Genomic DNA, 261,004 nt, shown 5'->3' with positions numbered 1-261,004 from the left:
CCATGGTTCAACGAATATTTTTTATGCATGGATGCACTGTTTGAATATTGATTGGAGACAATGAACTAAAGTCTGGAAACAATGGATGAAAAAAATAACAGGGTCATCTTTCCTATGAATTTTCATCTATTCGTATTTGAACGGCTTTAGTCGGGAACAAGGGTATATGAATCAATGAATGTTGTGGATGGGTTACAATCACACCAAAGTTTACAAAAAAACAAAAAAAAAAAAAATAAACAAAACTTTGCGGAGTATGCTGATATCATTGAAGCCAGCATTATTATTAGTAAAATTAAACAACGGAGGGATAAATAAATGGAAGATAGAGACTCCGTCACAGTATGTACTCTTTCCAACCGTTGATATTTATTTTTAAACTATTGATAGCATGAACTTCCTGGCGTGTTCGCATAACCCTCCGGAGTTTATTTATCTGGCCCGCCATGACAAATGAATGACACACATGATTTTAAGCGACGCGGATGTGAACCACAAGTGTTTCGGACACGCGGATAAATTCATTAAGAGAAAGACAATCCAAAGAGGAAGCATCCTTTTAATTCAAAACAAAAAAACACTGAAAATATACAATGTATGTAAAAAGCAGTATTTTTATTTTTTGAATTAAAACGATGCTTCCTTTTTGGACTGTCTTTCTCGCGCGCAGGAAATAAATGTACACTATATAATAGCAGAATAGCGTACTATTGACTATGTAAATGGAATAGTGTGTCCGACAATATTTGACTGTCCTTGGCATCTTGATGCATGGCAAAGTTATCTACTAGTAGCAGAACAGCGTACACATCAGTCACGAAGTAAAACCAATCATCTCCACGAGGAAAAATTATATTTTTCGACTATACTTTTTCAGACATATCGCTACGATGTCTGCAGTGTGACAGTTTATAGTGATGTCTAGCACTGGGGCATCATGCCGCAGACATGTAGCATGATGTCCCACCCAGTCACATTATCCTGACACCAGGCCGACCAGTCCTAACACTATACTTTTGCAGTCATATCGTTACGATGTCTGCAGTCTTGATGCTGAGCGCCAAGCGAGGCAGCTGTTAGTACCATTTTTGTAAGTCTTTGGTAGGACTCGGTCGGGGATCGAACCCACAACTTCTCGCAGCCGAGGCGGACGCTCTAACCACTAGGTCACCGGCGGTCCCACTGTACAAATTATATGTCTCAATTACAAATACTTTTCATGGAGATACACAATCAATCAACACAATTAGTTTAATAGGAACTACTTGGCTAAAGTCCCACTTACACGGCTCTGACATGAACTCAGCCCGAAACTAAACCGTGCCATCATGAAATCTCATCAACACAGCACTCTGTAATGTTTGCTCATAGCAAATGGCTAACTGCTAGGGCTGATGAGTATTTCTCAAACACCGACTTCCAAAATAAAACAAGCAATCACAAAAATCTAATAAATCCTTAAAATGGAAAAGTATATACAAATGGCGCCTTCCCCAAATTTATTAAAATACTTTTTTTGTTATGTATTATTCTTGCTTTTTGGTTTGTCAAGTCCAACGATTTAAGTAGTTTAAATGTGTGTGTGTGTGTGTGTGTGTGTGTGTGTGTGATTTGGATTTTTAGCGTAACTTTAAGAATTTTTCAGTCATATCCCTAGGATGTCTGCAGTGTGACAGTTTATAGTAATGTCTAGCGCTGGGGCATCATGCCGCAGTCACATTATCCTGACACCAGGCCGACCAGTCATAACACTAACCTCTTAATGCTGAGCGCCAAGCGAGGCAGATGTTAGTACCATTTTTGTAAGTCTTTGGTATGACTCGACAGGGCATCGAACCCACGACCTTCCGCATTCGAGGCGGACGCTCTAACCACTAGGCCACCGGAGCGGTTAGTTTAAATATAAGAAAGTGGATATTTCTTATAAATATCCTGCGATTATACATTAAACGGTTCTTGCCATATACAGAAATTACACATGCTTCTAAGTTACCTGAAATCAAAAACGTCGTGACTAATTCTATCACGTAGTACACTTTTCCTATAGTATAGTCCAGTGTCATTTTTATATCATAGCATGTTACAATATCACTTTAAATGATTATTATCGGTCCAAATAGCCAATAAAATTATTGTGCAGCATCCGCTTTTACTGACTGGCTGAGACAGTGGGGAATTTTTCACTGCATAGCCTTCTGGAACTTTTTGTTTTCCCTATTACTATGAACATTTTGGCCGCCATTTTTAAAATCGATTCCCGTAAAGGAATGGGGGGGGGGTGGAATGGTCACGTCTGTCGGAATATGGCCCATAGCCCCCTACATGGGCTCGTTTTGTCATGAATAGCATATTATATTATGACAAATGGTGTAAAACCCCAAGCCAAGAATAACAACAGCGAGTAAAACTAAACGTATTGTTCAGTTCATAACGGGTGTTAGGGTAGGGATGGCTGTATACCTGTAGCATGGAATTCACACTGTATACGATCATGCTTTAAAGGTCAACTTATATAAATAAATAAACTCACCTCTGTCCACAGACGAATGTGGGCATAAACTTGTCTCCCAAATGACAGAACGTTATCAAACCAGAGCATATTTACGTGGAAAATATATGATGCAGTTCGACTCAAAATGAAATTGTTTATGTCTTCTGTAGCTTACTGGTCCATATTAAATAAAGCATATATTCGGTGACAAATACATCGCAGTAAATATGGGAAATTAAGCGTTTTGTTTTCATCTTTTCACATGAATATCAAGACAATCAAATGTTTAGCTGGGAAAGTGACACTTTAGTGTAAACATGCATCGTACACTGTACTGCAACCGGTACAATATCAAACAACGTGATATCACACGTATTGGACTTTCTGTATTGAAAAAAATATGTTACGTATGAAACATTTTCTGTTAATTCGGACGAAAACTGATTCTTTGTTTTATAATTTAGAAGAAATAAACATAATCTACTTTTTTATTTTGTTAAACATTCGATTAGGACTTTTTTTACGCACAACAAATGAAAGATGCTGCTTCTCAGTCAGAAGAAACAAAATTATTCTTTCCTCTTTCTCTCTAAATAATTTCTACTGAAATAAAAACTAATTGATAAAAATAATCTCTAATGGGTAATGATTAATATTCAATTCATGAAACTCTTTGAATAATGACCAGCGTTTGCTTTTCAAGGTTCGCACAAGCTTGGCATTACTCAACTCATTCCCTAAATTCAATATTAAATCATTATCCATTTGAGATCCTCTATGTTTTAAATAATTTTATATTCTCTTTTAACATTTTTTAAAAAGCTTGTCTTCAATCGATAAGTCAATTCAGGTTATTATACGTGCATTCAATCATGTTTTGCGTTTTTTTTTCTCCCAGTGATTCTTACATTTGGCGGAACTATTTTCACCTACCTCAATTATTTATTCTAAAATACCTGTAAAACATACCTACTGTTACTGTTCTGTCAGGTAACTATTCATCTACGAATAAGATAAAGATTAGAATAGTATCTTTTTTCCGTATCTTAAAAAACGTTTAGTAATTTCCATCATCAGCAGTAGCAGCGTTGGGTTTTATTTGTTTGTGTCTTTTTATTTGATGTCGTCTACCATGTCGCAGAAGTATAGCTCCACAAGTCTAAATTTTCAGTGCATGTGTGCTCAGCCTCTGGAAAGTAGGTGGTGCTCTACAGTTTCATATTTAGCATATGGATCAATTTGTAAAAAATAAAGAATTTCCCAGGTTTTCCTCACTTATTTGTCACGGAATTTTGTGTACTTATAGTTCATGCATTATACCTGAACTAAAATGTCCTCTGGTTTCGTTGTTGCGTACAGCGTTGCCCGAGAGTCGTTTATTCGCGTCTTATGTTATTTGAAAATACTGAGTTATATTCACCCAGTGCTGCAGAAGAAAAGTGCTTTCAATGAGAAAAGCGATTACCTAAAGTTCTTTGACTGTGGTTTGCACCATAACCAGGGTACTTAACGAGTAAAGTCAAACAGAAATATCACACTATAACACAGGAAGCTGTCAATTTTACAGATGGCATCCTGACCAACAAAAAGCTTGTAAGGCAAAATATCTTACAGCGGGGTTTATCCAAACCTGTATTTATTGTATGTTGAAGAAAAAAATGCATATACCAATATCCTTTAAGGAAGCAATCTCCAGTCGCAGAGGCATGTACATTATAAAATTGCTTTCTTTTATGGTAGCATTATATTATGTGATATAATTTTTTTCATATATTGGATGTTCCAGTATTTATTCTAAATTTTCCAAACAGTAAGAACAGCTCCGGTGGCCTAAGTGGTTAGAGCTTCCGTTGAAACTCGGTCGAGTCATACCAAAGACTTGCAAAAATGTTACTAACAGCCTCATCGTTTGGAGCTCAACACTAAGAGGTTAGTGTTAGTCCTGGTCGGCATGGTGTCAGGATAATCTGACTGGGTGGGACATGATGCCACAGCGCTAGACATCGTATCAATAAGTCTAAAAGTATTAAAAGCTACGTTAAAACACACACACACACACACACAGACCACTCGGTCACTCGGGGCCCCTCATTGCATTTGTACTTGACTGTCTACTACAAGGCTCCAGTCATTATATTGTTAGCTGTTTTTGGATGTAGAGCCTGATATATTGGATGCTGGGTCGTAGGGATCAGTAGGATCTATATATTTATACCTGCGTGTTGACAATTCGTAATAATAATCTTAATGATAAGAATTAAAATGGCGCCTATGGCGTATTTTCTCAGTGGCTGATGGAATGTGGAAGTTTCAAGAAGAATTCTATGCATTCCCAATGGTTGCGCGAGGTCATGTAAATATACGTATTTTGTCGTAGATCAATAGTGTTTATTGTCACATGGTATTTATAGCGAACTACAGTCGCAATGTACGGTGTATATAAGGACAAACTTAAGCATTCAGTTTCACTCCGATTTCTGGAATCATTCACAATTTTAGTGTTCCTGTTTTGAGTCTGCAAACGTATGTTACGCTATACGTAGATAGTTTTCGACAGGGAAAACATTTGTTTGGACTGTTCGGTGGTGAAGGAAAGTGTTCATTATTTGGACTCTAATATTATTCTGGAACTTTAATAAATTACTCAAAATAATTCTGGACAGCTCCATCTTGACAACGTCACTGTACTTGGAGAACCAGTACATTTCCGGTATTGAAATTTAAAGGGACCTTTCATTCTTTTAGGACTTCCACAGACTTTCATAGACCTTATAAGGACTAATGTATATTCACTTCATTATACTGTAAGTTCCTCTCATATTTTTCATTCATTAATTGAATAATTAACTTGCTTTTTAAGTTTTTACAAAACGTTTTTGATTTGTATCTTTTATGTTACTTAAATTTATGACCATAGAGTTGCAACAATATCCAGCTTGGGGATGAAACATTATTTGTATTTTGTACAAATTAAAATGATCATCCTTGGTACATGAATCAAAACTTATTTATAATTGTGAAAATCCATATTGTTTAATACACTTAATGGTAGTCGAAATATTGTTCATTTTTTTGTTTAATTATAAACATTGATTATGTAGGGTGATAGATCCATATGTCAGTCATACTTGTTTTAAGTTTCATCTGTTGATTCTTGTTATTTACTCAGTTAAGTTACATGTTCTAATTAGATAACTTAGGAACGATATCATTTCATTATATCAGTAGTTTAACTTAGAAATGCATAATTTTGTTAAATCCATTGTTTGATTTGATGCGCACGAGCTACTCTGCAGTATGTTGATATTGAAATAACAATAGTCAGTTAGGAAGAAGACCTAGCCACCGGTATCAGTAAACACATGGGTTTGAGGGAAGCAGAATATCTCAAAAACGGCTTGGATGACAACTATTTTTAATTGCATCAGCCTGTTTAGTACACATTATTTTGCAGATTTGTCATCTAGAAAAAGGGCATGTGTTTGCACTGTGAGCATCACATGGTGTCGAAAATTACCTTCAGACAAGGAAATTGCATGTATAAATTTGGGACTGGGATGCATAAACTTCTTCTGCTATGAACTGCCATTGACTTCTCTGGTCATGTGGATAATATTATTATGCTTTGTTTTAATATAGGTATCTAAAAATATGGGCCTTTTTGACCTCACTTGTGTATTTGATTTTTATGATTTTTTTAAACGGATTTAAATTTGTACATTAAAACTGACCCCTGTCCCATTAAGTTAAATCCGGAAGAGTCTTGTATGAGTTGTCTCCGTTGAAAGCACTAAGGGTAATTCCCCTTTGTTCATGTCTTTACGAATACTGTTTAGAGATGATATGGACATAGTACACAATTAATTTTACTATATGTTCTCTACATTTGTTTCTCAGTACTGATCTTTCCACTGTGTGACAATCAATGCAAATCATATGTTAATCTAAAATACCTTCAAAGATGACTTCACGGTGAAGTTCTTGTCAAAGGTTGACCTGCTCTTTTTTTAGATCATTGACTCTCAACATAACAGCATGTAACCAGAACACGTATTTCACTTCCGGATCATCACCAAGGCCTTATTACTCACTGTGCACTGTCGCCAAAATACATACAGACAACAACACCCTGAGCTCATATTATCAAGAATAAACAGTTACCTTTAAATCCCTACCAAAACTGCATAAATAAAACTCTTCTATCACCATCAAAATGAGAGAGGAAAAAATGTTCTAAAAATAGACTAGAACTACATTCGTGGGTACTGAACTGGAAGTATTAATTGTGATGTAATTCCATATTGACGAATGCAAAATAGATCATGCATGCAGATTTTAAGGTTTATAACATTTATATTTTCCGTATATGTTGATAGTATACTCATATTTCGATTTTGACAGCTTGAGTCTTTGTTCAATATAAATCATAATGTAAATTTGTATATAGACTTTACGTTTAAAAGTAGGTGATTTTTTGTTTACATACAGCACTCCAGAACATCACCTCATCCCTTTCATCTAACTAATCAGGTTTTCCAGAAAACGTGTATGTATGTATGTATGTATGTATGTATGTATGTATGTATTTTATGCCGGTATATCTGGTTTAAGTCAACAGCGTCAGCCTTAGCATGTTTACAGCATGGACAGCTGATCCAACCTGACCATCTTAAACAATGGCACCAGAACACGCAACAATCCAGAAAATGGAACCCTAACCGCCATCGATCTAACCATATGCTCTCCAACAATAGCACAGGTGGCGGAATGGAGAGTGGATCAAACTGATACCATCGGCAGTGACCACTTTCCATTGATAACCACCCTGCAAATGACTACTCAGTACAACTCACAACACAACCACCCCAAATGGAAATACGAAAAGGCCGACTGAGAAATGTACAAAACTTTACTCAGCTCAATCGATTACAAGGACATAGAAAGTGAAAATCTAAACACATACTATGGCAATCTGATTAATACCATCAACCTAGCCGCAACAACTAGCATACCCAAATCTAGTGGCCACCCAAACAAACAACTAGTCCCGTGGTGGAACAAACTTTGCCAACAAACACATAAAGATAAGAAAAAAGCTCTTAACAAATTTAGACGAACAGGTAACTCTTTGGATTTTACCAACTACAAAACCAAAGAACAAGAACTTAAAAAAAAAATAAAACAAGCCGAAGAAACAACTTGCCAAAAATACTGCAAAAGTATTAACATCAAAACCAGCACTAAGGAGGTCTGGGATAAAATCAGGGCAATTAGAGGCAAAACATCCAACAGCATCCCAAAAATCGCAGGACCTAACACCAACAAAGATAAAGATGAACAACGAGCTAAACACTTTGCTGAAAGGAGTAGTAACAAAAACCACACCAACTCATTCCAACAACACAGAAATAAGGTAGAACGCATCCATAGCAAACTTTTCACTGACCTTGGAACCAAAGATTCCAACCTTAATAAAGATATCACAACTGCTGAATGGGACAAAGCATTAAGCACCAAAAAGGAAACTTCCCCTAGAGAGGATAAAATAGGATATAATATGTACAAAAACATATCAAATGACATCAAACAGATAATAATAAAATTACTGAACAAAATATGGAAAACTGGTAAACTGCCCAATATATGGAAAACTGTTATAGTTATCCCTATCCTGAAACAAAATAAGGACCCCCACAATGTCAACTCATAGAGACCTATCTCTTTAACCAACAACATATGCAAAATCATGGAAGTCATATTAACTATTCGATTAAAATGCCACCTAGAGCAAAACAAATTAATATCCCAAAACCAATGCGGATTTAGAAACAAACGATCCACTACGGATCAACTCTTAAGACTAGAAACTGCGATCAAACTAGCCTTTAACTCAAAAAGGAAAGCAGATAGGAACCTAATAGCGGTATTTATAGACTTAGAAAAAGCATTCGACCTAGTATGGACCAAAGGCTTATTAGCCAAACTAAATCACTACGGCATTGCAGGTCGAATGTTCAACTTCATTGATAACTTCCTAACAGACCGCAAAATAATAACCAGAGTTGGCGACACACACTCTGAAATACACTCCTTAGAAAACGGAACTCCACAAGGCAGTGCACTCAGTCCCACTCTATTCAACCTAATGATCAACGATCTAGACAAAAACCTGGCAACCACACAAAATGAAATTTCGCAATTCGCAGATAACAGCGGAATATGTAAAACTGGAAACCCTAACAGTCAAAAAACTATCAAAAACATACAAGATAGCCTCAATAACATAGGAAAATGGGCTGACAAATGGGGTTTTAAACTATCACAGGACAAACTGAAGCAATCATTTTCTCACCCAAACACAAACGAAACAAACCACAACCTACACTTACTATAAACAATCAAGAAATAAAATGTCAAATTCATAAAATTCTTGGGTATTTATTTCGACACCATATACAAGAAGTAGTTAAGGACCTTAATCTCATACAAAGCCTTAAAGAAGTTTTTAAATTTAATTATATCCATGTCACCGCTGCACCAAGTTTGATGAATATTTCTCATCGTGTGTGTATCAACTCCATTAAACACAACTAAAATATTATAGTTATCTCTGATCACTTTTGGTATTTGTGTGTATTGTTGAGTAACATGAATGACATCAGTGTTTTTATGTCTACCTCGAGAAAAAAATGCTAGCTGGGTTTGTTTGTTTATCCAGCATCACATCATCGTATACAACCAAATTATTAATAAATCCGTCTATGGAATCAACTGATGGTGCTTCATCAATATCGGTTATAAACTCGATAACATCGTCATCCAGTAATCGCGCGTTTTCATTAAAATCCTTGGGCACATCATAACATCGTTGATCATCAACTGACGGGGATACCAAATACAATTTATCCCACTTTAACCATCTCGTTATAAGATTAAGTAACAACTGTGTCTTTCCACTTCCAGATGGTCCTATTATTATCATTCTGATGAAATTTGGTAACGCAGGATGGTGCTTGACAGGTTCTCGTTTTCTTGTCGCTGAGAAATCAATTATATCCATGCTGTATAAGATATCTATGGATTTTTATTGTGTGAAGTGCAGCACGCGTACCCTGACGGATACACTAACAACTATTACCACAAAAAATAATAGATCAGCGGTTACGGGTAAGTGTACGCGGTGTGGTACAAAGAAATTCAAATTTATCTCCACGCAGTCAGGCGAAAAACCAAAGCAAAAACCAAAGCCAAAGTCAAAGCCAAAGTCAAGTAAAAAAAAAGAGCAACACGGGGGTGATATTGCAGCAAAATTAGGAAAATTACCGGGAACTCCATGGGCCAAATATCCAGGAGAAAAACATCTACCATGATATAATTATTGCGGTCCTGGTACTCGACTCGATATCAGGCTTGATAATCAGGATCAGCCAAAACCAGGCGAGGAACCAATAAACGCTATTGATAAAGCATGTCATGCTCATAATGTTGTGTATAAAAACAATGATCTACAACATAGGCATATTGCAGATGTGAAATTAATTCATGCGCTTAATTCTATAAAAAATAAAAATATCAAAGAAAAATTAGCTAATTGGTTAGTAAGATCCGTGATGAAAGGTAAATTAGCACTAGGGGCTGGTAATATATAAAATGGAATCGATTTATTATTCCCCAATTGGATACTGGAAAGGTAAAGCAGCAATTAGTAAACTCGCTGATGTAGCAGCGGTTAAACATTCTACTGCTAAAGCGTGGTTATCCAAACAGGCAATATGGCAAATTTACCTACCGCCACCTAAGCAAATTCACTTTGCACATTTCAATGTCAGTGTTCCTAATGAAGTTCATCAAGCTGATATTCTGTTTTTACCACATGATACTGTACGTAGAAAAACTTGCAAATACGCACTAACTGTTGTTGATGTTGCAAGTAGATATAAAGATGCAGAACCGCTATCAACGAAAATAGCATCTGAAGTAGCCGATGCGTTTGAACGAATTTATCAACGACGTGGTCTACAATGGCCACAGCTGCTACAGGTTGATCCTGGCAAGGAAATTCTTGGTCCAGTATCATCGCTGATGAAACAACATAATACCAAAATACGACGAGGACATACTGCGATTCATCGTGATCAGGCAATTGTTGAACGATTTAATCGAACACTCGCTGAGCGGTTATTTGGATATCAATATGCGAAGGAATTTATTCAAGATACGAGATCTCGTGAATGGGTGGCAAGATTACCAAGTGTGATAACTGCATTAAATAATGAAACAACTCGAACGACCAACATGAAACCTACTAATGCAATTACAAAAAAAAAAATACCTACACAACAACGTGATCTTTCAGCACAACCAGTATTAGGTAATATCACTGTAAGGTATTTATATGAGCCCGGTGAACTTGAAGGTGGTAAAAAGAGCGACGGATCCTATTTGGAGTGTTACCACACACAAGATATCCACCGTAACAAGATCTTCAGGTAGACCCGCAATCTACAGGCTGGATTCAACTGCTCCTCAACGTGGATTTGTACGTGAACAATTACAAGTAATTCCCGAGGATACACAATTACCACCGCGATCACTTAACTAGCACTGGTGCCAGCACCCTGGCGTCGATTACACTCAAGACAGGTCAACATGATATTTTCTCGTGTATGACCAAGATTGTTATTTTTTCTGTCTACGGTAAATTGTCTTGGATCATTTTTCAGATACCGCCATAACATTATACAATTACAACTTGCACAATGATTATTCTGTTGTTGTTTCAACGTGCTAATATATTCAATATCAAGATCAAAATCGCGTTTGTTCTTTTTGTCACTTTGTTTATAACCAGCTAATTTTTTTCTTATTACATCATTGTCAATATCATCACTAATCACTGACTCGTCCAAGACGATTCGTCTCAGTTGAGATATTTTTCTAACTCGAGACACTGCGAGATAAACTAAGTTTGACCATTCGATGTGATCATCGACGATCCAAACAACTATATCAGAGATAGTCAGTCCTTGAGATGAATGAATCTTCATTGCGTATCCAAGCATCCACGGGGATTTATCAGCACGTAGAGCATCTTCAAGAACATCAACATCAACTGCGACAATAACATTCAGTACAAGATTCTGTTTCCTTGACTCTGTCAAGTGTCCTGGTATATCAACATCAATATTGTGCCGCCGTGTATCAGCTGGTCGATAACATAACGGAACTGGCAACGTTGGAAACTTTTCTCGTTGTAACTGAAACAACTCCCGTTGAAGTGTATCACGAACTATCTTTCTACTTGCAACTATTAAATCGGTTGGTCTCCACGCGCGCAAAATGTCGTTCATGGATGTTTCTGAAATTATCTCGCGCATTACTTCACATTGAATTTTATTCGGTTGTAGTCTGATTAATTTTTTTAATTCCTTCAACGTTGCATCAAGTGCTCTATGATCATCATCCACTTCTTCGTAATAATCGACAAAGTTCTTTAGCCATCCATGTGGAGATGGTCCAACAAACGGTGGTGGTTGACCATGATCGCCGCACATTATTACAGCAGTATTTCTTGTTAACAACCAATCTAGAAATGTTTTTAGTGTTTCCAACGACACAGTGCATATTTCATCCCAAATGATGATCCTTGGAATGTATTTCTCGCCCATCCTTAAAGAAGTCCATGTATCACCCTTCCATCGGAAGAAGCTGTGATAAGTACATGATTGTACTCCTCGTTGTTTCATTTCTCGTGCGAGTCTGTGTGTAGGTGTCAGCACGATCATATCTGATTTCTGAAATAGTTCGATCGCTCGAGTGGTTTTACCAGAACCACTCGGTCCGTTTATGTATATCGTTTTATATCTAGCTATTGGATCATATACCGATGGTAACAACGAAGTTGTCGATGATATATTTGATCATTGATTTTTATAATAATCATCTTTGATCGTAACATCTGCTGATTCTGAACACTCAAGTATATTTTCTTTCTTTATTCTCCATGAACCCCACGGTGCATCATCGTCCGTAAAATCATCCAACAACGTTGCTTATTTCTTATCGATATAGAACGAATCCGTTGCAAACCTAACTGCGGTATCAGGAAATTTATTTATCATAGATAGCAAGTTTATGCTCACGTAGCCCAACATCGATGATCTTAAATGCGTATACTGAGGCGATTCTCCATCCATATAGCTTACAATCGTACCTAATCGTGTTTCATTTGATAAATAAACATCTTCGCGGTTTATAAATATATTTCTCGCTGCTGCATCAGCAACTATAAAATCGTATTCGGTATCATCCAGTATTAGTCGTGCATGACGTTGTTTATGATCATATGATCCACCTTGAGTAAATTTTCCTATTATTTTTCTTCCAAGATCCTTTGCTGTTTTATCGCTATTATTGAGTTTAATCTCAAGGATTCTAGGAGCTTCTTTGATGATATCATCCTTGAAAGCATCAGGACATTTTTATCTAAATTCTTTAATGACCTCATTGAGACTGATATTTTCCCTCGGTGGTAACCAAACCTCGGTTTGTCTCTTATATGATATAATTACCTCACTAACCACCAACGATACAAATATCGCACAATCGAGCATATATCGTAATAAAACTATTGGTACCAGCGTTTTTCTGAGAAATGTCTACCAAACCAAACATAACATATCGTATGAAGATCCATAGCAAACTCGAATGATTCAACACAAGCAAATCCAGTTAGATCAAAATCCGGCAATGGTCCATTTATCGATACTCGCGTCAGTTCATGTGTTGGATGACCGAACCTTGCAAAATACTTAGAACAATCTCCGTATCCGAGAAAACTTCCTGGATAACAAGCAACCATATCAACAGATATCATATCGTTGTAATTATATTTGGTATTCCACAATCCGCCGTGGCCATACTCGACACAACTTGATTGTATATCCGGAAGAAATTCATTTCGGGTTGCTTTCCACGAATTTTTTTCTCTAGCAACATGAGCTGCAACAGATGGAACAGTAAAACAGTTGCTGAGCAACTCATCAATATTTTCTGAATATTTTTGAGCAAGATTTTTCATTTTATCATGAAGGGATTCTTTACGATATATTTGACCGTTCGGTCGCACAAATTGATCATATTTTTCATCATCTGAGCTCTTAAATAACCACACTGACACAGGATCGTTTTTACTTATTTTGTTAATAAAATCAAACATGTCATCATCATAAAATTTAACAGTTCGATTTCGTGGAAATATTGTTACTGCGCTAGTCCACGCGTGTGCGTTATGATCAATAATTTCGATCGAAGCTCCTTTTGATTTATATTTTAATTCATACAAAATCTCTCCTGTTATCGTCGCTACGGTTATTGGGAATTTTAATTTTTTTCCTAACTCAGTGACATCGTTGATAGACGCACCGGTATCTTTAACTGTTTCTCCCCACGTGTTTATTATTTTACGTCTTTTATCTGTTAAACCGTTTCAACGGGCCGCGTTTGTAACATGTCCTATTACTCGTTCAGCTACACAGCTTATTTTTGAAAATTTCATCGGCGCTAGTTTATCAACGCTAGGTTTTTCATTTATCACATAGATTCCATAAACAACTGCTGTTACAGGATACGCTCGCTCATAATACGGTTTGTCAATGCCGATCAATAGACCTGGTTTGGAATTTCTACTTAGTATGACAGTTTTTTTATTACCGTGGACAGGATCATATTTGTCACGGATAATCCAGTTTTCTGTTTCTGCAAGTATGACAAATTTTATTCTGAAAAGATAACTTCTATCATCGAGCTGTTTAATAATAGCTGCTGCTCTTTTGTCATTCATCGTAGCGTCGATGATACCATCGACACCTTTGGCCTTGACTTTGTCAATGCGAATAATCTTGAACGTTGACCAGACATGAGATACACCATCTCCGTGAAATTCTTTCTTGGCGTCGTGAATTTTATTGATCAAACTTTTATTTTTCCGTCCAACCAAATCTCGTATCGGCACGTCAGGAGATATCCTGTCGAGGTTGAATATACTTGTTTTCCAAGGCTTGATTCGGGATAATCTCTCAAACTCATCCATATTATATTTCAGACAAGTATTTAAATTAAAAATATTATATATACAATGTCTCAACAGAACAAGTGCAAATGGTTGATGATCGGATCATTAACTCGTTGTAATAAATCCGGTAAAAAGGAATTCTGCGGACAACACTTGCAAAACGTTCGCCGTGGAAGCTTAGGACCAATACCATGTCTGCGATGTGGTGCTGGAGTGCGAAGAAAAACACAGTTGTGTGCGTGTTTTGATGGTAAACGATACAGAGAGCTTAAAAGATATTATGATAAAAAAATAATGACCCTGACAGAGTCAATGACAACGCTATAAAATCCGTGGAAGATTATCTAACTAAGTTTTCAGACAAATTATGATTTAAACAAATGATATTATTGTATCTTGGAGCAAAATGAATTTGTCCCACATCCTATAATAACAAACTACGAATCAAATATTGATGGTATGATCAGAAATTGTCAGAAGAAAGTACCAGTTGGTTATATTAATAATACTGGTTACCTATTGTTTACTGCTGGGAAGAAACCTTATCTCTGTCATCGATTTGTGTATGAATATCACAAGGGGTTGATCAAAGACGGTCTTGTGATCTATCATATTGACGGGAATCATCAAAATAATTTTTTATCCAACCTTCAAGCTGTTACACAGAGCGAGAATAACACACGTGGTAATACTGGGAGATGTAAAACAACCGTAAAGAGGGCGGTAAAATCTACAAACATAGAAACTGGCGAAGAAATTATATTTCAATCAATGAATTTAGCTGCGAAATATTTTAATATTACTCCGCCTTTAGTACAATTTGTCGCGGAAAATATAACCAAATCCACACTTTCTTAGAAATATAAACAGAAAATCACCTTCCAATATTGTTAATGAGATAAACTATTATCACTATCAAGTAATTACCTTAAATTATATTTATTAACTATTTTTTAAGTATTTTATTTTTTGGCAGAAATCCTCACTCTTATACTACTTATTTTTTGACTTATACGAAAAGGAGATTATTCTCTAAATATATATTTATCCGTAGATTTTTGATTTTTACGGTCGTAATTAGTCAATTAACCACCCACGTCGTAATTAATATCAATAATTATACTCATAGAAAGATATTTATGGTTTTTAGCTTACAAAATAGAAGAATAAACGTATTTTACATCGTACAATATAGCGGAGTTATTTTTAGATCTGTTATGAGAAATCGAGGCAGAACACGCTGTTAGTGCAGATATTTACAATCTGTTTAGAAACCGCTGTTATAATGCATAAATATTTAAACCGATCTGAAGGTAAAAACGTTTCATGGTGCAGTGGTAGGAGATGTACATATATTTTATCAAGGCAGAACACGCTGTTAGTGCAGATATTTACAATATATTCAGAAACCGCTGTTTTAATATAGAAATATTTACAATCTATTCAGAAACTGCCGTTTTAATGCAGAAATATGTATAACTTACAATCTATTCAAAAACCGTAGCTATATAATAATTTCTGAAACGTATATTGTTAGACGATTCGATAGATCAGTTGATAACGTATCCGACCATGATACTCGAGGTCTGGCGATCGAATCCCCATGGCTGACAAGTGTCGGTGGTTATGCTTAATTGCGATTTTTATAATTAATTGGGGCCCCGCCAGGCCTCGTCTCTCAACAGAACCCCTCCAACCACGTCACTGGTGGTTGATACATGTTTTGTATCACCCACGGGCTGATTATTGGTGGGGTGGTGTTCTGTTGAGCGTAGAGAATGGCCCCGTACATGTTGTGCCGTCCTTGTCATTTATTCATTGTATATATTTCATGTCATTCATTCATTGTATATATTCCATGTCATTCATTCATTGTATATATTCCATGTCATTCAATCATTGTATATATTATAAATACTACGTGTTGTATTGTCATTCATTCATTGTATATATTTCATGTCATTCATTGTATATATTATAAATACTACGTGTTGTATTGTCGTTCATTCATTGTATATATTTCATGTCATTCATTCATTGTATATATTATAAATACTACGTGTTGTATTGTCATTCATTCATTGTATATAATTCATATACCCCCTGAACTTGCTAAAAGACTCGAATAGAGGTTCATGTGGGGATTGTCATTCATTGTATCTGCTGTGTTGTCCTTTAATTAATATTTATGTTTGTACTGTCATTCATTCATTGTATATATTCCAGATACCCCGAATGAATATATATTCCATATACCCCCTGAACTTGCTAAAAGACTCGAATAGAGGTTCATGTGGGGATTGTCATTCATTGTATATATTCCATATAACCCCTGAACTTGCTAAAAGACTCGAGTAGAGGTTCATGTGGGGATTGTCATTCATTGTATATGTTGTGCTGTCCTTGAAACATCCTCCTGAACTTGCTAAAAGACTCGAATAGAGGTTCACATGGGGATATATTTTTTCTTTTAAATATATATATACTAAATAATGAACCATGAAAATATCAATGATGTAACTGTTGCTATTAAAAAATTAAAAAAAGATAGTATTAATATATCTGATGAACTGAATCCTGAGAAGATTATTTCTGATTTTGAAATCTTACAAGAACGTAAAATTGATGGTGGTTTTACACTATCGTCTGAATACAAGTTTATTAAACGAATTCAGGCGGCGATGGTCCGGTCACTAGCTGCAGTAAAAGATGATCAGGTCAAGGAATTCGTTCCTCTCTCTGCCGCAGTAGAAAAAATTAGATCGGAGTTATCCCACGAATACGAGGCAAAGAAAACGATTAGTAATCGTACAAGAGAATTAAGAAAAAATATGTCAGCGAGTAACTTCGTTACTGATGAAACAATCCAAAGTAACTTCGTTGGTGAAATGATCCAAAGCAACTTCGTTGGTGAAACGACCGAACACGTGTAATATTTTATTTATTCTGAAATATTTTATTATTCTGAAATATTTTATATTTATTTTGAAATTCTTTATTCTTCTGAAATATTTTATTTTTCATAAAATCTGATTGATTTGTATAATTTTGAGTACCAACCACCATATCAAAATTAACAAACTGATCGATTTGTATAATTTTGAGTACCAATCACCATATCAATTTAAGATATTTCTGATAAAATAAAATATTTCTGAATAATAATAAAATATTTTTTCTAGTATTGTTTGCAAAACTGATCGATTTTGTTAATTTTGAGTACCTAACTATATATCAGGATTACAAAATTGATTGATTTGCACGATTTTAACTGATCGATTTACATGATTTTGACTACCTAAATACATATCAGAATTAACAAACTGATCGATTTACACGATTTTGAGTATCAGCCACCATATCAATTTCAGAATAAATAAAATATTTCAGAATAAATACAATATCTCTGATAAAATAAAACATTTCTGATAAAATATTTCTGAATAAATAAAATATTTAAGAATAAAATAAAATATTTCAGAATAAATGAAATATTTCTGATAAAATAAAATATTTCTGAAAAATCTACAATAAAGGCTTACGACAGAAATCTTAAGATTTCACATACAGAATCACAATTAGTTATTCCCCACGCAGGTCAATTAAGTGTCCAAGGGGGCCAGTTAGTTTAAAATGTATTCGTATTAACATATTATTATGACACCGCAGATAAACAGGATTAGTTGGTTCTTGCACGATCAAATCCCCAGGGGGAACTTGTGGTGTGAACGTGTATAAAATGCATCCTTGTTGAGCCCGATTTGATTTTCCGAGATCTATTTGATAGCTACCATCAATCACATCACAAACTAGATTAACCGCGATCGTTGAAGTTATATTAATGATTCCCGGAGATACATGTCTACCGCCACCGTGTGGATCATTATTATATCAAAGAACAGTTGCTGGTGGGGCTATTTTTCTCCATGCATCGAGTATTTTAGGAAAGTTTTTCGCGATAAGATCATTGATAGATCCTTTTAATTCGTCTGTGGAAAATCCTGGCAATATGAACGTTGGTATATCCGTGTCAGTTATATTATAATGATCAGTAGATAATTTTTTAACTGTTATACGAGATTCAGCGTTATAAATAACACTACCACCAGTAAACGCAGACTGTCTTGGAGTGTTGATAGTAAGTGATAGAGTAATAATTTTATTAATATAATTAAGATCTGATATAACATGGTTTAAATGTTGTATTATTTCAATAATCTGTTGTCTTGTATTTTCTGAATAAAGATGTTTTATATCAAGAAATATATTTTCGTAGATTAACGAATACACGTTCATACTCGGACTTAATAGTACTGGAAAATAAACCAATTAATCCTCCACTGACAAACGCTTTTTCATTACTAACATAGTACATATTATTTCCTACCATCATAGGAAGTTGTGTGCCATCAGGTGCAGTAAAATCAGCTCTAACAATACCTATACAGTAATTTGTTAGTGTCCATGGGTATTCGCTTTGATATTCTGGAGTTATTATAAACTTTGTATCATCTGTGATAAAATCATTTAAATTCGGTTTTGGTGGTCCATGATATTCTGGCGCAATATCAGGCCAACCTAGTAAGGATCTTATCGTGGACTGATAAATATCAACGACATAATCAGGAGAATGTATCTCAACCGCAGAAGATAGCGTCGGCTCATGAACGTTAATCGATATTTTTGCTTCTTTTCCAGTTATTGATTTTATTCTACGCGCAAATTCTTCATTGATTTGTTCGATCTCATAACTACCAGTTGGTATTCCAACAACAACCCAGTCAGGTGTTCCATCAGGTTTATTTTTATTAGCAAATACAAGCGAATTATTTGCTGGTGTACCATTAAATGATCTTGATCTGATATTTGGCCAACTATGGTATACTCGTAATTGCGCTAGTGCAATTTCATTTGCGCGAATTGCAGTTGGAAAATTGATGCTAAATTCAGGATTAATCGAGCTTACCGAGATCATCGTGGTCTTGTGCGGGGTTGTGTTTGTCACGATCTGCTCGAGTAATTCCGTCATTATTAATACTCGTACCTTTAACAGCACTGTTATATATTGTAATCATTTCTGAAAACTCAAAATCAGATATAATTCCATTACTGAGACTCGCTGATAACAACGAAGATAACTTCGAGTATGCGACCGTTGCTGTATGTAATCTTATCATGTAATCGGATAACTTTTCATTCGTGCAAATACATATTTTTTTGCAATGATATTGAGCACACCTGCAATCGTTGTTGTAGCTGAGATACAAATAGTTACAGCTACTTGTGCCATCATTGTCATTGTTGATAATATCACACCAGTTCCAGCAACAACAGCGGATACTGAATAAACGATCACATCAACGATAACTAGTCGTCGTCGATATTTCTTTACTTTTACCGTGTATTGTTCAACTCGATCTTTTAACGCTGCCTGCCATTCACGCGCTTGATTGTACCTGTAATGTTGCGATGCAACGTCGATTGAGGTACTCATTATATTATATGCAGTAACCAATTGAGGTGTTTCAGCTACAAATTCTAGACACCACCAGTAAGATGCTGCGGTTAATTTCTTATCAGCTGCTTCCAGAATAAATATTTCTTCGTTTCCGCTATTTAATATAACAGATACAACCCCGGAAAACTTATCAGTTGAATGACGCCATGGATACGTTGTAAATATTTCAAGTTTTGCAGCACTGAACACAGACAACCTGTACACGCCAGTGACTGTTGCGGTATATTTGATAGTTTTATTTTGCTGCGACCATGTTGCAAATCAAGATGATACTGTGTATAAGATCTTGGTAATATGTCCGGGAGTAACCCCGCCGGGAATTTTAATCAAACTGGTTTTATTAACAATCTCAGGAATCCCCGCTACGATGTTTTGCTGTGTTTGATAGTGTCGATGTTCGTCTTGATATCAACGAGTTTTACGTCAACGGCCAACGGATCACCAACAAATTCCTCTGCGGTTTCATTAATTTTTCTAAAGTTTCTACGGAGATTTGTGAACGCGTTGGCGCGAACGTCATACTCGGCCCGCAGCGTGGATAATTTACCATCTACGGTGTTGTAGTTGGCGTCAACGTATTGTTTTTGTTGCGGAATCTTCGTCGGATGTTGGATCTCTTAAAACTACTATCTTATTCCCGTTCATGCTGAGTTCTCCCGTCATTGTGTCACCGGTATTTTTCTCGCGATTAGCAACACTTTCTGTAATTTGATCTCTGATGGTTGTAAACGATACACTTGAATCCCTGATTTTTCCGCTGTCAGTAAACACAGGGATATTATCCGTGACCGCACCAAGTACTCGTCGAATTATATCATTCCATTTGATATTGCCGGTTTTTAGTTTACTATATCGATCCTGAAAAATAACAACCTCATCTGGGTCAACTGCAGCCAGGCTCATAATATCAGCGAGTTCATCCTTAGTCGCGTACTTTGACAGATCAATGTCATCGGACTTTTTCTTAACGCGTGAAGAAGATCTTCTTCCGTAAATATCAACCATTATATAAGATCTAAGATCTGTTTAAAACGAATTGGTTGCTTGTATAATCATGCACGACTTTATTTGGTGGTTTGGATGATTTTGATATAGCGTTAAGTATATTAATTGCTTCACGGTCGCATATTGGCGGATCTGTAATTGTTTGTGTGGGTAGCGTTGAATACCAAACTTGCGCGTGAAGTGGTGCAACATACTTGATAAACGTGGTGGAGCTAACCAGTATGAATCAAAATAAATGATTCCACGTGGATCAACCGCGTATGATACCCAATGAGTACCGGGTCCTGAATTCGAGTCAAGATTAACAATGCCTGTTTCGAATTCATTCGGTTGTTTCGGTAATTGATCTCGCATAAAAACACCTCTGAAGTTTTTTATTTTTAATCGTTTAGCAGCATCAAGTAAATCAAAATTTGATGCTGGAGCATCTAACGAAGTGATCCTGGAAGCCTTAGACGTCTTCCCCAACGAGATCCCGGTAATCTTAGTCCGCGTCCCTTTTTTTGTACCCCTTTCCTGTTGATTTCTTTAGAGCCATTCCAGCAGCTGTTCCAACAGCACCTAATGCGGCTGCTTTTGCTACGGCTGGAGCGGCAGCAGCTATTAACGCTGGAATAGCCGCGAGAAGTGGAAAAATACCGCCTGTTTTAATTGAGTCTTTAACCGGACCCGCAGAGAGATTAAGTTTGACGCCTGTCTTTGATTGTTTTGCGCCGTTGAAATGTTTAAGTTGACGTTCTGATAATGATAGTTTATTTAACCACCAGTGATCTGATCTCGCTTTAGTGATATTTTCATTCCGCAGTTTTTTGCTGAATTTGATTGAAGGTTTTTAATCTGACCAGGAGTCAGACTGACACTAACGTGATGATATGGTATTTTATGATAAATACTTGCCACGCTCCAAATAATGATTAAAGATTTTCCACTGGTGCATCAACGACTCTCATTCGACCACTACCACCTTCAAGTAACATGGCTTTATCGTTGAATATAACCGCGATTGCTCTATAATCAACACCACCTGTATTTAACGTTGCTTTAAGATGTATATCAACGACAGATTGTTTTGATAGATCAAGATGCTCCAGTGAAAAATAATAAATCAGATACAAAGTTCTGAAATCATATTGTGATATTTGCAACCCAGTATCTACATTTTGATCACGTCCCATGAATGACATCAAACAATGATATACACGTTCTATACTATTTTGTTCATAATTTAGTTGTATATTCTCTGTTGGTTCTTGTTGTCCGTTTATCCGTAAAGAAATATCTGTGATACCTAGTCTGTCAAATATCATATGAGAGTGAGTTTGTGAGCCTAATCGATCATGGCGCTGAAACGCAATAAAAATATGCCGTGGTGCAGAAACACGTTGTTGTGATGCTATATGCCATGTAAACTGACCGTTAACGTCAGTTTGCATACTATCCGTGCATGTTGTTAACCATGACAACAAGGATTTACCACCTGTGTCCATGAAAGAAATCAATTTTTGTTCTTCTGCGATCGTTGGAGTCATTACCGGCATCCACAACGATAGTTTTTTTAGTATTACTTTACCAGCATCACCAACAGCTCTCCACAGAGCATCGTTATCATCACTTTTTCTTACAAGAACAACCGTGTGTCTAGCTCCAAAAATAACTTTTCTAACATTTCTACAAAATCCAAAAATATGCGATAGTGGAATTGTACATGAAAAACTTCTATTGTCTCCTAGCAACATATTTTTACGCGTTGTAAATCCCAAGTTGAAATCTGGGTTAGCACCATGAACAACCGCCCACACATCAGCATCAGCGTTATTGGCAAAATTTCTTGGTCGTCTTATATTATACGGATTATCATTGGGGTGATTAGAATTATCTTTTACAAACATCATCGTGGGACCTGCTGATCGTGTATAATCATCAGAGTATCTTGCCAACCCTAGTATTGTTGTAGCAACGTCGACATCTTTCTGAATTGATTCAATATTTTTTCCATCGATCATATATGTGGCGCTATCAAATAATGCCATGATCCCGTTGTTGACAAAACCAATTTTTACTGTATCTATGTAATTAGTATCATCCCTTTTTACAATTGTACCTTCTACCTCAATAAAAGCCTAAGCGGGTAGAAAATATTTACTTGTGTCATGAACTTGCAGTTCAGTTCTTCCTCCACGTTGATCTGGTGTTCGTGCGTCATAAGAATAAAACTGATAACCACGTACCGATTCATCTTTAATGACAGGTGCTTCCATATCAAATGCTTCGTCGGATACGCGCTTGAACATTTTATTATAATTATTTCAATCTAACACGTTGATTACCGCATTCGGGAAATTCCACTTCGGGAAGTTCCACTTCCTGATATCAAACTTGAAATATTATTCCTTGGTTCACCGAGTCCTTGATCTGCTAACGCTGCCAGTTTTTGATTTGCAGCTTGATTTATTATTTTACTTTATGTCAGCAAGCATAATTTCAGTACTTGGTATTTTTACTGGTTGTGATCTTCGTCGCATTAATCGTGCTAGTCTATCTTTGATCGCCGAGATCACCTTACCAGCAACATTGACAATTGCAACAAGAGTTTTTTCACGAACAATATCAATAGCTTTCATCGATAATTGTTTTGCAACAGGTGCTACTTTTGGAGCTATCCTTGTAAATAATCCCCATACAATATTACCAAGTCCATCTCCGTAAATAGCTCTGAAGATTGGTAATCGTGAGTTTACTGCTCTGACCGATACGGATTTACGATGATTATTATGTACGATCATCTTATTTTATTTACCATTTATCTAACAACTAGTCACTGTAATCATCAACAAGTTCATCGATAAGTTTTCTGTAAACGCCGATATCCATGATACCACCTTGAAATAATCGCCGACAAATGTCAGCTGCTTCATTGGTTATTTCTGGTGAGTTATTTCCGGCACGTTTTCCCCCTATGAGAACTTCTAACCGTGACACATCATTGAGGATATTATTAGGACAAACAAAATTATTTCCCACTGTATTCAGGGAAGAAAGACCACTTCCAGTAACGTCAAAAGAATCATCGTCAGGATCTCTTTCTTTACCCAATGAACGTAATTTCTCCCGTTGTTTAGTTTCTATATCTCTGAATATTTCTTCTCTTTGTTTCCTTTCTTCTTCTACTTTTTGCTTCATTTCTTTTGTCATCTGTTTCCTTTTCTCTCTAGATGGTTTCAACATCATCTCCTTCTGCGGTGAAAATGATTGTTGTTGTTCTATTTGTTGCAGAGTTGGAGGAAGTTGATATGAAGGTTCCTGCTGGGAGAGTTGTTCTTGTTCTAGTTGTTTTATTTTCTCTCTATAAAGTCTTTTTACTTCTTTATCAAGATGTTTATATTCTAGATCTCTGGCTTGTTTTTTGTTTCTATATACGCGATATATCCATTTAATAAGATTATCATCACTTACTTTTTCATGACGGGGTTTTAAAATATCAGATCTATTAAATATACCAAATAATATTGTTTCGGGTAATTTTTCTCTTTTAGTATTTCTAATATCTTCGACAAACCCTTTCCTAAATCTTGCAAACAATTCTAAGTTTTCTTCTATTGGTTTGGGTTCAAGTGCAAGTTCTTTTCTCACGTCGGCGACTTCAGTACGAAGTTTTCCAATATCTTCAAGTATTTCTTCACCGACAGGTGGAGGCTGAGCCGCAGCTATATCAGTTGGAAGATCTCGTAAAATCTTTTTTGTTTGTTTGGTTCGTTTTGCTATTTTTTCAGTCTGCGCTGCAGTTTGTTCTAATACTGGAAAAATACCCTTTTTTTCTCTTCTCATCTTCCTCCTTAATATCTCCCCACATAATTTTTTCAGCAGCCGCTGCAGCTTTCTCAGTAGCTGTAATGGCGGGTTTAAATAACTTTTTAGTGTCTTCTTCGTACTCAACTTGTGATTGTTGCTGCGCTCGTAAGTTTTCTCTAAATGAGTCTCTGACAGGAAGAAATGTTTTGATTGCTTCTAATCGTTCTCGAGCTATCCTTGCAGCATGAGATTCCGGATGTACCATTATTTTAATATAACATAATGATTTAATTATAGCAGCACTGAGGGTGGGGACCTCAATTAAGACGTAATTGCGTAAAGCGCGTACATAATAAACTAGTAAAAAATCACCAACGACAATGGAGTAATATTAATTAGACAAATTCCGGAGAGATTTTCTCAGTAAAGTGTCGACGCTTTTTTTAAATCTGTCGACGCTTTTTTATTTTTTGATCGATCGTAGGAAGGCTTATTTCGGTTTTTGGACGCTTCCAAAATTGGTCTGTTCACCCTCTCTGCTGCTAAACTCAATCCAGTACACACCCTACACTACTAGCGATTGAGAAATGTAATATACCATTCAGAACCACCCTCAAGCACCACATACCAACAGGAAAACTAGTTCACGAACTAGTCAAACTACTCCCCATGGAAATAAAACAAATAGAAACTATCAATACCTTCGATAACGAACCTTGGTCAAACGAAGGCCCCAATATCAATATTACCATCACCAAACACGGCAATAAAACAAATCAAGAACTGCAGCTGCGCACTGTAACAGCAGAAATATTAACAACCAATTATCCAAACCATTTACACAGATGGATCGAAAACCACAAAACCTGCAAAAAAGCAGCTGCATACGTAATACCCAAATTAAATATACAAAATGGCTACCGATTACCAGACCACTGTTCCATTTATACAGCAGAATTCTGGGCAATTATAAAAGCACTAGAATGGGCAGAAAAGAACAACCCACCCCAAACACTAATAATAAGCGACTCGCTCAGCGTCCTTACAACCATCCTAAATAACAACACCAAATACAGAGAAAACTTCCTAAACCAAACAAACCTAATACTTAAAAAACTGAAAAGCAAACAACAACAAATAGAATTCCTATGGATACCATCCCACATAAACATACTAGGAAACAATCTAGCAGATGCATTAGCCCAACAAAAGCTAAGCGATCTAAACCACGTACCACTGGCTTACAGTGTTAGTGAAATATACAGTCTAACAACAGCCATGATCAACCAAACATGGCAGGAAAACTGGAACAAGAACAAAAAAGGTAGAAAACTATATAACACACTAAATGAAATCATCAGAAATAGAAAACCACCATTACTTGAAGGAAAAGATCAAAAAGTAATAAACAAAATCTACACTGGAAAAACCAAGTTGGCCAACAGCTATGGAAAACACATAGGACCAAAACCTCATAACCCAAATTGTTTCTACTGTCGGGTGCCAGAGGATCTGCACCATATCTTCAACACATGCAATAAATTAAAGAAAGAAAAAGAACAATTCAAAATCGAACCAAAAACAAAAAAAATAGGATCGCCGAATACATACCCAGAATTCCTAAACAGCTCTAACCCCAATCTAAATATCACCTACAACAACATCATAACTTACCTAAAAATAACTTAATTATATACAAAAATTTAAATAACATTTATAATTATACAATTAAAATAAATTACAAAATCTAGACCAAAAGCGAAAACTCAGATTATGTTCCCTTGTACATCTCTAGAACTACGAGATCCGAGTACAGTCGACAAGGACAACTGATCTGAAACTAGCTAAATACAAATAGATTCTAAACAATTAATATGCTAAAATATAAATAACATAGATAATCACAAAATAAGAACATATCAAATTTAGGCCAATTAAACAGATTAATAAAATAGCGAAAAACCCAGATTAGACTTCCTTGAACATCTCTAGCCCCAAGATATCCGAGAACAATCGCCAAGGAATACTATCTGGACCTAGCTATATTAACCCAAATAGTTTTTTTTAAAAAAAACAATTTCTAGGACAAACGATAAGGAAAATATTTTTACAGACTGATAAAATTATCCAACTACCTCACGTAAATTAAAACCCATTCTATAAATAGATAACTAGACCAATAACCAGGAAGGAATATGCAGGGGGGGGGATGAAATTAACAACCTGTACTCTACTTCTCCTATCATACCACACCTCTACAACATCCTAATTTAACAGCTAAAACTCTACCATCTATACCTAGGTGACAGCTAAAACAAACCTAGACTTAACCATACAACACCAAAATAGAACGTATAAGGTGGTCGCAAGAAGAGACCATCAAGGACACCCGAAATAGGACCCCAAATTAATACATACAAGGTAGTCGAAAAAACCCAACGACTTTCAGGCCTGGCGGCACATTGCTGCAAAAGTAACAACCACATAAAGTAATACCCTAAAAATTACATATATAAGGTAGTCAAAAACCCAATGACTATCAGGTCCAGCAGCACAAGGCTGCGACCAAAAATCAAACCTAGGAAAGTAGGACCCCAAATAAAACATAAAGATGGACAAAACACCAACTCCATCCAGGGCCAGCAGCCCAAGGCTGCAAAACAAATTGATTACACTGCTATCACCTAGAAACTAACCTTGACCTCATAACCTCGATAGGCTCTCTCTCTCAAAAACAAAACAGCACAGAGTTTATTATACCAATTTCAACGACGGAATTTAGGACCAAAACTATCCTGGATTGGAAGAGCACTACTGACCTGTAGCAAGACACCACCACCCGAGCCTAACCACTTTCACCCTTTTCCATGGACAGACACCAAAACCCATACGTGCAGTGTACGAATCATAATTTAGCAAAAAAAAGCGAACTTAGATCGGGTCCAATCCCACTAGTCGCAGTAAAATGCGAATGAAAACTGAGTGCGTGCTGGGTCCAATCCCACTCAACATAGGCCTTACAATCAGATCGATATGTACACAAACAGTACCTCGACCTGACGGCCCAATCAATAAGTGTTCTGTGAACACATAAAAGCCTGGAGGAAGTGGCACCATTCCTTTCCCCAGGAGTAATCAAAAAGGTGCCTGTGGCATCATAAACCGGTGGTACATGCTCAATGCGAGCGCACACCACTTTAATTCAACTCAACAACAACAACGAACTGTGTCACTTTCCATTCTTTGTCCAAGGAGCTAAATACAAAAATGGCTCAGCTAATCTTAAAATCTGATGTGGTTATGGTAAAACACATTTTAAAGTTGTTTAACTAATTCCATTGCATAAAATAACACTAGCAGAGTGTTATTTGTGACTTAGTAAAATGACGTGTTTTGAACTTATTTATTTTGTCATTTAAGTAGAAGGTGAATAACCTACATCTGCATATAGCAACTCTATTTATATTCAGTGCGCCTATAATTTATTATTTCAAATTCACAAACATTATATTGATGATTTATTCCTTTTATAGAATGTACACTTTTGGTGTGAAATTCAATAAATAGAACTTTGTCGTCTGCTTGTGAGCAAACCATTGTACTAAGACGGGTGTAACTCATAAAGGCAGTGAACCAGGCATGCTTGGTGCACTCTTGCACCCAAACCTGAAACTGTGAACCAGAACCATTTGTTTTGGGTGCATCTGCACCCAAACCTTAGACACATTGAGCACCAAAGACTATGGTGCACCAACAATGGTAAACCTTGAACCCAGATTAGGTTCTTTTATTTCTGTTATTCCCCCTCCTTTATGAATGAATAAAGAATAAATTAGAACGTACTGAACACCAATAGTTTGCATGACTCAATACTAACCATGTTAACAGTGCATATAAGAAATAACAAGATACACACGAGTATTTTAGTCTTTATTGCTGATTAGTTGCTGGACACACTGCATTCTCGTGCACTTGCATGCTTCAGCTCTGTATTTAGAAGTACTTTCAGTTAGAAAAGCATATGTAAATACTTGTTGCTTCATGTTAGTCATAATGTAGGTTAACAAGCTTTATGTACAAATTTGTGTTCTACTAACAGATTCAGCTTACACTAACAGTACTTTATATCATAATATATTGCATTTCATAATGTTAGTCACGCTATAATTTCACAATCATTTCCCATCAGTCACTTGAGCTGCTTGGATCATCTTTCTGTCATTAAATAATGTTACCTCCATTTGACGCCTCTGTTCATTAACTGCACCCTTAGAATAAGATCGTTCCCATAGAATATGATAGTATATCCTCAAGTAAACCAAAAGCTGATGACAAGACGGACCCTCTCCCATGAAGGGCGACGTGACAGTATGTATGTATGTATGTATGGTGAGCAGTCCGTCTGGCTGTTTACAATGAGTGTCCACTGTATTATGTTGAATACACGTTTGTATGTATGTATGTATGTATTTTGATCAAATTCCTAAATCTGATTATTAAACGTTAAAGTTGTATTCGTTATTACTATCACAAACTTTCTTACCTAACCTCTGCAATGACTGTTTGACGTAATCACGCCATTCTGCAGACGGTGCTACTGGATGCTTACTGCTTCCCACTGTATTAGAGACTCGTGCTTTCAGCCCAGTTTCGCTGCTGCCTTCAGCGCAATGGCGGTGCGACTGGACGGTTGGGAGGAACCAATTGCCTTCGGGCACCAGGCGAAGGGGACTACTTCAGGGAATCTTATGAGGTCAAACCAGATGAACACTCGTTGTAAACAGCCAGACGGACTGCTCACCATTATTTTCTAGTTTCAAGAACAGTGCATTTTCAGCAAAAACTATCACCTGCATCAAATATGTTCAATGTCTAGTTTTCATATTATTCTTATAAAAGGGACAAAAAAGAAAAAAAAATCGTGTGGGGGTATCGAGGATGGCAACTGATATAAACATGCTCTTTATTAGGCAACCCTCGCGCCGCATGTGCGTCAAGGTTCACTCTCCAGTCCCTATATAAACCTGCATGTACCTGTCATGGACCACACTTAAGGTTTATTCTACTTCTTTGTTCAACACACCATGTATTTTAGCCATATGACTAGATATGCATACAGCAGTATCTATACATTGTAGTAAATTCTTACTGCTGTATTAGTATAATTGTCATAGGCAAAATCAGTTAATAAACTATTGCATGATTTTTTTATTATTATTATTTAAGTTTCTGAAACTTCACTCAAATGTTTTTCAGTTCCAAAAATTTCTAATTTATTTCGAAACAGTTCTTATAGGCCATATGTGCAGGAGAAAATGGCACCATATTGACATCTAATGTGATCACGTGTTCAAACTATTACTGTGTTAAATTTTTTGAGTTACGGTTGAGTAACCAACTTAGCTTTGCAGCGATATATATTTAAAGTCAATGCAACATTAAGTGTTAGGTTCGTAAAGTTTTAGAAACTTAAATCAACAAAAACAGAACAGATGGCCTGTTCTAGTGATAGTTAATATATATATATATATATATATATATATATATATATATATATATATATATATATATATATATATATATATACCTTTTATATATTATTCTAGATGCTGCCAGCAGTTAGAATCCATTACAATGTATAATTTCGTATTTGATCATCTTACGTCATATGGACACATTACGTAGTGTAATCACCGTAACAGTAAGGTGAACCTTGATGCAAGCATCATTTTGTCATCAGTACAAATGCTCCATAAGATATGACTGGTCAAAGCACTGGGTTATAAAGCTTGGTGATAATATAATATGATTTTGGTACAGCTAAATATCACGGACAGTACGTAAAAAGTAAAATTTATAACTTAATAACTATACTTTAAAAATTGTCATATAAATGTACAGGTGCAAATTGTTTTGCGGGAAACGTTTTTATATGAGCTAAATTAGGCAGTTTGATATTGCATCTCAGGCTCAATAGATCACGGCATTTATACAATACTGAACTATTACGTTGTAGTTATCTTGTTGGTATTACGTTGTAATTATCTTGTTGGTATTACGTTGTAATTATCTTGTTGCATGAAGATTAATCAAGATGCAACGAGCGTTACAGTTACATATTGGGCCATGCGTACAATTCATGTGGCAAACAGCACGATGCCATATAATGGGGGCTGTCATAATGGTATTGTTCCAGTCAACACGGTCCATTGACGGACAGTCACATTACATCCATACCTGTAACCCGATAGCTATCAAACTTTCGATATTGGAAATACAAGTTTCGTCTATACTGTTCGTAGTAAAGAAAGTTCTTAAACGTTCCTCATATATATCCCATGAAATTGATCATTTGCTTGTTTGGACTCAGATCACAATTAATTTTCCTATATAGTCTTTACACCTATTTCTTTGCTCTGAACTTTCGAACTGTGACCACATCTCAATCAATCGTATGCTAATCTAAAATACCCTCAAAGATGAACTTATGGTGAAGCTCTTTTCAAAGGTTACCATACTGTTTTTTGTGTTTTTTTGTTGGGAGGCTGGACTGTAAAGAAAGCAACGTGTAATGGGTCTCATATTACACTTCAGGATCAGCATTAATGCCTCATTGTTCACTGTACACTGTCACCAAAATACACACAGACAACCGCATCATAATGCTCATATTCTAAAGCAAGTTTGTCCACCCGCAGCCAGCAAGTCGCGTGTTGCCTAGTCCTTCACATTATGCGTCCCGCGGCCATGTAGGTTATTCTTTTGGAAAATATGCATTTTAATTAATATTTATAATTAGTGATAAGGAATTGTGCATGCACCTTCGGCAAGCAAATTTAAGCATTTCATCCGTTTTGACCTCATACCAAAAAAGGTTGGACGCCCCTGTTCTAAAGAATAAACAATGACCTTTACAACAATACCAAGAATGCTTAAATCCAGCTTTTGTGTCACCACCAAAATGAGAAATGAAACAATGCTCTAAACAACAGAGTGGAACTGCATTCGTGGGTAATGAATTGGAAGCAACTGTGATCCGAGTTCATTTAAATTTAATTATGTTGCTCTCTTCTTTCTCCGCTTGTAGGTCAATAAATGGTAATCCGCCGAAGTTTATATCTTCAGGTATTAGTCTTTAGTTCTTGATACACATCTAAAGACAATGAAAAGTACTTGACATCAGCACATTATCCAGAATAAGCCTTTTGCATAAAATGGAATAGGGATTGAATTTGTTTGTAAATATGAGAACTATTGTAGTTGCGGTATGCGTTTCCGCTTACCCGTGATAAGGCTTTTCCCGCAAAGCAAAAATTTGTACAAAATTAAGAAAAGCCTAATTTTAACAAAATTAGAAACTGATCAGAATAAGGGAATTGAGCTGACGCTTATTTGTACAGTTAGTTATATACGTATTAGAAGTTGTTACCATTTTCAGTGTATGTAACGAATACAGATATTGTTTTGTGTGTGTGACATTTTAACATCGGGTGAAATATTTTCTTCTCACTCTAGAGTGAAGTCATTTGCAATGACATTGGATGATGGGGTTTAATTTGGCTGGTGTATATATATATATATATATAGTTAATTTTGGGAATCATCATAAAGCTTGTGACAGAAAACTGTGTTATTATTATTATTATTATTAGCAGTAGTAGTAGTAGTAGTAGTAGTAGTATCATTATTATTATTATTATTATTAACAAAATACATGTACATTTGTGCTATGCATGGCCAGTCCAGGCCTCCCTACCTTTCTATAGTATATACTGTCAAGGTTGTTCAGGACAGACAAAAACCCATTTTACTTGCAACCAGTACGTGCAGAAAAGCATCTCATGTTCAAGTTTTATGCAAAATCCATTTTACCAGTGTTAGTGACAACTATTTTTCACTACATAAAGTCTCCATATTGTTGTGAACTGCATCAAAGTTTATGGACAAAAAGACAAGGAACTGTTTAAATTATAATTCATTCTTTCAAACACTTACTACTGGGTGTTAAAAGATATTTAAATGAAAGAAATAGGACATCATCATTACCATAATTTGTAGCCATTTCTTCACCCTCAGCATACCATCTCCCACCCACCTGTACTGAATTGTACATTACACCTGTAGTTTAGCTCATCTTGTAGTAAAATTATAACCAGTAAATCATTCAAAACCAATTGCAACTTGTTGTTGTTGTGGGTGTGAGTGTGTCTCTTTTTAAGTTGTCTACAATATCTGAACTATTACCTCCATATCTGGAACTCAAACTTGACCTAGCCATTGACACCGGACTGAAATCCCCGTTATTTTTCTTAATATTTACTTTCAAGCAAGTAATGTATACCAACGTGCACTCTCATTCAACGTAATATATACTAGTTGTGTAAACTATCGAATATACCGTATACTGTAAATCATTCCGTTTCCGCCAGCAAGGATATCGTTATAAACTTGCTTATGAGTCGGATCCAACTGCTTAGACCCAGAATTGCCAAGGCATAATGTGTCAGCAGATCTGGGTCAGTGCAGATTGTTATGGCTATTCAGTAAAACAAACAATATAGACCCTGACCTGCGGGCGCAGTATGAAACGGTAGATCATGGTTTATATTGTGCAGGTGGACCGAACTTTTTGCTAGTGGAGACAGTAGATACCGAGAGACACGTAATCATTAGAGAGAAAAGAAACGGAATACAAGTCTTACAATAATGCTATAGATAGAGCAAGTGATGCAAGGTAAGCTGTTTTGAAAACGAGCCAAAATCCTGCAGCCGCGGGATAGGTGAAAATAGTATTAAGTTCTCTACTCAAACTTTCAAATTAGATCCCCGACACGACATGAATTTATAATCTTCCATAATCTACCCTTCAGGTTCTTCTTGCTGCTTTGTTCATTTCACCATGTAATGACCATATGACTTCAAATAAGCCAAAACTTTCAATTTAAATGAACAGTAGCAGTTAATGGTACCCATATTACATTACGTTAATTAGAAATAGGTGAAAATATGTAATAAACTCCTACTAATACAAATATTCGTTTTAGTTACTTTATAAAATTTCACCCCAAAATTGGCAAAGTCCGAAAACATTTTAAAATTCTATTGAAACAGCCCTTAATATGTATAGTATGGCAGATGCACAGATGTCTTTATTATGCACTATAGTAGCAATATATTCAGGCTATACTGAGTAGTGGTTGTTGATATTACAGGCGTATAACCTCTGGTTTATAAATACATGTTCAAGGGATCATTTCAGAGGTATATGTGAAATGTGTTTGGACTTGTACCTCTAATCTCTCTACTACCAGCAGTTAGAATTCATTATATTGTAGTTATTGTTGAGTTTAACGATTCTATGGCTTTAAAGTCTGTAACTTAAAGAAGCAAAACCAACAAGTTTAGGAAAATCAACAAATGATTTATTCCCTAGAATACAAAGTGAAAGTTCAAAACACACTTGCATTATTGTGAATTAAATTCCACATAATCATACATGTTCTATCACAAGTCAGAACAGATAGAAGTTTCTGAATGAATTCCAATAGTCTTGAAGAGTTTGATGTATCGGAATTATAAAATTCAGAATGTCTTTGAATGAGTCATCAATAATCCCAGACAGTGTTCTTGTCGAAAGCGGCAATTAGCTCTTTCCAATTCCAATGAATAATTAAAATAAATAATTGCTTTCAAATTATATCTTAACACAATAGTAAATGGTTCCACGGACTGATATCAAGACAGGAATAACGTTTGTTTACTTAATCTCCTTTATATATAAATATTGTCACCTGACCTATGACGCAATAGTATTGTCTGGAAAACGGGCAATTTCTAATGGAAAAATTCATTAATTCGTAAACAAGGTCATATCTTCAACTTAAATTCTAGTAAACATCGTGACAAAAACTTACAGCCATGACAATAGTCATGTAGGCCAAACATCTATCCTCAATCATAGACAAAGATCAAACACACAATATAAATTAAATATACATAGCATGTACGTATTTTAAAACATATGTCCAAAATTCATCGTATAATGACAAAAGTGTTATAACTAACCTTAAGGCGCGAATTGACTTAGTAACATATAAGCTAGAACTGCTAACTATCCGCATCAAACGTTCAAGAAGTTTAAACCCACCCCATGCATCTGTCTACCATCCATCGCAACTCACAGACCAACATACAAGTGGACATACATCTTACTCTTTTAACTAACGCTGCAAGTGTCCACAATGTTTTAACTAGATACTGCTAATATCTAAATACGACCATCATAACAGCGCCCTGACATATATTTGTCTCATATGCTTGAGTACTAAATAACAAAGAGTCAAAGGACTAGGATGCGTTTTTATATTTAGTTTTGACACAAATCCGATTTGAACTCCCTGAATAGCCTCAAAATTGTAATATCTGCTTGGATTAGAATGTATGCAAATAAACGTTAAAAAACTTAATATAAATTTGTCATTTTATAGTGGATTTTCCGACTTTATAACAATATTCACCCAACGGAGCAAGCGCGTACCTCTGCAATTTTTGTCCAAGGAATAGACTAACAAAACGAGATAATGTTAAATAAAAATCACTTTGCACGAAACAAAAAATTTACTTTTTTGGCAGATTCGAGATGCTATTTTAATACTTGTATTGCTATATGGACATGTAAAATATGTCACAACCGTGATCCTGGTGTTCAAATCATCCCACTTCAAACTTGTATACCGATAACAAGATTAGAAGTTGCCAATTACATATATTTTTAAGAATATTGCTTTGTTCTACTTCATAGAATAGACATAAAAATAATTTTTGATACAGGTGCATTTAATGATGCAGTAGTTGTAGCCTTATAAACCGTCTACGATCGACAAGTGTCAGCGATCTACTTCTTTCCACATCAATGAAGTGGATTGCATCGATGGTCCATTTTGAAAGTGACCGTTAACTAACACGCTTAGTACAGAATATATAGAGCACGACAGCTCATTCAGTCAGGTATAGAGCTCTAGCGATTTATTTTTGTCCTTGTAACTTGTGCATATATATATATATATATATATATATATATATATATATATATATATATATATATATATATATATATATATATGTGTGTGTGTGTGTGTGTGTGTGCAAACTGAAGCAGGAAAGTGTGTGTGTGTGTGTTTGTTACATTAGTTCTGCTTCTGTCAAATTAAAATACAACAGTTAAGGACACAAGTGGTCCCAAGGCTAAGCTGTCAAGTGTCAGCATTGCTTCTTGTCACGTGAAATGTAAATAACGTCAAACATCACAGCTGTCAACTTTTCCCTTGTATCTTTATTAAGGAAATGACCTATATCATGTTCTCTGAAGGGCGTTACGGGCAATCATTAATTTGTCGACATTTTCGTCTCTTGAAATATATATATATATATATATATATATATATATATATATATATATATATATATATATATATATATATATATATATAAGAACAAGCTGTAAGATAGTCGGAATTATATGGTTGTAATGGCTTGCATGTCCCAAACATAATGTTTGTGTGTGATTTGGATTTTTAAAATAACTTTACAAAATTTTCAGTGATATCGCTACGATGTCTGCAGTTGGTAGTTTATAGTGATGTTTACCACACGGGCATCATGCCGCAACATTATGTCCTATCTTGTTACATTATCCTTACACCAGGCCGACCAATCCTAACACTAACCTCTTAATGCTGAACGCCTAACGAAGCGGCTATTAGTACCATTTTATATGTCTTTGGTATGACTCGGTCGGGTTCGATCCCGCGACTTCCCGCATTCGAGGCGGACGCTCTAAACAGTAGGCCACCGGAGCGGTCCCTAAACAGACTGCTGTGCTCCAAATGTTTATTGTCCAATTTCTCGCGAGAAGTGTGATTAGGCATCTGCTGTGGTCTCGGTACGAGTTGGGGATAGCATCACAAGACTTTGGGAATGCGTTTGGTATTGTTAGTCAAATACAATTAAAAAGATCCTAAATTATTTTTTCTATTTTAGCACCAGTGAAGAAATATAAAATTGTCGAAAATATTATATTTGGAGAAAAACCAACTTCGAAATTGATACTGAAGATTCAGAACATTAAATGAAGTCCGGATGCAAGCTTTTACAGTGCAAAAGTAGAAAATCAGTGTGAACGAATATTTAATCACTTAGAAAAATAACCTACAAAAGGTAAATATGGGCGATAATCCGTTTAATAAACTCAGTTATGGGGAGGGGGGAGAGTGGCCGAGTGGTCTAAAGCGCTCTCCGTTACGGATCACTACCATCTCACCTCTGTCTTCGTAGGTTCGAGTCTCGGATTCGGCCAATGTGGGTATGTGAGAAAGCTTGCCAGTAGCTTCTCTAGGGTTGGTGGTTCTCTCCGGGCTTTTCCCGGGTTCTTCCTCCGCCATTAATACTGGCCGCCATGTATAGCCTATCGTGTGCTGAAAAATGGCGTTAAACCCTACAACAACTACAACCACAACAACTCAGTTATGGGGCTTAGTGGTCTAAAGCGCTTTCCCGCTCACCTCTATTTCACCTCTGTCCACGTGGGTTCGAGTCTCGGGCTCATCAATGTCGGTATGTGAGAAAGCTTACCAGTAGCCTCCTATGGATAGGTGGTTCTTACCGGGGTTTATCCGGGTTCTTCCTCCACAAGTTATATTGGGCGCCATGCATGCCTTTCGTGTGTTGAGAAATGGAGTTAAATAGCCAAAACAACATGCAACAGCAAACTCCGTTATAGTACGCCTATATGCTGCTTAAAATATTTTACTATTGCATGCGACCCCCAAAGGCAGGCCAGTCACAAGTATTTTCAGCATCTTGAAGTCCACCAGCCGTATTTTATCAAGCAAAAGTTGCATCTGTTTTCGATAGTGGTTCTTTCATTTGCTATAAGCTTCCGTATCATGAAATACGCTCTATTAAATCCGATTTACCGTAGATACGCACTGTTAAGTCTAGTTCAATTGCAGCTGCATATACCCTGATCTGTCGTCAAATAATGTACTTGAGGATCAGGGTCTATTTAATTTGTTCTACTGACTACTCATAAAAACGTGCAGACATCGTCTGTGGAATACCGTAAGTAATCCCCTATAAGTCGAGTCCAACTACAAATTGCACAGACCCAGATCAACCATCGCATACTGCGCCGGCAGATCTGGGTCTGGCTAGTTTGTTAGGAATAATCTGTAGAACAATCAACATCAGACCATGATCTGATGGCGCATTATGATACGGCAGATCAGGATTTTTGTCGTTTGCTGTTTAACTCGACTTATAAGCGAGTATATTTGTACGAAATGGCAGATTTGGGTCTTTGCATTTAGAAGATGTACTTTGCTTTACAGCGGATATTTAAACGTCTCTAAAGACTGATTGCATCTGAAAACGGTCAGAGAAGAATATCTTTGTCATCCCTGGTCTGGACTTTCCTTATATAGGTAAATTCATCGGGAAATACTGACCCATTGTGGAATCGTAGGAGGCACTCAAGTTAATCCTCCCTAACAAACCTGTAGTCACCTACCGGAGACCAAGGACATCCTAGTCAGGGCGAAGCTAACGCCAATCACTAATCAAGACCACCCTAGTCAATCTGGCCTCTGTGGCGATAAAAGGTGCAAAACATGTCAACATATGATAGAGACCAGGACACTAGAAAAAAATGAAATATACATGGTACAAACAAAACGTGCAAAATAGAGAATGTCATTTATCTCATCACATGTAAGATCTGTAGCCTTCGTTATGTCGGAGAAATTGAAACGCTACACAAAAGGATCATCCTTCATAGATCTGACTGGATGACAAAGAAGCTGTACAGAAGCCCGGTCGAAGAACACTTCTCCTCCCATAGCCCATTTCATACCGAATTTAACCGAGATGCTCCGTAATTATCCGAATAACCTCCCAAGTTACTTTATACTCCAGCCAATCAAACGCTGGCGGGCACATGTACATAACAAAATGGCGTCCAGTGTTGTTTAGAAATATTTCAGAAATAAAATTAATTAAATGATTAAATTTATACGTAAATTATCCACAGACTTTCAAAAACAAATCTGATAAACTCATATGAAACGCATTCTCTTATAGTGACGTTTCGGATGCACAGAAATACTTTGAAAAACTTGCTCTTTGATTGTCAGGATTAAATTTGTTTACTTCGACACCGTTTTCTTACTTACATGTACATGTCCAGATGTAAACAGATCAAAGCTACTCTCTCGTATGGGTTTGAAATCCGCCCTGGTTTCCAGAAAATAAGACAGGATGGTTCCAATATTAAATTACGTCAATATCTGCGGCAGCGTCGCTGTTGAATATGCATTTTTCAACTCGATAAACGATGTTGAAGTAGTTGCAGAAGTTGATGATGATGCTGAAGCGTCTCCGTATTTTGCCCACCACCTATCGAGTGCCTATTTCGGTCAGCTGACCACCCGCCACGTGATCAAAATTCCGAGCAAATTACGAAGTTCACCAAAGTCTGCATGAAATAGGCTATTGCCACACTTTCAGTGATATAACACTTACTGCAAATGCTTACAACCCCAGCTGGAGTGTCCAAACTAGGAAAGAAAAGAAATCTTACTGGATACGTCACCTTAGAACATTGAAACAAAGCGGTCTAAACCAAGAAGACTAGAAAAAGACAATCATGCACAAATAAAATTATTTTTTACAGCCGACACATTTTCTTTTAAATAATTCTTTAAATTTGCTTAATAGCCTATAATTACTACTATAACAATAAAATATCCGGAATATAATTTGCGCTTACATAAATTTACATAAAATAACATATGTCGTTATGACTCCTCAATTTCTAGTTCAATACAAATATTTTCCACTGTCAGCAACAAGCTGAAATAAACTAGTTGAAACATAATAAAGTTAATAGGTTGAATTCCTGTAGAAACAGCCATGTAAAGTTTCTCAAACATAACCGTTTTTCTGTTTTATTTGTTTGTCTTGTCTATGTTTTGCATTTGCCTTTAAAAAATACTCATTAAAGAGTCGAAAGCGCTCGGGCTAGCTAGATACTAGTTTCGCACCGTTCGTTGTCAGTTTATTGCATTTATATATAAGACAAATATCTCAAACTTCGATCTTCGGTGAAATGATCGCGAGACAGTACCTCACTGCCTAAAGCAGATCGTCTGTATGATCAGGTAACTTAATAACAATGCTATTAGAAACAAACCCTAAATTAGACGAAACAAGTCTGTATCTGGCGAAGAACGAATATTTAAATTTGGGTGTATACTATGATGACTCCGAGAACAAGGCTGATCGCCGTTCTCTTGCCTATGTTGGCTTAAAGGTACAGTTTCTATTCACTTGAATATCATGGATTTAAATATTGTAATAGATATTCATAATAGGTACCATGAACTTCATTCTTATATAAAAGTCTTATTTAGATAAGCACACACGAAAGGGCAATTTTCATCTTTTGTAAATTAGCTTTTAGCAAATATGTCGCACATTAAACACTCCAATACATTGGTTAATGTATGAGTTGGTAAAAAAATACTTCCTTTGAAGATATTTCTCGAGACGTTTTAAATCTGGAAAACTCTAATAACTAGCAAAAAAGGAGTAAAGTTGTGGGATCGTCCACAATTCGTACTCTAAACTTTTACATCGCTAAGTGATATATAGGTTTAAATGTATAGTCAATCTATTTGTATATAAACACAAGCAAGTTATACATATTCATACTACTAAAATAAGCATTATTCGTCATAAATTTGCTAATTAAAGTAGTACATGCGACAAACTTATCTTACTACTTCATAAATCATTTTCGCTAAATGGTTTAACATTAAACATCAAACGCCTTCTAAAAATATGTGTGGGCTGTAGTTTTGGCATCATTGACTTTGAAACAGACAAAAAATAAACTATAGGTCAACTCCTTCGTTTTGTAAGACAACAAGCTGTGTACTTTCTTAAAAAGTTTAGTTCATTTAAAAAAGGAAATTCAACATGAATTATAAATTAGCCAAGGTAGCATCACCTGCAACAAATCTATCCTTCATCTTTCAAAATCATTTTTTTAAATCTGCTGCTCAATTGGGAAATTAAAAGTTTAGACAACCGCCTTTTCACAGACTATTTAATAGGGAAAGTTTCGAAGTCTTCTTGTTGCTCTTAAAAAAAAAAAAAACGTTATTGACGTCATATATCCACAACATATTGCGCGCACATTTGTTTTTACTAGCTTCGAACAAAGAGAACAACAGTGTACCGTATTACTCGCTTATAAGACGAGTCAAATTGAAAACAACATAGATTCCAGTCTGCAGTAGCACAATGTGCCTGTAGATCAGGGTCTATCATATTTGTTCTTCTAATTGGTCATAACAAACTAGACAGACCCATTTATGCCGGCACATTTTGCGACGGATGATCTGGGTCTATGCAGTTTGCAGTTGTACTGTCTTATATTCGCATACAGACGGTACACAATTCGTTGCTTATGATAAACCATGTTTTATAGTCTGTCAACTATGTTGTTCTGCTAATATGAACCTGTACAATGGATACATAAGGATGTAATGAAAACTAGGATTTAGTGGAGTAAACAAATAAAGACTTGTTTTGTAGTTTTATAAGCCCTCTAATTAGAGTAGACAAGTGACTGATAGGCCACAAAAATAATTGTTTCAATGCTCGTTCTAATAAAAGGATAAAACAACCTCATTGTCATAATTTGCATGTTGTGTTTCCATTCCAGATTTAAGTAAAACTACACTGTCCATTTATTTATTGTTTTGTTGTTGATTGTTACGTTCATTTTATTCTTACGTCTTCTCTTGTATTTACGCACTTACATGGATCTAACTCCGTTCGTTCGTCCGTTTCCTTGTGAATTCCTTTTATTATGAGACCAATTAATGAAATCAAAAACTTAATGATTTATAATACCAATGACCATCTCGATAACAATTATGGAGCAAAATAACGACAAAAAAAAATTAAAGTACATGGTTGCAATCATTATTGTTAAAGTCGTCGTTGAATAATTACTTAAGAGTAGTTTAATTTAAATCCAAAAGAAAAAATATGCGTGATTGAAAATGTTTTATGCTTTAATTTTTCAGGCAGTAAAAAAAAAGTAAAAACGACTGCACGTATCCAGATTGGCTTGAAAAGTTAAATTAGTCAAAGAAAATATTAAATGCAACTACTACAAGTCATTACTAAATGTTGAAAAATATGTGTTGCAAGGAATATCTGTCATTACTGAACATTTGTAGGATACATATGGGTTTGGGTCGTTAGGATTGCTTGATAATGAAAGTTATTTTGTAGAAAAAAGAGCCTTTTGAGCGCTCATCCTAGCTGTAACTTTTAAAAATAAAGACGCTGTCTTCTTGATGGAATTGCAGTCCTTTAACAGTCTTGAATTTGGAACACTCATCACTGAAATTAGCAGGTGACTGTTTGATGCGGAACTGAAAGCGCATGTTTCAAACGCATGTAGGTCCAGAAAATGCTGCGGCTCATATCCTTTTCTCTACACAGAAGCTGTTATCCAGGTTTCATCTATACCAACAAATAAAGGTTTGATCATGAGCAATCAGAAATGTAAAGTTATTGAATTTTTTGCTATTACGGTATTATAGGTTTACTATGGGAACTGAATTAGTACCGCCAGTCCTGCATATGTCTCTGTACTGGATTACCTTTTGACGTTGCTCTGGCATTTTTGGTTTAGCCGTAAACGTAATATATGCTCAAACATTTTGAGGTTTTGGGGATTCTTTGGGGGGGGGGGGGGTTTGGTTTGTTTTATGTAATTTATTTTCAAGAAATGACTTATTATTAGATATGGCGAGAAATGCCATGCATTTTTATTTGTTGGGGAGGGGGGTTAGGTTGTACAGTTAACCTATATGCTAGATTCAGAAATATTTAGATAAATCGTGATGTATCCATCCATTTGTAGAACACTTAAATAGCTTGATTATATCTCAAAATCCACATCTGATATACCATTTTATTAGCTAACAAAAACAACACTTAAAAACTAATGTCTGACAGTTATACTATAGACATTTTCGGAAACAAGGTTTAATATTCCCCTTAAATGGGAACTATTCTGTCCACACAGCGAGCATATTCCATTGGTACCTCAACGTTCGGGGACTATTGATCCAAGTACATGTAGTCTGTCACAGCGTTATGGTAAGCAGAAATAAAACATGAAATACCCAATTAAAGCAAGCCCCGACGCGTTGAGGTTTGGTCATTCACTAATATAGTTCCGCATGTTAGTAACTTTTCCATAATTTGTGATAAGGCATGGGTGGTGTAAGCTTAATTTTCTTTCATATGTTTATAACAGGTACTTAAAAAGATGTAAAATCACTTTGCCTGCTTAAATTCCCTTTGATATTGTTACACGCACACGGGTATTTACTTGACCGAGCGGTTGTCAAACCCTGGCGCGATTCTCGCTAGAAGTCACAAGTTTCCAAAGACTTCCATACAACCTCAGTTGTAAATTAGAAAGCCCGATGTGTCCATTCTGTACCTAAAAATTATCCTCTAATTAATGCAAGACCATAGATAAACCAAACTGCCAACTATCTATCAACCGTACATCTGCGTGTTTTGGCTTCATTATGTTTCCGTACCACCAACCGTTCACGCCTTAGAACATATATGAGTACGCCCTAACAATGGGAACTATTTTAACTCCGCCACCTTAGGCCAGTCAATGTATGCTTTCCAGGCACATTTCGCCGATCTAACTGCACCATATTCGCCCACATGGCGACATAAACGGTGTCTCCCAAGTCCCTTTATATTTATTCGCTTGTGTAATTTACCGGTTTAATACCGTAAGTACTGTCCTTGCAGTCACGCTACCAATGTATACCATTAGATTTTAATATGGACTATTTTACGACAGGGACATTCATTCGGTTTTGATCGGAATTCACTACTAGTGAACCAGGACATCATGGAAACACACTAACACTTCACTCCGTGACGTTTGCCCCTATTAATTAGCTCATTAGTTCGGGCCAGGAATATTTCCATGGCGCCGAATTCCAATAATCAAACAAGTAATCACACAAATCAAATAATTGCTTAAAACGGGGCGCTATAACCAAGTGCACATACTCTAAATTTACTACATTACCCCCCGTGTACACACATTTCTTTTTTCCCCGTCTCAGATACATTGATACAGTAACAATTAACTGCTCACAACCAAAAGTTGCTGAAAAGACTGAAACAGATTACAACATGTTAAAGTGGATTTCGGTGGAATTGTACAGGTCCATTTTCATATTACTCTAGTTCACTTGTCGCTAAGCCTAATTAATCTGATTAATCTATGCTGTAAAATTGTTGAGGTGCCGAGCAGAACAGAACAATATTTTTGAGACCAAAAAAAAACACTTCGGCCATATATATATGACATATTAATTAAGTACAATCAAACCTGTTATATATGAAGCCATCATGGTGTATTATAAATCAATGGAAGAAGCGAGAAAACGTCAACAGACAGAAAATGTGCGAGAGAGACAATGCATTTAAAGTCCAAGAAAGGTGATCCACGATTTAAATGAAAACGCATGTTTCATTTACTATTTAAAGAATCACAATGGTTGGAATGTAAAATCAGCATAGGTAGCTATCGATTATAATTTTGCTAACAAATACGGATACATTTTTCACTCGTAGTTTGTTCTTATTCGTTATTAAATGTTGATATTTCAAGTATTCGGTCGTATGTAATAATATTTCGCAATCAAATTCAGTCTACCACCCCTAAAAAAATCAGACTCAATGAAATAACTCAATTCATCACCCCAAATATAGTTTTGACAGTGGATACATTTTTTTATTCCGTTGACAAGTTTCAACATGGAATTTATGGTATGACTGCCTATATTCCAAAGTAGGCAAGTACACATTCTTACCAATTGGATACCGGTTTGTAAAAGTTTGTCCTTTGGAGGAATTATCTTTATATGCATTATCCATTTATGCTTGAAAGGTCACACGCTTCAAATATTCCTTTATCCGTGAACGCCATTGTTGGTTGCATTGTTCCCGGAAGTGATAGCGCTTTAGAGTTTCTCTCTCTTTGGAGACAAATCGGTTACTGATAAGAGTACATTCCACTCCAACGTATTTGCTTTTTTTTTCATAGCCTAAGTTACAGAAATAAAATTACAGATTTACTTCGATTTCCACTTGAAGGGAGATGATATTTTAACCAAAATGGCATTCTATGAGGCTGAATGATAATTTAGCCCCAGGGACACGGGTTTCTTTCACAGTTTGTCAGTAGGGGTCAAGTAATTCTTCGCGCAGATTATTTTTATATCTTAGGTCATGACACTTTGTATCACTTCCTAACATGACAGCAACCTGGGGGGTGGTTTAGTCTTTACAGCCTTTGAGTATTGCTATGGGGGAGCCCATTGTGCTGATTTGCGTAGGTAGATCCCAAAGTGGAACAACTTGGTTTGTAGCTTAGTAAAACCTTGGATGAGAATATTAAAGCTAGACTGTAACTTGAAACATGTCAATGTCCTTTATTGTAATATTCTTCTTTGTATAAAAACAAAGGCAGTTATAAAAAATGCATTTTTAAAAAATGTGTTTATATTTCTCGTGTTTTATTTAATGTCCATAAGAGGAAGTAAATTAGTGAAAACGTCCATATGTATATATGTATATTTAACCACCCGCATTAACGCATCACACCCCCACCCCTATATATATATATATATATATATATATATATATATATATATATATATATATATATATATATATATATATATATAAAGTTTGAAAATTACACTCTTTACTGAAAATTTTAGATCAAGTTTGCATAAATAAAATATTATTATTGATAGAGAATTTGCCAAAATATGTAACACTCACCACCGATTTATTATTCCTCATTCAGATCATACGTATTAATGTTTATCCATATCTTCAAAAGTATTACGTCTGTTTATCAATGGCGTCAGTTTGGCACAGCTAACATTTAAAAAAAAATTCCTTTCGTTCCAATTACTGGCAATAAAAATAGTTATGTGTGAACGCTTCTCTACATTATAACGTAGCTATTGGTATAAAAAGAAACTTTAAATTTGTAGTCCATATTCAAATAATAAGAAAATTACAATTTCTTTTTAAATTTATTAGTTATCAAAACTTTGCCCACAAGGTAGTACATGCACCTACACGCACACGCACACACACACACACACACACAAATAAACCCCAATCTAATCAGCTGCTCTCTAAACCAGCTTTAAAACCTGTCAAGCAAAATACATACAGAAACCTGTATCAAATTCTTTAAGAAGTCAATAATTGCGACGATTTTTTTGTTTAAATATTTCTAAAACGTTTCAGATCCTAAAATAAATACGTTATTGGTACAAGGTAAATGGTTTCCATATAAAAACATTTCAGATGTTGGTAATTTTCTGCGTCAGGGTTGTTTGAATATAATGAAAAATCTTAGCATCTAAAATCACTTTTAAGAAATTAAAAATGAAAGAAGTTTAATGAGTCTTATTTGTCAAACAAATTGCCAAAAAAAAGTGTAACAAGCAATAAATCTACATCTTTCATTTCACATTAGTGTGTTCTTTTGATGTATTTGCAACCATTTCACAGTGTGTTTTAAGTATTATTAGGGCATTCATCAAAAGACGCTGCTCGTAAAGTCTCGTCTGTTGCGAGAATTGGCTAGATGCACTGGACCACTTATATGTATAATTTGATGTCCTTACGCCGTTTCCCATTTCCACATGCTGTTTAGTTCCTTGCTCTCTTGCATGGTCCTAACGAAACATGCTTGAAATGAACACGTGGTTAAAAAGTCTAAAATATACGGAACCTGAAGTTTCCATTTTATCAGCCGCACATGCAGAAAGACCCGTAATATATATGTATCCCAATGCGTTATAATACAACTGTTTTCAATATTTTTATTCTAAGCGTCATGTAGGCTTCATATACAAAATATTCGTAAACTTGGCACGTAATAACAGCAGCATAAGGGGATGTGAATCCGTTGTTCTTCATGCATAATATATAGTTATGTAGGACTCATTAGATATAAGGGGTTAATATCATACATCAGAATTCATCTACAAGTAAAACGTTACGTAATATCATTTGACAGATAACGAGTTCATTTTGAACATCAACTAAAGACTTAGCATAAATGATTAGCAAACAGCATGTCGAAATACAATTGCTTCAAGGCCACATTCACCCCTCTCTAGCTACGTGTTTCTGAGCACACGTTTATCTGAATATACATTTTCCCAAGGCCCCAGTGTTTCTGAACACACATGTCTATTTAATATACGCAGTTTTTTTCAAGGCCTCATTCTCCGCATCTACTCTTCAGTGCTCTTTTTTTAAAAGCAAAATATGTTTACATTCTGAAGGATAATAAAATGCAACGTAATCAGGTACTGTCAAACAATATATTAAACTGGCCTCAACAGATTTTGAAGGAAAAGCAACGGAACTGGCTGTCTTGCATTTTTGTGGAGCAATAACTGTTCTGTACATAAAGCAATACATATTTGATACATGTAGTACAAAAGTAATTCCCACAAAATAATTTACAAATATACACTAATTCGTTCTCCTGTGTATCTCTATAATATCGGTAACAAGTCACTGGAGCGATAGTTCCAAATATACACTATACTATAAACACAGTTAGAACAGAAATAAAGAATATATGCAAATAAAGACGTTCATGCCAGTCAGCCTAATATGTGTAGATGAATTGCACAGATACCCATCAAAACTGATTCGTCAGTTTAGACACTCCAACAACATGTGATTTCTTTCATAGAAAGTCAGAATGCTCAAGCCAGAAAAAGTTCATTAGCATAAAATTCTATGTTTTATCTTAAGTTACCCTCTCAAGGATTGCAAAAAAGAATGTTTTGCATTACATTCGAAAGTAACCTTTCCTCAGTCCAAGCATGAACCGTTATTAACTTCTTTCCATCTTGAGAATTGAATTAGTATAAAATATCCATATTCATGACCGGATGTGATGTTTTGGTTTGCTTTGTTCGAACTGTAATGTCTTCTTTATCTCCCTGGCCATCCGTAGCGTCCAAAATCTGTGAGAAAAGATCTAGTGTCTGTTTTCCAGTTAATACAGTCTCATTTGCTTCCCTGTAATGGGACCCCGTTTGGCCACAATCAGAAGACTCCATCACTTGATGGTATATTCGTCTGCGTTGTTCCGTTGCAAGAAGGTCTATCTCGGTAACTCGGGTAACAATCGCTTGATTCTTTCTCCAAACATTAAACTCAAGATCAATTGGCACGATCCTCTCTGCAGTCACTTTAACAGTAATGTACGCCTTTCCACCTTTCAACATAAGATCAACCTTCTCGCCAACAGTATCGAAATTTTTGGTTGCATCTAGTGTACCACCATAAGAACTTCCGTCTGCATGTTCCAGACGTGGGTCACCATAAATATCCTCGTGGTGATGTTTGACGTCGATGGTTTGTCTGATATCTTTGGATTCAATCGTTGACAGCTTTGACAAAAGAAGCTGACTCAGACTCTGCTTGGGTTTTTCAGGTTCTCTTGTTACTGAAAAGAATTAAATTGTATAGTTAAGCCACTTATTTTCATCAGGTTGCGTTAGAACATATGAGTGCATGTGCACCTAAGAATCATGAAGCAATCAAGCGATGTCTTTCGGAGCACCTCAAACTTTTCGCCAAACTGAAAGAACAGAGTTTTTCCGGACTTGCGTAAAGCGTACATATTTTGTCCTTCTAAATGGAATAGTTAATTGAACTTTTAAAATTATTTATGAGAGAAAAAGGCAAATACATCAGTGACACAGATATATCTTTGAACTTCTTGCTGTGTATTAGTTATCATGCATTAAATATCTGTGTGTCATCAACATGTATAGAGTTTAACAAGTTTGGTAAGCACAAGAAAGCCATACAAATATAAGAAACTAACAATTGGTAAATTTAACCACATTTTTTTAAAAGTTCAAGATCTTATGAGATGAGTCATTATCAATGGGCACAAGCAGGAGTGCACATCGGTCTTATTCGATACTCATGAGCCCGCTTTCTGGGGGGGGGGAGTATCATGCACTGAAAGACTTCATTATAATGCATACGTTGTACTATATTGTTTGTAAATATTAAATTTCCTCGCATCATTTTCGTACGAGAATTAGTCTCATTTTAAATAAACATCAATGTATGATACAGAATGCAACTACGCCTTACGCGACCGCTCCGCCTTGGATGTGGTAGGTCACGGGTTCGAACCATGGCTGTGTGATACAAAAGACCTATAAAAATGGGTACTAACAGCCACCTTGTTTGGCGCTCAGCATTAAGAGGCTAATGTTAAACTGGTCGACCTGATGTCTTGTGCATGATGTTGCCCTAGTGCAAAAAGTCACTATAAACTGTCCTACTGCAGACATCGTAGCGAAATGACATAAAAATTATTACAGCTACGTTAAAAATCCAGATCTCTCTCTCTCTCTCTCTCTCTCTCTCTCTCTCTCTCACACACACACACACACACACACACACACTCATGCACGCCATACGCTATGCCGTAGTAAATATATTTAACTACATTAGGTTCGAGATACAATATCTATATATTCGGACGACGACTAAGATAGCTCAAAACAAAGACAATATGGAGCAGTGTTCACGATGGATTATAATTTTATGTAAGCTGTTGATGTTATTAAGTTGTTCTTGTGATGTTGCTTGTTGTCGTTTTGTTAGATTTTCATTATTGACGGTCGCTATCAGAAGAAATGAGAGAAATACATGTGTCGTTTTGAACCACACCATCACAACCTTTGCAGAGATGAATGTATTGTTGCATATCCAAGGAACGGAGAGGTACTGGGTTCGAACTGCAAGAGGAGGTCAGAAGTCTCTGAAGCCCCACTAGCGTTTTACTTAATTATCAAGATCAAACAATAATCAAGCTAGAGAATTACACATCAAAAATTTGATTGACACTCAGAATTACACATGAATGATAAATGTATTGTACTTATCGAAGTAACTACAACTGCATAAAATGCGTTACATATAGGATGGATTCCTAATATTTTTCTACAGTGTGAAATGCTGTATTATTCACGTACTACCAGTCTACTTTTACTGAGAATAAAATTTAAATCATGACAATAAAAACTGCATTTTATGAAAGTTCCTTGAATATTCAATCTTGACACAATGAAAGATCTGTTAATGGAGACTCATATTCAGTCCTAGTACGTTCCGTGTCTGCGGTAAACTTTAAACAACACCAACAAATTTCAATAAAAGCAATGGTGGTAGACAGAAATAAGTGTACATACCTAAATCGGACTCGCTGTCTGGAAATTTCGAACAGAAAATAGTCTAGTAATGAAAGTGGATTTTGTGGAAGTAGAACCTATTGCATTTCATCGTAGAAAATGAAGAATGTGAAATAAGAAAAAAATGCGGAATAAACTCATAGCGAAAATAGATACATTAACACCAGTGGAATCAACTTAAATCGATACAAATCACACTAATAAAACCAGTGTAACAAAAATTCTTGTATCTCTCAAAGGTCACAGAATAGATAACGCATGAGCTGATAATAGCAATGATTTATCAGGAGATGATCAGAAAAGAAACTATTTCACAAACACACTATCGTGTAAGACCTTCCTTTATAGCCTGGGTAAATCGATACTGTATACTGGATGGTTGACATCCTTCGGTATGTGACGAAGTGAGAACGTTTCGAACAGTGGGTACTTAGGTTTACTGCAGGGGATATCATTTGCATTTTGATATAAATGCTAATTCGGAAAATCGAATATACGCTAAGTCATACTTCTCCCATCTAACTCCAACTTACACAAGGACAAAACCTACTTCGCTTTACGCTGTTAATCAGTATGTGTGTGTATGTGAGTGTATATATATATATGTGTGTGTGTGTGTGTGTGGGTGTGTGTGTGTGTGTGTGTGTGATTTATTATAACGTCTGGTGATTCTTCTATCTAAACAGTCAGCATTGACATAATATGCTAAAGAACCGATATTTGTACTAGAAACAAATACTTTTATATTAGGGTTATCGGAAACTTTTAATCCAAAATAAGATGCATCGGCTAAAGAACAGTAGTCGAACATTATTTCGGAACAATACTTTAATTCAAGTATAGCCTCTGTTTTTGAAGTATATATAACTGCAAAGGTTAAATGTGAAATATGCTCTCACAGATTCGAAGATGAAGCTGGTTGCTGGGCGATACCGTACAAACAAATTTGTGATTGACTTTGTTTTGTTTGTAGCCTCCTTGAAGACGAATATCATTTTGCCATTGAATGCTTATTGTATAAATACATAAGAGCCAAATATATAGAACATTATTTCAGAAAGAGATAAAACAAATGTTTAAATTTCTACAGCATATTAATATCCCAAATCATTTAGCTACTTATATTTATAAAGTTCTTAATAGCAGAAAAAAAAAAAAATATATATATATATATATATATATATATATATATATATATATATATATATATATATATATATATATATATATATATATATATATATACGTACGTACGTACGTACATGTATGTATGCATGTATGTATGTGTGTATGTGTGTGTGTGTTTTAAATGCAATGATTGGCAGTCACCGCCACCCCCATATGCTAAAAATTAAACGGAGTTAGATTTTATTTCCGTAAATCAAATTCGGTGACACAGATAAAATTTTATTCTTGAGTGTGTTGTTACAGTTGTGTAAATAGACATTTTTAGTTATTCCAATAGCATCTAAGTACAATCTGAATATATGGACATATAAAGGTCACTCATGACAATCGTATACTCATTATTCTGACAATCGTATACTCATTATTCTGACAATCGTATACTCATTATTCCAAATATGAAAACAAAGTCATATGGACAGCGTTCTTTTGCATACCAGGGCCCAGCAACGTGGAATGAATTGCCCCCTGAACTTAGACACAAAGACACAGTGATCACATTCAAGAGGGCTCTCAAAACTCACTTATTTCGACAGCAAGAACAAACTTAAAGACATAATAATGTTTCCTACCTGAAATATTCTCAGCATGTTTTTCTTTAATGTTTTTCTAATTTCATGTTGTTTGTTTTTGTAGTAATATTATTATGTTTCTTATCTTATAGGTGTTGTCTAAAGTTGTAAAGCGCTTAGAGCTTCTAAAGATTAGGAGCTATACAAAGTCCTCATTATTATTATTATTACTATTATTATTATGAAGAAAATATAGTTTAGGATACGATTTTGTTGAATGCATTAAGAAGAAAAAAACTATCATCTAGTGTATAATTTTGCTGAATGTGTAAAAAGACTGTATCATATAGTGTACAATGTTGTTGAATGTGCAAAAAAAAGACTATCATATAGTGTACAACGTCGTTGAATGTATAAAAATGAGACCATAGCTTCTAGTGTACAATTTTGTTGAATGTTTACAAAGACTGTATTATAGTGTTTAATTTCGTTGAATGTGTAAAAGAGACTTTAGCTTCTAGTGTACAGTTTTGTTGAATGTGTAAAACAAAATTGTATGATCTAGTGTACAATTTTGTTCTATATATAAAAAGAGGCTGTAGCTTCTAGTGTACAATTTTGCTAAATGTGTAAAAGAGACTGTAGCTTCTAGTATAGTATTTTGCTGAATGAGGAGTAAATAAAATCTAGATACTGGTATACAATTCTTTTGAATGTGCAAATAAAACTGGAGCTCTGTAGCTGATAGTGTACAACTTTTGTATATAAAACAAAGTGTAAGCCGCTAGTATACAGTTTTTTAATGTTAAAAAATAGCTTCTAATTCTATGAAATTAACAGTCATACCACTGAAAATAATTTAGTATATGTGATTTAACCGGTAGTTTGAAATAAGGGATAAAATAGTCACAAGCAAGAAATGACAATATACGCGCAAATAAATAAAAAAAACGTTCTAATATATATATATATATATATATATATATATATATATATATATATATATATATATATATATATATATATATATATATATATATATAATTACGTAAAAACGATGCATAAAGTGAAGCCGAAACTAATATTCATACTTTTTATGTTTGTTTCATGGTCAGTGGATGTATTTAACACACCATCTGTAAATCGGTGTGGTCAAACTATACTGGACTTCAGACGGTTCATTTATTCACTATATAAATTTCTGGTCAAACCAGAACGATCTCAATAAATATTAGTTTATATCACAATCAGACGGACAGACAATCTCTTTAGCAGTGTGCAGTGTTTTCGTTATGGTCAGATGTATACCTTTACTTGGTCAAGATTGTAGGTAGGAAGGGCAAATAAAGTTCCATAGATTCTAATGAGGAATATTTTTCAAGGAAAAATACCTGATGAGTATTTCTTAATTTGAAAATATTATCGAGAATTGTCTTATAAATCATAAACATGTTATCAGCTTCCATATTTTATGTTAGCCCCCCTCCCCCCCCCCCCCCCCCGCCATTATGTGTGCTTGTTCGTTTTATGTCCTGTGCAATTTTTTCGCCGGGTGTGTGTTCTGTGTTACTGTTATTGATGCAATGTACGAAATGCCGAAATAATAAGTCCGCTTACATGTTTAAAATATTTGCACTGGTTTAAACATTAAATAAAAGGCATCATCCTTATATCACCACTGGCAAAGCATTAGTGCAGAAAAAGGAAATGTGTACACCTAGGGCTATGCTGACCGAGTATAGAATTTTGTTTAATTTTATATATGAAACGATACTTGATTTGGGTTTGAGAATACATAGGTAGGTATTATTATTATTATCATTAGCTAAGTCACACAAACACACACAAACACACACACACACACACACACACACACACATATATATATATATATATATATATATATATATATATATATATATATATATATATATATATATATATATATATATATATATATCCTGCAGCATTTATTTCGTTGCTACCTTTTGTGTATTACCATCATATTAGTGTACATGCTTTAAGGAATATTTCTATTAAATGTTTGTAAAACGGGTAAGACAGAGGAACATACATTCCTGATAAAAATGTCAACAGAAAAATGTATAGATATGAAATAATATCAAGGTCGGATTCGAATGCTTGAGTAGGACTTGTAATCTCCTGTAGCGATTGGCGAACTCCAAGACACTAATTGAATTAAATATTTCAATCCTAATTTTTTTTTTGCATGGGACTGTGAATATGGCGCCAGGTGTCTCTAGCCCCTGGTTGCCATCATCTGTCGTTTGTCCTGGCCAATAAAAACAAAATCACCTATCATACGGTAATACGTATAAGGCAACAGCATGGCCGGGGGAAAGATGAACGAAAATAAAGATGAAGAGCTTGCCACACCAGTTTGCCCCTGGTTAGAATTTTTTCACACTATTCTTACCTGGTATTGTCACTTTGCCTAAAGGTGACTAGCAAACTGGTTACACCCTAAAGAAGAGGAATTTTTTAGCAAGGATATCAGAGTCTTTTCTGCATCACTCTGATGTAAGGTAACAGGTGGTTATTTTTGTTTGTCTATGGTATTTCCGTCACAGCAACATGCATATGTTACATCGCGCCAAGACAATTGATGTAAAGTGTCTTGCCCAGGGACACACCACGGCAGCCGATACAAGCTAAGATAGTAGTATGCGAAATAGTATCCTGCAGGTTGCGAGTCTGACGACAGTCTTACCACTGCACCATCGCGTGCTACGTACGACAAGGTAAACCATTTATAAGCTGGCAAATCCGTCCTCTTTCTTTGCTCGCGAATTGTTTACAAAAGATTTATTGTTGTGATTTTGCCGAACCTCTACCCCTTAAGTGGATTCTATATATCTCTCCACCCTGTCTTCGAGCAAAATCAGCAGCGGTGTAATCAAATTAAAATAGGGAATCAATATTTAAATAATCAGAGATTTACGAACAATTCTAGAATCCGTTGCATCTTCTTCATATTTCTCATAACAGACCCTAACCGCATCATACCCACTACAAAACTTAGTTCTAGAGTCAAACAGCGTCGACCGTTCAGATGGCCTAATGGCGAACGCTCTAACCACTGAGCCACAGGAGCGGTCAGACGCTGTGCACAATTTTTTGCACGGAAACTTTTGTGACTGCCAGTTTTCTTGCAAATCTTTCATAAAAAAAAAAAAAAAAAAACTACTTTAAGGATGAAAACTTTCCTCCATGCATGCATCAGATCATGCGGTTTTCGAAACGTGACGAGTCAGTAAAACTGAAAAAGATAAGAAACTATACCCTATATCAATCATTAATTTCAGCTTAAGATACAATTTCTTTACATTCAGCCTTTCTCTCTCCATACACATGCATGCTTATTTAGTTTCATTTTTAAAGCAAATCTCATTAGCTCATATATACAGTATAATCGTTACATGACTGTGAGATTGTCGGTTACTTTTCAGCTTGAACCCAAATACTTGTGAACCAACGTGGCTAGTTACAACTTTGCTGAATCATCCAGGAATTTGTTCAAATTGCTCTTTTGAACTATTAAATGTTGTCTCTAAACCACAATTAAAGTTAGCTGCACCCCCATAATTTGTAAATGCCCATCAATCAGTCTTCCAAGAGTTGTGATAATTCTCCATGTTTGTGACACAGACAAGCTTCTGACAGAACCAGACAAAACACATACACCAGATATCGATATATTTTAAGCACAATAATCCAGGGCCGGATTATCCATACGGCAAAGTTGGCAACGTGCACAGGGCCCCCGAAGCTCAAGGGCCCCGTATATTATCGTCTGATTTCACAGTGTTGCTAATAGTACTGTAACCATATCTAAGGACAAGACATGAATGCTATAGGTCCAATGTTGACTGTGCCCAGGGCCCCCAAAGGCCTTAATCCGGCCCTGCAATAATTAAATTATGCACAACTCGCGCATTATGCGTTTGAAGATTGTGTTTTTATGTTATTTGCTTGACATTAGCAGCAGAACACACCACGTAGAACGTAATCTGCAAGCACGTGCGCAGTGTTTGCTGGCATATCTCTGACTATTTTGATTGAAGTTGGCTGTGCATACGTACAAAGCTGTATGTGCTTTTTTCGAATCTGTGAGAAACAAAACAGTCCAGAAGGCGTACAGATATGTCGAGGCCATCAGGCTGAGACATATTCATGCGCCATATTCAGTTTGTTTTATATCGTGGGGATTAACGCCATATTTCAGTACATGATAGGCAGTGGCCTTTATATTTGAGGCGGAAGAACCCGAGAAGCTACTGGCAAGCTATCTCATATATCCACGTTGATCGAGTTGAGACTCGAACCCATGCAAATTGAGGTGAGATGTGAGTGATCTGTAAGGTCGAGCGCCTTAGACCACTCGGCTTCCCGGGGCCCATTGCTCCATATTCCCTAACTGGGAAACAAATCCAAATGAGGCTGTATTTGTCATATCACCAGTCGTTTCCTTTTTACAAATATTTATCGCTTTAAAGTGTGAAAGGAATTTAAAACACACCGATGAGGAATGATATATATATATATATAATCTGGATGCATTGATACGTGGGCATGATTAAAAACACTTAAATACCGTCCTTACTCGCTAACAAGACGACTCAAGCTGCAAACAACAAAGATATTAATCTACCGTAGCATAATGCGCCTGCAGATCAGAGTCTATGTTGTTTTTCTACTGATTACGCCTAACAAACTGCACAGATCCAGATCTGCAGGCGCGTGATCCGATGGCAGATTTGACTTATAAACGAGAAGATACGGTTGTTTCAGTCTCGGTGTGCGATATGAAAATATGGTCTGAACAGCGGCATCAAATGCTAGAACATGTATGTAGGATTAAATATGTAAGTAATAAAAGCAAATATGGAATATGTACGGTATATGCACACTGTCTTTGAATAAGAATACACCTATCAAAAAACAGCTTTATAAATTATGGACAGCACCTTCTCATTGCCTATAGTAACTTAACACGCCCAAGAAAAATCACATCGACTCTCAGGTAAGATCAAACCTTCTTTAAAAGTAGTAGTGAAATGTTTAGTTTCTCAAGGGATAATGGACAATACTATTTTGTCGGACATATTAATCAAACGTCAGTTAATTTGAAGTCATCATTAAAGGTGTTCGTCTGTGCACTAGGCATGCAGTGCTCTCCTGTACATATTTTCCCCTCAAACATTAAAGACACGACTAGTACAGGGTTTGAAGTTAATTGATTGCCGCCCACGTGACCCTTTCTTGTCAACGACCTGATACTTATTTACGCAACTGGGAAACATGATGCGTTAAGTTATGTATACACTGCAAACAGATCTGCAAAATATATTGGACCAAACATATCTCATTCAAAAATGTATATTCGATACTGAGTAATTATTAATTTTAACAATACGTATCTATCTATCTATCTATCTATCTATCTATCTATCTATCTATCTATCTATCTATCCAAATTGCATTCACCCCATATTCATAGGGTTCACAACGGGCGGGATTCGGTGTGTGTGTGTGTGTGTGTGTGTGTGTGTGTGTTGGGGTCTATGGTACATACTGAATGTAAAGGGATGAAACTTGCCAGGACTGTTTTGCATACCTGCCTTGATTTTTGTTTACGTTATGGCACATGAATGCGTCTTGAACTTGTAAGATGTTTATAAACACGATTCTGATGGTATCGAGTGGTAACAGCATGCAGATAAATGTATGGCGGACTGATTGGGGTAAAATCTTTGGTATAGATGTTTTAACAGGACATGGGTACGGAAATCTCTCATCTCCCTTCACGTTCCGTAAAAGAAATAGTGCGCCACCTTGCCCCTCCCCCTTCTCTACAACCAATTTTGCTCGTTATGGCCCAAATCCGCCCTATTAGATGCAGTACCGCATGTGGGTACACAAAGGCCTGCCATTAAAACACCATGCTACTTTCCCTGCCTCCTCTGAAGGCCTCAAATGCATTGGACGACATCACCTTGCATAAAATCGTCTTAATCATTTGTAAATAATTGAATTCTACAAATCCCGGCCTCATATCATGTATGAAACATATCATAGTCTCCAAACTTGCATTTCATAAGACACAAAAGGAAGTGTACATGTCAAAGCGAATAATAATTCCTGTGCTTTAACGTTTCCTAGATTAATTACTTTGGAGGAACCGTGGTGGTCCAGAATAGACGGCGTGAACGGCTTGCAACCTGAAGGGAGATAAATCCTGTTCTGATGAGGAGGGCCACTCTGCACAAGGCACATATCTTCACTGGTCTCGACACGACATAACCTGCCATGTGTTGATCTACCATTAAACATCCATCTATACACCAGTCATTTAGTCATTCATTCAATCTATCTAGAGGTACGTACCGATAACGGAGGCGGCATCGCGACAACTTTGGTTGTACTCAACCTTTTATGGGAAAGAATTTCCGTTTTTATTTTGTTTTAAAGCCGATTTTATTTCTCTTTGCTGGCTTAACTTAAATGTTATGTTTGAAGTTCAAACTCGTTTATATCAAATTTGTTATTGATGTTTTTAGAACTTTAAGCAAATTAAACGTTTTGCTATAGAAAAGATTGATAATTAATTAATTTCGTTCATATATATATATATATATATATATATATATATATATATATATATATATATATATATATATATATATATACACGACCTTCTATGGATACAACTAAATCTCATGCTATTTCTTATCTAGCCAATGTATCGACTGCCCTACTCAGATTAAAAAACAAACATACGCCCCCGAATTTGTGTTCATACTGGTGGAATATATGTGGGTCTGATATCACCGATTCATAAAATCGACGAATTGTATTTCTCATCTTTTGGGCTGAATGCGTTCTAAGGGTCCTATTAACGATATGCACAAAATCTTTCCGTATCAAATCATACGTTTCACTACTTGTAAATCCACGTGGAATAACACAACCCTATGTAATGTGGCCGCATGTATTCCGGGCAGAATTGTATGCAGCAATATCTAAATAACAGGTGATAGCAGACCCGCACATATTCTATCGGGTATCAGGGCGGATATGGAGGGGGGGGGGGCGGGCTGATTTACCGGACTACGACTGCACTTGATGTATTGCCTCTTTCACTACATACTACATTAACATTTTACAACTTCTAATGAAGCGAGTGGAACGATAACAGAGTAAACGCAGTTTTCTTATCTGTCAGCTAATAAATTCCGTCGCCATGTATAGGGCACAAACAGAAATTATAAACTCTTTGTTTTGGCCAATTACAAATAATGTTACTTTTGAAAGTTCGTTTATGATAGGCTGATAGTAGAAATTCAATTTCAGACTCAACCTAGTTTTTTGTGTTTTCTCATGATCTCCAGGCCACATGTATCGTCGCAAAATGCACGCGAAAACTCAGGGCCTACACGGTTAGTTATATATATATATATATTGCATAATCCAGCTAATTTACTATTCGCTTTTAAATTTGATCTTGCATATTCAGCAAACATCTATCAATACATATATTTGTCTGCACGTTATCGAGAAAGGCAAATCTGGGTTTTAGTGAACTCGATGTCAGATCAAGTTATGATAAATTTTAATACATTTTAATTTGGGTGTCTTATCTCGTAATGTATGGAAAACAACACATTTCACCAGAGATAAGAATATATATTACATTTTACTTCGATTACGTAAATTAAATATTTAGCATGACGTCTATTAAGGATTATTGGCTGGGAAGTATGTACCACACCTGAATACAAACCACTCCCACGTAGCAACCACATTTGCTTGTATACTAAAAGGCAAATATATCCTTCATAATAAAATCATCTCCTGATCAGGACACTTAATAATAATAATAATAATAATAATAGAGAAATTGTCACTCTAGGATGTAGAAGGCTTTTTGTCAAAAATTAACTGTATTCGATATTTTTTTTCACATTATATATATATATATATATATATATATATATATATATATATATATATATATATATATATATATATATATATATACTGGTATGCTTTCGTGTGTGTGTGTACGTGTGTGCGTATGTATGTATGGATGTATGGATGGATGGATGGATGTACGTATATATGTGTAGCAACATAGATGTACGATATCGCTTTCTAACCAGCCGTGCTGGTCCACATCTTTTAGCCTTGTGGTATGTTTGAGACACGTAAGAGACATGAGAAATGGGTTCGGTTCACCATCGCGACAGTTAGACTTTGGCTTCCAACCGGTTACATTTTGTGGCTAGTCAGAGATTATGAATATTTGGTGGCCCAGTTGAGAATAGGTTTCGACCGCTCTGTGAGTTTAACCCAGGTGACATTAGTACGAATGTCAAAGGAAGAGAAAGGCGAATGTAATGGTCTATGCATGACAGGTCACAGATTAACAATCTGAAATATATATATATATATATATATATATATATATATATATATATATATATATATATATATATATATATATATATATATATATATATATATATATAAATAAATAAAGGCATTGGGTTATTCCTCAATGATTATAGGTACGCACTATGGGGGTTTTCTTTCAATTTGAAATCAGATACCTAAGAAGTTCAAAAGTTTTGCTGTTACACGCCATACAGGATACAGATACAAGACAAATTCTTTTTAGATTTAGTATTTAGTTCGAGGGGTTAATATATCAATGGACTTATCCTTGCTTTGTGGAGATGGGTGGGAGGGGGTGACGCAAAAACTAATTACCTTGAAAACGTTAATAATTTCCAACATGACCAATAAACATAGTCTTCACTAGCACTGTGACCATACGACTAATAATCATAGTCTTCACTAGTAGCATGTCAATATTACCAATAAACATAGAGTCTTCACTAGTACTGTGACAATATGACCAATAAACATAGTCTTCACTAGTACTGTGACAATATGACCAATAAACATAGTCTACACTAGTACTGTGACCATACGACCAATAAACATAGCCTTCACTAGTACTGTAACCATACGACTAATAAACATAGAGTCTTTACTAGTACTGTGACCATACAGCAAATAAACATGTCCAACTTGCCAGTCCTAGCCTAGTTTAAACAATATCTATTTAAAGAAACACCTTCATATATAATATAAAACAATCCAATATCTGGGGCTTTAGTAAAAAGCTGGACGCTTATTAAAAACAGTCTCTCTTATTACATTGAAATTCTATCCATCATTACTTCTATGGTGACTAAAGGTAGATAGATTATATACTGAAAGTCAATATGTTCATTACAGAGATCATGATAGTACAAAGAGATGGACCTTATTTGTGTTGTTGTAATCGGTGTAATCATAACCTCAAAAGATTTTTGAAATATTAGTTTAAAATGATACAGTTTTGATAATGTTCTTAACCTAATGAATTTACTGTGGGTTTATGCTGCTTGTTGATTATTGAATATACAGATATGGAATTTAGGTGTTCATATGTATGTACGTTTGTTGTGGTCCACTGGCGAATTTTTTGTGTATTTATACCATCCCTTAAACCACATTCCGCAGTCTACACCTGCCGCATTGTGGCTTTTTTATTACTCAGTAAAATACTCAGTCTTGAATCTAGTTAAGATGACTTATATTCATTTGTTATCAATATAACGTTACAATAAATATAATAATACAACTAAAATCTGGGATATTTTCACTGTTTTATCTAAGTTTTGCAACGTTTCTGTGTACATTTAGATTGCATGATAGGATAGGTTCGATTTAGGGCGTATTCGTATATGTTACTTAATATTCGTTCAAGCAGAATGATAGACAGGCGATAATGAATATGCCCCGGTAAATGGCTTGAATGGGTTTAGAATGTAAAACATGTAAGAGTAATTCCGAATGTTTCAAGTAAAATGACTAAGGTCTCAACATGTCATTGAGATACAGCTTATGTTAAGCAAGGTATGCAATTAGATTTGACTTCATTAATGGACACGTGAAAAATAATCGAAAAAGATATTATGGTAGTATATTACGCTACTATACTAGTCATCTTACAAATGCAGGTGTGGCACAGGTGTATACTCTCTCTCTCTCTCTCTCTCTCTCTCTCTCTGTGTCTCTCTCTCTCTGTCTATCTATCTCTCTCTCTCTCTCTCTCCTATCTTTATTTCAGCAGATGAAGCAGCAGAGGCTTGCGTATTCATTTTATGTGCAGATATAAAGACAAATCTAATAGGGGAGACTAAAATATTGTAGTTCCTATATCAATGGAACCATAACTTGTTTATATAGACATTTAGTTATAATGGTTTTAAGTATTTGGCTACTTCTATTTTAAGTTTTCTTCTTTCTGACTGGCAGTATATAAAAATGATATTGATAGTGACTAATATCTCTCTCTCTCTCTCTCTCTCTCTCTCTCTCTCGTAACGTTAATCGACATACAGAGAGAAATAAAATAGGAAACATTTTCGTTTGTCACAAACGTCACCTGATATTTGAGAGAAACTTATGCTTGCACAGTTCCTCTTAATTTTTTAAGAAACGTCAATTTCCAAAACAGATTTTAATTACAAAAACAAAATGAGTCTCGGATATGGGGTATGTATTGAGAGAGAGAGAGAGAGAAAGAGAGAGAGAGAGAGAGTAAATAATACTACCTTGTCTTGACTTTGTGAATTTATCCACAGTCTCGTACGTTATGTCCTGGCTGACGCTTTTCTGGAATTCGGCTTGCTTCCGCTCCATCTCCTCCCTCTCAGATTCGTATTTCTTGTATATATCTTCGTCACTCTGGTACAGCGGATTCTCCTTGTTTAAAGTGAAATCATTGTCGAATACATTAATATTGTCATCAAATTCACCGTCAATCTCGTCCATGTTGTTCCTAATTAGGTAGCTACCCCGAATTACCCGTATATCCGAGTCACCGGTGTCGTTTGGAAAGCCACCAGCGAGAATTCCTTCAACACCATGATCACCACCACCACCACTGACCTTGGCGTGCGTCTTTTCTTTTAAGCTGTATTCGTATGTTTCTGAATCTGTATGGGCTTTCGATTTTGCCATTTCTCTTTTGATATCAATCTGAGTTTTATGCACTTGGTCAAGATTTTTCTTCACTTCCATTTGTTTCTCTGAACGATATTTTGGTGTGGATGACACCAAACTTTGACTGCCGTTTCTCAAAACAAAAGATTGCTTTTCGGCAGTGGGAGTACTTTTGACCAGAGATTCGTAACTTTGCGTCATATACTTGGTGTCAACTTCGTCAAAAGTCATATGCGATTCATTCACCTCATCAGCCTCCGTCGCTTTCGAATTTAAAATTTTATATTTTTTGGTATCGATGACCTCTGTTGGTTTTCGTTTCTCAGGAGTCTGTATGACTGCAACTGTTTTGAAGATAGGGCGATCGGTCGCAACATTTTTGTTTCCCGTGGCTGGTATATCAAGTTTTGTAGTGTAATGTTCTTCTACTGCAGGGGTAGGAATCATGTCGAACTTAACAAGCTTGAATTGTGGTTGAGGTTCCGGAACCAATACTGGCGGTAGGTTATACAGCATAGGTACTGGTTGTGCATACACTGTTGTGGTGGCCGTGTTCAGGGTGGGTTGTGGCAGGATGGTTGATTCAGTTATGAACGAGTATTTCGCTGAGCTGGAGGTGTACATACCCTTATCTTCGCTAGTGTTCTGTGCGCTTATTGTGTAGGCGGCTTCGTTGTCGGGTAGGCTTGATATATTCACCACTTCGTCAACGCTGCCTGGCATGGATCCGTGAAATTGGTGACTTTGGGTACCGTCAACTATCCAAGGCATTTGCGAAATGCCGTACGAAGACGTAACTTTATCAACAGATGTAAAGCCAGCCATTGGCACTGGTTCTTGACTTTGTGAATGGGTACTGCTTGGGGTTTCGTACTCATAGGTCGTAGTGTAGGACTCGCGCTTCTTATTGGTAGAGTACCCAGGGTGACTATCTGTCTGTCGATGACCTTTGTCCCAGCTGTACGTGCCAGACCGTTCCCATGTTTCATCTTCGTGCTCCTCGGTCTCGACGATGCCAGACTGGTTGTAGAGGTTAGATATTAGCTCATTGGCTGTATCATAGTCGATACTACTCTGTCCAACTTGTTTCAGGTTGGACACTCGCGTACCCAGTCTGGGACTGCTGCTGCTCGTGCTTGTTGATTCCGATGTCTGGCGAGAAGAACTGTAGTAGGCACTCTCCTGGGTGTCGTCACTGGTGTTAGAAATGTCTTCCACCACGTAAAGTTCCCCTCTGGAGTTCTGGACGAGATATATCTGCCCCTTTTCCAGATCCTCCACTTCTATTATTTGACCAACCGGCGAGTACCTACCCGAGGATTCTGACGTCCTGTCTATCTCCCCTTCTTCGCCCTCCTCTTCTACAATTTTTCTGGTCATAGTTGTTATCACTAAGTTTCCCGACCCGTCTTTAAGTTTTGTAACACTTTGAGTAATCCCCGGTAAAATTTCCTCAACATTTCCATCCTGAAGTTTCGCAACGGATTCTGCTAACTTTGGAAGTACCGCTGCTATTTCTTCATCATCGATTGAATTGCCGTTAATGTCATTTTGATCGTCATTGTACGTCTCCGAAAACGTCTTTGAACTTTTTTCTCCATTCACATCTTCCGTATATGTTTTAGTCCTAGAACTTTTTAAAACACGCGTTTTACCAGATGGTGGTTCTGGCATTTTAATGCCTGAATCGTCACTGTCACTTGCAACAGAGATCTTTGAGAAGGGAATGCTCAGCTCATCTTCAGCCGGCAAATGTCGAGATTCACTTTTGAAACCAAATAAAGAGGAAACATCCGAACAGCTTGAAGTTGTTGACGAAAGTGGACTGCATGATAAGTAGATGTTATTAAGTGAGCTTGTCACGTGATCCCCACCGCACCTTTGTTGTTTGTAATGTCCAAGGGGTATGCGTTCTGGAAATGTTTTCTCCCTCAAGCCTCTGTACATTGTAATAGGTGTGTTTCTTTCTAACGCCCTGTCATCATTTTCTTTCTTGTTATCTCCGTCACTATTTTGCATGCTCCCTGTTTGATGTATGGAACCAGTAATCGTAGTAGGAATGTCACCACCCAATCCAGGTGAAACATCGTTTGTCTCCGACTTAACTGCACTTCGTCTTACCAGCTGTGATTTAGACTTTATTACTTTATCTACCTGTGCAACGAAGCTATCACCTTGAATGGCTACGGCCTCAAGTGATAAATGTTTATATTTTCTCGCCCCACTGTGCACGAATTGCTTTAAACATGACCGTCTAGGATTTAATGTATCGTTTTGCTTGACTTGTTCTTTATGACAGCTTGTACTACAAGCGTACTGCGTAGTTTTAGTACCGGGGCCAGTTTTAGAGGCGTCAATGTTGCTTTCAAAATATTTATTTGGATTAGAAAGAGTGGAACTATGTATGGGTTCAGAGTTATGCTTTTGTGTCACTTGAACCATATCGGATTGATAATAGTCGATCCGAGTAGGGTCTGGGGTCACACTCGAGGCTGAAAACACTGGCGACATTCTTTCTTTATTTCGTTCAAGAAAATCCACATTATTGTCGTTTTCTATGAAAAAGTTTTCAAAATCAGAAGAGTCGCTGGACTCCTCCCCGTCACTTACGTTAACAAAGTTTGAATTAGTTAGAAACGTTTGAAATTTATGTTCAGAAGCCTCGAGACTTTTGATTTCACGAGTTCTTAGTTTTCTTAAAACACGCACCTGCTTTTGCGTTTTTCCATCTTTATCAGTCATAGTGAATACCTTGGACAGTTCTTTAACTGTCCCCGGTGGTATCAAATCACGTATAGAATTTTTTCGTGCTAGATGCAATATTTTAACCTTTCTAACTTTTGGTGATGGGGGTGACTCCGATGTGTTATAAGATTGTGAATTTTCCTGACATTTGACATAATTTTCTTTCTCCGTTTTCTCAGTTTTAACACTTGTATTGTACGAACTTACACCGCGATGACGTTGCACGTTGTCTGTATCATCGTACAGATCGGCCTTTATATTATCTACTTCTCGCAACTCCCCAGAAGAGCGTGTACAATTATTATTAGTTGTGACGAGTTCACTTGCTATAATCCGATTGTTGACGCAATCAGTAATTTGATCAGTGTCACAGTCTGAATGAAGCGACAGAGTATCTTCGTCTGATTCGATACATGAATTTTCAGATGCCACTTCTGTGGAGCTAGAAGAACAGGAGTCGTCCGGATTTTTTTGAACTGACGACAAATCTAGTCTTGGAACTGGAGACATACCAAACATATGTAATGGGTTGTCACTATCAGATATAGATGAAATGCATGAAATTGAAGAAGGGGTTGGGGATGGAGTCACCAGCGGAGATTCTGGAATAGGTTCAAGAAATCTTGGATAGGGTGGATTCCACGATTGTCTAGCTGTAGAAATATGATAAGACATTGAATGTGATATGTGTCTCATTTCATCGTCATTATCATTATCATCATCGTCGTCGTCGTCGTCGTCATCATCATCATCATCATCATCATCATTCTCTTCCTCATTATCATCACTATAATTGTCAAATACTTCATCGTTGCTTGTGTCTTCCTCTTGTGTAGTGTTCGACTCCTCTTCATCAATTAAATCTTCCCCATACCTATCTGGCGATTCTGAACGAAACATCGGCGGCGGAGTCAAAAGAGGGGTTCCCACTGGTGTTGTTAGTGCCTCTTGTTTTTTATCGTGGTCTGCGATTACCAGTTTTGATCGCTCTATTTTTGACGTGTCCAACATCGATGGCACATGGTTTGAACGGATAAGGGGTTTTGAATTAACTTCCTTCTGCTTTTCTGGGTCGGTCTCCTCTGCTTTCATTGTCAATAGAGCTCTCCTGAAATAAATTCCGCCAATGGACGGGTAAGATGACATTGGGCCTTTTATTTGTTCCTCTCCGTCTGACGATGACTGGAATCCTACAGACGACAAATCTTCCAATGTTTTATACCTGGATCTTGTATTGGGGGAAAATACACCCCTGTTATTACTTATATTGTCTTCTCTATGCTCCTCATCCGATGTGTTGTCCTCACTGTCAATATTGATCCTTGGCGTGTCAGATTCGTCTGTCTCGGCATAGTCCTCATACATGTACCTATCGTCCTCGTTTTTATTCTCGTCATTACTCTCCTCCATCTCGGTGCTCTCCCCCTCATCATACTCTTCCACGTTTTCATCATTTTCTTCTGTTTCGTCATCAGACGCTTCTTCCTCTGTTATATCCCCGTAATCTCCATCAATTTCATTTTCTAAACCATCTGACTCTACCTCAGCACTACGGTCTTCTACGTCTACCTCACACGAGGTATAGGAAGAGGTCGGTGACTGAGAAGACCTCACGGGTAGTGGAGGCGGAGAAGTTATCGGAAGAGGAGGAGGTGGTGGCGAAGAGGTTGGTACAGATTGTTGCCTTTTTATAACATAGGACTGGAATTTTAACGGTGGAGCGGGCGGTATTGACAAAGTTGGAGATGAATTTGTCGATAGATTTTCTTGTGACGAAAGAGGCTGAGATCTGAGTAAAGGAGGGGCGGTTTCTGGCAGAGGTGGAGACAGTTCTTCTGTGAACCCTGGCCCATATCTAATGAATCCATCAGAACCTTCATCACGCTGTTCCGATGAAAAAGACCCGTCGCTGAAGGTTTCATCAGAATCCTCAGATGTTGGAGTATAGCTGTCCAAAGACCTTACATCAATCAAATCATCGTCTGTAAAGATATCTTCACTCACAGTCAAGTCAAGTTCAGGAAGATCTGGTTCTTGTAAAGGATCAAGGGAACTGGTTTTCAAAGGGATATCTGAATCCTCTCTTTTAGCTTCAAAATCATATCTATAGTCCCACTTTAATCGAGGGGCTGAGAAACTCTCATGCGGTCTCAGATCCAACCCTTTGACTGATTCCGAATCAGTTTCTATCGGTGTGAGCGAAAGTTTCCGGAACTCTTCCAACTCCATGAGACGCTCTTCTCTTGGTTCCTTATTTGTCTCTAGTGTGTAGTGGTACTGATCACCCATTTCAATTATTTAAGGGATAATCTTGCTTTAAAAATACGATCTCGAATATACACACGTTTTTGTTTTAATCCTAATATTCAGATCTTATTGTGGACTTAGTTTTCCCCTTGTTCATGTCACATATATAAGTCTGCCTGACATCGCAATTGTGTGTCCTTCTTTACGCCGGAAACCTGAAAGTATACATCACATGTATCTTATATTAACAGGTTCTGACATACATACATACATACATACATACATACATACATACATACATACGCGGTATTACTGGTATACCAATTTAACGCGGTATTTCTTTTTTTAGGTGATACGCACCACGGTACATTTTCACTGTTCTGGTACGTCTGTGGTTAAGCAAAGTATGTAGGGAAATCCTAGAGAACGCCCGTTACTAATTTACTGATATTAACAGCATATTGTACTCTTTCATTCCAAAAATTATCATTTTCTAAAGCAAACAGTTGTATTTGTCACAAATTAATTTTAATATCACAACCATAATTATATTTACTATCATTTAATCACATATTTGACATGTGTCGCGAGCGCGAGAGAGTTGTCCATATGGGATATTACGAAAGATATTCTGTCCAAATACAGCTTTGGGAATAATTTTGGATTAAAACATACAAAATAATTTTTAAAAAAACGATGGCATTAGGAGTGCGAATCATCGGACGATTTTCAGAGAAATTGCTTCCTTGTGCATTTTTCAAAATTTGTGAAGTCCTCAAAATATGATGTTGTTTGTTGAATAAGTGTGGTGTATATTTAATGACCCCTTCTGATAACCATCTTGCCCAGATGTTGCCAACTCGTTTAAAGTTTATGTGCTTATGATAGTAATAGTGTGGCTAGTAAATCGAAGTCGTAATGGAATATGTCAACATGCTCTCTAGTGTCTGCACAATGTCTTTCTTAGGGTGTCCGCTCTCTAGTGTATGCACAATGTCTTTCATAGAGCGTCAGCTATAATGTATGCTTACTACTCATCCCACTTTAGTTACCGTTGTTAGGTTACAACTTGTACAACAACTGATTTACTTATAGAAAATTCATCTTCTGTAAGGTACTGACAATTTAATTTTTGGAGTTCGCTGGTGGACTGCAGTTTTCTTTTGGTCCGAGAAATCTTTTTTTTTTATTTTGTCTCAGGATAATTTATTTTTTCAAATAAAACAACGGATATAATATTAAATCAAAACAAGAGATTTTATCCAGCTACTGACAGACGGGAATGTGAGAAAAAAAGTGTCAGGACTTGCACCAGGAATATTGAATTATTCGTCCATATATTGGTCCCTAATACCTTGGTATACCGTGGTACGTATCGCGGTTTGTCCGAAAATACCGCGTTGTATCGCAATACAAAGGTTTTCGTTGTACACAGTTCACACACACACACATACATACATACATACATACATACATACATACGTACGTACATACATGCGTGCGTACATGCATGCATGCATGCATACATACATACATACATACATACATACATACATACATACATACATACATACATACATCCAAGTGGTCTAAAGAGCTCACCGTTACGGATCAATGCCATCTCACCTGTCTGCGTGGGTTCGAGTTACGGGTTCGACCTATGTGGGTATGTAAGAAGGCTTGCCAGTAGCTTCTCGTGGGTCGGTGGTTCTTCCCAGGATTTCCCGGGTTCTTCCTCCACCATTAATACTGGCCGCCATGTACAGCCTATCTTGTGCTGAAAAATGGCGTTAAACCCCACAACAACAACAACATACATACATACATACATACATACATACATACATACATACATACATACATACATACATACATACATACATACATACATACATACATTGATACATACATACATACATACATACATACATAACAAGCAGAAATGCGTTCGACCGTACTTTCTGACGTGTGTATATAGAGCTGATTTATCTAAGTAGACCCATGGCCTGCTTTTTTGGGGGGGTGGGGGTGGGGGATGAGACAGGGGACCAAATGTAGAAGTCTCGAAAATTCGAAATTTTAAATAATTTATCAAATAAAGTTGATTTACTATCATTAAATTTTATATTTGCAAACAAATATGCTGCCATAATGCATACCAAAAGTTATTTGTCTACCTAAATGATTTTGCTTGATTGTGCTGTTAAGAGCATTAATAGACCGAGCTTCCTCTGCCTTAAAAATTTGTTCTTATTTGGCAATTCAAATATATTAAAAAGACAGAGCGTGAAGTACGCATATCATGTGCCGAGAAAGAAAAAAAAAAAAACTGGCCAGGGCTTCAAGGGCTTAATTCCATGTAGGAAGTAAACTTCTAAATGCGTATTTTGCCTCATCACCCATCTTCACTCTCAGAAAACTATCAGTCACGCCCTGCATCGATTTGAATTTTTCGCCATGTTGCCTTTTTCCGCAAGTAATTTCTGTTCATCAGCCTCTGTCTTGGAAATGGATAGTACTGACAAAATAACAAAATGGCTTCAGGACAGATGTTTCTTGGTTTTGTATTTTGTCCTTAACAAACAGTCAAAATGTATAAAACTGTGAACAAAAAAGGTCCAAAAGAACAAAACTGTGACAAACAAATAAAGAACAAAAAATAGAAGAACTGATAAATTGCTCTAACTAGGCAATATTTATGATGCAAACAAACATGTATGCTAAATTTCAGTTGTTGTTTCTCGAGATGTCTATGCAAAAATGTACTAACAAGATATTTTTCTTCTATACCACGTGTCCAAAACTTTTCCAAAGAGCCGACGTAGCACAGTGACTAGCGTGCCGTTACTCACGACCAAAAAGGTATGGTTTCGAATCCAACCATCAGATTTTCCCAGGCAGGTTACCGTAATGCATTCTTATGCTGTTTACTTAACACCAATTGCATCGGCACCAATCTGATTGAAATCAGATCTCCATTGATACACATGCACGACAGCGGAGATCTTATTTGAAACAGACTGCATCGGGACTAAATAGCCTCGTTGACTTTTTTGCTTTGCTGTACTATAAAAAACAAAACGAAACTGAACAAGTGTTAAAACATATTTTAAACAATTGCTTTAATACCCCCAAAATTTAACCAGGTCAGTTACAGATGCACACAAAGATACATACCAAATTTCATTTGTGTGCTTCACGATGTTTTCGCTTAATCGTAACCACAAAGTTATTATTTAAGGGAGTTTTAAAAACCAAAACAACAAACAACAACAACAAAATCTGAGAATTTTTTTTTAATGTCCCAAAACTTCTAATTACATGTATTTCATCTACACGAGAAGATGAACATGTGTATCGAACTTCATTTCATCTTCCCTAGCCAAAGTTCAAGATGTGGGGCAAATTGTTATAAGAACTGAGATAGCATGTATTTGGACTAATGGGTGCAGAAATCATAGCGTCTTTGTAATCGTCTTCAGGTAGAACAGCTTAACTGAAAACATTTACATATATCAGGTCACTAGTCTCTGATATTAAATTTACTAAATTTATAAGGGTTAAATTTATAATTGTCAACAATAACAACGAGAGAGATTAACACAACAAAGAGACGGCATGTCTGTGATGTATTTATGTATTTATTAAATTTAGGGTGGGCAATAAAATTGCCATGCTGTAGTCGGATATAAATTCCAGGGTGTATGGGTACAGAGTTATGGCGTGGGAGAGTTGGATCTAAAAACGGAGGAAATATGATAAGTATGTGACAGAGAGCACCTACTGATTGAGACACATTGTGGATATTTGGTTAAAAAATGGAATGTTTCACACACACACACACACACACACACACACACACACACACACACAAGGGTCAGGTTAGGTCAAGTGTTGGGGAGGTTGTTCTCAAAATTTCAAAAGGGCTCTGATAACTTTCCTCGAAAGGGCACGAAACCAAAGGTCTGTCTTTTTACTCAAAGCGTACATAAAACCTAATAAACATGCGCAAAATAGAACGATAGTCAATAAAATTTAAAGTGACAAGTGACTAATGTGTGTGTGTGTGTGTGTGCATGTTTTTGTGTGGAGAGTAATCCGGTAGTCCGGGGTGGGTGGGTCAGAAGCCCCGGAACTCCACGATCCAGCCCTGTACACACACGCGCGCGCGTAAAGCTCTTTATAACATCACGGACATTATGTGGAATTTATGGGTAAAATTTTAAGTAACTTAATTTTAACACGGCTGAATGCAAAAGCGTAACATATCTTTATTATAACTTGTAATTTTGTTTTTGTTTTAGTAGATTATGTTCTGTTCGATGGAATTAATTGTGGATTTTGTGAATACAGACATATTTTTTACAGGACAAAGCATTCAAACTGATGAAGTTCGAGTCTTGGGCCATAACGGAACTTGTGCCAATAGAAAAAAAAATGCGGTTTTGTTTTTAAACACTAGTATGATAAACAATGCATTTAAAATATCTTAAAACACAACATTTAAAACTTCTTATTCATAGTCAATGCAGTTTTACTCAATGGTATTTGACCCACCGTCAAACTTGAATAATCTCACCCTTTTGTGATTTTGAGATATAAATCTTGAACGCATTGTTTCTGTTCAGCCTATGTAAATTTTAACAGTGTCTAATGTGATTTTTATCTCTTGATGGGTACCTTTACCGTGCTTATTTTAAAATATAGGCCAACCACGAGACTAGAAGAACACCCAAAAATATATAGAACCATATCAACTCAAATTCATGGTATAATGTTGAAGTCAATGGTTTATTACAGTAAATAACATTCAATTCCAAAGATTTATTCAAGACTAGTGACAAGCTACACGATGACATTTTCCATGGCATAGCGTATATATGGGTGAAAGTTATTTTGACTCTTCGGTATCGTGGCAATATGAGAGTGTATACGGTACGTCAGAAATATAGTCATAGAATAATTGGTGCCAGAATTAAATACTAAGTTAACGTTTCATATGATCAACTAAAGGATCGCTTGTCACTTCAAAATGTGTCATGGTTCCTCGTTTATGTGTAAAAGTTGATTTAGGGTCGCATAATTACGATGTAAGTTAACGGCTTCAGTATTGTCTCGCCACGAACTGTATTAGTTTCGAACTGATAGTACATATTGGGTTTAGAGTATATCGTTGCAAAACCCAGATCACAGTTAGATAAAGTGAAGGATGGCAACTTTCAAGCTTGTTCGACAAACTATTCTTCTTTCGAAAAAGAAAAAATGCCAACAAATGAAACTTTGAAATAATTTTACAGTTCTTACAAAACTGATTGAAGTTTTAAAATAATATACATGCTTTATTTACGTAAAATTCGTAAAGTTGGAACTTTTCAAAATTTAGCTTGTTACATGGTTTTCTTGTTGAAACAAAGACCACTGACGGCCTCAGAAATTAAACACTGTACTGAGTATAATTTTAAAACTCTCTCTCTCTTTATATATATATATATATATATATATATATATATATATATATATATATATATATATATATATATATATATATATATATATATATGTATGTATGTGTGTGTGTGTGTGTGTTACACAGTTTGTGTGTGATATCACATCCACCGACATCAAATGGTGATGAAAGTCTTAACTGACTTTTTCGTGCATCATAATTATAGCCACCGTAAAATATGAGCATCAAAGAAACATTTTCAAGGTATTTATAAGACGTATTCCGTTAAAATGATTTGTCATGTTACAAACAATAATTGATGTACCAGATAACCAGAACAATTTCTGATGGGTTAACGGTAGTTGCCTATAACAACAATACGCCACAGGTGACAGTGTTTATAGAGAAATGTCCTGGCGATAAAAGCACAATAAAAAAGATATGTCCATTTAGTCCAATATTTTCGGGATTAAAAGATATACATATATACAATCACACACAGAGTTGTCAAGTCAATATTGGTATGGAGTACGTATTTATCAAGATAAGAACGTAAAAGAATTAAAATATCAATAACGTGTGATACTTACTACAAGTAACTCAAACATCTAGTGTATATACTTTGGCCTGCGATTCTCTTCTAGAATTATTTATTTTTTCATGTACTAACTGGATATACTTTACTTACATACATAGGACTGCATTATTTCATATAACCCGTTTAAATGGAGGATTTGAAAACTTCTGCGTCTGTTTTTGCACATCCTTTTACGCAAAATGTCATTATGAAAAGTTAAATATTAGAAAGATTATATCAAACCAAATAACTATCAACTTGTAATTGGACAAATGCCCCGAATTGTATCAACTGAAACGATATACGAGGTGGACAAACGCTTTAATTGACCCACAAACCATGTGACAAGTTCATTTCTGTAATGATTTGTTTAAAATACGTATTTGCCACTACATGACCTAAATCTTGGCGAGAAAAACATCGGTTAGTTACATTACTCTGCAAGAAGTAATCTAGGTCGCAATTTTTTCGAAGCTTCGGAATGAGGTTAGCAGGAAAGGTGAGAACTCGAGAAGGTTATGAAAATGTTTATATCAGGTTAAAACAAATTTTGGTTGCCGTCAGTTTATCTGCTATTTATTTATTCGTTTTCGATTAATACCAAATTTTTGTTGTTTTGGGTTTAACGACATTTTTCAGTGCTAATAAACTATATATGTCGGCCAGAATATTTGGTGGAGGAAGAACCTAGGTAAGAACAACCGACTCACGGGTAGCTACTGGCAAGGTTTCTCATATACGCACATATACTGAGTCCGATACTCGAACCTACGCAAACAGAATAGAGAGAGATGGCATAGATCTGTAAAGGCGAGCGCTTCAATACCAAATCTTTAACAAAATCACCTCACAAAGATAATACACCGCGCTAGAAATGCGCAAAAAATTTATGGCGATCGTTTGGACATTTATCTATATAAGAGGCAAGACCTCGGTAGGAACTATATTTTTCCATCATCGGGGAAAATAATGTAGGGAGACCGAATGTTACCTTGCGAACAGTGTCAAGGAGGCAGAGGAGATGACACTGAACAAGGTTCTGTCATTACATGTGATTCGTTTTACATGACGTGAAGACTACAGAATTAGGCACATACATAACTTACCACGGAAATTCTTCCGATGATAGACGTTCAAAACAACTGCTCACGTTAGCTATAATCCTTTCAAATTTATATGTATGTTATTATTTCGAAGCGTTGTGTGTCCTGGATTTTGAAGGTTACAATAACAACGGTTACAGCATGTCTCTTTTTCGTGGATAACGAAAAGCGTCCCGATAGCGTCTTGTCATGGCCACCAGCTTTACATACCAATGAGTGAGTCAGCTTAGAAAGTAACAATGGAAAACGTTGGAATTGTCTTCTTTTGTTTTAAAGTTTACACACTAGTGGACTTTGGCAGTGATTTGATACCTTTTACCTTTTGTAGAAACCGGAATCGTATCACGTTTAAAGCTGAACATTTTTAAGAACTTCGATTCTTTTATCGGAAATATACTATAACATTTTATAACGAGCATCTTACCTAAACAATTCTCTCATATACGTCATATTTTGATTTTCTGTCTAGTTATGTTATTTTTGTTCACCTGCCTATAACGACAGTATCATTTCCTATTTACACCAAAACTGTTAAGCCACGTGACTAGGTCAAAAGAGACCAATTTCATTTTTCCTTAAGGTCTGTTGCAATAAAGACATACTAAACAGAAAATAAAATGAAGAGAACCATTATTCGTCAAGGAAAGTTAATATTGATAGATTTTAAGTTTCGTATCCAAATAATTTTAAGTGTACAAATACCACTATTCTGCATTGTATCATATAGAATTTAAGAAATCTTATATTTCATAGTTTAGAACGGAAATATTGGCTCCAATATAGATCTCGGAAATTTGTCCGAAAGTTATAAAGATGTATGCTGCAACATTATCATAGTGTTGCCTCTAAGTTAGGTACGTCAGATATTAAGTTTCGAGTCACTATGGCACGGTGCATTATATTGCATTAAATAGAGACATTTGACCAAACACCTCCATTATATATGTACTGGGCAGATCATTCATTCACATATATATATATATATATATATATATATATATATATATATATATATATATATATATATACACACACACACTTTCAAGTGGATATATAGTATTTCATTTAAGTCCATCAAGTAATGAGGTGAAGCGGATTTGTTTTATAAGAAATTCAGTGTAATATGTAATTCGTTTTCAATATACACACAATTTACCCGTTATAATCGCTATATGCTTTTGAAGTTACTGCATCATAGTCAATACCATTTAAGATAAAATCGAACTTTGCAAATGCTGATATTTGAAAGAATTATGCATTGGAATTCTTCTGAAAATTAGTGACTTTATTTTTCTCCAACACGGTAGACAGAGGAAACAAATCTTGTTAAAGCAAAGCTGCATCAAGTCAGATCTGCACACGCCTCAGTTGTTAATAAGCTTTAGGTGGGAGAAGCTCAAAGTGAAACACAACTTTTAATACAATTGACAATATGCCGGTAGCTTACTTACGTATGTACCTAAAGGCAAAGTGCAGATTTGCATGCAATGTAAAAGGATCATGACTGCGGTGGTAATTAAGGGCCAATTGTAACATGCTGTGCATGATAATCAAGGTATAAATAGAATTAACATATTATGTTTATGATGCACGCGAACTGGGTAGTGCAACAGGTAATACACTGGTACAGGTGTAATGGTTATGAAAATATTCGTCTCGATTTTAGACAAGAAAATGACACCGTGGTTTACTATCGATGACTACAAGACTTTATTCACTGGATCTTTTCATTTTTATGCTGAAATATTTGCCCCCTTCCGCTTTTAGACACGTTGCTGCATTTCATTCAAGCGCAGTTATTAAATATGCAGCCTTGGCCTTAGTTGAGAATAAACATACCTGGAACAACAACCATCCTTTCTAATAATCCAGTAAGGCTCGTTTGAGGACCCGATTAAATAAAACAGGGCGTTTGGATTTGACCAGATATGCCTGTTATGGGATGTATTTTCAAGTTCATAATTCTGTTGTAAATTAATTTTTTAAACCTGTAAAATAGTCATGTGCTATTCAAATTGGATATATTTTTTTCTTTAGAAAATGTTTTATAAATATGTAGGGAGGGCGGAAAGATGTCGGTATTAACATCAGAATCCATGATTAGAAGGCATTTCTTGTCACGTAAAATTGGAGACCCTATCTTCAAAGTAAAGGTTATGTTCCAGTATTTTAACATCATGCTTTTTTATTTCTTTTGTATAACTTTCCAACCATTTGAGATTAAGGTAGGAAACTTTGTATACATCTGCATCATTATTTGAAGCAGTAGACCGCTCCGGTGGCCTGGTGGTTAGAGCGTCCGCCTCGGATGCAGGAGGTTGTGGGTTTGATCCCAGGCCAAGTCATACCAAAGACTTACAAATATGATACTAACATCTTCCTCGCTTGGCGCTCAGCATTAAGAGGTTAGTGTTAGGACTGGTTGGCCTGGTGTCAGGATAATGTGGGTTGGACATCATGCGGAATGATGCCTCAGTGCCAGACATCACTATAAACTGACGCACAGACATCGTAGCAATATGACTGAAAAATTGTTAAAGCTATGTTAAAAATCCAAATCACACACACATACATTTGAAGATGTGTTCAACCTCCATCATCCTAGATATAAATTTTGTGCAATTGCCCTCTCCACCAAACCAGGCCCTCGAATAGCCACTGCTTTACTCCAAGGTCATAAGTGTGAGCAAGCATGTAGTGGAATAGAACTATCTCAACTTCTTAGCCATTTCTTATTAAAGCTTGCAGGAAATCCATGGATATGAAAAGCTAGAACCAAAACCTCAACTACAGACGTCAAAGTCACTGTCGGAAAATGAATACAATGTCTCGTCTCTCTTCCCACTACGTGGGCTCGACAAAAATATAATATATATATAAATACAGACACAGACGTGTACACTGAGGACAAGGGAGACATCTGCTGTCAAACAGTATAACAAGGTAATCCGGATATCCAGTGGAGTCAGGATAGCTAGCATGCGCAGGATTAATGCATCTACACGATTTGATGCTCAAAAAAAAAATATAGGGGTACATTTTCACAATCTTTATTCTTCTTAACTAAAGCCAAGGCTGCATATTTTTTTAATTCCACAAGTCTTGTATGTGCTGACATGCCACCACAAGGACAGATGTAATGTCCATTGGCCAGACCATGAGCTATCCAGTTATAAAGTGTTTATAAATCCAGGAGATAAGCTTTCACATCTGTTTTGTCTTGTGCTTTGTGTCTATTAAAATGTTTCAAAAATATGTCAATTACAAACAGCTTTTGCACAAGATAATTGTGGGTTCCTTGTGTCAAATGTCTGACATGTCAAGTCAGGAAATAATTAAGCTCATTTATCGTTAATGTCAGGCAAATACTCCATTTTGGGATCTCCGTTTCTAATGTTGACATACCAGCATACAAAGTTTCATCCTTTTATCATTGAATGGCTTTAATGTTATAGAGCAGACAATCTGCTACATTCCTTTATCAATTGCACCTGCCCATGTTAGGACTTCCTAATTTTTTAGGAGTACACAAATAAATGTTACCAGCAGTACAGAGTAGCATTCTCCAAAATATCAATGAATGTGCATATTTATCAACTTATAAGCAACTGTTTGGAGGAGAAACTTTAATTGGCTCATTCAGTGTGAAAAGTCATGTTAAGTCACAATGGTGAGCAGATTTACTCATGCTACCAGTTATTGGTTAGGCAGATTTATGGAGATTCAAGACAAATGAGGAAATCTCTGCAAAGGCGGCCACATCTAATGTCTATACACACTTATAAGTAGATACCAACAGCAGACAACATAGACACTGATCTGCCATTGCATAATGCACTGGCAGATCAGGGTTTTTCTTGTTTGCTCTAGCAATCTCTACTAGTAACTACAAAGAACCAGATCTGCCAGCACTTTATGCAACAATCTCTGGCTGTACAGTTTGTAATTGGATATTACTTATGAGTATATAGCCTCAATATGTACCAAGTATCACTGAATTGCAGTCAAAAGACCGCCTATTACTGTACCAAGTTTTAAGATAAAGAGGGCATCAAGTTTTACAAAAATGTGGCAATGTAAATGATTAATATGTACATCTTCAATGTCCATAATATGTATCAAGTTTTCAGAGCATTCCATGCAAACAGAGACCAATTACATTTATAATCAGCAAGTAAAAAAGGGCAATAACTCTGATAAAAATTGTTGAATCGGAGAAATTCGTATTCAGAAAATCGGATGACCACTATGGTGGCGCTATACAGTTTCGCATTTTGCATAGGGTTAGGAATTTAAAGAAAAAGAATGTCCCCAGCTTTCCTCACTGGTTATACTGGCTATTTAAAAAAGACCTTGTATATCTTAGGTATAATGCAAAGAACCTTTAATTCCCTTTATTTTGGTGTATGATTGATGGGTGTACTATGGGTTATAGAGTATACAGCTTGGCCTTACTTCAAATGTGCATCTTTCAAAAAAGTGCTAGCTCTACTTGGTCATTTTCACTTCCTGAACTTCAGAGGTCAATTGTATAAAAAAGAGCCGATAACTTTTTTTACATTTTATATATTTGGTAATTCATTCATTGCACTTTCAGAAGCTGGTATTGTCTAGTCTGGCAAAATTCATTTTCCCTATTTTAATAGCTGCTATGTATAGTGTACTTTAGACTAATTCAGACTGATTTTTTAACACAAGGGAGCAGTCATTTTAGTTAGCAGTGTGCTTAAATCATGTAAAATTTCCAAAAGTACAATATCCAGAAGAAACATCATCCACATTACATTAATGTAGCATAGAGGTATGCAAACATTCTCTCCACTGTGCATGTTTTAAATGCGAACTACTTCACCTTACATACGTCACTCTCTCAAAAGTACATATTATCTGGTGAGCGCCACCATAAAGAAGATGTAGGTATTATTTTTTTATGATTTAATTATGTTTATATGGCTGAAACATTTAAGTCGCAAGCATCAAAACAATCCTTATGAATAATTCTCCTGCCTTTTTCCCCACAGAACAGTATTTATGAGTGTCAGAGTCTCTAACAAGTCCAGCCTACCCCCCCCCCCCATGATAAAAGTGAGCTATTTTAAGAATGCACATTACATTTTGTAAACATAGCAACCGACGTTATGCTGAATGATAGGAACATGAAACTAGCCAGAATTATTTCTGAGATATCAACAATGAATTTTACAATTAGAAAAGGGAGGTAACTCATCAGCTTCATAAAGGTCAAAGGTCAAAGTGTAAAATATTTGCCTATTGTTTAATATGGAAGAAGCGAATTCACTTTCTCATCATTTATTTTTTTATTTCATTGCAAATAAATGAAAAGAAACATTTTCACCATATATTTCTGTCACTTATTGCAACAGTTTTAAATTTAAGTTGACTCTATTCCTATATTCTAAGTCTTCTAATTTCCCCATAATTAAGGTCATTACTCACACAAACATACCTCATGGCAAATTATGTAAGCAAGAGAAAAATGATCATAATTAGCTTATTTTCATGCTTAAATGCAATATGAATGTACCATTTTATTCAGAACATCATACATAATTATATGAAAATAAAAAAAAATAATTGCAAACATTTTTTTATTTTCTTTAAGGTGGCGCTATACAGTTTCGCATTTTGCATAGGGTTAGGAATTTAAAGAAAAAGAATGTCCCCGGCTTTCCTCACTGGTTATACTGGCTATTTAAAAAAGACCTTGTATATCTTAGGTATAATGCAAAGAACCTTTAATTCCCTTTATTTTGGTGTATGATTGATGGGTGTACTATGGGTTATAGAGTATACAGCTTGGCCTTACTTCAAATGTGCATCTTTCAAAAAAGTGCTAGCTCTACTTGGTCATTTTCACTTCCTGAACTTCAGAGGTCAAATGTATAAAAAAGAGCCGATAACTTTTTTTACATTTTATATATTTGGTAATTCATTCATTGCACTTTCAGAAGCTGGTATTGTCTAGTCTGGCAAAATTCATTTTCCCTATTTTAATAGCTGCTATGTATAGTGTACTTTAGACTAATTCAGACTGATTTTTTAACACAAGGGAGCAGTCATTTTAGTTAGCAGTGTGCTTAAATCATGTAAAATTTCCAAAAGTACAATATCCAGAAGAAACATCATCCACATTACATTAATGTAGCATAGAGGTATGCAAACATTCTCTCCACTGTGCATGTTTTAAATGCGAACTACTTCACCTTACATACGTCACTCTCTCAAAAGTACATATTATCTGGTGAGCGCCACCTATAGACTCCTATCTTAATCCAAATGCTAACAAGCACCAACAAAGTTTGGTCTAGGTCTGTGAAGTGGTGGTAGTGATTGTGGAGTTAATGCTGTTTTTTCACACATCACAGGATATACATGGCAGCCATTATATATGGTATAGAAAGTGTCTGGGAAGACCCTCTAATGAACTACCAACTCATGGGAACCTATAGGCAAGCCTTATTATGTTGTACTTATGCTGCTGAGCCCAAGACTTGAACTCTTGCAGTCAGAGGAGAGATGTCAGTATCTGTAAAGATAAGTGTCTTAGCCCACTCTGCCACCCAGGGCCCCAGCTACTATGCAGAAGCCATTTTATTTTCAATCACAATGACCCTAATCTTTGAACGTTTGACCCCAGAATCAATAGACCTCTTCCTTATCCAAATGCAACACAAAGTTTGGTCCAGGTCTCTAATATTGCAATGTTGAAACTAGTTTTTTTCTCTCAGATACTGTCTTGGAATACTCTGCAACTGAAAATATTGAGGGGTGGGGGAGGTTCCCTCATCACAAGGGCGAATTTCTTCAATACACAAGGTACCTAATAAATATAGGCAGTGTTGAAAATATAAAGCATGTTTTTTGGGGTATTTTTATAAATAAGCACTAATCATTCATCCTTTAACACGCCCTGTGACTTTGACATCTTGTCATCCCTAAATGCAAGCTATCCAGAATGCGTGTGTGCCAGTTCAGTGATTAAAAAAACAATTGTGACCTTTACATTCTGGAATTGCCATACTTCTTCCTTATAAACGATGCAAGGTATTTGGTTTTGCAATGGCAGTTTGCATAAATATGGAGTCATGAGCAGAACCAAAACATGTGTAAAGTCCTAACATGATATGCTGTCTTATGGCAGGCATACAAAAACAGATGACACTCACTCTATATTCTTGCAGGTAGATCTTTTATTGCAATGTCATATTAAAAGACAGTAAAGGGCTTGTGTAAACATAGTGTATAATCAGAACTTTCTAACAAAGATTGCCTAAAATTAAAAATTCGAATTTTCCTGAAAACTTTTCATTTCACTTATATAAATACATTTTGGGAGCAAACAGATGAATATCGAATCAAGTCTTTAAATCCATGCTAGGCCTAAGCTGTCTTCATTCATACACCCAGTCCTTGGAGTGACTCTCGTACTTTGAGATCTCATTTGGTTGAAACCACAGGTCGATCTCACGCTTGGCACTTTCAACACCATCACTTCCATGGCAGATGTTTCTGCAAGACACAAGGTCATATTGTCATTATGAGAAGTTATGATCAACATGAACTAAGAAAAAGCCCCTTTACAATAGCCAGACTGGTTTCACAGCTGTTCATGCAGTGTGAAATAAACTTTCATGACTTCATGAATCCAGTAAAATATTTTAATTCTTAAAGCATACCAAATGTAGCTTTATTACTGTCACTACATGTCAAGTATGCACTAATGTATCTTACTGTATTTGAGTTGTAAAACTTTAACACACAATCTTACCATTCTTTGATGTTGTTGCAGTTGCTGTGACCCCAGAAAGCAATTCCCATTTCTCATCTTCCTATACATGTGTGATACAGTGTGCCCAAAGTGAGAAAGACATGTACCTCTCATACAAGTGCACAAAGAGACCGTAAATGTCCAATTACTTGTGATGTCATATAAATGTTCAATATTTCTTGCATTTCTATGATGAAAAGCCAGCCTGTATTCAATAATCCTTGTTTACATATAAATATATTGGTTTAAGCTGAACTTTGTAGGACATTTCTAATAAATTTCCTGTCAAATAATACTCTTTATGAAATCTTCTGTGTGGATCCAACGATAAATTGGGTCCAGCTGTGTGTGTGTGATTTGGATTTTTAACATAGCTTTAACAATTTTTTCAGGCATTTTGTGACAGGTCGTTACTATATCATCCCAAACTTTTTGTACATTTCTAATTATTTTCTGGGAGAGGGATATAGGAACGTTCTGAACAATTAAAGATTAAACGAGTGACTTACATTATTATCCCGTGCTGTGTCTAAGAGTCTTGTACTTAGGCACAGGTAGGTCAAGACTGACAAAGTTTGGTATGGACCAATGAGCCTCAGTAATCTCGACTATGACCACTTAACCCTCCAATAATAGGCAGAAAATCAATAATCTCCATGCAAGTAAATGTAACCCTGACCTTTAATCTGTTCAAATCTATTTCCCATCCGTATCAGCAATCTCACTTAAAAGTATAGTGCCAGTACGAGCAGGGCCGGTGCCAGACTCGGTCAGACTATCTGGCACCCTAGGCAAGGTTAGATTCTCATGAATACGGCAATCATATCTCCCACCATGTAACATGCTCAAATCGACATGTGATGTCCAATAAATGTTACTGTGTCCCTTTCTGCTTTTGTTCAGAACAATCTGAATATTCCTTTTTTTCTTCTGTACTGATTATTAATTTTTTTTAAGAGGCTTATTTTCCCTTTCATATTTAACATTTATCTGTAGTTGGATGCCATTTTACAAAATTCTATAATCAAAAGTTTGATCATCAAGATGCTTTGCATGAAAAGACAAGCAGTTTAAAGCTTCCATGGTACCACTATAAAATTAGTCTGGTTCCCTGATTAATTCCACTAAAGTTTATATGGAACAAAGAGTCCCATTGTTGGGAAACAATTTGAGGACAATGGTCATTCTGGGATCATGACTACTCCAAATAATGACATGAAATGGCGGAAATCCAACAGATTCAAATTCTTGTCAATGTAAACCTGAATGAAATTGTTACAGCTTAGTGAGGTAATGCTGTGAAAGCCAGTGGTTTGTAACTATTGCATATGAATGCATACAACAACAAAAACCAAAATAATTGTGCATGCTTAAATTGGTTGAAATCTAAAAATCCTTAGTAAAGTTCTGCTGGAGCCAAAGTTTGTGGTGGTAGGAGGAAGATGGCAAATCCTCAAAAAGACGATTCAGAACAATGGACATCAAACTCGGTCAAGATCTTGTTAAAATAAAGCTAGCTTCATGCCAGACTCGTTTGAAATCCATCTATCCTTGGTGAAGTAATGCTGTGGAAACCAAAGTTGGGTGGACAGCCAATAAGGGTCATAATTCCTGTACATGATCTTGTGGAATGCTGTAAATGAAACTGCTTCTAAATGTCACTGATATAAAGCCATATACTAAACTGAGATGACATGCAACAACCCTTGTTGAGATTATGCCACAGAAAGCAAAGTTAAGAGAACAGGCAATAAAGGGAAATAACTCCTGTAAATGCAGCCAGGGAACATTCGAAAATTAATGGTCATAACAATAAAGGATTACACCAAATATTTTTGAAAGCCAACATAACTTGGTAAAATTATGCTATGGAAATGAACTTTATTTTAGGATGTATACAATCAGGAAGCTTAAGTAACAAAGGCTGTTACGGACACCTGGAAATCAAAATTGTGTCATCAACATAAAGGTGCAAATGAAAACCAAATGATCCTTTCGCAAATTTAAGACGTAGAAACAAAAGTTATGAGAATGGCAAATACAGCATCATAAATCTTCTAAATATGGCTTTTAAGGCTGGAAAATAAACTTTCTCAAGACCTAATCAATATAAACCTGAATATCCAATTTGTTTTAAATCCAACAATTCATTCCAAAGTTAATAGAAATGAAATTGGTGGTGGTGACTGGCTGGAAAATGCAATTACTTTAGGGCTCCACTGACTCTGTCCTAAATATTTCAAACATCCTAAAGAACTGAATTTTAATCTAGACCAGGAGTCTCAAACCAGAAATGCTACGAAGGCCACATGAGGACTGGTACAACAGCCAGAAGGCCACATCAATGAAATATTTTCATACTGCAATACAAACGTGTAGTCAAAAAAAAATGAGAAAAGAGTACCATAGTATGCTATTCTGTTCAGTGGCAAGGAATAATAATCTCACCCTTACCAGCCCACAAATGTTAATGGAAACAAGTAGTGAATGACGTAGCAATCCAATTTTTACCAAGACTGGGCAACCGTGCAGAAAAAAAACTGCATTATTTTAAAAAAATGTGGGTGTCATTATGGGTCACAGGTAATAACTCCATTTTTCAGCAAAAGCCCAGCTATACATGGCGACCAGCATCAATGGACGAGGAAGAACTCGGGGAAAACCCCAGAAAGAACCAATGACCCACAAGAAGCTACCGGCAAGCTTTCTCACATAACCACATTGGCCGAATCAGAGACCTGAAAACACGAGAGGTGAGATGGCAGTGATCCATAACGGTGAGCGCTTTAGACCACTTGGCTCCTGATCTAGACATATAAAATACAAATCATGTCACCAGTTGTACCTCATTCAATTTTTGTTACAATGCACTACTGATAATATTGCCATACACTTTACACGATTCATGATGTAATCCCACCTGTGAGTTTAACTAGCTCTTGCCAAATGCAGTGAAATATATACTCTAGAGCTATAAAGAATACCAAAATTTCCTATTAAAATATTTATTGCATGTATATGAACAGGATTTGAATACTCTTTGATGAAAACAAAGGTATCAATCATTTCTAGCCAAGCTGCACTGAAAACATCAATTATTCTAAATCTACTTAAATAATACTGCATTGGTCATGAGTAAACTTTTATAATGCACACATTTTCCTCCTTGTTTATCTTTAAAATCAGTACCAACATGAGGATTCCTTTAGTGCTCAAGATGGATGATAAATGGCATAAACTTTATTTCATGTAGAGTTAAAGCTGGAACCGTCCCAAACATCTGTCTGGAAACTGATTTGTTCATGGTCAAAATCATAGATATGTGGCCAAATTAATTTCTATGACTCCAGGTTTTCGGAATTTGTTATGCTAGTACAAGTTTGACATTTCTGCAGGGACCAACATTTTGACAAACTACTGAATGCCCAAACCAATGTCTGGATTTCTGCCAAGCCATATAAACCTTGCATTTAAATTTAATAAGTAATTGTAACCTATAAACTGGTATTAACCTAATAAAATAAACAAAATGTACATTGCAAAAGATGTGAGATGGCCTTGTGACTTCTGTCAGCAGTATAATGTAACCTCTATCAGGACAGGGTACATAAGAACTGGTTCCATCCTCCAACAAGTTTTGGAACAGATGATTGATTTCCTGGGTCAAAACAAAACCCAAGAAATAGTGAAGTCATTTTCAACAAGGCATAGGAAATAAAAAGTGAAATAATCCCTGCATAAATCACAATATATGCTGGTAACTATAGCTTAGCACTAATGCACAGCAAAAACCGAGCAGCAGGCTTTACTGTAACAAAGTCATGTCAACTGGTCCATGTACATCTTTTTGATACAAACCAACAGCTGCATGACTGATAAATAAAAGGATAATCAGATTTTATGGATATATAAAATTCCATAGCTTTGTAATTACAGTAAAAACTTATGAGCAACTACCAGTCATTTCCAACCACAATTGTAACACACGGATTAATTTTATTATATAAAATGCTCTGCTATGAGAGTCCACCTGCTGAACATGACCAGTGACCAATATGTCTTGGCAAAATATGCATTTTGACACAGCTATGAACGACCGCATCCCCAAATGACAAACAGATCAACACAAATGACCTTAACTTAATCCTTTGTAAATACGAGAGCCCAGGATGCATGTAGTATGCAAACAAGTGCACATTAAATAACACTACAGTTGTACAACCATATAGTGAGACAAACGCCACTAACCATCATTTAATCCTTTGTAACAATGACCGCATAAATAGTAAAGATTATTCTAATAAGGTTTTTAATTTTAAAAAATAGGCTAGCTACCAGTTTTGTGAAACTGACAAGTCCAGCGTATGGTGTCATTTGTAAACTGCAGTAAACCAGACTAAAGTACATGTCACTAACTGCCGTTGTAGTGCCGAAGTCATGTGAATAGCCAGTAAGAATAACCATTTTTTCCATCAAAAGGGAGTAATGATGGACATACACGGTCAATTTAGAGGTTTATATTTTTCTTTATCTTTGTGGAAACCCACACAACACCGTCCTAATGCCCCAGTGAGAAATCTTTTGAAAGGGCTTCAGTATAGGGTTGAGTTGGTATGAATTAGCTCTTTGTCTTTAATACTAGTTAGTGAGAATCATTTCTGGACTCTTTTAAAAAAAATATAATTTCTTTTGTTACAGTGCTTCACCAAGCCAACATCTGTTTACCCAGGTGCAGATGGTCACAACCTTCGTTTATCGAGCTATAACACTAATGATTTAAACTTTGCCTCAAAATAAATGTATTGTTTCTTATGAGTTAATTAAGTCTTTTGGTTTCATTCATTGGTACATAATTTATATTTATTCCACATTTCCCCAAAACCTGATCAAAACCAAAATACATCTAGTCATTATTACGTCAACACTTATAACAATGGCAGAACCTCAGACGAGAAAAATTCTAACACTGGATGAGAGACCATATTCATGTGAAGTTCAAATATAAATTTGATTCACATTGTTTGAAAATGTATATCTTTATTATACAAAGATATTTTGAGAGGAATGTATGCAATATTTAACAAGATTTATGAATGAAGGATATGATACATGTACAGTGAGTATGGGTATTTTTCCTTCTTCAACAATGCTACTGATACTGGAAACCAGTCCATTTTCACACACCTCTTATGTGAGACTACCCATCTTGAGACTCCACCTTTAGTTGGCAGAAGGGGCTGTCTCTCATAACAGGTTTTATTGTACCACAAAACTGGATTTAAAAAAAAAAAAAAACATGTAAAAATATAAGAGTAAACTTTCCGAGGAATGATGATTTGGGATATGTTGGGTGTGGGTGGTAATGGTTTGCAGGATCAAGTTTAACTGGTCCAGAATAAACAAATGTCTGACAACAGCTCACAAATTGTTTGGAGCTCAGGTTGACTGATATCTAAAGACTTTTTTTATGGCTTTGATATAACCCTTTTTCTGTAGCAGGTTCTTCATCAATTTGCAGTATTACACATTAACTTTTCAAAAAGATGAATAGAAAAGGCAATGATGCAATGTGACAATCCAGAAATTGGACAAATGATTACCTGGAGAGTTAATAGTTTTATTTAGCTTATTTTAAGTTGTTCCTTTGTAAACTAAATTCAATGTTGCACAGTCCACATTTTGTCTTCTTTCCTTCAACAAAATGCTGCCATACTCTCCAGGTAAAAATACAAATATCTGAAAAACAATTTCCTATTTATATATTTGATTCAAATGTTCAGATATTCATTTAAGTTCCAGTTTCCTCTATCATTCACTGTCAAAATATGAATTCTTTCATCCGATACATTTTAAATTTTGACCACAAACATGTATTTGAAAGTGATAATTATTCAACAGTGGTATAGTGAAACTACCTATCTGCCCACCAGTTACAGTTCATGTACCTACCTACATACCCATCATTAACTCCCTAGCCTGCCCACCTGTTACAGTGAGACCACGTATTTGCCTACCAGGTACTGTAGAGTTTGCTACCTGTCCATCAGGCTACAGATTGAGTACCTATCTGACCACCAATCACTACTTAACTGCCCAACACTTCCAGTGCAAGTACCTACCCTCCCACCATTTATCAACACCCATCTGTTGTGTAACTACCTACCTGCCCACATCAATGCAGAAGTCTCCTCTAATAGTTCCTGGGTTGGACTGAAGTGGGTTGGTGGCACCCAGCATCATTCTGCCCATCTTCACAACTTCTCTGCCTTCCCAGACCTAAAATAGTTTTATATATAAGGATAACCAATGATGTACATTTGCAGTATTGCACACTGAGCATGGGATCATGGGTTTCCAACCATTTTTTGTCTCATGTCCCCAGAATCTTGACCCTCTACCAACCCTCATGCATTTAGTCAGAACACAAAAGACAATTCAAAATGTGCCTACAACCTATTTAACACACTAACCCCTGGTGATGAGCTTACATGGCAGGAGGTAGTAGCCTACTGCAGAGCTCTGTAGCGTCAATGTCATGTATGATATGTTAAAGTGGGTGGTATTATAGATAGGTAGACAGATCTAGTTGCACTACAAAATACAGAGGGAAAAACCTCATTTTTTGGACCTGATTTTTTCCCACCTAAAATTTGCCTGTTGTCGGAATTTGATTTTGTGTCCAGATTTTAGACTTTTTGGTCTCAGATCTGAGGAAAAGCCGTATGAACTGCAAACAGACAGATGAACCTTTGCAAAAGCAGGATAAGACGGGCATTTGGAATAAAGAGTGGTCTCGATATGAAAATAATGGGTCCGTTAAGCAACAAAAAAAAAACCCTCCAACTTCTTCCCTTCTGCTTATGCATGAGCCAAAATAGCCATTGAAAAACGATGTTTCTAATACAACTAAGCATTATGTTATTGGAAAATCACCTGGAAGCTGATGTATTAGGATGTAATCAGAAATAGCTTTTAAAATGTGTTTCCTACTCAAATTTCTGGTTAAAACGACAAAAACCTCCAGGGGTTAATGTTAAAATGACTTGTCCATCCATGTCTATCTTGGCAATAGCAATAACTGAAGTTGTGAAAGGCAGTGTATCCCCCAGGGGTGTAAAACTGAGGGTAAAAAAAAAAAAATTGGTGTCAGAACTGGAGGTCAAATAAAAAATGTGGAAGGCAAAACTGTGCTGACAAGTTTTCATCTGACCTTTACTTTTTCAGCTTGAAATAGGATATTGCAACTTGACCAACATACTCTCTCTCTCTAAAAATACAATAAACCAGCATGCACAATTAACAAACAAATGCATTGTCCATTCAAAAATTTTATTGTTCATTTTTCCTTTGGTTTTAAGTAAGACATTTAACAGTTTCCTTTATATAACCTTTTTCTAGCAATATTATAGACCAAAACACCTTACATATAAGCCAATATGAAAAGCCAATTAAATATTTTTAACCAAATGGCAGTTAATTCACTGCCTGCATAGCTGCCAACCTTCCAGACTCACAATTAGTGAAAATATGGATAAAAAGTCGTGAATTGGACATGCATTAGTGAAAAATACCATGACAATAACTCCATCCACCCTGACTGTCATTACTACATTATATCAGGTTCGCAATATAACACTAAATATATGCAGAAATATTTATTTTTCAAGACATATACTGTGGCAGACTTGAACTTCCTCAACTGCTTGATCGTAAATTTGTTTTCTAAACAGTTCAGATTTCTTGAGGTCCTAAAGTCTGTCTTATTTTTCCTCACTAGAGAAAATACTCTTTCATTGTCAATGTTGCTGCGAGGAATGCACAGGAGCTGCAGCACTTTTGGTTCTTCCACAGGATAATTTGGAAGCGATTTTCGAGTCCGGGAACATCTGTCAGAACAAATGTTTAGCATGGTCTCCAACTGATAAAGGTAGATTGTGTTCAACAAGAGAACTCACAAATAATGCTTCAGTGTTGGTAGCTTGCAGGTCTTCCGCCGATGGCTTAAAATATTCCAGAGCTGAAATCTGAATTCTTAATTTTCCCAACTTCTACGTGTTTTTTTGCAACCGATGTGCTTCCTCACAGCGTCTCTGTGATGGCACACTGAGTGCAAAAAGCATGATGAATATCAATGTTTAATGGCAGAATGCATAGCCAATTTTTTTATATATTCCAAATTAAACTTCACTTTTTGAGCAATACATTTCTTTTTCCTTGGTGGTGAAGACATTTTCAAGATTTTACAGGCGATGCTGAACGGTAGCTCAAATCAGTGTTGGTGACTCCAGTGCGGAGCAAAATTCCGGTTAGGCCCCAGTTTCTCTCAAAAGCATTTGTAAAACTATTCCAATACATATAGGTTAAAATAGGCTAAAATGCTTGCTACCGGGCCAACCGTACTAATCGGCTGTAGATCTACTAATATTGCGACCAGCAGTGCCGGACCATTTCGGCAACTGCAAATATCACGACTAAAGCTTAACGGTAAATCGGTTATTTTATTAAAGATTTAAAATAATTGAGAATTGGCGAATTCGTGAATTTTTTGCTTGCAGCATGAATCCCTGAAAAAGTCATGAAATTCACGCCAAATTTGTGAGGGTTGGCAGCTATGTATCTAGCATTTAATTATTATCCATCTAAAAAAAAACTTCAACACCAACCACAATCTAGGATGTGCATGTAATGATGAACATGAATAATGATGCCAGAGTGAGTGCTATGCTTAACTTTCAACCAGAGTGGGTCAAATGGACATTTCAAATGATAAACTTTGAATAGCAAAATGCACGTACTAACTTACTAGTCAAATTCAACTGCACAGACCCAGATCTCCCAATACAAAATGCACTGGCAGATGTATGGATACAAGCAGTTTCTGGGAATTATCTGTATAAAAATCGACACATACTACGATCTCCTGGTGCATTATGCGATGATAAATCTGGGTTCATGCATTTGACCTTTACTGAATATCAGCACATGTATCAATCTAAGAAATATGTTTACGATATGCTCCAGAAACAAAAATATCAATGATAGATGAATAAAGAAAGAAATGGATAACAGTCTTAACAATATTAAATCTGATGAAATGTGAATAGCAAAAGGCACATCTACATCACCAGTCAAATACACATGCCCAAATTCACTGAGATATCTTAAATGCTTTTTGATTTTTTCATTGGAAAGAACTGCGAGGATTCAAGATGGATGGTTGCACAGACATAAACAATGAAAGTGAACAATTGTGAATAGCAAACAGCAGTAATCTGGCACCAATATTGTCAAGCTTTAAATACTGGAGAAATAAAAGTGCTTCACAAGATGATCGCAACAGTGTACTAAACCCCTTCTGATATTCTCATCTTGTAACAAGATTTTTCAAGATGGCTACAATGGCAGACATACCAGGGGCGTTTTTAAAAATATATAAGGATGCCATTCCCTTTACTGCCAGAAAAATGAGCACCATGTCCAACTTTTGCCCTGAAAACTAGAATCATATAACTTTTTGTCCAAAAAATTACAACTATGTCTCACTTTTGCACCAATGTGATCTGAACAAACAAGCAGTTTCAAAATTCACAATTTACATGCATTCTGAACAAATTGTTTTAGCTACTCTTTTCATTTCTGAGGTTTTTTGCACAATTTAAAATTCACTATATCTGTGTATCAACCAAAGAACCAAAAAATGTTAATTTATTTCACTAAAGGTCTTTATAACTGAATGAACATACAGTAATACATCGTGCATTCGCGTTTCTGGATTCGCAAAATTTTCATTGGTACCCTCTACGTACATGTTTTCTTTATTTTATTGAATTGTACCTTCGTTATATGACTTCTGTGACATGAAGTTTACCTAGTTTACCTTCCTGACAATGACAAAGAAAACGTCAGTCATTAAGTTTACAGTCCCATTCGTTACTTGGTTTTACCTTACTGTGAGTGCAAAAGAAAACGGCAGCCAATGAATTAGTATAGGGGTAATATTAGTACATGTATACCGTACTGTAAATGCGCTAGTGTGGCAAATACCCATTAGACGATACTGTACTCTATTTTTACGTCAACCATTTATTTCTCTTTTTAAGGGTAATGTATTAAGCTAACTTTTAAATGAAATTAAAGTGCTTTGGGAGCATGATTTGGGTCATATTTAGGGTTTAAACCCTAGAAATAATCATTTATGAGCATTTTTTGTGACTCGTACCAAACATTCGCGATTCCTCCTGATCCGCGACTGGTTCTGGAACCTAACCTCGTGAATGTTTGAGGTATTACTGTACTCATTTTACCTCCAACCCAACATTAGGTTTGCCATCCTTAAATGGAGCATTCTCTTGCTACAATTAACAATTCTGTGTCTATCCTGAGCATTTGCTTTTGCGCAGTGTCCATTATAATGAGGGATTTAGTATCAATATAAGTGACTCCTGGAACACCATGTGGATATTCATAGCATCCAGAAATTTGCTTGTGAGAGGGCAGTTATCAAGATGGCTACTATACTCAATTTGAGAGTACATCAAAAAATGTGGCACAAGAGCATCATAGAATTCTACTTCCCACCTGCTGTGCGAATGTGTATTCCAAATCCCACAGTTATCACTTGTGTTAAAAGTTGATCACTGTGACTGACCTTTGCTTCCAATCAATACTCCACATTGCATATGACAATCAAATTTCATTTTCTGTACATGCAAAACTTGGTGAGAATAAGCTAAATACAAAACTTTAGCACAGACTTCTATGCCAACAAGATCATCAGAAAACCAATAATTATGACATGCTTATGCCAGCAGCAACACCACTGTTGGAAAACTAACACTTCTGTCACACCAACTGTCAATAACAATGACAATACCATTGGAAAAATAACACCTGTGACACCTTATGTCAATACCACTGGAAAAGTAATACCCATGTCAAACCTATTCTTCACATACAAGACATAAGTGAAGAATATTTTTATCCACGCATTTATATGACTGAACAAATGATGAGATTTTTTATTGTATACAAAAAAAAAAAAAACATACCATGGGTACACAGGGGCCAGAACTCATGTAGGTAATTAGCTTCGGGAAAAATGGCTTGTCTGAGAGTTCAGCATAATGTTTCTTCAACAAATCCTCACCTGGCTGAAACAGAAATCATTGTGCATGAAAATATAATTGTAACATCCACATCCTCCTTGATTTTGTTCATTATTTCGGACGAATGTATTGCACAAAGTCTTGTTGAGTGCATTGCCTAAGGAATACCATGGTGGATAATCCAGGATTGTCTGTTGGCGTGAATCAAACCGACACCTTTCTGCCTTTGAAACTTTGAGATCAAGCCCATGGATCATACCTTTGAATGTATGCCAACAGCTACCTCTCAGACCATCTGGGCTATTTACATAACAAGGATTGATTGAGAAGTTGCAAATGAATCAAAAACTATATTTTCTTTTGCAACCCATCAATCCTACATCAATCCAGTTGCAGAAATAGCACAGGCAGTCTGAATTGGTTTTATTTTCTGCAAAGACCTTTCCTGCAAACAAAATGTATGGTTCTTCTGTAAATTACCATGATGGCATACTTGTGATATGTACTTTTGTCTTGCAAACTTAAGATGAGACTTGAATGACCCATCAGGTCACATGTCCAATACCAAAAACATTGGCCTACCAATGCATCATCTCAGGTTTTAACCAATTTAAAAGTCAATATTCATTTGTTTGAATTGGTAATAAGCTCTACACCTGCCATCATAACTTTGATAGTTACTCAATCATTACAACAGCACAGTACATATTTTCTAAAACCCATGTCAGCCGGTAGCATAACACAATCCATTGCCAAAATTTCTGAAGTGATATCAAATAAAACAAATTCTATAGTTAAGAGTTCTGACATAAGACTGAGGTTACAAAGCTGATGTTTACCATCTTTACTTTAACTCTAGCAGCACAGTCTTCAAATTTGAGCCCTTGAACATTACAAGTCTATGCAAAGTTTCAACTTTAAAGCCATTTTTTTGTCAGTTTGTAATGTATTCCTTTTTTTTTATTGCCAATTTATTTTGGATCTTCTCTGCTCTTCTGGGTTTTACCAGCTTGTTCACAAGTCATTATCTCTGCCATCATTTTCATAGCTTTCAAGGTCTGAGAATTAGATTGGAGTAAAATAAATTGGCTGTTATTATTCTATGTGAAACTACAGCATGGATGTTATCATGCATCTTAAAGCATGTACTTATAAAGATCCAAGACAACAAATTTTCTTTTACTCAAAAATGTCAATTCCATATATTTCTAGAATTTGTCGTCTTTTTGGTAGCAACTGGTAACAATAAATATTATGGATATATGGAGTACATCATTATCTCTGTCTGATACATAGTTCTGGAATAAGGAATAACAGAAAGGCTAAGTGAAAAAAGTGCATGGTGGATGTTGTGCATTCTGAACTACTCACCCGATTCTAAAACTAACAAAAAGCTCATATCATGTAAAAATGTGGTGTCATTCAGAAATATAACAGTGCACAAATTTTGTTACACACATGCCCAGGTCTGGTGATTTAAAAACAATATCACAAGCCCTGACTGCAACTGTTGCTCTACAAATATACAAGATGACATGTTTATCTGGATCAAAAAATATTTCATGCAAAGCAAAGTTTTCCTCTAGGACATGAGGTCGGACATTGTCTAATTGCCCTATCAATATCCTACTTACTTGGTGGATTAGCAGTATGTATTAGCTTCTTAAGCAGATCTTGATTTATACAGTGTATCTTTATACTTTTGATGTTCATATGTGCCACTTAATATTTAACCTGTGTTGCAATACACTAGTTTAAACAAGAGCAAGGGACAGATCCAATATTATTTATTAAATTTGAACTTTAAAAAATTCTTGAACAATGCAACAATTAGACAAGACCATTTATAAGCAATAAAAATTCTTACACAAATTTTTGCAATTTTTTTTCCAGTTGCTCTTTTTTTTATCTCAACAAAGCCAAAGGAATGTCCATTTTTAATAAAAGACTTGAAAGCCATCACAAATACATCTGACCCATTTATTACTAATAATACCCTGCATTCAGCATAAGCTCTTCAGATAACACAATAAAGTTACGAACAGTATATGGTGCATACATGATGGCCTTAATCCCATCATGTGGCCCCACATCACTGCACACCTTTCAAAGATTGCTGAAAAACTGCAGTACTCACTAGACTGGTTCCTGCTCCTTTCTGTACAACACATACACATCCACAATGGTATGTTTAGCTACCTATATTTGAATCACATGTATGCTCAAGTCAAGTGAGCACTCAGTCAACCCTTCCCACATTCATAGGTAACATCCTACACTTTGTACATAAAGTTTACAGTTTTTGACAGAAGTATGACAAGTACATGTGAATGATCTTCATAAAGGTTAAAGGCATAAATGGGGATAACTATTAAAAATTACTAGTGGAAATAAAATGCAGCACTGTTTTGCTGTAGATTCATCATCTGTCTCAATTTTTTGAGGATTATTCATTATGTGCTAAACTGATGCACCACAGCTATCAGAATTAGTAAGACATTTGTCAGCTCATTCAGTTGACTGCATTGTGCTTCTTTGGTAATAAGCATACTCCATAGAGCAGATCAGCTTGTGGTATGCTCAATTCATTTCAATAAAAATCAACTATAATTATTTTGATCTTTATATTCTGAATTATATTTTTCAATCCTCATTTGGGCTTGAATAATATTAAATCATTTTCATTTCACAACATCACAAAAAGATATGAAAATCTGACAAGGGTCCGAACACCAAGCTTCATTCATTAACTGCCCTTCAGTTCCTAGGTATTCGTCATCCACAGTTACACGGTGACATCATCTAGGTTAATCATTAAAAAAACACAAATTCTGTTAAAATCATGGTACATATGCTAAATACCGATAATGACCAAGTCATTCATTGCATTAAATCTGGCATTCATCATGGAGATGACAACAAAGAACATCTCATTATGTCATAATGAAAACCCCACCTACTGATAACAACATTTTACACTTGTTTGGGGCCAACCATTTAATTTTAAGAGTGGTGGTCAGTAAAGATTTTTTAAGGCAAATTGCTAACTCTCAATCAGCTTAAATTTTTTTTATTTACCTAACCTGTAGATGAAAAAACCAATACTATATATTAATTAAAAATTAGTTGCATTGTTGTAACAGGAAAAAAAAATATCAGCGATACTAGAAAGTCCAAGGCTATCCACCAGAACATTAAACAGTCGGCCCCTAACATACATGTACCGCTTCATCAGTCAAGTACACTCCATGCACAATAAAAGTGCTTAAGCATCTCCATCCCCACCCCCCAACCATGCAACAAGTCTGCTTCGAAAAGAAGTATAGTACTAAGATATGTCCCTTTTATTCTTAATACAAATTAAGAAAGGTCAAAATAAATGTACGTGCATATTACAAGGTCATTGGCAAGCAACATGGAGATCAACCTGAAAATCGATTCGCCGGCCGGCATGTCGAAGTTTTCCCGTCCCTGCCACTCCACTTACCCAAAGCATTTTACAAGCTACAAGTTTGTAGCCTCTGGTCTCGAACCTTTTGATGATTTCTCCCACTAAGCCCCGCTGAACCCCATCGGGTTTCACCATGATAAAGGTGCGTTCGGTAGTCATGTCTGTCACGAAAGCCGAGAAGATGGAAAGAAGGGTCGCTACCATGTGGGTATCGGTACGTAAAAGGAAATAGAGAAAGTCACGTGCCCGCAGGTGCGTTGTAGACAGCCGCTAGATGGCGTTTCTCACTCTTAGCGTAATAAGCGGTAGATTAAAAATATTAATTTTCAGCATCGGTATGCTTTTCTTTGTTTTTAGTTTTCATTTGCAGGCTGAAAAATGAATATGTCTGTAACACAAAATTAAAGAACGTTACTATACCAAGAGCATCAGGCAGATAAAGGCACTTTTAGCTGTGCAATCAGAAAATAGAGGGTGGACAACATTTCATATTTTAAACTTCAAAATTGAAATTGTTTGCATAATAAAAGTTTTCAGTAGAATTAATGATTGAATGATTTATGTTTATATTTGTGGGAATGATAATGGTATTAACAAGATATGTTTCCTAAGGGTTTCAGCTTTGCAAGTTGAGGGAAACTAGAATTAGTACGATCAAGAAAATATGCATGCATGCACGCACGCACGCACGCACACACACACACACACACACAGTGGCGTAACAACCATGGTAGCCGCGATGCGGGGACTCGGCCTAAGATAAGCTGGAAAACAAAACTGACAGTAAGGGGGTGAGGCAGTAAAAAAGGTTTGCTGTGGAGCCTGTGGTGAGATAGCTACGCCAGAGAGAGAGAGAGAGACAGAGAGACAGACAGACAGACAGAAGAAATATCCACCAATCAGTGCGGAAAGTGCTATCCCTGGATTCTGCAAAAGAATGCTGGATAATGTTAACAGAACTTTAATAAATATGAATAAATAACAATATCATAAAGGTTAGAGAATTTTTAATTCGTACCCTACGGAGGTTCCAACTGGGATTCGAGTGTAAACGGCAACTATCTCCTTGCCCTTGCCGTTTACCACCGGATCCGGGTTGTAATCTCTATAGAGCACGAATTTACAATTCTATAACCAGATGTATGTATGTATGTATGTATGTATGTACTGACTATTGCCGTCCTAAGAAGGGAGTGATAAATGAATGTTTCAAGATAAAGCTAAAAAAAAGGTATACAAATTGGAACGAAAAAATTCAGTTGGATGTTTGAACATCATTCTGATTAAAATCGGAACTCCACTGTCATACGTAAAGATCTGATAGCGACCTCTTAAGGATCATGTTCTAATGACCTTTGAATCAGCCAATGAAAGCGCGACCTTACAAAATGTTACCATAACATGACCCCAAACGCGATTGCTGTTAATTCTACTGTCGTATATCTATTGTAATCTATGGCGATATAATGTTTATTAACTATCATTTGCTATATAATACGTAAGGGTATGGGAAAACGTTTGTTCTTAAGGTGATAATCCTGTGTTTGGATCTCACGCCAACAGCTAAACTGAATTACAGATAATGATTCCAACGAGAAAGTGTTTTTTCTTCTGAATAAAATATACAAAAATGTTTTTATTGTTTAGATTTAAACAGAAGAAATTTTTGTGATGGAAATAATGATCTGCACGATTAAGTCATACATAGACAGCTTTCTTAATGCAGAACAAATATTATTGTTGTTGTTGTTGTTGCTGTTGTAGGGTTTAAAGCCATTTTTCAGTACACGATAGGCTATACATGGCGGCCAGTATTAATGGTGGAGGAAGAACCCGGGAAATCCCCGGAAAGAGCCACCGATCATCGAGAAGCTACTGGCAAGCTTTCTCACATACCCACATTGGCCGAATCCGAGACTCGAACCCACTCAGACAGAGGTGAGATGGCAGTGATGCGTAACGGAGAGCGCTTTAGACCACTCGGTCACTCGTGGCCCCGCATTATTGTTTTGTAAATGAAGTTCAACCGACGGAGATATGGTAAATAATTACAACATCAAACAATCAAGTTGTTCGAGATATTTAGAAAGATGTGTGCATTTGTATTTTTGATGCAACATTAAATCATCCGCACTGAACTAATTAAGTTTATGTTTCAATGATTCATCAATTTCAAAAGAACTTTATATAGATCCTCTCATTTCAAAAATAGAAATTATCTGAAAAACGATATTGAGTGTATTTTGGCTTAAAAGAGTTGTCATTGCGTTATACATAGATGGAGAGATCGTAACCCTTCAAATCTCTTTGAATGCATAAATGACGTGTTTCTGAATTCATATCACAAACAAAAACAAGGCATAATTTGATGCATTGATGGTAATAATATTGAAAATAATAATACTGAGGACTTTTTATAGCGCCTAATCTTTAGAAGCCCTGAGCACTTTACAACATCGGACAACACCTAAAAAGCATATATAATGTTACGATTACAAACAATGAAGAAGAAGAAAAAAAACCCATGAAATTAGAAAACATAAAACATGCTGAAAATATTTAAGAAACATTTTTAGGTCTTTAAGTCTGTTATTGCAGTCGAAATAGGTGAGTTTTAAGAGCACTCTTGAATGAGATCACGGTGCCTTTGTGTCTAAGATTTGTTCCACATCGATGGGTCCTGGCATGCAAAAGAACGTTGTCAATATGACTTTATTTTCATAGTGGGAATAATGAGAATACGAGTGTCAGAAGTGGAGCGTAAGTATCAAGCTGGTGTATACACATGGGTGAGGTCGGTTAGGTATATTGGACTGGAACTCGTTAGTGAAACGTAGCACAGAGAACAAATTTTGTGTTTGATTCTGGATCGAATGGATAGCCAGTGTAGGGTACAGAGCAGGAGGAGGTGTGCTCTGATCGTGGTGCTCTAAGGATGATCCGAGCAGCTGTGGTTTGAACTTTTTGAAGTTTCTGGAGTAGATATTGAGACAAACCAGACATACTTGAATTACAATAGTCCAGTCTTGAAAGTACTAAGGAACACACAAGTGTTTTAGTGGCATCAACTGAAAGATATTTGTGAATGGAGCTGATGCGTCTCCGCTCAAAATGTGCAGCCTTGCATATGTTCATGACATGTTAGTGCAATGAGAGAGTATTGTCGAGAGTAACACCAAGGTTTCGTATTATGTGGATTCAATGTCGGTGTTGCTGATATTTATTGTTTGATGTAAAGGATGTGAACGAGAAAGTCTTTGTGTTGTAATCAGAATGGCTTCAGTTTTATCATCGTTCATCTGCAACTTGTTACACGTCATCCATGATTTCACATCGGAAATGCACCTCTCTACACCTTGGACGGTAGCATCAACATCAGATGGATGGCTAGATTTGTATATTTGGCCGTCATCAGCGTACAATTGGCGAGACACTGGATGGTGATATATGACACTTGAGAGCGGATGGGTGTAAAGAATGAAGAGAACAGACTAAAGAACAGACACATGTTCAACACCACAACATAAATCAACTGGGCTGGTGTGTATTCCATTTGCGGACTTAGTTTGTGTCCTGTTGATCAAGTAGGACTTGAACCACAGCAAGGCTGCATCATGAATGCCAAATACATGCTGGAAACGGTGAAGTAATATATCATAGTCTATTGTGTCAAATGCTGTAGAGAAGTCAAAGAAGGCGAGGACTGTAATCTTTCCGCTATCCAAAGCAGAGAGAAGGTTATTAACTACCTTCAGAAGAGTAGTTTTAGTACTGTGGCAATAAACAAAAGAACATTTAAATCAAGATTGGAATTTGATGAACTGGCAGTATGATAATAAAAGCCTACAATTCTACACCTATAACATGGAAACTAATAGCACCAGTCCTGCACAAATGTAAAAACAATGCAGTATTTAAAAAAATTAAGTATATGACACAAGGTAATACACAGATTTGCATTCGTCCAATTTTATAGTACAGTTCAAAAATCTAGTAAACCGTTGGATATCAATCCACAACGATTCAAAATAAAAACAACATATATAGAATAATGTAGGATTTAAATCAAAACATGGTGACTATAGAATTTGCTTCTTTTGAACCAACTATAATAATGGAAACGAAATTAAAATAATTCTGAAATTAATCATACGGTTGAAAGATTAAAAAGGGTTGTAAATTATAGAAAAGAAACTGTAAAATGCAAGCTGTACTTTAAATACAAAATAATGTATGCAACTCATTGTATACCAAATATAAAGTGTGCATACTATACATATATATTGTTGATACTACATAAACTGTACTTGCATTTCAGGTTTATTTTCAATAATTTACAACCCTAGACATTTGTCTAGGACTGTTGATAACACTAAAATGACAATTTATCAAGCACAAAGTTGATCCCATATTTTTTATATTGCTTTTGAAGGTATAAACTTCAGAGATGGTGAAGCGTTGTCTACAGCATTAAAGACTACCGGAGACAAACCACATAAAGGTGAAATTTGCAAAGCAACTAAAAAAGAAAAGAAAATCGAAAACATCTTTACAACGATCCTGAAAGTTCAGATTAATGCATAAATATAAATCATTTATGAAAGAAATTAAACGAGAATATTAAAAATAATGCGAGAGATAAAGGTATGGTTAACCAAACAATCTACATACACAAGCGAGAAAATTATATCCTTCAAACTTTTATGTTAGTTACGTGGATAACCGATGACAGACAGACATACATAGCTGACAAACATGCACATACAAGTACAACGATGGATCCAAAAATATTTAGATACGATAACTATTTTTTCAAAAGACATGAGCTGAGAGAGGAAGCAAAATATTCAGGTGAAATACTTAGGGCTTCTCTGTGTGTCTTCATACAGAGAGAACCTTAAAGGGTACAGTATGAAGCGGGAAAGCATCTAGCAGTTTCTTACGTGGAAATGTAAGGATTGGCTGGCGACATAAAAATATAAAATGTTTGTCAACTTACTCGGACAAAAGCATACATGGTGCAAAAGTTTAGTATATCTCTTTGTACAAGAATATGGAAGTATTTCACTCAAACTGATAAAAATATGCACACTGTGTACTTTAATTACAAAAATGTATGCAATTCATTGTATACCAAAGATAAAGTGTTCATAATAAGCATGTATTTTATTGATACTACATAAAACTTACGTGCATTTTACTTTTTTAAAAAGAAGATAAAACTGACAGTCATAAACTTTACAATGTGAAGGGAATGAACCCTTCATAATCTCTCGCTCTTAAAAGAGCCTATAGTGATACTTAATTTAATTTAAACTTCATTTGCATTAATTGACATAGGGTTTGTTTTGTATTTAATCAAAGAAATTAACACAGAGAGCTGATATAAGAGTTTAAATAATGTAAACGCAAACATCAAACTTTCAGCGGTCTGTGTCATGAATATTGGTAGCACGTCCATTTGCATGAAGCTAAAAGGCGATTCAAGCAAGAAACATAAAAATAATGAAGGTATAGGAGGTAATTAAACACATTTAACCCTAACTACAGTTCATTCATGTTGTGGGTGTCCATATTTAGCTTGTACTGCTGATTGTCAGTGTCACTTTCTTTAATTCTCCAAGTCCCACATTTAAGTTGTGGAGCCTTTGTTTCAGAAGTTGACTTGAAAATCTCAGTTCAGTTAGGAATCTTGTTTTCGTTACTTTCCGGGATCATATATATATATATATATATATATATATATATATATATATATATATATATATATATAACAAACCTGTTCTGTATTATGATGCTTTATTCCTACAATGAGCTGCTGATAATATGATTTTGTACAGTGATGTTTGATCCACTGAATGGGTTGCTGATAATATGATTTTGTACAGTGAAGTTTGATCCACTGAATGGGTTGCTGATCATATAATTTTGTACAGTGATGTTTGATCCACTGAATGGGTTGCTGATAATATGATTTTGTACAGAGAAGTTTGATCCACTGAATGGGTTGCTGATAATATGATTTTGTACAGAGAAGTTTGATCCACTGAATGGGTTGCTGGTAATATGATTTTGTACAGTGAAGTTTGATCCACTGAATGGGTTGCTGTAATATAATTTTGTACAGTGATGTTTGATCCACTGAATGGGTTGCTGATAAGATGATTTTGTACAGTGAAGTTTGATCCACTGAATGGGTTGTTGATAATATGATTTTGTACAGTGAAGTTTGATCCACTGAATGGGTTGCTGGTAATATGATTTTGTACAGTGGTGCTTGATCCACTGAATATGTTGCTGATAATATAATTTTGTACAGTGATACTTGATCCATAAAATGAATTGCTGGAAATATGATTCTTTTTAGTGAAATTTGATCCATTGAATTGGGTGTTGCTTTGATTCTGTTGCATAGTAAATGTTTGTGAACTTGAGATGTAACAGTTTGATGCAGTGCAGTCTGAATCCTTTGTTGCAGGGTTGGGGGTTCATATCATCATTAGTTAGGTGGTCAGTGTTGCTCAAGTAATTTGAGCATATCTGTTGTTGTTTGTCACTGATATTTGAGTTAATGTTGGTAGATTGTACATTTATGTGTCCTGAAATTTGTATGGTATCAATTGGGAAAATGTTTTTATTTCTTAACTTTTGAATTGGACACTTCCTGCTACTCATTGGGATCATTACAAATGAAATTAAGAGTATCTTTCCATGGCTATAGGACTAGAATGGGGGTAAGTGGCTGGGCAAACATATAGGCTCATTGCAAATTAAACACAGAGTATTTGTCAATATATGGGGGTGGGACATATAGGTCATTACAAATTAAATTAAGAATATTTTTCAATGGATAGATGTCTGGGGGGTCCAAAAATAGCCCTGAATCCATTGACATTTACTCTTAACTTCATTTCTAATGAATCTAATTATCTAATGAGCCGTTTTATGATACTCTTGTTTGTCAATTTCTTTCTCTCTATTAGGTATAAGACATACATAAAGAAATACCATTTTTGCAACCAAACCAAGCTATTTATCAATGGAAATGCTTCTAAGAATGATGCAGATAAAGTCTAAACTCTTTCCCTCATTCATACTACTTAGCATGATTTCTAGACATGAAAGGAGTGCAGGTTCGCGCTTGCCAAAATGCATTTGTAGAAATTGTCAGAAAAGAGAGTGCCTCTTAATTTCATGAAAATGAATAGATTATATAACTCTTAATTGTGCTAAAAAAACATGTTTGTACCTTCACAGCTAATTAGGACAAATAATTAAAGCTAGGGTAAACCACATTTGTTGGCAGCCATATTTGAGGCATAATATACCCCTTTCCATACCCCAGATTTATTTTCATTAAATCTTTCACAATTGTTGGACCTTCATTATAGCTGTATCATATGTGTTTATCAACATATTTCAACAGACTCTAACCATGCATAAATCATACCAAACTTTAGAAATGAAAATAATATTTGTATAGGGATCAGAGGGGGAGAAAATACAATTTTTCCTATTACCAACCATGCAATAAAATAAAATATAGAGAGCATAGTGAGAAAAAAATTCTTAGCATGTGGCACTTGTGTTTTAACAACAAAATGGTTTCTCAACAATTGATTTCATCAGGTGTCACTCCAGAAATACTTGGATTACAAGTTCACCTTGGTAAATTCAATTAAAAAAAATATTGCACTGATAGTTTGCATTTATTTTTGTTGACATTTTAATCTATTAGGAAGGCTTCTGTTAGAGATGGATTTGAAATATGTCCTACAAACTGAAAATAGTGTTTAAATCATTTTTTGTCATTTTTATGTATTATCTTGAATAGATCTCTTTTAAAGCACAAAATTTGTATGGTATAACTGTATAGTGACACGTTTCTGTTAAATAAAATTTAATACATCAATTTTTCAGAGAAGAAACTTGAATACTATTTTGTTTACCTGAATGAAAATCATTATATACATACATACATACATACATATATATATATATATATATATATATATATATATATATATATATATATATATATATATATATATATATATATATATAAAACCTCAAAGAAATTATCTTACTAAATTGAGTTTCACACAATAATGCTGGAGACACTAAATCTTTAATTGCTTTTCAAAAGTGATGACAGATTAAAGCCCACTATATTTATGATTATTACTGGTACCTCATCTACGCATATATGTTAAAATAAAAGTCTGAAGATTTTCAATTGTTATTCAATTCTCATCCGTTCAATGTCGTAACATGTGTCCTGATGTTTATTCTGTTAGGTTCAAACTTTTTCGTATTCCAAGATATCCAGATTTATATGAAAATATACCATATAAACAGACCACTGTTCTAGAACCTATGTGGCAAGAGACATGAGGAAGCTAGAAACAGTTATCTTCCGAACTGTTACATATCTACCTCTGTCACATTCACTTTATCTTTCATTCTTTTCCTCATGCATATCAGTTTGTTATAACCGACGAATTTATTTTCTTAACCATTTTGGATTCATAGGCATAGTTTGGGGCAAAATATAGAAGGTATCTTCTGGTTGACAAAATTCCGCTGGTCTTCGCTCTGCATAACTTTTACTGATAGCAATTGGATTTCTCTCGTGGCTGTCTTTGTTTTTTTAAATAAATATACTTAAAAATGAATGACGCTGATGTCTTTCACATTGTATCCAGATCATATTTTTGTCAGCTTTTCATCGAGTTCAAGATACTCTGGGCGATTCACATGACTTTTAGCATTACATCTCCCTTCCTCTCATTACAAGTTGTAATGTTCAGTTACTCCCTTCAAATAAAAATGCACAGAGTTGTTGAACCATACAGTGTTAACAATGGCTTCAGCTATTTCCATCCACATAATATTTTTGGTTATACAAACAATTTATTTTTTCATCTATGATTGGCTGACTACAATTGGCTTTGCTTCATTTTCTTTCAGATTTTAAATCTCTTTGCTGTGCCTGAAGAGTTTCCATTGTTAATGTAAAATTCTGTTATTTACTCTTATGACTAAACCTGATTATTTTTTATTGTTGTGTGGCAATTAACTGAACTGATGATGCTTCTTAAGCTGCTGGGCTCAAAACCAGATCCCTCTTTTTTAAAATTAAGCAATGAGTATAAAACCCACTGGGTGCTGATCCAGTTAAGATAGGGAGTGGAGTTTGTGAAAGTGTCTGGATTCAGTTTCTTACTGCAAGAATTCAGTCACAAACCTTTATATAAAAGAGTAACTTTCGTTTAAAAATAATGAGATATTTTCTATTTTGACCAAATCTATAAAGTTCTTCATATATATGAGTGTGCAACATTAAATACGTAACAATCAGCTTTTACTTGCTCTTATGAACTGTCCAAAATTTGGTATGTTACTGATCATTGAATGGCATTACTCATTTCACCTGTTCATTTTGTTCAAAGTTACTGCAATTATTTTTCTATTTTTGTGTAGTCCATTTCATTAGGATAATTATATACTGTAGCTGTACTTTTACAGAAACAAATTGCCAAATTATTCGAATTATTTTCTTTTAATCTTGCTCATTGTTTTTGTTACTTCTAAAGTAAACTATACTGATTTAATGCTTTTGAATACATTTAGTGTGTGAAAATCTAGCTAATTCATAAATACGTTTTAATATTTGTTCTACTTTTATAAAGAAAATATTAAAGATATTTGTAAATTTATTTTTTCCTGTTTTGGAGAGTCCATTTTTAACTTCTGACCAATTATACAAATCTTCATTGTTCATTTACCTAAATAGTAATATTCTGAGAATATATTTAAAAACTAATTGCTCAGGTGTGAAGAAACAAATTACACTGAACTTGTGTCACCCATTGTTTAAAATAAAATGCCCATCCTGGTGACTAAAGTTATTGGTCCTGGAAGCAGTTGTATCTCTACTTTTCCACTTTCCAACCCTGAGGGAGGCCACTATTTTTTTTTACGAGATCCTTTTCTAAGACTCAAAACAAAATGTGTTCCATTCATTTTTGCATACACAAGGAGGATGTTTTATGTGTATGTACACCTGCCATACAATGAACTATGTTTCATTGTTTATGCACCTTTAAATTTTACATTTCTTTGCTAACACTTGAGACTGAGTCACATATTTTGTACATTAACTGTAAATGTATTTTTATTGATTATTTGATTCATTCACTTATTTATTGACATATCTTGTTCAAACCCTATCAGTAGTTACATTTATAATGTATTGCAACATATATTTTGATCAGCTTTTCGGTGGACCATCTTAACATCAAGTTGATATTAAAAGTTATTTAAAAATGTTTCTCTGTGTCCCAGATTCATTATATAAAACTTCTAGGATTGAAATACAATGCATTTCAATTGATTCCATTAATCTTACTTATCAACATTGTAATTATGACTTCATGATAACTTAAAAGGTAATGATATTTGATTTTTGCTGCTAAGTTTTCATTAGTGCTCATCTGTCTGTGTGTGTTTCTGAACTTTAAAAACTCTGTTGTTTGTAGAAGGACAGTATGGCTTATCTTATATTGTGTTGGCATAATACAGTATTGAAATTTAAAATTTATTAGTGTGATATTTTTTCTATTTAGTGTAAAGCCTAAATACAATAAGTTTTAATTAAAAAAAATAACTTGGTCCTGGTTTTATAACTTGTTCACAAAGCAACAAGTGTTTTACTAATGCATTGATGATTGGACAAGTGAATCATGTGATTCATCACTTAGCAACTGCATGCTCTTCTGTTGTGTCATTTGCTGATATTCTGTTGCTTTATTAGCAGTATATAATTCACTGCATTACCTAGTTCAGATATCTTATCCTTTGCAGTCATTTTCACATATTCTGCAAAAAGATCGTACTATCTTAAATTTCGCAAAAAGTGTGCATTTATACTTTGCATTTTCTTTGTGAAGTAAAAACTTGGAGTATTGCAACAGTTCTAAAGCCAGCAATTTAAAAAAGAAATTGTAAAATAACACCATTAATATATGTCATCAATATTAATTTTGATTTTAATTTTCCTGTGTACCTTGTGCTACTATTAATTAACAAGTGCCTGGACTGGGCACACAACTTTTAATTTGATGTTCTTGTATCTCCTACATTTGTATTACTGTGAAAAAGGCATGTGTGCTAGTTCTCTCAGTATCCATTTACTCCAAAATTACATACCCTTTGACAACATCAAACCCATTGTTAAATGCATGGACCATTTATTTATGTGAGCCTGACTTAATGAAACCATCTGTCACAACATCACTATATCAGCTCTTTTAAGATATTCTAAGAAAGCAGTCTAATAATTCCTTGTGAGAATTTTGTGACCAGCAGAGAAGCAAAGTTTTACAAAAAAATGTTGAATACATATATTTTGCCAGCAGTAGACCCTTTGTATATTGTTTAAGATATTCATCTGTTGTATTGTGAATTTATTAGGAAGTTTTGTTTGAATAAAAATTGTAGTTATGGGCAAAATATGAATTAATGGATATTCTACAATGTATTATCAAATTTTGGGGTTGATTTGTTGTTGCTCTTAAAAGCCCACCATTTGATATTAATTTTTATACAAATAAAAATACCACACCAAGGATTATATTTGTTACCTTGGAAATACTCGGAAGAAAATATGTCTCTCTTACATAATTGATATGAATAAATATCTAACATGTCTTGATATTCTTTTTTTGTTTTAAATCTACGCTTCAAAAGTCACAATTTCCTACACAAAGTCTGAATTGTATTGTAGAGAACTACATCTTTCAGAGTTTCCAAAATGTTTCAGCCAATCCATCTTCGTTAGTGGACTATGCATGCAGACAACTGTATAGTGACAGCATATTTACAATCTAATATCTCAAGTTAAATGTATGCTACAATTTATATATTCAAATAGGGTTTTCACACAGAACACATTTTATGATGCCTAGGTGCTTCTGAACTATACTGCTTTTGCTAGTACATTTAATATGGTCACCATAGTGACCATTTTAAACATTTTGTTATTCCTTGTCATTCTGAATGGATTGTAATATCAGCATGGGGTTTTCACTAAAAGACGTCGAATGATGTTTAATTGGTCCTAAATGAAATTGGTCTTTCTTAGACATCCAATGTGTAGAAAAATCTTGTTATTGCTACTTTATTTAGATAGCTGGTTATATTAGGCTTTCACCAAGTCTTGTTAGGATTTCTACTTGGTCCTAAACAGAAATAGTACTATTTTGACACCCAATATGGCAACCATTGAAACCATTATTAAACTTTTGTTGTTGTTACCTCTTCTAAATAGACAAGCACATTAACATCGGGTTTTCACCAGAAAACTTCTTGTGATGTCTAGTTGGTTCTAAAGGAAAACAGTGCTGGAACATCATGTTGCTGTTATTCTTCTTAAATGGAAAGTTACTGCTTCTTACAAATGGAAAGTCCTTTTTTGTATTGGGGTTTTTCACCAGTTAACTTCTTATGGTGCCAGGTTGGTCCTAAACGAAATAAATGCAAACTAACCTTTTAGTATGGTCATCATTGTGGCCATCTTGAAAATATTGTTAAAGTTACAACTCCTAAATGAATGGCCATCTCAACAGGAGGTTTTCACCAATACTTCTTATTACACCTAGTTGAAAATGCTATAACTCTTATATCCATTATGACTGCATTAATGTTCATCCTGAAAATCATTTTTTGTCACTCCTTGTCCAACTGTCATATTGACAAAGGCTTTTAATGAAAAAAGTTCTAATGGAAACTACATAGTTGTAAATGAAAATGGTGTCAATTGGACATCCAACATGTCCACCACAGCAGATAATTTGAAACTCAAGAAATGGCCTTTTACAGCCAGTAAAGCACCAACTTTGTGGGACTTTTTTGGTAGCGGGAAGTCTATAGTTGCTTATAACACAGAAAGTTTGTAATTAGTCTGAACAAACAAGTTTACAAGGGACAGGTAACACCTCTCAAATTCAATTACTTAAGGTTTCTGAATTCATTTTATCAAAAATGCAATCAGATTTTTTCACAAAAAATTACCTGATTACAGCAGATATTCCAAATGATGTCAGGTCAATTGGCTATACTTCAATCACAATGGCATGACACAAGTTTTGTTTCTTAAAATGCCAGAAATGTAAATGTTCTTTTGGACTGGCAAAGTGTTATTTAACCACATGGATACTTCTCACAAGATACATGTATAATTAAAATAACCATTTTTGATGCAAGAGTCTATCACTTATATAGAAAACCCATATATTTATTTACCTTATCAACATTTTCCATATTTTACCTAGCCGTGTTTGCTTTGGTCATGTTCCATATCCAGATGGGGCTACATGTGATCATGAGTTAATTCTGAGACAGCTTCTTACATAAGTGTAAATAATTAATTATAGCTTTTGGGGATATTCACAGTCCTCTTCTACTTTGTTTTCCTAGCTTTATTTTTTTTATTCCTATTAAGAAAACCAAACACAGCAGTCATATTTAATACAGATTATCATTATTGCAAACACATTTGCTTGCAAGTTCTCTCACAACCAGTACAGAACAGTGGAAAAGAAACATAGCTGTCAGATGAAAACAATGTCTGCCTATATAAAGTTCTCCTACAGTACAGGATGTAATGCAGATATTTGAAAATATGAAGACACACACACACACACACGGAAAAAGAAAGAAGTTTCAACACATTACAAGCAATATTAAACAAAAGAGCTAAGCAATGTCAACGAAGATTGAAAAGTCTGTTGTGACTACATTTGGTTTGATAGTGCACAACTCATTAGTGTTATTCATAGAGGGAACGGAGTGGTCTATGATGCTTGCTTTACAAATCATTGACATCTCACACGTGTGTGTGGGTTGGAGTCTCAGCTCTGTCAAGATGGGTATGTGAGAAATCTTGCCAGTAGTTTCCCATGGACTGGTGGTTCTTACCTGGGTTTTTCTGTTTTTATTCCACCAGATAAAATGACTAACAAACACACATAATTTGCTGAAAAGACAGCATTAAACCCGTTAAAAAACCCATTATCATAGGACATCAATGGCGCCCTGTCATGCTGAAAAACCAAAAACTGGAGAGGGATAGTTTTCAATGTTTTTAATTCAATTACATCATGAAAATTGTAACTTGACTTTAAACATGTTTCATCTAAACAAACATTACAATACATCAATAAGTATAATACAGATAAGAAAAATGGCGTTAAACCCCACAGCAACAACAACAACAACATAATACAGATAATCAATATTGCACTTTATGATGTACATGTATTATTATTGCACAATACCAAAAAATAAACAAAACATAGTGATGGAATGTTCCAAAGATTGTGTCTAGTTCCTGATAAAATTGTAATGAATTTGGCAAAGTTGCAGAGGTTCTGGGTTGGAGTCCCAGTCTGACTGTTGTTTTCCATGTTACATAAAAAAATCTTTTTTAAAGAAAATATTATCTGAAACAACAGTTGAATCAACTGCACTCTGTATAAACTAGGATGCATCATACTTCTTACATAAGCATAAAGAATGGAATGTATTCAAGACATCATGTATCTTGATCATAGCGTATATGTACACATATTTTGTAGATAATCAGCACTGCCATTAGACTGGTAAAACTATAGAAATGTTAAAAATAAGGTAGTTGTTGTGACTGTTTCTAAAGCATTGTCAGTACATTATAATGGTTAGACTTCTTTTATTGTGACCTAAAGTTGTAAAATGTTTCTCTTATAAAAATTTGACTCAGATTCAACAGAGAACACAATTAGAAAACATACTTTGAATTTCCAACAGTCATTGAGATTTGGGAGACATACACTATCCAGCATGCAAGACATCATAAATTAACAAACTGACAGCTTGGCAACTTTTTTCTACTGTCATTAGGACTTGTTTCAAATGAGCAAATAAATGATTTTAAGGAGGTTAAAGATTCAATGGACATTAACAAGATTAAAGTGTATTGATCAACAAATTGGATTTTTTACATCTGCTTTGTTAAATCAAGGAATTTAAAACATTTGACAACACAAATTTTAAAGTAAAATAAAAAAGTACACAATTGTCATAATGAAATGCTTGCAAATTCTATATTGCAAAACTGAAATAAAATTTGCTGTGCTGAATAAACTGCACTGTAATATTGCAGGAATTGTTTTTTTTACTTGTCATAAGATGATAAGGGGGCCATGTTGCTATGACATTAGACTCTAAATCCACGGACTGCAAGCATTACAGGCATACAAATACAGAAATGCAGGTAAATCTATGTATCAAAAGTAACCTTCAAAGCAAATTGCTTCACATGAAAACACTAGTTTGGTTGAGGACTGTTCCATTAAAACATAAACCAGACCCAGGGAAGACACTTTTAAAGTTGGGTACTCACCAATAGATGCAATTTAGAATTTTCTTATGATTTTAATACAAACTCTTTAAAATCAAAGTACCCTGTCTTATATTTTCTCTCTCAATTAACTGCCTCCCTGCATACCATGCATGTTTCAAAGGAGCAGCCCTGAAATAAGATGGTTTAAGGAGTTCAATAATTCTCCGGAAATGAAAATACAATTGGACAGACAGTCAAACAGATAGTAATTGTTTCCTGACAGACACAGTAACAGCTACAGTGTGACCCCACTGAACCATGCTCTATTATAACATGAATTTGGAAATAACATGATTGTGGCATGGCTACTGAAATTTTATATATTTTTTCGTACACAAAAAAAATATTTTTTAAAAGTATGAAAAATAATGTTTGAAAAGTTTATCGGAGAAGAAAAACAAAATAACATGATCATGGAATGGCTCCTGAAAATTTGGATATTTGTTCAGTCATGAAATTTTGTTTGTTTGTTTGAAGTACAAAAACTAATGTGTGAAAAGTTAGTTATCGTTTTTGGGAAGAGATCATGTATGAATTCGGATATAACACAATTGTAGCATGGCTCATGGGATTTTACAATAATTTCACCAATTTCTTGAAGTGCAAAATTTTGTGCCAAAATAAGCCTAGCTAAGTTTTTACAGAAGTCAATCTTTATCTTCAATATATTCTTTATACAATTTTTGCTGAAATGAAAAAAAAAGATTTCTCACCCGAATTTAGAAATTAAATAATTTCAGTAATTGCTAATTATCAAAATTAATCTCACAACCAAAGGTTGTTCAAATATGGGACAACAGTTTATTAACAGATTAACAGATAAATTGAGAAAGCTGCCAACATGGTTTTATAATGCAAACAATTGTCATGTTCTCAGCTGACCAGTGAATACTCTCTGCATTTCCTATAAAAATGGCCAGACTGTTCCTTAACAATTATTCTTGAAGTATTAGTTCAAACAAACAGTGGTCAAAGTGTGTAGATATTAGTGGGTATTTACAAAGGATAATGTGATACAGAATGTAAGGCTTGTATTGTTGATGTCTGAAGCCCCAGGCAGGACTAAGTCTGCAGTTAAACAAATGCAATTAGCTGAAACAAGTTTATGGGCTGAATCATCAGCAGTTTTGGCCATTGTTACACGTGTACCCCCTCCGCCATCTTAATCCTTGTTATTTTCAGGCTTCAAATCATTGACATATATATACAGGAAACTGTCATGCTAGTGTTAACTCTGATTGGAACAAAACCATTTAATTTATAGTGGTGGAGGGATTGGCCAATACAATCACACATTCTATTCCCTGCTTTTTGCTTATAAAACAAATTTTCCAATGAAAATTGGGTTTATTGTATTTATATTTTCCTCTGTTCTTTAAAGAATGACTCAATATTTTGTATGGAACTTGCTCTGAACTCACATGGTGGAATAGTTTCCTCCCAGAGTGAGTTCAGGCAGATTACATGTTGGATGTACACACACCTGTTGAATTCTCAACACAAGAGAATTATGAGGTCAGTACCTTTGTAAATGAAATGTCTGGATTTGAACGGACCAAGCAAATGTCTTTTATTATAGAATTTATGCTTTCTTGTGCACATTTTTAATGGAATTACTATTATGGATAAAAACAGATTCGACCGGTGAGTATACATACTCAACTATTTACTTATGTTGCAGATTTTGTATACATAAAATAATAATAAATATGTAATAACTATTTTAAGTACTTCTTGTTTAAACTGGAACAAGCTGATAGCTATGTCATCAAGTTCATAGTACTGTGCCCACTTCTATCCCCCCAATTTGTTTTCTTTGAGGGGGGAATCAGCTTACTGACATGGTGGGTTATAACATGGTATGGTACATGTTTTTGGACCCCAACAATCACATTATAGTGGGGTTACACTGTATGTCTTCCCATATTACATGATAGTGTTACAGAATTTTCAAGAACTTAACTGTGTCTCTGATTATGATGAAAATTGTTAAACAAACCATGGCATGAAAAATCTCTATAGTATACAATTCTGTGACTTTATAATAAAACTTCATTTAAACAAACTCTTCAATGGTAAGAAAATATTCTGATAAAACTATTCAGATAAATAAGTTTGGACTTTGCTGAATATGTATAACTTGGGGATCTCTCACTATAAAGCCCCTCAATAAACAGATGGTCCATTAATTTAAAAGTCATACAGGTACGATAATGCCCTTCATTATAATACTGTTCCTGTTATAAGGTAGGTATGGTCTTGGATCCCATATTTATCAACAAGCAGTATGTACTTCATTATAAGGCAGTCTCACTATAATGTAGAATACTCTCCAGCTCCAGTGTTATAATGAGAGAGTAATGTATTAGTACCAATATATTTGGACTCCAGGTGATTGAGAGTTTTGCAGATTTTTCAGAAGTCTCCAGGATATATAACATGTATGACTCATTAGCACAGTAATTTAAGCTAAAATCATGTTTTTTTATTTAGACAAAAATCTCCATTGAAAGAAAAATATATTCTCACTCAATGCAAACATTTTTCACAAAACCTGAATATGAAATCATAAAGTTACATTTCAATATGCATAGATTATATAAAGTTAAAGCTGTTCTAATGAGCCATGCACTCACACATATCCAGTAAGAGCAGTATTTGGCAAGCCATTATGAATTTAAAATCTTTTGAAAAATAACACTGATAGGTCGGCAGCACTGGCAATCCATAAATTGTATTGAATGATTATTGGTACAATACATTAAATACCTGACATGCCAAGCAGGCAAACAGTCATGTCTGCCCAATTATTTGACTAGACTTTTCTGGCAAATATGTGTTTTTGGGACCCCTTAGTAATTCAGATTAACTTGATAACTTTTACGTATTTGCTACATATGTATTTGAGATAGCATTAAAAACAACACTCTTCTGGTAAAGAGTGTCAACACCATCCACACTGTCATCATCAATATTAGAATTGTGGAAAAATGTTGTAATGTACTATAACATACTGATTAATAAGAACTCTTCCATTATTCTGCTTCCTCACAAAAAGAAAATTATGTTGCTGTGTTCTGTGGGCTGTTTTCTTCAATGTTGACAATGTCATCAGCGGGATCAAAGTTCTTCAGTTCCGAAAAAAGCTCAAAAAGCAACAGTTCTAGCAAAACCTGTAATATAGATTACTAAAGACGTAATTATAGTTTAAATGATTTCAACCACTTTAGAATTACTTAAGCTTAATGGTACAAATATCAGTCATATTTAGAACAGTTATGTTCTAGTGGGTACCTAAATGTATGGATGGGCTGTCTCTGTCTGTTAAAGGCAGAGTTGTTGGTTTTATTTATGTTGGTTTCCATAGCATATTTAACACATTACTGGCTATATCATGCACGGGAAATCAAGCTAAGTGCCACTCCAAAGGTCAAAAAGGCAGCTGAAAGGCAGAACAATTTTATTCTGAACATACCACAGAATCCTATCAAACTGAACAAATATAAAGTCACTGTGATGCTTATACCCCACATGTCTTACTATCATTCTGGGTAGTTACCTTCAGAAATGGACTTCCACAGCAACAAACAGACATTTATTTCCAAAGCCACAAAAAGAAATGGACTTCCACAGCAACAACAAAAAAAGGAACTTCCACTGCTATAAACAGAAATGAACTTCCATAGCAACAAACAGAAATGAGCTTCTAAAGCAACAAATAAACAGTTAGAAATGGACTTTCAGAGCAACAAACAGAAATGGACTTCAACAGCAACAAACAAAATGGACATCTACAGCAACAAAGAGAAATGGATTCCATGGTACCAAATATAAATGAACTTCCACAGCAACAAACAGAAACTTCCATTGCAAGAAAGAGAAATAACCTTCCATTGCTAGAAATAGAAACAAACTTCCATTGCAATAAATAAAAATGTCTATTGCAAGAAACAGAAACATATTTCTATTGCAAGAAATAAAAAATATACTTCCATTGTAACAAAACAAAATATACAGTAGAGCTCATGTTTATTTTTGGAACCCCATTTATTGTGGTGGAGGTGGAGAGAGAGTGGAGAGGATTAAGAGAAACACCTCCACCATCTCTCTTGGATGCGGGAGGTCGTGGGTTCGATTCCCCGCCGAGTCATACCAAAGACTTACAAAAATGGTACTAACAGTTGATTCTCTTGGCGCTCAACATTAAGAGGTTAGTGTTAGGACTGGTCAGTCTGGTGTCAGGATAATGTGACTGGGTGGGACATCATGCTACATGTCTGCGGCATGATGCCTAAGTGCTGGACATCACTATAAACTGCCACATTGCAGACATCGTAGCGATATGACTGTAAAATTGTTAAAGCTACGTTAAAAATCCAAATCACATCACATCACACCCACCATCTCTCTGTGTGTCCTGAAAGAGTTGCTGTAACAGCTCGCAGATAATTGCTCTGCACACCATACTTTCTCATGGAGTCATTGAGGATGACCACAGGGAGTGGATGTGGTCTCTATCAAACAGGCATGGTTTACTGTGCATGATCCTTGCAAGCATCCTCTTTAGAAGTTTATGGGGAGTGACAGGTACCAGTTTATCTACATTGTTGTCAGATGATTATACAATTTCAAAGTTCTAATGAAGAGTATGTATTAGATATAATGCCAAATCAAATTTTTGATAATATTAACATAATTGTTATGCCTAAAAAACTACACAAATACTACTGTACTTTTTCATTTACAAAAGGCTTATTGACATATTTTGTAATAAGTTTACGCTTTTACTTTAATCAAAGAAACCTGAACAAACTTATACGCTGATTTGACAAGACCTTGTTGATCTTCTCTTGAAAAGTGCTAATTTACTCTACTGTTTAACATGAAAAGTAATCCTCTGAGAGGTATGTATATTTAAATTCCCAATGACAGCCGCTTCTGTTTTTAAAAGAAACAAAAAACAACAAGAAAACAGTGAAGCACAAGTTTAGTCCTTGAAAGTAATGACCCAGTCATGAGGCTGAATATACATGTACACAGCTATGAACTTTAGTATAATTCTGATTGCATTTCTACTTTATGGGACTGGTCATTTAATTTATTATTATTTCAGATAGGGTAAATTTTTATTCTTTCATTCATCACAAATTAATTTTGTTTCAAATAATATAACCCTTTGGAAACTTAAATGGTCTCTCCCTAGTAAAGAATTAGCTTGAGAGGATGTTTTGCAGAAATAAAGACAGTGACCATTGTAAACACTGTTATAAAAATATTGTCATCAGAAGATGTCAATTTCAGCATGGGAAGGGTGTGTTTTAAACAAGAATCCCTTTGACTTGGCACATTGTACTTACAGCTCAAATTATGGTCCTGTCATGGTAATTGTTTGTAATTAATCTGACCACAACAATCTCATAACTGGACCATTACTGCTCAAGGAATAAACATTTGGTTTGCATTTAAGTGTAAATTCAGTGTTTCTTACTTGTTTGTGTTGTTAAACAGAAGCTGCTGCTATCTGGAATTTAATTGTCCTTACCTCAGTTTTCATGTTTAAACAGTAGGATAAATTTAAACTGAAGTTCAAATCAGTGTTCGCAGCGCTCAGAGCAAAATTCTGGTTAGGCCCCAGTTTCTATCAAAAGTATATGTAAAACTACTATTATACATATAGATTAAAATACACTAAATTCTTGCTACCAGGCCAACTGTACCAATCAGCTATAGTTCAACTAATATCGCGACCAGCAGTACTGGGCCGTTTCGGCAACTGCCAATATCACAACCGGCGCTTAATGGGAAATCGGTTATTTTATTAAAGATTTAAAATAATTGAGACTTGGGGAATTCGTGATTTTTTTGTGCATGCGGCAGGAATCAGTGAATTGCTGAAAACGTTGTGAAATTCATGCCAAAATCATGAGGGTTGGGCTATGCTGATCTGGGTCTATGCCATATACCATACTTATGATATCAAGTCAATAACACAGCCCTTGGACTGAGTCTACACATATACTACTCTTATTATATAAGTCAGTGACACAGACGCCAATCTGGGTCTACAGCACAAACTGTACTTATGGTATAAAGTTAATAAATTAGACCCTGATCTGGGTCTTTGCATTATGCTGTCAAGTCAATGACACAGACCCCAATCTGGGTCTACAGCACAAACTCTACTTATGGTATAAAGTTAATAAATTAGACCCTGATATGGGTCTTTGCATTATGCTGTCAAGTCAATGACACAGACTCTAACCTTGGTCTTTGCATTATGCTAATCTTATGCTGTCAAGTCAATGACACAGACTTTAACCTGGGTCTGTATCAAATGCAATCAGATTTGTGTTATACATCTGTCAATATGACAGCAATAAATATCTGTTGTCCCACAAATGTGCAGATTAATCAAAGTATTGTACAGTCTTGGACTCACATAAAACAGGTGCTTGTTTAGCCGCACATCTTGAAAGACTTCAAACATTTTGATTGCCCCTCTCTTTGCATTGTCGTCCCCAACTAATGATTTCACAGCCTCTGTAAAACAAAGTGTAGGCCTTTAATAAATGAGACAGGTTATGTATATTTTTATACAAAATACCTCATTGCTGAGGCAAAAGAGGTTTAATTATGGGTATACAGAACATGAGCAAAATTTATATTTTTCACACAGCAGTACACATGAGAAACAAAACCAGTAAAAAGATCTAAGACAGTCAAAAGAATGATGAAATTCGTCCATTTTCAACAAGTGTTTACCATTTTCATTTAGAAATAACTACTTTTCATAAGAAGTCCTTAAGTGAATGCCTCAAATAACCACAACTATTAATTGATTAGAATTAGCAACCAGATTTTCATGATTGTCAACCTGGCCATGAAATTGATCTGGTTCCTCCTTCATAAACCATAATAGTGTTCAAGTACTAAATGTATACATGGAAATCTTACTAAAAATTGACAAATACAGCTTTTATATTGATTAGAATATTTCAAGCAAGATTCAGAGTTGAGTATCTGCTTAGCATCATTTTCACTTAGTGTGTGCGTGATTTGGATTTTTTAACATAGCTTTAACAATTTTTCAGTCATATCGCTATGATGTCTGCAGCATGGCTGTTTATAGTGATGTCTAGCACTGGGGCATCATGCTGCAGACATGTAGCATGATGTCCCACCCAGTCACATTATCCTGATAATGGACCAACCAGTCCTAACACTAAACTCTTAATGTTGAGTGCCAAGCGAGGCAGCTGTTAGCACCATTTTTATAAGTCATTGGTATGACTCAGCCAGGGATCAAACCCAAGACCTCCTGCATCCGAGGTGGATGCTCTAACCACCAGGCCACTGGAGTGGTCATTTTCAATTAGGGCCAGCTAGATATCATAAAAAGTTTTTTATTGAAAGCTCATGCAGACACATCCATCAGTTCAGTAAAAGTAGCTGAAACAAAATGTTTCTGATGGTTGCCATTGTACTTACATACCATGTGCACTTACGATAAGCACCATTTTGATTTAGGACCAACTAGACATCATAAGAAATCTTTGGTGAAAACCCCATGTTGATATATCCATCTAATGCTGAGATGTGGTGACAATCAGTAAATAATAATAATAATAATAATAATTATAATAATAATAATTATTGTGGACTTAGTACAGTGCCTAATCTTTAGAAGCACTAAGCACTTTATAATATTAGATGACACATAAAAACATATACAACAAGACTACAAAAACCAAACATCATTACAATTACAAAACAAAAACATGTTGACAATAATTAAGGAAAAAAACACTATTAAATTTTTAAGTCTACTCTTGTCAAAAAGCTGAATTTTAAGAGCACTCTTTAATAAAATCAGTGTCCTTGTGTCTAATGAGCAATTCATTCCACATAGCTGGGCCCTGGTACAAAAAAGAACATTGTCCAAATGACTTCGTTTTAACAGTGGGAATGACGAGAATATGAATGTCAATGATCATAGGTTTCTAGATGGGGTTACACATGGGTGAGGTCAGATAGGTATATGAAATGTAGCAGAGTGAACAGATTTTGTGTTTGATTCTGGATCGAATAGGTAGCCAGTGAAGGTTACAGAGCTGGGGGCAGGTGTTCTTAAGTTTCTGTAGAAGTTACTGAGATGAACCCGACTAAAGTGAATTACAATAGTCCAGACTTGAAAGTACTAAGGAACACACAAGTGTTTTGCAGGCATCAACTGAAAAAAAGGAGCTTAGCCTTGCATATGTTCATTATACGTTGGTGTAATGAGAGCACACTCTCGAGAGAACCATCAAGTTCTGTAATGACGGCGTGAATTTAAGGTTGATATTGCTGATATTTATTGTTTGAGGTAAAGGATCTGAATGTGAAAGTCATTACGTGGTGATCATGATGGCTTCAGTAAAGTCAGACCTTGGCAAAAGATGGACAGACTTTAGATAAAATCCTCAAGTTCATTAGGAATTCACAATATTGCATTGATAGTTGATCAATAAGGCTGCAATACAAGGTAACTATAAACTAATGAACCTGTAATATCGACAAAGTTTGAGGAATTTATATCATGTGGAAACTGACAGCAATTTCATTTGTACAACCAGTACTGACTAGTCAATTTCAATCAATTCATGGTTATTTACAGTCATCAACATCATCTGAACTAACTTTAATGCTTTACGTTCACTGTCATCATCATTATCTGAACTTGAAAGCCTTTTAAAGCCAGGATGTTTTTGGTCAAATTCCAATGCCTTTTTAGAAAATAGTTTTAAAGATGGCAGCCATTTCTGATGATGGATTAGACTAAGCATCATTTGTACCGAATTGTAAGCCCTTTAAGCCAGGAAGCTGACAAATTTCAGCAAATTCTCTTTTCAGGGTTTTATTTGTAGAAACTGTGTCAAGGAGTTTCTGTTTTTCATAATGGGGGCTACATTTGCAGGCAGATTGGAATCATCTGTAAAAACCTCATGCCAGGATTCTTTCTGTCCAATTTTGTTGATTTCTGTAAAGCAGGTTTTGAGAAGTGATTTAACGATTCTTCTGTTTTTAATAATGGTGATCTGATGATAAAACAGCATCATTTTAATAAGCTATAAACTTTAAGCGATATAGGTGTGAACACTCTCCAACAACATTTTGGACGAAACTAATTTAGTAGGTTTTAAAAAGATATTTAAAATATCAAATGTTGATGGATGCATGTCATACACAGGGCCAAACCATAAACTCACTATGATTTATGACTTGGTGAGCTAAATGTTCTACATGAAAACTTAAAAGGATCTTAAAATTACTTTGACCGTATCTGTGGTCATTGTGAGAGGGTAGGGTTGAGTGTATATAAAAGTGCAGAACTTCCTGATCCTACAGTGCATATATAACATCTATTAATCCCAAGGTACATAATTATTTGACCATCTGGAAGACTTTAACCAAAAAATAACCAATATTTTCAAATGACCATGACCTTGCCTAAGGGTCACAGACATGGCTGGGATGCAAGGACTTAAAAGGGAAGTGATACCTGTTTCTAAAGACCAAGTAAGACAGCTATTCCTTTTAGCATTTGGGAATAAAGACCATACAGAAAAACTGTAGCTGAAAACATAACCAAGATTTTCAAATGACCTTGGCCTTGCATGAGTGTCAGAAGGACGGTAGGGTGCATGGAAATAAAAAGGTACAACCTCTTAATTCTTCTTTCTTATTATAGTTTTCCCTCCCTGTTTTGGGACTTTTGTCATATATAAAAACCTAAAAAAATGCTGCTGCTGCCAGTGGAATGAGTGATAATTCAATTTGGCTTTTGCCCATACTTGTGAATGAATGAAAATTCATAATGACTAATATTAATTCATCACATTTGCTCTAATTAATGTCTTTAATAAACTAAGGTTCCAATGCAAATCCTTCACACATTGTTATATACCTGGCATATTCTTTAGAAACTTGTCTTTAGCTTTTATTCTGGTTTTAAGCTTTTGTTCATCAGTCCTAACTGGCAAGGCCTCAGCAAGTTTACCATCGGGCCACATGGATTCCTTAAAATTGCCGATGTAATAGATCATCATTGACTCAGTGAAAAGCCAATACACAGTCTCCCGCAACTGTCTGAAAATGAACAAGACAAAAGTGTTAAGTAAATTGGTTGACCATGTTGAGATCTGTGCCTATGTTTATTTACTGTCCTAAAATATCTACATCTGTTAGGCTGACAATTAAAACATATTATACAATAATAAAACACCTCAATAACGATTATTAATCTGATATGAAAAAAAATCACATTCTTAAATACAAAAAGATTCAAGGGTAGATGAGCAGCATCAACATGCTTGACTTTCTTATTTATCTTGGCACTTCCCAATTCATAGCTCTGTTCCAAGTATGTAAATCAAATCCTTCAAAGCTATACCCCTTAGAAGTGGATCAACCTTTCCATCCCTAGCTATGACCCTAGGGACTGGATCAAAGTTTCAAGAATCATGCATAGCTGCCAACCTTCCAGGCTCACAATTAGTGAAAATAGGGATAAAAAGTCGTGAATTTGGACACAAATTCGTGAAAAAATACCATGACAATAACTCCATCCACTCTGACTACTCCGACCATCAATACTACGCTATATCAAGTTCGCAAAATAAAAATAAAACACTACATATATGCAGAAATATTTATTTATTAAGACATGATACTGTGGCAGACTTGAACTTCCTCAACTGCTTGATCGTAAATTTGTTTTCTAAACAGTTCCGACTTCTTGCCTGCTGGTAGATCTTGGGGACTAAAATTGTTGACAAATTTTCTGCTGCTAAGGAGGTCCTAAAGTCTGTCTTTTTTTTTTCCTCACTAAAGAAAATAATCTTTCGCTATCACTGTTGCTGTGAGGAATGCACAGGAGCTGCAGCATTTTTGGTTCTTCCACAGGAAAATTTGGAAGCGATTTTCGAGTCTGGGAACATGTCAGAACAAATGTTTAGCATGGTCTCCAGCTGATAAAAATAGATTGTGTTCGACACAAGAAAACTCACAAATAATGCTTAAGCGTTGGTAGCCTGCGGGTCTTCCGCCAATGGTTTAAAATATTCCAGAGCTGAAATCTGCGAATTCTTAATTTCCCCAACTTCGACGTGTTTTTTGCAACCGACATTCTTCCTCACATCGTCTCTGCGATGGCACACTGAGTGCAAAAAGCATGAATGAATATCAATTTTTAATGGCAGAATGCACGTCCAATTTTTGATATATTCCAAATTAAACTTCACTTTTTGAGTAATACATTTCTTTTTCCATGGTGGTGAAGACATTTTCAAAATCTTACATGCGATGCTGAACGATACTGAACGGTAACTCGAATCAGTGTTTTGACGCATGCGCGGAGCAAATTTCCGGTTAGGCCCTAGTTTCTCTCAAAAGCACTTGTAAAACTACTCTTATACATACAGATTAAAATAGGCTAAAATGCTTGCGACCGGGCCAACTGTACTAATCGGCTGTAGATCTACTAATATCGTGACCAGCGGTACTGGACCGTTTCGGCAACTGCGAATATCACGACTAGCGCTTAACGGAAAATCGGTTATTTTATTAAAGATTTAAAATAATTGAGGATCAGAAAATTCGTGAATTTTTGTCTTACAGCGTGAATCCGTGAATCGCTAAAAAAGTCGTGAAATTCACACCAAATTCGTGAGGGTTGGCAGCTATGATCATGTGTATGTCTGCATAGTACCTGAGATATTATCCTGAAGCATTAAGTCCTTATTAAAACAATGAAGGAAGACTGCCATTACATACACATTAGTATGAATGGAATCAGGAAACCCCAATGATTTCTTTGAAAAGTGGGACGAGATGGTGTAAACCCAACGTTTTGTCATGTTTTGTTTACTCCTGCTGAGTTTGCTGGATGGTTACATCTGCATAATTAAATAGTCATGAATTCAGACTTTTAGAAAACTGGATAATGAAAAATTGGATATTTGTACAAATGAATTCCTTAATTTGTTTCATATTGGGAAAAAATCTTATCATAAGTAATGTACTTATAAGATGAGACCAACAACAAACTGCGAAGACCTAGATCTGCTGTTGCATAATGCACTGTCAGAACTGGGTCTGTGCAGTCTGTGAGGAATAATCAGTACAATAAACAACACAGACCCTGGTCTTCAAGTGCATTATAATATGGCAGATCAGGATCTTTGTTTGCATTTTGACTGAACTTATAAGTGAGTAAATACATAGGTCTGCAGTATTTAGCACCTAACTAAATAAAGCCTTGTTAAAAAGAACAACATCATTACTGTCATTCCTTACCTGTTGATAGACCTGCCAAATGTGACCTCTACAAAAGCTATGAAGCTCTTTCTTAGCCATTTAAACATCCCCTGAAGCTCAAACACTTCACTTATCAAGCAATAGAGAGGCTCCGCGATAGAATCCTTACTGCGGTCTTCTTTCGTCCTAAAAACAACAAAGAAACATGGGCATGAATTATAAACAAAACTTTTGCACATGTGGATTGAAAAACATCTATTTTTTCTCTTCCAGTTTTAACAGGGATCAAATACAAAACTCAGGTTATTAGGAATACTGATGGCTTTGTAGGATGAGGTTAAACTAATGTATATAAGATCAGATGGAAGAACACAATTATAAATATGCTGTTATTCATCGTCTCTTCTATTATGATATATATATTCTACTCTAAATAATCTTATATTTTTCAAAAATTTATTTCAAATGTCACTAGCTGATTACCATCTGAGACATTATCTGATAAATTGCTGTCATTTCCTTTTAAAATCATTTTCTACCACTTTTTTATGTAATACCATCAGTGGAGACAACTACTATTAGGTCTGATCATTTATGTAAATTTGAGTTACCTCCATTGGCCAGTGGATCTATACTTTGTTACTAATTGTAGTAAGACCACATAGATTGTTACTATTGTTAGGGAAAGAGACTATATTTCTGGTGAAATGAGAATGGAGACAATGCCAAATGCAAGGAGGGAATCCCTCAAAGTCAAAAATCATTCATGATTGATTTACTGTCCACCTTTTGCCACCTTAGCAGTGAATATTTGAATTAATAAATTAAATGGGGAAATAAAAACTATCACACCCCCCCAAAAATCTTGGGTAGAGATTGTAATGAATATACAACTGTTGGGTCAACTATATTTATGCTTGTAAAACATATGGAAAAAGAAACGCATTGTGAAGATTCTGCCTTGGACAAAGAAAAGATCCAGTCACTTTCAAGTTGAAACAAACATACTCCATCAGAATCCATACCAAAGTATGCTTGATGACAAACCCAAGCTTGATGATAGGTCCATGCTTGATGATAAGCCCATACTTGATGGTACGTCCCTGCCTGATAAGACAATGCTTATTGTTAAGTCAATGCTTTATGATAAGCCCATACCTGATGATACGTCCATGCTTATTAATATGTCCATTTTTCATAAGTCCATGCTTGATGATTAGCCCGTGCTTGATAAGTCCATGGTTGATGTCAAACTCATGCTTGATGATGAATCCATACATGATGATAAGCCCATGCTTGATAAGTCCATGGTTGATGACAAACTCATGATTGATGATAAATCCATACATGATAAGCCTATGCTTGATGATATGCCCATATTTGATAAGCCCATGCTTGATGATAAGCTTCTGCTTGAGGATAAGCCCATGCTTGATAACAAACCAATGCTTGATGACAAACATATGCCTGATGATTAGTCCATGCTTGATAAGCCCATGCTTGATGATTAGCCCCTGCTTGATGATAAGCTTCTGCTTGATGATAAGCCCATGCTTGATAACAAACCAATGCTTGATGACAAACATATGCCTGATGATTAGTCCATGCTTGATAAGCCCATGCTTGATGATTAGCCCATGCTTGATGGGAAGTCCATGCTTGATGATAAGCCCATGCTTGATGATAACCTCATGCTTGATGATAAGCCCATGCTTGATGATAAGCCCATGCTTGATGATAAGCTTATGCTTGATGATAAGCCCATGCTTGATGGTAAGTCCATGCTTGATGATAAGCCCATGCTTGATGATAACCTCATGCTTGATGATAAGCCCATGCTTGATGATAAGCTTCTGCTTGATGATAAACCCATGCTTGATAACAAGCCCATGCTTGATGACAAACATATGCTTGATGATTAGCCCATGCTTGACAACAAGCCCATACTTGATAATAAGCTTATGCTTGATGATAAGCCCATGCTTGATGGTAACCTCATGCTTGATGATAAGCCCATGCTTGATGATAAGCTTCTGCTTGATGATAAACCCATGCTTGATGGTAAGTCCATGCTTGATGATAAGCCCATGCTTGATGATAACCTCATGCTTGATGATAAGCCCATGCTTGATGATAAGCTTCTGCTTGATGATAAACCCATGCTTGATAACAAGCCCATGCTTTATGATAAGCTTATGCTTGATGATAAGCCCATGCTTGATGGTAAGTCCATGCTTGATGATAAGCCCATGCTTGATGATAACCTCATGCTTGATGATAAGCCCATGCTTGATGATAAGCTTCTGCTTGATGATAAACCCATGCTTGATAACATGCCCATGCTTGATGACAAACATATGCTTGATGATTAGCCCATGCTTGACAACAAGCCCATACTCGATAATAAGCTCATGCTTGATGATAAGCCCATGCTTGATGATAAGCCCATGCTTGATGATAACCTCATGCTTGATGATAAGCCCATGCTTGATGATAACCTCATGCTTGATGATAACCTCATACTTGATAATAAGCCCATGCTTGATAATAAGCCCATGCTTGATGATAACCTCATGCTTGATGATAACCTCATACTTGATAATAAGCCCATGCTTGATAATAAGCCCATGCTTGATGATAACCTCATGCTTGATGATAACCTCATACTTGATAATAAGCCCATTCTTGATGATTAGCCCATGTTTGATGATAACCAAATGCTTGATGATTAGTCCATGCTTGATGATAAGTCCATGTCCGCTGATAAGTCCATGCTTTATGATTAGCCCATACTTGATGATAAACACATGATTGATAACAAGCCCATGCTTGGCAAGTCCTTAGTTGATAACAAGCCCATGCTTGATGATTAGCTGATTTTATATAATTTTGTCAAATATTTACTACTGAAGTATGTATTTGATAATATTCCCCCCTCTCCACTTACAGTATTTGTCTGATAATATTCCCCCCTCTCCAATCACAGTATTTTGTTTGATAATATTCACCCCTCTCCACTTAAAGTATTGTTTGATAATATTCCCCCATCTCGACTTAATGACCAAATTTACCAGGCAGGTCCCCATGTCTAATTATTGGAGAAATATGGTTATCTACACGTGGTAGTAAAACTTGACAAAATTTGATTTTTTTTCCCAACTGAATCACATTTCTTAGTAGGATTGCACTAATATGGCAAGATGTGCAGAGAGTAAATTATGTTCAGCATTGGGGCCACAGCTCTATTAAAATATATTAAGTGTTACAATCAATTAAGGTCATCTTTATATAAGAATAAAAGTATACAAGGTCTCTTGGCAATGTGCATATCTGTTAGATAACACTAACAGTAAACATTTCTGGGACAGACTAATGGATAACTGAAAAAGAGGTCAACACAAAATAAATACGTTACGAAAAAAAAAAAACAAACAACCAAACCAAACTGTGTCAGCATTTATTCAAAAGAACATGAATTTAATACATTATTATTATGTAACATGGTTGGTTGAGAATATGCTGAAACAAAAGTTCACTCTCAGTTGCTACATGCATGGAAAACAAAACTGGTACAAACCCTTCATCGCCTGTGAAAATAAGTTCCTCATCAGTTTCTCTAGTGTCTGTGCCAATACTTGGAAGACTGAAAAACAAAATAACTTTTGCAATCACCAGCTTTGCGTCTTAGAATATTTACTTGGTATCTGATATTTATGCTATAGATTATTTGCATTCCTGTTAGTTATAAGTACTTATAAGCATTATTGTTCTTCATGTCTTTAAAGTGTGTTTGTTCTTTTGCATTTATAATGTAGCGTTAACAATTTTAGCCTTATCGCTAATATGTCTGAAGTGTGGCAGTTTACAGTCATGTCTGATAGACAGGGCATTATGTCACAGACATGTAGTATCATGTCCCATCCAGTCATATTATCCTGACACCACTTTGACCTTTCCTAACACTAACCTGTTAATGCTGAGGGCCAAGCAAGGCAGCTACCAGTACCTATTTTATAAGTCTTTGGTGTGACTTGGCCTAGGTTCAAACCCACGACCTCCTGCATCCGAGGTGGATGCTCGAACCATTTAGGCCACAGAAGCAGTGGCTTTAAAGTTTTAGTTTCTAGCAACATTCAAACTCCATAAAAACTGGCAGAAAACAAAAAACAGAATTGTTTCAGAATAAAGGTAGCCATGAATAAAATGATTTTTTATTGGTAATAGAAGAATTGACACATTAAGATAATGTAAATTGTGACATTTAACCTCATGAACATATAACTCTTAGGAATTCTGAAAGTATGAAAGAATCAATTTGAGAAAGGTTATCATATTACAAAGCTACTTAAAATAATCCAAGTTGGCCACAGTTATTTCACTCATACATTGACTAAGATATGCAGGTAATCAGTAGAATCCAATGTCAGATTCTGTCCTACCAGTCTTTATACTTTTTAAACTTGTAATTTTCAGTCTTGATCAAACGGGTGAAGTTACTCACTTGCGAAAGAAATTTTTCAAAAATGTTTTTTTCTTCTCTTGCACAGGCTGTTGGAAATACTCAGGTGAAGGAGTAAGCAAACCATAAAGAGCCTCACTCTGGGCCATTCTTTCATCCTTCATCACAGCCTATGGAATAAAAACAATGTTATTACATACCATACATACTCGCTTATAAACTGAAACCATCTGCAAATTACACAGTTCCTGATCTGCTGCATAATGTACCAGCAGATCAGGGTCCAGGTTGTTTGTTCCACTGATTACCCTAACAAATTGCTGAGACCCAGATCTGCATGCACATTATGTGGTAGCAGATCTAGATCAATGCAGTCTGACTTGTATACTGCATTTCATATGCATCTTTAATTTGTATTTATACATAGGACATACAAAATTTCTGTCTTGAACATCCAGGCTGGAACTATGATATGCCTATCTCTGAATTCATGTTGCTTAAACTTTAGTTAATAAACTGAACCAAATCGCTTTTAACCTAATCAATGTCACTTAAGAAATTTCATGTAAATATTTAACTGAGAAATCATTTCTATAGAAATTACAGTGCACAACAGCTGTTTAAAAATAACTTAATCCCTGTTTCATACAGCCTAGAGAACTTATTCATGGACTTTCAAAGATTTAAAAAGTTTTCAAGGAGTATTTCTTCTAATGGATACTGAACATTCAGCACATGTTATATTATAAACTACCAAACTGAATAATATATGTCATTTTGTGCAACAAATTGTAACATGTCAATAAAAAAAATTAAATTTAAAATGATATATTTTATTCAGCTTCAGTGTTCTGTATTCCCTCAAGTCAACTGAAGGTTTTTTTCAATAAATTAAAGAATTTTTTAAGTATAAAAGCAAAACTTATCAAAAGTCAAAGAGTTCTGAAGGCAATCCCTTATAATGTTTTATATACCATGTAAACATTTATAAATCCAAATGTGTTCCAATTTTACTTAAATTGTTTTTAAATTTGTGAAAAATTGTACAAAAAGTTGCAATAAATATAAACTAAACCAAATCAGTTTTGTTCTGAGAAAGGATTTGTGTATGTATGACACACATTTTATTAAATTAAATCTTTATTAACCTTGCCAATGAAGTTGGATCATGGATATGCAAAGGGAGATAAACAATGGTTTTGCAGAATGCTGTGTAACACCTGAAGGACACATGGTACTAATTATACGGAAGAACTGTGAACCAGTCTAGAAATGGGTGAAGAAATGATAGAGTATTTACAGGTTTGGTGGTCCATAATTGGTTAATAATGAAAATTAAAATTTTAGGAAAAATATCTTTTGAGAGCTTATCCTATATGTAATGTAAGAAAAATATTGACAAATTTCTACTGATGCAATTTTAGCATTTTTACAGGCTTGACTCAGGAGTACTCAATACTGAAAGTAGCACCTGATTCATTTGGTGCAGAATCAATAACACGTGTTTCATGCACATGTATGTAAACAAATTGCTGCGGGTCATATGGTGTTCTCCACACATAAAAAACTTGCACCAAGGTTAGATGTGCACGAAAAATTATAGGTGTCATTATCAGCACCCATAAATTTTAAGTTATTGAATTTTGAATATGATAGTTTTTCCATATGTTTACCATTGGAGTGGAATTAGTACCGTGAGTCCTATATGTGACCTATACCATAATAGGAGCTTGTTGTTTCCATGGTTACCACGTGCATCCAGGGTATCAATTTGGTGGTTTTTACATATGACAATCATAATGGAGTCTTTTTTTCATGGTTTGCATGTGATTTTGGAGAAGAAATCAATACCAAACACAGATGGGAAGGGTTGTATACAATGGACAGGGGCAGTAGATAGCTCCGGCTATGGGAAAAAGAGAATAGTATGGCCTGATGGCACAATTTCATATGTTGGTGTCCACAGATTGGCCTATATGGTTAAATACCATTTAACATATGCAACAATACCAAAAATGGGGGTGGGGGAGAAATTTTAAATGTAAGCCACTTATGTCACAATCGCGTATGTATCAATACTGATCATTTAACTTTAGAGACACATTCAGTAAATCAAAGCAGAGAGCATTGTAAAAATCAAGGACTGCACAAAACTGCACATGCCGCATTGCCTCAACCTGTAGAAATGTACTAAAATGGAGGTTGTTTATGGTAAGAATGTTCATACTTTGCTTTTATTTTTTTAGCCATAATGCACATTAATTTGCCTTTGTTATAATTCTTTTCTTCTTGATGTTTCTCATAGAGTTTGTAAAGAAATGCCCTTTTCTCAGATTTTTTTCTCTTATATACTTTACTTGCTTTATATATTTTATCTCTGCTATATATATCTTGCTTGCTTTTCAGATGTTGTGACACAGAACTGCAAGCTGAAATTGGACATCCAATAGATTGACATAGCCTAACCAGAGATTCTCCAGGTCCATGGTTGCAGTTATGAACAGAACTATGAACCCTGCCATGGAAGTTTCTCTTAAATGTTATATTCTTTGGTAAGCTGCGTTTTATCCTTCGATTCACTGATTCCACTTTCTGAGTGTTCTTGTTTAATTTTGTTTTCAACACTGTAGATTTACCTAGCCGGTACTCAACACACATGCGTAATGTACACTCCTCTCTCTCACTGGATATTTTCAGTTTGAAATCACTTGGCAAGAATGTACTTCTATCTATCCAGCTTGTACCAGCTACCCAGCACACATTAGACTGCTTATGACAAAGAATATGATCACCTTGATAACACTTAACTATTGCATCTGTTGCATAAGATAGATTACTTATTAACTTTGGTGTACATGTATCATATATTTTAAATGATTTTTCAAATTCTGCCTGGCACCTCTTACTCAGATCAAGTGCAAAGTTATTTCTCATCTTTTCTCTCAGTTTTTTAGTTCTTCCTGGCATCAAATCAATTAATTTGCTCTGACCTTTAATGAACTTTCTATGATTTTGAGCCAGATGGCATGTATCAATATGATTTACAGAGACTGTTTCAGTTATTCCTTCCCTCTTAAGGTCCAGGCTAGCCCGGTAACTAGAAGTGTCTGGATCAGTTGTCATGTTGCGTACCTCTATATTGTCTGTTTTCTTCAAATGTATAAGCCCTTCCTTACAAAATGTGTATTCATCTCCAATATTTGTTTGTAAACTTATATTTGCTGAGCAGTGACACAGATTGGCAACATCATCAGATGTATGCATTTTACCCAATGTGCATAGTTTATTCTTTGTTGTTATACCAATTACCTTTTTCTCAGGAGTAGTGTCTTCAATTAGAATGTGTGCACACTGGGTAGCTGGTTGAAAGGGTGTCCTACCTACTCCACTATAAATTGCATTATTATATGTTGAATCACACTGAATATCAATTATATCTGTCTTATTTCCTATAATAGAATTAAACTCCTTAACATCTTTTCTATGCTCTGCCATGTCTCTCATGTTGGTACATTCAATATTTTGGCAAACAGTATTGGAACTTTTCTGCATCCCTTTTGTTGAGGGAGCAGGGACATTCGCACTTAAAAGAATAGTTCTCAACCCTTCATTTCCAATAGAGTCTGTGAAAGTCCTATCTGTATCACATTATTTACACAGGCAGCTTTTCTTCCACTCCCTCTCTTTGGCATTTCTTCATATAGTTGAAACATTCTTGAAGTATAACTGCATGTCGAACATATTGCTCTCTCCCGCCACACCAGACCTCTTTTCTCTTCATGTTCCAAGTCCCATGATAGAAAACCTTGACAGTCAGGGTGTTGTAACTGGTGGTCTTGGAACACAGTATTCCACATCTCAGCATTCTTTTGTATGTGTACTAAGCGATATGTGTTTTGTTCACCAGATCTGTAGATGTGAATAGATGAAAACAAGCTTCATGTCAGAAATGTAGCTTCAGATTTGAAACAAAATTCATTTATAAAGGTAGCATTGCTTTGCACTTATTATCGAGTGATAGTATAGAATCATTTAGCTGTAAATTAGAGCTTGCTACTTGGTATACCAAATCAAGGTATATTACCTCCCCTTTGACTGTAATTGAGTGATTGCAAGATTTCATTTATTTCTCTGTTTTCAATAATGTATGCATTTTATTCAGCTTTATCTTGAAAAGTAAAGAATTTAACACTGCTTGTAGTGGAAAATAGCCACAAGAATGATTCTGAGGCTTTTTCTTAACTTGTTATGAGTTTTGGGTAAATGTAGGTATAGATTTATGTATTAGGTAACTTTAATATGCACTTCAATTCTATTATTTAAATTTACCAAGTAGTTTATGCAGTGATAAATTATATCAGTGTTGGAATATTGTATAGAAACATGGACTTAACCCTGGTATCGCAAAGTTTTCCACATATTTCTCCACCTCCAGCTTACATCTTGGCTTGGGTCGCAACAGTTTATACACGGGCTTTCTGTCTCCAACATCAATGTCGGCATTATAGGAACTTTGGGTAGCTTTTTCAAATTTGTCTCTTGTTGTCCTTATGTAACAGACCTCAGCTGGCTTTGTCTTTTGGGTTGATGCACATTTTTGCCCCTTGTTGTGGGGAACATTACCAGGCTTGAAGAAATGACTCTGTCTATTCTTTGCTTCCTTACGCTTTCAAATAGTTGTATACTAACAAGTAGCACTCAGCTATATAATTCTTCAGTATAATAACACTTATGGAACTTTTCTTTGGCTTTTATACCTTTTTAGTAAGATTTGGGGGTGATGAATCACAAGCATTGATAGTTTAAATAATTTTGGAATGTCAGCATCTCTTGATGCTTCCTGGGGGTGTGTATTGGTCTTAGTCACAGAAGGGCAATGGCCTCTCATCATTTTGACCTGTCATATGGCACACTTATTGGTTTTGGTGTGAATGATAGGAACAAGGATGCAATGTATCTTATTTCTGTGTGAGTCAGAAAGAAAAGAAATGCAGTTTAGAAATTTTAAACATTTAAAACTTGTCTTATGGCCAGTGAGAGATGAAAATACAGTGTATCATGTAATTTGATACCCTGTGATGTCATACCTGCTGATGTCAGCATGTTTGTGTTTCTTTTGTGTAGCATGCATGCCATAGAAAGATAACATGAAGATACAAAGTCAGAAAAAAGTTATTTTAATAACAAGAATAAACCACTAATAAGTACAATACAACACAGCAATATGTAATGCGGATGCAATTTGGCTATACACAGTGGTATCACGTAAACTGTCATTACGCTAATATCCTTGCACAAGCATGGCCAGTCCTTTCTTACAATTATGCTCAAATATCAATGAGTAAAATACATGACTTTCTAAAAAATTTAAATCTGGTTATAGGACACACGGTACTAATTATACGGAAGAACTGTGAACCAGTCTAGAAATGGGTGAAGAAATGATAGAGTATTTACAGGTTTGGTGGTCCATAATTGGTTAATAATGAAAATTAAAATTTTAGGAAAAATATCTTTTGAGAGCTTATCCTATATGTAATGTAAGAAAAATATTGACAAATTTCTACTGATGCAATTTTAGCATTTTTACAGGCTTGACTCAGGAGTACTCAATACTGAAAGTAGCACCTGATTCATTTGGTGCAGAATCAATAACACGTGTTTCATGCACATGTATGTAAACAAATTGCTGCGGGTCATATGGTGTTCTCCACACATAAAAAACTTGCACCAAGGTTAGATGTGCACGAAAAATTATAGGTGTCATTATCAGCACCCATAAATTTTAAGTTATTGAATTTTGAATATGATAGTGTTTCCATATGTTTACCATTGGAGTGGAATTAGTACCGTGAGTCCTGAAACTGAAGCTATGGCATCCATCCAACCCCAATATCTGACTTGTAAAATTTTGACACAAAAATTAAACATTAGAATTCTGATTTTGATGTGACTGCCACAACTGGAAAAGTAATGCGTGTGTTTCATCAAGCTGACAACAAAAACTGCTATTTTTTTCATAGGGTGATAAAATACTGCTGATGAGCAGTTTTCCAGCCTGAACAAAACATATATAGAACAGTTTGATGAAATGTATTTCACTCTAAATTTAGACGTTCATTATTTAAAACTGTCAGTGAAATAAAATATCTCTTTCAATCAGAGAACTGTTGCAACACGATCTTATTCCCAACAATATCTTCAAGAAGAATGGGTGAAATGAAGGAATTTACCTGCAAATAATCATTTAGGACTGCTGTAGCTTCTGCCAGAAACTTTGAATCAACTGTTGTAAATATGTTCATCGAGGGTAACTCTTTCTTTTTCAACCAAGGCCCAATCTGAAATAGAACAGAACAGTGTTTCAAAACTATTGTTTCAAATGTAAACTGTTCATGGGACAAGGAGTACTAATGTGTCTATAAATGACCTAAACACAGAATCTAATAAAGGACTGACAGATATACCAGGAGACACAAAGACCCTGCAATGAATGATGGTACTAAATCTGTTTTGTTTACGTTTCATTTGCATTCCTTTATTGTTCCATTTACATTTATTCACAACTGCATTCTGATCTACCATATGTTTTATCTTTAATTTTTGCTCCATTAATGAGCATGCATTTCCCTTTGTTCAGCATGCATTTCCCATTATTAAAGCAGCCAAAGAAGCCAAAGTTCACTAGGCTTCATGGACCATTTGCATTGACTGGTTGGCAGATAAAGACATACAAATTGATAAAAGCAAAGGTTTCTGGATAAATATAATGTGATGCAATGAAGGATTCTAACAATTATTAATACTCAGTATTCCCCTAAAAATAATTAAATAGGTAAAAATAAAACACCTAATAGTACAGTACAAGCTGATAATTGTTACTCTATTATTGAATCATCATGGCAGCCATTAAATCTTTGTCTTCAATGCATCCTGTATACAACTGTTGCTCAGTCCAGGGTAAAAAAAATAGCCAATAAATGTTTGCTAAGTCATCAGGCATACACAATCAAGCATCACACAATCCATTGATCTATAAAAAGTTTCTTACTAAAATTTATAAATCAATTAATTTAACCACCTATTTAATAGAAAACAATAATCCACCAATGCCAGTTCAATTAACCATCATCCACACCTAATTAAACAAGTTTAGTGCCTGAATTATCTGGGGCAGTTTTAGTCGTTGCCAAATACACCCACCCCCAATTATGTTTCCTTTCTATTTTATTGTCAAAAATGCAAACAACAGTTCCAAATCAATCATTCATTCATATACACAACCCACTGTAATGGCAAATTTGCATGCACCTATATATATATATATATATATATATATATATATATATGCATGCTTGTTCTGCTATTAACCACCGACTGAAACAGAACTGGAGGGATTTACTGTTATAATCAGACATACAACTCTGATATTGCATTTTCTTGTCTTTTAGAAAAGACTCAACTGTTTTTATAAAGATCACTCCATACCCATGAAAATAAATGGTTTACTTCCATACTGGATACTGGTAGTTATAAACAACTTTTCAACTGTTAATCTCAAGTACAATACAAGGTCAATACCTTTGAACACATGCATCAATTTTCAGTATTTTTCAAACCTAATTACAAGATTCCTTTTAGAAACTCCCAATTAATGGTTTATACATTTTACTGTTGGTCAGAAATTACAAACTTGGTAAATAAGAATATTTTAGAAATACAGTGTTTCCTAGGTTAGAGTGTAATAGCAAGAAATAAACCAAGCTGAAAACATGCTTCTTTGTTAAACCAAGCTCAAAACAGGCTTCTTTGTTAAACCAAGCTGAAAACATGCTTCTTTTTGCACATTTTAATGCAATTACCATTACAGATACAGACAGATCCGATAGTTACTGGTGAGTATATGTGTTCTAACTAATTACACTTATGTTGCCAATTTTTTTAAATACATTTATAGGTGTGCAGCAATGAATAATTTCTCCCTCCCCTACACATATGTAATAACTGTTTTAAGTAATGCATGTTTAATATGCAACAATCTGATAAATGACTGCATCTAAAAGGTCTGTAGTTTTGCAACTCACCCACCCAACATGATGTATAGCTAAGAAGGTACACAAGAAATATTTACTTTAGCTAGCTAACTTGTTGGCTATAGCATGACACGGCATATAGCACGAATGCATTATGTGGATGCCAGGTATCTTACTAATATGGTGTTTCACAGTAATGGGTCATTATTAACAAAATTTAAACAGCTTTTCAAGGGCCATCACTTCAAATTTATGGACATTTAAAAATCTTTTAAACCTTTTTCCAATTTTTATTACCTTTAAAAACCTGTGTGACTCATGGTGAATACATAATTGTGAGTAAATGTTAGTAACATCATAAAGGTTGAAATTTTTTATATTGTTAAGAAGATATAAGCTACTCTTGGTAAAAATGTTCCAGGATAAAAGATCAATGACAAAGGTACATAAATTATTTATCAAAGTGTAAGTACAGTGGAACCCCGCTATAACGCGATGATCGGGGTCCATAAAATCGGATCGCGCTAAAAGCGGGGTCGCGTTAATGCGGGGTTTTACAATATTTAACTTTTTTTCCGAGAACATATACGTGTATACATGTACAATGATCAAAAGTCGGCTTATCATCAGATGAATATTAACTGGAATGCATTAATTAAGATATATTCAAAATAATCGACGGCTAATATATTTATAGGTTATTACTGTGCATTAAAAACATTTACTAATTTTTATTTGTTTGAACGATAATACAGATTGACCGATAATACCAGACTATCGCTATATCATGAAAAGTGTATCAACACCGTATGCTACCGTGCCGTCGTGGCATGCAGTTCATCCATAATGGATGTAAGTTCATTGAAAATCGTACAGATTTAAAATATTCAATAATTTTGTAATAGTCTGAATTCGTTGTGTAAAATATAGGATGAACAAAATATTGAAACCATTTACTTGCCGTCTGATATCGTACGGTCATTGCATGCAGCTATTCCCGGGTCTACATACGGTGTCTGTATTGGATATTATTTACTTTCAACTGTTTGTTGTTTGATCACACCGCCAAGCACAGCATACATGTTGGCGGCTTTCGTCCTTTGATGTTTATTAAATTGTGCGACTCTTGTATCAACCACAGCTTTGTCTGCTGCTTGGCTGTGATTGCAGTTAAATAAGAAGCCCATGTCGGCTATTGTTTGAGCAACGACTGTATACAGAATTCATGGAAGACAATCACAAAGACGATTTACTGGCTTTACTCATGGATCCGTAATAAGTAACACTTCCGATAATGTTTACTTCGGCTTAACAATTCAAAAACCTAATGAAACAATTTTCTCTTCTAGAGTAGAATGCGGAGCTTCACCACAACCTGTTCAAATTGATAAATTTCAGAAGCCAAGCGTTGTACACACTATTTCTCGTACGTTATATATATCGTATTATTTTAGAATTCATACACGATCACTTCTCCAAAATCACTTAAAGAACCTGGATAAATTGTTAAGTTCCGATCGTTTATTATTAAAAGTCATACGCGAATTCTTCCACCAAATTATAATAAACGTTTTACACACTATTTCTCGTACGTTAAACAAATATTTTCACGGTCCGATAAAAATACACGTAAATGAATTTCAAATTTCAGGAACTATGCCACGATCATATTATTTTAAAAGTCACAACTAATCTCATGCCCAAAATGAAGTTAATTTATTGTTTTGTTTTTTTTACTTTTCTCCAAATTTTTTTTCTCCATGTGTGAATGAATATACGAAATTTCGGGAGCCATGCTATGACCGCGTTATATCCGAATTCGCGTTATGGCGGGGCGCGTTATAGCGGGGTTCCACTGTACATGTATTATTAAGTTTTAAAAAAAGATATTGGTAAAAGAGCTGAAACCTAAAATACATAATCAGATCTTTTATAAACCACATTCTTTTTGAAAGTCACTTATTTTCTCTGGTGGCAAATGATAAAATAGGTTCTAAATCTAGCTGAAATCAAGAAACTGGCATAGCATGCTGTATGCAGCTGGATGCCTGTTTGTACAGGAGTAAATGTGGCAGACAAGGAAGAACTTTATGGAGTCTTTTTCTTGTTTAGACCAGCCATTCATAAGAAATTCTTGTTAGAATGTAAAATTACAGTACTACCCATTTATCTCGACATCCTCGGGTCTGGTGTAATAATGTTGACATAAGTGGCTGTCAAAATAAGTGTTATGGTGGAGGAAGACAAAAGACAAAACCCGTTTGAAACATCACTTGTATATTGACAACTTACATTTGTGTTAGCTTAGTGTCATACAATCCACTGTCAACCAGCATGCCAGCATGTGGCTGCATGTACATAAATTAGCCTATATTTTGGGCTGCTTGAGACAACAAAGGTAATATTAATGAAGATGCCAAGGGAAAGAGGTTAATCAAAGGGAAATGAAAAAAATGTCACCAACTTTTGAATTAATTAAGCATAAAACATATACTTTTGTAAAACACTCATAATTCCAGAAGAGAGTAATGCATGTAATTAAGATTATCTATAGCATAATAAATACATTAAATTAAAATGGTATTTAATTAAAATTTAAGGTAATTAAAGTTAGATCCTTTTAGCATAATGGGTGGAGATGGGGGATAATAATAGTTCTGAATTTTATGCAAGCTTCTTCTGTTCTAGCCTTGATAGTTGTTCTCTCTGAATGAGATGCTGCAACTTTTCCAAATCTCCATGTGTTACTTCCGATATTGCCAATGAGCTTGATTGAGAAAACAACCTGTTCAAACCATCACACATAGAAAAAGATGCCTCTCTGCATGAAACACAAGGAAAGGCATTGTTTCAGACATTGAAAATGCCTCTCTGCATGAAACAATAGGAAAGGCATTAATTCACACATTGAAAGCGCCTCTCTGCATGAAACAATAGGAAAGGCATTGTATCAGCCATTGAAATTGCCTCTCTGCATGAAACACAAGGAAAGGCATTAATTCACACATTGAAAGCGCCTCTCTGCATGAAACAACAGGAAAGGCATTGTTTCAGCCATTGAAATTGCCTCCCTGCATGAAACACAAGGAAAGGCATTGTTTCAGATTCATTAACAGTATCACTCTCCAGTATATTGTCTTCCTTACCTTCTGTTGAAACAAATTTCATTTCGACAGAAGGAGTAATCTCGTCATCTGCTGGAGCTTTTAGGTACTGTTCTGTGGCATCTGCTTCAACAGCCATCTGAACAAACCAATCTTTATGACTTCCAATAGCATCCTATAAAAATTATTCATCAAGTCTACACAGGATATCAGATATGAAAATCCATGAAATTCCTCGTTTTCAGGAAAGAAGGCATACATAAATCAATTTTGTATGGTCTCAGGTTTCACTAATCGCCAAGCTTTCCTCAAGTTGTACAGAGCCACAAGCAAATCTTCCTTAAATTCTTCTTGCTGATCAATCACTGCCAGCTTTTTGTGAGCAAGAAGTTCTCAATAGTTCAGTTTTAGGTTCAGGACAATTCCTTGATCCATAGGTTGTATGAGTGATGTGGTATTAGGTTGGAGAAAAATCTGGACATGTTGGAGATCACCCACATGTAGATGCAGCGAACAATTATCCACAAGCAAGGCAATTCTTCTTCCTTGTACATTCATCCTTTGGTTGAGTTTCCTTATCCACTCCATAAAAATATCTTATGTCATCCAAGCTTTTGTGTTTGCATGGTAATCCACAGGAAGTTGGTGTACATTTTTAGAACAGCAAGGTCTCTTAGACATGCCAATAACAAGAAGCTGCATTTTGTCATTGCCAGTCATGTTGGATGTGACAAGAACAGAGATGTGGTTTTTCGGCTGCTTCCCACCTGTGCATAGTTGACCTTTAATGCTTTGTTGTTGTAGTAGGGTATAACGCCATTTTTCAGCACACAATAGGCTATACATGGCGGCCAGTATTAATGGTGGAGGAAGAACCCAGGAAAAATCCGGAAGGAACCACCGACCCATGAGAAGCTACTGGCAAGCTTTCTCACATGCCCACACTGGTTGAATCCGAGACTCGAACCCACGCAGACAGAGGTGAGATGGAATGATCCATAATGGAGAGCACTTTAGACCACTCGGCCACTTGGGGCCCCGACCTTTAATGCAGTAAGTTTTGTCTGGAGTGCACTTAAAAAATAAAGCTGTTTTATCTGCATTGTATTCATCCTAAGATTTATAATTCTGAATGATATATTTAAGTTTTGCTTTCCAGGTGTCTGCTGAGTTGGATTCTCCACAAATCCTTATGTAAGCAATGTTCTGATGAACTTTAAAGTGATGGAACCAATCACTTTTGCCAATGAAGTTCTCCACACCAAGTTTTGTAGCAAATTCTTTCATGTTTTTGATACTTTAATATAGTCTTTTTTTATTGACTTGGCAGATTTCAGCCATCCAGACAGAGTGTTTTGTTTCAGTGTAAATTTTTCACACACATCTTTGTGAGATGCTCCACCTTCAATTCCATTCAAAGCTAGAATTTAGTTTCAAGCGATTCTAAATTTAATTTGCATTTTAAGCAGTCACTGTTGGCCATTGTAAACAAAGTTACTTTTTTCCAGCAGAAAACAAAACTTGCACTGCATAATTTTTTCCAATCTCTCATAACCTTTGAAAATGCAACAATTGATCAGATTTCACTGCCTTTGTACAATTTTGGTACAGACTTCATTTAATGAAGAGTGCGTTGTTTTTACACAAGATTTTAAATGGCTTGTTTTCATAAAGGGTACTTCATTTTTATAAATTACTGTAACTGACTTTGTTTTAATGTATGGTGCAATGTTTTTATAAAAGATTGTACTGGCTTGTATTATGATGGGTGCACATGCTACATGTTGAAGTCGCAACAAAAACAAACTTCAGAAGACCGAACATATGCCCTCTGTGAAGGCAGAATTAAAGCCTGGGGCAACATCAAATAACTGCTGGCCTGATGAGATAAATGATAAGAAAACAAAGAATTTGTTCAAGTTGGGACAGAAAGCTTCGGTCAACATATAGTTATTTTTTATCTCGATGTCAACATAAGCATAACATATTTGGTAGTAATAATAGACTGGGACTTTGTATTTTTGTTGACATAGATCGCTTGTCAACACAGGTGATGTTGACATAAGTGAGTAGTACTGTACTCTAAAAAGAAAAATAAATAAAATAATGAGAATGGGGCTTGCATGCCATACCCAAGGCTGAAACAATCAGTACAATGTAACACTTTCACCTCAAGGTAACAAAAGTTCAGCAAGGATATTCTGGAATAAATTGTCTCAACTTCTTTAGGAAATAGAAGCAAATGAACGAAAACTGCTGAATCAACAACTTCTTGTAAATACTGTATGACTGAGAACTTGATCCTGAGGTCAAAAGAATATACAAGTGTTGCAGAGTGAATTGTCTCAGCTTCCTAATGATTCATCCCAAGTGCGAGTAAAGCCCATCAAAGAGTTTAGATGATATAAGCAAATCAAAATAATCAAAATAAAAAAGACATAACACAGAATTCTATATGATTGTGTCTTCGACCTAAAGGTCAAAAGGGGCAAGTGAGTATGTTGCCCAATGAACTGTCTTAGCTTCATAATGATTCATACCAAGTATGAAAAAAGTCCATTGAAACAGATGAAAAATAATCTGAAACCAATCCTTAACACAACTTTCTATGCAGTACATGGTCATCCCTTTGGCAGTAAAAGCATGACCTTATAACAAGAGTGACCTCTTACAGTAAGAACAAAATAGAATATATGACCTTGATGTCAGGCAAGATTTCTCATAACAAGGAGGTCAAAAGGCAAGAGAAAATGATGCAGAAAATTTGTCAGAAGCTTTAGAAAATACAAGCCAAATATACCTCAACCCTAACCTGAAACGCGAATTTTCCAAGAACGTGACCTGGACACCAAAGCTCTAAGAGGCAAGCAAACATGTCTCAGAATAACTTATCCAGGTTTCCAGATGAGTCATGCCATGTCTGAGCAATAACACATCATGAGAATTAGAAAACATAAACAAATGAGAAAACTTGAACCAAATCCTTAGCACTCACTTTCCCAACAAAGTGGGGGTAAACAGTAAAAATCAAGAAAAGACTGGAGGCAAAACTTTATAAATGTCTTAGTTGGAAAAGATTCCCCAAATGAAAGTTTCAATGTTCTTGTTTTTTTCCCCACTGAAGACAAACCTGTATCAATTTCTCATGAACGGCATGGAAATCAGCGAGTTTCCTGGAGACCACCCAGCCCTGTGTGCTACTGTGAAGGCTGTGACTACTCCCAGTGCCAGGCAGGTGGACAACTATTACAAATAAAGGAATCTTCTTCTCTGCTTCTATGCAAGTCTGAAAAAGTATCATAAAATTATCCATTTATCTATCAACCTATCTACCTACTTTACCTACCCACCCACTGATCAATAAAAGAGTTTCTTATCTGTGTGAATAGCCACGATTCACTGACTAAAGTAAAAATCAAAATTAGCAAGGAAAGTGGAGACTTCTCAGATGTAAGAATATACAAGGAAATAACTTTACAAAGGGAGATGATCTCGATACCAGTGTATATTTCAAAGAAATTGATCACTCATCAATAGCTACGTAAAATTGTTTTCATCTATAGCATATATCTATCTATCTACCATCTTGACAATGTGTACACGCACACACATCCACCCACCCACTCATTTCAGGCCATCTGTATGACACTTATCAACCCATCTATTTATTTTTCAATATATATCCATTATGCATCTACATTAATTTGCATTTTATAAATTATACAATAAATCATCTCTCCCTCTTTGTGTCTGTCTGTCTGTCTGTCTGTATGTCTCTCTCTCAGAGTAATACTACTAGAATCCCTGCATATGTGTTCCTGATGTTCACAATGAAACTCCCATGTTACCTCTGTCTCATAGATATACGCTCTCCATTTCCCATGATTCTCCCACCATTGCTGGGTACGCAGGATGTGAGAACCTAAATTCTGTCTCTCAAGACGAAGGTTCTCCACCTCTTTTTCCATCTCCTCCTCCAGTTTCTTTATCTGCAACCAAAAGGTACTTTAATCATGTTGAAATATTTAAGTAAGATAGTGCAAAGGGAAAGCTTAGCAGCAAATGAATGAATGATAAATGTTCTTAATATACCTAATTTGTCTCTCTTAGGTTATGATACCTGGCACTGTCATATGCAGGACAGGTTTTAGTTAAGTTGTCAAATTTCTACAAACATGTTGATTAATCAGAACAGACTAACAACTGCCTCATTAGGCGCTCAGCGTTAAGAGGTTAGTGTTAGGAAATGTAGGCCTGGTGTTAGTATAATGTGAATGGGTGCGACATGATGCTACATGTCTGTGGCATGATGCCCCAGTGCTAGTCATCACTTTAAACTGCCACACAGCAGACCTCATAGTGATATGACTGAAAAATTGCTAAAGCTACATTAAAAATCCAAATCACACACACACAAACACATTCACAGAGTCTGAACAGCATCATCTGTTTTTTTTAGAGTGATTAGTACTAAGTGTTAGTCTTGGATAATAAAAAGGTAAGTTTTAGTAAATTCTGTTTCTTCAAGAATACTTACCTAAGCACATTAACATCAGGAAACTAAAATCTGATGCCTCCCAAATCCAGCTCTCCTTGAATGATGAAAACATCGTCTTTTCTGTTTCTATACCATATAGAACAGGGGAAGAAACTCTTACCCATTACCTCCCATTATCACTCCTCTGTGGATCCAAGTTAAGCTCAATAATACATCAACAAGGTTGCTGACATTTGTGGGTAATTGTGGGATGGCTTTACGGTATAGTGACTAGATAGGTAGTCTTGTAGAAATATAACTTACTAAAACAATTTGCTCTATTTTTTAAATATTTTCCCTAATCACATTATTGTTATGAGGAAAGATAATAGGAGGAGAGATAGCTGAGCATCCTAACTCTACCCTGGGAACCCTTTGAGGAAAGAATGACTGGATTCCCTATATGAAGGGTAATCCAATATCCTAATCTAAGAGCAGCACAACCAACAGTCACATGATCTATGATGACTATACATTGCTAGGCAGAAATTAATTACCTCTTCTTACTGATTACATTTCTGGGCAAATCCAGTAAAATCACTAAATTCATGTCCAGGAGGAAGTTGTGCTGACATCAACTGGGTCTGTGGTCATCTGGATGGCAGCAATTGGATGAAATTCATGACTCTGCATCCCAGAGATAAAAACTGAGAAGGCTGATTTGCATGCAACCCAACAGATTCTTTTATGTTTCAGATTGAAATGTTACATTTGAACATAAGGTTTGCTGATATCGCTCTCATCTCATAAGGTGAAGCCTTCATCAGGTGAATCTGTCTTTAGAGAGTTCAGGATCCATCAATGATATTATTACTTAAGCCATGATGCTAGGACTTATGGGTTTATATCATCTTGCCTGGCATTCACTGGACGAGACATTTTTGTGTCACATGACTTTTCTCTTGGGACATCAAATAAGGCATGATGGCACAGAGTCTTGCCTCTTTCTTTTTTTATCATGACTCTGGAGTTCCCAGATGTAGGCAACCATTTCTTAGCTACCAAGTCTGGCTGCATAATTATGACCATCAAACCATGAAACCATCCATTATGAACTGAAGATAGTTCAGGTTCAGTGAAAGGGTATGTAACTCACCTGGTATGTCCATGCCAAAGCTATCAGAAAGCATGCCTTGAACAATAGAAGCTACAGAAACATTCTGCCTAAAGGTCTGATTGATCTAAATTGAACCATGTCAAAACCAAGAAAGGTTCCTTTTGGAAAACAATGTGAGGGATTTGACCTTTCCAAATAAAAAATGTCAAGCAGGTCAGATAGATCTTTATTCCGACCAATATCCCCCTGCCATAATACCGGAAAGTGTCAGATATCATGCTGTAGTACCCTTTAAGAGTAATTTAGTCTTAAATTTTCTCCATGAATATGCAAAGAAAGAAACCAGCATATGCAGGGCTGAGGTATTCAGAGGAAAGTTGTTGATTTTGCATCAGTTCATGAACAAGCACCACTTTCACTAAGCCCTCAAGTAGAGGACATTATAGTACATGAGTTTCTCTCCAAAATGAAAGATTGAAATTCCTTTCTTCATACAGTTCTCCTGACAGGAACTTAGAGTAAAGGAGGAGCCAAGCAAGCAGAGATGAAATATATGTTACCATGGCTGTTAACACTTGACTGAGCAGATCGTTGATGCAGGACCTGTCCCATTAGAAAGAAAAGAAATCAGATTTGCATTGCACTTCTGATCTTTTGATTTCTGTACTATTTTTGGTACAAAGATTAGTCAGGGGTGGGTTGGAGCTCAAAACACCTCCCAACTTACTGAGAGTGCATATACCTCCCTGGCTTATAGGATAGGTACAGGAGTGACAAAGGCTGGAAGTTTATGAATGCACCTTGTTGTAAAAGATCTATCACGACACAACCCAAAGAAGAAAATCTGATGAAAGACTGACTGATGAAGGGACCATTTGGTATAAAGGATCTGGCACCGTTATTTCTTTATCCTATTCAAATTTTTTTGCTAATTCATGACCACTCCGGTGGCAGAGTGGTTAGAGTGTCCACTTCTGATGCAGGAGGTTGTGGGTTCGAACCCCAGACGAGTCATAAAAAAGACTTATAAAAATGGTACTAACAGCTGCCTTGCCAGGCGCTCAGCAATAAGAGGTTAGTGTTAGGACTGGTCGGCCTGGTATCAGGATAATGTGACTGGGTGAGACATCATGCTACATGCCTACAACATGATGCCCCAGTGCTAGACATTGTTATAAACTGCCACACTGCAGACATCATAGCAATATGACTAAAAAAGTGTTAAAGCTACATTAAAAATCCAAATCACACACACACACTTGACTGCAAGTCGGCAAGGAATATGAGCCTGCCAGAAATGTGTCTGATCTGGGTGGGTATGCTTAGCTGGGTGAACTGGTGCAGAAGCTTCCAAACCAGAATAGACAGTTCAGGTGATTTCATCACCCCTACCCCCAACCCATCCCCACCCCAACTTAGAAAGTTAGACCAGCATGATAAGGACTACTTTTCCAGAAGTGAAAAGTATTGATTGTTGCGTTATGACCTTAATTTTCAGAAAGTTGAAGTGATTCCTCTGTGAAAGTATGGTGACAAGTGGGCTCCACAACTGTATGAAATGGCATATGTACATACAGTAACTTCCAGTTTGGACTTTTCCAGAGGATTTCCTGTCATGAGCCACTGATGCAGGAATACTACTAATTTGACCTTGATCCCGTCTTGCTGATTGTGGCAACCAGAAAAGGGGTGCCAATGGGCCAGCAGTGTTGTCTGTAAAAGGTACATGAAAAGGCAGTCAAGAAGAATAAAATCCACTGCGGCACTGAGTAAACTGAAGACATGCAGGATCTCTCTAATAATCCACACCACACAAATGTGAGGAAAACAAACAAGGTTGAGACTGGTGAAAAATTCCATGCTCAGGTGGACAAAATGCTGCGATGAGTTGAAAAAAGACATCTTCAAAGTTCACCAAAAAGCCTACAGAACATAAATGGGACAGGGGATGATTTCTGCTTTCACTAGAAATGAATTTACCACATGTTTTTGGAGGACTTCATTCAAATATGTCCCAGTCACTGAAGTCAACTGTAAGAGGGTGAGAAAATGCAGTTGATAATTTTTCTGAATACCCATGTAGTGATGATGAGACAAACTTGGAGTGCATAAGACTGGTATATTTGTCTGTGGTAGGCAAACCAAAGAAACTTACATGGGGCAAGGACATGGAAATATGCATCTGTCAAGTCTAGACTGACTACAAATTTCATCATTTTTGATGGAAATCCTGATTGAATGAGCTGTTTCATCTTGATCTTCAGCGCAGCAATGGACTGTTAGATGGCAGAAGTGAATAACTAACTTTCCACTGGCCTTTGGCACTTGAAAGAGCCTGGAATAAACACCTAAGGAAGTTTAGTTTTCACTTGTTCAAGTAATGACCAGATCTCCTTCTGCATTATTTCATCTTTCCCAGAAACTGATGGCATATCCATTTTGAAAGGAGAAATGAAAAGGGAGGGGCTGGATAAAAGAAATCCAAAGCCCATTTGAAATTTACTTCATTTTGCAGTCTGAACATTCGATCCAATTGCTGATAATAATGAAGCAATCTGCCACCAACTGGTAGACTGTATGTATGTGGTCAGGGTGGAAAGTCAATGGTGGTTGTTTAGAGGCTTGGAGAAAGAAAACCTTTGTTTCTTATCAACTTTATTAAACTACCTCCTGAACTGCACCTATTTCCATTTGAAATCTGATTCAGGTAGAAACTATTGCTGTTGAATGGGAGTCTTCTGCCTCTTTGTCAATGATTAACTCTTTGCTACGCTAAGACTGATTCTACCTGAATGCCAGAGCTGGCACATGGACTGTTGAAGGAGCAGTTCTTGTGCTGTTAGACTCCTCAGTTCTATGTTACCACCAAATAGTAATGGCAGCTCAATGGGTGTAGCATGGAGATTGAAGGAATTATGTGGCTCAAGTGATGACTTGTGAAAACAGACATCTCATCTCCCCAAATTTAAGTTAGCAGAAGCTGTCAGGGCATTAGAAAAAGACTGCTGCATAACCTTGTTAACGTCCTTGGTGATCCAATCTATTGATTTCCAGACATGACTGCAGCCTGATTTTCAGGAAGCCAAAACATGACTAGAAATACTATATTCAACAATGAGGATGGCATCACAGTGTTCCATGGAGTTTTCAGGTGGCTTGAAAAGACATTCCTGTCCATGTTCATCACATTCACTGCTGTAATGTTGGAAGTTCAGTGGTAAATGCATACAAATGTGTTTGATACCAGCATGCTGCAGCTGCTGATGGTAGTTGGTTTTCCAAGAAAAATGACTTCAAAATACCTAGCTCAGAGAACTTAGTCCATTCCATGGTAGAATCTGAGTGCATCAAATCACCTTGATTATCAACACACTTACCATGTGGATTATCTTCATCAGGGCCTGTGTCCATGTCATGGTCTCGAAGTGTAACATGGTATAACTCCTTCCAATAATTAAGCCTTGAAAAAATGACTTGAAGCGTTAGTGGCTGGCCAAATTTTTGGTGGTGTCTATGGTCATAAAATAAGACAGGCACCTGGCTGAATGGTTGGCTGCATGGGCAGTATGTATGGCTGTTGGCTGGAGGTTGGTTTATGGTTGGCTGCATGGGCAGTATGTATGGCTGTTGGCTGGAGGTTGGTTTATGGTTGGCTGCATGGGCAGTATGTATGGCTGTTGGCTGGAGGTTGGTTTATGGTTGGCTGCATGGACAGTATGTATGGCTGTTGGCTGGAGGTTGGTTTATGGTTGGCTGCATGGGCAGTATGTATGGCTGTTGGCTGGAGGTTGGTTTATGGTTGGCTCCAGAAATGGACATGCTGAAGTTGTGGCAATGTGAATTGATCAGTAAGTCTGATCCCAATACATTCTCACATTCCATGGCACTGTTGCCAGTATTTGGCACTACTTGCTGAAACGTTGGCTGTCTAGTAACTAGGCAATAGCTATGACCTGTCAGACAGCTGGACTGGCTAGTAGGACAGCTAAGTCAGCATTGTACATCATGAAAGGATGTTAAAACAGATCACCAAGATATGAGACAGGCCTGATGGCATGATTGGATATACTGCGCTATTTATGCCCACAGGACTGACTATATATGGTGGGGGGACACTAGCAAATAAATTCCAAACTATCCATGAAGGGTTGCAATGGATGCAAAGAAAGAAAGAAAATGTCCTGAGGCGAGAAATATGTCATCATCTTCTGTACAAGTCCATGCTGCTGTTCATTGAACAGCATCTGTGAAGAATGCAAGAATGGCAACAACAAAACTCTTTGTTACTCCAATTTACTGGATGTAACTGTCACAGTCGGCATAGAAATTCTGGAGGGTAAGAGGACTCTTGTGATGTCACCCACTATGCCAGTGATCAGTGCTGTTGTTGGCTGAAGGCATGATTATGTCTGAGACTACATGCATCTCCCACAGCTTTTGATGTGTTCTGCACCGCAGCTAATCAAATATTCTCCAACCATATAGCAAAGACAATGCATGTACAGGATGATGAAACATGCCTCATGTGTGTCCCGATAAGCTTCAAAAATGTATTGTACTTATTGAATTTCATTGCTATTGTTTAACTCAAATGACAAGAATGACAACAAATATAGGAAAATATCAATCTGAAAGTGTTCACATCTCACAAAAAATTTACCTGTTACTTAAACAAGGGCATTGTTGTTGTGGGTTTAATGTTATGTTTTCGTACACAAGAGGCTACACATAGTGATCAGCATAACTGGTGGAGGATGAACCCGAGAACTACCCAAGGAAGACCTACTGACCCACAGGAAGATATAGGCAAGTTTTCTCCCATACCTACATTGACTAAGCCTGAGACTTGAACCCACGTGGACTGAGTGGAGATGGCATAGATTGGTAACGTGAGTGCTTTCGACCACTCAGCCACTGGGGACCCGAGTATGTATGTATATATATATATATATATATATATATATATATATATATATATATATATATATACACACACACATACACACACATATACATAAATACATACATGCATACACACACACATACATGCATAACACACAGACACACAGACACACACATACATACACACAGTGAGTATGAAAAACTACCAATATGACACACCAGTAACACTGTGTATTGGAGCACAAGGTCAGAATAAACAAGTCCAAAAACTCTGAAAAAGTCACACAAGTAATGATCAAATGTAGAATAGAAAATATTATTAAATACCTTACTACATGCTAATACACTGATATGCTGGATGGATGGGTTGAAGTCACAGATATTCATAGGATCTCAAAATGTCATGTAGTAGCATGTTAAAAGTGTTGATATAGATGGAAAAGCTGAAATTATTGTCCTTTCAGGAATCAGAGTTTATATCCTAATGTTAATGTGATTAGGAAATGTATTCTATGGAGAAAATAAAAATAAGTGCAATAAAGAATAAAGCATATTAAATCTTAAATGTTCATAAACTTTCAAAAGACTCAGAGTGGCCTAAGACTTTCAAACTTTTGTGTGCGATGTAGTTACAGTTTCCTTGCAGAGATATGATGAATGGAGGTACTAAACATTTTATACCTGCTTCAAACAGACTTGATCAACAGTATACCCCTTCTGCATTTAAGCATTTAATCTATATTTCACAGAGATGAAATGACATAATGTGCCTACTGCTTATGGTCTTTTGTGCATGTGAAAAGAAGACATCAAGATATATAGTGACTTTAACAAGATCAAATGGAATCCAGCTTGCATTATCTAAAAGTTTTCAACAGGTGTCATTTACCTAGAAAAAGTTATAAAATTTCAAAAACTTTTGGACCTTGTACTGGAGTTTCATGCTTGAAAGATTTGTAAACAGGAGCTGGAACCCCCTTACTACAGTTTAGTGCCCCACTGGAAATATGGGCTGGAACCCTTTACTGCAGTTTAGTGCCCTACAAAAAAATTGGGGCTGGAACACTCCTACTACAAGTTTAGTGCCCTACTGGAAATAGGGGCTGGAACCCATTTATTGCAGTTTAGTGTACTATTGGAAACAGGGGCTGGAACCCACTTACTGCAGTTTTGTGCCATACTGGAAATAGGGGCTGGAACCCACTTACTGCAGTTTTGAGCCCTACTGGAAAAAGGGGCTGGAACCCACTTAATGCAATTTAGTGCAATATTGGAAACTGTGTCTGGAACCCACTTACTGCAGTGTTGTGCCCTACTGGAAGTAGGGGCTAGAATACACTTACTGTATTTAGTACCCTCCTGGAAATGGGCTGGAACCAACTTACTGCATGTTTTGTGCCATACTGGAAATAGAGACTGGAACCCCTTACTGCAGTTTAGTATCCTACATTTAGCTGTAGTCATGGGAAGAAGGAAACACAAAATAATTTAAATCATAAGTTTCAATTCATTCTGTAAAAAATAATTATACCATGTTTGGTATATTCTTAAGAAATTTCACAGTGAATCATTATTATTAATGATGCTAAAATTCTTTTACTAGTAATACCTTGGGGTCAGATTTCATGGAGCCCCTAAGGGCTTCTAGGGCCTGGCTTTTGTTCTGTATTTTGGAGTCCAACTGCTGTAGTTTCTGCTGAGCATGATATGACTGGGTGACAAATATATCCATATCATCCTCATCTGACTCAACCCATTCGTCCTTTGGTTCAAAGAAAAGTTCATCTGTATGAACATAAAAAAGTGCATTAAGCAGGATAGTTCTTCTGTAAGCAGGAGAGAATGTTCTCTATGCTTGGTGTAGCTAATTACTGCTGGGACAAATAATGATCGCATTAATAGCAGGTCACAAATTTTAAGAATGGAACAATTTTTCTATGGGTGACTTTATGATAACTTTTAACTTGGATGACTAAAGTGGTATTTTTTCTACAAATCTGAAATTTTAATGCTAACATTGTTTGTCATTTTCTTTTTTAAACAAACATGAGTGTTGAGAAGTGTGTGTAAAGTTCAATTTAAAATGATTAAATCTTTTAATTTAATACGGTTTTCAACTTATTTTACAAAAGTAAATGGAGTGATTAGGAAAAACAAAAGTTACCTAAAAACAATAAAACAAATATTTGGCTACCAATATCGGGACTTAAATTCTAGTTTTACTGAAGGTGTTTAAATTTTTTTTGAGGTTTCTCATTTCACATTTAACTCTGCACAACCATATTACAGTGGGACCCCTCTTGTCTGCTTGAAACACTTGGCAGAAAGCCCGTGGGGGCAATTTACATTGACACATTTCCTGACCAACTGCGACGAATCAGGAGTGGACATGAAGGATCTATGTTGATAATCCAGTAGTAGAAATGAGGCCTCCAAACAGTCTTGGCTACTAGTGGAGCAGCCCTAAGGTCTTTACTGTGGTCAAATAAGACCTTTGAGCAACATGACGGTAGATGTCAAGAAGTTCTGACAACAAAGCCATGGAAACAGCATGCATTGAAGGGTGGCTGGTTTCAAGGAGGCTTCTCTCAGCATCCAAAAAGAAGCAGATGGTGAAACTACACTGACGAGTTTTCTGTTCCATGGCTTCAATGTCTTTTACGAAAAGGTGTGCATAAGCTCAACTTGAAATTCTCCACTTTGGCCACACTGACATCAAGTTGGGGAGGTTTTATAGGCTACTTTGTGGAAAGTACCTGGTAGCTGGCAGAAGAGACCAAAGGTCTCAACATTCAGGAGGGAACAGTCCACCCGTGATGTTGCTGAGTAATGTTTTGGTCCAACAAAAATCTCTGAACAATTTCCTCAGTCATAGAAGAATGAGGAAGGAGAAGGAGGGCTGGTTGAGGTTAAGCTGCTAAGATCTTTTCCAAACTGGAAAAGATCTTTTTGCACTGTGTGCCAGGTTGTTTTGAGCACAAGTCAGAGAGTAAGAGATTATAGACTTTATCTATCACCATATCAAAGTCCATATCTTCCATATTCAATAGAGAGGAAGGAGCTTGTGTCACAAGTACTTCCTCCAAGTCAAACTCAAACTGAACTCAAAAGAGTTTACTAGAATGGAGATAGCATCATTGGGGACACTTTGAGCTGAAGAATATGAGGGCATCACTAAGTCCTTTGGATGTGAAGAGGGTATGGGAACACTTGACTTACTGGTACCTATAAATAATATTTAGATAGTAAATTGAGATAGTAAATTGTATCTGACCCATGCTGGTGTACACTAAGTAACTCCAAGTCCCTGAAGGAACCAGATACCAGAGGGAAAATGTTACCATGCAAAATTTGAACATACATTTTGTGACAGCCAAGCTAGGTCCTAATAATACTTCATTGCAGTGCGGCACCAGGGATAAGTATGCTTCTTACCAGCTGACTAAGGAGGGGGAGAATGGAGTCAACTCGAACTCTTGATTTCTTTTCAACCATAACACAAGATGATTCATTTTTATTAAGAAACATTGAATAAAGTCAGTTCATAACCATGACAGTCTTGTTGTTTTGTATACTAAGTCAGAATACTATCATTGTCTTGAGGTACAGTATGGTATATGGTAATTTCACACAAGGTCAGCATACACATTAGCACTGTACTATTAGTTCATTATATTATTACTTCTTTTGATGAATGAAAATGAATAAGATTTACCATATTTGGATTTAGTTGTAATAAATTTTACTACAGAAGAGAAAATATGACTTGATTCTAATAAGTGAAATGTAAAATCTGCAAATAAAACACTTGCTTGACTTCACACTTCAACTATAGCATAATACTTATTTGAATTTAATTGATATCAGTGGAAATAAATGGTCTGTCAAGTCAGTGAGGAAAACACTCACAATGACTTAGAAAACTAGTAAATTATAAACTAGAAACAAAAATAAATTATGTTTTATGGATTGCTAGATTAATTAAATAAAGAAATAAATAAAAGAATTGGTCTGTGCGGACAACATTCACTTGACCATATAACTGAGTTTCAAATGACAAATGATATAACAATATCTAGTTTGCTTGTAAAAATAAATTAGAAATGACTAGAATGCATATAATTTGGAAGAGAGAAAGGAATTAAAAATAAAAAAATAAATTCCGAAAATAAATATTAATTTGTGCTTAAATAAACTTATAAAAAAAATTAGTCCAAAATAATGCCTAAAGTTACATAACTCTATAATAACCTAAATAAAACAAAATTAAAACAAAATAGATCAAAAAAATTAAATGCTGTAATGTACCTAATTTGACTGCTGCCAGCTGACTGAACCCCCACAAGCAACCCACAAAGCCTTATATACTACTAACAAAACCCACAACCAACAGAGTCCACAAATCCAACAAAACCCAAAGTGCCCACAAAATCCACAGTTCTAACAAAACCCACAACCAACAGAGTCCACAAATCCAACAAAACCCAAAGTGCCCACAAAATCCACAGTTCTAACAAAACCCACAACCAACAGAAACTACAATACCCACAATATTTGTTGGAATAGTCAAACAAGTATGAGCTAATACTGCATGTGTATATTTAGTCGATTTTCACAATGATTATTTATAGAAATTACCAACTCAATATTTTACACATTGCTACATTGTGACTGTATTGCCCAAAGAAAAAAAAAAAAAATACGATCCACAGGCTGTAGACTGCACATGTCTACTTTATCCAGGAACTGGCTCAAGACTGTTCCATGGGGTGCTGCAACAGCACTGCAACCTCTTCATTTTTTTTAAATGTCTGTATGCAGGAAATGTAGGGTCATAACATGATTTAATTTTACTGAATTTACTCAGAAAAACACGAGCATTGTTTTGAATACTTTTTTGAACTCTCAAAAATCAAATATTACTCTTGAGGGTTTTGAAGGCAAACCTGGTAATTGGGGAACATGTAACCTTTAAGTATTGGCAAGATTCATTATTGCTTCTTTAAAATGATAGCAAATTTATGTAACAAAACGAAGAGTAAATTTTGGTTTCTGAACATAAAAGGTTTGGCATTTAACCCTAAAGATAATGTCACATATAGGATTAGATGGATTAGAGGTTAGCTTGTTAGCATACGGACGAGCCAATTTTGTTCATCTGAGATAAAGCAATGGTTCATTTGTCTTTTGGGTAGCTGCTTACAAAAGGTACACTTCCAAATTCTCCCAGACAAATTTTATTTTGGATCAGACAGAAATATCTAAAATGCCAAAAAGAATGAGTTCAATAACAAACTAAACAATGAATGAACAAATGAATGTGCAAGTTGCTTTATCCTCTTGCAACTCTGTTGGTGGTGGGATGATAAGTTGATTTAAATATAAGACACTTAAAGTTGGAAATGTGGACTATGAACTACCTTTGGTCATGAATGATACTGATCCTTTCACATCCTCATCCAGCGAGGTGATATATCTGTGATAAACGTCACTAACGAGGAATGATGGGTAATGTTGTTCCTCAAGAATCTGGTAAACTTGCTTCTGAGCCTCAAAAAATGCATCTGGTCCCTGTGAAAATAAATTATACCAATGTTATACTTCGATGAAAGTCAAGTATTAGGATGGCTGATTTAAATGTGAACAAACTCATTGCATTGGTTACATAACTGGACAAACTACATCGGCAAATGAAGAACTCAGTTGTTGATACAGATAATGAACAACAAAATTACAGCAAAATGAACAGGAAAAATCTTAGTTTTGAAATCCTAGGTTAACTAACCGTGTTTCCTAGCATGAAAGACTCCATCCCCTTGATGATGGTTCGGTCCACTTTTACAGCAGTTGTGCTGCTGGCGATGTATTGATGATAGATTTCACTGGCAAATTGATGATGCTGACGCTGTAAGGAAAAATCTTTTGTGTAATTATGACTTGCTACCACTACTACAAGACAGAAAAATTCAAACCAACAGAGACACATCTTCTATAGAGGAAAAAAAAAATACCAGAGAATTAAAAGGATGAACTCAGTGACCTACTTTTGGTATGGCTGATTTATCCTCCTTAAGATTCATTTACACATACCATCTGTCACAAGTATAGGTGAAACAGGGTCCAAGCTATTAAGGGTGTAATGAACTAATAATGAAATCTAGGTCACAGCAGCTCAGTTTTGGTATGGATCAGTTTCCCTGAGAGGCATCCACATGCCATGTTTCATGTGTAGGTTAAATTAAATCAAGAATACTGTGGATGTAATAATCAAATAGATAACAAAAATTAAAGTCACTCAAGTCTAGAAATTTGGTCCTAATGACCTAGTTTTGTTGTATACATCAAGATTGCAATTTTAATGAGTTTGGTTGATATATGGCCTAAGATACTTAAGGTGTAAAGAACACACAGCAGAAAATACAAATGTAACTAAAGCAAGAAAAATAGGTCACATTGGCCTAATTGTGATATGATCATCTTACTCTCCTTTTCAATACTGCATGAACACTGAATACCTGTTTTGAGTATTTTTCATTTAATATGCATCAGGCTGCCCCCTGCCCCCCACCCCCTGCATAGCTAAGAGGACATGAGATTACATGTGCTATATTTTCATCAGTTATATTTTTAGATATGCATGATATATTATAGCAGTTTGGCACTTTGTGAACCCCAACCATCATATACAGTGGAACCCCGCTATAACGCGCCCCACCATAACGCGAATTCGGATATAACGCGGTCGTAGCATGGCTCCCGAAATTTCGTATATTCATTCACACATGGAGAAAAAAAATTTGGAGAAAAGTAAAAAAAAAACAAAACAAGAAATTAACTTCATTTTGGGCATGAGATTAGTTGTGACTTTTAAAATAATATGATCGTGGCATGGTTCCTGAAATTTGAAATTCATTTACGTGTATTTTTATTGGACCGTGAAAATATTTGTTTAACGTACGAGAAATAGTGTGTAAAACGTTTATTATAATTTGGTGGAAAAATTCGCGTATGACTTTTAATAATAAACGATCGGAACTTAACAATTTATCCAGGTTCTTTAAGTGATTTTGGAGAAGTGATCGTGTATGAATTCTAAAATAATACGATATATATAACGTACGAGAAATAGTGTGTACAACGCTTGGCTTCTGAAATTTATCAATTTGAACAGGTTGTGGTGAAGCTCCGTATTCTACTCTAGAAGAGAAAACTGGTTTCATTAGGTTTTTGAATTGTTAAGCCGAAGTAAACATTATCGGAAGTGTTACTTATTACGGATCCATGAGTAAAGCCAGTAAATCGTCTTTGTGATTGTCTTCCATGAATTCTGTATACAGTCATTGCTCAAACAATAGCTGACATGGGCTTCTTATTTAACTGCAATCACAGCCAAGCAGCAGACAAAGCTGTGGTTGATACAAGAGTCGCACAATTTAATAAACATCAAAGGACGAAAGCCGCCAACATGTATGCTGTGCTTGGCGGTGTGATCAAACAACAAACAGTTGAAAGTAAATAATATCCACTTTATTATCTGTAAATTAAAAGGGTATGAAATTGTACATCCGTTCAGCTTAATTTTGTTTTATATAAAAAGTGATTCGTAACCATTGCAGGCCTTCATTACTCCCCCTACCAAAAGTGTCTGAAGCAGTAGTACATTTAGAAGCAAGCTTAAGGTGGCTGGAAACACAAGATGTTGACAGCGTCAAAGTCCTTCAATTAAGAAACATTCTTGACTTTGCTAGAACCCAACAGTTCGCGGCAAAGAAGCAAACGTCATTGGATATATTTTTCAAGAAATGATGAAATTTAAATTTGGAACCACACTGACTTTGCACTTTGCGCAACGATTAATTTAGCAGTTTTCACATGTTTCTTTTGATGTTCACAAAATCTGAAATAAAAGTTATTTGCACGCTGAAATCATGCGTTGATTGTTAATTATTCTTGGAGTTGTCGCATATGATAAAATTTTAGCGGTATGAAATTTGTACAGACACCGTATGTAGACCCGGGAATAGCTGCATGCAATGACCGTACGATATCAGACGGCAAGTAAATGGTTTCAATATTTTGTTCATCCTATATTTTACACGACGAATTCAGACTATTACAAAATTATTGAATATTTTAAATCTGTACGATTTTCAATGAAATTACATCCATTATGGATGAACTGCATGCCACGACGGCACGGTAGCATACGGTGTTGATACACTTTTCATGATATAGCGATAGTCTGGTATTATCGGTCAATCTGTATTATCGTTCAAACAAATAAAAGTTAGTAAATGTTTTTAATGCACAGTAATAACCTATAAATATATTAGCCATCGATTATTTTGAATATATCTTAATTAATGCATTCCAGTTAATATTCATCTGATGATAAGCCGACTTTTGATCATCGTACATGTATACACGTATATCTTCTCGGAAAAAAAGTTAAATATTGTAAAACCCCGCATTAACGCGACCCCGCTTTTAACGCGATCCGATTTTATGGACCCCGATCATCGCGTTATAGCGGGGTTCCACTGTACTATGACAGGGTGAAATGACTAATACAAACACAGTAAATAACTGTGCCTTGACACTTTGTGGATGATGACCATCATGCTATATAGGGGTTTCACTGTAAAAGGACGAAATAACTGATTTCACACAAAGCAAATGATTATGTCTGACTCAAGGAAAACCCTATTTAGTTTTTTCTGAATATGTCAAAAATCTGCAGCATTAACCATACTGGCAAACAGGATGGAGGTAAAACTACAATGAATGGGGAAAAAACAATAATTTTCATGTATTTCTTCTTTGTTGTCAAAGAAATGATGATCTATGTTTCATTAGTTACAAATAATGTACAAGAGAAACTTACTTTATCAATTCCCTGAAGTTTCTCTACAGCAATCCAGAACCTGTAAAGAAAAGTGGGGAAAAGTCAATATGTATCAGCTTAGAAAAAGGCAAGAAATAAAACAACCAAACCGTTGTTTTCTGTCATGGAATATTAAAATTTGCTACATCTTGATTTACCAAATTCTTGTTTTTCTTACACATTTTATAATCCTTATTCCTTTGCTAGTAGCAATGATGATAGAGTATATTTTTAGGAATGTGTGAGGCAAGATATGCCGTCTTTTGATAGTTACATCAACTGCTATTATCAATTTTTCAAGTGCAAGAATATTACCTGAATTACACCTTCTGCTTACTTTGTTTGACTGTGCTAGAATTTCAAAACGCTTCTTTTAGCAAGTACAGTAAAACTACATTTATTTAACCTCCTAGGATACCAGAAAAAAAAATAATGGGCATTCAGAAGAGCTAGTTGCATTCTAATTAACTTGTCTAAAAGGAAGACATGCACAAAGTTCAAATCCAGATGAACAAGTTCTCAACAAGGTACATTCAACTCTCATGACAATGACAAAGTTCACTTACAGATATTGTGTTGAAGTAACAAATATGTCTTTGAAAGATCAAGTGTGTAATGTAGTGAAGTTATCCATATTGACTTACTGTTGTCAGATGCATTAAAGAAACAAAATGAGTCAGAAATAGAATTCTACATTTGATATCTAACATTTCATACTTACTGTTGTCAGATGCATTAAAGAAACAAAATGAGTCAGAAATAGAATTCTACATTTGATATCTAACATTTCATACTTACTGTTGTCAGATGCATTAAAGAAACAAAATGAGTCAGAAATGGAATTCTACATTTGATATCTAACATTTCATACTTACTGTTGTCAGATGCATTAAAGAAACAAAATGAGTCAGAAATAGAATTCTACATTTGATATCTAACATTTCATACTTACTGTTTTAATTTCATACATATTATTCAAAAATGTAAATAATGTCTTCTGTCCTATTTAGGGTAATTGTAAAATTCCAAGGAATGTCAATGTAACTGTAAGCTGAAAATTCTATCATAGCTCTTTTACAATTTAACATGTTTGTTCCCATCATAATAAGTAATTAAACTGTTTTAATGAGCAATTATACTGTTATAATGAGTAATTATAATGTTGTAATGAGTAATTGTACTGTTATAATGAGTTGTTGTTGTTGTTGTTGTGGGGTTTAACGCCATTTTTCAGCACACGATAGGCTATACATGGCGGCCAGTATTAATGGTGGAGGAAGAACCCGAGAAAACCTCAGAAAGAACCACTGACCCACGAGAAGCTACTGGCAAGCTTTCTCACATACCCACATTGGCTGAATCTGAGACTCGAACCTGCGCAGACAGAGGTGAGATGGCAGTGATCTGTAACGGAGAGCGCTTTAGACCATTCGGCCACTCGGGGCCCCTTATAATGAGTAATTATACTCAGACATGAATTTGGTCTTCCATAAAAAAAGCTGAAACAATTTTAAGGGGGGTTTGGGGGTCCTTTCCCAATGGGGTCTCAAGAGGCAGTGCTCCTGATCTGGTTGTCCAGGGGGCTGAAGTCCCTCTGCCAAAAACACATTTTACAATCACAAAAAACTACTCCTGTTGCAACTTATGATCTTAATATAAAACAAAATAATCATCTGAAAAACTAGAAAACTTACCAAAAATGTTCAACTTGACTTGAATAATTTCACAATATTTATTGTCACATGAATTTGTTCTCCAATACTAATGATGCTGAAGTTATTTCATGTGCATGTCAGTGTTCACATCATAATAAAGTCACAATAATTTGTCAAGTTTTGCAGCAAACATATTATACTTCTCTATTTTCATAACAAATCTGTAAAATAAACACCCAAGCACATCAACTATATACATATAATCCCATACATTCACTTGTCTTTTTTCTACACTGGACACAATATATTGATATACCAGTCAAGGTCTTTTTGTGGCTTTGGCAAAGATTTCTTCAGCCTTCCTTTTTGACACCACTGACTTTCTGTCTCAATGTGCAATCATTTCTTTTCCTTGTCAATGAGAGCCTTTTTCCTTTCAAGCTGGTGCTTGTATTGGCGACATGTAGTACACATATTCTGACAGAGGGCTACATATGTTCTCTCATGCAAGAAATCTTTCTTTTTATAGTAATTAACTACACTTTTTCCAGAAACCTTCCCAGTTTCAATTTTTCTGTATGCAGCTTCTTTTGTAGGTACTGTTCCAAACTCTTCCAACCATGATCACTGTAATTAGATCTTTCTTGCAGAGGTAACAAAATGCCAGTCCTCTAGCATTCAGTTTTCTTACAACTAAATTTCCATCAACTTTTCGCTCCAGCCATTCCCATTTACATACATTTTTCAAACCTTTATCTGAACTTTTCATGTCATGGTCTCCCAACAACTCAGGATGCCATATTTTGCAAGCATGCTTCTTTTTTCTGTTGCCATCAGTTTCCATTACACGAAGATTCATTCGATGAATTTAAACTTTTGACCAATCAGAATAGTCTTTACAAGACTTTTGTGCTAATATATGGAACGAATACTTTACATGGGTCGTTATGGAATGGGATTGGACAGACCATTTTTTAAAAACCCAGATCGGAGATGATATAAAAAAATGGACTATATCAAGAAAAATCTGATTCAAGTCAGGAGATAAGCAGAATTCCACTTTTTTACTGTTGTAATGAGTAATTATACTGTTATAATGAGTAATAAAACCGTTGTAATGAGTAATTATACTGTTGTAATGAGTAATTATACTGTTATAATGAGTAATTATACTAATGTAATGAGCAATTTAACTATTATGATGAGTAATCAAACTGGTGTAATGAGTAATTAAACTGTTATAATGAGTAGCTATAATGTTGTAATGAGTGACTATACTATTGTACTCAGTACTTAAACTGTTGTACTCAGTACTTAAACTGTTGTAATGAGTACTTATACTGTTGTAATGAGTAATTATACTGATATAATGAGTAATAAAACTGTTGTAATGAAGAATTATAATGCTGTAATGAGTAAATCCACTGTTATAATGAGTAATTAAACTGTTATAATGAGTAATCAAACTGTTATGAATAATAAAACTGTTGCAATGAGTAATTCAACTGTTGTGATGAGTAATTACACTGAGTATTCTGAGTAAGTAAACAGTTATAATCAGTAATTAAACCATTATAATTGTACTGTTGTAATGAGTAATTATCCTGTTGAGTAATTATACTGTTGTAATGAACAATTGTACTGTTATAACAAGTAAATATACTGTTGTAATATATAATTATACTGTTGTAATGAATAATTACTGTTATAATGAGTAATCTTACTGCTGTAATGAGTAATTTTACTTTTATAATTAGTAATGAGAAATCAAACTGTTATGAGTAATTAAACTGTTATAATGAATACTTATGCTGTTGTAATGAGTAATTATACTGTTTAATGAGTACTAAGGATGTTGTAATGAGTGATTATACTGTTGTAATGAGTAATTTAACTGTGATAATGAGTAATTAAACTGTCATAATGAGTAATTAAACTGTTATGTGTAAAAAAAAGTTGCAATGAGTAATTCAACTGTTGTGATGAGTAATTACACTGAGTATCCTGAGTAAGTAAACCGTTATAATCAGTAATTAAACCATTATAATTGTACTGTTGTAATGAGTAATTATCTTGTTGAGTAATTATACTGTTGTAATGAGTACTCATACTGTTATAATGAGTAATTAAACTGTTATAATGAGTAATTATACTGTTATAATGAGCAATCAAACTGCTGTAATAAGTAATTATACTGCTATACTGTATAATTATACTTTTGTAATGAGTAATAAACTGTTGTAATGAAGAATTATACCACTGTAATGAGTAATTTACCTTTTGTAATGAACATGCTGTTGAAATGAGTAATTATCATGTTGAAATGAACATGCTGTTGAAATGAGTAAATAAACTTATGAATATGACATTGTAATCAGTAACTATACTGTAATGCAAAATTATACTATGTTAATGAGTAAATGTACTGTTGCAATGAATATGTAGTTGAAATGAATAAATTATACTACTGTAATGAATGTGATGTTGTAATGAGAAATTATTTTGTTTAATGAATATGATATTATAATGAGTATTTACACTATATAATGAATATAATACTGTAATGAGTAATTGTACTGTTATGAACAGTTATACTGTTATAATGAGTACCATTGTAATGAGAGTTGACTGGATTACAGAACACAAGTCATCTGATGAAAACTACAAAAATGTAATCACCACAATTATCTTTTACCTCCATCAAGCACAAGGAACCTCAAAAGTACACAGCCATTACACCAAGGACCTCTAAAGTACTTAGCAAATACTCTGCCACAAAACCAAGGACTTCTAAAGCACTTAGCAAGTACTTTGCTACAAAACCAAGGACCTCCAAAGTACTCAACAAGTACTTTGCATTAAAACCAAGGACCTCCAAAGTACTCAACAAGTACTTTGCATTAAAACCAAGGACCTCCAAAGTACTCAACAAGTACTTTGCATTAAAACCAAGGACCTCCAAAGAACTTAGTGAGAACATTGTGCTGGGGGATCAATAATCATAATAAACAACAACATAATAATAACAGAAGAAGAGTCAAAGGAAGAGAAATTGATGACAGAAGTTGTAAGATACCAATAAAACTCAGTCAATACCCAATGGGAAAGAAAAACTATTGTTATATCAAGATTCTATTGAATAAGATTATATCACATACTTACCCCAATAAGGACTGTTTGTCATCCCGTTTAAGATAGGTCATAAAGTATTCTCGACCTGAAGGAGAACCCATGATGACAGCAAAGGAAAAGATCTGCAGAATAAATTATATAACCCACTGATTGTATACAACAAGATTAGCATTGTCATCATATCTTATGTAACTAGTTTATGTAACACACACGTAAATACTGGTAGTTTACAACTGATGGATCGATTGTATACCCAATTAATTTTAGTCAAGGCTGAATGATGTCTTATTCTCACCACAAAGTAGCAAAACGATGGTACCTGTGCACTGAAATTTCAGAAAAACTTGAAAAAGTGTTGTGTGTGTGTGTGTGATTTGGATTTTTAACGTAGCTTTAACAATTGTTTAGTCATATCGCTATGATGTCTGCAGTGTAACATTTTATAGTGATGTCTTGCACTGGGGCATCATGACGCAGACATGAAGCATGATGTCCCATCCAGTCACATTACCCTGACACCAGGCTGACCAGTCCTAACACTAACCTCTTAATGCTGAGTGCCAAGCGAGGCAGCTATTAGTACCATTTTTGTGTCTTTGGTATGACTCGGCCGGGGATCAAACCCGTGACCTTCCACATCCGAGGTGGACGCTCTAACTACTAGGCCACCGGAGCGGTACACTTGAAGAAGTAACAGCTCTCACTTGTATGAAATGTTTTAAGCCAAAGAATCAACAATAACAGATAATATCCAAGAATACAATCTGCTTATGATGATGATTTACAGGTACATTATATGGCATCCATTACTACAATGAGAAAAGATGTACTTCCATTCCTAACGTAATATGCTTGCCTTATTTGCCTTTGTTTCTTCATTCTATTTAAATTTGCCTACAGGGAATGGTCTACACAGACAGATAATTTGATGGCATCATATGGAACACCTGAAATGTGGAACACTGACATGGATATCTGCATGGAATAATTACAATGCCAACAATTTCTCTCATCTACCGTGATTAAAACCATTTATTATATAATGGTAAGTCATGCATGTGGGCAAAATGCTATGAAAATGCCTCTGTGTAAAAGATCTGAAACAAGAGTGAAATATATGGAAAATTGTCATGTACTGTAATGTAGTTCTTGATAGCAATTTAATGGTAATTCACACTATTGTTTATGTACATCTTAAGGTGTAAGATAATTTAATATCATCCTTTATACATCATGATGCAATCTACCTCATCCCAAGTGCAGGACAGCCACAAAGTTTGATCTTAGCCTGGGATATAGAACCAATGTTAACGTGCAGAAACTATTTTTTAACCATTTTTTTTTGCTTTCATTCAGTGACCTTGACCTTGAACCTTGTGCCCCCCAAATCAATAAGATTCTTCACTACCTCTAGTGCAAGCAATCCACATAGTTTGGTAACGGTAGATGCTCGAGAATTTGAGTATTCTTTAATACAATAGATATGTATTTAGTAGTGTTCTTTAATATAATAGATATTTATGTATGTAATAGTTGCTTTAACCCAATTGATGATTATGTATGCAGTAGTGATCTTTAATCCAACAGGTACATATGTATGTAGTAGTGTGTTTTAATCCAATAGATATGTATGTATGTAGTAGTGTGCTTTAATCCAATAGATACGTATGTATGTAGTAGTGTGCTTTAATCCAAAAGATGTGCATGTATGTAGTAGTGTGCTTTAATCCAAAAGATGTGTATGTATGTAGTAGTGTGCTTTAATCCAATAGATATGTATGTATGTAGTAGTGTGCTTTAGTCCAATAGATATGTATGTATGTAGTAGTGTGCTTTAATCCAATAGATATGTATGTATGTAGTAGTGTGCTTTAATCCAACAGGTACATATGTATGTAGTTGTGTGCTTTAAACCAAAAGATGTGCATGTATGTAGTAGTGTGCTTTAATCCAAAAGATGTGCATGTATGTAGTAGTGTGCTTTAATCCAATAGATATGAAGTAGTGTTCTATAATGCAATAGATATGTATGTATGTAGTAGTGTGATTTAATCCAAAAGATATGTATGTATGTAGTAGTGTTCTTTAATAAAAATATATATGTATGCATGTAGCAGTGATCTTTAATCCAACATATATGTATGTATGAAGCAGTATTCTTTAATCCAATAGATATGCATGTATTTAGTAGTGTGATTTAATCCAAAAGATATGTATGTATGTAGTAGTGTTCTTTAATAAAAATATATATGTATGCATGTAGCACTGATCTTTAATACAATAGATATGTATGTATGTTGTGGTGTGCTTTAATCCAGTTGATATATATATATATGTAGTAGTGTGCTTTAATCTAATAGATATACATGTATGTAGTAGTGTGCTTTAATCTAATAGATATACATGTATGTAGTAGTGTGCTTTAATCTAATAGATATACATGTATGTAGTAGTGTGCTTTAATCTAATAGATATACATGTATGTAGTAGTGTGCTTTAATCTAATAGATATACATGTATGTAGTAGTGTGCTTTAATCTAATAGATATACATGTATGTAGTAGTGTGCTTTAATCTAATAGATATACATGTATGTAGCAGTGTGCTTTAATCTAATAGATATACATGTATGTAGTAGTGTGCTTTAATCTAATAGATATACATGTATGTAGTAGTGTTCTTTAATATAATAGATATTTATGTATGTAATAGTTGCTTTAACCCAATTGATGATTATGTATGCAGTAGTGATCTTTAATCCAACAGGTACATATGTATGTAGTAGTGTGTTTTAATCCAATAGATATGTATGTATGTAGTAGTGTGCTTTAATCCAATAGATGTATGTATGTAGTAGTGTGCTTTAATCCAACAGATATGTATGTATATAGTTGTGATTTAATCCAACAGATATGTATGTATATTGTAGTGATCTTTAATACAATAGATAAGTATGTAGTAATGTGCTTGAATACAATAGATATGTATGTAGTAATGTGCTTGAATACAATAGATATGTATGTAGTAATGTGCTTGAATACAATAGATATGTATGTAGTAGTGTTCTTTAATACAATAGATATCTATGTAGTAGTGTTCTTTAATACAATAGATATGTATGTAGTAATGTGCTTGAATACAATAGATATGTATGTAGTAGTGTTCTTTAATACAATAGATATCTATGTAGTAGTGTTCTTTAATACAATAGATATGTATGTAGTAGTGTTCTTTAATACAATAGATATCTATGTAGTAGTGTTCTTTAATACAATAGATATGTATGTAGTAATGTGCTTGAATACAATAGATATGTATGTAGTAGTGTTCTTTAATACAATAGATATGTATGTAGTAGTGTTCTTTAATACAACAGATATGTATGTATATAGCAGTGATTTAATCCAACAGATATGTATGTATATAGTAGTGATCTTTAATACAATAGATATGTATGTAGCAGTGTTCTTTAATACAATAGATATCTATGTAGTAGTGTTCTTTAATACAATAGATATGTATGCAGTAGTGTTCTTTAATACAATAGATATGTATGTAGTAGTGTTCTTTAATACAACAGATATGTATGTATATAGCAGTGATTTAATCCAACAGATATGTATGTATATAGTAGTGATCTTTAATACAATAGATATGTATGTAGCAGTGTTCTTTAATACAATAGATATGCATGTTCTTTAGTACAATATATATACTCTTGGAGGCTCTCTTTTGATATATTTTGATATTAAATTCATTTTTGAATTTTCCCCAATCAGATACTCATATGTGATACTAATAACATAAAGGCCATGCCTGTTTAATACATTTCTTTTTCAGTTTTAAATAGGACAAAATAAGAAATTACTTTCTTCATGCTGGGATCAGCCTACCTCTATTCCACTAATCAGGATCAACCCAGGATAAACTCATATGCAGGGATCAACCTAGCATATATTTAGTTAAAATGGGATCAGCCCAGAATAAACTAATATGCTGGGACCAGTCTAGTATGTAGCCTACTTAAGCTGGGATCAGCCCAGAATACACTTGAATGCTGGATCAGCCTAGCACAGTTCTACTGAAGCTGGGACCAGCCCAGAATACACTTTAATGCTGAGATCAGCCTAGCACCAGTTATACTTGAGCTGGGATCAACCCAGAATACATTATTATAATGCTGGCATCAGCCTAGCATAGATTTACTTAAGATGGGATCAGCTCAGAATATACTATAATGTTGGGATCAGCCTAGCATAAATTTACTTGAAGATGGGATCAGCCCCAAAAACACTATTATGTTGGGATCAGCCTAGCGCATAGTGTACTTAAGCTGGATCAGCCAAGAATACACTCAAATGCTGGGATCAGACTAGCACAGATTCTACTTGAGCTGGGATCGGCCCAGAATACACTTTAATTCTGGGATGTTATTTAATACAATAAATATGTATGTATGTATGTATTCTTTAATGGAATAGATATATATGTATGTAGCAGTGTGCTTTAATCTAACATATATGGATCTAGTTGTGTGCTTTAATACAATATATATGTATGTATGTAGTTGTGTGCTTTAATACAATAGATAAGTATGTACGTAGTTGTGTGCTTTAATACAATAGATATGTATGTATGTAGTACATGTAGTGTGCTTTAATACAATAGATATGTATGTAGTACATGTAGTGTGCTTTAATACAATAGATATATATGTATGTATGTAGTTGTGTGCTTTAATCTAACAGATATGGATCTAGTAGTGTGCTTTAATACAATATATATGTATGTATGTAGTACATGTAATGTGCTTTAATACAATAGATATATATGTATGTAGTACATGTAGTGTGCTTTAATACAACAGATATGTATGTATGTAGTACATGTAGTGTGCTTTAATACAACAGATATGTATGTATGTAGTACATGTAGTGTGCTTTAATACAATAGATATATATGTATGTAGTACATGTAGTGTGCTTTAATACAATAGATATGTATATATGTAGTACATGTAGTGTGCTTTAATACAATAGATATGTATGTATGTAGTACATGTAGTGTGCTTTAATACAATAGATATGTATATATGTAGTACATGTAGTGTGCTTTAATACAACAGATATGTATGTATGTAGTACATGTAGTGTGCTTTAATACAATAGATATATATGTATGTAGTACATGTAGTGTGCTTTAATACAATAGATATGTATATATGTAGTACATGTAGTGTGCTTTAATACAATAGATATATATGTATGTAGTACATGTAGTGTGCTTTAATACAACAGATATGTATGTATGTAGTTGTGTGCTTTAATCTAACAGATATGGATCTAGTAGTGTGCGTTAATGCATTAGATATGTATGTATGTAGTTGTGTGCTTTAATCTAACAGATATGGATCTAGTTGTGTGCTTTAATGCAATAGATATGTATGTATGTAGTACATGTAGTGTGCTTTAATACAATAGATATTAATGAATGAGTGGTGTTTTACATCTCAGTACAAATGTGGTCTAGTTGTGCCAAAGAAAAGGTCAAGTCTGGAAAATGTAAAAATTAACCACATAAAAGTTTAGGAATATATTAAACCCTTCCAGATAAACGTAAACATGGAGTAAACAAGATAAAATACAAAACACAAAGACATTAAAATCTTGCAAGACACTGTAAATAAATCATAAAATAAAGGTGACACATGAAACACTATTAACAATGGTCAAAATTTACTAAAGAAACCACACTCTATTCTCTTAAAAAAACCAAACATCCAAGATATTCTTGGTTAGTACATCATCATACAGTTTCTCTGTGCATTTGACATCAAAACACTTCTGTTTCACAGAGTGGAAGCTGGCACACTTGAAAAGAATGTGTTCCACAGTCAGTGGACATTTGCATTGTATGCACTCTAATTGAAGAACCCATTTCAGGTGATTGGAACCAATCAGATGCGAGTGTGATATGTGATTGGCACAATATCACCTCTTCTATGTGATTTTTTCTATACAAGAAATGCCATTTAACAACAGTAGATTTTGATGTTTTTAAGCTTGCGGAGTTTTCATTCCGCATATTTTGCTGACTAATACAATATTTGAAGTCAATTTTTGAAATCTTCCATTTGGAAATGAGTTTCTGCAGGGCAGTTTTGACCCTTTCATTATACTTTATACATATGAGACTTGGTAGACAACAGATCATGTGAGAACTTCATACTTCTGTAATATCTGGGATATTAATGGGTTGTCAAATTTAAAGTTTTACAAGGCTTGAAATGTGGATAGGGCATGTGAAAAAAAATGATGAAAAACATGACGAAAGGCAAGTTTTGCTTCTTCAGAGGTTTCAATGTAGTTTAAGGATTTCAGAATGGCTGTAATTTTGGCAATAACAATTGAGGTTTTATCTTGTAACCAGCTTGAAATGGTGCCATGGGGTGTTGCAATGGCAGCTCAAACTGGATCTTTCAAATTGTCTGTATTCAGGGACATATGACCCCAACTGGAGGCTTTGATTTCATTAAATTTACAAATATCAAATGTAATTTTTTAGGGGTGTTGATAACCTGGGTCTAAAGGCTACATCATATCTGGGGTTAGAGGGATTAAAAATAGTCGTGTTCTGAATAGTCACTTTTGTTCATCTGGGATAAAGTGATGGTTCATTTGCCTCAACATGGAGGCTTTAGGAAGAGGAAATTCGAAATGCACCAAGACAACTTAAGTCCCTGATTGTGTATCACATAGAGCATCTGCTGGTAAGATTGACAAGCTGTTTCATGCACAAACAAGCCAGCATCAAGTTTAGATCTTATGAATGGCATGTATATCCAGAGCAAGCTATTCTGATCTGCTACCCAACTGGACTCTTCTTAGATCAAAGGATTGTTTACATTTATCCCTGAGGTACCCAATATGTGGAAGAAATGGTAGTTAATATAATATAAAAATACAAAAATTTAGAAAGACTGTATTAAATTTAAAATCATAAAAATATAACCACATTTACCATCAATGCAAAAAATACAGATGCTGCAGAATATTTGTCAGCAATTTTATTTCTTATTTCACCTCATTCAAAAAAAAATTGTACAGATACAACTACTGGTGATGATGGCAATCACATTGATTGCGTTTGTTACAACAATTTCACAGCTTCTAAGTAGTGAAAACTTATCTGTCAGTGTAAAGAATAAGGTATCAGCTCTCAGATTATTATGCAAATGAAATATATATGTACAACTTTCCCTAGTTATAAGATGGTAGTTGTGGTCAATAATGATCAAATACATTATGTATCAAACCATGATATATCAAAAATAATGTAATATAATGAGATGTGATAAACTGGGCATAGTTTAATATACTGAAACATGGCAAAATATGAATGATCCAAAATGTGATAAAAATAATAGAGATTTACAAAAGGAAGTAAAGATAACACACTAAGATTTATGTTGTTTTCTTTTTCAACCCAGTACACAAGTATGATTTTGGCCAATGGGCCAATAGTGAGTCAGTGTCATATTTGGAAAAACGTTACAATAAGGTGTGTAATAATGAAGTAAAGTTAAAACTAGATTTTAAAATCCATGCATGAAATGGATTTGTATTTTATTTCATTTTCATTTATCATTCAATATTCTGCATTTGCATTCTCATTTTCTTCCCACTGCAGTCATCATTTCATTTAAATTCATTCTAAATTACGTTTGCATTCATTTGGCATTCTGCTTGCATTCACTAAATGTGTTATTGATGTAATTACTTGTTTTATCATCAGTAAAGAAAAGCAATGCCCTAAGGCATTAATTATTACTGTACACTGCAGCTGTCCATTTCTTTGATGCACTTTGAAATGACAAGCATACTGTCACATATATGTTCTTAACAGTGCTAAACAGCAATAACATAAGTCTGTAATGCAAATGACATGGATAACAATATTTGGCAATAACATTTTCTGGAAGGTTAGTGATATACTAAATTTCTTCTTTATCAGCTGTTACTATCTTGCTATACTTGGATTTCTGGAAACATTCCAGTAAGAGATTTTGTAACACTGCATCACATGCATTCTGAATGAAATCAAAAATCTGCTCAAGGAAAATTTACTGACCTACCTGGATACAATTCACATGCAAAGCTTCAGGACGATTGCTCTTGTAAATGTGAATAGTGTGATTTTTCCTTAAATAAGTACATGTATATACAGTTATAAGTAATGTCAAATTATAATCAGGCATGTTATAAGACTTTCAATATACAGTAGAACTAACATTATAATGAATGTTGTACACAATGTGAAGTCAGATTATAATTAGTTCAAATCTGCCTAGAACCCAAATTTCATGAAATGAACTTTGGCAGCAATGACAGAACTGAATTAGGCATAATTCATGGAATCTATTATCATACCCATGTGATGGGAGAAAATGTCATTTAGTGAGGAGCTTCACATCAAAGGTATATTGTAGTATGGATTAAATACCTTCTGTCCTGGCAGTATGGAAGTTTCATCTGATATGTCCTCAGTGTAGTACTTGTAGTCTGGTCCACCCAGGGAGTAAATCTTCTTCTCACATCGAGATTTGGCGACTGTCAGCTGTATAAAGATATTAGTATATATGACATATGAACCATACATTACAGTACAATAGTGAATTCACTATTTTTGTGACACACCAATTTTTTTAAATTTTGAAGTTGCATATTAAACTTTTGTGGAAACAAATGCTCAATCAGAAACAAACAAGAGCCCTAAGAGGACATGATGTCTCTCACCTGATTAATTGACATAAGTCAGCTTCAGAATGCAAATTCACACACATACTGAAACTAGTATTGATACTGTAGACAGTGGATTCATGACCAGAGGGTCACCATGGATAATATGTACAGATCTCTCATCACTGAACTTATGTGAAATCTTGATTATACAAGCTTAGTAGGCAAGTCTAATCAAAATAATTTCAGAAATATAATCTCTTTCAGTTGTGAGTCCAGCATACTAAGCACTGAGACTCCACAAATCCTACTTCCATTAATCACCTCTTAAAATGTAGGTCAGCTCATCAGGCCTGTTCTATACCCTAAGCCTATAAAGGGTTCAGAATCTGACCAGAAATATGGCCCTAGATTGGTCACAAGCTTATCCAATCTGTGTGGATGTCACTCATAATTGGAACTCATCCCAAGTCTTGATGACATTAGCTTACATACCAAACCTGTTCGCAGTCTGACAAGGAATGAAGCCCATAGAGTGTCCGTAAACAAGTGTTGACTGACAGATGGATACTAGACCATTCAATAAGGTCACTTGACCTTTGGCCAGTTGAGCTAACAGAAAGGGCAAATAGCATCATTTATCCTATTTCTATTTACCACGAATTCAGTTATATTCACCAGCATCAAGTTTTGTGGTTTAGCAAAACCAAAAAACATTTTTTTTGATCCACAGATATGCCTTAGACAGAAATTGCAATTATAGTAACGACATTTTATGATGTGTACTTAAAATTCCTCATTGCTGGCAACAAAACCCACAAAGATGTTAATGAAGGACTTCAACTTCTGCTTTATGGTACTATGCTGTTATCATAACTGACCTGAAGACGGCTTGGCATTTAACCACTTAATGTAAATGTATGTAATCATGTGACTGGTTCTCATTTGTCTTGCATACCAATATACACCTAAGTGCAACTGATCCGACTACAGAGCTCCCCATCTATAATAGTGTGCATGAGAACCGTCAAGTAACCCATGTTATAAGTCCTATATTGAGGAATGTTCCACAAGTTCCTGTTTAAATAGTGCTTCAAAATACAAAGAGAAAACATTTAATGGTGTGATCATATTAGGATTGGTTCTCATTAGCAGAGTTGTATCTAGTGTGTGTTGTTGTGTAATTCACAAATAATTTGTGAAGGCTGGTTAACAAATTCTTATAGTCGTGGTGCATTTAGCCATGAATTAAACTCATAGAAATCATTATTTTATTACCCGACTTACCATAACAATGACCCCTGATCTTTAGACCCCAGAACCTTCTGTTTTATTTTTATTATGTTACGTGCACACCACCCACAAATTTTAACCAGGAAAATCACCTAAGAACAAAAGTTATTCTACAAAACCCATTTATCTTTGAATCATAATGACTCTGACTTTTGATCTTATCATCACCATCGATCAACCTCTTCATATCTTAAGTGAAAGATCTCCACAAATCTTGTGCCAGGTGCATGATATAGAAAAAGTTATTATGTAAAAACAATTTTTCTTTTTTATCACAGTGACTATGACATTTGACCTTCAATCCCCTAAAATCGTAATTTTCCTTCTTTACCCAATATGCAGCTCATCAACATGCTTTCATAAAGATACATGGTCAACAGGTGAAACTTTTGTGCAAAAAAAAGCATTTTACTTTTTTAGCTAATGACCTTAAACTTCGTGCTTTTTAACCCTAAATCAAAAACTTACTCCATGTTCAAGTCATACACAAACCTTGGCCCAGGTCTGCGATATAGAACTAATGTCAATGTGCTGAAACCATTCTTTTTCTTTCTGTCACAATGACTATAACTGTTGACTTGTTGGCCCAAAATTTGATAAGCATCCTATTTATCCCATGTGCAAGTCATCCCAAAAGTGTAGTCCCATCACAAGGATGTACAACTAATATTACTCTGCAGAAACCATTTTCCTTCTTCCATTCACAGTAAACATGACTTTTAACCTCTTGTTCCTGAATTTAACTGTAAGTGCAAGCCATTGATAAAGTTTAGTAATATTAGATGGTGAAGTGCTTGAGTTACTGTGTATAAATGAGGGGTTTATAATGACACACATTATAAGACTGACAGCAATACACTGATGGGCTTTATAATGACACACTGTAAGTGACTGACAGCAATACAATGAGGGGCTTTATAATGACACACTGTATACGACTGACAGCAATACACTGTTGGGCTTTAAAATGACACACTTTATAAAGCTGACAGCAATACACCAAGAGCTTTATAACGATACTTTATAAGACTGACAGCAATACATTGAGGGGCTTTACAATGACACACTGTATAAGAATGACAGCGAGACAAAGAGGGGCTTTATAATGACACACTTTATAAGACTGATAGCAATACAAAGAGGGTCTCTGTGATGATGCATATTATAAGGCAGAACAATACAATGAGGAGCTTTATAATGAAACTTTATAAGACTGACATCAATACATTGAGGGGCTGTTTTATAATGACACAAGAGTGACAGCAATACACTGAGGGGCTTCATAATGACACATTATAAGATTGACAATACAATGAGGTGCTTTATAATGACACTTTATAACTGACAACAATACAATGAGGTGCTTTATAATGACACATTATAACTGACAACAATACAATGAGGTGCTTTATAATGACACATTATAACTGACAACAATATACTGAGAGATTTTATAACAAGTGACCACTATATCTGATAGCAAAGATTTATGATGATTGAAGTTGGTCACATTTTAAACAAAAGCAAATACTGAAGGTCTTAATTTTTGCATCAGTGAAGTTTATCTACCTGTGTTGATTTGCATTTCTTACCTGATTAATGTACCTCTTAAGGTTCCTAGCTTTAAGCAGTTCTCCTTTTGACAGACTCTTTGGTGAGCCTTGCTTATCTGCAATAGAAAGGAATGGGTAACATTTACTTACCAATGAAATAATCAACTTGTACATATACAGTATACATCCAACTGAAAACAGAATGTATACAGGTATGCTGTGATATAATACCTGAACTGAGCCATGGCTATACCATTAGCTTGAATTTATCAGTAGAATTGTGTAATATGTGTCAGTAAGTCATGGTCTATATTATACACAAACAAACACATGTATCATAACTGCTAAGGAACACCAGTTTCACTAGTTAATTATACACTGTAAATTGACGTGTCTTTGGCGATGTATACTTTCTGGAATTTCAAATTGCTGTAAACCACAAAAAAAGAATGACAAATTATTTTGCTGTGGAAAAGATAAGATCCTTCTTCAATCTACAAATTTAAGGACTGACACTGATGCTATTTTGCAAACCCCATGAAATATGATTCCCACTAAAACATTAATTCTAATCAATAAGAAAAGCAGTTAATGTCTAGGTATCCAACCCACTGCCATCTTAAGGTATATCCATACATGTCAACCCCTGATGAGGAAAAAGTGTAATCCAAGTGGACAAAATGAGGAATCCATGCAGAAAAAGAGGAATCCACATATAACATGCTAAAAATTCAATAAACAACAATTTATTTGCCCCTCTCGTCTTTTAACATCCTTTACTGCTTCAAGTTTTCATATGTAGCACTTTTAGCTTTAGAAAGCAACATATTTTCATGTTGCATTTTAAAACACTTTGTACCAGCTGGGACCATGAATGTTTTGCACGCCAGTAGAGCACAAAGTACTGGGTTACTGAGCCTGGATCTGAATTCAGTTTTATTTTTGTTAACAACACTGAACAATCTCTCACAGTCAGCATTAGAATGGTAAAGAACCAATATTCCTTTCATAACCTTACAAAGAAGAGGAAATTTTTATCTTCAAGTGATTGTGTCTTTTAGCTGGGAAATACGGTGCCACTGCATGTCAACTCTATCTGCATTAAGTATATTGTCACGTATACAATATAACTGGAAAAATTAAACTAGCAAGCAGTTTTGGAAGGTTTATAGGACCCAAACCAGCAACCGTTAACTGCTTTAACTGCCACACCACCGAAGATCTACACCACGTATTTAATCAATGCCCAAAATATCAACCCGCTCGGAAAATATTTATCAAAAACCAAAAAGAGATTGGATCACCACACACATACCCAGAGTTACTTATGGACTCTAATAAAAATAAACAATCAGCATATAAAAATATAAATCAATTCAAAGACTCAGCTGGACTTAGGAACAAAATATAATTACTATCCCCACAAAACCAAAAGACCCAGTAACTAGCTAAATAAATTTAGAAGCCACCACATAAAAACCCATAACATATCATTCAATTTTATAAAAGTATTAATAAATAATTCACTTAAGAAGCACCTATAAAAACTAAGGAAACCGCAAAATCGGATGTCCTAGATGTCCTTAACGAATCGTGTAATCAGCTAGTACTCCAGTCTCTTGCTAAAAAAAGTATAAATAACATTCAATCTCTAAAAACATTAATTAATAAATAACTTAAAGAGGCAATATCTAAAAACTTATAAATAACATAACGTAGGAAGCACACCCTAAACACCTCGACTAGTAATACCATAATAACCTTGAAAATCTCTCTTCATACATGATTTCTACTAAGAACCTCTATAAACAGCATAGAACATCCCCCCCCCCTTTTAGAACATTTTGAAGAAGAAAAAAAAAAATTGAAAAAAAAAATCGCAAGAGACACCAGGTAAATGCAAGAAGAAACCAGCGATGTAAAGCAAGCAGGACTATTCCTGAGCTCTCCTTCCCACTAATGACAGCCAACCATTCAACTGTAAGGGACCTTTATGGACCCACAGATTGAGGCCAAACTATCAGGGTTCCTTGAATCCATAAAAGCCTGGGGGAGGTGGCACCATTCCCTTCCCCAGGAACAACTAGCAGGCTGCAGTGCAGTCAGAAAAAAGTGGCACATGCACAATTGTGCGCATGCCACTATAATTAAACTCAACAACAACAACATAGAATCCCAACTTTATACTTCAGGAATTCTCCTTCCAGATGATCCAAGGTAGACAAGGATGGTAATAGAAAGGGATATCTCTTGACAAAGAATCTCACACTTTTGAAGCTTTTTGACTGTCTCTCATTTACATCAGCAAATGAAGCATTTAAAAGCACTTCATCTCCATATGGGAATTTCTGGAGCATGTAATCACATGCTGTAGCATGATAATCTCTAACATTATCATAAAACACCTTCACAACTAGAGTAGAATTGTGTTCTATGAATTCTCTTGCTTCTGCACCAATAGCAAGATCATCATTATCTTTCTATTAAGAATTCGGTAAATAACACCTCTGCATTTATAACATTCATGTCCGCACTTTAGTTCTGCTGTAGATAAGAAGTTACCCTTGTATTGGAGTTCGTAAGATGAGCTAATTCGATGTGTTTCTTTGTTTTCAAGTGTTTCTCCACATAAAATTCACCACCATGCCCAATATTAAAATCATTTCCGCATAGACTGCAATGAGCATGATGCTGCCCTAGCATGATGCTGCCCTAGAATACAGGGACTCGTATCTTTGCTTAAAACTGACCTGTCATACATGTACTATATAGTACATGTATGACAGGTCAATTTTAAGCAACGATATGAGCCCCTGTGCCCGAGAATGGAATGCTGTATTATGCCATGTATTCATCTTTGAAGGATTCGTTTTCTTTTGTGTCTTTTCTTATCCACCTGTGAAATTCTTTGAAAAAATATATGTGCTCTAACACAAACACCGACTAGAATACATCTTAAGACTTTTAGCGCCAAATAGTAAAATTATTTCCACACAGCCTGCAATAGACGTCACGTGATGCTGCCCTCGTGTCCTCATCTTTGGAGGATTCTGTTCGTTTATTTTTGGCCTTTTTCTAATCCATCTGTGAAATTATTTGAAAGGAGATATTTTTGCTCTCATACTCACATCGACTAAAATAAATTATACTTTTTAGCGCCAAATACCTATAGACTGGTTCTGTACTAAATAAAAATTAGAAAAAAGATTAAAAATTAGAAAACCAGTCTGTTCTCTTCTCACTAAGCCATACAGCTGCTATAAATAGAATACGAGGTTGAAAATCTGAAAGTAGAACCAGCATGTTTCTGGGTAATAGGATAGTTGCTATAAATAGAACACATAACTGTTAGGAAAGTGCATGGACAAACGTACTCTTATATTGTAGTTATGTAGAAGCTGTCTTTTCTAAAATACGGTTTGTGGGATTAATAGGATGTTAATAAAAACGAGAAAACAAACAAAAGATCTTTCTGGAAGGTAGATATACCAAAAAAGCATAATCCATATATGTTTACACGTAAAGTGTAATTTAGTGGGAAAAAAAGCGTAATGATTACGCCAAAAGCGTAATGGTTGGCATGTATGTATATCATGAATAATATTACACATGACATAATAACCAAATTAAACAATTCTAATTCATTTAAAGTACCTATAAAATTCAGTTTTTATATTAGCAGATCTGGTGAAAGCCAAATCTGTTCATCTGAATTCTCATTTATCCAAATGTTCATGGCATTTCTTAAGGAGTCCAGATAAAAAATCTGCTGTAATCTACCATATGGGTCAAAGTCAAAACCAAAACTATAACACCTATTTACACTGAAGGTTCTTCCTTTACAAGAGAATGGCAGCTACCATAAATATAAATAACAGTAAAGTTAACATTAGACATTTTTTATTTAGACTTTGTAACAGTTCGCTTTGTATTTCATTTTACATGTTTGAGCTTTCATCCTTGCAAGCATACAATTGATACAAGGTCAAATCAGATTGTACATTTGATTTTTCATCATTGTATAGCATGCCTACAATTGATCCAGGTCTGACTCGGATTGTACATTTGATTTTTCATCATTGTATAGCATGCCTACAATTGATCCAGGTCTGACTCAGATTGTACATTTGATTTTTCATCATTGTATTGCATGCCTACAATTGATCTAACTCTGACTCAGATTGTACATTTGATTTTTCATCATTGTATAGCATGCCTACAATTGATCCAGGTCTGACTCGGATTGTACATTTGATTTTTCATCATTGTATAGCATGCCTACAATTTATCTAGGTCTGACTCAGACTGTATATTTGATTTTTCATCATTGTATAGCATGCCTACAATTTATCTAGGTCTGACTCAGACTGTATATTTGATTTTTCATCACTGTGTAGCATGCCTACAATTGATCCAGGTTTTAATCAGATTGTACATTTGATTTTTCATCCTGGCATGCCAACAAACTGATCCAGGTCTAAATCAGATTGTTCCTAAAAATAGTATTGTGTCTCAGATCATCATTGTTGATTATATTATATTTTATCACAAACATTGTTTGCTAAAAAAAATCTTTGAATGTTTCTATAAACAATATCAATAAGTCATTGTAACATGTTAGAGACTATGTAAATCAGTCCATTCAGCATATCTGAGACATACAGTGTAAATTAGTCCATTTAGCATGCTAGAGACATACATTGTAAAAAAATCAGTTGATTTAGCATACTGGAGACATGCAATGAAAATTAGTCAATTTAGACTAGATATCATTTCTGGCACAAAAAAGTACTTCAGTGCTCACAAAAATGTAGTCATTTCCCATACATCAATTTACATTCAACTGGGATTATACAATAAGGACTTTTAAAAATTTCCTTGCATGAAAATTTATGAGCAAATTTGTAACTATGACGTCCACAAATTTATGCAAAGATATAAATAAATCAAAATATACCATATAATCTCAGTTATAAGTCAACTCTAACTGCAAACTGCATACACCAAGAGTTGCCATTGCATAATGCACCAGCAGATCTGGGTCTATGCAGTTTGTTAGAGTAATCATTTGAATTAATCACAGATCAGTCTATGTTGCCTGCAGTTGGACTCAACTTATAAGTGAGTATAGATGGTGAACAGATTGCAGCAAAATATAAGTATCTGACAAAGTTTGGCTAAATACTGTCAGTAGAAATATAACTGAAATGGTTCCTGACCTGCATACAATGAATATGGTCTTTCGAAAATGAACTATGACTGGTTCATAGGAATAAGTTTTTGGTTTGAAATCTATCAGAATAATTTCAGTTGACAGTCTCCAATGTATCAAAAGAATATTATCACATTAGAATGTGAAAGTAAACATCACTGACTTAATAAAACTCTGGACAGATAATTTGACAAATCCATGAATTCTGACCAAGCAATATGATTTTTGGGTTCCTTTTTTAGTTCTCTTGTATCTGTTATTAAGTGTGCAATGCCATATATTTTTTACACAGCATTATAAATGGTATTTCTTGTTGCAGTACACAAGATTGAAAACCAAAGACTACAAAGATTTATAAAAATAGTTTTTTCACTCTAGTTTCAGAATTGTTTTCACAGTGATGTTGACTATTCAAACAATCAGGTGTTTAGCTTTTCATAATTTCATGATCATTGGTGTTTAAGTTTTCATGACTTCATAGACTCTACCTGAGCTTGTTCCCTGTGTTTTCTTCAGATTATTTATTGTTGTGGCCTGCATAATCTCTGTCATGATATTAAATCTGAAATGACAATTTTATACCTAAATATCAACAATGGTGTATAAATGCAGCAACTGGTGGTAACTGTTACCAGAAAGTCCATGTGTCTACTCTCATTTTCTCTGTACATATTTTATTTCTAAAGGAATATATAGGTACATTTTTCATATTTCTGAAGAAATAAACATTCATACAAAACATCTTGACACAATAAAATGTAGTAATACACCATATTTTCTTAATTCTGAAGCTAATGAAATATGTCTTTTTGTCAAGCCCCTCTTTATTCAGTGGGGAAAGTAATCCAAGTATTCATAATACTGATGTGGCCATCAAAAGAGTCGTTTAATGAAGTATAAAATAATGGGAGATCAGAAATGTTCAATACTGATAACAACTACTAAATAATACTCAAGTGAAATGCATAATCAATGAAATCTGCACCAGAGGAGCAATATAAGATTAATATAACCAAAAGTTAAAATAGAGTGAGTAAATGACAATGTTACAAAAATATATAAACTGACCTTAGAAAACTATCCTTTAGTTCACCAGACTCAAAATAATGTTAGACAAACTTAGAAATAATTTAGAGCTAATCATTTTGGGTGCAGTGCATGCTACAATGTATTCAATAGGAACTTAAAAAGAATGAGTTTGCGTATACAAAATGGAATGTGTCCAAAAATAATGGGACATAACCCTTTACATTATTTTACTGAAAAGCTGGTAATCAAATCCACATAAAAGTTTAATAATATAAATTGCACACGCAATTTACTTGATATTCTTACAATTACTGGAAATGCATGGGAACATAAGCCAAAGATTAAAACAAAATCCCTTGAAGGGACTGACACTCCAATGGCCAATAGGAATTCATAGGAATTCATAAGAAATCCACATTTCCTTATGACCAGGCAAGTTTTGAGGGATTCAGTACATTTCTTCTTATAAGGATTTATTTAAACAATATGATTCAATTATATGTGAATATTTAATTATTTTTTTATCTATAAAAAAGAATTTTCTATAAAGTATATTTCTCCAAGAATACTTACAGAGTCATATTAACATCTGGAAATAAGCTGAGCTACCTTTCGAATACAGCAGTCTCAGAATGAAAAATATTTTGTCTTTCCCATCTATATAATATATTGGCAAAGGGAAATCACTTTTACCAATTACCTCCACTTAATACTGTTATGTGGTAACTGGTATTTTACCAGTTGAAGTTGAGTGGAACATCAATGAGGATGTTCACATTTGTAGAGGGTGTATAGGGGTTAACAGTAAAGAGATCAAGTAAGTATTACCCAAGAAATGTTGTTTTTGGTTTAACATCATTTTTACAGTGTTTGATAGGCTATACATGGTGGCCAGGATAACTGGTGGAGGAAGAACCTGGGAAGACCATGGTAAGAACCACAGAAACTACTGGCAACCTTTCTCACATACCCACATTGCCCAAGCCAGAGTCTCAAACCCACATTGACAGAGGTGAGATGGCAGTGACTAACAAAGGTGAGTGCATAAAATCACTTGGTAACCTTGGGCCCCATCCTCTGAACCAAAGTAAACAAATTGGCAAAGAGTGTAAAGCCAAAGAATGATGAGGTTTCTGAGATGATGAACTCAGAAACATGTCTAATCACATTAAACTGAGATTAGAAGCACTGAAAGCATTGACCATCAAATGATGTACTACTGCCTGATTAATGACTTCCAGCATTCATGATGCCTCCATAATATTATACACAAGTTTTGAAGTTGCATCAAACTGAACACCCATCGATTGAACTTTAACAGTAGAAGAAACATGTATACTGCTGCAATGTTCTTACTGCTCAGACTGCCAATACTGTTTGTGTTTGTGTGGGCACAGTACCAGCATGGGGAGTAAGATACTGGTAACAGGCTTTCTGAGTAGAAGACCAGAGAATTACCAGGGTCCCGGATTTAGTCCAAGAGACAACTGGAAATCATGCCATTTTTTGAAGACTGCAGGAGGAGGCAAAAGAAGCAATGTTCCTCTTTGTCCTCAATATCTACCCATCCATGACTCTATAGTTCTGGTTCGTAGATGGAAGCAGTGGTCATTATGATAGTGGCAATACATTTTCTCTACCAGTCTTAATACTGAATTCATACCGTCAGAGTAGGTACTGAGTTAGGCCACTAATCAAAGTTTTCCTGGCAATGATCGAGGGATTGTCCTCCTCTTGTAAATATTCCATGTCTGTGTACAATATACCATGCATTAAGGAATTAGTAGTACCACTGTTACTAGGTGACAGCCCATATTTCTTCACCAATAATGTTGGGTCTACTGACAGTGCTGAACACTGGACAACCTTCACTGTGTGTTCTTCCATGCCAAATGAAGGGAAAGAATGCTGTAAGAAAGGCTTGAAGGCTGACTGGAAGGAAGGCTAGCGGAGCAGTTGGCTGGATGGCCTGCTGGTCTATGAACCAGGACTGATAAGATATATTGGTCCCCATATGGTTCCATGTACAATGAAAAGGATGGCTGGCATATGGCATGGTCCATCAGAAAGTCTAATCTATGATCATCTGGTATGTACAGCCTACTAGAAAGCTGGACTGACTGGATGACAACATGGACAGTGGTGTGAGACGATGACTGCTTGTAAGAAAAGTTAGCTGGATCAGTTCTGTACCCAATGCTCCTGTCAAACAGGCCCTAAGGCCAGGCTCATGCATGCGTGGGACTTGTGCCAACTGGGAAGGTGGAATACTATCTGGACAAAAGCAAACTGCACTGCCATCTCTTGAAATAAACTCCTTATCTGCAACTCCATAAATGAATTAGGGTGGTGTTTAACATATACATACAGTGCCGCCAACAACCTGTCCATATCTAGTTGCCATGACGTCATGGTACTTAAAAGCCCTTTCCCAGGAATCTTTGAAGGGGGTGATACCACCTGAACATCTCCCCCTCACAACAGAAGATGATTTTGAGCGGAGGCTGAAGACATTGTCCTCCAATTATATTTTGTTTTTCTATCTCTCGCATTCAGACAGAAGACAGAGTCCACTCTGACCAAGAAATACAAATTCACTAAGGTGCTGTTGACATACACTTTGTAAAACAGAGACAAATGACATAATCATCCCCACAAACCTTGAACTTCTTGCATTTAGAGCATTTAGTCATTGTGTTCTGAAAAAAAAAGACAAATGACCGAAAATAACAACTGCACCAATAATAACACATAATTAGATAAAACCAAACTAGAAGCTACACATATGGTATCAATAACATCTGCAATGTAACAAGTCAGAAAAATGATGTCTACCAGCTTCAAATAATATGAAAACTATTCATTGTAAAACATAAATAAAGTTACTAGTCCCTGCAGAAACTTTACAACACACTTCAAACACTATTATACCACACAATATTACAATATACTTAAAACAATATTGTGCCAAACTTATTGATATATAGATATAATTAATGAAGATCTTGAAGATTGAAAGAGGAATTGTGGGACAATACTAATTGTACCATAGTGAAAATTTAAACTGGTAAATGATAAGGGGAGGTAATGTGTACAAGTATATTTGCTTTGTCTATATAATGTCCAGATAGGACAGATGTAATTTTTATCTTTCCAGGATTCTGGATTTGAGAGATAGCAGAGTTTATTTCTTCATATCAAAAGGATCATGAATGTATTTAATGGAGAATTTTTCTTTTAATTCTGTGTATGCAAACACATTTATGTGGTTCCAGTGGGTTCATTATGAACTAATGGTATGAGACTAGTATATTTCATTGACTATGTCTACAAGAATGAAGTGAAGCCTGCTTGAAAAGTCACTTCTACTGTGTAACCACTTTCATTAAACAACCAAGTTTTCAAATCCTTTAAAACAAACTCTTGTAGAAATGAAGCTCTATGACAAATGATTCATTAATCTGGGGTTCAACAACACATATATCTCTATCTAAAAATCATAAATTTTAGGAGGCCAAGTTATGTATCTCCCAGAGGTGATGGCATGGACAAATTAAACTGAACAGGGTCATTTGGTTAATTTTGTCGTATTTTTTGTACCTGAGTTGTTTTAGGTGCTCAATATCATCACATTTCTCGATCATCTTGACAAACTCTTCATATGTGGCAGCATAGGTGTATGTCCTTCTGGTGTCCTCTGACAGCTTTTCTCTGTATTCTATGTAGCCAATAAGCTTCTGATTGATGTAGTCTGGGTCACAGATCAAATCAATTGATGGCTTCAGGACTGCAGAAAAAATGGTTAATTGTTGTATAGCAATCTTAGTAATTTTAATTATCAACTGTTCACAGGATATAGCCATATTAAGGAGAGAAGTTTGACTGGTCAAACTTCTTTGAGTAACATTCTTAGCAATACCCTCTAAATTGCACCCCCCTCAAAGTGCATGTTCCAGATTAGAATTTCAACTTGTTTTTATTTTAAAACTGTAACACACAGACTTCCATGTTTAATCCAAAATCATTTGACAAAGCTTAAAATCAAAAGACCTAATCCTTTCAATTTGTAGCTATTTCTCAGACCTGCAGCACTTCACCCAAGACAGCTCCATATCTAATCCCCCACCCCCATCAATAAATTGTGTCAATGAAGCATGTGCATGAAAATACCTTTACATGAACCTACTGACTGGGTTTTGTTGCCGCTTACAAAGTAACCCATGGTGCGTTGTTTTAGTCTTGGCAACTGTAAAAGAAAATTGTGTTCATTTGCTGATACACATGCAGTCAGCTAACCCTATGTTCTCTGACCATTGGTTTGACCATGCCTTAGGGCATACAGAGCTATTTTTTCCATATGCACAGGGCCTTCCATTAGATTTAAAGTTGGATGGTGAGTTGCTAAAGTAGGTGTCGGTTTTGAGGGACCTCACCCAATGGGGATACAGATATTTTTCAAAGTAGCCAGGTGTAAAGTAAAAGTAGCCAGTAAATTACCTAATTCCCATCTGATAAGAAAAGCCCTGTATGAGGTTAAAAGCACAGAAGCCATGTCGGGGAACCATCCATTTTATGGAAGCAATCTTCAGTCATAGATGTATGTTAAAATGTAAAATGTTATTCTTTCTTTCTTTCATCTATATGTCATAAAGTTGTTTGATGCATTTAATGTTTTGGAATTATTTCAAAATTTCTATAAGGTCAGACCAATGCCACATATGCAAAGCTATTGGATTAACATTAGACTGTATCAGGTTAAACATATTTGTAACTGAATTGGCATGATGAATTCAATAATATGTTGTACCTTGTAAATGATGAGAAGCATTAAACATTTTATTAATCAAATGTAATTATTCTTGTCAAAGCATATTCATGCATCAACATGGCCATTATATTCATAAGCCTGAACAGTCAGTCTTATGGAACATGAGTTTAATGTGTAACAATGTTCATGTGCATACACATACAATTTATAACAGTGTCTTCATAATCAAGCACATTCTGAGCAATGACTCATGTATTACATGGTTCAGATGTAGCATTTTTATCTGCTATTGTGAGCTGTTGAGCTCTGTGGGGTTATTTAGCCTGGATACTGATGTTAATAGTTACTTTCGTGATGATGGGAAAGCAAATTTTTAGTAAATTATGTTTCTCCGAGAATACTTACCCGATCACATTAATGTTTGGATATGAGCCTGCTACCTCTCGAATCCAGCCCTACTAAAAGACGAAAATTCGTCTTTTCTGCCTATCTCTATAGACCAAAGGGCAATAACTCTTGCCTCTTAACTCCCCTTGCCACCGCCAGGTGTCACTAGTTTTTTAAGCTGAGCAATATATATTATACGAGGATTCTTTGATTGCCAATGGATGGTAACCTATTTTTGGCTACAAAGCCTGGTTGCATCAGGAGGACCACCAAACCATCTGATCTGAACTGAAGAAAATTCGGGTCACTGGAAAGGGCATGTAACTCGCTCTCCCTGCATGCTGAAACTAAGGCTATCAAGAAACATGTTTTGTATGACAGTAGCTTTAACGAAGTGTGGGCTAAAGGTTCAAATTTGTCTGAATTGAGCCATGTTAAAACCCAGAACAGATTCCATTTTGGAAACAGGTGAGGGATTTTGGTCGATTGAAATCAAAATTGGCTAAAAGATCTGACAGATCTTTGTTATGCCCAATATCACATCTACTATGATGGCGGAATGTGTCTGATATCAAGGAGCGGTAGCCTTTGATAGTAACTGGGACCAACTGTTTCTCCTCGAAAAGCCAGAGAAAAAAGTCGGCCAGTTGAGGGATTGAGACACTCAAAGGGACAATGTTATTGATATGGCACCAGTCCCTGAAAACACGCCACTTTCCCTCGTAAGCCTTCAGAGTGGAGGGCCTTCTTGCTCTTGAGATTCTCTCCACAATCGAAGGTTTAAATTGTTTGTCTCGCAAGGCTGTCTGGACAAGAGCCAAGCATGAAGAAGAAGACAGTCCGGGCAGGGGTGGGACACCCGTGACTGCAGTTATTTGAGAAGATTTGGGCTGGTTGGAATCTTCCTGGGTAGATCTATTGCTAGATCGAGTAGATCAGTGACCCTGGACTTGTTCCATCTGAGAGGGGCAATCAGAATCATCTGACAGTTCTGACCCCTTAACCTCTGGATTATTTTCGGTACCAAAACTGTGGGAGAGTAGGCAAATGCCCACAACCCCTCCCAGCTGATTGACAGAGCGTCCACGGCCCAAGCCTCTGGGTCTGGAACTGGAGAGACGAAGATGGGCAACTTGCGATTCCACCTTGTCGCAAAAAGATCGATCATCGGACGCCCCAAAGTGTGCAAATCCGAAGAAAGACTGACTGATGGAGTGACCATTCCGTGTGAATGACTGGACCTTTCCTGGATAGAGTGTCGGCCAAGACATTGAGTCTGCCGGGAATGTGTCTGATTTGTACGTTGATGTGGAGGCTGTCACACCAACGTAGAAACTGCCAGATCAGAATGCACAGGTCTGGTGATTTGGTGCCCCCTTGTTTGAGGAGGTAAGTCACCACCACAGAGTTGTCTGACATAATGAGGACAGTTTTTCCTGAGAGTCGATCCTTCTAGAAATGAAAGGCATTGATGACAGCCCTCATTTCTAAAAGGCTGATGTGGAGAGGCCTCTCCCCTGGCTCCCACGTGCCGCTGACTGTAGCGAAGTCCAACCGTAGGTACTGGCGTCGGTATATACCGTTATCTCCGCTTGGGGCATCTCCATGGACAGCCAACCGGGGTTGTGCCACTGATGCAGGAATGATCGTATCTTGGGCGTGATCATTATTGTTTGATTGAGGGGACTTGAAAAGGGGCGCCATTGTGCCAGTAACGTCATTTGTAAGGGACGCATAAAAAGACGGCCAAGTGGGATCAAGTCCGCCGCCACATTGAATAATCCGAGGAGTTGCAAGAATTCTCTCGCTGAAATCCACGTCCTGTTGGAAATGGACTCGATGAGTTCGACGATCCGGATTACGCAAGCGCGAGGAAGCTGTACCAGATTCAGATCGGTGAGAAACTCCATACCCAGATGGACAAAATGCTGGGATGGACGGAGATCAGACTTTTTCCAGTTCATGAGAAAGCCTAGATGATCTAAAAGTGATAAAAGATCGTTTCTGCCTTTGAGCAGAATAGAACTTACCATATGTTTCTGGAGGATGTCGTCCAAGTACACTGCAATCCCTGTAGATGAAGTCGAGCAGAACAGGGTGACGACGCAATCCATAACCTTGGTAAAGCCCAAGGGCTGATGTTGAGGCCAAAGGGTATGGGTATGACCTGGAACTGATAAACCGTGTCGCGGTAAGCGAATTGGAGAAATTTCCGTGACGCAGGGTGGATAGGGACGTGAAAATATGCGTCGGTCATATCTAGACTGACAGCATACTCGTCCCTCCGGATGGAAAGACGGATTGGTCTCGTTTCCATCTTGAATTTCGGTGGTAAAATGTATTGGTTGAGGCGACTCAGGTCGATGATTGGCCTCAACTTGCCGTTTGCCTTCTGGATAAGAAGCAGCCTGGAATAAAATCCCAGCGATTGTTTTTTTTTTTTTTTACAATCTCCACCGCCCGTTTTTCTATGAGCGACCATATCTCCTGTTGTAGAAAGGCATCCTTCCCCCAATCGGATGGTACATCCGTGAAGAGGGGAGAGGAGGACAGGGGAGGGGGTTAGATAAATGAAATCTGAAGCCCCTCCAAAATGACCTGGATCACCAAATCGTTCTGAGGAAAAAAGGTGGTCCAGTGGTCATGAAATTGCAGGAGGCGGCCGCCCACAGGTAGGCTGTCCATGGGTGATGGGGAGGGTATATCAACTTTTAGAGTTAGGAGGCTTGAAGACGGAGAAACTTTGTTTCTTACCGCCTCTGTACGGTTGCCTCCTAGCTTGATTAGACTGTTGTCTCCTGGCATTGGGTTGGATCTATACTGTACATTTGATTGTAAGGATCCCTTGTCCCTGGTCCACCAATCATCCCTCCGCTGTGGCAGGGGATTTTTTCTAAACGCCTGCGAGGGTTGGGCGGCGAGTTGGAGGGTCAGTTCCTGAGCTGCCTGCTTCCGAACTTCTTCAATTTTTCCTCCAAAGAGTAAAGGTGACCCAAACGGAGTCATCCGTAAAGCCAGAGTATGATGGGGCTTGAGCGACATGGACCGCAGACATGCGTCACGTCGTATCAGGTCTAAGTTGGCAGAAGCAGTCAACGCATTAGCCATGGAATGGTGAGCTGCCCTGTTAATAACTCTAGCAATCTGGGCCGTCGCTTCCCAAGCGTGGTCATTGTTATTTTTTCTGCAAGTCGGAAAATGGCTAATGAAGCCAAGTCTAACATTGAAGACGTAGTGACTACGTTCCAGACTAGCTTTGACGTGGCATGGAACACATTTTTGTCCACTTTGTAAAACAGTGGAGTGGACATGTAAACTGCTGCCATATTTTTGTCCAGGGCCGGAAGATCTGTACAGAAGGCGTCTGAATGAGTTTTGTACCAGCGACATAAGAATGTCGCTGGTACTTGGCTTTCTGAAAAGAATGCCTTAGCATTCCCCGGATCACCTATTCGTCCTGATAGACGATCACTGATCTCCTTAATTTTTTGCCGACTGGGGAAGGAGCTGGAAGGACGGAGTCTCTTCCTCCCCGTCAAGATCTACAGATGCCTTAACTTTGTAGTCTTGAGTGGCGGTAGGAGGTGGAGGGCATTCTGAAGTTGCCAACACCCTATAAATTTCTTCCACTGCCGCCTTGAAGCCAAACTCAGTCCATTCCATGGTTGGATCTGTGTACGGCTGATTTGCAGGAGTTTCGTCACCCTCACTGTGTGCCGAGTCGTGTTCTGGAATAGCTTGCATCTCTGGATAGAGCATACCAGGTGGCATAGATGACGCGATTCCGTTATCCTTGACACTGTCACTAACTTTCCCTTGTGGATAAGCAGTGAACATATGGACGACCGGCCCTGCTGGCTGATTTGTCTGGCTTGTGTTGGCGACGGTCCTGCTATCACCGGTACTGGCTGCTCCAATGGCCTGGCTGGACAGACAGATTTCTCACTAAAATCTCTGCCATAGTAATGGTATGTTGCCGGCGGTACAGCTTGATGGACGGATTTATCACTAAGATCCCCGTAAGTCATACTTGGTCGGACCATTTTAGCAATAGGGTCCCCATGCTGGGACAGCTGGACAGCTGGTGACGTAGAAGTTGTATAATGAAATGGATCCAATGGATCCGGTAAAAACCCCATGCGTCCTGACTTACAGGCCTGTAGGCCATGCTCGGACATGCGGGGGGACTTACGCCCACTGGGCAGCCTAAAATTGGGGGAACATTCCCCCAAAGAGTCACAAAAAGCTGTGGAAGCGAGTGAGGGAAATAAGGGTAATATCTTTGACTTATTCCGTCTATCCCTCCCTTTTGCTGCCTTCTGGACTACATCAGCCCACATTTGCTCTGTCCAAGTATTACACACGCTGCATGGTATAGATGATGTACACTTGGTACATACAATACAAGAGTCATGGTTGTCTTCTTTTGCTTTGAACTTTTTGCATTTCATGCATTTGTTTAACATTTCTACTGAAACGACACAAGAAAAGAAAACAAAGCACAAATTAGCAATTCAGCATGTTATTAATTCGCTAATACCACAACCGTTACTAACGGAGTAAGCGAAATTAGTCAGTGTCGCGTTAACTCTTAATTGACAACACGAGTTCAGCGATAGCATGTGTAACATGGTCTTCAGTAGACGAAATCCGTAAGGGTGACAAAGTCACTCAATTTTGAAAAAATTGTTAAAATAATGTATACAACCTGTAGAAGAATGATTGTCCAACACAATAAATCCAAATTTAACTTCAGATGGTCCAATTTAACGCTAAGATGGCTTGGAATGTTTGGAGGTATAATGTACGTGTTATCAGTACAAGCCAAGCTTAAAAACTAGTGACACCTGGCGGTGGCAAGGGAGGTAAGGGGCAAGAGTTATTGCCCTTTGGTGTTTATGCGATGGACAGAAAAGACGAATCTTCGTCTTTTAGTAGGGCTGGATTCGGGAGGTAGCTGGTTTATATCCTAACGTTAATGTGATCGGGGAACGTATTTGATGGAGAAACAGATGATGCTGACTGACCCAGCATGAGGGGCCAAGGGCTCTTGGACAATGGTCTAAACAGTAGTGAGGTTCCCGAGGGAAATATCAGCAAACCAGAAGGTAAGAAATGCGTTGAATCATTCCTCAGGTATTCATTGTAAGTGGTGGACTGGGATTATTAATGTTCATTGTGTGTACGTCACAAAACAGCAACACCAAATTGTTGATAAGCAGCATAATTTGTTTCTTTTTCACTAAAAGGTCACTGTCACTAGTGTATATGAACAACAATTTACTCATTTATTATACCTGTTGATGAACTTCAGTTGCCTTAGTCTTATCTATCAACAAACTACTTATATAGTTACTAATACCTGCTAAAGATTTATGCCAATATTATAAATAGTATATCAATGTATTTATCAACAATAATATTTCATTACCAGCTAAGGTGTGGAAAGTTTCATGTATAATAATTCATAGAAATCAAAACATCCTAGTATTTTATAAGTACGTTAGGTCCGGCAGTCTTTAAGTTAAATTAGTTTGTGTACCAGTGAAATAAGGTTGTGATCTAAGGTGTCAGAAATTATTCATTACCTCTCATATCATAAATACGCATCTCATATAAGTTATGTTGTCATGTGTCTTTGCTAAATCCATCCTCAAATGGCATCAAATACTTGTAATCTTGTTGTGCATCTTGGTTAAATCCATCCCCACCCACCATCTCATACATGTTGTGTGTCTCTGCTAAATCCATCCCTACCAGGATTCATCCTGTTACACCATGAATCCACAGTATTTTAAAAACTCAAACTCATGATGTGTTAAACTGTTAAGACAAAAATCTATCTTTCACATTCACTTCCTCTCTTCCCTGCCAAGAAATATCTTATACTACTGTAACAAAACTGCAATAAACCTGCACAGGCGAAGTCACTCTTAAAGCTATTATCAGTAGTTACTTAACTCATTCGGCCCCAGAGGTTTTTGTCATTTTTGCTTGAAATGTGCGTAGGAAAAACATTTGGGGGGCTATTTCTGAATACATCGTAATACATCGGTTTTCAACAGATTTTCCATGAGACTAATGCCTAGTTGTATTAGAAACATCATTTTCCATTGGTTATTTTGCTTGTGCCTGTGCAGAAGGGTAAAAGTTGGATTTTTTAAATATTTTTTTTGTGCTTAATGGACCCATCATTTTTGAATGGAGATCACTCTTTATTCCAAATGCCCACCTTATCCTAGTTTTTGCAAAGGATCACCTGTCTGTGTGCAGTTCAGACTGGTCTGCCTTAGATCTGAGGCCAAAAGGCCTAAAATCTGGACACAAAATCACATTCTAACCACGAGTGAATTTTCGGTGAAAAAAAAAAAATGGGTCCAAAAAATCAGGTTTTTCCCTCTGTATTTTGTAGTGCAACTAGAACTTCCAAATTATTTGGTATCTTTTTGTAATAATCCCCACGATGGTGTATCTTAAATGACCTTGATGCTGCAGAGCTTGCAAATAGGGTACAGCCTCAACAAGCCTACAGACGGGATCGGGGCCGAATCGGTTAAGTAAATTATTCCAGCTTGAGAATGTGGAATATCACACTGATCTGGAAAGTTCCAATGAATGCCTGATTAGACACATCTCGATAGCAAAATGTTTCTTTAAAGGAGGGGGTCAGACAGCCATTTTGTGTGAAAATATAACATTACTCTTGTCTAAGGTTACCCTTTGTGGTGAAAATTTCTCGCAGTAGGTGTAAGATGGGTGGACATTCAGTGTAGGTCTTCGGAAGCAACAGAAGAAGGAGGGTCTCACTGACTTTTCTTATAAAGGCCTCTTCATCTTCATCAGACTTTAGCCAGGGGTGAAGGACAAAAGTGGGATTTGCACCTGCTTCCTTATTTCTACAAGAATAGGATGTGATGATAATTTTCTAAAGACGTAATTGCATCAAAGTAAATACAGTGACTTAAATTATCTGTGCCTGGAGGGGTCATGACTATTTGTACTGAAAATAATGAATAATAAAAATCTGGCTTCTGTTTAATTTTAACTGGTTCGGTGACATTTAGGCAGGATTACAAAAAAATTATTTTGGTAATCCTGGGGGTTATTGACAAAAATCATAATTTTGACCCCTGTATCGGTGGATTGTATTACACATGTAAAACTCCAATATCGTTTTGAGAGACATGTTTTTATTGGCAATACTACAAGTACATTTGGCACAGACTGATAAATCAGTCCCCAAACCTGTACTGATACCACCAGCATCAATTCTGGTTTGAGGGCCGATTTATGAGACTACCTTTGACATGGACTGGTTGCCAAAAGTAGATACTGCTTTTTCATCTCAAGACACTATCCTGACAATACAAAAAACAGGTGGCAGTCAGATGTTATCTGGATTCATAGTGCATGTAATGAAGACTTGCTTCAAAATTATGTTACATAAAGACAGTGGAAGAGATTTATGTATTATGTTGTGTGGCTGATAACTTTAGTGAATTTCATTGACAGGCTAAATTGTCTGGGACAAACGAGGACTCAAACTGCCAAACCTGATCAAATACTGGACGGCCTTTTCAGTGAAAACAACACAAATTTAAGATTCCAAAACCTTGTACTGCTGCTGTAACATATTTTGTGTAGTTCAAATTACTGATGCATGGGACTCAATTTCTGAAACAAAAACCAGCAGAAAAGCAGGATTCAGCATTAACTGAAATATTTAGTTAGTAGAGATCTGTCTTTGAAAGCAGAAAAACATGTTTCCCTAACCGCTACCATACAAAAGTAGGTGAGGATAGCTTGCAGAAGGTGACACCTTGTACCATACATCATCAAACTCTCAAGTTTCTATCCTTCAAAAAATTGGAAATAAAGTTCATCAGGTGTCCAATTAGACCTATGTTAAATTAACTGCTCATTGTCATACTTCCTTGTAGTATCATTTGCTTTATCTAAGTTGAAAAAGACTGCAACTATAAATGGTTCAAGTCTGACAAGATCGTCAATTGTAGTTTTCTGGTATCCGAATCCACATTAAGCAGCCCAGTGTAGGTTGTTGGATTCAAGATACCAGTGTGATGAAACTGTTTATTACCTGCTTCACACATCTGCAGATGCAACTTGTTAATGCTGTGTTGGGAGGGTTGATCTGATCCTTTCTAGGTTTGGGTACTGGAATCACTCTTGCTTCTCAACAAGGCTGTTAAACGTTCACCAGCATCCCAAATTTTATTGAAAATATTTAACAGTACTTAATGCTGTTAAGCAGTGTTTCAGAAGTTAGAACAAGGCATCATCTGTTCCAGCTGTAGTGTCATGCACATGATAAGAACATCTGAGTGAAAGTTTTCTGTAATTAGCATATGTTAGCCGATTTGAAATTTAAAGGAACCTTTTCTTTCAAATTTGTGACATGGCAGAAGTATTCCAAATAATTTTCTTCTGAGGAGTTCTCTGAGAAAGTTTTATCTGAGATTTCAGATTCATTTGTGACCATTTCATCAGATTTCTTTAAATGCCTGATATGGGTTTTTTTTAAATATTTGCCAATGATTTTTTTATACTTTCTTCCATACTTGATTACTGGAGTTCAACCAAGAGACGTAATATTTCCATATTGTTGTCTTATTATCTCTAATGTTATTATGAGCTTTAGCTCTGTATATAGAGATCATGCTGAATTTTGGTTGTTCGACTGGCACTGAAATTTTTTTTTTTGTGTTCGGAATTGTATCTCTCAGCAACATCCATGAGCCTGTTTGTAAAAAGGTCTGATGGATTCATTACATTGTCAAAAGGACTGCTGGATTCATTACATTGTCAAAAGGACTGATGGATTCATTACACTGTCAAAAGGACTGATGGATTACATTGTAAAAAGGACTGTTGGATTCATTACATTGTCAAAAGGACTGTTGGATTCATTACATTGTCAAAAGGACTGTTGGATTCATTACATTGTCAAAAGGACTGTTGATTCATTACACTGTCAAAAGGACTGGCTGTCAGTTTTGACATGAAAAGGGATATAAATGTCTTCCAATATGCTTTGTTCAATTTCCATCTTTGCCCTTTGCCCTTGAGGTTTGGGAATATTAATTCTTAAAAATATTGGAAAGTGGTCACTACCACATGGGTCATCACCAACTCCTCAACAGAAGTCAGGTAAAAGAAATGGACCATACATACAAGGACTAGTAGCAAGCTGTTAAAGTCATTAAACAGAACTAAAGGTGCTGAAAACTTTTCAATAAGATAACCAAGGTCAGATTGGTTTATTGTAGTGCTTGGAGGGAGATCTATTAAAGAAAGTTGGGATTTTGGATAAAGACACACAGATAGCTATTGCCTATTCAGAGACCAACCTGACTGTGAGTAGTTTAATGTTTTATGATGATGGTCACTCCTTCACCAGCTGTAACAGTATTTCTTGCGCAGCTATTGTATGTAGTAAAGACTCTAAAATTAACTCATGCTACTGTTGAATCATGTTCCTTAAGTTGAAGATTGATTCATCGATATTTGTCTTTAATCCTCTGTTGTAATATCGTATTACATATATTTATATGGATGTGGTGGGAGTATGGGACACTTCTTGATGACTTCCCTGGTGCCATATCAGAAGGCTCCCCATGTAAATACTCTCTAGACTCCCAAACTTGTTAAACAGTTTGATGGGATCATCAAATCCTTTGGGAAGTCAAGCAGTTTTTCTAATCCTGTCATTGTTTGGTTTAGAACAAGCATTAACAATGACACCAGCAGGCTGATACTCATCTGGTGGGCTGAATTTAAGTGGGGAATTAAAAATATATATATATATATAAGATATATATATATATATATATATATATATATATATATATATATATATATACACACACACACACACACGATTAAACCGATTCAGAGATATATCTACTTTGATATATGTTTAGATGGCTGCTAACAGGTTTTGGTGGCATGAGGACTCTGAATTTATCTTGAGCTTTTGCCAATGTGGATTTTTTTCCTCCACTCTAGTTGTCATGCTAGGATTTGCCAGCTGTGATAAATGAATCTGTAGCTTCCACAAATTTCCTGAATGCATTGTGCAGTTACAGCTGAAGCTTGACATGACAAGATGATTGACTGATTGATAAGATTGGGCCATTATGACCAATCACCGAGCTAAAATTGAGGCCAAAATAAAGTGCTGCACCAAAGAGGCAACCACTGATCTCTCCTCTACTCAACTACCATGATCCTCTCATGCAACAATATGGGATGATTACAAACCCATGTATACATTGCAGACCAACAAAACAATAAACTTATAAAGACAAATGTCAAACATATTTTATCAGTCTACATCAAGTGAATTTTGTTTAATTGAGCAAATAATATATTTGCCCCCCCCCAGTCTCATTCAAAAAGTTTAAAATCAGTAAAAAGTTAAATAACTGCAAATAACTGAAAATCTAATCTGAATGTCTGCATAATAATACAAAGAACACTGCCAAATTTCTTTTGTATGCCTCAACTGACTTTTGCTTAATCATGCTTACAAGGTTTTCATATAAAAGAAAGGCCAAGTCCAAAATGCTAAATATTTTTAATAATAGAAACATGCTATAATGGCCTGTAAATAACATTGCTATAATGGCCTGTAAATAGCATTGCTATATTGTTCTGTAAATAACATTGCTATATTGGCCTGTAAATAGCACTGCTATAATGGCCTGCAAATAGCATTGCTATAATGGCCTGTAAATAACATTGCCATAATGCCTGTAAATAACATTGCTATAATGGCCTGTAAATAGCACTGCTATAATGGCCTGTAAACAGCATTGCTATAATGGCCTGTAAATAACTATGCTATAACGTTCTGTAAATAACATTGCTGTATTGGCCTGTAAATAACATTGCTATAATGGCCTATAAACAGCATTGCTATAATGGCCTGTAAATAACTATGCTATAATGTTCTGTAAATAACAGCGCTATGTTGGCCTGTAAATAGCACTGCTATAATGGCCTGTAAATAGCATTGCTATAATGGCCTGTAAACAGCATTGCTATAATGGCTTGTAAATAACTATGCTATAATGTTCTGTAAATAACATTGCTATATTGGCCTGTAAATAGCATTGCAATAGTGGCCTGTAAATAGCACTGCTATAATGGCTTGTAAATAACATTGCTATAATGGCCTGTAAATAGCATTGATCTTGTAAGTAATAATACAAAACCATCTTTCATTTGTCTACCAAAAGTGATGTTTGCATAATTGATTCTACAAGTTCAAAAATCTATCCAATATTATTTTCTTTACAACAATGACCACCACAAAGAATTCAGTGGAACAGATTTCACTGTGACACTGGTAGTTTAGCTTTATATTTAACCAAAGAAGACAATATACAAACCAACACAGAAACACAGAAACTTTGCGCAAAAGTAGTTATTAAATGATTACTAATGAACTTCCAAATATAGGTGGAATACATTTTGATGGTCTCCTTTATGTTGAACATATGTAAGGAGAAGATAATTAGCATGCAACTGGCATGGGGATAGGTGAGGCAGATTATGAAACATGTCACTTTGTGTTAATTTGTAGAAAGTGAAGGAGTGTTCTCAATAGTCTTTTGTGTTTTCACTAATACAAATAAATGCCACTGCCTGCAGCAATTGTCTCAGATGATTTCTCAATTTAAGGAATAACAAAGCAAATGACTAATAATTATTCATGACTGATGAAGATTAAAATAACCTGCAAACAGAAAGTATCATTTTGTATCGATTCCCTACCTCTCGTATTAATATGTGTATTGGTACAGAAAAAGTATTGATTCATCACAATACAATGATTCCACTATAATTGTGGTATGGCAATCAAGAATTAAATTATAAAAATGTGAAATCTTTTTTAAATTTATCAAGCAGTTTGTAATTTACTATATATAGTTTTTGAAAATCATTCTGAAATGATGGGGGAAAAAATCTCACTGAAGACTAAGATTTAACACATGTATGCTAATATTTTTACTGTATTACCTGCGTTTCGTTGCAAGTCGAATATCTCTGAAGTGTGTATTAAGTCTATTCACCACGTCATTTGTCAACAGCTTTACCAAATCTAGTTTGCTGAAGCTTGTGCTCAGTGCCTCAATTACCTGCCACATGTCAGCCCTGCAAACCCAAGATATTTTGTGAATTTTTTTTACAAAACAGCTAGAACCTGTAGTGAAACAATGCCATATTCATACTTTTCTTACTGGTTCATTCTTTTTTTCAGCCACAAATATCACACTTAAAAACTGAGAATGTTAATTAATATTTTAAATCAAAACATATGTATGTATTAGTCCCTGTGATATATATGTATTAATCCTTGTGGTAGATAAGTATTAATCCCTGTAATAGATATGTATTAACTACTGTAATGGTAATATATATGAATTAGTCCTTTGACAGATATGTCATTGATACATTGGTATGTATTAGTCACTATGATACACATCTATTAGTCCTTGTGATAGATTATTCCCTGCGACAGATAAGTATAAGTCCCTGTCAAAGATATGTATTAGTCTCTGTTACAGATATGCATTAGTCCCTGGGATGTACATATATTAATCCATGTGAGAGATTATTCCATCACAGATATTACTGGGATGAAGAGACCGTGCAAGGGGATATGTGTTTTATAAACACCCCCACTTTTCTCTTTCTGCATAACCATCTTTATCGATTGTATCAATAGAATATACTAAACTTAGTGTGTGTGTGTGTGTGTGTGTGTGTGTGAGAGAGAGATTTGAATTTTTAACGTAGCTGTAACAATTTTTCAGTCATACTGCTACAATGTCTGCAGTGTGGCAGTTTATAGTGATGTCTAGCACTGGGGCATCATGCAACAGACATGTAGCATGATGTCCCACCCAGTCACATTATCCTGAAACAAGATCGACCAACCCTAACACTAACCTCTTAATGCTGAGTGCCTAGTGAGGCAGCTGTTAGTACCATTTTTATAAGTCTTTGGTATGACTTGGCTGGGGTTCAAACCCACGACCTCCCGTTTCCAAGGTGGACACTCTAACCACTAGGCCACCGGAACGGTCCTAAACTTAGTAACTCACAAACATGTTCTATCAAGCAACCTGCAATCCTAAGTAAGAATTAACTGTATTTTACTACACTTCAAGTGACAGTTAACAAAGCTCATACTATTTGGGTGAAATTAGGTTTGTGACTTGTGCTAAGGATTGTATGCCTTCTTCCAACTCCAAGCTAATAGTTACTAAAAAATTATGACTACTTTGTATTATGCACAGAGGATCCTGGAGCCAATGTTTACATAAACCCTAACTAGACAAGAATAATTTTATGTAATTGGCACAGGTAATTATATCAATCTCTTACATGGTGTGCACAATGAAGTAACTAATACGCTAAAAACTGCCTTGTAAAACCACTGTCATGAGAGACAATATTTTCAATGCCCTGAATAATCAATTAGTATTCTGACCTGTAATGAGACCATTTGCCATGCGAGATCACTTCTTGTCAGCACAAGGATGGTCTCTCATGTCAAGTTAAACTGTATTCAATTGCTGACTTGGAGATTTCTTGAGCATACTCACTTGAGAAATGTGAGCATGGTTTCCTGGTCTCTTGATAAATCCTGAAACCAACTCAGCACAAAATCTCGGATGACGAGGTTTAATACTTCCTGGATGGCCAAATCCATGTTACGTGAAATCACCACCTTTTTCTGAAAATCTGGGTGCATTTCTGCTCTTTTTTCCTGCAAAATAAAGAAAGATGGAACAAAAGAAAAATATGGCAATGTTAAAAGTCATGCATTCCATTGCACTGTGTTTGGTCCAACAAAAAAAAGACATTTTAAAATCACAAACATGTACCATCACATAAAATGCCCTCTAAATTCACCTACTTTTGACAAGGCAATTCATTTATGACTGAAATGTATCAGCACAATTTAAGTTTATAAATGAACATGAGAAAAATCTGTAATGTCTTTTACAGGTTGGTTTTAACAGAACTTGTAACAATTCTGGCTATGGTATATCATTTTGTGGAGATAAAGCTAAGATGCTTTCCAAACGAAGCATAATGGAAGCCAGTCTAGGCTGGCCTGGGCTGGTAATAGAATCACTTCTAGAAATCAAAAAGAGGCAATTAAGTTATATAAGACATGTTTTGTTGATCAAATCTGCACATCCACAGGTCATGCATCTAATAATTCCCAAAAATTTAAAATTTATATCCACTAATGATAAAAATAAGATGCTAATTAAAATGCTTGAACAAAGTGTAAGATTTCATATATATATATATATATATATATATATATATATATATATATGAATATATTATATATTTCTAATGTAAGCAAAACTAGTTAATGACATTACATTATCCCTACTTAAATCTGACAATTCACAGGGTTTCCAAATATCATTATCCACTATGTATGGCTGTCCAATTGATGGATCACCAACTCCCCCCCACCCACTGTCAGTTAAACAGACTTAAACCAATAATAGCTCACTACTGCTTCTATCACTGGTTAGCCATCAGTATTATGTAATTATATCAAGGCTCAAAGCTTCATGCCAGGCTTGTCAGAGTATTTATGTAATTATATTCAGGCTTAGAGTTTGTCACCAAGCTTGTCAGAGAGGTTGTGTAATTATATCTAGGCTGAAAGCTTGTCACCAGGCTTGTCAGATCATTTACATAATTATATCCAAGATGAGAGATTATCACCAGGTTTGTCAGAAGATTTATTTAATTACATCCAAGCTGAGAGATTGTCACCAGGTTTGTCAGAAGATTTATTTAATTACATCCAAGCTGGGAGTTTGTCACCAGGCTTATAAAAGCAGGCATGTAATTATATCCAGGCTGAGAGCTTGTCAGAATAGTTGTGTAATTATATCCCGGCTGAGAGCTTGTCAGAATAGTTGTGCAATTATATCCCAGGTGAGAGCTTGTCAGAACAGTTGTGTAATTATATCCAGGCTGAAAGCTTGTTGCCAGGCTTGTCAGAGCAGGTTTGTAATTATATCCAGGCTGAAAGCTTGTCAGAATAGTTGTGTAATTATATCCCGGCTGAGAGCTTGTCAGAATAGTTGTGTAATTATATCCCGGCTGAGAGCTTGTCACCAGGCTTGTCAGAATAGTTGTGTAATTATATCCAGGTTGAAAGCTTGTCAGAATAGTTGTGTAATTATATCCCGGCTGAGAGTTTGTCAGAATAGTTGTGTAATTATATCCCGGCTGAGAGCTTGTCACCAGGCTTGTCAGAATAGTTGTGTAATTATATCCAGGCTGAGAGCTTGTTGCCAGGCTTGTCAGAGCAGGTTTGTAAATATATCCTGGCTGAGAGCTTGTCAGAATAGTTGTGTAATTATATCCCGGCTGAGAGCTTGTCAGAATAGTTGTGTAATTATATCCCAGCTGAGAGCTTGTCACCAGGCTTGTCAGAATAGTTGTGTAATTATATCCAGGCTGAGAGCTTGTTGCCAGGCTTGTCAGAGCAGGTTTGTAATTATATCCAGGCTGAGAGCTTGTCAGAATAGTTGTGTAATTATATCCATGCTGAAAGCTTGTTGCCAGGCTTGTCAGAGCAGGTTTGTAATTATATCCAGGCTAAGAGCTTGTCAGAATAGTTGTGTAATTATATCCTGGCTGAGAACTTGTTGCCAGGCTTGTCAGAGCAGGCTTGTATTTATGTCCAGGCTGAGAGCTTGTTGCCAGGCTTGTCAGAGCAGGTTTGTAATTATATCCAGGCTGAAAGCTTGTTGCCAGGCTTGTCAGAGCAGGTTTGTAATTATATCCAGGCTGAGAGCTTGTCAGAATAGTTGTGTAATTATATCCCAGCTAAGAGCTTGTTGCCAGGCTTGTCAGAATAGTTGTGTAATTATATCCCAGCTGACAGCTTGTTGCCAGGCTTGTCAGAGCAGGTTTGTAATTATATCCAGGCTGAAAGCTTGTTGCCAGGCTTGTCAGAGCAGGTTTGTAATTATATCCAGGCTGAGAGCTTGTCAGAATAGTTGTGTAATTATATCCCAGCTGAGAACTTGTTGCCAGGCTTGTCAGAACAGGTTTGTAATTATATCCAGGCTGAAAGCTTGTTGCCAGGCTTGTCAGAGCAGGTTTGTAATTATATCCAGGCTGAGAGCTTGTCACCAGGTTGTCAGAATAGTTGTGTAATTATATTCAGGATGAGAACTTGTCAACAGGCTTGTCAGAATAGTTTGGCAACTTTATGATTGCAGGTAAACAAAGCAAAAATTCAAATACATATAACATGATTTGATTTCTACATTAACTGTTGCACTTATCCAGATGTTTCATGTATTAAAGGAGACTAGAAATCAAAATTTTCCTTCTACATATGTAATTCTCTACAGATTTTAATTCGACTGACATGTTTATAAATTAAATATCGTAAGCAGGTAGTGATTTTATTGCATGGAAGATACCACGATTCCGTAAATTGCCGAGTTTTTCCGAGTTTTAATGAGACGACAGATCATGTGGTACCGTGACGCAATACTAGCCAGTCCTCGAATACAAACATAAACATTGGCGAGCGAGGCAGACGTAAGGAGACCACATTTGGGTTGCACATTCAAAACTTGAATCTGCAGTCTGATATAATAGTTTATGTACTGTACTGGTCAGTGTTAAAAGAATTTTTTTAGGCACAGGCCCTGGGCAGGTGACTTAAATAAACTCAAGCCCTAACTGAAATTCCACAAGCCCGGACAGTTCATACCTGTCAACTCTCAAGCCGGGAGAAAAACCTCCTGATTTTGGGGGTATTTCCTCATCTACATCTCGATCTCGTAATATCTCTAAATTTTTCGCAGCGAAGTCCTGATAATTACATTATGTCTGTCAATTTTCATTTGTCAGAAGAAAAAACCAACCCCAAACCGTTTATAAATAGATATAACGTATGCAATCCACAGTCTAAGCTGCCACACTGCAGACATCGTAGTGATATGACTGAAAAATTGTTAAAGCTACGTTAAAAATTCAAATCACACGCACACACGTCTAAATCCGGCACTGGACGAAATAATTAATATCACACAACATTTTTTTTCTTTTTTTTTCTTTTTCAGTAAATAGAACGTGAAAATTAAACATTATTCAAGTAAAGTTCAGATGTTTTTAAACAACTACAACAGTACTATAGTATAACAAAATTAAAAGAATACAATTGTCACCAATTAGCTTAAATGAATGATCACTGTGAAATTTTCTCTGCAAACAAAAATCGCATCTCCATTTCCGCCAAAGAAACTCTGCCAGTTAACACCTGACATTCCTCGACCGTATATGTAAAGTTTAATTACCATAATTAAATTAAAAGGAATAAAACAAAATATACCATGCAGTATATGTGGCCCTAAAGAACTAATTCTGAATAAATATTTTGTTCAGCAAACAGTGCTGACCAGAATATGCAAAATGGGCTTGTCCTGGAGGAATAATAAGGCATATCACATGGAGAAAAGGTACGTCCCATGGGCGCTCGCACATTGGGGCAAGGGGTTGGGTCAATAGTCCCCCCCCCAGTTTCTATTGTCAGCCATTTAATGTGAAACTTTGACCTCTTTTCTTTTAATCGCTGTTATTTAAACTGCCCAAGGAATAATTTTATATCAGTTCCAATCATTACAGATTACCGTTTATACATACTACATGTATACAATGAATTTTTTTTTAAATTTCTAATTTTTATAAGATTACTGAAAATTGTGTTTTCTCGAAACACGACAGGTTTAGAATATTATTTTTGGCAAAGCCTCCATTTGATTAAAATCAAATCTAAATTTCACCTTGGACAGTATTGATTTCATTTAGATTGTGCCGTGTTAAGGCATGCATGTCAACATCTTGAAAATACATTTACTAATTTCACCAGCGCGATCAAAGTTTCCTCAGGCAAACAATTTTTGTTTCGACAAGCCTGACGGGCACCTCATTTTGAATACAGGATGGGCCGGAACTAAAACCAGAGGGACCCAGGGTGTCGGGCTATCAGATTTATTTTTAGCACTGCTGGTGTAGATAAAAGATCTGTGAATTGATTGTTGCATTTTGTGGTCACTTACTCGGCCTTCTGCCTATTTTCGTAACTCGCACGTTCAACACTTTTCCCAGGATTTAAAATATTCAACGTTATATCTGGAACAGAGCCAACTTTTTGTCTAAGCCTAGCATTTGCGTATCCTTGAGCTGCCATTTTTTCTGAATCCCTGTCGTAACAGTTCTTTGAGAAATGTAACGAGCACATAGGGCTGTATGGTGTTGCTTTGAAATCAACTCGTCTGTAATAATGTATCCATTCTTTCAGTATGCCTTTATCTTTCGGAAAAGAAAAAAAAATGTTGTCCACTGGCTTTTCTTAATGTTTTATTACACCCGTAAGCAACGCAAAACGGTATTGTCTTTTACTCTGGCAACTCCCACTTGGGCTGCTGGAGTCGCTACTATGACGTCACATCCCGAAAGTAACCGAATAGGCGTGGAAATTTTGCATACGAGGTCACGGAAATTCAGCTCCTAGAAGATAGGCCAATATTTTAATATTGGCATTTCGGTCGCAGATGATACTTCAGAATAAGGTTTACTGCTATAGTACCTTTATTATTATCCAATATTTCCATTGGTTTCTGGTCTCCTTTAAATTCCTTTGATCTGGAGGCTAATGGGAAGGCCAACCTATGTTTTCTCTGGTGATTCATAAATTATGTTGCCCTTTGTTAAATGTTTCAAACATCCAATGTTTGAAACAAGGCTAATGAGTAGGTGGAATAGTACCTGCCCTGATAATGCATCAGATGTGTTGCCTTTATTCAAATGTTTTGTGCATCAAATCCCTTTAAGGTGTAATCTAATTAAGTAGCTGGGGCTACCACTTGTCTGGCAATCAAACTGTGTTTCTCTTATCTAAAACTTTTCATGTTATCAATTCCTGTCTGCCAGAATAAAATGAGTGAGCAGAGTCATCTCCACTCAGCCAATCCACCAGACGTGTTGCCTTTATTCAAATTTTGCATGTTATCATATTCCTTTCAGTTACAGGTTGAGTAAACCTGTACAACAATGCTTTCTAGGGCTCCTGTCATTTATTTTGTTAGGTAAATTATTTAAATACATGGTGTACTTGTTGGAAATCTTATCTAAAGGGTCAATGCATTAAATGAATATCATATGCATTTGTAACGAGATGGAGGAGGTGGCTAATTTTTTAATGCATTAATAATCTTGTAAAGGTAGGTCTTTAAAACAGTATGAAAATGAAAGGGGAGCTATCAAAACATAAAATCAGTACAGGAAGCACTTACATGAAATATCATTATTTGACAATAAACATCAAAAAAATACTGCTTGATACCCAATAAAATGTAGCTTTTACATGTATGTATTGTTTGTAGGTACTTGCAGTTTAGAAAAGGATTCTAGCTTGATAATTATCTGATGTATGCATTGTCACAGAACACAAGTGTGAAGATATCCAAGAAATTTTAAAAAACTGTAAAAAAGAATCTATACTATGCACATACACCATTGTGTATTTGCTAGTTATACCACTGAAAAATATGACAATGCTCTTCTTGATTGAGGAGGTGTGAAACTGACACCTGCCATGGTAATTTGTACCATGTGAAGTGTTACACATATGTTTGCTTAGTGTGTCAACTCATGTTGTATGTGCAATAAAATCAGCAACAGGTGTCATAAAGCCCTCTGACAGCATCAAAATCTAGGACCAAGTCAAGTGATATAGGATGGGTATCCACCAGATATGGCAGGGAAACCTAATTCTGCCTAATCCCTTTCACAGTGTAACCAAGATACAGAGTGGACAATCCAAATCCATGATGCATGTACTGTATCAAGTGGTTTATTAACCCAGTTTTATAGTCAAACTTTGCGAACTGATGTTATAGCTGAAATAAAAACCATTTATTGCAAAAACATTTTAACTAGGTTAAACTTACAATAAGATTTAATATTGCAATCCTGGCCTTGCTAACTTCCTTGGTGGGGGTAGGTGGTGTGTACTTTTTACCTTTGATGAGACTCCATGATACCCCAAGATACACCCCTATTCCTGCCATAACAACATGGGCAATTATTGTAAACACTGTGAAAAGGAGGTCATAGTAGTAGAGCACTCCAATTACCACCACAGCACAGCTAATCCAGACTCTTGGAACATTCATTCTGCTGTCATTTCAATAATGTATGCCTCCCATTCCATCAGGCAAAAAAATCCACTGAAATGAAACAACTGCAGTTAAGTTAAAATGAAGTTGATAAATTACTATGCAGCCCACATAAGACATTTACAGACTTATGCATCTGAACTCATAGATATATATTTTGATAACGACTGTCATACAATTACACAAGCTAGCAAGCCCCATGTACTCCAGGCAAGATGATAATATTCAACAGCACAATCATCCCATATCAATTATATTATTATTCAAAGGAAACTCTGTTTTCAGCAGAAGTAGATGCAGAATGGATCAGAAATTTTCCCGATAGGTTTGAGGTTTGGGTTCATAATGAGTAGCTTTGAGACCAAATTCATTTTTAAGACTAATGCAACCAATATTAAAAGCCAATTTGTTTATTTTACCTTATTTTCTGAAAGCTCTACCAATGTGGATGCCCACAATTATGAGAATATTTAAGGGCAGTAATAAATTAAGCTAAAGAAATCCCAAACTTAGCAAATTTTAAGCTAAAACAATTAAAAAAACAAGCAAATTTTAATTTATCTTCCATCAATGTTGTCATATATTTTATTAATTAGAAATCTGCTAAATTTCATTTTTTTAATTCAAAATTTTAGTAATAATATCACTTTCTCAAAGTGAGCCCATCATAAACTGATCAACTCAGACCAAAAACAATTTAGCTCAAGGCAAGTCACCCCCGAGGTTCTCAACAGATTTCAAAACTGAAGCCATTTGTCATATTTTTTAAGTCCATTAGCTCATATCTGGGATTGTTCATTATTCATGAAACAAAATGATGTTTAAGAGTTTTTGTCTCATGTCAAATAAAGATAAACACTTGTAAAGTATTTTGTTAGTAACATTTAAGCAGACAGTGAGACAGACATTGCCATATTTTTCTAAATGGGTTTCTTTTTCAAATTACATGACTGGCAGGTCACTTCTGGGATAAAAAAATAAATATTTCATTAAACTACTGTGACTAAATAGTCCACAGATGTATCTAACAAAATTAGTCCATCTCATCATGTAATCTTGAGTAATTCCACAGTATAAAATATATTAATCAGCACAAAGTCTGCTAAATTCTTACTGAATAAGTTGTAAACAGTAGTCCATCAACTGTCAATCACTGGCATATACAGTAATGTTTGCGACAGCATGTACTTTGTAGGAAAGGATGCCAGAGGCAAATCAATGGTGATTAACACTGATGTTGTATCTAAAATCAACATGCATCATAAGAATGCAGATTGGAATTTCCATCTGTCAGAAATGGGTCAAATATATATCCGAGCATCAAAACCCATGGGTACACCTCTATTGAGAACCATGATCCCAGGTTTGGGATAACTCATGCTCAAACCCAATTCATGTGGGTTCCATGCTCTTTGATTATGGCCAATCTGAATCAGTCCTTGAAGACAAATTGGACTAATTCTTTATCATCAAGATTATATGGTACATACTTAAGCATTCTTATGAAGCATGTTGATTTTAGATACAGCTTCAGTGTTAATGCACTGTTAAGTCCACAATCAAAGCATTACACGAAAATAAACTGAACCTAGTATCGTTGCCATAGCAACATAAGTGAAGAGAATGTCTAGCATCCCACTAAAGTGAACTCCACAAAAAGTGGCCATAAATCTTATTGCAAGGTGGACATTGTTAACTATGACAAGATATGGACAAAAGGTCTTTGTTCTGACTTAAACTTAGCTTGAGTTGGCTTTGTTTGTGATTGGCTTCATTTAGTATCATCTGTGATGCAATAGAATAATGTTATGATAAAGCTGAATAATTGCCAAATGTATCCTTTCCATCCAAACTCATATAAAAGTGAGTTCAGCTTTTGTTCTTGAATACTATGCTGTCCTTTCTTATGTGCATGGACAGATAAAAGTTGTAATGTTGTGGGTCCAAGATCTCCCAAACTAGGCCAACTTATCTTGGGCCAAGCAGCTCCTAATTCAAGTCCACACTATCCTGACACCCAGAGTCAGGTCTGAAAAAGATCATATTTCAGTGAAAGGGCTCATATTGTCAAGTTTACTTATTCACAGTAAGTTTGCACCAATCAACTTAACACTTTATATCACATGGTACAGTGATGCTTCAAATCACAGGGCTTGTATAGTAGTTTACAATCTTGTTATCAGTAGGTGCTGTATGTGATGTTTGGTCAGCCTGTGAGAAGACTGTATTCCATTCAGCACTTTCCACATAGACATTAAGCAGGTGTAATCATGGCCATGTTGAGCAGTAACATGGGGAAATGGAATGGCATTCCTTATAGGTAATTGTTAGTTAAACTTTGTGTTGACATAAAAAATTGTCAGGTTTATTATACTATGTGAAATTTAGATTGAAATATCAGTGTCAGTTCTTAATTAGGTTGTGGGGAAAAAGGAAGTGTATCCCTTCTATTATTTTGCATAATGTAGAGGTAAACTGTAAGTAACAACACGATCCCATGTGCTTCAAATACTGAGGGAAGCCCTCATTTTATCCATTTGCACTCACAATAACACCTTCTTTACAAAATACTGACATTCATTTGTTACTTTGTGTATCAGTGTGGTCAGTAAATTGTGATACTATTTTTCATGAGACTTTTCAAAGGGGCCCATACTGTTGCTTACAATTTACCTATCACTCCTTCATGTACAACAGACTACAAGGGAGGACACTTCTCTCCATTCTCGAGCGGCCTATTTATGAATTAACGCAGATTTTTCTTTTAGATATAATAGTACGTCAAATTTTGAGTCGAATGCTCGAGAAAAACATCGATATCAAATTAAATTACGCCCCTCGAAATTTAGCTTGAAATATCAGCCTTCATTATTAAACAGGTCGCGCGAAAATGGAGAAATGTCCAACCGCATAATCTTTTTTTCTTTTTTTAGTAAAACATGTATGACTGATAGGTAAACTGTAAGCAACGATACGCGCCTAAAGTGGAGCTTTTCATGCAAGTAGAAGCTATTTGTAAATTGATGTATGGCTTTTATTTGACGTTTCTTTTCGAGTAAACCAGGTATTTTGTGTTGTTGTCTGTGTACCTGTCAAATGTTATATCTTTGTTGACATAACTGAATTGAATTAAAGCTTAAAACATCATCGGTGGCGTCGTCTCCACTACTCACAGAGGTTATGCTTTAAAATAACCTATTTTCGATCCCTTTCTGCTTCCGTTACAGATTCGTTTCTTTCCCGTTACGCAACTATAGTATCAGGTCGCCAACTTTCGTATGACCCAGGCCTTGCCATGACGTGTCTCGTGTGAACTAGGCCTTCCCAGGACCTGTCTGCTCCCAGAAACAATCTGAACACGGAGAAAGATACGATGTATTCCGATTAGCAGAACCATAGCTAGACTGGTTTCCTGCTTCGTACGCTCCTGCGTTCAACTCCGCTGTATGAAGTAAGGTGAACACCGACACTATATTGTTATGTGGAAGAAAAAAGACATAAATAGCTTCATATGAAGAGATCTAGTTAATCTGACCGCGGCATATTTGTTCCTTTAATATTCTGTTCGTATATTGGAGTGCAAAGCAGAAATCATACGAAGCAGGGAACCAGACTAAACCATCGGACTAATGATAAAACTGCACCCATTGTACAACCCCCAGGTGGGCGGAGCTTAAGCATTAAGGTGTAGGAACAGTGTATTCAGAATACACAACAACTCAAGCTGTGATTGGTGGATTATGAAAGAGTGGTACTTTCTGTTAGGTGGCAGGGTCCAGTTTCGTAAATTGGCCCCTGCAAATTTCTTAACTTAAGGATACGGTGTGACTTTTTCAGCTATTATTGTTTAGTATTTATAGATATGGATATATTTGTGAACTAGGTGCTTTGGGTTTGTGTTGTTCTTGAAATTGATGTCAGGCATGTACACATTCCATAGTTGCTCTGCAGTATGTTGATAGTGAAATACCAATACTTGGCTAGGAAGAAGAGCTGGCCTCCCATAGCAGTAGGACATAGTACACAATTAATTTTACTATATGTTCTCTACATTTGTTTCTCAGTACTGACCTTTCCACTGTGTGACAATCAATGCAAATCATATGTTAATCTAAAATACCTTCAAAGATGACTTCACGGTGAAGTTCTTGTCAAAGGTTGACCTGCTCTTTTTTTAGATCATTGACTGTCAACATAACAGCATGTAACCAGAACACGTATTTCACTTCCGGATCATCACCAAGGCCTTATTACTCACTGTGCACTGTCGCCAAAATACATACAGACAACAACACCCTGAGCTCATATTATCAAGAATAAACAGTTACCTTTAAATCCCTACCAAAACTGCATAAATAAAACTCTTCTATCACCATCAAAATGAGAGAGGAAAAAATGTTCTAAAAATAGACTAGAACTACATACTGAACTGGAAGTATTAATTGTGATGTAATTCCAGTAGAAACGTGGGTTCAAGGCAACTAGAGTATCTCAAAAACGGCTTGGATGACAACTATTCTGAATTGCATCAAACTATTTAGGAGACAATGTTTTTCAAAATTTTCATTCAGGGAAAGGGCTTGCGTTTGCACTGTGAGCACACATGCTGTCAAAAATGGCATTTGGATGTGAAAAATGCATGTATAAAATAGGGGTTGGGGTGCATAAACCTCTTCTGCTGTGAACTGCCATTGACTTCTCTGGTCAAGTGAATACTATTCTTATGCTTTGTTTTAATATAGGTATTTAAAAATAAGGACCTTTTTGACTTCACTTGTGTATTTGATTTTTTATGATTTTTTATACTAGGTCGCTGATTGCGGCATTAAATTTGTACATAAAAACTGGACCCTGCCCCCTTAGGTTTTATAAAACGTTAAGCCTCTTGGCAGAATGTGAGATTATGTTAATTCCTATCTAGATCATATTTTGTATTTTTTTTTTTTTAAATGTGGTACACATGACTGAAAATGTGTCTGTTGTGACTAAGTAACTCTTACCACTGTCTAGTTCCATCAGAGTTATCTCTAGCAGCAGAGAGGGTGAACAGACCATAGAATTCCGACAAAACAAATAAAACAAACAAATAAATCATCTCGTAGAAAGGTCAAGATTTTACAAATGAACTTTCCTTGAGATGTTTATTTTTGCAATGACCGATTGTGCTAATAAAACCTCAGTTTGAAATAGTAGCTGAAAAAATAAAGTACTCTACGTGTTTATTTATTTCTTGTTTATTTGTTTTTGTCGACCAACGTTGGTAGGTACCCTCTCTGCTGCTCCCCTGTTACCCAAATATTTTATCAATACCCACACGATATCTTGTTCTTGGATCATGTAAATTTATTGTTATAAATCCATGCGGGGTAGCTTGCGCTCGTGAGAAGAAATTTTTGAATTTAATTATATCCATGTCACCACCACACCAGGTTTGATGAATATTTCGCAACGTGTGTGTGTCTACGCCATTAAACACAACTAAAATGTTGCAGTTGTCTCTGATCACCTTCGGAATTTGTGTATATCGTTGAGTAACATAGATCACGTCTGTATTTTTATGTCTACCTCGGGAAAATATTCTGGCTGGATTTGACTGTTTATCTAGCATCACATCGTCGTATACAACTAAATTATTAATAAATCCGTCTATGGAATCTACGGATGGTGCTTCATCAATATCGGTTATAAACTCTATAACATCATTATCTTCATCCAGTAATCGCGCGTTTTCATTGAAATCTTTAAGTACATCATAACATCGCTGATCATCAACGGATGGTGCTACTAAATACAACTTATCCCATTTCAACCATCTCATTATCAGATTAAGTAATAATTGCGTCTTACCCGATCCAGATGGTCCTATGATAATCATTCTGATGGAGTTCGGTAGCGCAGGATGATGCTTAACTGGCTCTCGCTGCCGAGTTGCTGAGAAATCAATTATATCCATATATATTATAACATGAATTTATATTGTTTACGCTGTAAAGTTAAAACTCCAACTATTGATTTAGCTACAGTTATAACAAAAAACAAAAAAATAGCGTACGGTGGAAAATGTTCTATATGCGGTAGAAAGAAATTTTCGTTTTTACCTAATAAGCGCGGTGGTGATATTGCTAATTTGATGTCAAAGTTTCCAGGTGCTCCATGGGCTAAATACAGTGGAGAAAAACATCTACCAGGATATAATTATTGCGGTCCTGGTACTCGACTCGATATCAGGCTCATTGATCAAGATCAACCAAAACCAGGCGAGGAACCAATAAATGCTATTGATCGAGCTTGTCATGCTCATGATGTAGCTTATAAAAGTAAAAATCTACAAGATAGGCATATTGCAGATGTAAAATTAATTCATTCATTAAATTCTATAAAAAATAAAAATATTAGAGAATCATTAGCTAATTGGTTAGTAAGATCCTCGATGAAAGGTAAATTAGCAATTGGGGCTGGTAATTAATAATGGAATCAATTTATTATTCGCCGGGAGGATACTGGAGAGGCAAAGCAGCAATTGGTAAACTCGCTGATGCAGCATCGGTTAAACATTCTACTGCTAAAACGTGGTTATCTAAACAAGCAATATGGCAAATTTATCTACCACGTCCTAAACAAATTCAGTACTCGTATTTCGATGTCAGTGTTCCTAATGAAGTTCATCAAGCTGATATTCTGTTTTTACCGCATGATACTGTGCGTAGAAAAACTTACAAGTACGCGCTAACCGTAGTTGATGTTGCAAGTAGATATAAAGAAGCAGAGCCGCTATCGGCGAAAACATCATCTGAAGTAGCCGATGCGTTTGAACGAATTTATCAACGAGGACTCGGACCACAAGGTGGTCTACGATGGCCGCAGCTACTACAGGTTGATCCTGGTAAGGAATTTCTTGGTCCAGTATCATCGTTGATGAAACAACATAATACCAAAATACGACGAGGTCATACTGCAATTCACCGTGATCAAGCAATTGTTGAGCGATTTAATCGAACACTTGCTGAGCGGTTATTTGGATATCAATACGCGAGGGAATTTATTCAGGATAAAAGATCTCGCGAATGGGTTGCAAGATTACCAAACGTGATAGCTGCATTAAATAATGAAATCACACGAACAACCAACATGAAACCCATTAGCGCGGTCACAAAAATAAATATACCAACACAACGGAAAGATGCTGGAAAACAAAAAATATTAGGTGATGTCACAGTCAGATATTTATATGAGCCTGGTGAACTTGAAGGTGGTAAAGCGAGAGCAACTGATCCTATTTGGAGTGTTACCACACACAAAATATCTACCGTGACAAGATCCACTGGAAGAAATGTAGGCGTTTCCAGACCTGCAATCTACAGATTAGATTCGGCCGCTCCTCAACGTGGATTTACACGTGAACAACTACAAATAATTCCCGCGGATACACAACTACCGCCGCGATCACTTCGGTGATTTCGATCACTTAACTAGCACTCAAGGCGCTAGCGCCAGGGTGCCTGCACCCCGACGTCGATTACACTCAAGACAGGTTAACATGGTATTTTCTCGTGTATGACCGCGACTATTATCTTTTCTATCTACGGTAAATTGTCTTGAATCATTACTCGAATACCGCCATAACATTATACAATTACAACATGCGCAATGATTGTTCTGCTGCTGTTTTAACTCAATAATAAATTCAACATCAAGATCAAAGTCGCGTTTATTTTTTTTATCAGATTGTTTGTATCCGATTAATTTTTTTCTTATTATATCATCATCGATGATGTTAAATTTATCAACGATTTCAGGAATTATGATTCTACGTAATTGAGATATATTTCTGACCCTCGATACCGCCAAATAAACTAAATTTGACCACTCGATGCGATCGTCTACAATCCAGACTCGTGTATCAGAAATAGTTAATCCCTGAGACGAGTGGATTGTCATAGCGTATCCCAACACCCATGGAGATTTGTCAGCGCGTAATGCATCTTCGACCACACTGATATCAACAGCGACAATATCATTTAATACGAGATTCTGTTTCCTTGACTCTGTCAAGGGTCCTGGAATATCAACATTAATATTCTGTTTTCGTGTATCTGATGGTCTATAACACAACGGAACGGGTAGTTCTGAATATTGTTCTTTATGTAGCTGAAATAACTGTTGTTGTAAAGCGTCTCTGATTATTTTTCTACTTGCTACGATCAAATCGGTGGGTCTCCATGAGTTCAAAAAATCACTCATTGATGTCTCTGAGATCACTCCACGTATTATTTCACACTGAATTTTGTTTGATTGTAATCTGATTAATTTTTTAAACTCCTTCAAATTTGCATCAAGAGCTCTATGATCATCATCTATTTCTTCGTAATAATCAACGAAATTTTTTAACCAATCATGTGGAGATGGTCCAACAAAGGGCGGCGGTTGACCATGATCGCCACACATTATTATGGCGGTATTTTTCGTCAACAACCAATCAAGAAACATTTTTAATGTATTCAATGACACCGTGCATATCTCGTCCCAAATAATTATTTTAGGTATATATTTTTCTCCCATTCGCTCAGGAGTCCATGTATCCCCGCGCCATCGGAAGAAACTATGATACGTACACGATTGTACTTGCCGCTGTTTCATCTCACGTGCGAGTCTATGTGTGGGTGTCAGCACGATTATATCTGAATTTCTAAAAACATTAATCGTTCGAGTTGTTTTGCCGCATCCACCAGGTCCATTGAGATATACTGTCTTATATCTGGTTATTGGATCACTCAACGATGGTGCCTTCGACATTTCTGATATTTTATTACCCTCACGATAAAAATCTCTCATTGGAACATCTGCTGATTCTGTGTAATTGTGTAATAGTTCCTTTTTTATTCTCCACGAACCCCATCGTTCATCATTACTTGTAAATTTCATAACAGGTTCTAAATATTTACTTGAAATATAAAACGAGTCCGTTGCGACTCTGACTGCGGTCTCAGGAAATCTATTAATCATCGATAATAAATTTATAGAAACATAAGCCAACATGGAAGATCTTAGATGAGTATATTGCAGGGATACGTCATTTATGTAACTAACGATCGTACCTAATTTTGTTCCGTCGGATAAATAAACACTCTCTCGATTTACAAATATATTTTTCGCCGTTGTATCAGCGATTATAAAATCGTACTCGGCATCATCTAGAATTAATCGTGCGTGATGTCTTTTATAATCATATGCACCACCTTGAGTAAATTTACCTATAATTTTTCTACCGAGATCTTTTGCGGTTTTGAGTCTATTAGGAATATCATCTTCGGAAATATCAGGATATTTTTCCTTAAACTCGCTGATAACTTCAGAATCTGACATGGGCAACCAAACTTTGGTCTGTGCATGATATGATATAATTGCCTCACTGACCACCAACGATGTCAGTATCGCACAATCTAGCATATATCGCAACAGAACTATAGGTGCCCAACGTTTTTCACAAAAATGTCTGCCAAACCAAACATAACAAATCTTGTGAAGATTTTCGTTAAACTCGAACGACTCAATACAGGCGAATCCAGTCAGATCAAAATCAGGTAATGGTCCATTAATTGCCACCCGCGTCATCTCGTTTGTTGGGTGACCGAATCTTTCAAAGTACACAGAACAATCTCCGTATCCCAGAAAACTTCCTGGATAACATGCAACCATATCAACCGAAATAACATCATTGTAATTGTATTTGGTATTCCATAATCCGCCATGTCCATATTCGACGCAACTTGCGCGTACGTCCTCGAGTAAATCAAATCGTGTTGGTTTCCATGAATTTCGTTCTCTGGCGAAATGAGCCGCAACAGATGGAACGGTAAAACAATTAGTTAGTAATTTGTCAGTATTTTCCGCGTGCTTGCACTGTAAAAACTTCGCGAGATTTTTCATCTCGTCATGGAGGGATTCTGTGCGATATATTTCACCGTTCGGTTTGACAAACTGATCAAATTCACCCTCCTCATTACTTTTAAATAACCATACCGATACAGGATCGGTTTTACTTATTTCGTTAATAAAATCAAACATATCTGTGGGGTAAAATCTAACAGTTCGATCACGTGGAAATATTGTTACTGCGTTAGTCCATGCGTGCGCGTTATGATCGATAATATTTATTGGAGCTCCCTTCGATTTATATTTCGACTGGTACAGTACTTCTCCCGTTATTGTCGCCACAGTTATTGGAAATTTTAATATTTTTCCTAACTCAGCAACATCTTTTATTGTAGCACCGGTATCCTTAACTGAATCAGCCCACGAGTTTATTTTTTCACGCCTTAAATCAGTTAATCCATTTCCACGCATCGCGTTTGTAAAGTGTTCTATTACTCGTTCGGCTACACAATTTAACCTTGAAAATTTCATCGGCGCTAGTTTATCAACGTTGGGTTTTTTATTTATCTCATAGATTCCATAAATAACCGCCGTTACAGGATATGCTCGTTCATAATACGGTTTATCAATACCTGTCAGTAGACCCGGTCTGGAATTTTTACTTAATATGATAGTTTTATTATTACCAAGGACAGGATCATATTTGTCACGGATAATCCAACTACCTGTTTCTGTTAATACAATAAATTTTACTCTGAAGAAATATTTTTGATTGCCCTCGTATTCAGCGATGTAGTTAATGATAGTTGCCGCTCGCTTGTCGTTCATTGTAGCGTCCTTGACAGCGTCCTTGACTCCGTCAGTGCGTATAATCTTGAACGTTGACCATGTATGAGATGCACCATCCGTGTAAAATTCTTTCTTGGCGTCGTGAATTTTCGAGATCAAACTTTTATTTTTCGGATCAACCAGATCTCGTACTGGCAATTGAGATAATCTGTCAAGGTTGAATTTATACTTAACAGGCCTAGTTTGGGATAATCTCTCAAACTCGTTCATATAATTAAAACAAATATTTAAATAAAGAAAATTATATATATATATATATATATATATATATATATATATATATATATATATATATATATATATATATACAATGTCCCAATGCAGATGGTTGATGATCGGCTCAGTAAATCGATGCAACAAATCCTGTAGAAAGGAATTTTGTTGGATGCACTCACAAAACATACGACGAGGAAGTCTAGGACCAATACCATGTCTACGGTGTGGTATTGGAGTGCGAGGAAAGACAGAATTATGTGGGAAGTGCGGCGGGAAACGGTTCAGAGAACTTAAAAGATATTATGACAAAAAAAATAATAGCGGTGAAAACGCTATAAAATCCGTGAAGGATTATATATCAAGATTTCAGATAAACAATGATTTAAACATATAATACTATTATAATGGAGCAAAATATATTTGTCCCACATCCTGTCATAACAAACTATGAATCAAATATTGATGGTATCATCAGACACTGCAAGTTGAAGAGACCAGTTGGTTGTATTAATAATGTTGGTTATCTTAGATTTACAGTTGGGAAAAAACATTATTTCTGTCATAGATTTACGTATGAATGTTTCTTCGGAGTGATCAATGATGGTCTTGTTATTGATCATATTGATGGGGACACTCAAAACAATAATTTATCCAATTTACAAGCTATCTCTCACAGCGAGAATAATACACGCGGTAATACAGGAAGATGTAAGACAATCGGAAAGAGGGCGGTAATTTCTACAAACATAGAAACCGGTAAAATAATTATGTTTCGTTCGATGCGTTCAGCTGCAAAATATTTTGATATTCACTCGCATTCAGTACAAAGAGTGGCAGAAAATATATATAAAACAGCTTTTTCGAAAAAATATAAGCAGAAAATTATCTTTAAGTATCAATAACTATCATCACCACATTATTAACTATCATCACCACATTATTAACTATCATCACCACATCAATAACTATCATCACCACATTATTAACTATCATCACCACATCAATAACTATCATCACCACATTATTAACTATCATCACAACATTGAATTAATTTTTTTAATTTATGTCACAGTAGGTCCTCCATAGACTACTGAATTTTTGATTATATAAGGGAGATTACTTTGTAATATATAGTTTTCTTCGTAGATGGTTGGTTTTTTATGATCGTAATTAGTCAGTTTAACTAATTACATCGTATAGTGCCGACGAACCTAACTCATTAGACTCATAAGTATTATTTATGGTTTTTAAATATTTTCCCATCATACAACAGATAATGTTATTGATCCGTAGGAAGCTGTGTGTAAACAGAAACCGTTTGTCATTGTAATTGACCTGCAGTTGTGTGTTCACTGAACTTACATTCTGGAAAGTTCTTTGACTGGTGCATTAATGCCACCGTTATTATTGATTTTCGGTCTGCTTAAGAAACCAGCTACAAATACAGAAACTATTATTCAGAAACTGTTATAAATACAGAAACTGTTATTATTCAGAAACTGTTATAAATACAGAAACTGTTATTATTCAGAAACCGCTACAAATACAGAAACTGTTAAATACAGAAACTGTTATTATTCAGAAACCGCTGTTTAGTGTAAATATTGGTTCCTTAGCTATATAGCTAGCTATATATTAACTTCCGAAACATATGTTCGTAACAATGTTTGATAGCTCGATCAGTATGGTATTGGACTGTGACGCTCGCGGTCCAGGATCGAATCCCCATGGCTGACAATTTGTCGGTGGTGCGCATAATTGCGATTTTTATAATAGTGGGGGGAACCGCAAAACCCCCCCCCCCGCTCAGCAAATTCATCCACAATATTGACTTGTGGTTGATACATATTTTCGTATCACCCACTGGATTAATTATTGTGGGTGTGATTTTGCTGAGCGTATATGTTTGTACTGTCCTTAGTTAAGTTATATGTTTGTACTTCATTCATAATCTGAGCTCGCTAATACACTCGATAGGGGCTCTTCATTCATTGTATATAACCATTTCATTGTATATAACCATTTCATTGTATATATCCATTTCCTTAGTTAAGTTATATGTTTGTGCCGTCCATGCATAATCTGAGCTCGCTAATACACTCGATAGGGGCTCTTCATTCATTGTATATATCCATTTCATTGTATATATCCATTTCCTTAGTTAAGTTATATGTTTATGCCGTCCATGCATAATCTGAGCTCGCTAATACACTCGATAGGGGCTCTTCATTCATTGTATATGTTGTGCTGTCCCTGAAACATCCCGACGAACTCGCTAATACACTCGATAGGTGTTCTAGGGATATTTTTTTTATTTTAAAGATTTATATATTATATAATGAACCATGAAAATATCAATGATGTAATTGTCGCTATTAAAAAATTAAAAAAAGATGGAATTAATATATCTGATGAACTTAATCCTGAAAAAATAGTTTCTGACTTTGAGATTTTACAAGAACGTAAAACCATGGGGACACACACACTATCATCTGAATACAGGCTCATGAAACGGATTCAATCGGCAATGTTTCAGTCGCTAGCTACCGTAGAAGATGATCATGTGAAGGAGTTCGTTCCTCTTTCTACCGCCGTAGAAAGAATTAAGTCGTTATTATCCCACGAGTATGAGGCAAAGAAAACGATTAGTACTCGCATAAGACTATTAAGAAAAATAATGTTAGATCGTGAAACGATCCAAGGTAACCTCGTTACTGGTGAAACGATCCAAAGTAGTAATTTTGAAGATGACTGAGATCTTTGATCAGAAATATTATTCTGAATTTGATGGGTTAGTAATTTGTTTGTTTTTTTACTGAAATTTAACAAATTTGCACAAATTTCTTAATTTTGACTACCATTTACCCCATCAAAAACATAAAATTGTACAAATTTCTTAATTTGAGTACCATTTACCCCATCAAAAACATAAAATTGCACAAATTTCTTAATTTGAGTACCATTTACCCCATCAAAAGCATAAAATTGTACAAATTTCTTAATTTTACAAATTATTTATTTCTGAATTAATTTATTTATTTACTGAATTAATTTATTTTTTTTTTACTAAAATCAAGAAAAATGCACAAATTACTTGATTCTGACGGGGTAGTTGGTAGTCAAAATCAAAGAAAAATGCACGAACTACTTGATTTCTGACGGGGTAGTTGGTAGTCAAAATCAGGAAAATTGAGCAATTTCGTTGTATTTTAGTAAAAAAAAAATAAAAATCTCAGTAAAAATAATATTATTAATAAATAAAATTAATTTATAATAAATAAAATTTGTTAGGAACAATTTGACAAGGTTAGAACTTTCTTGATTTTGACGGGGTAGTTGGTAGTCAAAATCAAGTAGTTCGTGCATTTTTATGTTTCTGACGGGGTAGTTGGTAGTCAAAATCAAGTAGTTCGTGCATTTTTATGTTTCTGAGGGGGTAGTTGGTAGTCAAAATCAAGTAATTTGTACAATTTCAGTAAAAATCAGGAAAATTAATAAATATTATTTTTTTTTGTGATAGAAATTTTAATTTTACTTTCATCGACTAGCTTTTTTAGTTGCCTGGGCCGATTAATTTGTACCAAACACAAATTTGTGCCAGTAATAATAAAATATTTTTTTAAGTTGATCGAATTTGATTCTGAAGATCTACGACAAAAGTCCTTAGACAGAAATCCTTACGACGGAAGTCCTTAGACAGAAATCCTTACGACGGAAGTCTTTACGACAGAAGTCTTTACGACTTTACATACAGATTTATTACAAGCTCTTCTTCACGTATGTCAATTAAGCGATTAAGGTGGTCTGTGAGTTTAAAATTGATTCGTGTTAACATATCATTGTGACACCGCAAATACACGGGATTAGTTGGTTCTTGCACGATTAAATTTCCAGGGGAAACTTGTGGTGTGAACGTGTATAGGATGTATCCTTGTTGAGCTTGATTTGATCTTCCGAGATCTATTTGATAGCTGCCATCGATTACGTCACAAACCAGATTGACCGCGACCGTCGATGTTATATTAACGATCCGCGGGGATACGTGTCTTCCGCCGCCATGTGGATCGTTATCATGTCTGAGAACAGTTGGAGGTGGTGCTAGTTTTTTCCATGCATCGAGTATTTTAGGGAAGTTTTCGTCGATAAGATCGTTTAATAATTTTACTAGTTCTCCAGCATCAATCCCCGGTATTACAAATGTTGGTAATTGTTGTTCAGTTATTTTGTAATGATTGAGAAACCATGGTTTAGCTTTATAATTATCAATAATTTCATCACCGTATTTAACCATGTTCACAATGATAGTTTTATTAGCGTATCTAATATCTGATATGACCTGATTTAGATGTTTTATCGTCTCAATGATTTTTTGTTTTACGTAATCGCTGTAGCTATCAGTAAAGAAATTTCGTAGTTTGTTGATTGATTGTTTAAATTCAAAATTAACAGGATCAGAATATGATTTAATAAATTCTTCATCAACGAGTGGTTTTGATAGAGCACCTGTACGAGCATTACGTACATTATTTATTATTATAGGAATGGTTTCACCATCAGGAGCACTTGTAATAAGGGAAATACTGCCGCTCTCCCCCCATCTCCACGGATATTTACCTCTATATTCAGGAACTATCATAAATTTTCTTTCATCTGTGATAAAATCAGCCCGAGTTGGTTCTGGTGGTATCGGTGTTATCGGTGGTGATATTTCAGGCCATCCTAGCACTGATCTGATTGAAGATTGATAAATATCAACGGCATAATCAGGCGAGTTTATTTCAACCGTCGAGGACAACGTCGGCTCATGAACGTTTATTGATATTTTTGATTCTTTTCCTGTTATTGATTTTATTCTACGCGCAAATTCCTCACTGATTTGTTCGATCTCATAACTGCCGGTTGGTATTCCAACAACAACCCAGTCAGGTGTTCCATCGGGTTTGTTCTTGTTAGCAAATACAAGCGAATTATTTGCTGGTGTACCATTAAATGATTTTGATCTGATATTTGGCCAGCTGTAATATACTCGTAATTGTGCTAGTGCTATTTCTTTTACTGGAATTGCAGTAGGAAAATTAACACTAAATTCAGGATTAGTTGAACTTACCGAGATCATCGTTATCTTTGGCGGAGTTGTGTTGGTCACGATCTGCTGGAGTAATTCTGTCATTATTGATACTTGTATCTTTAATATCTTCATCGTATATTTTGGTTATCATTGAAAATTCGAAATCAGATATAATTCCATCACTGAGACTCGCTGATAACAACGAGGATAATTTCGAGTATGCTACCGTCGCTGTATGTAATTTTATTTTGTAATCGGATAATTTTTCGTTCGTACAAGTACATATTTTTTTTGTGATGATACTAAGCACACCTGCAATAGTTGTTGCTGCTGAAATACAGATAGTTACAGCTACTGGTGCCATCGTTGTCAACGCTGATAATATTACACCGGTTTCAGCAACAACAGCGGATACTGAATAAACAATCACATCAACGATAACCAATCGTCGTCGATATTTTTTTACTTTTACTGTATATTGATCAACTTGATCTTTTAGCGTCGCCTGCCATTCACGCGCTTGATTGTATCTGTATTGTGCACCGTCCATATATATTTTTATGCCGTAACCAATTGAGGTGTTTCAGCTACAAATTCCAAACACCACCAGAAGGATGTTGCGGTTAATTTCTTATCATCTGCTTCCAGAATAAATATTTCTTCGGTTCCGCTATTTAATATAACAGATACAACCCCGGAAAACCTGTCGGTGGAATGACGCCATGGAAACGTTGTAAATATTTCAAATTTTGCAGCACTGAACACAGACAACCTGTACACGCCAGTGACTGTTGCGGTATATTTGATAGTATTATTTTGCTGCGACCATGTTGCAAATCCCGATGATACCGTGCATACGATGTTTGTGATATGCCCGGGAGTTATTGCAGCTGGAATTTTAATCAAATTGGTTTTGCTGACAATCTCAGGAATTCCCGCTACGACGTCTTGCTGTGTTTGTTTGATCGTGTCTAGGTTATTTTTGATATCAACGAGTTTCATGTCAATGGCGCGTGGAGTACCGAAGAATTTATCTATGGTATCATCGATTTTTTGAAAATTTCTTCGAAATCTTCCAAAAGCTCCTGCGTGAACGTCATACTCAGCCCGTAACGTGGATAATTTACCGTCTACGGTGCCATAGTTGACATCGACGTATTTTTTTGTTGCTGCGTCTTCGTCAGATGTTGGATCTTTTAAAACTACTATTTTGTTCCCGTTCATGCTAAGTTCACCTGTCATTGTGTCACCGGTGTTTCTCACGCGATTAGCAACACTTTTTGCAATTTCATCTCTGATGGTTTTAAGTGACGTACTTGAATCTCTGATTTTGCCGCTCTCAGTAAACACGGGAATATTATCCGTAACTGCACCAAGTACTCGCCGGACTATATCATTCCATTTGATATTGCTGGTTTTTAGTTTACCATATCGATCTTGAAAAATAATAACCTCATCTGGATCAACTCCAGCAAGGTTCATAATATCAGCGAGGTCATCTTTAGTCGCATACTTTGACAGATCAACGTCGGATTTTATTTTCTTAACGCGTGAAGATCTTCCGTAGATGTCAACCATTATAATAAGATCCGTTGTTTAAAATGCTTTACGCGCAACAAATCGGTTGCTTGTATAATCGTGCACGACTTTATGTGGCGGCCTGGATGATTTTGATATAGCGTCGAGTACATTAATTACTTCACGGCCGCATATTGGCGGATCTGTCATTGTTTGTGTGGGTAGCGTTGAATACCAAACTTTGGAACCTCTAGTTGTTGCGTGGAGTGGTGCGACATACTTGATAAATTCAACAGGTGGAGCTAACCCGTACGAATCAAAATAAACAATTCCACGCGGGTCAACCGCGTATGATACCCAATGAGTACCAGGTCCGGAACGTTTGTCAAGATTAATAATACCTGTTTCTAGTTTGTTTGGTTGTTTCGGTAATTGATCTCGCATAAAAACACCTCTAAAGGCGGATATTTTTAATTTTTTAGCAGCATCAAGTAAATCAAAATTTGATGATGGAACGTTTAACGAAATGATCCTGGAAGCTTTAGGCCTCTCCCCCAACGAGATCCCGGTAATCTTAGACCGCGTCCCTTTTTTTTGTATCCCTGCCCTGTTGCTTTCTTTAGTGCCATTCCAGCGGCTGTTCCAACAGCACCTAACGCGGCCGCTTTTGCTACGGCTGGAGCAGCTGCAGCTATTAATGCCGGAATGGCCGCAAGTAGTGGGAATATACCACCCGTTTTAACCATGTCTTTGATGGCGCTCGGGGAGAGATGGAACTGAACTCCAGTTTTTGATTCTAGGGCTTTATTGAAATGTTTAATCTGATTATTTGTCAACGATAATTTGTTTGGACCACCACTAATATGATCTCGTTTTAGTGATATTTTAGTTCCGCATTTGTTGGCGGTTTTTGATTGAAGCTTTTTTACCTGACCCGGGGTCAGAGTAACATTAACATGACTATACGACATTTTTATATAAAATATATTTTTCTAAATAACACGATTAAAGATTTTCCACCGGTGCATCAACGACCCTCATTCGACCACTGCCACCTTCAAGTAACATGGCCTTGTCGCTAAGTATGACCGCGATCGCTTTGTAGGCGCCGCGAACAATTGGTGGACCGGCTATATCAGGAGGAGGGTTAGTAACATGAGCTCGAAAGTGTATATCAACAACAGATTGTTTGGATAAATCAAGATGTTCTAGTGAAAAATAATAAATCGGATATAGACCTGTAAAATCTAGTTGTGATATTTGCAAGCCGGTATCTATATTTTGATCACGTCCCATGAATGACATTAAACGATGATATGCGCGCGCTACATGATTTTGAACAAAATTTAGTTGTATATTTTCTGTTGGTTCTTGATGTCCATTTATCCGTAAGGAAACTTCATTAACTCCAAGGTTATCAAATATCATATGTGAACGTTGTTGATTATTCGTCCGAGCATTATCTTGTAGTGCAATAAAAATATGTCGTGGTGCAGAAACACCCTGTTGTGATGCTATATGCCATGTAAATAAACCATTAATATTGCTTTGAGCAGCATCTGTGGTTACTGTTAACCATGATAGCAATGATTTACCGCCTTGATCCATAAAAGATAGTAATTTTTGTTCCTCAGTAATAGATGGAGTCATTACTGGCATCCACAATGAAAGTTTTGATATATTTACTCTACCAGCATCAGCAACACCAGCACCTCGCCAGATTGCATCATTATCATCACCTTTTCTTACGAGTACAATTGTGTGTTTAGCTCCAAAGATGACCTTTCTAACATTTCTGCAAAATCCAAAGATGTGAGATAATGGAATTGCACACGAAAAATTTCTATCATTTCCTAACAGCGCTGATCGGCGTGTTGCAAATCCTAGGTTGTAAGTCGCATTAACGGTTCCTATAATATCAAAAGCAGCAGCTGGTCTGGCTGCGTGTTCAAAGTCAACCGGCTGTGGATCAGATGCAGTATCTTGTGGTGTCCGTACTTTGGTATACTGAACATGATCAGCGTTGTTGGTAATATCCTTAGCAAACATCATTGTTGGACCAGCTGATCTTGTAAAGTCGTCAGAATATCTCGCCAGACCAATTATTGTTGTAGCAACATCAACATCCTTCTGAATTGATTCAATATTTTTTCCATCAATCATGTATGTGGCGCTATCAAATAGTGCCATAATTCCGTTGTTGACAAAACCAACACGCAGATTGGCACCATATGCCGTATCATCATCCTTTACAAGTGTACCTTCTACTTCAATAAACGCTTCAGCGGGCAAGAAATATCTACTTGTATCATGAACCTGTAATTCGATTCTCCCCCGCTGATTTGGTAGTCTTGCGTCATAAGAATAAAATTGATAATCACGTACTGACTCGTACTTAAGGACAGGTGCCTCCATATCAAATGCTGGGTCTGATTCGCGCCTGAACATTTTTATTATAGTTACCATTTTTCCAAATGATGATCATCGTCGACGAAGACCGCTTCCTGCTATTAAATTTGATGTTATATTTTTTTCTGCTTCTTCAGATATCGCCGCTAGTTTTTGATTTGCAGCCTGATTTATTATTTTACTGACATCTGCAGGCATCACCTCAGTACTTGCCAGTTTCACCGGTGGTTGTTGTTTTCGTCGCAATAATCGTGCTAGTCTTTCTTTGATCGCCGAGAACGCCTTACCAGCAACATTGACAATTGCACCAGGAGCTTTATCACGAACAATATCAATAGCCTTCATCGATAATTGTTTTGCAACAGGTGCTACTTTTGGAGCTATCCTCGTGAATAATCCCCGGATGACATCACCAAGTCCATTTCCGTAAATTGCTTCATAGATTGGTAATCGTGAGTTTACCGCTCTAACCTGTGTGGATTTACGATGATTATCATGCACAATCATCTTATTTTATTTACCATTTATCTAACAACTAGTCATCAACGAGCTCATCAATAAGTTCTCGGTAAACGCCAATATCCATGATACCACCTTGAAATAGTCGCCGACAAATATCAGCTGCTTCATTGGTTATTTCTGGTGAATTATTTCCAGCACGTTTTCCTCCTATGAGGACTTCTAACCGTGATACGTCATTGATGATATTATCAGGACATAAACCACGTCCTGTTTTAGGTTCATCTTGAGGTGTTTTAAATACTGGTGGTTGCATTACCGGAGTAAGTACTTCAGTGGTGGCCGGGGGTGATCCAGGTGGTGAATCTGTCGGTGTAAATGTCATTTTCGGTGCAGAAATTTTACGTAAAGGTGAAGGAATTTTCTTCGAGGGGGGTGATTTAAGTGACTCTTTAGCCTTTTTAATTTCCGACATCAACCTTTGCTGTGGCGAAGAAGATTGTTGTTGTTCTATTTGTTGCAGAGGTGGAGGAAGCTGATACTGGGAGGACTCTCCTTGTTCTAGTTGTTCCCGTCTCTCTCTATAAAGTCTTTTTATTTCTTCTTTAAGTCCTTCAAATTCTGGACCTCTAGCTTGTTTTTTGTTGTAATATACGCGATATATCCATTTAATGAAATTATCATCATTTGTTTTTTCATAACGGGGTTTTAAAATACTAGATTTATTAGATATACTATTTAATATTGCTTCAGGTAATCTCTCTCTTTCAGTTTTTCTAATTTCCTCAACAACTCCTTCGTTAAATTTTGCAATTAATTCTACGTTTTCTCCTGCTGGTTTGGATTTAGATGCAAGTTTTTTTCTCACATCGGCGACTTCAGTACGAAGTTTTCCAATACCTTCAAGTATTTCCTCATCAACAGGTGGAGGTTGAGCTGCGGCTATACCAGTTGGAAGGCCTCGTAAAATCTCCATTGTCTGTTCAGTCAGCGCTGCAGTTTGTTTTGATACCGGAAGAAGATCTTCTTTGATGACAGTTCTAACTTTCTTAGTAGCTGCAGTGACGGGCTTAAACAGTTTTTTAGTGTCCTCTTCATACTCAACTTTTGCTTCTTGCTGCGCTTGTAGATTTTTTCTAAATGAGTCTTTGACAGGAAGAAATTTTTAATTGTTTCTAATCGTTCTCGAGCTGTTCTTGCAGTATGAGATTCTGGATGTATCATTTTATTATAACATGATAATTTAATTAATATCAGCAGAAGAGGAGCAGCAGAGAGGGTACCTACCAACGTTGGTCGACAAAAACAAATAAACAAGAAATAAATAAACACGTAGAGTACTTTATTTTTTCAGCTACTATTTCAAACTGAGGTTTTATTAGCACAATCGGTCATTGCAAAAATAAACATCTCAAGGAAAGTTCATTTGTAAAATCTTGACCTTTCTACGAGATGATTTATTTGTTTGTTTTATTTGTTTTGTCGGAATTCTATGGTCTGTTCACCCTCTCTGCTGCTTCTCTCTTAAATGCAATGGAGTACCTGGTTCTGTCCTTCTCAAATTGACAGCCTAACATTATTCTCTTTGACAGCGTGTGGCATGCATGCTGAGGTAGGACAGAAAGTATATTTATTTCAAAAAACATTAGCATTGAGGTCTATGGAAAAACAATTGATACCGCGATGCCTAATGCAATGCTGCTTGTTATGAGCGTATGTAACTGAAATGTGAAAAACACTTCATTAAAGGACTAGCACAAATTCTCTTACTCCGTCTTTAGAAAGGTTAATGTATTTAATAATGCGTATTTAAAAAAAAGGTCATTTCCTCTGGGTATTTAAGGTTCAAGTGACAATTGGCTCTTTGGTTACGGCGAGTCCATTCAAGCCTTTAAAATTATGCACACATTTATGTTTATGCAAAACTAAGTCATAAGAAAAAAGACGAACAAAAGAAAAAAAAGCGAAGAAAGAAGTGTATAAATGTGATTATGTGCATACACAATCAATGAAAATGCTTATTTCGGAATACACCCATCTTATAAGTTAAACATTGCCAATTTTCATTGATGCCTAATAAATCAAAATACTCGAATCGCATAAAGATTGTCTACAATTTCTTTTTAAGCATTCGAATACTTGTAAACAGTTCTGACATGGTTCACAAAAATAAGAAAATAATGCAGCAAGAATCGTTCTTCGGCAATTTTGCCGTATCCAGAACGCTAGGGATTAAGTAACATGCGATTAGGTCGACATAAATATTGCCCGTACCTCCACCCATTAAGATTGGGGAAATAATAATAATAATAATAATAATAATAATAATAATAATCAGTTATAAGGTATACAAAAACAGCTTTGAGACATGTGATTTATGTGCATGAACAGAACAGTATAAATTTAACTTTAATCCAAGTAACCGATTATATGTTATTCTTTCCTTCACAGCTAGAACCTATGGGTAGCCGCTTAGGATAACACATTGAATCATCATAGTTCAATAATAACTCTGTAACAAATACACAGTTTATATTAACAGAATAAAACATTATTATTATTATCATTATTATTATTATTAATGTTGTTGTATAATATGCTAGTAGTGAATGGGGATACCCTAGCCTCAATGGGAATTATCATTACAGGACCCCCTGGGATAATCTAGCCTCAATGGAAATTTAACATGGAGAAAAATCGTGGGACAATCTAGCCTCAAGGGGAATTTAACATGGGGAAAAAGTCTTGGGACACTCTAGCCTCAAGGGGAATTGAACATGGGAATAGATAGTGGGACTGTATAGCCTCAAGGGGAAATTAACATGGGAAATGGAATAGGGTTGGGACCCTATTTTAATACGGTCCCGACCTGATGGGTCTATGGAAATGGAACAGGGGAGAGGGATATAAAACACACACACACACATACACACACGAATTTAACATGGTGGGCCTGTCTAGGGACAATGATGGTAGAGGGCCAAACACAACGGAGACAGAGACATACATACAGTAGTACAAGCGTGAGATTTATATATAAAGCATTACCAAGACCTGAAATCTTGATGGGGTGTTCAAAAATTTGCATAATTGTAATGATGCTATAAATAGCTATAATCATGGAAATGCTCAACGACAAAATGGATGTGACTAAAAGTAACGTTAAAATGACGAAATTGTCCCAGAATTTAAAGGAAAATAAACATATCCCCGAAAATTAAGTTACAATGGTTTAGACTAAAATGGATAAAATTAGTAACTACTTACAATATCAACTTCTGTGACGATCGTGGATAAATACCTATGTATCTATAATCAGCTGAAATTCCTATGAAATCCCACTAGCTATTTATAGCTCCAACTTGTGGGTTTTTCCTTTGGAAAATCCCACTATCTTTTTATAGCCTCAGCTTGAGTGACGTTCCTGTTTATGAATTCTAGTATATATGTATAGCTACAAAATGTGGAAATCCCCAAGTCGATATTTATAGTCTCAAAATTTCCAGCGTCAGTGACGTCACTGTACTGAACACTAGGGGATAAATGGCAACAGTGTTGCAAGTGGCTGACCTGAATACGCGCTACTGTAGGTAGGTAGGTAGAGTGTATCTGATAGGGATAAAGTGAGTTTTATAGGGACAAACAGAGACCAATACACACACACTCACACACACACACACACACACACAACATACGCGCGCAGACATACGCACACACACATACACACATACACACACACACAGAGGGAAGAGGAAAAAACAAACCCCAAATATACTATCAACACAGAAGGGAGATAATACAAACCCCAAATATACTATCAACACAGAAGGGAGATGATACAAACCCCAAATAAACTATCCACACAAACGTACGCGAACTCATACAAACCCCAAATATACTATCAACACAGAGTGAAGAAGAAAAAGTTATTTGAAAGCACATAAGCCCTCACCTGCAATGACCAACTCTGCCAAACACCTACACCCCCCACTCCCAACACTACAAAACCCATTTAACCCGTTATTTTATGGCATCAGTGTGTGATTTAGGAAACATCAAGACACAAAATGATGGATGAATAGACTGACTATCGTTTACGGACTTGCATGCCTAAAGAGCGTGCGTGAAGGAAAACATCCTTCCATTTCAATTCTAACTAAAACGTGATCCAGAGGGATAGAGAGAGGTGAAAGAGCACAATTTCATAAAGTGTGAGTAAAAACAAAACACGCCATCCTTATTATACAATGTCAAGACCAAGAGACACTTACGTTTTCTTTCTGGTCTATTCTCTTTTAGAAGGTAGTATGAAATTTCACATCAGGGCCAACGCATCGGCTCACATTGTCAATTTTTCCATTTCCATGTCTTTACTGGCACAAGTTCTTCATCATCTTCAATTTCTTCTTCTTCTGAATCCCTCTTCTCTGTTTCGTCTTGTTTCTGTTTCTTCTCTTTTCTCGTAGGGCACTCTGAATTCCAGTGTCCTTTCTCCTGACAACGATATTAGGTATCTTGACTTTTGTCTCTCTTTCTTAGACGAAGCAGGTATTCTGGACACAAATACCCATTTACCTTTGCAGATATAGCAAACTTCATTAGCACACACTTTCGTATGACTCTCATCAAATCAACGCCCAAAAGAGTAAGTTTTGTTGCCACTTTCGCATGTGAATTATGCTTTCGTATGACTTTTAGCAAATATTTGACCAGCAGGTCGATCTGTGCTGACTCTTCCATCTTCTTGATCGTTTGAGAGTGGAATGAATACTCTGACGCTAAGACACTCTCCTTATATACAGGGACCTGCTGCGTATGAAACCTAGTCAAATGTAATTTTGCAACAAGATGAAACGATTTCATTGAGGAAGTAAAAGGCAATGATGTACCGTATCGCCTCACACAAAACCTGAAGTGTTAGCTCAGATCCGTGTCAGCGATTTCGAAGACGACATAACTGAGCTTTCATCAATGCTCTCCATTTATACCACAAAACCACGAGTCCTGATTCACGCCAAAAGAAATTTCGTTCGGTCCATAAAAAATAGTATCACATCTGAGAAACGCGAAAACGAACTTCCAGAAAACTGAGAACGACGGCTTACACCTACAACGTGAAATGCATGAGTTCAAGTAGTGCGTAAAACTTAGTCAAATTAAATTTTTATAGTCAAGACGAAACGATCTCTTTTCGAAGAAGAAAGCAGACACCAAGCGACAATGGCGATCCGTGTCACACAACACTTTTCAAAATGTATATGATCAGAGGTTTGTTCTAGCGATCTGCACGGTTAAATTAAATGTTGATGTATTTTGCAATAAGACGGACACAATTTCCATGGGATCGCCCATGGAACCATTGTTCGTGCATTAGTTTAATTTTTTAAAATATTTTTTTTTATATAAATCGCCTATAGGATAGACCCAGTAAAGCATGGCCATTCTCGTCACTGTGTGAATAGCTACTCAAGTCAATTCGAAGTGAACGCGGTAAGAAAATAAGTATAGCCAATGAAATGGCTTACAACGGGTGATGCATTGTTTTGTTCTAGGACTGTGTGGCATAATAATCCCTATGTTCTTGCGTTGTTACCATTACAGTGCAGACAGACTGAAATGTGAACTTACAAGCCCTCTTTGTGTGTGTTGTACCATTTCTTCTTACCACATCAAAATACTGAGCGTCACAGTATTGGTTCGCGTTTTCAAGCTGACCATTTTTTTATATCTCACTTAAACATTTTAACATAAACACTCACACTCACATCGGTAGAGTCAGAACAGACGTGTTACAGTACTGAGGGGCATGTTATCTTTTTTTTTTTTTCAAACTAATAAATTTGGGGTTTGTATGAAGTAAAGAACCGAAAGTACAGTGAAACTCAAGGATGATGACCCAATCTGTCTGTCTATTGATGCGTGTATTTACTTAAGAAGAAATATGACCTCCAAAACACAAAGAGATACGGCAAGCATGATTAGAATGAACATAACGATGTTTTCCTTCACGCCCGTGTAATTTAGAGTTTCAATCCTCTTTGAAAACAAACTTGGTCTCCTTTTGTAGGGCTTGAAATAATAAAAAACCTGAAAAAATCTTAAGCACTTTGCTATAGATAATTTCATCAACAGACTAAACAACATAAATGCCGTTACAACACTAGAAAGCCTTAAATCTTCTATCAAAAAGAAATGCATCAAAAAATTAAAGATTAACGATAACTAACCAATGAAACCGAATTTAACAAAGGCAGTGACATGTGAAGAAATGTCTCTCACTTTGGAAAGGTAGGCGAATGTACTCTGTCATGAACCATCAACTTGAAAAAAAATTATAAACAGAGAGAAACCTGAATTCAAAATTCAGTTGTTTTTTTCTTCAAAATTGTTTCGTTTCTTTTTTCTTTTTTTGGAACAAATCTAAGCACTAATATAGAGTGGAAAAGGGAAAATGCACATACAAGCTTTGATATTTCTGAAAAAATGAGGGGATATTCCTAACGTTCATAACCACCTATATATGTTTGGACTTGTCTGTGACTTATCCACAAAACAAGATGTACATATTTCTGGTCAAGCTGCAAGTGTGTGCGTGTTTTTGAAAATGGTAAAAATTGGATATACAATTTTCTCGTGACACTTATAAAGTGAAGAGTCTGTGCAAGTGTCAAAAGCCAAAGTCATATAAGTTTTGTATTTTGTACGGCTTGTAAAGATTTCCACTTTAGAAAATGTGAAGTATCACAAGTTATTATCACAAACAAAAGTGGAACATAGGGGCTTGCAAGAAAGAAAATAACCCAGACAGCTGGTGTCATCAAGAGTGCTACAGACGGTACCCGAACTTGCTTGCTTGCTTACTTGAATTAAAGTGATTTTCGCTCTAATGGAGCATATATCACTGGTTTAATAACGCACCGCGTGATTTTTAATTACTCCTGGGGAAGGAAAGAGAGCCTCATCCCCCAGGCTTTTATGTACTCACAGACTACTTTTAAATTTAGCCACTCAGGTGTAGGACTAACTAGTCCTTAACAACCTGACTGAAAGGCTTTAAACATGAGTGGGAATAGTCTCACCACACACTCATTTTTCTGTCCGAGCGTGGTAAAGGAGGGAAAAGGTGCTCAGCAAGACAGCCATGGGTGTTAAGTACTCAACAAAACGCTAGCCCGTACTTATTTCAAATCAAGTCCCGTTTTTGCTAATGGACAGTAAAAAGTACCAATAATGTGTTAACCACTTGTGAAATTAGTTCAAATCTAACGATTCTGTTAAATTTCCTACTTCCTAACATATCTATCTAATATTAGTACTTAGTGTACATAAAAATAGCCATATTGATCTTATTTAAATTATTATGTCTAAGCGACATATACCAGTTTGGTCACTGTTAGGTTTAAAAAGTTAAGTTTGTTGCGGTGTTCCAATGGGTCAAGTTTGTTTCGAGAATAGTTTAGTCAAGGAGGGATACCAAGCCAAATATGGTTCCCTAGTTAATAAAAACAATCTTTTGGAGCCCTAAAAAGGGCTGTTTTTTCTGTTAGAAGGTAACACGTCTCTCTTTTGCTTTCACGTTCTTTCCCGCACTCCTAGTCTCATGATTCTTGATATCAGGAAATGCGTAGCCATGATGGGCGGCAATGTAAGCAGCGGCTTCTACCAGTTGACTGAGGGGGTATCCAGTGTAGGTTTGTCTGTAGAATTGGGGAAGAACTCTGACCCTAATCCCCATTGAGAAGGTCTTGATTTAAAGGTGTCTAGAGATTTGTAGGCAACGTATTGTATGGTTCTAATCAACTACCCTGCTTTGTTGACGTCATACAATGCTTGATCTAGTCCCATTTCGGTGTACTTCTCAACGAGTGTCAGCGTCCCCCCTCCTCCTCCTCCTCAATCGCCTCAATTTCCTCTTCTGGTTCTGATACTAATTCTTTAGTTGAGGTAGATAGTTTCAAATCCGCTGTTATGGTGTCTGTCGCTGTTATTGTTGCTGTGGTTGTTCTTTCAGCTGAGATTGCCTGTAGTATCGGAGTGAGAAAAGAACGTTGTTGTTGTTGTAGGGTTTAAAGCCATTTTTCAGCACGCGATAGGCTATACATGGCGGCCAGTATTAATGGTGGAGGAAGAACCCGGGAAAAAACCCGGAAAGAACCACCGACCCACGAGAAGCTACTGGCAAGCTTTCTCACATACCCACATTAGCCGAATCCGAGACTCGAACCCACGCAGACAAAGGTGAGATGACAGTGATCCGTAACGGAGAGCGCTTTAGACCACTCGGCCACTCGGGGCCCCAGAAAAGAACGTAGTGCCTCCGATAATTACATTTGAGTTTGCCATACCGTTTGTCTAACATAATTGGCCCTTTGTTTTGCCACCACTCTTTCCGAGACAGGTTGTTTGTTAGGTATAGTCGGATGTTGACTAGATGTTATTTGTGTTCTCGAGGTGGGTGGAGTGCTAACTGGCTAGGTCTGCATTTCTTGCTCCCGCTACTGTTGCGTATATTTCTTCCCTCCACACCGAGTTCTGGGCCTAATTCTTTTAATTTCGTTGTACCCGAACTTACATTATCCATATTATCACCAACAAAAAAAACGCACAAACCTAAAAGAAACACTCACTCACTTTTTTACAGAACATTACTATTTTTAAAATTTTGATAAGCGACGGAAACGAAGGACTTAGAGTCGCACTTTCTAACCAAGATAAAGAAATCATGTGCTGATAGACTCACTTCTGTATTTTTTCTTCTAACTGACTAACATATCATAGGCAATGGAATGTTATTTCTTTTCGAGAGTATGGGATAGCCCTGAATATTTTTTTTTGGAACTTGAAGCTATGGCGGTCGCTTAGGTTATAAGATGGCGACCTCCTCTGACGACAGGCTTTCTCACAGGATAAGGTCTGCTTCTTCGGAAAAGAGAAGAAGAACTCTTTGGTGTCGATACAACTGTTGACAAAGCCTCTGTCAGGTTCATGCTGCTGCTGTTGCTGCTCTCTCTGCTGTTTATGAAGTCTGTACTTCTCCATCCATTCTTCTTTCTCCTTCTTGAATTCCTCCTTGAAGAGCTCTTCTTTCAGGTCTGATACCGAAGCCAGAAGAGATAGAAAATGTGAGAATGCTAAAAGTCAGGTCTTCAGTGACTTGATATCAGGAAATCAGGTCTTCAATGAGAAGTACACCGAAATGGGACTAGATCAAGCATTGTATGACGTCAACAAAGCAGGGTAGTTGATTAGAACCATACAATACGTTGCCTACAAATCTCTAGACACCTTTAAATCAAGACCTTCTCAATGGGGATTAGGGTCAGAGTTCTTCCCCAATTCTACAGACAAACCTACACTGGATACCCCCTCAGTCAACTGGTAGAAGCCGCTGCTTACATTGCCGCCCATCATGGCTACGCATTTCCTGATATCAAGAATCATGAGACTAGGAGTGCGGGAAAGAACGTGAAAGCAAAAGAGAGACGTGTTACCTTCTAACAGAAAAAACAGCCCTTTTTAGGGCTCCAAAAGATTGTTTTTATTAACTAGGGAACCATATTTGGCTTGGTATCCCTCCTTGACTAAACTATTCTCGAAACAAACTTGACCCATTGGAACACCGCAACAAACTTAACTTTTTAAACCTAACAGTGACCAAACTGGTATATGTCGCTTAGACATAATAATTTAAATAAGATCAATATGGCTATTTTTATGTACACTAAGTACTAATATTAGATAGATATGTTAGGAAGTAGGAAATTTAACAGAATCGTTAGATTTGAACTAATTTCACAAGTGGTTAACACATTATTGGTACTTTTTACTGTCCATTAGCAAAAACGGGACTTGATTTGAAATAAGTACGGGCTAGCGTTTTGTTGAGTACTTAACACCCATGGCTGTCTTGCTGAGCACCTTTTCCCTCCTTTACCACGCTCGGACAGAAAAATGAGTGTGTGGTGAGACTATTCCCACTCATGTTTAAAGCCTTTCAGTCAGGTTGTTAAGGACTAGTTAGTCCTACACCTGAGTGGCTAAATTTAAAAGTAGTCTGTGAGTACATAAAAGCCTGGGGGATGAGGCTCTCTTTCCTTCCCCAGGAGTAATTAAAAATCACGCGGTGCGTTATTAAACCAGTGATATATGCTCCATTAGAGCGAAAATCACTTTAATTCAAGTAAGCAAGCAAGCAAGTTCGGGTACCGTCTGTAGCACTCTTGATGACACCAGCTGTCTGGGTTATTTTCTTTCTTGCAAGCCCCTATGTTCCACTTTTGTTTGTGATAATAACTTGTGACACTTCACATTTTCTAAAGTGGAAATCTTTACAAGCCGTACAAAATACAAAACTTATATGACTTTGGCTTTTGACACTTGCACAGACTCTTCACTTTATAAGTGTCACGAGAAAATTGTATATCCAATTTTTACCATTTTCAAAAACACGCACACACTTGCAGCTTGACCAGAAATATGTACATCTTGTTTTGTGGATAAGTCACAGACAAGTCCAAACATATATAGGTGGTTATGAACGTTAGGAATATCCCCTCATTTTTTCAGAAATATCAAAGCTTGTATGTGCATTTTCCCTTTTCCACTCTATATTAGTGCTTAGATTTGTTCCAAAAAAAGAAAAAAGAAACGAAACAATTTTGAAGAAAAAAACAACTGAATTTTGAATTCAGGTTTCTCTCTGTTTATAATTTTTTTTCAAGTTGATGGTTCATGACAGAGTACATTCGCCTACCTTTCCAAAGTGAGAGACATTTCTTCACATGTCACTGCCTTTGTTAAATTCGGTTTCATTGGTTAGTTATCGTTAATCTTTAATTTTTTGATGCATTTCTTTTTGATAGAAGATTTAAGGCTTTCTAGTGTTGTAACGGCATTTATGTTGTTTAGTCTGTTGATGAAATTATCTATAGCAAAGTGCTTAAGATTTTTTCAGGTTTTTTATTATTTCAAGCCCTACAAAAGGAGACCAAGTTTGTTTTCAAAGAGGATTGAAACTCTAAATTACACGGGCGTGAAGGAAAACATCGTTATGTTCATTCTAATCATGCTTGCCGTATCTCTTTGTGTTTTGGAGGTCATATTTCTTCTTAAGTAAATACACGCATCAATAGACAGACAGATTGGGTCATCATCCTTGAGTTTCACTGTACTTTCGGTTCTTTACTTCATACAAACCCCAAATTTATTAGTTTGAAAAAAAAAAAGATAACATGCCCCTCAGTACTGTAACACGTCTGTTCTGACTCTACCGATGTGAGTGTGAGTGTTTATGTTAAAATGTTTAAGTGAGATATAAAAAAATGGTCAGCTTGAAAACGCGAACCAATACTGTGACGCTCAGTATTTTGATGTGGTAAGAAGAAATGGTACAACACACACAAAGAGGGCTTGTAAGTTCACATTTCAGTCTGTCTGCACTGTAATGGTAACAACGCAAGAACATAGGGATTATTATGCCACACAGTCCTAGAACAAAACAATGCATCACCCGTTGTAAGCCATTTCATTGGCTATACTTATTTTCTTACCGCGTTCACTTCGAATTGACTTGAGTAGCTATTCACACAGTGACGAGAATGGCCATGCTTTACTGGGTCTATCCTATAGGCGATTTATATAAAAAAAATATTTTAAAAAATTAAACTAATGCACGAACAATGGTTCCATGGGCGATCCCATGGAAATTGTGTCCGTCTTATTGCAAAATACATCAACATTTAATTTAACCGTGCAGATCGCTAGAACAAACCTCTGATCATATACATTTTGAAAAGTGTTGTGTGACACGGATCGCCATTGTCGCTTGGTGTCTGCTTTCTTCTTCGAAAAGAGATCGTTTCGTCTTGACTATAAAAATTTAATTTGACTAAGTTTTACGCACTACTTGAACTCATGCATTTCACGTTGTAGGTGTAAGCCGTCGTTCTCAGTTTTCTGGAAGTTCGTTTTCGCGTTTCTCAGATGTGATGCTATTTTTTATGGACCGAACGAAATTTCTTTTGGCGTGAATCAGGACTCGTGGTTTTGTGGTATAAATGGAGAGCATTGATGAAAGCTCAGTTATGTCGTCTTCGAAATCGCTGACACGGATCTGAGCTAACACTTCAGGTTTTGTGTGAGGCGATACGGTACATCATTGCCTTTTACTTCCTCAATGAAATCGTTTCATCTTGTTGCAAAATTACATTTGACTAGGTTTCATACGCAGCAGGTCCCTGTATATAAGGAGAGTGTCTTAGCGTCAGAGTATTCATTCCACTCTCAAACGATCAAGAAGATGGAAGAGTCAGCACAGATCGACCTGCTGGTCAAATATTTGCTAAAAGTCATACGAAAGCATAATTCACATGCGAAAGTGGCAACAAAACTTACTCTTTTGGGCGTTGATTTGATGAGAGTCATACGAAAGTGTGTGCTAATGAAGTTTGCTATATCTGCAAAGGTAAATGGGTATTTGTGTCCAGAATACCTGCTTCGTCTAAGAAAGAGAGACAAAAGTCAAGATACCTAATATCGTTGTCAGGAGAAAGGACACTGGAATTCAGAGTGCCCTACGAGAAAAGAGAAGAAACAGAAACAAGACGAAACAGAGAAGAGGGATTCAGAAGAAGAAGAAATTGAAGATGATGAAGAACTTGTGCCAGTAAAGACATGGAAATGGAAAAATTGACAATGTGAGCCGATGCGTTGGCCCTGATGTGAAATTTCATACTACCTTCTAAAAGAGAATAGACCAGAAAGAAAACGTAAGTGTCTCTTGGTCTTGACATTGTATAATAAGGATGGCGTGTTTTGTTTTTACTCACACTTTATGAAATTGTGCTCTTTCACCTCTCTCTATCCCTCTGGATCACGTTTTGGTTAGAATTGAAATGGAAGGATGTTTTCCTTCACGCACGCTCTTTAGGCATGCAAGTCCGTAAACGATAGTCAGTCTATTCATCCATCATTTTGTGTCTTGATGTTTCCTAAATCACACACTGATGCCATAAAATAACGGGTTAAATGGGTTTTGTAGTGTTGGGAGTGGGGGGTGTAGGTGTTTGGCAGAGTTGGTCATTGCAGGTGAGGGCTTAGGTGCTTTCAAATAACTTTTTCTTCTTCACTCTGTGTTGATAGTATATTTGGGGTTTGTATGAGTTCGCGTACGTTTGTGTGGATAGTTTATTTGGGGTTTGTATCATCTCCCTTCTGTGTTGATAGTATATTTGGGGTTTGTATTATCTCCCTTCTGTGTTGATAGTATATTTGGGGTTTGTTTTTTCCTCTTCCCTCTGTGTGTGTGTGTATGTGTGTATGTGTGTGTGCGTATGTCTGCGCGCGTATGTTGTGTGTGTGTGTGTGTGTGTGTGAGTGTGTGTGTATTGGTCTCTGTTTGTCCCTATAAAACTCACTTTATCCCTATCAGATACACTCTACCTACCTACCTACAGTAGCGCGTATTCAGGTCAGCCACTTGCAACACTGTTGCCATTTATCCCCTAGTGTTCAGTACAGTGACGTCACTGACGCTGGAAATTTTGAGACTATAAATATCGACTTGGGGATTTCCACATTTTGTAGCTATACATATATACTAGAATTCATAAACAGGAACGTCACTCAAGCTGAGGCTATAAAAAGATAGTGGGATTTTCCAAAGGAAAAACCCACAAGTTGGAGCTATAAATAGCTAGTGGGATTTCATAGGAATTTCAGCTGATTATAGATACATAGGTATTTATCCACGATCGTCACAGAAGTTGATATAGTAAGTAGTTACTAATTTTATCCATTTTATAGTGTGAGTGTGTCTGCGCGCGTATGTTGTGTGTGTGTGTGTGTGTGTATTGGTCTCTGTTTGTCCCTATAAAACTCGCTTTATCCCTGTCAGATACACTCTACCTACCTACCTACAGTAGCGCGTATTCAGGTCAGCCACTTGCAACACTGTTGCCGTTTATCCCCTAGTGTTCAGTACAGTGACGTCACTGACGCTGGAAATTTTGAGACTATAAATATCGACTTGGGGATTTCCACATTTTGTAGCTATACATATATACTAGAATTCATAAACAGGAACGTCACTCAAGCTGAGGCTATAAAAAGATAGTGGGATTTTCCAAAGGAAAAACCCACAAGTTGGAGCTATAAATAGATAGTGGGATTTCATAGGAATTTCAGCTGATTATAGATACATAGGTATTTATCCACGATCGTCACAGAAGTTGATATTGTAAGTAGTTACTAATTTTGTCCATTTTATAGTGTGTGTGTGTGTGTGTGTGTGTGTGTGAGTGTGTCTGCGCGTGTATGTTGTGTGTGTGTGTGTGTGTGTGTGTGTATTGGTCTCTGTTTGTCCCTATAAAACTCACTTTATCCCTATCAGATACACTCTACCTACCTACCTACAGTAGCGCGTATTCAGGTCAGCCACTTGCAACACTGTTGCCGTTTATCCCCTAGTGTTCAGTACAGTGACGTCACTGACGCTGGAAATTTTGAGACTATAAATATCGACTTGGGGATTTCCACATTTTGTAGCTATACATATATACTAGAATTCATAAACAGGAACGTCACTCAAGCTGAGGCTATAAAAAGATAGTGGGATTTTCCAAAGGAAAAACCCACAAGTTGGAGCTATAAATAGATAGTGGGATTTCATAGGAATTTCAGCTGATTATAGATACATAGGTATTTATCCACGATCGTCACAGAAGTTGATATTGTAAGTAGTTACTAATTTTATCCATTTTAGTCTAAACCATTGTAACTTAATTTTCGGGGATATGTGTTTTTTCCTTTAAATTCTGGAACAATTTCGTTATTTTAACGTTACTTTTAATCACATCCATTTTGTCGTTGAGCATTTCCTTGATTATAGCTATTTATAGCATCATTACAATTATGCAAATTTTTGAACACCCCATCAAGATTTCAGGTCTTGGTAATGCTTTATATATAAATCTCACGCTTGTACTACTGTATGTATGTCTCTGTCTCCGTTGTGTTTGGCCCTCTACCATCATTGTCCCTAGACAGGCCCACCATGTTAAATTCGTGTGTGTATGTGTGTGTGTGTGTTTTATATCCCTCTCCCCTGTTCCATTTCCATAGACTCATCAGGTCGGGACCGTATTAAAATAGGGTCGCAACCCTATTCCATTTCCCATGTTAATTTCCCCTTGAGGCTATACAGTCCCACTATCTATTCCCATGTTCAATTCCCCTTGAGGCTAGAGTGACCCAAGACTTTTTCCCATGTTCAATTCCCCTTGAGGCTAGAGTGTCCCAAGACTTTTTCCCATGTTAAATTCCCCTTGAGGCTAGATTGTCCCACGATTTTTCTCCATGTTAAATTTCCATTGAGGCTAGATTGTCCCAGGGGGTCCTGTAATGATAATTCCCATTGAGGCTAGGGTATCCCCATTCACTACTTATGCTCCAATTACGGAATTTATAGTTTCGCGAAATAACAAAAAAGCGAGTTCTGTTTCTTACACAGAAGATATTAACATGTCATTTATGTGTGATATCAGATCTGCTAGCTTTGCATGCGCGCGTTTATGTGTGTGTGTGTGTGTGTGTGTGTGTGTGTGTGTGTGAGAGAGAGAGAGAGAGAGAGAGAGAGAGAGAGGCAGGCAAAAATAGGAATATATACGTGTATCTTTGTTTCTGTTTGAGGCGTACGTCGGGTAAAAAAATGTTTGGGGGGGGGGGAGCACTTGCGAGCGTGGATCTGTGAAGACAGATATAACTAATCCTTCATAAAAACAGAGGGACCAAATGTCTGAATATACAATGAACCTTTAAAATGCTCTTGGTTTATATCAGTGTTCAAAACCAATTATGCCAGAACTAATTACTTAGATTAAGCTTCAATGTATACTTTTCAATTTTCGCACATAAAGTAATATTTGTGGAAAATGTGATATATCGTGATACCTTAAACTATAATTTATTGTTCGAACCTGCATAAGTGGTAGTCGGAGCAAATTTCTGAAACTTGTAAACTAACAATAGCCTTAGCCTCGAGGATGTAAATACATAAACCAACGAATCCCTTCAACGTTTCTGTTGACTGAGGCACATTTTAATTCATCGCTTTTGGGGTTCAGATAAATGTATTATGCACACAATAAAATAAACACATTCTTTTGCTTTGGTGCCCTTTCGAGGAATGTCAAGGATCTTTTGAAATTTTGGAAAACCCAACCTCCTTCCAACACTTAACCTGATCCGGCCCTGCACAGTAACCAACGAAATAATTATTGGTAAGAGTCATTTTCTAATTGATCTCACTCTATTACCAAGAGGAAATAAAGCAAGATCCTCTCATTATTAAATGCGCGAATAGTTCTGATGAGACACTGAGAGTTATTGCTTGATCTGGTTTACTATAATAATGTTTTGTATGCATTTGGGTAAAAGTTAAAAATGAATAATCAAATTCCTTTATTGAAATGTTATCCGCGTTCCAGTTATTGCCACTGATCAAGCATAATTGCTGGGTTTGGCTGAGTAGTCATATGGTTCTGTCAGTCGGAACACATCGTTGCTTTCCTCGTGTTCATATTGTTTCTGAGAGAGGCCCGGTTGTCATCAAGAGAGCATCGTTGCTAGCTACGGTTCCGAAGTGTTAGCCCTATATAGACCTTGGCGTATCGAGCAGATATATCTGTAATTCGGGTCTGTCAATTTCGCTGGATGCGGCGGCCAGCCACCGCATTGAATCAAAATTAAATTGTTCAAATTTGAACACTGGTCCTAAATGATCGAGACAAGGGGAGCACACAACTTACCATGAACTCGATTCAACTTTTGGAATCCTGTTCCATGCAAGAATTAGACATTGTCTTCTTCACTGCACATACATTGTATACATGCGACTCTATTTTCAAAATAGGTAAACTATGCGGCATAAACGTCAACGCCGAAATATGATTGGCTCAAAAGGTTATACTTATTATCACATGAGCTCGGACTTGTCTCAGAGTAAAAATTCGCGAAAATCACACGTTTCGGAGCCCGTAACTTTAGTTTGGTACAACGCAGAAAAGTCAATATGGCTTGATGGATAGAAAAATATCTCAGGAGTAAAACAAGCCGTATAGTATGGACGTGTGCCTTTAAAGACGGAGAAAGCAGAAGGGAATGGAGGGTCATGGGTGGAACGAAGTATTTGGAAGTTCGGTACATTCTCTCTCATATATTAGATGTCAGAACGGGTCTTGGGGGTAATCTAAGGTATTTTTGTCACTCTGTATGATTTTTTCCTTTAGATTATTGTTGTTTTTCTTTTTCCTAAACATCAAGCTCGCGTCGAGCACCTGTAAACTTGAATGGACTGATAAATATGCAATTTTCCACAGTCCGTATTTGTACAAATACCTTTCACTCAAATAGACCTGTGATGGTTTCCCTCTGGTACATAGTCGTACTTTCGATGTTAAACTTACAAAGTATCATTTGTAGGTCAATTGCCTTCACAATTTTTGGCCAATGTACTACGCTATTGGTAAGCTGGCATTACATACTAAGAGAGGCAACTTATGACATCCAATAGATGTCGCTAAGACAAATCGCCGATATATCTGTACGATCCGCCAAGGTGTTGTTGTTATTGTCGAAGGGTTTAACGCCGTTTTTCAGCACAAGATAGGCTATACATGGCGGCCTGTATTAATGGTGGACGAAGAACCCGGGAAAACACTGGAAAGAACCACCGACCCACGAGAAGCTACTGGCAAGCTTTCGCACATACCCACATTGACCGAATCCGAGACTCGAACCTACGCAGATAGAGGTGAGATGGCAGTAATCCGTAACGGAGAGCGCTTTAGACCACTCGGCTACTCGGGGCCCCCGCCGAGGTGTAGATAGGGATATCATATCGGGACCTTTGCTAGCGAGATGACAAAATATCTGATTTTCGGTTACCAGAAACGCCGAAATACACTAAAGAACCGAAATACGCACCAAAATGCACGTATTTTGTACAATAATAATCATGAAGATAAATTAATTATAACTTATACGTGTTTGAATAATGATAAAAAAGCAAAATAAAATTGGATTTTATTAATTTTTATATGAATTATTTGCAGTTTTCAATTTATAGCGCCATTCTTGTAATGAAGTCATTCGTTCATTCTTGAATGGACATCTTTTACCTCATTTTGTAGGTCTGTTACGTCTTTATTTACTTTAAACGCATAAGTATATGATATTTCCACCGAATATATGTAAATATATATTCTGGATTCTCACAATCATAATCGCACGCTTATATTTAAAGTTCTTACCGATCCGCAATTTACCATGCCTGTCCAATCGAGTATATTCAAGTACAACCTAGTGACGTTATTACATGGATTGTACCAGCAATTGGTACAAAGTAAATAACTCGTATCAAAATCGCTTAAATCAAAGTTTGTTTTGCTTATTATTATTATTATTATTAAAATAATTTCAAATCATAATATCGGACTTTACACCAATATATACACCCCAAAGAAGTTGATAATTGTGTATATCAGTTTTTGAGCGTATTTCGGTGTTTTGTAGCAACCACTGACTTTCTGTAAATTACAGATCCGACATATATCGGACGCATGTTTTTTAATCGCAGAAATAGTCTAAGTAGTAATGGTACCCTGTCTTACTCGTACATATAATTACATTAGTACTAATACTGGTACCCTTACTCCTACCTCAACCACAACAAATCAAGTTGAGGCTACGACATCGTAGCTAATAATCACATACATTTATGCGTGGCTGCATAGGGGCTGAACCAGTCGCTCGCAACTTTGAGGTCAAGCTTCTATATCTCACAGAATTAACAGAGGATGTTCCGACTGATTATTAACAGCAGTGCATGTCAGCCATTCTTTTCGAACTCTGCAACTAGCACAGGTATAAGACTTAAAATGATCGGGGATTCTGGCAGTATTAAACAAAAACATGACCCCGAACCACACGTGCGACCTTAGAATAGCTGCTAGAAACTGGTATCCTAGGCGAATCGTGCAGTGGTTCCCCCAACCCAAACACTCTTCAAATTTGGCGCCCCCGGCAAACCGCTTTTCGCCTATACACTTCCTAAGCAATATCTGTCAGATCTCCACGTAGGAATGTGCAGATTTGATTTTAATCATATCCATCATAAACTATACCAGTTGCTGAAGATAGTAAAATCTAGTTGCTTCGAAAAACGAGCAGTTTGCATGTTTTTTCCCTTACGACTTATGCAAACAGTTATAAAAGAACAATACCAAACAATTGTAACACGATATAGTGTATAAAAGTCGACCTCCAATCTAAGGTCTCACTGGACAGTTTATCTGGTGAATTTTCATCCGACGATGACCAATTACAGAAAAATGAGAATAATTTTACACTGAAGATACAAATAAAAACAAACTAATGATTTTTGTAGAAAGCATACATGTGAGATTTTGACTGCAGTAATCAGGTTAATTCCTGATGCAACTGGTGGTTTTTATACTGAACCAACACTGCCACCAACCCCTAAATTTTACATTCATTTTTGACAAGAAATAGCTATTTTGAATATTTTTCTGTGACAAGGCAGCTAAAAGAATCAGTATGTGCCTTATGCATGAATAAAGTTCACTAGTACTATAACAAATTAGCATACTTTTCATCACCCCTCAACCATCTAGATTTTTAGATATTTACCTCTGTAGCAGACACACATAAATACGTAAGCCAAGTCGACAGCTCATTTGCAGCCCAAGTTACGCATTTGATCTCCAATGCAAATCTAACTGTGACAGGCAGTCACCAACAAGCCAACCTATTTCCAAGCCTAACTCAAAGTAAATCTGAACCACATTATAGATTTAGCTTATGTGTGAATTTATAAATGCTAGGCTTGTGATAATTAGGTTCATGCCTTCTTCCTTAAAAATTAGGGGGGTGTCACAATACGAAACTATCCAGTGAGACCTAAAGAATAGATTGAATGGTGATATATGCAAACTGGATCATTTGTCAGCCTGGATATATAGTCTTACATGTAAGACCTTGATGCTGATATTTGTTTTGAGCGTCAGGCACTAAAACAAAACCAACGTGCTGTCTTAGATTGTAAGACTACCAGGACAGCAGGATAGATAAACGCTCGGGGAAGAAGAAAGGCATTGTTCAGTGACAACATTTTCAGGAATTTGATCTGTTCGCGAAGTAAGTAGGGACAACCAGTGAGTTCTTAAATTTTTTACTAATAAAAGAAATTGGCATAATGCAAACTTGAAGTATTTTGATTAATAGTAGGACTTGTTTGATTTTGGCAAATTTTAAATGTTGTCATCAATGATGTTTTTCAAAGCCATTCAAACAATCTTGTTCCGAAAATTCTGATCAGTGGTAAATTTCTCCCCGTAAAATCAGTTAAATGTGGGATTTTTTGCTTTTTTTAAAAAGTTTTTGTATTTTAAGGTATTTAAGCAAAGTCATTTTTGAAGCAGTCTCAAGTTTATTACTTGGAACCCTCTCCGCCTTGCATATTGTGATATTGATATTTATTTAATATTGTCAAATAAGGTAGTATTTAGAGAAGTATAGCTCATAGTCGATGTGTGGTTGGTAGTACACAAAGAAAAGAAAAGTACCACCATATCATTACTCACTTTGCATAGCGATAACCAATATAGAGGAGACTACCATTTTTCAAGAGCAGGTTTTCTAACTGATGTACCTGGCCTGAATTTATTGTTGTCTTCACTACAACTGGTCATGGCAGGTATTAATCTAATGTCAAAATGAAATTATAGGGCAAATAATAAGATGATTAAATACAAGCTGACACAAGAATCTGAGAATGGAGACAAACAAAACCTGTGGTTTACATGGCGGCAACCATACTAAAACTATGCAGTTTTGGTTTTGTCACATTATAGCCCCCTGTGCAGGAATCTACTAATTACTGCAGTCTTTCTAAAGTAAATTAAATTTTAATGAAATGACTTTAATTGATATAAATTTGTTATTAAAATGTTAAGGACTTGTCAATATACTTTGTATATTACTAATTTTACAATTTTTGGAATATTTAACTTTTTTGAGAAATTAATGTCTCTGCCACAAAATCAAGAATGGATAAAAGGTATATTTAGAGTTGTCTGTAGTTTCACCGTTTGTTGTTATATTCATAGCATAGGTTTTGATACAAGAGAAGGTAGAAGAGGGGTGGTGTTTCAGCATAAATTATACCCCCCAAACTGGCACCAGGATATATTTGGTACTAAGAGTGGTCTCCCTCTGTTGGTTATCACTATTACAAAAGCAGTTATCATACATACTTGTATAGTCAAATGATATTATCGCGGCAAACGGGATTTCCAGAGGAATTTTTCACATGCGACGCCTAGCGATTGTTTACCTTGGTAAAGTTGCAGAAAAGAAGTTATGCTTTCGGTTAGAACACAATTTCATCAAAATGTCAACATTTTTGGTAAGTATACTTTGAAAACCCCAGAAACGCACTATCTGTTACGATGCATGCAATTTCATGGATCACTATATACAAAAGTACTATCAAAATTTTAATATCTACATCGGTTTTGAGTACTAAATATACTAAATGTGTCATCTGCACTTTAATAATTATAGGTTATATACTGGTGGTAACGTATAAGCCATATCAAGGCTGCGCATGGAATTAGATTCTCTGGTAGCCAATAAGGACCAAAATGGACAAAACGTAAACAATGATCATGGGCATCATAAATAAATATGAAATTATTAATACTTAATTGTTTCCATTTGATATTTTTAAATAATAATAATAACACATTCCTTATTATTCATACCTTTATATATATATATATATATATATATATATATATATATATATATATACCTATTATCATCACAAACTTATATTATTTCTGTCTTTCAGAACAGAATCGGCATACAAGAAAGCAAGGAAACAGTATAATTATACAAATTTACATAGAGTTTTTAATGCAACTCTTGCAAGCATGTCTGCTTATCATGCAGCTAGGCAGTTTGGTGTTCCAGAGTCAACCTTGAGAGATAGGACTAGAGGACATGTATCCCTTGATGCCAAGCCAGGTCCAGAGAATCTTCAGTGATAATGAAGAGCATCAACTGGTAGATCATCTCAAGTATATGGATGATATCGGATATGGATATACAAAGGTAAATGTGCAGTACCTTGCAGCAGACTATGCAGTGTCTTGTGGAGAAAAAAAAGATCCAAGTGAACGACCATTGAGTGATTGCTGGTTTTATGGATTTATGTGCAGGTGGCCAGATTTAAAACTTGCCAAGCCACAGAAGCTATATATCATGCAAGCAAAATGTGCTTCAAGGGATGTACTAAACCGCTATCAACCGTCCTTATAGTCGACAATTTAAGAGAAAGGCCAGATAAAATATTTAATATTGATGAAACTGGAATCAATACTGAGCATTCACCTCCAAGAGTTGTATGTGGCAAGGATACTTAGGCAAAAGCAGTGGCATCAACAAGGTCACAAAATGTAACCATCATTGGGTTTGGCAATGCACTTGGAAACCACATCCTACCATACTTTGTCTTCCCTGGGAAGAAGTGGAATATTCAGTCATTAGACGGTGCTCCTCCAGGATCTGTTGGTGAGATGTCAGATAGTGGTTGGTCAAACTCAACCATATTTCATAATTACATCACCAAACACTTTGCAAGACATAGGAATAGCTGATGGAAATAACTCACTACCCACCCTCATATTGTATGATGGTCATAGATCACAAAATGTAACCATGCATTAACAACAAAACGGTTTTAATATATACCGACAACAACATTATGTACCACGATAATACAGTGTTCCGGGCTAAGTCAGTTTGATTGACTGCATGTGTTATCCATTTTCTGCTTATGCTAAAATTATCACTATTATTTTTATAGTGCTGTATCATCGAATGTGTGCAATTTATGATGGCTCCTTATTACATCTTTTGGGACCATTGTATTTTGACCACCCACCATAAATCTGCAAAGGAGAGTAATATAATTTTGTCAGCAGATCCATGAGATTCCTGCCCAGTTGAAGATATTTCTTCTGCCCCTTTTTTTGCCAGCTTATTAATGCCCAAAAAAATTGCACAAAAATAAAAAATAAAATTAATCAAAATGATTAAAGTGCCAGAGTAATTTGGAAATTTTTTTATAAAAAAAGTATCAGATGCAGATATCCTGGGCATGTGTGCTCATTATTTTGAAAATAGCATTTGAATTTCTGAGAACTTTCTCAGTTCTAAAAGAAAACTGCTATGAAGATTGTCTTAGTTGAGAAAACATCTGTCTTCAGCAGGATTTTTAATGCTCTCTTGCACTAAACTGTCATAAATAAAGACCTCTTCATACATTGAACCCAGGAGGACATTTTTCTTTCCCAGAATTGACTACAATAACAATGTATTAAAAAAAAGTCATTTGGGGGTAATGTGGCTGTGATTATATTGCACCCATTTGTGAAATACTAGTGGTTGCAGGAAAAAGATAATAACTAACTAAAACAGTTCACTCACTTGTTTTCACATTATGCTATGATTGCTAAATACTCTATCCCCCACCCCACCCAAGAAATACAGTACTTCACCAAATGCTCAGTGTTATTGTTCATGAAGATATTATTAAGCTAGGTAAGACTTGCTATCAAAATCGCTCATGCACAATATACTAAAATTCATGGTGTATGTGTGTGTATATATAAATTTCATTTTAAATATAAGCAGAGGAAACAAGTCTGAAAGGAAAGAAACTAAACTGTTAATAAATTTGAAGTCAATGTGGCACCAGCAAAAAGCACTAGCTTTGCACATACATTTTCATGCCAAGGAATTATAGCATTAGAAACAAATGCAAAGAATGTGCTAAATATAATGATTCTAAGATGTACAAGATGTCTGTTTGAATCTGTCATAATCTTGATTATGCACAACACTTCTGACATCATCCTCATCCACTGACAGATCTCTTATAAGTCCAGGTTAACTTCTTTGTCGTTCACCGATATACCGCTCTGCTTGGCAATGTGCCTTCAACAAAATCAGACTCCTCAATTGGGTTAAACCGAGTTTCAGTTACAAACAATTAAATTTAAAATTTGAAGATATGAAATGAATTTTCAAACAATTTGTTTAAAATCGATATATAATCGGAGAGAGTAGGGAAATATTCCCTACATTGCCTCATCTGGGAAATTATAGTACTGACTGTAAAAGTTGTTCATTCTCATGTGTTCATTGCTTATATAAAAAAAGGATTAGGAGTACTGCATTTGGAGCAATCTTATATTAACTTCAGAATGTGCACACAGCATTATTGCACACATGAATGTGCTCATATCATATTTCACTATTGGATTTCACTTATTAAGCAAACGTGTAACATCCTGTTACATGGTGATTAATTCAGAAAAGTTTCACAGAAGTTTCTACTAATTTCAAAATACAAAGAATCACTCTTGGTGAATACATATCAGTGACCAAATCCCCATTTCTTAATACTTTATTTGAAATGTGAATTCTTACATGACCGAAATGCTTTGTGTGTGTGTGTTGGGGGTGGGGATTGCATAACTGATTCATTTTATATGCTCCTACTGCAAAAACAGATTGGGTGTATTATTTTAATGCTGTCTGTACATCCTTGGATTCACACATCTATACCTCTACTAGTCTGTTTTGAACCCAGTTTTGAGCAATTTAGCAGATATAACACTGATGTTACACACACACACACACACACACATACATATATATATATATATATATATATATATATATATATATATATATATATATATATATATATATATATATAATTATGTTCGTACTACTTTATGCATGATTTGATTAGATTTACATGACATTTAAACCATTTTTTGTATTTTTGTGAGGTTTTCTTTCCTGCACTATTCAGTCTTGGATTGCTTTTTGTTTGTTTTTTGGGTGAGTGAGGTGTTTTTTCCCCTTCTTTTTATTCATTAAAATGTCTATGAGTATGATTACACAGACACTACTTTGTCTAGGCCAATGCAGATTGGTAAGCATCTTTTGCAAATTTTAGTACATCTAATTAAATTTGTCAGACAGTTTATGTAGTGTTGGCATTGTATATTTGTTTCATGCAGTAAGACTTGCATTTAAGAGCTCATTATCAAAATTAGGCAGAAACAGATTGAGTTTGGCAAGGGGCTGTCCATTTAGTAGGTACGCATGAAGGGGGGAGGGGGTTTAAGCCAAATGCATGTGCTTGCATATGGGGGAGGGTTTACTGATAATGTACGTACGCATAGGAAATGGGTGGGGTGGGGTGTGAAAGCTCGCTAATAATTTGTCTAATACGTAACCTGTTCGACTGGGTTCAGTCGGCGTTTGAATTTTAGCGGACACTAGACAGACTATTTAAAGTTACACAGCTTATTTCTTCGATGCAGCCAGAATTTAATGTTGGTGGACTATCTTTTTTATTAAACAAGTTAATATGATTAATCCTTGATTGTTTATGCGTGGATTAAATACAGGCCATTCTATAGAATTGGTGGGGGGGGCATCAAGCATACGTACGCAGGTGGGGGGTGGTGTAAAAAGGTATGCATTTGTACAGGGAAGGGGAGGGGTCAAGCTTTGCCAGATTTTTGCATATGTACTAAATGGATGGCCCCCAAATAAAATAAGCATACTTATATTTAGCTGAGATGATTAAATTTTGTTGCCGTGTAAGCTGTTTTTGCATTTTACAACATCTCAGTCTTGTGTAAAATGTTAGCATAGCATTGTGCAAGCATTGCAAGGTCAGTTAAATATATCATGAACTTTTCATGTTGTATTCTGAAAGGGGAGATGGGTATAGTAACATACTAAGGGTAAATGGTGCCCGGGGTGATGATGATGGCCCGAAGGATTTTGGTGCTTCAAGATCTCTGGCGCATAGGGCAACTGCCCTGTCTGCCCCCCTCCCCCATTAGTACACAACTGTATGGGCAATTTTGATGGCAGTAGCCATTAGGAAATAGTGATTTGCAATGACTGTTTTGTATTTTGCCCAGCAATTAATAACATATCATTTGAGCAAAGATCTCAATAATTTTTTTTATATATATTTATATTACTTTAATTTTACAGCAGGTACTCAGTCCTGGGAATCCACAATACATTTGAAGAAAACATGGTGTCAGAATATTGGTGATTTAACTAAAAGCAGCATTTAAATAGGGGCCATATCACACAATACACTAGTTAATTCATTTGAGTTAAAATCAGATGAATTTTATTATTTATATGGTAATAATGAGTAACAAGTCTAACTAAAAAATGATCAACCAGTATCAGACACATCTTTATCAGTTCAAGAATAAAATTTCTTTTTTTTTTCAGGAGTGTGCAATAAGGGTGCAAGAAGTTTCTTAGATGTGGTACCAAAAGAAACCATTTAGGTGACTGGTCTTGGGAATATTTAAACAGGGATTCATTCCAAACTGATATTTACATATACGAACTCTCAAGAAAAGGAAGCTTGTAAAGAATAAATATTTGTTTACTTCAATAACCAAAATGTGGCATAAGGTACAAAGATCAGATTTTGTGCAAGAGTATTTCTTAAAAGGTGCCTACATCCAATCTGATACCTGGAATGCTTCAAAACCTCCCCAATTTTACCCTGAACATCCATATATCAAGGATGGGATCGATGAAGAGTTGACACGCAATCGAATGAATGTTACAATGGAGATACGCGTGTCTGAAATAACACATGTGACTAAGTGCGAGAATATGATGTCTATCTTGGAGGATGGTGGCTTCAGATCAGGAAAGAAAATCATCCCTGGTTTTGAACTTTTCAACTTTGTATGGTTTGGTATGAAAATCGGAGAAGAAGAGATAATTAACATAAAGGAACATTTTAAATTACAGACATTAGAGCATTATACCGATCAGTTTGCAAGCTCGCCAGCTTTTCAGCCTACATCTAGATACGGAAATTTCAAATTTACATTTGGGATTCAAGATGTAATTGATACATATAGGTCACAATATTGTCCAGTGCTTGATCGAAGCGGTTTGAGATCAGAACCAGAATTCCGAAAACTTGGAACATTTGCCTACAAACAAGAGGTTATGCATGTAGTTCTTGTCTGCCCTACTGGTACTCTAGAGAGCGAGAGCTGTCCGCTTCTGTTCAATGACTTAACACCAGTCATTCAGCAAGATGTGCAAAATCCCAGTATCTGGATATGGAGGCCACACTCCACTGGGAACGAACATGCAACAAAATATGGATACCCACGTTATCCAAGACGATGGGAACATGTAACGTTCGCCTTTCATGTGCCAGAAGGAGTTTACTTCCGCTTTACACATCTGGAACACCGTCTCTCATTATGTCTTGGAGTTGATATGTTCCAGGGAGGTAAATTTATTTGTATCAATGAGGCCATTGATGAGATGATACATGCAATCCAAAGAATTCCTTCTGTATTTAAAAGGAAAATATTGTTCAATGTACTGATACGCATGACACGTGGATATCTGGATGACGAACCTTTATATGAGAAAATTGGCAGTTCTGTTTCTGACGAGTATACATCTCTGTGGCTTTGTCCAGTTTATGATTCTTCAAGGGACATATTACATGGTCAAGATTTTGATTGGTGGCCACTCATCGAATGGATGAAATCTGTAGAGTACACCAGAAGAAATAAACCAGCACACCAATTCATCTTTGAATATCTGTCAACAGTAGTACAAAATTGTGTTCCTCCGATGTGAGAAAATTTTATGTAAGAGGAGTTATCATTACTGCAGCTGTTTTAAGATTTCCTTATCTTTCAGAATTATCCTAAAATGAAGTAGAAGTGCAGCTAGAATGACAAATTTTCATGCAGAAATCAGGAAGAGAAGTCTGAAATTATTTTTCATGGCACTTTTTCCCCTGTAAGTCACTTGTAAGCAAAAGTCAACATGGCACATGTCTTTCACATAAACATGACTGTACTATGTGTCCTTGATAGAAACTTGAATGATGCTTCATCAAATAATGTGTAATGCGTCCTGTGAAAACACATGACACATTGTGCGACTTAAGCACTTAAGCTTGCAGCCTATGACAGCACATAACCATGTTGTAAATAAAAAGTATATACTGTATGTTGATTGGTAATTGCAAAGTCTAAAGAAACACAAATGTGATTGGCTTCATACACATGCCACCTTTCCCGTTTTATTGAATCCACGAAGGATGAAGCCCAATCGTCAACATTGATAACCTTCACCAAGAATGTCTGACATTCAAAAACGAATGTATTCATAGTGATGAAATTTTGTATCTTCCCTTGTAGCAGTAATAAATTATTTTCCAGTTTGGTTGTTAATGCATGTTATATTATGCTAAGAAAGCCATTTTTATTCATTTTCAAATACTTCCTTGGCTGGTACCCAGCTGACATTTATCTATTACTCGAGGTGACAATGTTGTCAGCAAAAAGAAGTTTTGAAAGTGGATAAGAAATTCAGAAGATAATATAAATTATCTCAGTATTCAAACCTTTTTTTTGTAATACATAGTTAGCTCATCCATTGGATTTAAAGCATGACTCCATGTTTGATTTTGCCTGTAGTGTAAACGAATTTTGATTCATTTGATATTAAATTCACTTGATTTAATTTTTTGTAATGAAAGTGTGGAGGGTGAAAATATTATCAACCTTTGAATATTTGTCTCAAAATTGTGCCTTTTTCTTCTCCAGTTACCTCGTCAGAACTCACCCGATTAGATAGCATGGAACCAATGATAGATGTACAGCTTTTTGTTATGAAATGCAATAAACTGATTTAGCTACTCGGATTTATCACTTCTTGGAGAAAGGTACTATATTTTGAGGCAGACCAATCCTTGGCAGTTATATATTTGACAGCAAGAAATGTAATCCAGTTATCAGATGTATATTTGAAAAGTTTGCTAGGCTGCAGAACATAATAATAATAATGATAATAATAATAATAAAAATAATAATTTTATAATGATAAGAAGTATACAATGAGAACACATAGAAAGACTATATATGTATGCATATCTCTCCTCTCTCTCTTTCTCTCTCTCTCTCTCTCTCTCTCTCTCTCTCTCTCTCTATATATATATATATATATATATATATATATATATATATATATATATATTTATTCCATGAGAACAGATGACACTGGAAAAGTCATTATCTTTGAAGTATTGGAAAATACAGAGAATTATACAAATGCTGAAATAAATGGCGTAAAACAACGGAGTAACAGAATTTGCAAGATACATTTTTGCTCTCATCTTCATCACAATGTTTCTCTTAAAATAGCGTACATTCTTTCAGAGAGGTAGACTGATAAGAGTCAATCATGAATGAATAATTATTTAACAAACCTCTATATATACAAACACCCACTTGACTTACAAGGAAATAGGTTTCACTCGAAAACCAAAATTTCTGATGGAAATTCCACTACTGAAGTCAGATTCCAGCAAACATCTTGTTGACTACTTAAATAAATTACAAAAGTCAGGTAGGCATTACTCCATTCATTACCCTCAATCACAGTCAAGACAAATGTCAGATTTACAAAAACTAACCACAACATTCAATCACGGAAAAAGAATCAAGCACACTAAATTCAATATACATAACACCTCCCTTCATATAGAAAAATAAGATTTCCTTTACATATAAGTCAGATATGCACATGATCCTATAATTAAAATTAGGAAGATTTGTTATGAATGCCACAAAATATACATAATATAGTACAGTACTTACATACATGAAAAATTGCATCTGCAATCAAATGATCTTTTTGCTTTATGTGCCTTAAAGATAATACAAATAAAACAAAAAATATGATTTTCAGTAGGGGAGGAATAATATAAGATGATTTGTTTTTCTTCTGTGAAGAGGTTATTAACAAATTTTTATTTCTTAATGTTTTTAGAAAAGGGGGTTCATTCGCATTTGGTCAATAAAAATTTAAGTGAACAAGCTTCGAAAGCATTATTTGCAATGGATACATATTTACTCTAGTTTAGAAATGTGCCTCCAAAGGTGAAATGTTTGACACAATATTTTCACCAGTTTTAATTATGGCTCAGAAGTTTGGGGATTCACTGAAGGAAACGCTGTTGCACTTAAAACCTTCTTGGGGTTAAAAATTTACCTAAAATTATTTTGTAGATGGTGAAATGGGAAGCACATCCTTAGAGATCAATATATATTGCTGCATTTTGAAATACTGGACTAAGATGATCTACTTAGATAATAGAATTTATTAAATTGTCTGGTCCTGGGCGAAGTTGATAACGCAAGCTGTCGGGAATATAAAAGTATCTTATATATTTAGTTAAACAACAACAATCTGACCAGTTTATCCAAAATTGGCAATCAAGAGTCTGTGAATCTTTAAGAGCTAGATTATATTGAAATTTGTCCCAAAGTTTTTGTACAAGGAGTATTTAGATGTAGAAACATTGACAAAATTGAGAAAATCACTTTGGGGCCATCCATTTAGTATGTATGCAAAAATCTGGCAAAGCTTGACTCTTCCCCCTCCTCGTACACGTGCATACTTTTTCTTTTATACACTCCCACCTGCGTATGTACGCTTAAGGTCCCCCAGTCCTATATAATGGCCTATATTCAATCCACACAGAAACAATCCATGATTAATAATATTAACGTGTTTAATAAAACAGATAGTTCACCAACGTTGAATGTCTGGCAGCATAAAAAAATAATCTCGGTAACTTATAAAATGTTTGTCTGGTGTCCGCTAAAATTAAAATGCCGACTGAACCCGGTCGAACAGGTTATGTATTAGACAAATTGCAATCTAGGTTTTACCACCCCACCCGTTTCCTATGCGTACGTACATTATCAGTAGCCCCCCCCCCCCCGCAAGCGTATGCATTTTGGTTAACACCCACCTCCATGCTTCCGTACTAAATGCACGACCCCTTTCAGAAATAAAGATGTCTGCCGATACTTTACATGTTGAATCAGGGAGACGGAAGAGACTACATACATGTATCACCCCACTAGATTTAATGTGTAATGTGCTTATGATAGTATTAAGTAAAGCATGTTTAATACTGTTTACATACTGATGAAATTTGTGTGTGTCTTCTCCCAAAGGAGGTTGTATTGAAGATCATGCATGTGATTTAACAAGCATATTCTAGAATATTGTACAGGTCACATATTTTTGAGTTGTATTCTAACTTTGTATCATACTCTGTTCCAACATAAATGCAGGTAGGGATGCTTATTGAGTTTTATTCTAACTTCGTATCATACTCTGTTCCAACATAAATGCAGGTAGGGATGCTTATTGAGTTGTATTCTAACTTCGTATCATACTCTGTTCCAACATAAATGCAGGTAGGGATGCTTATGAGAATATGGGTATGTATATGTAAGTATATATCTTTTGCATTTACTGAATGTTTGTAATTTCAATAGGTTTGTTTTCATTAAATATTAAACGTGTCACCATCATTGTTTGTAACAAACGAATATGTAGGTACTTGCTGATGGCCAGTTGGCTAAATGTAAATTAAGTTCTTTCTTTCCTGTCAATATTGTATTTTTGCAACATTAAATTCCACCTAAACAACAATCTCAAATTTTGTTTTTCATTTTGTTAATGAAAGTAAGGGAATTGGGATCACCGAATACAATAATCTAACAAGGAGCTATACTAATTTATACTTGAACGTGTTTCAAAGTCAGTACTAAAGCCAAATATTCCTTCTCAAATGTGGAAGAATTTCTCTGGTGCTTAATTCTTTTTTTTTAGACAAATAGCACACTGGATGACTGACACAATTTTTATCTTCCTGATATACTACACCAACTCCCATATTACTTGCATCAACATACATTTTAAGCGATTGGCTGAAATTTGAAGCTGAAAGAACTGGCGCACTCTTCAGTTTGCATTCATTGTAACCATTACGCTTTTAGCTTAATCATCACTCTATTTTCTTCACCAAATTAGGTTTTCCGCTAGACTGTATATGGATAACACTTTTTTGCTACATTAAAAAATAAAAATAAAGCAATAAAAAGTTCTATGTCATTTTTATTATGATCTCTTTAATTCCATTCATATTAATTTGAGAATATTCTTTTAAAGGTGAATGCTGCATAAGAATAGCATAAGAGTAATTTCCTTATTTGCTATTTATAGCAACTGTACATTACCCATTT

General features: G+C 35.9%; 4 protein-coding genes across 9 annotated transcripts; 1 reads left to right on the top strand and 3 right to left on the bottom strand.

Moving 5' to 3' along the window:
- Positions 1 to 46,461: 46,461 nt before the first annotated feature.
- On the bottom strand, positions 46,462 to 68,152 carry LOC149796539 (uncharacterized). The gene is made up of 2 exons (XM_089961243.1): positions 62,713 to 68,152; positions 46,462 to 48,556 (listed from the first exon to the last, which is right to left on the bottom strand). The coding sequence occupies exons 1-2, from the start codon at positions 68,135 to 68,137 to the stop codon at positions 47,967 to 47,969; spliced, it is 6,015 nt and encodes a 2,004-aa protein (XP_089817369.1). The 5' UTR covers positions 68,138 to 68,152; the 3' UTR covers positions 46,462 to 47,966.
- Positions 68,153 to 82,414: 14,262 nt separating this feature from the next.
- LOC149796538 (nucleoside diphosphate kinase-like) lies at positions 82,415 to 97,805 on the bottom strand. Its single transcript, XM_089961242.1, has 4 exons — positions 97,603 to 97,805; positions 94,059 to 94,160; positions 89,174 to 89,286; positions 82,415 to 82,751 (listed from the first exon to the last, which is right to left on the bottom strand). The coding sequence occupies exons 1-4, from the start codon at positions 97,768 to 97,770 to the stop codon at positions 82,634 to 82,636; spliced, it is 501 nt and encodes a 166-aa protein (XP_089817368.1). The 5' UTR covers positions 97,771 to 97,805; the 3' UTR covers positions 82,415 to 82,633.
- Positions 97,806 to 111,697: 13,892 nt separating this feature from the next.
- LOC149796537 (sorting nexin-25-like) lies at positions 111,698 to 211,729 on the bottom strand. 3 transcript variants are annotated; one of them, XM_089961240.1, is made up of 24 exons: positions 211,411 to 211,729; positions 208,094 to 208,372; positions 201,686 to 201,849; positions 200,094 to 200,228; positions 194,766 to 194,944; positions 186,494 to 186,680; positions 182,353 to 182,426; positions 176,692 to 176,768; positions 173,571 to 173,684; positions 165,099 to 165,190; positions 160,282 to 160,321; positions 157,183 to 157,302; positions 156,818 to 156,968; positions 153,007 to 153,182; positions 144,750 to 144,890; positions 144,032 to 144,187; positions 135,998 to 136,105; positions 129,807 to 129,934; positions 128,883 to 128,948; positions 125,345 to 125,491; positions 122,955 to 123,136; positions 119,448 to 119,548; positions 116,023 to 116,181; positions 111,698 to 113,137 (listed from the first exon to the last, which is right to left on the bottom strand). In XM_089961240.1, the coding sequence occupies exons 2-23, from the start codon at positions 208,316 to 208,318 to the stop codon at positions 116,071 to 116,073; spliced, it is 2,874 nt and encodes a 957-aa protein (XP_089817366.1). In that variant the 5' UTR covers positions 208,319 to 208,372; positions 211,411 to 211,729; the 3' UTR covers positions 111,698 to 113,137; positions 116,023 to 116,070. The 3 variants fall into 3 exon arrangements, with proteins under 3 accessions (XP_089817366.1, XP_089817364.1, XP_089817365.1); XM_089961238.1 differs by having other exon boundaries at positions 111,698 to 116,181; XM_089961239.1 differs by having other exon boundaries at positions 111,698 to 116,181; positions 211,495 to 211,729.
- Positions 211,730 to 247,336: 35,607 nt separating this feature from the next.
- Positions 247,337 to 260,647, top strand: LOC149796536 (uncharacterized). Of its 4 annotated transcripts, XM_089961237.1 has the most exons (3): positions 247,337 to 247,634; positions 255,138 to 256,540; positions 257,507 to 260,647. In XM_089961237.1, exon 2 carries the CDS (start codon positions 255,315 to 255,317, stop codon positions 256,527 to 256,529), a length of 1,215 nt encoding a protein of 404 aa, XP_089817363.1. In that variant the 5' UTR covers positions 247,337 to 247,634; positions 255,138 to 255,314; the 3' UTR covers positions 256,530 to 256,540; positions 257,507 to 260,647. The 4 variants fall into 4 exon arrangements, with proteins under 4 accessions (XP_089817363.1, XP_089817360.1, XP_089817362.1 ...); XM_089961234.1 differs by lacking the exon at positions 257,507 to 260,647 and having other exon boundaries at positions 247,339 to 247,634; positions 255,138 to 257,120; XM_089961236.1 differs by lacking the exons at positions 247,337 to 247,634; positions 257,507 to 260,647 and adding an exon at positions 248,801 to 248,927 and having other exon boundaries at positions 255,138 to 257,120.
- The last annotated feature ends 357 nt before the right edge of the window (positions 260,648 to 261,004 follow it).

Source organism: Sinohyriopsis cumingii, chromosome 6, assembly GCF_028554795.1.
Source record: "Sinohyriopsis cumingii isolate HCF-2022 chromosome 6, ASM2855479v2, whole genome shotgun sequence".
Classification (NCBI taxonomy): domain Eukaryota; kingdom Metazoa; phylum Mollusca; class Bivalvia; order Unionida; family Unionidae; genus Sinohyriopsis; species Sinohyriopsis cumingii.
This window is presented reverse-complemented; position numbering and strand designations above follow the sequence as displayed.

What these genes read in the sequence shown, in the direction of transcription:
- LOC149796536 (XM_089961237.1), top strand. Translation starts at nt 255,315, where the DNA reads ATGTGGCATAAGGTACAAAGATCAGATTTTGTGCAAGAGTATTTCTTA.
- LOC149796538 (XM_089961242.1), bottom strand. Translation starts at nt 97,770, where the DNA reads ATGGTAGCGACCCTTCTTTCCATCTTCTCGGCTTTCGTGACAGACATG. An exon ending in TAGCTTGTAAAATGCTTTGG is followed by an intron (nt 94,161 to 97,602) that starts GTAAGTGGAGTG and finishes TTTCTGTTTCAG; the next exon opens with CCAGGTGAGGATTTGTTGAA. An exon ending in CTGGCCCCTGTGTACCCATG is followed by an intron (nt 89,287 to 94,058) that starts GTATGTTTTTTT and finishes AAACTATTTTAG; the next exon opens with GTCTGGGAAGGCAGAGAAGT.
- LOC149796539 (XM_089961243.1), bottom strand. Translation starts at nt 68,137, where the DNA reads ATGGGTGATCAGTACCACTACACACTAGAGACAAATAAGGAACCAAGA. An exon ending in ATTCACAAAGTCAAGACAAG is followed by an intron (nt 48,557 to 62,712) that starts GTAGTATTATTT and finishes AATTCTTTTCAG; the next exon opens with TAACAAGAGAACCTGAAAAA.
- LOC149796537 (XM_089961238.1), bottom strand. Translation starts at nt 208,318, where the DNA reads ATGAATGTTCCAAGAGTCTGGATTAGCTGTGCTGTGGTGGTAATTGGA. An exon ending in TTTGGCAGGTCTATCAACAG is followed by an intron (nt 123,137 to 125,344) that starts GTAAGGAATGAC and finishes GTTCATTTTCAG; the next exon opens with ACAGTTGCGGGAGACTGTGT. An exon ending in GTTTCTAAAGAATATGCCAG is followed by an intron (nt 119,549 to 122,954) that starts GTATATAACAAT and finishes TTTGTTTTACAG; the next exon opens with AGGCTGTGAAATCATTAGTT.